The sequence below is a fragment of the Neolamprologus multifasciatus genome, chromosome 7, assembly GCF_963576455.1.
Source record: "Neolamprologus multifasciatus chromosome 7, fNeoMul1.2, whole genome shotgun sequence".
Classification (NCBI taxonomy): domain Eukaryota; kingdom Metazoa; phylum Chordata; class Actinopteri; order Cichliformes; family Cichlidae; genus Neolamprologus; species Neolamprologus multifasciatus.
This window is the reverse complement of record NC_140445.1, coordinates 56869231-57145439: the sequence shown is the minus strand read 5'-3', so window position 1 is coordinate 57145439 and position 276209 is coordinate 56869231. Positions and strand designations below refer to the sequence as shown.

General features: G+C 41.0%; 21 protein-coding genes across 67 annotated transcripts in view; 13 read left to right on the top strand and 8 right to left on the bottom strand.

Moving 5' to 3' along the window:
• Window positions 1-4216: 4216 nt before the first annotated feature.
• LOC146515607 (zinc finger homeobox protein 3-like) lies at window positions 4217-22100 on the bottom strand. The gene is made up of 11 exons (XM_085166133.1): window positions 21535-22100; window positions 17057-18764; window positions 16430-16968; window positions 16047-16260; window positions 15287-15394; window positions 15031-15167; window positions 14747-14857; window positions 13023-13185; window positions 8165-12909; window positions 7411-8076; window positions 4217-7311 (listed from the first exon to the last, which is right to left on the bottom strand). Exons 2-11 carry the CDS (start codon window positions 18726-18728, stop codon window positions 7195-7197), a joined length of 8472 nt encoding a protein of 2823 aa, XP_085022259.1. The 5' UTR covers window positions 18729-18764; window positions 21535-22100; the 3' UTR covers window positions 4217-7194.
• On the top strand, window positions 20928-29113 carry gtf3c6 (general transcription factor IIIC, polypeptide 6, alpha). 4 transcript variants are annotated; one of them, XM_085166140.1, is made up of 9 exons: window positions 23571-25553; window positions 26976-27125; window positions 27229-27375; window positions 27451-27484; window positions 27765-27845; window positions 27941-28004; window positions 28269-28313; window positions 28416-28523; window positions 28699-29113. In XM_085166140.1, the coding sequence occupies exons 1-9, from the start codon at window positions 25396-25398 to the stop codon at window positions 28824-28826; spliced, it is 915 nt and encodes a 304-aa protein (XP_085022266.1). In that variant the 5' UTR covers window positions 23571-25395; the 3' UTR covers window positions 28827-29113. The 4 variants fall into 4 exon arrangements, with proteins under 4 accessions (XP_085022268.1, XP_085022266.1, XP_085022265.1 ...); XM_085166139.1 differs by having other exon boundaries at window positions 24632-25553; window positions 28696-29113; XM_085166141.1 differs by lacking the exon at window positions 23571-25553 and having other exon boundaries at window positions 26483-27125; window positions 28696-29113.
• Window positions 29114-30574: 1461 nt separating this feature from the next.
• calub (calumenin b) lies at window positions 30575-34952 on the top strand. The gene is made up of 7 exons (XM_085166138.1): window positions 30575-30689; window positions 31842-32084; window positions 32302-32495; window positions 32606-32772; window positions 32877-32937; window positions 33106-33305; window positions 33694-34952. Exons 2-7 carry the CDS (start codon window positions 31864-31866, stop codon window positions 33796-33798), a joined length of 948 nt encoding a protein of 315 aa, XP_085022264.1. The 5' UTR covers window positions 30575-30689; window positions 31842-31863; the 3' UTR covers window positions 33799-34952.
• On the bottom strand, window positions 34600-45418 carry LOC146515604 (uncharacterized). Its single transcript, XM_085166137.1, has 16 exons — window positions 45172-45418; window positions 44346-44452; window positions 44025-44239; window positions 42293-42349; window positions 42106-42198; window positions 41910-41996; window positions 41710-41820; window positions 41318-41485; window positions 40862-40952; window positions 40676-40782; window positions 40372-40572; window positions 40150-40281; window positions 39671-39749; window positions 39384-39574; window positions 39264-39284; window positions 34600-38662 (listed from the first exon to the last, which is right to left on the bottom strand). The coding sequence occupies exons 2-16, from the start codon at window positions 44419-44421 to the stop codon at window positions 37670-37672; spliced, it is 2622 nt and encodes an 873-aa protein (XP_085022263.1). The 5' UTR covers window positions 44422-44452; window positions 45172-45418; the 3' UTR covers window positions 34600-37669.
• A 2520-nt stretch (window positions 45419-47938) lies between these two features.
• LOC146515603 (uncharacterized) lies at window positions 47939-51872 on the top strand. The gene is made up of 2 exons (XM_085164896.1): window positions 47939-49086; window positions 49184-51872. Exons 1-2 carry the CDS (start codon window positions 48757-48759, stop codon window positions 50300-50302), a joined length of 1449 nt encoding a protein of 482 aa, XP_085021022.1. The 5' UTR covers window positions 47939-48756; the 3' UTR covers window positions 50303-51872.
• A 301-nt stretch (window positions 51873-52173) lies between these two features.
• Window positions 52174-68368, top strand: LOC146515602 (kielin/chordin-like protein). Of its 4 annotated transcripts, none has more exons than XM_085165206.1 (15): window positions 57253-57321; window positions 57778-57852; window positions 57950-57994; window positions 58117-58191; window positions 58669-65179; window positions 65284-65370; window positions 65498-65573; window positions 66084-66166; window positions 66252-66345; window positions 66429-66508; window positions 66628-66713; window positions 66813-66903; window positions 67058-67157; window positions 67238-67323; window positions 67520-68368. In XM_085165206.1, exons 5-15 carry the CDS (start codon window positions 65111-65113, stop codon window positions 67622-67624), a joined length of 957 nt encoding a protein of 318 aa, XP_085021332.1. In that variant the 5' UTR covers window positions 57253-57321; window positions 57778-57852; window positions 57950-57994; window positions 58117-58191; window positions 58669-65110; the 3' UTR covers window positions 67625-68368. The 4 variants fall into 4 exon arrangements, with proteins under 4 accessions (XP_085021335.1, XP_085021334.1, XP_085021332.1 ...); XM_085165207.1 differs by having other exon boundaries at window positions 67238-67327; window positions 67520-67641; XM_085165208.1 differs by lacking the exons at window positions 65284-65370; window positions 65498-65573; window positions 66084-66166; ... (5 more) ...; window positions 67238-67323; window positions 67520-68368 and adding exons at window positions 52175-52929; window positions 56981-57159; window positions 57429-57503; window positions 57605-57670 and having other exon boundaries at window positions 57256-57321; window positions 58669-65101.
• A 19000-nt stretch (window positions 68369-87368) lies between these two features.
• kcp (kielin cysteine rich BMP regulator) lies at window positions 87369-116684 on the top strand. 5 transcript variants are annotated; one of them, XM_085165149.1, is made up of 51 exons: window positions 87369-87627; window positions 88380-88471; window positions 89172-89686; window positions 90012-90081; window positions 90654-90925; window positions 91033-91096; window positions 94765-94838; window positions 94963-95052; window positions 95177-95266; window positions 95377-95466; window positions 96297-96386; window positions 96517-96603; window positions 96729-96804; window positions 97404-97486; window positions 97572-97665; window positions 97749-97828; window positions 97908-97993; window positions 98102-98192; window positions 98310-98403; window positions 98490-98575; window positions 98740-98833; window positions 98916-99065; window positions 99424-99530; window positions 99614-99707; window positions 99799-99972; window positions 100064-100146; window positions 100231-100324; window positions 102003-102185; window positions 102294-102464; window positions 102564-102737; window positions 102829-102911; window positions 102983-103073; window positions 103148-103230; window positions 103326-103499; window positions 106858-107113; window positions 109889-109971; window positions 110071-110164; window positions 110234-110407; window positions 110543-110625; window positions 111555-111675; window positions 111764-111846; window positions 111973-112072; window positions 112172-112260; window positions 112881-112983; window positions 113104-113246; window positions 113511-113683; window positions 114386-114497; window positions 114584-114685; window positions 114783-114947; window positions 115048-115348; window positions 116121-116683. In XM_085165149.1, the coding sequence occupies exons 2-51, from the start codon at window positions 88381-88383 to the stop codon at window positions 116357-116359; spliced, it is 6399 nt and encodes a 2132-aa protein (XP_085021275.1). In that variant the 5' UTR covers window positions 87369-87627; window position 88380; the 3' UTR covers window positions 116360-116683. The 5 variants fall into 5 exon arrangements, with proteins under 5 accessions (XP_085021275.1, XP_085021280.1, XP_085021279.1 ...); XM_085165150.1 differs by lacking the exon at window positions 87369-87627 and having other exon boundaries at window positions 87714-88471; window positions 90672-90925; window positions 116121-116682; XM_085165154.1 differs by lacking the exons at window positions 87369-87627; window positions 95377-95466 and having other exon boundaries at window positions 87712-88471; window positions 96300-96386; window positions 116121-116684.
• Window positions 116685-118050: 1366 nt separating this feature from the next.
• LOC146515600 (uncharacterized) lies at window positions 118051-124907 on the top strand. Its single transcript, XM_085165199.1, has 15 exons — window positions 118051-118357; window positions 118452-118586; window positions 118672-119460; window positions 119571-120299; window positions 120414-120533; window positions 120622-120718; window positions 120849-120972; window positions 121079-121341; window positions 121435-121753; window positions 121840-122237; window positions 122319-122603; window positions 122677-122853; window positions 122943-123047; window positions 123125-123216; window positions 123302-124907. Exons 4-15 carry the CDS (start codon window positions 120184-120186, stop codon window positions 123375-123377), a joined length of 2172 nt encoding a protein of 723 aa, XP_085021325.1. The 5' UTR covers window positions 118051-118357; window positions 118452-118586; window positions 118672-119460; window positions 119571-120183; the 3' UTR covers window positions 123378-124907.
• A 169-nt stretch (window positions 124908-125076) lies between these two features.
• dnaja2b (DnaJ heat shock protein family (Hsp40) member A2b) lies at window positions 125077-132165 on the bottom strand. Its single transcript, XM_085165205.1, has 9 exons — window positions 132005-132165; window positions 131041-131100; window positions 130471-130697; window positions 130307-130387; window positions 130061-130194; window positions 129752-129948; window positions 129463-129607; window positions 127192-127319; window positions 125077-127104 (listed from the first exon to the last, which is right to left on the bottom strand). Exons 1-9 carry the CDS (start codon window positions 132080-132082, stop codon window positions 126916-126918), a joined length of 1239 nt encoding a protein of 412 aa, XP_085021331.1. The 5' UTR covers window positions 132083-132165; the 3' UTR covers window positions 125077-126915.
• Window positions 132166-133610: 1445 nt separating this feature from the next.
• Window positions 133611-150116, top strand: ppp6r2b (protein phosphatase 6, regulatory subunit 2b). Of its 5 annotated transcripts, XM_085165189.1 has the most exons (27): window positions 133611-133969; window positions 135096-135167; window positions 135325-135395; window positions 135501-135656; window positions 135785-135883; window positions 136231-136417; window positions 137656-137793; window positions 137895-137960; window positions 138104-138216; window positions 138304-138417; window positions 138632-138752; window positions 139174-139335; window positions 139417-139650; window positions 139768-139832; window positions 139919-140034; window positions 140156-140241; window positions 140347-140424; window positions 140519-140616; window positions 140707-140764; window positions 140883-141004; window positions 141118-141287; window positions 141405-141561; window positions 143484-143566; window positions 143821-144031; window positions 144214-144237; window positions 144942-145067; window positions 146494-150116. In XM_085165189.1, the coding sequence occupies exons 4-27, from the start codon at window positions 135529-135531 to the stop codon at window positions 146525-146527; spliced, it is 2790 nt and encodes a 929-aa protein (XP_085021315.1). In that variant the 5' UTR covers window positions 133611-133969; window positions 135096-135167; window positions 135325-135395; window positions 135501-135528; the 3' UTR covers window positions 146528-150116. The 5 variants fall into 5 exon arrangements, with proteins under 5 accessions (XP_085021315.1, XP_085021313.1, XP_085021314.1 ...); XM_085165187.1 differs by lacking the exon at window positions 135096-135167; XM_085165188.1 differs by lacking the exon at window positions 135096-135167 and having other exon boundaries at window positions 133611-134259.
• A 125-nt stretch (window positions 150117-150241) lies between these two features.
• On the top strand, window positions 150242-161012 carry LOC146515597 (MOB kinase activator 2). Its single transcript, XM_085165211.1, has 5 exons — window positions 150242-151223; window positions 152859-152998; window positions 153148-153244; window positions 153710-153834; window positions 153929-161012. The coding sequence occupies exons 1-5, from the start codon at window positions 151141-151143 to the stop codon at window positions 154165-154167; spliced, it is 684 nt and encodes a 227-aa protein (XP_085021337.1). The 5' UTR covers window positions 150242-151140; the 3' UTR covers window positions 154168-161012.
• Window positions 161013-161806: 794 nt separating this feature from the next.
• adm2b (adrenomedullin 2b) lies at window positions 161807-172549 on the top strand. Of its 2 annotated transcripts, none has more exons than XM_085165214.1 (3): window positions 161807-163563; window positions 163695-163815; window positions 170802-172549. In XM_085165214.1, the coding sequence occupies exons 1-3, from the start codon at window positions 163506-163508 to the stop codon at window positions 171205-171207; spliced, it is 585 nt and encodes a 194-aa protein (XP_085021340.1). In that variant the 5' UTR covers window positions 161807-163505; the 3' UTR covers window positions 171208-172549. The 2 variants fall into 2 exon arrangements, with proteins under 2 accessions (XP_085021340.1, XP_085021339.1); XM_085165213.1 differs by having other exon boundaries at window positions 162247-163490.
• Window positions 172550-173965: 1416 nt separating this feature from the next.
• Window positions 173966-179239, top strand: miox (myo-inositol oxygenase). The gene is made up of 10 exons (XM_085165210.1): window positions 173966-174114; window positions 174211-174291; window positions 175480-175560; window positions 177146-177308; window positions 177400-177467; window positions 177683-177792; window positions 178065-178132; window positions 178246-178295; window positions 178673-178785; window positions 178863-179239. The coding sequence occupies exons 1-10, from the start codon at window positions 174097-174099 to the stop codon at window positions 178969-178971; spliced, it is 861 nt and encodes a 286-aa protein (XP_085021336.1). The 5' UTR covers window positions 173966-174096; the 3' UTR covers window positions 178972-179239.
• Window positions 179240-185183, bottom strand: lmf2a (lipase maturation factor 2a). The gene is made up of 14 exons (XM_085165198.1): window positions 184968-185183; window positions 183991-184244; window positions 183884-183912; window positions 183517-183710; window positions 183195-183373; window positions 182942-183086; window positions 182648-182776; window positions 182452-182557; window positions 182262-182358; window positions 182004-182186; window positions 181731-181899; window positions 181306-181417; window positions 180998-181106; window positions 179240-180527 (listed from the first exon to the last, which is right to left on the bottom strand). The coding sequence occupies exons 1-14, from the start codon at window positions 185059-185061 to the stop codon at window positions 180138-180140; spliced, it is 2190 nt and encodes a 729-aa protein (XP_085021324.1). The 5' UTR covers window positions 185062-185183; the 3' UTR covers window positions 179240-180137.
• A 621-nt stretch (window positions 185184-185804) lies between these two features.
• Window positions 185805-211392, bottom strand: c2cd5 (C2 calcium dependent domain containing 5). 27 transcript variants are annotated; one of them, XM_085165155.1, is made up of 33 exons: window positions 211040-211392; window positions 210509-210617; window positions 210275-210361; window positions 209972-210143; window positions 209785-209880; window positions 209333-209488; window positions 208987-209224; window positions 205492-205649; window positions 202096-202320; window positions 201605-201693; window positions 201258-201293; window positions 198726-198834; window positions 196831-196884; window positions 195042-195156; window positions 194791-194889; window positions 194572-194683; window positions 194405-194484; window positions 193817-194003; window positions 193570-193731; window positions 192182-192226; window positions 191578-191718; window positions 191443-191506; window positions 191248-191309; window positions 191037-191135; window positions 190812-190901; window positions 190624-190702; window positions 190119-190211; window positions 189959-190027; window positions 189654-189686; window positions 189240-189371; window positions 187892-188085; window positions 187660-187806; window positions 185805-187570 (listed from the first exon to the last, which is right to left on the bottom strand). In XM_085165155.1, the coding sequence occupies exons 2-33, from the start codon at window positions 210596-210598 to the stop codon at window positions 187445-187447; spliced, it is 3639 nt and encodes a 1212-aa protein (XP_085021281.1). In that variant the 5' UTR covers window positions 210599-210617; window positions 211040-211392; the 3' UTR covers window positions 185805-187444. The 27 variants fall into 27 exon arrangements, with proteins under 27 accessions (XP_085021281.1, XP_085021283.1, XP_085021284.1 ...); XM_085165157.1 differs by having other exon boundaries at window positions 189270-189371; XM_085165158.1 differs by having other exon boundaries at window positions 189240-189341.
• A 3557-nt stretch (window positions 211393-214949) lies between these two features.
• tnni1c (troponin I, skeletal, slow c) lies at window positions 214950-218272 on the top strand (the record flags this gene model as incomplete). Its single annotated transcript, XM_085164572.1, has 6 exons — window positions 214950-214994; window positions 215407-215448; window positions 215555-215686; window positions 215784-215873; window positions 215986-216168; window positions 216269-218272. Coding segments are annotated over 6 exons (594 nt in total), but the record flags the coding sequence as incomplete, so codon positions are not given.
• A 520-nt stretch (window positions 218273-218792) lies between these two features.
• b4galnt3b (beta-1,4-N-acetyl-galactosaminyl transferase 3b) lies at window positions 218793-240039 on the bottom strand. The gene is made up of 20 exons (XM_085165185.1): window positions 239517-240039; window positions 233760-233815; window positions 233597-233680; window positions 231639-231734; window positions 229621-229711; window positions 229411-229511; window positions 229252-229319; window positions 227075-227153; window positions 226868-226934; window positions 226579-226713; window positions 226320-226429; window positions 225489-225589; window positions 224308-224375; window positions 223071-224214; window positions 222264-222523; window positions 221472-221625; window positions 221303-221375; window positions 221046-221199; window positions 220817-220943; window positions 218793-220485 (listed from the first exon to the last, which is right to left on the bottom strand). The coding sequence occupies exons 1-20, from the start codon at window positions 239650-239652 to the stop codon at window positions 220374-220376; spliced, it is 3216 nt and encodes a 1071-aa protein (XP_085021311.1). The 5' UTR covers window positions 239653-240039; the 3' UTR covers window positions 218793-220373.
• Window positions 240040-241256: 1217 nt separating this feature from the next.
• fkbp4 (FKBP prolyl isomerase 4) lies at window positions 241257-249879 on the bottom strand. Its single transcript, XM_085165204.1, has 11 exons — window positions 249464-249879; window positions 248806-248950; window positions 248467-248609; window positions 247596-247716; window positions 244893-245049; window positions 244359-244449; window positions 244181-244264; window positions 243902-244087; window positions 243633-243776; window positions 243122-243217; window positions 241257-243015 (listed from the first exon to the last, which is right to left on the bottom strand). The coding sequence occupies exons 1-11, from the start codon at window positions 249560-249562 to the stop codon at window positions 242914-242916; spliced, it is 1368 nt and encodes a 455-aa protein (XP_085021330.1). The 5' UTR covers window positions 249563-249879; the 3' UTR covers window positions 241257-242913.
• ddx11 (DEAD/H (Asp-Glu-Ala-Asp/His) box helicase 11) lies at window positions 244963-264731 on the top strand. Of its 6 annotated transcripts, none has more exons than XM_085165197.1 (28): window positions 244963-245071; window positions 250601-250743; window positions 250833-251048; window positions 251139-251225; window positions 252916-253052; window positions 253629-253686; window positions 253823-253930; window positions 255019-255106; window positions 255217-255419; window positions 255523-255597; window positions 255794-255871; window positions 255960-256006; window positions 256090-256169; window positions 256281-256322; window positions 258832-258899; window positions 258987-259025; window positions 259124-259259; window positions 260900-261034; window positions 261124-261236; window positions 261322-261394; window positions 262117-262220; window positions 262316-262465; window positions 262580-262648; window positions 262750-262850; window positions 263425-263509; window positions 263618-263693; window positions 263775-263929; window positions 264015-264731. In XM_085165197.1, the coding sequence occupies exons 2-28, from the start codon at window positions 250615-250617 to the stop codon at window positions 264045-264047; spliced, it is 2685 nt and encodes an 894-aa protein (XP_085021323.1). In that variant the 5' UTR covers window positions 244963-245071; window positions 250601-250614; the 3' UTR covers window positions 264048-264731. The 6 variants fall into 6 exon arrangements, with proteins under 6 accessions (XP_085021323.1, XP_085021318.1, XP_085021322.1 ...); XM_085165192.1 differs by lacking the exon at window positions 244963-245071 and adding an exon at window positions 248180-248305; XM_085165196.1 differs by lacking the exon at window positions 244963-245071 and adding an exon at window positions 249918-250003.
• A 5-nt stretch (window positions 264732-264736) lies between these two features.
• Window positions 264737-270459, bottom strand: washc1 (WASH complex subunit 1). Its single transcript, XM_085165203.1, has 11 exons — window positions 270199-270459; window positions 269556-269696; window positions 268477-268588; window positions 268233-268379; window positions 266809-266945; window positions 266569-266704; window positions 266212-266407; window positions 265893-266057; window positions 265533-265691; window positions 264969-265040; window positions 264737-264882 (listed from the first exon to the last, which is right to left on the bottom strand). Exons 1-11 carry the CDS (start codon window positions 270204-270206, stop codon window positions 264737-264739), a joined length of 1419 nt encoding a protein of 472 aa, XP_085021329.1. The 5' UTR covers window positions 270207-270459.
• Window positions 270460-275874: 5415 nt separating this feature from the next.
• Window positions 275875-276209, top strand: part of iqsec3b (IQ motif and Sec7 domain ArfGEF 3b) — a 32202-nt gene continuing 31867 nt past the window's right edge. The window contains 1 exon segment of the mRNA XM_085165184.1: window positions 275875-276209. This exon segment is cut by the window's right edge and continues 489 nt beyond it. Within this exon segment, the coding sequence (XP_085021310.1) occupies window positions 276175-276209 (35 nt within the window). The 5' untranslated portion in view covers window positions 275875-276174.

Here is a 276209-nt window from a genome sequence, read left to right as displayed (position 1 = left end):
GAAACCTCCGTACGGTGAGCAAAACATTTCGGATGCCTTGAACGTTTTTGGCGGTGGCATCCCCTCAAGGGAAAGACTGGAAACAGAGATGGCACCATGCCAAACACAAACTGCGAGGCGTTCGCGGGCACGATCAATAGGTACACTAAAATGTACTAAATGCCACGGCAAAAAAAGTAGCAAAAGAACTACAAGTAGAACTACAAATGTAGCTGTGGTGGGAGTTTGGGAGAAAAACTATTTCCGTGATGCCAACTCTTCTCAGTGCCAGCTGCTGCACTGAAAGGATGCTGCTGCCCATTACAAATATCTAAGAGGAGGGATCATACCATTCCAGTATGGGCAGAAAGACTATTTGGAAAGAGAGGAATAATGAGCAAAATGAATAACGGATGCAGAAGGAGGAAAATGGGGGATTTTGTGCTTAACGAAGAACAGTGGGAGTGGGTGGACAAGGATGATGAAGAGCCTCTTTCCTGCACTTGCACACCTGGGATCTTCTTAAAGGGATATCCCCTCAGACTGCTGTGTGTGTTTAAAGGGAGGGATGTGTTGGCATCATCTCCAGGGTGTCAAGCTGTGTTTCTCTATTGCCAGTCAGGGAGGGTTCTGCAGTCATCAGAGGCGGGCAACTGTCTGGGCATCTCATCTGCAGCTAATTAACAGCCACACACTAATTCTAACAGCCGATCATAATTAGCGATTTAATCACTCGTCAACGCTCTTCTCCCCCCCTAAATTGTGCCTCCTATTTGGACACGTGCGGATAAGCTAAGGAACGCCGGATTCCTCCCTCACTACCTCCCCCTCCCTCGTCCTTCCTTCCTTCATCCTTGGCTCCAGACTCCAGTGGGATCTTAATTAAGCCTGGGCTTCATTATGCAAATGGAGTACAATAAACGACAGCAGAGGTGGAGTTGGATACAGACTAAAACGGAACGGTGGGAGGGGAGCACTGAAAGTGGAAAATGAAGAGATGTGGAAGGTTACTAAAATCGTCTATGTAATGTTACTACAGTAATTGTAAAGTTGTTGTAACTTGTATGTCTGCAGTGGGCTCACTACCACATGAGACGTGAGAACCAGTGAAACCAGCTCTCTGATTCGCCATCTCTGCTGGCATTGGGAAAACTTCTCTGAAATAACAGCGGATATGCAAAATGTCACTTCTCACAAAGGAAATTTCAAGGAATGGTGAAGGAAGGGAATATTGACAATGAACCCTGTTAATATCACCAGTTGGCTGTTGTCGTGGATACAAAGGAAGATGGTAGAGATAGGGAGAGAGAAAATAGGGAGACAGAAACACTGAGAGTGGCAGCAGCATGGCAGCTAATGTCATCTCAGTTTAATCATCGCATGGGATCATGGGGTTCATGAAAATTCATTTGCATATCATTAAATGGAGAGAGGTTATTTGGTGCGGCTAGCCAAAATGGGATTGGATGAAGGAAGGGGGGGAAAAAAAGGAAAATGTAGGGGCTCGTTATTAAACTGCAATGTTTTATAGTCCGCCAGCCGATTCATTTAATTTGGGCTTAATTAAAATGTGTCAGACTCAATAAATCATTCCAACAGGGATACTATCAGTGTTTCAGTCTGAAAAAAAGACTAATCACTGGATATGCGGTCGGACATTTTCCAATAACATTTTGAGTGCTTTAGTCTAATGTGAGCTTGACCAATCGACTTCCATTTCTGATTTATCTGAGTGGTGTGCATCGAAACAGCCTGTAACTTCTGTGTACAGTGTGAGCACAGGGCTATTTTTGACAGGTGGTGATGCCACCCTGTGTTAGTCAATAAGGGGGCAGCCTGCACTGTCTTTTTGACCTCTGCGATGTGTATGTATGTGCTAGCCTGTGTGCATTTCTCATTTGCATAAGTGATGTAATTAGACCACCCTTTCTCATGCAGATCAGTTTGACAACATGGCAATCACTTTAACAGACATGCAGCCGCACACTCAGAAATACAGACACAGGACAACACACGCTTGCTGCCATGACCACCCCCATATCATGGGGAGTCTGTTGTCTGTGAGCAAAAAGTGTAAAGATTAACATAATCCAGCTAATAAGTGTGAGTAATATTCACAGAGTGACGCGTGGCATAGACACTGTCCTGCTGATGCGTATTTGTATCTCATTATAGATGTAAAGTACTGTGGTCGCCAGTGAGGCGGGAGGGGGAGTGGTGGCGGTGGGCGGGGGGCCTTCATGAAGTGTGGGCCTGAATAAAGAGACACAGAAGAACAACAATAAACTGCACTACTTGGGGGGGAAAAGTTACTCTATCCTTCCTTTGAAAAAGTTATTGATGTAATATAAAGACAAATTACACGGGGTACCTCATAACCAGGATGCTAGAGATTGCTAAAGGAAGTTTTTCCAATGTCTCCACAAAATTGGAAAGACAAACCTACTGATTTTGTATCTGTTTGTTTACAGTACTGAGAGGCACACTGAGTCGGGTTTTTGCTGCAGAATATAGGAATTATAAATAGAGTGTATTTGCGCTTGCAGGCTAGCTCTGCCACATGATTGATTAGGATGGTGTGACGACCATTAAAAAGTCATTTAAAAGATGGATAGGGACCACATTTCCAAATAAAAACCACTTTATACCTGATGAAGTGCTGAACAAACTCTCCTTCAAAGACATTTACTGATTACTCTCTGGGTATGAGTGAGTGTAATGTGGGAAGCTCCCATGAACTCAGTGTAGCCTCTGCATCAGCTGTAGAGGACTCCAAAGCGCTCGTCTCGACACAGTCAGGAAAAGGGTGGTAAAGGCTGTAGTTAAAAATTGTAGTTAAAAAACAAAACACAACCTCTGACATCTTTTTAATATTTTGGATTTAAAGCAATATATTAATTTGGACTGAGGCGTAATCTGTGTGCACAGGCGTGCGCACACATGCACACACTGACTGAAATCTGATAGCGCAGCGTCGCTTCAGCTCAAGCCTTATCCTAAGAAACAGAGGTGCGTCTGAATGTGCGAATATATTTCAGCTCTGTCTCTTTAACTCGGGGCTCCACCACAGCAGCATGCTTTGGGATTCATGCATAAACATGAGCTGGCCTTTCAGCTCTCTCCTCACATAACCAATCTAAATCTAAATGAGCCCCCACTACAGATACACCAGCAGGCAATGACATTACTCCCCAGCCCCAGCCCAACCCCCTACTCTACCCTACTACCCCCAGTGACACATATACACCAGCAGGCAATAATTTCACGCTATCCCTCAAAGCCCCCCCACCTCCACCTACTCTCCACACGCATACACTCACTCGAACCCCCTTTTTTGCCGCAACCCCACCAGCTGCACAGTACTCATTTGATTAAGAGGGGGAGGACAGGGAGAAGGAGAAATGGTGGGGGATCACTTTATCAGGATGACTTTCTAAGATGGCTATCATGAGCTACGAAGCTATCTCAAGCCCTTTTCTGTGGTTACCTTCCTATTGTTCTCGCCATGTATCTGCTTGTCTCCTCCCCGCAAACCCAATCAGAACAACCCCGAGTTTCACGGGTACATCTTCCGTTGCCGCATTTCTGTGTAACAGTGAAATGAAGGGCTTGCCGCGAGAGAACAAGAAGCAGATACAGGTTTGTGCTCGACTTGTGCGCGTGTCTGATCGAACACTACATTCCCATGTTCATTGAAGTTTTTTTTCCCCCTCTCCAGCAAGTTGTCTCATCAACCACTGGGAAGTTTTACATAAGAAATGAGCAAATAATAAAATCTTCTCTACCAACCTAAGCTGTGGTCTTTGAAATGTTGCATATGAAAATTTGTGTGTCCTAAATGTGCTGTAGTGTGCAATTTTCCTCCCCTCTCTCCCAGAGTCGTAAAACACATTATCATCAGCAGCAGCAGCAGCAGGAGCAGCAATGTAATTCATCCGAGGTCGTTAATATTCATCATATCATTTAGTCACAAAGGAAACTCATCTGGCTGAATGTCACAGATGTAATTAATGAAGTGACCCCAGAGGTCATGGCTCCATTCACCAAACGCCTTCCACACTTGGCCGTGTTACGCACACACGGTTGCACATCAAAAGCCTCCCAAGCCAGACACACACCGCCGCCGAACATACAACCTGGAATATGAAACACGCATGTAACAAGCAGACACCCTCGCATACCACAACATTCACAAAATGGCTTCTCTCGGCTACACCAAAGGGATGAGACCAGAGCGTGCACCAAAGCAGACTTTATTTAGCTCAGTGGAGTACGGGGAGGGAAAGGAAGAGAAACACACACCAGCACAACTGGGGTAGGGGGAGTATAGAGACACACTAAACCACTGGAGCAGGACATAAGGACAGGTGCACATCACAGGTATCTTTTTGGTCATCACTATGGCAACAACATATCCAGAAAAAAAAAATGAAAAGAACTGTTTTACCTACAGTAAGGATAACAGAGTCTCTTCACCATAGAGTACTCCAATATGTACATCTTACAGTCACTAAGATCAAGAGAATACGAGAGAAATTAAATCTGAAATAATCAGTATATTTTTTAAAAAAAAACTGCCTTTGTGGTATTTGGAATGCACATTTCTGTACAGAAGAAAGCTCATTGGTATTGTCGTAAACATTGGTTAGTTAAGAACGAAACATGACAGAGTTAGTCAGTCCACATCCTTTGGAAAGTCGGCTGTGATGTCAGTCTGAGTTTAGCAAAGCTGTTTAAGCTGGACAAACGAACAAGAGACATTGCAACACAGAAAGACATCAACCAGTAGAGGGTTTGGGGCTGAACTCCTTCAAAGAACTGCAGTATCTCCTTAAGCATTGAGAAGTAAATGTCCCCGGAGGGTTTCTCTCAGACTGGAAGCTTTAACATAAAAAATAGAAATAAAAAAAAAAAATTCTGATATTACGAAAGCCATTTCTGTTTTCTGAGAAAGGGTAATTATTATGATACTGTAAAAAAAAAACTTGATGGAATTGAGCCCCACATATCCATTTGTTTCTGAACAGAATAAAAGAGGAGCAGTTTATCAACAGCATCACAGGTATCATTACAGTTTGTAGTCATTAAAGCCTAGTGGTAAAGCGATCAGAGCATGCATCTTTCTACAGTATCGTTAGAAACTACAGTACATTAGCAGCAAACTGGACATCCTTAAGGGCTGAAGTTCAACACTATGGTATAAAAGAAAAATAAACTGCAACATTTCTCAAGAGAAGTAAAACTCTTCAACCGCTATATTACAGACTGCCATGGCTCTAGTTTGGGGTTTTGGTTACAGTCTCCAGTGTGCTTATGAGAGGCAGAAAACAGTAGCTTAGATACAGGGACTCCTTCCTTCTTTAAAAACAGCAATACATCGTCAAGTAAACAGTAGCGCTTATTTTTTTGTAGGTCATATGGTTAAAGTATTATCACGTCTTTGGATTTTTGTCTTAAAGCATTAATTATTGTTTAGCTATTATTGTTATATTATCATTATTACAGATAGAATAAGGACTGGTTGCAAATGAACAGAGGAAGAAAGGTAGTGAGAAAAAGCGGAAAGTGGGTAGGTGGGGAGGGAGAAAAGGAGGGAAAATAAATTAAGTGTACAAAAATAACATCAATAACATCCGAAGTTTTTTCTCAGCTTTGCGCAGTAGCTCTCTTTCTGTAAGTGGAAAAGAGAGCCATGTCTCAAACATCCAATGAAGTCTCGAGTCAACCATACAAAAGCTAAATACTGTACATTTACCCCTCACGCTATTAAACACTTTAGTTTCAATAAGGTTCTTTTTTTTTTTTTGTAACAATCTATTACTCAGAGGTGAAAAGCTCAGATCTTTGAAATACAGAGATGTTTTTTTTTCTTTCTTTTTTTTAAAGATATCCTTTAATACTTAGTCCATGGTTAAACCGTGTCTCTTCTGTTTTAAAAACAGAAAAGTCCAGTATTAAGATCACATTTGAAGCAGAGCCATGTTGAGCTGTTGACCTGAGCATAGAAAGCTTTACATTAATCACATAACATTGGTAAGCCATTGGTATATTCAAATAGAACGGAAAGGCAGTAAGTCACCTCGCCTGAACATATCAAAGCTGTCATAATCTTTTCATAATCATGACACTATTATATCGAAGCAAGACAGTTTATCTCAATCCATAAGATTTATATTAAGAAACTATGACTAAACACACACAACGTAAATTCGAGTTTGGTTAAAGTTTTCATATACAGTTTAATGGTTGAGTGCTATAAAAAAATAGTTTGTCCCTTTTGGGACAAACTGGCCTTTACTTTCTGTGCTATTTGGGCTGTTATCCACTAAAGGAACATAGAAGGAGTACATGTACAACAGAAGACTCATCATTGGCTTTTGGAGGGTGAAGCTGCATTCTAGCACCGGGTCAGTCTATTGGTACTCGGCTTACCTATGCCAGCTGCAGATCTCACCCCTTCACCGTACAGACGTCAGCTCTGCAGTTTGTTATTGAAAACAAACGTGTTCAAACGAAATCCACAGACATGTAAAATTTTGGTTATGAGCTTTGGAATCTGAGTCAGTCTTTACAAAAGCTCTATGCTAATATCCCTGTGTATTTCAAGGATACAGTTCAGTTTTTTTTCCTCTTCTTTTTCTTCTTCCACTTCTAACCGTTTTTTCTTCAAGTTTATTTTTTGGAGCTCTCTATTTACACTAAAATCTCTTTGACATTTTTTTTGTTCCAGCCTCGTACAGACTGGCACTACATGCTACACAGCTAGTCATCTAGCACTGGTCTGGTGGAGGGCCCACTGTGAGTCTGTCGTGCAGACTGAGAGGTAGACTGCAGGTCTAGCTGGGCAGTGAGGTCACATACTTTGAGAATGCTCTTTGGCCTCTGTGGCATCTGGTTGGTTTTTATCAAGGTGGAGTTTGGTTGTAGTAAGGTGTCTGACTGAATAAGGAGAGAAGCTCTTTTTAGAAAGAACAGACTTGGGCAAGAGTTGAAGGAAAAAATGAAGACTGGAAAGCTGTGGTTGACAGGACGTGGTTTGTGCTCTCTCCTACTTTTAGCTGAGAGAGTTTGTCTTTGGGCCACTGCAACTCGGCTTCTTTGGGGCGTTCGTGTTAGAGGGATGGCAGCAACTGGACATAGTGTTTGTTTGGAGTAAGATGGCAACTGCAGGAGGGGTTTTGGTGCGAACGTAGTTGAAGGAAACAGTCCGCCTCTCTAAGCTCTGTCTCTCTCCCCTGTTCCCGCCGAGAGCTCAGCATTCTCCCTCTCAGCAGAGTCAGAGCTCAGGCTCCTGGCCCTCTTCTCCTTAGCTCTGGCATTTTGGAACCAAACCTACAACGAATATTTAAACAAAACAAATGTCAACAATCATCAAATATCATTTTAAAGATTTTTCCTCTTTTTTTATTTTAAATACTTAAAAACAATTACCTGCACCACACGGTGAGGCAGACCCAGTTCTTGGCTCAGTGTCTCACACTCTTGTCGGTTGGGTGTGCGATGGCTTCTGTAAAAGTCTTTCAGCTGGAGTAACTGGAAGTGGCTCATCTGTGTCCTTTGGCGCTGCTGTTGTTGATGGTGGTGCTGCTGCAAAGTTTGTGTCTCACCCCAGTCTGAGCTTGGACCCACAGATCCTTCAGGACTAAGAGACCCTTGGTCAGCCATACTGGAACCCTCCTCACACGGGTATTCCTCATCATCTTCCTCATAGTCATCATCCTCCTCGGGGTTGTTTAGATGAGTGGTTGAAGGCAAAGTAGTTAGGGGTAACTTCATACTTGACTCTCGGTTGCTGATGACATGGCCGTGGTTTGGGATTGGGCTGGAGGATATCGATGGACCTGGTCTGTCCATGACAGACATAGCCATCCCAGACTGCCCACTGGATCCATTGTTCATTGTTAAGTTGAAGCCTGCTCTTTCAGCCTCTGCCCAGTGGCGTGACCTCATGTGTGCATCTAGAGCACTTTTCACCTTGAAGAGAGCCCTGCAGAATGGGCATCGCAAGTGATTCAAACCCAAGCTGAAACTGGATCCTGGCCCCATTGACCGGAACTGCCCTTTTCTCTCTCTCGCTCTGGTATTCTGAAACCAAACCTGTGAAAGGAAGGAAGACATGTGCTTTAAAATTCAGCTGAACCAACACCACAAAATTATCATCTCTGTCTTCTCATCTATTCAGTACCTGAACCACTCGTCTCGTGAGACCAACATCGCGTGCAATGCTTTCGAGGACTCCTCTGGTGGGGTTAGAATCCAAGCTGTAGCGCTGATACAACACTTCAAGTTGTTCTGGAGTGATGGTGGTTCTCTGACGTTTATCTCTTCTGTGCTCCTCCTCGACCTCTCTGCTGCCCCTTTGGCCCTCAAAACCGGTCTCTGATATATGCGCTGTACCCTGCTTTATGGTTGTCAGGGGATTTGTAAGTGTGTTACTAGAGTGATCAGAGAGTGTGTTCTTCATTTGTATGCTGTTTAAGTGCGAAATCATGGGAAGTGTGGGATTTGAGTGTATCTGGGAAAGCATTTGGCTCGCCATTAAGGTATGGTTGGGGTGAAGCATCATATAAGGCATGGTTCGGTCTGTGAAGCTGGAGTGGAGGAGTTGCACCTGGGATTGAGCTGCTAGGAGGTGTCTGGTCTGATGTTCCTGCCACAGCTGGAATGATGGCAAGGATGCTGGACAAAGATTGCACTGGAATTGAGCCTGGGTTTGGAGCTGTGTTTGCTGATGGGTTTCAGTGGATGGGCAAGCTGCAGTATCAGTGTGACTTGTTTCAGACTCTAGAGCAGAAGGGAGGCTGGGTGATGTCTCAGGCGCCTTTTCAACAGCTTGATCTGAAGGAGGGTTGTGTGTATTCACCTGGTCTGGATGAGATGTAGTGTGTACTGTTTTCTGTGAAGAGGAAGTAGCAAGAGTCTGGGATCTTTCTAGAGTACCTTCTGTTGGCAATTTGGTCTCGGCTTGTAGAGAAAACCCTGTTTTCATGGCTGGAATAGTTTCTTTAAGCTGGATTTCTGCATCTGAAATTCTTTTTTCAGTATTATCAGTTGCTGTATTTATGTTAGTTCGAGGTGAACTTATTTTATCTTCTTGCTTCTTTTGAGCAGGTGTCGGTTCACCTTTGGCTACAGGATGCTCACTTTCTGTGCAGTGAGTAGAAGAATCAAGGGCAGGTGAGTCAGGTTGGGTGTAATACTCATACGTCAGATCCATGGAGTTTTCATTCTGAGAGTCACCTTGTCCTTCATCCTCACAGCTATTATCCTGATTATTATCATCATTCTGATAGCAGCCATTTCGCTGCTTGTGTATGTTGTCAAGCTGGCTCTTCACCTCTAATCCATCATCAGTGCCTCGGTCTTGAGTTTTGCGGGCTCTCTGCCTGGCATTTTGGAACCACACAACGATGACCCTGTTAGGGAGAGATAACAGAGCAGACAACCTGTCATATTCTTCCTCTCTGGGGTAGGGAGTGGCCTCAAACACCCCCTGCAAGGTTTCCAGCTGCTGCTCCGTAAAGCGGGTTCGTGAAGAGCGTCGGCCCCTATGGTGTTCTCCTCTAAGCAGGTCTGTTGTTTGAGGCTGTGGGGAAGCGTTGTGTGGGAACCCAGGGGACAGTGAACATGGGGAAAGCGCCAGAGACTGGTTTTGTGCTATATCCTCTCTGGAGTCCTCCAGGGCTGTGGTTGGGGGGTTATTAAAATTATAAGGAGAATCCTTGTCTCGCTGGCGCTCTTTAAATAAGGTGTTGCGGAACCAGTGTTTGATGACTTTGTGAGGCAGACCGGACGAAGCAGACATCTTGTTGATCTCTTCATCATTAGGGAGACTGTTAATATTGAAGTGTTTCTTTAGAACAGCTAGTTGTTCTTCAGAGATGCGTGTTCGGGTTCTCTTCCCCTGCTGCTGTTCAGGTATTGTTGGGCTGACTTGACTTTGCTGTCCTGCTTGGATAGGGCTGGGTTGGGATGGTTGGCCAAGCAATGCAGGATTGAGCTGTGGAGGCTGACCTAACAAAGCTGGGCTCAGCTGTGACTGCTGAGCTAACAAAGCTGGGCTAAGCTGTGGTTGTTGCCCCAGCAGTGCAGGGTTAAGCTGAGACTGGTAGAGTTTTGCCAGCTCAGGGTTTACACTCGAGTCTAACCAAGGCTGGGGCTGAAGAGCCACAGACTGCATCACAACAGGAGGGAGGAGCGGTAGCTCCATGGGAAAAGGAATTGGTGGTAGAGGAAGCTTTGGTAGGGGTAGTGGTGGTATAGAAAGTTGAGGCAAGGAAAGAGGGAGCATAGGTATTTTGGGTAAGGGAAGAGGTAAAGGCGGAGTGTTCTGGGAAATAGGGGCAGCAGGTGTGCTTGAGATCTGGATGGGTGTCTCGCGCTGTGAAAAATCTAGAGGTTGACCAGGAGAAGCAGGAGAAGCTGAAGGGGCAGTTACTGTTAGGTCTGAAGCTGTAGAATCTGCTTTATTCATGGGTTCTGAACCTGGTGAAGATTCAAGGGTTTTAACTTCAGCCTTCATTGGTTCTGGTGCTTGTTCTGATTCTGAGCATGCAACTGAAGCAGGAGCTGGAGCTGGAGGTGGAACTTGGGCACAAACAGCTGAATCCTCTTCAGATTTAGGTTGTGTAAGTGGGTACATCTGGTCATACTGAAGCCTGTATTCTCTGGAAAACCTCTCCAGGACAGCAGTGGGGAACAGCATTCTGTGAATATACTCCTGGTGGCTTTTTAAAATCAATGCATCTGAAAAGAACTTGCCACAGTCTCTACACTTCTTCCCTCTTTCACAGCATTTCTTCTCTTTGTTAGTCGATTCTTTGCCTCGGTTCTCACTTTTCTCTTCTATCAACCTTTCTATGTTTCCATTGCCTTCCACTCCTTTATCACAGCCCTCAATCTTTCCAGCCTGTAGTTTACAAAATAGATCTCTTGCCTCTTCTGAGCATACTTCAATCTTGTTTATATCAGAAAACTCTTGCTTATCTGGTATTTTTTGAGTGGCTGTCTGCTGCTGGTGCTTGTGTCTACTCTGTATATACTGCAGTGCTAACTCATAGCCATAACTCTGCAGAAGGGCCCTGAGAGGCTCCCCATTCACAGCAGCATAGGGCACTCTGGGAGGAGGACACTGCAATCCAAGAAGATGAAATGAGGAGGAAACGGCTTCCTCCTCCCGACTCTCATTTTTAACAACAGGAGCATGCATTTCTCGTTTTTCTTTCTCAAAACTAGAATTGCTGTTTTCTTTTTCTGTCTGGTTAGTAGGGGGGTCACTGAAGACTGCATCAACCTTTGCTTCACACTGTGAAAGATCCTTTGGTTGGGTATTAACTGAACTTGAACTTTGTTTCTGGGTTTGTTTCTCATCTGTTTGAGTCTCCCTTTTAGCCTCTGTCTTAACCTGCTCTTTCAGGATAGAGCTGGCAGATATCAAGTGGCTACATTCTGGGCTACCAACAATGAACTCTGGGTTGAGCTTCATTTCTCCAGACATGTAAAAGGGCAGAAGAAGTTGCTGCTGAAGAGAAAGCAAATTGTCTGGGGTCAGGGAGAAGTGTTGTTTAAGGAGATTCTCTGGCCCTAAGGGAAGGTGCTGCATAACTTGAGACTGGAGCAAAGCTGTGTGCTGCTGTAACTGAGCTTGGACCTGTGCCTGGGCTATCTGCTGCTGTTGTATTAGCATTAGCTGGTTTCTTGAAGCTAGAAGATCTGACACTCGCTTTTTAGCCTGCGGGCTTTCTGTTGGGTTGGACAGGATCGGCTGTGCGTCAGCTACTAAGCCAGAACCAGCTAATGAAGAATTTGACGAGCTCATGCCATCTGGCCTCTTGGTGAAAGGCAAACTCTTCAGTGCTTCTTCTCTAGTGGTAGCGGCCTGAGTAGCTGTAGTGGGGACAGACTGTGGAACAGCTACAGTAGATGCAGGCGTCTGTGATGTGGGATTCTGAGCGGCACGAGCTCTAGTCTGATGAAGGACTGATCGAAGGTGTATATCCAGTGTGGAACTCTGGCTATAGCCCACTCCACACAATCGGCAGCGGTATGGTCTAGGATCTGGGCCGCGGGGAGCCTCTGGAGCAGCAACACTAGTGCCAGTTTCCTGCAGGGCTCGTCTGGCCCGGTGGAGATGGGACACGGAGTTATAATGGACCAGAAGGATTGTTTTCTGAGTAAAAGATTCAGAACATGTGGTGCACTTATAGGGCCTGGATGGATCCAGATAACGGTCCATTGTGGGGTTAGAGCTCTTTTTTACAAGAGAGCTGGAACCAAGTTCTGATAAGATCTCCTCATGTGGCCCTTTCTCTGGCTCAGTTAAATCCTCCTCACCTCCATCCACTTCAGAAACCATGCCTTTCTCCTTATTTTTAACATCTTTTTGTTCATCTTTTCCCTCCATGCTTATTACTCCTTCATCTATGTCTTCATCCTCTCCCTCTCCTGCTTCTTGACCAACTTGGGGTGATAAACTAAAATCTTGTTGAGCTGAATTCTTGTTATTCTCCGTGTATTGCACAGTATGAGGTGGCCATAGCGTATTCTGTCCCTGTGTGCTGTCCAGCTGTGAGTGCGTGTTCTGCATGTGTCTCTGCAAGGCCTCCTGACTGCGGCATTGTCTAGAACAGAGGGGGCACTCTGTCGCCGCCCTCATGGCATGGTACTGCCAATGCAGCTGGAGCTTCTCCTGAGTGGGGAACGCCAAGCTGCACCTGCTGCAACGGAACCGGTAACCATGACGATCAGAAAGGGGAGGGGGGTCACCGGGTGGTGAGGTGGGAGGCGAGGAGGGGGGGATCTGAGTCGGGGATTGGGGAGCCAATCTGCCATTGGAAGGGTGAGTGATGTTGTCTTCTAGGGGTGGGGTGAGAAGAGCTGTGACATCTTTGGGTGCGGCTACGTCTCCCTCAGTGCTCTCCACTGAAATGCCTATAAAATGTACAGATATAATGGCTGTGAGCAGGGCAAATAAAAGTAGCATGGTGTGCTATTGTTGCGTCTTTAATTAGTAAACTGGTATCAGTTTGGCACTTTACACCAACCTTTGTTTTTCTGAGAATTGGTTGAAGCGCAGGAATCTGCAGCATGGGAGCTATTTGCATTGCTATTCTTGGTGGTTTTATTTTTCTGAATATCATCTGTGAGAGAATCTGCCTGTAGTTCTGTCTCCAGCTGAGGCTGCGGTTGTTCCATGGGTGTTGCGACCTGGAAGAAAGAAAATGTAACGGGCTGTCAGTTTTGGTTTTGGTTTTTTCTTTTTTTTTTCCTTTGTTAAATTTATTCTCGCTAAGGTTTGTTTCACCAATTCGGAATAAAAGAAAGCTGGGGTATTCCCAATGTTTTCCTAATCCTACATTATGAATAAAACATGCTTAATTGTAGAGGATAATAGCAAGCAAATCTCAAGATGTATAAACACAGAGTGCCTGCACTCCCCTTACTGATATCATAAAACATTAAAGTGTATCGTTACATCTTGCACCTGCCTGCACAGCAGTCTAAGCAGCAAGGCACATCAATTTCTTAATAAGTATACATGGTTGAGATATGTGGGTCTGCCCTTCAGTTCATGCGACGCCCTCCAACATGCCCCAAGGGTTTAATAAAACTTTACTGAGCTGAATAATGAATTTATTTAAAATCATTCTTCATATAGAAAACCTCCGTCCCCACAGCTTCAAGCAATAAGAGCAAATACTATATCTACCCGAACAGCTAGCCACCCAAAGGAAAGGACAGACAGCTAAAGATGAGATTTACATGACAAGAGTTTTCTCTGCATAACAGCTTCATAAGAGCAAAAGGGAAGAACAACTGCACACACACACACACACGCACGCGCGCACACACACACACACACACACACACACACACACACACACTGCAGAGAAAACTGAAGGTCAGGCTTAATCTAGAGAGCGTAATTGGAAAGCAAGGTACATAATGGCCATCATCACCTCAGTCTGAATTAATGAACCTCAATTACTATCAGAGAGAGTGAGGGAGGGGTAGGAGGGGAAGGAAGGAGGGAGGACTAGGGGGAGACTAAGGGGTGTAGGATATGAAAAAGAGCGAGCAGGGAGAGGGAGGGAGGAAGTATGGGGCAATGAACAAAAAAAAACTGCTTTGGAGAAAGACAGTGAGTGAGGGAGGGGTAACGCATAAGAAATTGAGAGAGAGCTTGGGAGAGACAGAAAGGGAGGGGCAACGCCAGAAATTGCAGAATAGGAATGATAGGAGTAGCTGGAGGGGGGAGGGAGGGAGGGCAGCAGAGGGGAAAAAGGGTGAAAAGCAGTCAGTGAAGTGGAGGGAAGAGAGCAAGAGACAAAGGCCACTTAGCATACAGGCCAAGGAGATGGCGGATGGTGATGTGGATAGATGACCGATCATTGTTAGTTGGAGAGACACAGTAAAAAGCATGGGGGCCCCTTTTTAGCTTGACTGCACTTCTGGTAATAGAGGGCTACTTAAACATGCATTATAGAAAGACTGGCTTTTCCCTCACTCACTCAGTCAAACCCTCTCTCTTCCACTCTAAGAGACGCGCATACACATACACACAGAATGCACGGCTGCATCAAAGATGATAGCGGGGAGCTACTTAAACATGCATTAAAAAAAAAGCGTTGCCTTTCTCTCTGGTGCCTTCTTAATGGAATTGTCTCCCTACATTTCACTCTGCCCCATCCCCCATCGCTTGCCCTCACATTTTCTTTTGCTTCCCGACAAACGCAAATACAGCAAATACACAGTTGCATGCACTTACTGTGCTGATGAGCTTGTCTACACAGTCCTGCGCCACACTGTGCACATGTGTGAGGTGCTGTCGAAGTTGGGTGTATGGGAGTTTAACCTGGCACAAAGGGCACTGGACAGTCTGAAAGAGAGGAAAGAGAAGGGAGAAAAATATAGAAGGGAGAGAAGTGTGAATCTGAAGGTGGCACAGATCACGCAAGGAAATGCGCGGGCTTCTAATTTGTTATGTCCAGCGGTACATTCTGTATTCACTTATTCATATTTGAATAATTTAAAAGTGTGTCAACTGCTCACCTGCTGGTTCTCATTTTGCTGGTGTGTTCTAGGGCGTTTGGTTAAGATGGTGTTTTCCATTTCCGCGCATCCAGATGACGGACGCTTGACTGAGGGCACTGACTCCTTCTTTTCTCCTTCCTCCACTCTATTTTTTTCTAAAAGTAAAAATGAATATGAAGATATACCCAGATTTATAATTACAACAAAATACATTGTCAAACTAGCATCATGTTTAACAATTAGTATGCTGTAGAACTGATATGAGCAGCAATACCCGTCTCTGCAGAAATCTTCTTTGCCCCCAAGTTACATGTGTCTTTGGTTGTGTCCAAAGGACCAGAGCAGGACTCGCTGGAAGTTTCCATGTCTTCACTGAGCTCTCCTGGGAGACAACAAGACAAGTAATTATGTCCTACAAACACAGTGCTTCATACTTTATGTTCCTGCAAACTATCAAGCTAATTGTAGTTTATATTATTCGCTAGGTAACATCATTCAAAAAGAGCAATTTCAGTGGGGCACACTTCATTCTTTTTGCTTGCCTCCATACACTATTGATCAAGTATTGATTCTACATTAGATTCTCCTCAGAGGTGGAGTAAGGGTAATATGGACTTACAACACATCGGTTCATCTCAATAAGTCTTAATCTACACAGAGGCAAATCATCGGATAGATTAAATTTACAAATAAAGTGTTGGACTAGTCATTTTAGATGCACACTCCAGACAGCATATTATTGTTTTATCTTGCATGTGGCTGCAGAGTAGGCGCTAGCCTCTGCCTCCCACAGTTCTCGTCCTGGGGATTTGCATTGGTCCATTGATTAGCAGGTGCTAGTTAGCTGTTGTCAGGGGTGATTGGGGATATAACAAGGATGTGTATCGACTAATCACTTTGCTTGATCAATATCTCAGCAAAAGCCATTACTCATTTTCTCGCTCTTTTCATCTTAATCCCGAGTCCGCTCTCCGGTGTCAGCAACCACATGAAACATGAATTAGAATACACCCACACACAGTTCATATTCTCACCCGTGACACCATCAGGGCTCTTCCTAATGGTAAAAATGGCTGCCAGCTCCTCTCCACCCATTGGCTGCAGCTGTAGTAGCCCTTCCCGCTGTTGATGGGTAAGGGTTTGACTGTGTTTCAGTACTTGGAGTTTAGAAGAGGAGGAGTGGTTGCATAGAAGACAATGGAACAGCCACGAACCTCCATCGACCTCACCATCATACTGCTGCAGGAACTAATAACATAGTGAAAAGGAGACAAAGCAAAACAATATTATGAGCTCGCAAAGGTTCCTCAATCTTTTTTAATAACATTACACTTCATACTTAAAGTGTAGCTTGCCATTCCTAAGACACAAGGGTTTTTGTTTTGGAGTATGACAAGGTGTGGTTTTGTGTACTTACTCTGTAAACCCGGACGCTCGCCTCGTGGTGTGAACTGAGGGAATGCCCTCTGAGCTTCTCCAAGCTGCTGGTCACGTAGTCACACAGGTTGCACCTCAGCTGGATGGTGTTGCCCTTAGCAATGAGGGCAGCCCCCTCCTGACCCCTGTCTCCCCCCTCCTGGAGGTGAGCAGCAAGCTGGTAGCGGGTGCGGTGTCTGTCGGTCTGACAGTGTAAGGAGAAGTTAGCCCTCAGCGGGGTGGTGTAACCACACAGCCTGCAGTGGCAACCACCGGCAACTAGGGAGCACCACTCAGACTGGGGCAAGGAACGGGGAGCATTCAGGTGCTGCTCCACAGACTCTAAGCTGTCGGACGAAAAGCAGGAGCAGACAAGGCATTGGAAGACACCCTGGGAAAGGGGTCCAGTGGGGGACAGAGATGGAGCTGGAGGGGGAGACGGGGAAGGGGAGGGAGATGGAGTCAATGTAGACCCAAGGGTAACTGGCTGTTCTGCGACTTGTTGACTGGTCAGCCGCATGTTCAGTGAAAGCTCGGCACCTGCGGCAGAGAGAAAGCACAAATTACAATTTACACATTTTGAAACTTCAATGCTGGATAACAGTGACAGTTGTGACGCATCACTCACCTGTGTTTTGCAGGTGTTTAAGCTGTGGGGCAAGGCTCCTGCAGTGAGACAGATAGTAACCTCTCTGGAGCCGTAGCATGTTATGTGTGTGTTTCTCGCTGGTGGTGTGTATGCGCAGGTTGCGGGCAATGCTGGTCTCATAGTCGCACACGTCGCATCGCCACCGCTTACCATGAGAGTGGGAGTGTGCAGGTGGAGTGAGCTTGGCAGGCTGGGCAGTAGGTGCGGGGATAGAGAGTGTCAGCTTGCTGTATGGCTGCTCATCCACTTCGTGACCATTGGAGGAGCTGCTGCTGTTAGTAATATGAGAAGTGTGCATGTGGCCGTTCAAGTTTCCCCCACTTTGAACATTATTAAGGTGTTTGTCTGACTGCATGTGTATGCTGAGGTTGCCTTTCGATGAGGTAGCATAGTCACACACCTCACAGCGGTAGGGTTTGTAGCCGCAGGCGTAGGTTTCACCCCGGGCTAAACGCGGATGGGGTTTCCCCGACCTGCAGTATACACACACACCTCGTGTTGAACCACCACACACACACTTTCCCTCAGATGTGCCACACACACACTGGCCTCCCGTCTCTGGATGTTTTTCCTTCATGTGGACTTGCAGCGTATGCTGAGACTTGTAGTGCCAGTTACATTTGGGGCATTTCAGGGTTTTGCAGGAATTACGTGAGTGCATTATAGTCATGTGACCAGTCAGTGAAGTAGGAGAGAGGTCTTGGTTGTGGTTTTTAAGGACAGCTTCTTTCTGTTCTCTTTCTTTGTCTCTCTCATCATCCACCTCGGTGTCTAGCTGGCTGTCATTTGGTTCTGGAGCTTTGGCACCATCTCCATTGGAAATGGAAGAATGAGGAACCCCTGCCAGACCATCATCCTCAGCAGGTGTACTGGCAGGCTCTGTACCTGCCAGTGGAAAAGCCAGAGAAGACTGCTGGGATCTAAAGCTCTGAGGAAACCCAGAAATCCAGCCCTGATTTCCCTTAATGTCTTTTACCTCTGTCTCGCTCAGCACGGCAGAAGAGGAGGACGGACAACTGAAGTGCTTTGGAGAAATGGGAAAAAAGGGGGAGGGCTTTGGAGAGGGGGAAGGAGTGGGAGAGGGCTTTGGAGAGGCGGCTATTTTGCTGTCGAGTGTGCCACTGGCCTTTGCAGTGCTGGAAGAAGAGCTGTGCTGGCTCTGTTGAGGTAATAAAGAACATTTGGATTTGGTTTGGCTTTGGTTTGAGATGGCCTCCTCCTCTTCCTTCTCCTCCTTTCTGCCTCTTCTGTTGAGGGCTGCTGGGAGGCCCCCTGTAACTGATGCCTCTCCTATACCTACAAGCACCTCCCCTTCTTCCTTGTTTTGCCCTGACAAATATCCCTCCCCGAAGTCTTCCTTCATCCCCTGCCTTTGACGCACTCCATTTTCCCGTGAATGTCGCCCTCCTTCTTTCTGCTCTCCTCCCTGGGTCTCTTCTCTAGCCTGGGACCGCTCTGTGCCCTCCTCCTCCTGCTGAGGCAGGGTCAGGGGCTCTTTGGTAGGGGCCATGGCTGAGGTATGAGAGGATGACCCCTGCTCAGGAATGACTGCCAGGGTCAGGAGAGGAAGAGATAAAGCCTGGGGACTGAGGTCAGCATCTCTCTCCTCTCCTCCCCCTCCATCCCCTCCTCCTCCCTCACCGCTGTCCATACCAGAGGCTACAGCTGCCACACATCATTACCCCACCTGTGTGTTTCAGTTACAGATGAAGAGAAGAAGAGAGCGGGACAGACAGAGACAGAAGAGTGAAATAAAAAAAAAGAGAGGAGAAAATGAACAACATATGTCATGTAAATATTATCGGGGCGATCGTGGCTCAAGAGTTGGGAGTTCGGCTTGTAATCGGAAGGTTGCCGGTTCGAGCCCCGACTTGGACAGTCTCGGTCGTTGTGTCCTTGGGCAAGACACTTCACCCGTTGCCTACTGGTGGTGGTCAGAGGGCCCGGTGGCGCCAGTGTCCGGCAGCCTCGCCTCTGTCAGTGCGCCCCAGGGTGGCTGTGGCTACAATGTAGCTTGCCATCACCAGTGTGTGAATGGGTGGATGACTGGATATGTAAAGCGCTTTGGGGTCCTTAGGGACTAGTAAAAGCGCTATATAAATACAGGCCATTTACCATTTACCATATTATTGCATAACAGTGGACGCATTGATTAGGGTCCCTGGATAGCATCTGTTCGATAGAGCCTTCACAGTGCGCAATCCAGAGGCTGGTTACCCAGGGGTTAGCGTTAGCCCTTAATGGGAAAATCAATAGCACAAGCGCTAAACTAGGTAGAGGAATGCGGGTAAAGGCTACGCAGGAGGTCTATAATATTCCTCAGGGGATAGGATTAAATAAAGAACTGAATGCTTCTGAGCTAAAGGGCTTTGTCTAAATTGCCACACTTAGATAAAAGCAGATAAAAGAACACATTTAAAAGCCTGTGTATCAGTCTCTGTATCTTCTGCTGCACACACTAGGACACAAATAATATGAGGATACGGGATCATCGTCTAGCACACAAGCGAATTTTACACTGAGAACACACTTTGCACATCAAGTACAAAAACAAGAAGTGAACACAGCTAAATATGTACTTGAATCTTTTTCTTTTTTTCCGTATTAATTCTAATTTGTGAAGAAAAAAAAATTCTAATCTGTGGTCACTTTCGAAGCAGTTTTTACTTGTGGTGTTGCATTGCCGTGGATTTTATTTTGACTTATTCACAGTCTGGGTCTGTTATATTGCTTCCACCCCCTGTAAGCTCTGTTGCTACAGAAATACCCAGGCACATAAATACTAGAGGGTAATAAATAATAAATCCCTGCTTTTATTAAATTGAAGCTTTATTATTCATTTGTAATCTACAGCAGAGGCATGTCTGAAAAATGAATACTTCAAACAGTTTATTACAGCTTATTAAATCTACATATTTAAGACTTTACTTTTGTAATTATTACTTTGAAATAAAGCTAGTACTGGCCTATAACGTTCTATCATACTTTAAGATAAATTAATAAAATAAAAAAGAGCAATAAAATTTCACAATGAATCTAATTCACTTTATATAAAAACGTATCACTATAGATACTTCCTTAAAAATGGATGGGTTCTCTCCCCTCGTCAGTTTCTGAATGACAGATGAATGCCATCTAAGACAGATACATCTCTGTTAGCCTGTGTGTGTCCCACAATCTCATTACTGACCTTTTTTAATCAAGGAGAGACCTTAATCTACCCTTTCACCTTCTCCTTCAACCAACCAACCCCCTCTTCCTCCTCCTTAAACACCCCTTTTCTCTCTCTCATTCCTGTAGCCACCCCCTCCCCCTCTCTGCAGCTTTAAGATATATGGCTCATATCGGCACCCTGATAGTGCTTTAATGTACTGTGTTTATGTCACAGGCCACAGACCCTTGCCCACTGCTGCTGTCCACTGTCCTGCCAGAGAATGCTGAGGGACCAAGCAGGCCTGCCAGCAGCTGAGAACAGTCTCTAATCTGATAAAGATTTTCATTTACACTGCAATCAATAACCTGGGTCTATCGGCAATGTAACTATTTATACAAGCATTCCTGGCTCTTCATCGATCAAGTGCGGGAAGCCATCATTTAACAGTGTGTGTGTCTGTCTGTCTGTGCACATGTGTGTGCATCTCTGTCTGTTAATATGCCTGTACCTCTTTTTGTGCTGCTAATTGTGGTGATGTCAATTAAGCACACATGTAACACCTGAAATCCAACATGCACAGGCCTATTGCTGTAGTTGTTTTTTAATATTGAGATACCAGTGGCGCATTTGTTATTATCTGTTAGATACAACAGAAGTTCCAACATAAAAATCATGTGCAAATATACAACAAAAAGTGTATTCCCGGATTCCCTAGACTGGTGTGTGGGTGTGGGTGGATGCACGAGTGTGTGCTTGTGTGTGTTACAAGGGAGAAGAGAGAGCAGGGGTGTGAGAAGGAGAGAGAAACAGGCAGAGAGAAGAGTTGTGAAGCAATACTTTAGGAAAATGCCTTTTGTCTGCCCGTGTGGGACCTGGATAAACACAGTTGGATATGGACAAATACTGATTTTTATACGTGAAGACTCGGTGGACCATAAGCCAACGACCTCCTCGCAGTCTTAAGGTAAAAGCACTGGTATTTTAGCATTAATCTGGGACCACAGTAGCCGGGCTGTTGGGAGAATACAGGGGCAGTGGCTTGAATAGTTCACTCCCCGTCTCTGTGTTGTCAAGCCACTGACCAACCATCAGCTCCCACACTACTTCAGCCTTTGTTTACAGTGTATCCTAGCCCGATTCATCAAAAACGGAGAGTGATCAGTAACCAGTAACAGGTGACCTAACGCACAAAAGCTCGATTTGTGAGAATTAGAGGCTACACTGACCAAACATCCCCTCCTCCCCACCGCCGAGTCGCGTCCCTCCAGCTCCCTTTAACATCGTAAACAAATGACACACTTACATTTCTGCAGCGACTCTGGTACAAAGCTCCGCACGCTGAATGTGTAGTAGTCCAGAAAACAATCGCGCAGAGAGTCCACTCATTCCTTATGAATGATCATCTGCGTTTTTACGGAGCCAGGAGGAGAAAAAAATGGGGAGAGGGAGAGAGAGCAGCGGGGTCCAAGTTGTTACCAAACAACAGTGTAATTAAAGCTACATATAGGCTGTAGTAAACAGAAGATGGGGGGACGGAGGGGTTTGTGCGAGCTCCAGAGGTAGAATGAGTTCTGATCACTGTGGGAGGAAAAACACTTGGCTCTTTATTCCTGCTAATTAGTTTCCTTCAAAAAATGGCTGAGATTACGCCCAGTGCGCATGTGCGTAATTGCGCAGACACCGCTAATTAGCCCGTTTGGATCAATAGGATTCCGCGAGAGAGAAGCGAGAGGGAGGAAGGACGGAGGGAGGGGGGAGAGGCTGCCGGGGACGCAAGGAGAAGACGAGAAGAGGAAAATATTTTTTAAAAGTATGAGATTACAGCCGAAACATTACATTTTATTCTATACTAGTGTATCGCTGCTGGAAATTCCAATAGGCGTATCCATTTAGATGGATTCTAAGAAACAAATCCACCTATTTAAAATATCTAGAAAGGAAACAGTTTTGCAGAATTTTTTTTAATATGTAATTCTACCAAAACACACATCGGAATGCTGTAAAGTATAAAAACGGCGAACTAAAATCCACATCAACAAAAAACATTAAATCCAGACGTTTTTTACGAATGTGCAAAAATGGAAAACCTGCCGCAAAACGCGACGCTGTCACTGTGCTTCACTGTGAAGACTGGTACAAACACACCAAAAGGCCCTCGAGGATTGTTTTAGAGATATCTTGTTGACATTTTGTGCCTGATAAAGCACAGGTTAGACGCCCAAACGTATGCATAATGTCATGCACCTAAATTACACTATTTTACTAAATCTGTTTGCGATCATTTGGCTCGTAAAAGTTAAAAACTGTGAAAAACTGAAGGCTTTGAAGAGATCTAAAATGTATACTTAGGTCAAAAAAGAAAAAAAAACTATTATATGGTTGGATATAGGCTGAGAAATAAGGTATTTCATTCTTTTCTTTTTTTGGATTGATCAGGTTAGTCGAAGCAGTGGACTCGAGTTTGGCACACTGGCTTGATGTTACTGGGAAATAAAATTCTCTGGAAAAAGTCAAAAATATATATATTTAGGCTAAAGCTAAATTATTGCATCCATTGCTGTCACAGAATCACAGAAGACCTTTAGCCAAGCAGGGTTTTGTTTCCTCTCCGGCCGTCCATCCTCGCCACCGAAATCTATTGTTATGATAATACTATTGTGAATTTCACGCTGGATGTGCAATCTGTCGATCGTCCATATTTTAAAAGGTGAACACCGCATTTAAATTTAAGATCCATAGCATCTATTTTCTTCCCTTTTATTTCTTTTCTGAGCTTTGTTTGTCAGAGCTGATCTCGACCTTATTTTACAATTGTACATATTTTTTCCCACAAACGTTAGTCTTCCTGCAAAAAAGTCCATATATAAAACAGTCTGTAGATTCTCATATTTGATTGAATTTCCACAGAAGCTTAAATTAATATAGGTTTCTGTCAGCTCACTGTTGCGTGAAGCAACCGCACTATTAGGTTATATCGGAATAGGAAAGTCATGAATATTAATTTTTTTACAATTATTTTTTCTACCTGTGTTAGATTTAAGTGCACTGACATTTTATTTTTGATTCTCTTGGTTGTCCTCGATTGGTCACTTAAGACGTTGCTTTAAAAAAAATGGCATTCGTTTGGTACATCTGGTAATTGTTTATGAAAATCTCGAAAACCTGAAAAAAGACGTGTGGCAGAGGCCACTATGAAAGACTAAAGTAATATATATATATATATATATATATATATATATATATATATATATATATATATATATATATATATATATATAAAATAGAAAAAAAACAGAGACTGATCTGCTGTGTGTGGATGGGACGGTGGTGTGCATCGTGGCCTCACAGCGTGAAGGTCCTGGGTTTGAATCCACCGACCTGCTGGGGCCTTTTTATGTGTGGTTTGCATGTTCCCCTCGTGTCTCCGTGGTTAATAACATGCGTGTTAGGTTAACTAGTGATTCTAAATTGATCGCAGGTGTGAATTGTTGTCTCTTTATCTGTTGGCCCTGAATAGACTGGCGACTTGTCCAACGTGAAGTCCGCCTCTCACCCTATCACAGCTGGAATGAGCTCCAGCAAAATCGGATAAGCGGAAGAACATGGATGGAAGATCAGTTGTTTTAGTGCCAGCATGGATTTTCTGCAATTTGTTCGTGACAGTATACCATTTTATCATTTCATAACGTTAGGCCAGACATTGTCTGCTCTGTGTGTGTGTGTGTGTGTGTGTGTGTGTGTGTGTGAGAGAGAGAGAGAGAGAGAGAGAGAGAGAGAGAGAGAGAGAGAGAGACGAATATGTGTAAAAGGTTTAAATAACAGCAAATATAAAATGTTAATTGGAGCTTTTGCAATGTGGCTATATGCTGTTTGGAAATGTTTCTGTTTGCTCATACACGTTCATGTTTTTACTGATTTTAGTTTGTCAGATGTTTGTTTCTTATAAATGTAACAGAGTAACCTGTAAGAACAAAACATACAAGGGAAATATGTTTCCCTGACATTTTCAGATACATAGCCCATTTGAATTTAGTCAAATTACCCAAACCTTAGACTTGTGTAATGACTCCAAGGCCTTCAAATGACCTTTGTTATTACTGGTATTGCTTATCAATATAGATTTTCATTTGCATTGAATTTGCAAGTGTTTTTCATTAAAACAGAAAGGCGGGCGAACACATTTTCTGTCTCGGTGTGAGGAGAACATGTCTGTATGCTTTTGGGCACAATCCACCTCAACAGCGATCCTCATCTAAAAGGTTTTTTAAATAGAAAAAAATAGAATAGAATATTTTTCCTCATCGGTTTGAACGTACGTCGATTCAGCACAGACGAAAGCAGCGCCGCTCTCTGTGACAGCCACTGAGTTCATTTCCATAGATATAAGTGTAGAGTTGTAATATTTTACCAGTATTAAAGCTGGTGTGATTGTACATTCAAAATTCACACTCATCCCATCTTTTGCCTAAACACTCAAGTATGCACAAGCTGTAATGTTAAATGTGCCAAGCTTTCCATGCCCTCAGGTGTATGCCAGGGGTTTGTTGTTTTCACTGTAATATATAGTTAGCCTTTCCACCAATTTACCCTGTCAGTACTAATGGGGCAATTAACCATTGTGATACCCCCCAGGCAGAAGGAACAGCAAAAGCTCCACAACTCCAAACTTGTCTTTATGACATTTATATGACAAAATATGGGGGGAAGCTGGGGACCCATCTGACACCTTGGAGGGTCCTTAATGTCACTCCCTCACTTACCTCCGCCCCTTTCTGCCCCAGGGTATGGCACTGAGAAGGAAGTGTAATGCATCATGTATGGACAGGCTCGGGCCTCTTCCAAGAGAGAGGAAACTTTGTACTACATCCAAAGGCTCAGTGGGACAACACTGATTTAGTCCTTCACGCACTCTGTCCCGTACTGTGGGATTATAAATGTAAACTGCCTCATATGCAGACACACTTCTAGTCAACACACTCTGGCTTGACCTCACCTTTCACTCCTGCCTTTTTTGGTGTCTCTTTGTCTGCGCTCACATTCCCCCTGTCCTTCTTACATCCCCAAGGAGGCAATAACCTCCCTAGCAAGAGCTTCCCCTTGAGCCGTTGTCATAGTAACTAGTAGGCTGGTCGACATGACAACCCCTACCATGGTCCAGAGATAGATGATAGGCCAGAAACGGGGAGGGAGAAGGCACATGGGAGATTTGCACCCCCCACCCCGCTTTAATTTGCTTTGCCTGATTTTGATTCAAAATGTTGTTGTTTTTTTCTCTCTAAGGGTGAGGTTCAGCCAGCTTCAGTCTCCTTTCCAGTTGCACAGGTATTTATAGACGGAAAACACTCTTGGTGCGTGAACAACTTCACTAAAAAGAGACTTGATCAGATTCATGAAACTTGGATGGATATTGTTGAGAAAAATTGTATTTCTCAGCAACTTACAAAAAACATTTTTCTGCTACAAAATGTTACAGTAATAAAATAGGCCTCACAATAAATTGTTAGTTTTGTATTACTACAACAGACCTGAACAAACTTAATCATTTTCTTCCAGAGTAAATCAGTATAGATGATAAATGCAAACAAAAATTAAAAATAAGGATTTTGCAGGGGTGAAGTTTCTGTGCGATTAAATATAGTAGGATATCTAATCCCCAGACTTCCTAAGATTCCCTAAATCTACTATTAATTCCCCAACACCAGCCGATGTGCCGACTTAAAACAAGTTAACAATTACTACACTTCTCTTAGTCGATGTTAACCTGGCTTTTAGTGGAAGAGGATTTGTGAAAAACAAAATTCAAAAATGTATTTACCTAAATAATGACCTAATATTGCTAATGTGTAAGGAGCTATTAGTCACTTATAGTTAATTGAGTAGATTTGCACAAATTTATTTCACATTTTTCTATTTTCTGCAGCTGTTTTGATAGTATATAGGCACAAGGAGTTAAAATGGAGGACTCTGTGAGAAAAAAATAAGTTCTCTTTAGACACCCTAAGTGGAATGATGAAACCCAACCAGCATCGATAATGCTGACCCTCAGCTGACCCTGATCTCTGACCCCAGAGCAGAGGGTAGCCAGGAAAAAGAGATTTTCCCATAGAGATCAATGAGTATCATTTTTTCCCCTTTTTGGCTATTAAATATTGTTATATATTTCAGACACGTCCAATGTATTGTAGTTGTCAAATACATATAATATTCATTATGATTATGTTACAACAAAATTAAATCCAGGTGAGGATTTTAAGGACAAAAATATACAAAAGAAGTCAGAGTCAACTGAATGGCAGATGTGTTAAAAAAACAACAACATTTCAGCTTTCAGGCTTCGTGGTTCCACTGGTGAGCATTTGTCCTTTTCCAACTGAGCACAGTCCGCAAATTAATATGGCCATTAGGTGCAGTTTCTGAGCATTTTTATATTTCTTACTTTAATCATATAAATGATTTTGGACAGCACACTTTCAGCTCGATGTTTGCCTCTGAAGCGTTTGTATTAGTATGCCTCCATTCACTTCTGCACACTAACCTAAAAACACTGAGATGCTCATGTTTTTCCTGAGGGGTTGCAGCATTTGTTGATGTCACAAACCTACAGTGTTTCATTTAGTTCTTAATATCGCTCCACTTTTATTCTTAATTTAACTGTGTTTGTTTGTGTGACTGTTTCTTTTATGCTTTTGAATATGTGTGAGATCTGAGCTTCTTTTCATTTTTTTACGCCCCTGTCTTTGACAGATGGATTTCCCCTTGGGGATCAATAAAATGTATCATCTTATTCCATCTCATCTCACCTGATCTCATCTCATCACCATGTCGACCATGGCCTCAAAACAGGAGGGCATTAATAACACTAATGGCAGATGGAGGTCATGAGTATGCCTACAGGTAGCCAATATTTAGATTCAGAGTTCTCAGCTGTCGACAGAAGACACAGACAAACAGACAGATTTAAGTCCTGATCATTAAATTTCCAGTTCTCATTAAATAGCTCCGCTCTAAAATGTACCTGCAAAACTGAGCAACACCGCCCCTCGATGGACGGACTTGTAACTGAGCGCTACCCGGCAAAACACACTGGAAAGGCTCTTCTCGGCCACCGTACATTCGCGGAAATTGTCAAAACATTACTAAGCCAGTGAGTAGCGGTTTAGCTCGATATATTTTGTTAATTACATATAAATTATAACCTACAATATTTTTTTCACTACAGGAATTTGAGCATGGACGACGAATGGGAAGAGGAGGTATGAAATGCCACCAATTTACTAGTAGTTCCCATTCGATGTAGCCCCCCTGAAGCTACCGCATTAGCTCAACTGCACGAGGATACAGAGCAGTTTGATAGCGTAACATTTCCCAAGTGCTGGTTTAAGGGACAATCATCACACCAGATAATTTGACTTTTGTGTGTTTTTGTATTTGATAATTAACACGAACACGTAAAGAAAAATAACTCTCTGGTGAGTCTGTCTTTCTAATGCACTTTTATGTTTTCTAAAGCATCAATAATTTTGCTCTGTTTAGGAGCAGATTGTTGTTGTGGAGCTCTCTGGTATAATCAACAATGACTTTCTGACCAAGAGTGGGGGCACATGCAAGATACTGGTGAGTTTGAAGCATATTCTGTTGTACCGAGAAAAGAGAAGCCTAATTGCTTCCAGTGTAGCTTCATAAATCTACTTTTCTCTTTTGTGTGTAAGGACATTGACAGCGACAGACCCATGATGCAAGTTGGACCGTATGTGTTTGCAGGAGAATATGAAGGTGAGAAATCTTGCAAAATGAAAAAGATTCAAACTGCTTGTACCTGCTGTGTTTGCATCCTGTGAGGATACTTATTCATGTTGATGTCCTTTCTTAGTTCCAAAGAGACATTTCTAACCTGATATCTGATTAACTATTACAGATTGTTTGGTCTGGAAATATAAGCCATTAATAGATGAGCATGTGGGTGCCACTGGCTGATTGTCTGTGAAGTTTTTTGTTGTGTTTTTTTTTTTTATCTTTGTTATCTTTGCCTCTTTAAAGATGCTTTGGGAACTTGTGTGCTGTTTGAGGAGACACCAGGAAAAGGTACCAATTTACTACAACTTTTTCAGTGGTTTTACTTAAGTACTTAAGTTGGGGTTTTTTTGTTTTTGTTTTTTTTTAAAATTTGTTTGTTTTTGTCTGCAGGAAAACTAGTTGGTGGTCTAGATCTGAAGTACTTATGCCACACAGCGAAGAAACTGAAAATGCAACGAATCTTTCTCACAGAGAAGAAAGAGGGTGAAGCAAGCGCAGGTCAGCCTGATTGCCCAAATTCAGTGCAGTGAAACATAGATGATCACGTCTAACATTGTTGATACAACTCTGTATACTTTTAGGAGTTAATCAGCACAACCTGCAGTTTTATCTGCAGTTTGATAAAGAATCAATGCTAAAAACCCAAATATGGCTGTCTGTGTTTTCCCAGCAGGAAGCTGTGATGGTGGGAAACAGATGGACACAACCTGTGAATCCAGTCAAGGAGAAAATGTTAACCTGCGCGACAAGACAGAAAAAGATGGGGACAATGCAGATTTGGATAACTCAGCAGTTGGCTGAGATATATAGACTTTGCTGTGTCATAAGCTCCCATTGTTACATAAAACACTTTAATTTTTATGGCTCTGAGAGACTCTGTAAGAAAAACAAACTCATGCCAGTTAGATTACACTTGAGAGCTAACCAGGAGACATGTTTGAATTACTGTTATTTTTACACAATGTGTATGTTGCCTCTTTTATACTGAGCCTCTATGTCGGCAAATGTCATGCATAAGTTGTTAAATGTTTTATGCAAAACATGAATGTAGTTAAATCACACCCGAATAAAAAAACAGAATTTGTAAATGGCCTGCATGGTAAATGGCCTGCATTTGTATAGCGCTTTTCTAGTCCTTAAGGACCCCAAAGCGCTTTACACTACATTCAGTCATTCACCCATTCACACACGCATTCACACACTGGCGATGGCAAGCTACATTGTAGCCACAGCCACCCTGGGGCGCACTGACAGAGGCGAGGCTGCCGGACACAGGCGCCACCGGGCCCTCTGACCACCACCAGTAGGCAAATATGGGGTTAGTATCTTGCCCAAGGATATGCAGCCAGGAGGCAGCCTGGGATCGAACCACCGACCTTCTGATTAGTGGCTGACCTGCTACAGCCACCCCGAGTCATAGGTTGTCATGTATATTAATTCTCAACACATCTTTATAGGATGGACACATATATATATAGATACTGGGTCAGACCCACTCAGCTCAGGAATTTACAATAATGAAAATTCCTGAGCAAAGGAAGACAAAACAGGCAGTATAAATGGCTATTTCTCTAATGAGCTACATAAACATATAAAGAATTCAGAGGGGTATATGACTTAAAATATAATGGCTTTCATATTTCTGATCAAATCTACTATTTGGATGGCACTAAGGGTTGGAAGAGCACTGTTGCTTCACAGCAAGAAGGTCCTATGTTTGAATCTTTCTGTCTGTGTGGGTTCTAACCAGGTACTCCGGTTTTCTCCCACCATCCAAAGTGTAGGTTAGGTGATCCTAATTGGCTGTAGGTTTGAATGCAAGTTTGAATGGTTGTCTGTTGGCTTTGTGATGCACTCGTGAACTCTCCACGGAGTCTCTGGCCTCCATTATAAACTGGGATATGCTCAAGCATCCCACAACCCTGTTTCCAAAAAGTGGAGAAAAAATGGATAGTTGGATACTCTGATGACAATATATAGTGGTAAAAATTAGTGGTTTCATTTTTTGATTAAATAGTTGCTCTCACTGGGTTGAGTTTTTGTTTTTTTGTTGTTGTTTTTTTTGTAATTGCAGGCCTTATTGCATTTTGTTCTTTTTCATTTCTTTTTGGCTACAATTTGCAAGTTTATAATTGTGGATTGTATAATTGTAAAAAATTGTTTATTTTTTTAAACAAATAAAAAAGCCAAAAAAAAAAACCCGACTTCTGTTTACTTGTGCTTGTTTATGTGACTGCTTCTTTTATGTGTCTGAATATGTAATAGCCAAGCTTCTCTTCATTTTTGTAGCCTCTGTCTTTGACAGATGAATTTCCCCTTGGGAATCAATAAAATGTAACAACATTAATACTATACAAAATATATAATTAATGTATTTATTTATTTAAATAATAAGCAACATGTTTAGGCAATAAGTGATGGTTTTGTAGCTTTTTTGACAGTGGCATTTATGAATGAAGTATGTTTTGTCGCCTTTGAGGACGTGGCGGTTCTTGGCCAATCCAATCAACGATGTTCTCTTGAAGTGGACCAATGAACAAGCGACATCGCATTCGGCTTCTCGTAACCTGATTGGTTGATTTTTGTTCTAGCACAGGAAGTGCATGGGTGTGTTTCCGAGGGGTGGACGTAAGGCTACAGCGACGAACTTTGTAGAAGAAACCGGTGAGTACTCAAAATAAATTAGGTAAAATCTCTAAAAGAATATGGCAAAGTGTATTTCTCCAATAGTGACTTAAAGTGGTCCGTTATGATGGTGCTGACTTATCCGCATTGAGCGCTTTAAATTGCAAGACTAATAGGGGGAAAAACTAGCGGTATCCTGGGTTAGCCAGTCTGCTATTAATGCCTCACCTTGGTATGGATGGTAACGGTCTTAGAAATAACGGTCACAAACTGTTGCTTCTAACTTTAATACAAAAAAGGCAAGATTTAAGTTGTCGAGATAAAAAAAAAAAATTATATCGCTTGCCACGCTAAAGCCAGTATAATGGTGAGCTTTTTTGATCACAGGATGATAAAATGACCAAAAATTAGAATATATGGGATAGCAACCCGGCAACTCTGTAAAACCGTTATTAGGTGTGTTTTTGCAAGTTTTTGGTAAACTTGTCTTTTAGATATGTGAACAGGTAGCTTAACCTCATAAGTGTGCTTAAAAGCTCAAATCTGTGGATGTTTGGAGCAAAAGATCATGCAGCATGTTTTGAAGAGAAATCTGTACTCAATTGCCAGTTTATTAAGTATAGCAAGCTTTACGCCGTACAGTAAAAGACAATAACCATGTAATTAATCGTTGTTCAGGAGCATAATGTTTTAGTTTGTAGCGTTACTGGTGGTTTACTCACAGGAGTCGGTTTAACATGATGTGGACATCATATTCATACCTCCATTAAAATGCAGTTAGATTAGGGGGGAAGGGGGAAAAGCAATTTTAAATCACATTTTGTATGAGAATTTTTTTTTTCATATGCTCCATTAACATGTTTTGGTTTAATACTTTGTTGTGTGGAGTGACTGTGTAATATGCTGGGAACTGTCGAGTAGATTATGGTAATAACAATGTGTGGAACACCAGCTTCCAGAAAGCAGCAGTAGAACAAATAAAGGATTGCATAAGCTGTGAAAGATTAGCAGTACTTGTGGTATTTGGCTGTCCTTTGAGTCATATACTGGCAACCAGCAATGAATGAATGAAATCAAAAGACAGGATTAGTAATGACTGCATGCTTTCATGCCATGATAAAGAAATGGGTTTAGGAGGATGACAATGGCTTTTTGGTGACTTTTTTTCTCCCCTCCAAACTCCTGATCTAGACGGTGCTTGTACGTGCACAGGATGGAGCTGCGGCCACTCATCATGTGTTTTGCTCTCTGCGTGGTTTACGCCACCAGCAAACCCACAGACAAGAAGGAACGTGTGCACCACGATGAACCTCTCAGCAACCGAGAGCACGATGATACGGAGAACTTTGACTATGACCATGAAGCCTTTCTGGGACAGGAAGAGGCTAAGACTTTTGACCAGCTCACACCAGAAGAGAGCAAGGAGAGGCTCGGGTAACAACACTGTCTTCTGCTTTTTTTTAAAGTCATTGGGGGATGTTTGTAATTACCTGAATACTTTGAGGAATTATGCAGATACAAATGAATCCCAAAATTGGTTGAAAAAGTAATTCTTGTGGTACATTTTGTTTTGATCATGCTTATCTGAGATGACAAAACTTTAGGGGTGAAAAAATGAACCTTTTCTAATTTTTCTGCTCTTTCTTTCCAGCATGTTGGTTGAGCGTATAGATGAGGATAAAGATGGTTACGTGACTGTTGAGGAAATGAAGAAGTGGATCAAGCACGCACAGAAGAGGTGGATCTATGATGATGTGGATCGACAGTGGAAGAGTCATGACCTCAACGGGGATAACGTGGTGTCCTGGGAGGAATACAAGAATGCCACTTATGGATACATTCTGGGTACACAGGCAGACAACTTTCGTTTCATACGTTAGCTTTATTTTTATAGACAAATGTACTTTGCCACTCTTGGACTCACACTGAAAAATGCTGTGTCTTCTGACTCGCAGATGATCCCGACCCTGAAGATGGCTTCAGTTACAGGCAGATGATGGCTCGTGATGAGAGGAGATTCAAAATGGCTGACCAGGACAATGACATGAAAGCTAACAAGGAGGAGTTTACAGCCTTCCTTCACCCTGAGGAGTATGACCACATGAAAGACATCGTAGTGCTGGTGAGAGACACACTCACAAAGGTGCTACATACTGAAACCAACTGGATATCTTCCTTATCCTTTCTCACTATGTACTTTTTTTTTCTTCTTCTTTTTTTTTTAAGGAAACTATGGAAGACATTGACAAGAATGGAGATGGCTTAATTGACCTGGATGAGTACATAGGTGAGTTCTGACAGCCTACCAGCATCATTATTAGTTTGTACCACACGATTTTTGGTGATTGGAGGAGGCAAACCAACACATATTAAGTTTTATTATATTTTATAGGCCACGTTGCATTTCTAGCACTTGCTTCATCACTCAATGTGTTCCTGTCTGTTTGTGGTCTAGGAGACATGTACAACCAGGAGGGAGACACCTCAGAACCTGAGTGGGTGAAGACTGAGAGGGAGCAGTTTACTGAATTCAGAGACAAAAATAAGGACGGGAAGATGGACAAGGAGGAGACCAGAGACTGGATCCTGCCCAGTGACTATGACCACGCTGAGGCTGAGGCCAAGCATCTGGTCTATGAGTCTGATGCAGACAAAGTGAGTACTGTAAAATGTCAAAATTACTTCTTTCTTTCATTTTGTTCCTTGTGACTTTACTTTTATCTGCACCGTGAGTTTAGGTATAGAAAGTGAAAGTGGACTCATGCCCACACTGGTTAGAAAATTTTTAAGTTTTTGAATATGTAGCAAAATTGACTTGACCTAGTAAATTGTTAACTGTGATCCCAAACACTAGTCGAGACCAGACCAGTCAGCGAGATCATGATCAGCTCATACCAGTGTTCAGAAAATACTGGTGTATCTGTAATCAAAACTCAATTGGAGGCCTTTAAAATAGCTTGAAAGGCAGACCATTGTGTTAGTTCAAACATATAGGACAAACTGAATGCCTATAGCAGATGGTTTCTTGTGTTTCTTTTGTCAGGATGGTCGTCTCACCAAAGCCGAAATTGTGGATAAGTATGACCTGTTTGTGGGCAGCCAGGCGACCGACTTCGGGGAGGCGCTGACTCGACACGATGAGTTCTAAAATCCGCCTGCCTCCAAAGACTGTGTGCTCTTCTTGTGTGCCACCTTTTAGCCGTGGAGTGTTTTTTAAACAAGATGAGCTCGCCTAATTGAACGCCACAGACAATAATTTATTTGATTTCTTGAATGTGTCCCATTGCGCACACACACACACTAACATTCTAAGCAACTTGCACACCATCGGCCAGTGTGAGCTCATGTTAAGCAATGCCTCAGATTGGGATATATAATGCCGGCCTTTGCTCTGCTTCCATACACTACGTTTTTTTTTTTTTGCCCATGTCAGGTAAAAGACAAATATTCTCAATCAGATATTATTTTCTTTGAGAAGACAGTTTCTTTGCATCGCCTTGATTTGTTGCAAAATGCTTCATGGAACAGAGTTTTATTTTGTAGCCTACAGAGTAGCTTGTCACAGCATGTCATTCTGTAGTGCTTTAGACTGAAACATAAAGCAGAATTTGTACCATTGCGCTGTAATTGGGCTCAAACTAAACTTTACTTGTACTTTGTTTTTCATTTATTCATATTATGGTGATGCTGGAGTAACAGCTGTTTGTAACAAGGAGGTATATGTTGAATTCCAGTGGCAATGGAGACCATTTGGTCGAGTGCAATACAGTATCATCAGTTGGACCAGGCTTTGTTTGCTAAGCTGGGCCTAAACCTTCCACGTTAACAAAATCTGCACATCCCAACCGAGGTGCTTCGTGTTAGCTGAAGGAATACAGATGAATTTAGGGACTGATGGATGCTTCGTCCTCAATGCTGCCTCCTTTCTTCTATCTCATCACCTCATTAGTGTGAGTGCGTGTGCGTGCATGTGAATCCGTGTGTACATATTTACTTGTATTCTTGATGACTTGTTTTTTTTTTTGCTTTTATTGTTACATTTTTGTTTGATTCAGCTGAACTAATTTGTGTGCCAACCAAAATCTTTGTCCTGTTTTGTAAGCAATTTAGTTTAGAAAAAAATGACGTTTCAACATTTCTTTCCCAGATATGTTTGTCATGTTTGTACTATCACTACTAGCATTTATAACCACTGTTAATAATTTTTATGGTATTATATATGACTTTTTTTTACAAGCTCACTGCAGCAACAGCCTTTCACTAGTGACTTTACTGTAAATAAGTTGTTCAGCAAAGTGAGCACTCTAACAATCAGGTCCAGTTTTTGTGATTGAGAACAAAGTCTCAATAAAAATTTAAATTAAAAAAAGGAGTGTTTTGGTTTCTTTATTCTTTTGTGTTGGTTAAGCTGTCAGAAGCTTTCTGCTGTATAACAGCTATTCTCTGGAAAGCTAAACATACTAATTGCTCAGTTAATGTCTTCTACAAACTTCACATTCCTAATAAATAATCTTATAAAAATTTCATCATATTAAGTGGAAGCTGAAAAATATCAGCACTTGTATTAACAGTGAAGGAAAAACACAGTTCAGAATGTTCACCTGCTTGTTGTCTTCCTTCCACCTTCTTTTTCAGACATTCATTTTCCCTTCTGAGCTCACTATAATACCAATGTTGGTGTTTTTATATACAAAAGTGTCAGAACTGAGCTGAATGCACACAGTATTTAATGAATGCAGCGAAGTCACAAACTATTCAGAATAGGGCGTGATGAATATTAACAATTTTTTCTTTTGAGGTCTTTGTGATCTTTAGATTCACATTCACTTACCTGATGCTATTCATTAGGAGCCTTAACCTTGAAGTTTTTACAGAAAAATGTTTTTTTTTTTATCCTGCATTGATGTATAAAAATGTGAGAAGAACAGGATTTATCTGCAGAATATTCAAGACTGAGTGCTGGCCTGCTACACTGACAAACTTATTAAAGGAAGAATCAGTAGTATGCACAACCTTTCACCTTTTGTATCTTTAGATTTCTAGTGTCTATAACCATCTGTCAGTGGCCCATAACGACAAAAACTGAAACCATATCTTTAGACACGCTATGCTGAAAGTTAAACTATGGCCAATTCTGACCTGCCTTTATTTCTGAAGTAGCCCAATAGCCCGAGGCTGCCACCAGCGTTTTTCACTGTAGAGTTTGCATCAACCAGTTTATGAGTGTTTGCCTGATGCTGTGCTTGCAGTTCTTTCTAACGAGTTTTGTCCTGTCAAATCAGAAAAAGCAAGTAAGTCCTTAAAATACTGTTTGGAAAATTCAAAGCTTGCTTCCTGTGCTCGAGTAGCTTCTGTAATTAAATTAAAAGAGCATTTAGTATAGCTAACCGTAGGAAGAGTCCCTGTGGTTGTAGAATTTCTTTTCTTCCCCCCCACATCACAGTTTATGAAGCCGTTTTCCTACCAGGAAATAGTTTCTCCTGTTCTGTGGCTTGATAAAGATCTATAGAAGTTCCTTGGCTTTTTTCCCACTGACATGCAGTGTATGTTGACATAGATCTGAAAAGGTCCATCAGAATGGAGCCTTTAAGAGTAGATGAACAGATTGGGTACTGATGGCACTCGGTGTTTGAAATACTGAGAGATTAAAACTTCAGATGTGTCCATGCCTGTTGTAACATGTGCTCCCCTGTTCTCTTTGATTTCAAACTGATGTTCCGTGATGAATGTACACATATTTTATACTAATTTTATGCTGTAAGTACATTCATAAGTGTAAATCTCTTCTCATCAAAATTCATAACGCTGTGGAACCTTAGATGCACAGGTAAGTGGCTTTTCAAATGTGGCTGTGCTTTGCACTGTGACTTTAAATGTAGATTTTGTACTCGTGTCATGTGATGGCAGCTGCTGGGGTTTTAACAGCTGCAAAAAGACGTCACTGACTGGAATGTGACCAGAAAATCAGACATTTCTGTGATTATCCCTTTGAACATTCTGATTACTGATAAACGATCATCATCAAGTATGTGTTGTGCTCTTTGCCACAACATGTACATAAACTGGAGCTGCATTTATCCCTGTGGATTTAAATGTTAGCCTTACATAGTCCTCTGATATTACAGCAAGTATTTTGCTTGTGACACCACCGACCCCCCATATTCAGTCTGGATGGAATTTTAGCAGCTTTTCACTGAGATTTGTGTATATTTATGTTTTTGAAATATATTTCACATATTTCATCATATTCAGGGTAAACTCGTATATTTGGTTCTGTTGTTAGTGTGAAATGTTTGGACAACAAAATCTCAATTTATGCTAACATTTGTTTTAAAACAGTGTGTTCTTTATTTGTATTGCATTTTCATAGTATCCTTATTATCTTATTTAGACTATGACTACTGTATGTGTTATGAATGGATCAGCATGGTGTATTTCATGCTACATGTTACACGTTACATGTTGTTTTACATATAGACTAATAAGCCACAACTTTCAAACCATGTGTCAAAATATCATGGAGGTTCCTCTTGTGTTACTAAAACATTATTCAGAAAAATTGACTCCAGGTCTTCGGTACGTCACGGATGTTCAGTAAGATTAGTATGTGAAGAGTCCAAGTCATTAACTTAGCCTCTTTGTCATGTTTGTGGGAGCCTCTGTGAGCATCATTCTGCTTAAGGAGGCCACTGCTGCCGGGGAGTGCCATCTCACTGCATAGGTTTCCTTAATCTGCAGCTATGCAACTATTTGGGTGAGTGGCACCATCAAAGCAACAGGATTCAGGATTTCCAAGGAGAACATTGCACTTTGGTTTTAATGTTGTAGCTTATTAGTGCAAACACATGCAGGCCTTTTTTGACGTGGCCCTTCAAGTGCGCTGTGTATACACACAGTCTTCATTTATGCCTTCAGAACAGCAGAGCCAGCCTTTAGTGCTTCTTTGTTTCTCCATGATTTCTCCATCTTCGTCTTACCTGCTCCATCTTCTGTCGCCCGCCTGCGAAATCATAGTGACATCACTTACTAAATGTGATAAAAATGGGATTACAACGAGCCATCACTCTCAGCAGCTCTTCTTCGTCTGACTCTAACTCATCCTCACTGTTCTTGTCTGCATCTTCATCTCCCAGAAAACCATCATCATCCTCCCCCACCCTGCGGTCATCTTGGGTGTTTCCCGAGTTTGTCAATGCCCTTCTTTCCTCAGGATGACTGCTACTGTCTGCTGTCCCGTCGAGACGCTCTGATTCTATTTCATCCAGTGACGTAGAGGGTTGGTACACCTCTGTGCTCAGAGCTACCGCCGTTCGCTCTGGTGTTTCTGGTGGCGTCTCAGTGGGAGAGGTATCTATATGTACCAATGTGGCTTTTAAAGGGACATCCTCTGGGGTGGGTGGGGGTGTGCTTGTCTGCCTGGGGATGGACAATAAAGGCGAATATGAGGGCGTCTTCACGCGAGATTTACGAAAGGGTTTGTCAATTTCTGCTGAAGCGATTCGGGTACGACTGAATGGAATACTGGATTGAGAGGAGGGGCTAGTTGTTGCGTCAACAAGATCATCATTGGAGCCTGTTTGCATATCCGGGCATGCTACAGGTGGAGTTGTATCAGCATCATCGGTTTCAGGGCTTGGGCTGATGTTAGATTGTTCCTCAATAGACTCCGAGTTTGATTCTGGTGGGATACCAGGGGTTTTGTTGGGTGGAGCAGCACCCTGAGTTTTATCTCTTGGGCTCACATTTGCAGGGGCTGTAAAAGTGGGCGAAATGCAAGATATGTTGGTTGGTGTAGAAACATTATTGTCAAAGGTTACAGTTTCAGTGGGGATGGAGCTGGTGTCAGGTACAGCTGTATCTGTGGGTGGGGTCGGTTCTTGACAGTGGGTACATCCATGTTGGATGTAGATTCCTGGGTTTTCAGTAAAGCTGAAGGAAGAATTGTAAGTTCCATATTCTTCACTGCTGTAGGGTACTTCCTCTGTTTGTGGCATAGTATTATGATGACTCATCTGAGGAGTGATTACATTCATCAGATCAACACACAGAGGAATGAAGCTACTTTTTGCACAGAGACACAAAGACGGTGCAAGCAAATCATCCTGAGCAAGATTATTTGAATATGCAGATTGCCCTCGAGTCTCACAGACTTATAAAGTCCTCTGAATATTCAAATACTGTATAAACTTTAACATTAGAAATAGTAGATTCGACAAACAGGGTCCATGTGACATTTCTTGACCACGCCTTTTGTGCGTGTTATTCTTTAATAGGAAGTTTGAGTTAAATCTGCAGATGAAGGCCATGAGATGGGGTTGGAAATTTTGGAACTAGTGAGGAAGTTGTATCTTGTATTTACATGAATTTTATTATTTATTCAGTTTGGTAAAACCTGATCATTTACTTTTAGCAGAATTAGAAGAGTTCAGATGTAAAACTGCAATTAAATCCCTTAGTTGGTTTTGGATAGAAGATAAATATGCTATAAAAGTAACATTAAAAGGACAAGCAGTTTTTACTAAAGGAAAAAAAATATGGTGAGGATACAGATAACTCTAAAACAAACAAACAAACAAACAAACAAACAAACAAACAAACAAACAGGCCACTCACCAGCTGGAACCACCGTAAGCTCTGTGGGAGTAAATGCCAGAATATTTTGGATCACATTCAGACAAATAAAACAATGTTAATTTTAATTTTAGTAAACATTTTAGTCATAAATTATCTTACGACATTGGGATGTTTGCCTTGTGCTACACAGCCTCTCTCCAATGGGCCTCTCTTTCCCTTCTGTTTCTTCTTCAGCCACATCAGTATAGACAGGACACATCCAAGTGCAGTCATAAACACCATGCTCAGAAACAACGCTTTGCCCACTGTGCAGCCGATCACGTGATCACCTCGCAGTGGACCATAGGGGACTGAGGCAAACAAAGTAAAACATGAAGAGCCTGTTTTAGTCTGCAGGATTATTAGCAATCAGCAGTGTATACACGTGTGCAGATGGGTCACCTTACTTGGTTGCCCTTCAGGTAACACCTCCACAACTACGGTAGCAAACGTGGCATCACCTGATTCCTGATCTACAGCCATAACCTGCAAAGTATTTTAATGACATCATTATCTTATTTACATGCATCTTTTATGAGACTTTCGTGGAAGACAGAGGGCAAGTGGAGCACAGAAAACATGATTCACATAGACCTAATATAAACTCGCCTATGTTATTAGTAACTACAGGGAGACACTGGTTGTAATATTTTAGCCAATCAATTTTACATTGTTACATATTGGTTATATTTCCCCCCACCAGTTCTTACTGTGTTTCTACAATTTTAGTATACAAAGACAATGTTATTGAATATATATGAACTATTTTATACTACTTTATTTAAATTCTCTGTAATGTATGATTCAATTCAATTCAATGTTTAAAAAGTGCTAAATGTAAGTAACACAACATAAGGTTTGTAGCCTGTACAGTTTCGAGGCTCACCTCCAGAACATATTCCTGTTCTGGTTTGAGTTCACTGGTCTTGGCTATCAGGAGACCCTCCTGTGTGACTTGATAGATGTCTGTGTGATTGGATGTGGGATTGAAGGTGAAGTAGATCATTGGATTGAAACCCTGTGAGTTTGTAGAGAAAAAAGGTGACGCATTACAGACTGCACTGACCATCGGCAGCATGGTTGTATCTGTGCATGTCACAGTGCATACTTGGTTAAAATCTTGGTCGTGTACATGTAGCACTAGTGCTTTGCTACCGTAAGTATCGACCAGAGAGGCTGGACTTTTTCCTGCAACTACAAAGCCACGATATTCAGGCTTGTCAAACTCTGGAGAAAACTGGTTCGCTGCCAGAACTCGGACGAACACTGTAGCAACAGAATACTTCCTGGGGTCGTTATCCTGATATGCCTGGGTGAATGACATAGAGACAAAAAGCCACAGTAATAAGATTGGTATTGAAGAAGACGTCATACATGTTAAACCTGCCACTTACAGTGTGTTTGAGCCTTACCATGACCTGAAGACACAGCAGTGGAGTTATGAGCCTGTCTCTCACCCCTCGAGTGAGCCTCGTCTCACCTGTCAGCCTGTCCATCGTGAAATGTTCATCATCATCTCCTGCAACCCAGAAAAACCCAGTTACAGATACAAACACAGAACATTTTTAAATACTGATTTGTGCTGCTGGTTATCTTACCTGACAGGATGGTGTAACTCAGTGAAGAGTTGAGTCCTCTGTCTCCATCCACTGCATGAATAGGACCAGGAGAAAAGTCCAACAAAATGTCCTGCAATATTATACATATTTGTTCAAATCAGCTCTAATAAAGTAGTAACCCAGCCACTGGATCTGAGTCTTGTTTGAACTGTGACAGGGAATTATAAAAATGCCAGATAACATAAAATTATTTTTGATAGAATCTAAATAAAAAAATAAAGGAAATTCAGCTTTTTTTTAAATTTAATATCCTTTGTTTTGTTTTTTAAGAAAATAAAGCTCAGAGCATTATCTTGGGTGTTTTGATCTGCTAAAACTAACATTTTGGACTTTGTCAGCTTTACGTTTACCAAGCTCTGAGCGACTGATAGCCACACACTGTGTAGCTCTGATGACATGTGTGTGCCATCTGTGAGGGAGGGTTTAGCACCTGACCTCTTCCCCCTCAGTGACGTTGACCGTGTACACAGGGCTGGTGCAGATTTGATTAGTCTCCTGGAAAAGCCACGTGCAGGGCAGGAACTGTGGGTATTGGTCATCTCCATCTTGGACAGTGATGGTGGTACTGGTGCTGATATTGTAGTGCTCAGCAGTGTTCATTTCCTGAAATAAAGACAAGTCAAATATATTACACTGGTCATGAAGCATGAAATACAGTGAAGCTTTTCTTACAGTCTTACAATCAGGAGAACCAGTGAATCAAATCTTGATTGTATTTTTTATTTTATTTTTTGGGATAAAAAACAATCTAGCAACACATGTATATATTTGCACAATTACTCACGTGATTAGAATTAAAGAAATATAAATTAAATAAATGTACATACTGAGGCATAGATGGTGACAGTAAGCACAGTTTTGGTCTCATAGTCTAGAGGCTTGGCCAGCACCACCTCTCCACTGTTTGGTAGATCAATTTTGAAATATTCAGCATCAGGCTGTGGAATACACACAAATACATAAACAATGATAAATTGTTTGTTTATGCTTCCAATTTTTATTTAAAAGGTAGAAAAATACAACTTACGGATGCCTGGTCAATTGAGTAAATGATGTTGTCATTATCGGCATCTGTGGCCTGGACAGTAAATACCACAGTATTCACTGCAGTCAGCTTGAAAACACAGACAGGCAGAGAAGCACTTGAGGCAGCAGGAGTGGAATTTTTATTGTAATATACACATGCAGAGATTTGCGTGCGTGTATTTTTGAAAGCACTATACCTCACTGATAATAAGAGTCTGGACTGTGTTTTCTGCAAACACAGGTGAATTATCATTCTCATTAAGAATCTTCACCAGGACGCTGTAAACACTCTAAAATAACAGCAAAAAGACACACATATATTCAGCTTTGAATCTGGAATGATACAAAGAGGAATTATGAGTAATATGATGGAAGACAGTGTACCAGAAGGATGCCGTCCTCATGACATGTCAATTCAGCTATTAGGATAGGTCCCAGTGCCTAAAAGATGTAAAACAAGAGGCGACAGGCAGCGCTTTTCATTCAGTGATATGATAACATTGTTAAACATAGCTGTCAAAACAACACATTTCAAATGGAGTCCCTTTCCAAATCAGAAACTTTGTAACCAGAGTCCATCAAAGACACTTATAGAGAAGCTAAGCAGGGTTGGGCCTGGTTAGTACTTCTGTTGATGTTCAGGGTTATTTTTCAAATCTTAATTTAGGCCATTTCTCTTTATTCAGTAAACAGGACATAAGAGTCATGTGAGCACTCAATACCTGTCTAATAACATCAAACATTAATTTGTATAAAGGGATTTTAAATCAATTTAAAAGAATAGACTTGTTGTAATCATAGTTTTTAAGCTGATTTGTGTTGAGTTTTTGAGTTGATTATTAAATATGTAAAGAGTCTTTCCATTCTATAATGATTTGTATAATATATAACTTAGATTTGGTCTGCATTTGGATAACTTAATGCTATAAAGTATAAAATTATAACATTTCTTTCACTGCAGCAATTGCATATTTAAAATAAACACATAGATATGTGGAGATTTGTGCATTGACCACTTTGTTAGGTGCTGCCTGTAAATACAAACTAATGAGCCAATCACATCAGAATGGGGAAGAAAAGTGATTTAATTGATTTTGAACACAGCATGGTTGTCTGTGCCAGATGGGCTGGTCTGGCATCAACAATAAAAAAGAAGAAAACAAAATCCCTTATTAATGCCAGAGGTCACAGGAGAATGGGCAGACCATGCTGGATTTTGAAGCAGATGGTTACAGCAGCAGAAGACTACACCTATATCTGTCAGCGGAGACTACAGTTTGCACAGTTTTAACAAATTGGACAACAGAAAATTGGAAAAAACGTTGCCTGATCTGATGATTATCAATTTCTGCTGTGACATTCAGAATTTGATATAAAACAACATGAAACCATGGATCCAGTAATCTATGCTAGTGATGGTGATGTGATGGTGGGGGGGGTATTTTCTTGGCACAATATGGTCTCCTCCGTATCAACAGATCATTGTTTAAATATCACAGTCTACCTGAGTATTGTTGCTGACCATGTCCATCCCTTTGTGACGACAGCATACCCATTTTTGTTGGCTGATTCCACCGGGATAATGCACCATGTCACAAAGCTAAAATCATCTCGAACTAGTTTTTTGAATATGAAAGTGCATTCACTGCACTCAAACGGCCTCCACAGCTAACAGATCTCTATCCAACAGAGAACCTTTGGGATTTAGTGTAACAGGAGATTCATATCATAGATAGATTCATATCATAGATGTACAACAATCAACAAATCTGCAGCAACTGTGTGATGCTATCATGTCATTTGTTCACAGATCAACCCATTTCCTTCTGTTTATTAAGTTCAGGATTGTTGGGGTTATATGTATTATAAATATTATAGCTTCTTCCTTCTGAAGTCTGTGAGAGAGAGATAATCTAGCTGACCCATTAACAGTTGCCATGATGTAAGAGGATGACAGTAAGAGAAGTTGGGTTTGGGCCAAGAAGGAGATAGTGAGGTTCAACATGTGTTTGTTCCAAATACAGTTTCCTTAGTGTGGCTCAAGGCCACTACAAAAAGTAAATTACACATCTAAATATTTCTGCTTTGTAGACAGCTCCGTTATCAGTGCCATTACCTCTCTGTCAAGCACCCGGTCAGCTGACGTGTTGAGCCGGATGTTGCTTCCATCCAAGAAAAACCAATGTGCATCCTTTCCAATTAGGCTCCACTGCACTCCCTCCATTGTGGTGTCAGCCATTAACTCAGCAACAATCTCTCCCCAAACTGTGTTTTCTTTGATTGCTGCAGATACATTCTGGCCGTCCAAACATCCACCCCAGCCTGACATTCCTGTGCCAAACACAAACACACACTTGAACACATAGACAGGGGGTTAAAGCTTCATTAAGTGTGACCTATAACTTAAGCTTTTGGCTTGACTGTGAGGTGGTTGCACCTGTGACTGTGCGAAGATACAAGAGAACCAGCAGCAAGAAGACTGGAGCCCTGGCAGATGGTCCAGTGAGGGCCATTCCTGGGTTAGGACTCAGGAGCCAGTTCTGCCTGAGTCAAGGCAGCGAAAGAGCAAAAAACAATTAACTAAACATAGTTATTGTTATTAGTGTGTCACATTCAGTGATTCTCTTTAGGTTAAGAGTGTGACATGATACCCAAACACAAATACACTCTACTCTGCCTTATAAATCCAGTTTAATAAACTTAAATTGGGTTTCAGTTGGGGTTTCTTCCATCAGAAAGATCAGACTAGTAATAGTAATAGTAGTAGTAATAGTTAGCTACATGTTTCTCTAACATGCTTTCCTTACTTTTATTCCCAGTTCATCTGCAGACATGTAATCTTAACTCTACTCTGTCAGTGCTGGTAATACTCACATGCCTCCTGTATCGGGGATTTCTAAAGAATTTTTTACTATTCATCAGTGTTCTCATTACATTGTCTTATATCAGAAATACTAACAACTCCCTTTTTTTAAAATCAGACTTAAGGAATCACTGGAATTTTTTTGGGATTTTTTTTTTAGCAGCATCTCTACCTTGACCTTGTTTACTATACCACCAAATAGCTTAACTGTGGGTCTGCGATGCTCTTGAGTAACTGTTTGGATCTGTGAGCACATCCCACTGAAATAACAATTTTACCGCTTATATGAAGTAAAATAAACACACAGAAGCCTGCCTTTACACACGCATCTGAACAGTTTGTTTTATAGATCAAGATTGATCTACCATCCACACTGTTTGCTAAACTTCGGCGGACTGACCTGTTGTTGTCAAATCCGCTGAAGCTAGTTGGTCAGTCTGCATATCCTCCTGACTTCTGATGGACGTGGCATGTCTGAGTCTCAAAACCCCAAAAATCCACCAAACATGGTTAAGAAAGACGCTTTCAAAAATAAAAATAAGTGACAGCAACAGGTAAAACACACACATACACACACATTGACACCGCCCTCCCCACATACATTAAAAAGCAGACAGCAGCTTATGTGTGTCCAGGGATAAATGCCAGCTCAGAGGCTAAAGGCTGAGGGCGTGGCTTACCTGGCCAAAGAGGAAAACACCAAAGAGATTAGAGATGACAGGAACCTGACAATGAGGTCAGAGACTGGGGTCACAAGTGAATTCAAGAGATTTGTATGATACTCTGAGACTGAGACTCTTTACCTTTATAGACATTGTGTCTGGCAAACTCAGCTGTCAGTTTGTTCCTGTATTACAGAGCATAACAAGAACATAATTTTGTTTAGTACATTAGGTCTAGGATGGTCATACATAGATTTAAATTTCAGGCTATGAGATAGTTTAGAAATTTTTAAAAGATTCTAAACATTTTCTTTGGCAATACAGCTCGTCCCTGCTGGATTTGTTCAATTAGCAATTAATGTGTGACAACTAATAGACCCTGACAAGGGATTAGCAGTTCATCTTCTGGAGATTAACCTACATGTCTTTACACACTTATGTCAGCACACCCATGCAAAAACAAACAAACAGAAAAACAGAACCTCCCAAAACAATAAAATTAAGGAGTGTGTACACATACCTTTTGGGATCATTTGATGTAAAATGTTTTTAGTGACAGCAGGGCTGGACTGGGACAGAAAATCAGCTCGGCATTTTGACTAGTGACCGGCCCACCATGGTATTATAGGAAAAGCCATAAAGCCTTTATAATAAAATTAAACCTACACCATCCTCCCTATTCTGGTATTCTAAACAGTACTTAGAAAAAATATATAACAACATAATTTATAATTACATATACTTAACTAATAGGGTTGCCAACTCCCAGCAAAAAAAACAAAAGAAAAAAAATAGGGAACCACTCCCCTACCCTCTGCCTCAAGATGCTTAATTGACAAAACCGATTTTAATTTAATGCATGTATAAAACAAATGCACAGAAATCTAGTATTTTTCTCCAGTACTTATTCAACATCTTTCTTCAACAGAATTGCAGACTGCACAGGTGGTACCTTCCCAAAGGAAAGAATACTATAACTTACAAGGATATATACTAGACTTAATATTTACTGAATACAATAATGGATTTCTATACATTTTACATCAGATGAAAACTTTGGCTGCAAGATTCAGATAATTATTTATTAAAATCTAGACATTTTAAATAAGAATAAGGAAGAAAAGTATTTCTTTGTGGCCCCCTTTCCCTGTTAATGCCCTACCTGCCCCCCTGGCAAAACATTGCTACGTAAAAAAAGGATCCTGGTGTTATTTGTCTCTCAGAAACAGTTCATAACTTCCCTTCAACTCATTCATGTCACCTAAAAGGTAAACCTGTTTCTCCATCACCTGTTCAGCTCTGATGATTCAATAAGGACATCTTCTGGTTTCATCTTCATGTTTCCCTCTCATCACATATCCAAACGGATATCATGACCAGCAGCTTTACAGCTGTGGCTCCAGCAAACATCAGCTGATACTAGAAAGTAATATTAAATAAATTCTAACAACAGCTGATCAAGCTTAAACGTGCTGCTGTTGTTTAGCGTGACCTCCGCCGGTTTCCTCTTCCTGGCGCAGAGAGAAAAACCGATCAGCTGATCATTGATCAGTTTCATGATTGAATTAGCAACTTTCTAGCTGAAGTAGTAAGGGACAAATTGCGTTCCTTTTCACCTCAGCTTTAAAGTTCGACCCCCTCGGCTGTAATTGGTCCAGTCCAGAGTCGATCATGACCAACTGGCCAATCCACCACTATTCATGTATACCGTTAAAAAAAAAGAAAAGAAATAAAACCCCATCGGCCCATAAAAACGAAATGTGCCCGATGGCCAGTCAAGCCCTGAGTGACAGCCTCAGAGGGGGAAAAAATGGCTCAAGACTGTTTAATCTGTATCTTATGTGCACTATACATCACTATATCACAATAATTTTTCATATCATATTAATGTTCCTAGAAGCTTTCAATCGTATTAGTGTGTTTTAATAACTTAGAATATTCATTTAATATCAACAAAAGACTTAAACCGGATCAAAAAAGGTTATATTGTGTTTATCTCATCAGCCATGACTGAATATGGCCACTGGATGTCAGCAGAGATGTGGTTAAAATAGGAGGCAAGTCAAAGAGTTGACTTTCAAAGCTAAAGTACCCAAACATTTGCTTCTTTTCAGAATGAGTGTATTTTTCTTGTAATAGACTTAAATACTTGCTGTGATTAAGGGGAGGATAAACCATTTATAATTGTGCAATTGTGTTGCTTTAGATTCTCTCAATAGTAAAATTGTAAGTAAGTAAGTTTATTTTATTGTGTTTTTGACTCAAAACAGCTTTATAGAGGTAAATAAGTAAAAAGACAACTTCTGAAGATTAAACCTCATATCTTTAGACACTTGTCTCAGCACACCCATGCAAAAAAACAAAAAACAAAAAATACCCAGAACCCCCCAAACAATAAAATTAAGGAGTGTGTACACACACCTTTTGGGATGATTTGATGTGAAATGTGTTTGGTGACAGACTCAGAGACTGTTTAATCTGTATCCTATGTGCACTATATATCACTATGTAATAATAAGTGAAAGGCAAAGTGGACAAGTAGCAGATCAGAGTTTCAGAGCAGGAACACCTGACTAAAAAATTGCCAACTGAAACTCATAAAGAAACTCGCATAAAGACATGATTTTAAGAGCTGTGGTGTGGATTTGTCCTTGATCCAACACAGCTGATTTAACACTAGAATTACTGAGCCTTTTTTCCCCTGGTGCAAGTCCCTACTACTAGATTTATTAGCCCTGCGCAAATTTGCGTAAATCCCCTGAACCTACTGGTAAGACCTCCTAGAATTACTGACTTTTTTATTTTCTGGTGGAAGTCCTGAGGTGTTAATCACCCCTGCTGAAGTTTTCACAGGTCATCAGCTCGATTCTCCTCCTGTTTTTGTTGTGCAAACCACCCATTATCTTTGAGGCCTGGAAAATTTGCATTTGTTCACTCAGAGTAGCTCAGATCCAAGGCAAGAGAAAAATCTGTGTTTACAACCCTACAGTGGAGCTGAAGGCCTCTCAGCAGGGTGCTAGGAGGTGTTAGGTTCAGGGAATTTACGCAAATTTGCACAGGGTTAGTAAATGTAGTAGTAGGGACTTACAGCAGGAAAAAAAGGCTCAGTAATTCTAGTGCTAGCACCCCGCTGAGATTTTCACAGGCCTTCAGCTCCATTGTTCTCCTGCTTTTGTTGTGCAAAACACCCTCCCCCAACCAGGAGAGATTTGTGTATGTGTAGGAGTGGCATTGCTTGACTACAGCACAGTGCTGTGCATAAAAGCAGACCGACCAGGAGGGAGAATCATTTCTTCTTCGCATTTCTGAGAACGCTCATCAGGATGGCCTCCGTATCACTGCCACGCAGGAAGAACCTGTCTGCGCAACAGGCTTGGGCCTTGCTTCAGGAAATGGACGAAGCAGATTCTGATGGGGGAGAGGTTTCATTTGTCCAGCAGGCCACTGATACCTCCTCAGAAGAATCTGAAAAGGAGACGGAACAAGAACCCAACATGCCTCCTCGGAAGAGGCCCCGTGGTACTGGGAAGCCCAGCCAGAGCCACATGGCAAAAGAAGGCACTGTGTGGGTAGAGGAGGACAATGGAATGCCCAGTGCAGGAGCAAATCGTTCGTGCTTCACTGCTCAAGCTGGACCCACAGAGTCTGCTAAGGTTTGTCACTGCCATATTACATATGATATTTATATAAACCCATTTAGAGTGAGGTTCATGTAAATTTACCATTCTCTATTTGTTTATCTTCCGACAGCGTAAAATTACAAGTGTGCTCCAAAGCTTCCTTTGCCTGTTAGATGTGGGAATGCTGCACACCATCAGAGAGTGTACGGTACATCAAGCCCGCAGAACAGAGCCGCACTGGAATTTGTCAGTTCATGAACTGATGGCATTCATTTCAATTCTGTTTGTAAGAGCAATCATGTGTCCCGTTGGTGCCATTGTGGATTGCTGGTCAGAAAGATTTCTGGTGCCAGTAATCAAAGAGACAATGCCCCAAGATAGATTCATTTCAATTATGCAACACCTTCGATTTGATGACAAAGACACGCGGGCAGAACGGGTGAAAACAGACAAATTTGCGGCGATCTCCGACATCTGGACACGCTTCAACGAGAACTGTGCTAAGAGTTTCACTCCAGGAGAACACATGACCATAGATGAACAACTGTTCCCTACCAAGGTTTGTTGTCCATTCACACAGTATATCGCAACCAAGCCAGACAAATTTGGGATCAAGTTCTGGATGGCCACGGACTTGGACACCAAATATGTCTGCAGTGCATCTCCTTACTTGGGAAAGGACCCCAGTCGTCAGAAGGGAGAGAGGCTGGCAGAGAACGTGGTCATGAAACTGATGGAGCCGTTTTTGGATGATGGGAGAAACGTCACAACGGACAATTTCTTTACTTCACTGTCACTGTCGCACAGACTGCTGCAGCGCAAAACAACGTTACTGGGCACGGTGAATAAAGTCCGGCGTGAACTTCCTCAACTTGCACGGATGTATTCCATAAGAGCAGCAACACGCAGGTGGCCAGTAGCAGTTTTCTACAATATGCTGGACCTGGCGGCTGGGAATGCCTACATTTTGTACAAGGCATGTACAGGGTGGACAGGCAAAAGAAGATTGTTTCTGAGTCTTCTAGCTCAGGAACTTCGTTGCCGATTCATGCAGCACAAGGAAATATTAGCACGGGCTGCTGAAGCTGCTGCAGCTGCTGTGCCAGGGACTGGAAAGACAACGCAGTGCCAGGTGCAAGAGAGCTGCAACAGGAATCGCAGCAGGTTTACCTGTGCAACATGTCAGAAATTCACCTGTGCCAAATGCAGGGATGATGAACACTGGGTCTGCAAACGCTGTAAAGTTTGAAACACTTTGAAATAAAACAGACTTGTGTACCCATATATTGTGAATGTGTGTCCTTTGTATCGATATGGCAGGAATTTCTGAAGGTTGTAACACAGAGGTTTGGCCTGGCTTGGATCTGAGCAACTCTGAGTGAGCAAATGCAAATGTGCCAGGCCTCAAGGATAATGGGTGGTTTGCACAACAAAAGCTGGAGGCGAAACGAGCTGACGACCTGTGAAAATCTCAGCAGGGGTGATTAACACCTCGGGACTTGCACCAGAAAATAAAAAAGCCAGTAATTCGTTACGCAAGTTTGCGCAGGTTTAGTAAATCTAGTGTTAAATGGCTAAATTACCTGCTCAACATGTCTTGTTGAGAGGTTGTCCAGAGGCCTGGTAATGAACTAATCATTTAGGTCTGTTGACCCAGGGTGATATCTAAAACCTGCAGGACAGGAAATATATGTGTTCATACTCTTTTTTTCTATTGCTATTATCAATTATTTTTGAGTAGACTAAAGGCAGTGTATGGCCCAGGGGGACAGTTTCCATCCAGCAAATGACCCCAGTCAGACTGGCACATGTGAGGTGCCAGTCTCTATATAAGAGACAAATTCTGGATATTAGTATTAGTGTTTGTAATATTAAAATAAGTTTATCTAATGTTAGGCTGATATGCCTCTGACAAAATATAAGATATGCTCTTTTGTTCTCTAGTTAATGGCATAATCATATACATGTAGGTAGTGCCTCAGTACTGTGGAGCAAACATATTACACCAAGTAATAGATGAACAATTAAATGACAGAAAAGTTCCTGTGTTTTCCAATCTCTGTAACCGAAGTTTCAGTTGATTACAATTTGTCCACAGTAAAATAAATAAAAAGTAAAAATCAATCAATCAATAAAATAGGACATCTAAAATATTTTTTGCTCTATAATGGCACGATAGTCGGGACAAAGAGCTACCAAACCTTTTTCTATAATTTTACACATTTTATTTTGCCCAGAGAGTCATTTTGACATTTATTTCATTAAATAGAACAGCCTTTCTTTAACATGTAGTAAAACACACACATCCAGCTGAAATTGCACTTTTTTTTCTTATATTGAGATATTACAGGGACTATATGTGGAGCTAAACTTATTTACATTGACAGAAAGGGTTTTTTTCTGGCCTGGACAACTTAAGATTAAAGTGCACTGTATGTGCACAGCCTTATATGCCCCCTAGAGCTCTTACATCAGGTGATCTTTTGCTCTTGGCCACACCAAGGTCCAGGCTGGTTCTTAGAGGTGATCGTACATTTGCGGTCGTGGTGCCTAAATTGTGGAATGATTTGCCTCTTCACATTAGACAGGCTCCTACCTTCAACCTTTTTAAATCCTATCTTAAAACACATTTCTACTCACTGGCTTTTAATACTGCATGAGAGTCATGTACTTAAATATTTGTCATTAGCTATTTGTCATTGATGTTAATTGATATTGCTATTTTATTGTGTGTTATTTTATTGTGTAATTTGTATGTTTGTACAGCACTTTGGTCAACACCACTGTTGTAATTAAAAGTGCTATATAAATAAAATAAATGTGGCTCCAAGTGTAAAATGAGTTTGACCTCCCTGATTGTAGTGTTAAACTGTACGGCTGTGACAGAAATGGCCACTGGATGTCAGCAGAGAATGAGAATGATTAAATATCCTTATTTGCTTTAATTAAGGTATTAATAAATCAGTGATTTAATAATATAATCATTTTTTGCTGTATATTCACGTAATAGTAAAGTTGTAAATTTTATTTCTATTGTCACAAATGCTTTATAGAGGTAAATTATTTTTTTATTTTTTTATTTTTTTAAAAAACAACCCACTACAAGAGAAAGTGGACAAGTAGCAGGCCAGAGACTTCATGTGAAGATCAAATCTTAGAGACTGAATGAAATTTATCCCCACGTTTTACACTTAAGCGTATAAAGTGGATAAAACAGATCCCAATTGCTCTTTGTTTTGGGCACTAATGCGCAGGAGAAATAATTAAATTGTCTGTCTTGTCAAGATTTCACTGCAAAAACGTATTTGCCATCCAACAACTGGCTGTATTAAGGCATTCGTTTAAAATGGATAAGTTAATGAGTTTGTGAGGTTTAAAAGAGAAGTAAAGTTGAATGTGATGGACATACAAGTCATGAGAAATTATTTTAAAAGTACTGATAAGATAGGAACTTTGATAAGATCCTATCTTATCAAAGTTCTAGAGCACCTAATGTAGAACTTTGTAGAACGCCACATGACAGATCAGCAACACCTAGACCACCGAAACCAAAAGCATTTTCTGGAGTTGCCCCACCCCTGACTTTGTAAACATTCATCAGTTCCCTGATAAAGGGAACCGCCTTTAGTCAACCCTCACAATCAACAAGTTACAAGCTATTCAGACGAACTGGGCATTATTATCTTTAAAACAATCGAAGTTCCTTGAAGGTATTTTTGGTATTGGATCTGAGGTGTTTGGATTTTGATCACAGCTTTTTTCCCCCCTCTTGCTTCACGACAATGGAGCACAAACTAAGAGTATTTGTGCTGCTGAAGATACATTTGCTTTGTGTACTCTTTATCTATGGACAGTCTAGTGTAAATTGCGAAAAAGGTAAGCTAAGACAAAAGGCGTTTGGGTCACAGAAGTCACTAATTGTGGCTGTAGCTCAGGTGGCAGAGCAGGTCAGCCACTAATCAGAAGGTCGGTTCGATCCCAGGCTGCCTCCTGGCTACATGCCAAATATCCTTGGGCAAGATACTAACCCCATGTTTACCTACTGGTGGTGGTCAGAGGGCCTGGTGGCACCAGTGTCCGGCAGCCTCGCCTCTGTCTGTCACTGTCACCAGTGTGTGAATGACTGAATGTAGTGTGAAGTGCTTTGGGGTCCTTAGGGACTAGAAAAGCGCTATACAAATGCAGGCCATAATTATTTGGTTTTACTGTTATTATTGTGACGCAAAAGAGAGAGGTCATTAATTAATGTTTCATACAGAATTATACCCTCAACTTAAAATCAACAATGTTTAATGTTTAAGGCTGATTTTTTATTTTAAGGCTTATCCTATTCCATTGTTTGTCTTATTTTTTGCTGCTCTAACATTGCACTGTCCAATTTCTGCAATAACACAACAAATTTCCCAAGTGTGGGACTAATAAAGATTTATCTTATCTTATCTTATCCTATCTGGCTGTTTTCTTTTCACGCATCGCTGTCTCCTGTTTGAAGGAAGGTTGGCTCTCGTATCTTAAATTTCTCCACATGTGAGAAATTCTCTGATACTTTTAATTTATATCTATCCCCTTATAACTAATCTTTTTAATAATACCTGTCGTTCCATTTTAGATAGCTTTTAACAATGCTATAAGAGATGCGATGGCTGCCTATTTTTTCACACCTGGTTGCAAAGATCAGAGGTAATCCAAAGGTGTTGTTTGACACCATTAGTGGTATTATTACTCCTCCTGCACCTGCAGCCCCCATTTCTTCATAGGGGAAGTAAAAATTTTCTCTCTTTCTTGCTAGAAAAAAATCAGTAATGTAAGAAAAAAAAATCCCATCAGTATCTTCATTGTCAGTTCCTACTCCAGCTCAGCCTGTTATTTTAGAAACTTTTTCACACGTTTATCTTACCTCAATGAAAGCATCCTCCTGTTGACTTGACATTTTACCTGCATCTTTATTCGAAAACGTCTTTCACTCTGCTCGCCTAATCAACAGTTCACTGGTGTCTGGTAAAGTTATTATTTTAAAAATGTGATATCCACCCCCTTTAAAAAAAAACCCAAGTTAGACCCTTCTCTTCTTAGCAGTTACAGACCAATCTCAAAATTGGTCTGGCAAGGCCTTGCCTTATCTAAAATCTTAGATATGGCAAGGCCTTATCTAAGATTTTAGAAAAGGCCTTGCCGTATTAGTCCATTTAGTCGACCTTTGTTTTTGTTGTTATTTATTTTATTTTATTTTAGAGGGAAAAAAAGAGAAAACAAGAAAAAAAGAGCAACATAATAAACACAACACCATCACATTAATCTAGCTAAGTGTAAATAACAGTAAATACTAAATATTGAAAGTTGTGCAGCACGCAGGACCGACAGCACCCAATGTGCTTTGAGGTAGCAGCCAAGAAAGGTGTAGTGTGTGTCTCTGAAGAGTGAACACCGTTGTGCACAACTGTGTGGATGAGCACGGTTGTATACAAAAGGTTTCTCCATGTAACGATCTGCTAGAGGGTGTGGACAGGGCTATGGCTCCCTGGGGACAGGCCATGAAGCAGGCATGGAGGAGATCCAGGCCCCAGACATTCACAGGCCCCAGATTGCGAGAGCCCAAAGAGGACCACGAGAGGGGCATCCATGCCACCCTCCTGGGAAGAGCTGAGGAGAGCCCCAAATGAAGGGACACCCAGCAGCCATGGAGCAGAAGCCAGAGTGGGCTACAGTGGTGTGCCAGTGGGCTCCGCCGGCAGCCAGCTGTGCCAGAGTGAACCGAGCCGCAGGCCCAGAGGCCTGAGGGCCCCCCACACCCCGGAAGAAGCCCAACCAAGCCACGGGCGCCAGACCCTGCAAAGCAGCCACCAAGAGTGAGCCAGTACATACCTGAGCGCCCAGCACCAGACACCAAGAACCACCAACGTACCGACGCCTGAGGGCATCAGCCACTGGTAGGGAGTGTGGTGAGGGGAGATAGGCCTCCATACTTTGGAGGGCCTGAGATGTTCCCAGGTGGAACATGGTGGTCCCTCCACAGGTGGAGTCCAAGACCCGACCTGACATATAGACACAGACAAACAGGCACACAGAGACACAAACGTGTATTCCCACCCTCATACACAAATACTCAGCAATCACCCAACATAAAAACAGACACAAATGGACACTGTACACACAATCATACTCCCCAAACATACTCTATACCCCAGGTCTAGGTACCCTCGCCCCCACAGGGGGAAACCGCATCTAGACCCAAGAGATGTTACCCTGTCTCCCTGGCAAGCAGACCGCAGCAGCAGGGAGGCCCCGCATCCCAGCCCCTCCGCCCGATGCCTAATAGAGAACAGGGGTGTGTGAAGACCCCATACCTCCCTCCTCCCGCTCATCCCACATAGCAGACAGGTCTGGTCCGGATCTGGTGTCAAGCTGGCACTGCTGGCTGACTTCTGGCATGGTAAGTGGGATGTCATCCAGATATGGGCCAGGCCTGGCGTAGATGGCACTGTTTATGTGATGGCATGCCATATCTGGCCCGATTATGGTTTGGTGTATGAGGCCCAGGCTCATAGAAAACAGGTCTTCCACAGATCTGGCATCAAGCTGACACTTCTGACTGACTGGTGTCGTTTCAGGATGTATGTCAACCAGATGTGGGCCACGTCTGGCAATGATGGCAACTATTTATCTTCCTATTTTTTTATTTTAGTTAGAAGACCCAAAAGCCACATTGCAATACCATACTGCTACGGTAGCCAACATTTCAAATGCAGGTTTGACAGGTTTGTGAGTGTACACTTTATCCAAAAACTAGTGAGGGTTTACTCATGTTTACCACTGGGTGGTTCTAGCTCAGGTGGTAGAGCCGGTCACCTACTGATCGGAAGGTTAGTGTTTCGATTCCTGAGTCCACCAGTCTGCATGTAAAGAGAGTGAATGTAGTTACGAAGCACTCAGGTTTGAGAAAATCTGTAAATGTGGCATGTTGTATAGAGCACTTTAAGTAATCCGGAAGAATAGAAAAGCGCTATATAAGAATCAGTACATTAATTGTCTGAACAGAGTTTCATCATGCTACTTTTGCACTGTTATGTTCCGGCACATGTTGTTATTACATGGCTTGATTAAGGTTCACATTAGGCTGACATCTGGGTCCAGAGCTGAAACTGTTCTAGGCCAGCACAGGGCCAGCAGTGTGTCTGCAACTGACCCGTGGCTGCACACAACTTACACATGGCCCACATACTGCATAGAATGACAGCCCTTTGGTGGCCCAGATCAGGTTGGCCAGAGGTAATCCACACATGGGCCAGCACACAACCACCAGTGTGTCTGCAACTGGCCTTGTGCTGGCCCATGTGTAAGCCACCTCTGGCAAACCAGATCTGGGCCACCAAAGGGCCGTCATTCTTTGCAGTATGTGGGCCATGTGTAAGCACATTGTGTGGGCCAGATCTGGGGCATACCCATTTTGCTATGTGGGATGTGTAGTGTTGCTGTCCGTTGTTCTAAAGTGCATTTAAAACACGGTAGTCAGGTGGTCCCCACCTGACTACCGTGTTTTAATTGGATATTGGATATGACCACCTGGTCATATCCAATATTGACTTTTAAGCTCGTTAGAGTTGTACAAACTCTGTTTTTGTGTTTATATATTGTATATATTTTTATGAATGTTTGCACAATGTACAGCACCGCTCCTATAGGCATAATGTGTATGTGGCCGACTTCATTTTTACCCAAACTATGTATTTTTTCTTAACCTCATTATTTCTCCTCATTATTGCCTCTGATCATTTATTGTATTTTGAATACTCTTGCACTATTTCTATCAGTGGACTCCTCATGAACAGAAAAACATATCTGATTATTCACTGATAAACCAGATTTTTACTAACTCCCCAACTATAAGATCCTGTCATTCCCACCCAGTTTACCAGGATTTATATTTTAGGAACCAAAGATTCTCTGACTGACACCAGCCATCATCCTCATGACCATCAGAGTGATCAGATGCAGAGAGCTGTGGTACTGGAGCATCGAAGAACTCCTCGAGATGTAAATGATAGACTACAGAAGCTAGAGATAAGGGTGGGGGAGATGGCTCGGGTGCTGGATGAGGTCAGAGCTCAGGTAAAGTGATGCACTTAAAGCATGAGTTTCACAAAACAATGACACAGTGAACCATGACATGACATCCTGGGATTTTTTTTCTTTTTTTCATAACAGACTGACAACATGTTGAGGCTGGAGAATAGGATGGACAAGCTGGCACATACACTGAACGTGGCCATTGTAAGAGCCAAAAATGACATAATGAAACATGACATGACATACTGGGATTTTAAACTTTGATTTATTTACTTTTATTGTTACTTTTTTGGCCCAATGACAAACTACAGCAAAATGATAGCCTGCAGCATCTGGAGAATATATCACGGGAACTGGATCGCATGCAGAAAATGTTCATAGATCAGGTAAAGATTGCACTCAGTCCAATGAGTTTTCACCAAAAAATGACACACTGAAACATGACATAACATACTAGGATTTAAAAAAAAATTTTTTTTTATAACAGACTGACAACCTGTCGAGGCTGGAGAATAGGATGGACGAGCTAGCACGTACTCTGAACGTGGCCATTGTACGAGCCAAAAAGGACATGATGAAACATGACATGACATACTGGGATTTTAAACTTTGATTTATTTACTTTAATTTTCACTTTTTTGCCCCAATGACAACCTACAGAAAAATGATGGCCTGCAACATCTGGAGCATATATCAAGAGAGCTGGATCATATGCAGAAAACCGTCAAAGCTCAGGTAAAGATTGCACTTAGTCTATGAGTTTTCACAAACAAATAACACAATGAAACATGAAATTACATGCTTGGATTTTTTTTTCTTTTTTTTATAACAGACTGAAAAACTGTCAATGCTGGAGAATAGGATAGACGTAACCACTGTGCGAGCCAAAATTGGCATAATTAAACATGACATGGCATAATTAAACATGACATACTGGGATTTTAAACTTTTATTCATTTACTGTTATTTTTACTTTTTTGCCACAATGACAAACTATAGAGAAATGACAGCCTGCAAAATCTGGAGGATATATCAAGAAAGCTGGATCATAGGCTACACTTGGTCAGTATTGAGGTAAATATTCCATTTCATATTTCTTGATGCATGTTCAATCATCCAGGTATGGAAATTCCAAGGTTGATCCCCCGAAAGAACAACTCTTCTTACAATGCTGTGATTGCAGCCATTCCCCAACTCTCTGTGAATGGTAATCATGGACATTGATAAGTGGTTTTGATTATGACAGTTTACATATAAATGATCAAGAAACTGACATCTAGAGCCCATTGGTAGTCAGTGGTGCTAGTTTCAGTCATTGTGCAAAGGTACTGTTTATAAGGTTGGAGAAACATGGAGTCAGCTGAGATTGAAGAAGTCACTTGGATGATTGATGAAGCGTTTCTGCCACTGAAACTGCTACGTCCAGATAAACAGAATCAACCTTTTAGGATTTCACTTCATAATATTCCACAATGAGTTTTCATGAAAAATGGCATGAAACATTGCAGGACATATCTGGACATATATTTTTGTTTGTTTGTTTTATAACAGAATGACAAACTAAAGAGAGAGATGTACTTCCTGAAATCATGTTTGAAGGAGCAATGCAAAGAAGGTGACTCATGTTCTTTCTGTGAGAGCTATTATCTGTCATATATCACTATCGGTGTTTCTATTCATTTCATTCAACAGTCAAATGCTTGGGCACACCTTCTCATTTAATGGTTTGTCTTTGTTTTCATGATTATTTACATTGTAGTTTCTCACAATGTAAATAATGTAAATAAGGCATCAAAACTATGAATGAACATATATGGAATTATTTAGCAAACAAAAAAGTGTGAAATAACTCAAAACAAGTTATACATTTTAGATTCTTAAAAATAGCCACAATTTGCTTTGATTATTGCTTTGCACACTTTTGGCATTCTCCTGATGAGCTTCATGAAGTAGTCACCTGAAATGGTTTTCCAACAGTATTGAAGGAGTTCCCAGAGATGCTGAGTGCTTGTTGGTCCTTTTGACTTTGCTCTGTCATCCATCTCATCCCAAACCATCTCGACTGGTTTTAAGTTAGGCGACAGTGGACTCCAGGTCATCTGGCAGAGCACTCCATCACTCTCCTTCTTGGTAAAATAGCCCTCAGACAGCCTGGAGGTATGTTTGAGGTCATTGTCCTGTTGAAAGATAAAAATGGTACAACTAAACGTAAACTGGATGGGATGGCATGTTGCTGCAGGTTGCTGTGGTAGCCATGCTGATTTCATTGTGCCTTCAGTTTTGAATAATTCCCCAGCAGTGTCGCCAGCAAAGCACCCACACATCATCACACCTCATCCTTGATGCTTCACCGTAGGAACCGTGCATGTAGAGACCATCCATTCACCTTTTCTGTGTCTCGCAAAGACACGGCACACGGCAGAGGGAACCAAAGATCTCAAATTTGGTGTAATCTAACCGAAGCACAGATTTCCACTGGTCTAATGCCCATTCCTTGCATTTCTTGGTACAAACAAATCTCTTCGCTTGTTTCTTTTTCTTACTAGTGGTTTCTTAGCAGTTATTCGACCATAAAGGTGTGAAGTCATCTCCATTTTCTGAGGCATCTGAGGTCCTTCAAAATCTGTCGTACAATGCTCAGGATTTTCTATGAGTTTGTTGTGGCCAGTGCTATCCTCTATGCTGTTCCATGCTGGGGCAGCAGGTTGAGGGTCGCAGGTGCCAACAGACTAAATAAACTGATCCGCAAGACCAGTAATGTTGTGAGGATGGAGCTGGATTCCCTTAAGGTGGTGTCTGAGAGGCAGATGTTGTCTAAGACAAAACAATGCTGGATAATACCACCCACTTCATGATGTGCTGGCTAGTCACAGGAGCTCATTCAGTGAAAGACTGAGATTGCCAAAAAGCACCACTGAACAAAACGGGAAATGAATCCTGCCCGTGGCCATCTCTCTATACAAGTCCTCCATCTAATGCACAGTAAACACTGCAATAGTTACACCCTTTTTGCACATGCTCTTTTCTACTCTGTAATATTCTATTTATTTATATTGACCTCTGTTAGTTCTTGATATTTATAATTGAGTGATGTCTATATATTAATGCTTTTACTTAAATTTGTAAAATCTGTAACATATTGTATTGTTTAAATTGTTTAGCCGGTTATTGTTACTGTCTTGGAGCAGTTGTAACCCACATAATTTCCTTAGGGATTTATAAAGTATTCTGATTTTGATTCACGCAGTCTCCTCTGAACAGTTGGTGTAGAGATGTGTCTGCTACTGGAACTCTGTGTGGCATTCATCTGGGGTCTAATCTGAGGTGCTGTTAACTTGTGATTTCTGAGGCTGCTGACTCAGTGAATTTATCCTCAGCAGCAGAGGTAACTCTTGGTTTTCCTTTCCTGGGGCGGTCCTCATGTAAGCCAGTTTTGTCATAGCGCTTGACGGTTTTTGCGGCTGCAGTTGGGGACAGATTCAAAGTTTTAGCTATTTTCCCAACTGACTGACCTTTAGTTCTAAAGTGAAAGACGGAGATTACCAAAAAGAGATTACCTAAAGTAGTTTATTAAACTAATGATGGACTGTCATTTCTCTTAACTGACTGGTTCTTGCCATAATATGAATTCTAACAGTTGTCAAATAGACATGTCAGCTTTGTACCAACCTGACTTCTGCACAACACAACTGATGGTCCCAACCCCATTAAGAAGGCAAGAACTTCCATAAATGAACCCTGACAAGGCACACCTGTGAAGTAAAAACCATTTCAGGTGACTACATCATGAAGCTCATTGAGAGAAGGCCAAGGGTTTGCAGCGCTGTCAACAAAGCAAAGGGTGGCTACTCTGAGGAATCTAAAATTGAAAACTTTTTTTTCTTAGCTGCATATGGTAAATGGAAAATGTTAATGGCCAGTATTTGTATAGCGCTTTACGAGTCCCTCAGGACCCCAAAGCGCTTTACACATCCAGTCATCCACCCATTCACACACTGGTGATGGCAAGCTACATTGTAGCCACAGCCGCCCTGGGGCGCACTGACAGAGGTGAGGCATATGTATATACATCTTGCTTCATATATTTGATGTCTTCAGTATGTATCTACAATGTAGAATGTAGTCAAAATAAAGAAAAAACATTAAATGACAAGGTGTGTCCAAACTTTTGACTGGTAGTGTATAAAGCTTATGCGTAAGTTCATTAAGGAAGATCTATGGTCTCACATCTGTCCACTCCCAGGTGCTGCTGGCTAAATCTAAGCTTTATCACTCCTGCTTTCCCACACTGGCATCACTGGTCTAGTCCAATCACCTTCTCCTGGTCTGCTCCAAGCCAATCAGCATTCATGCTGCATACTTTAAAGCTCACTGCAGATCTGCCTTCTTCACCAAAGCTTTAAATGTGCGCACACAGCATTCGCTTATAATTGTTTTTTAAATTATCAGTCCAGTATAATGAGTCTTATGTTTAAAAGAAAAAAAAAATTAACTCCTCAACCTTTTCTATTAGTCTTTCAAGCCTCCGTGACTGGCAATTATCATCTCACTGATTGTTCACTCAGGTTTTTCACTCATCTTAACCCGTCTCATAAACGTTCCCCTCTCATCTGAGAAATCAATTCGTGCACCTTGTGTGAAGTTTCTGGGCACTTTAGGCATTCTATCTAATCAAATTCTGCTCAAATGTCCAGGCTCCCAATCCAATATACATTAATGCGCACAGTTAAGGATTCCACTTCTTGTGTCTTGATTTTGACCCAGGTGTCGTCTACATATCTGTACCAGTGGCTGGGTACTCTTCCTTTGAAAGAGCCAAGAGCCTTCCTTTCCACTTCCTCCATGTAAAGGTTGGCTACAATAGGTGACACGGGGGAGCCCATGGCACAGCCATGTTTTTGTCTGTAAAAGCCTACGTTGTATTTGAAATATGTAGTGGTGAGGCAGAGGTCTAACAGTGTGCAGATCTGATCGGGTGTGAAGTTGGTCCTGTCCTCCAAGGAGCTGTCTTCTCAACATCGAAGTTTACCGGAAGCCCACACACACGGACCAGTACCTCCTGTTTGACTCCCATCACCCTCTGGAACACAAACTTGGAGTAATTAGGACCCTACACCACCGGGCAGAACATGTTCCCTCTAAGCCTGAAGGAAAAAAGAAGGAACACACACATGTAAAGGAAGCACTCAAAACGTGCAGCTATCCTAAATGGGCGTTCTTAAAGTCAGCAAAGAGGCACAGAAAAGAAGATCAGACACCAGCGAGGGAGGATAAGAAGGACAGACGCAACAACATTGTCATCCCCTATGTAGCCGGTGTATCAGAAAAACTCAGGAGGGTTTTCTCCAAGCATGACATCCCGGTGCATTTCAGACCCAGCAACACACTCAGACAAAAACTGGTTCACCCGAAAGACAAAACACCAAAACACAGACTTAACAATGTGGTGTATGCTGTACAGTACAGCGAGGAATGCCCAGACCTCTACATTGGAGAGACCAAACAGCCACTTCACAAGCGCATGGCACAACACAGAAGAGCCACCTCCACAGGACAAGACTCAGCTGTCCATCTGCATCTTAAGGATAAAGGACACTCTTTCGAGGATGTCAATGTTCACATTTTGGACAGAGAGGACAGATGGTTTGAAAGAGGAGTGAAAGAAGCCATCTATGTCCACTGTGAGCGACCATCTTTGAACAGAGTGCGGTGGTTTACGACACCAACTCTCTGCCATCTATAATCCAGTTTTGAGATCCCTTCCCAGACGCCTTAACGCCCACTCACATCCTGGGCCATCTGACCTCAGGAATTCGCATGATAAGGTGGGGCCAGGTTTCACAATGAACTCACCCGAAACTCTGGCTGATTGGGACCCACACCCAGTTCCACACCTTGGCTCAGGCGATTAGAGGATCATCAGGGGGTCCTTTTGTCCCTCTGTGGGGGGACACTCCCACCAGGTTTATATCTGGGACTCCCCACCATTTGACCTTAGAACTGAAGAAGCTTCTCGGATGAGAGGTGAAACGTCTTCAAGTAACTTAAAGAAGTCCAGACGCTTTTCTTTGCAAGCTCCTTTGACTACTAGTAGTAGTATATTATTATAAACATTTAGCACCATCTTCAGGTTTTGGGAGTACTAGTTAGCAGCAGTAGCCCTCCTGAGTTTCTGTCGTTTCCTGTCCTCCACAGAAATGATTCAAGCATGCTTCTTATAAGACCAAATTGGCAATACGAGCATCACTACATTTCATGCCATTCTAGCAGGTCATCAGTTGTGGTTACGATTCCGTTTTTACGGGACGGTTGGCAACTCTACTAACTAACCTTATAAATAAAATATAGTTCACTATCAGTATAGACAGTCATGCTAGCTAGCACGCAGTACGAGTTATTGTAACTGACTGTAAAAAGTCAGCACAACGAAAATAAACTACACCTAAACTTGGTTTATATCTGACTCAGATAGTCTAAAGGTCATAACTTCTTACCTGAAGTTTAGTTCACCTGACACTCGGACCGGCCCCGCCTCGGGTCTCTCCTCTTGCCTTGTAAATCTCTGACAGGTGAGTATATCATATATCTGTAGAGTGTAATGTTGTTAGAACTCCCTTACACAGACTCTTTGTATGCCTTGCTCCTTTTGTGCTGACTGTGCACTCTGTGGGTGGTGTTTGCCCATGGGAACAGAAAAGGTTCCCATCAAATATAAAAATTGAACCATTTTGATTATATGGGTTTATTAAACTTTTTAAAGAAGGCTGATATTTAAAAAATAATTTTAAATATTTGGGGGGTAGATTTTTTAATGTCAATTTGATCCACAAAATAACAGACGATTCACAAATGTTACTTACAAAGTCTTTGAACACAATTTACTGCAAATTACACAAACTAACAGTGGTAAAAAGGATATATGATCTCTTGGGTAGTTGTGATAGTTGCTACAAGGAGTGCGTATCAAAACATCAAAACAAGTTTGTAATCTGCACTTTTGTTGCATTGTGGGACTGGGTGGTATTTTAGCATAAAAATAATATTTTATAAGTTTTGTTAATTTTATCATCCATTCCTGGGCAATTTTATTGCTTTTTTTTTTTTTTAGAATTGTTTGTTTTATTCTTGCTTTCTGACCAGGGAATAAATTGTTTCTGATTAGACCTGCAGCGTCTCTGTGCCCTGGGTTTCTGATGACCCCCCCCCCTCCCCCCCGTATTTAAAAGAGCCTCCCTAGTATAGCATTCTGCCGCACCAGCTTTAGTGTTTACACATTCACGGCACATTAATAACTCATGATCTCATGGCAAATAATGTTTTGTGTTCTTCCTCATATCGCACAAGTCAACTGTTTTAGATTCTTAGTTCCAGGTGTCTTTCCACTTGTTGCCCATCCTCTCGTCATCCTGCATATTTAATCCCTCAGTTTATCCCTGTTCCTGGTCACCTCGTCATCTCCCCAGGATCATATGTTGGAAGTTTGTAATAATAGACTGCACCTGAGTCCCCACCCTAGAACCCTTTTCACAGTACTTAGTGATTTCCATTAGAAGACTTATTTCTCATATCAAAAACATATTGATTCTCATTCCGCCTCCTCTCATTTATCTGATTTGCCACACTGTTTTCAGAAAGAAACACCTGCATGAAACCTGGGCTCACACTGGATTTTTGAGTTACTAACCAAACACAAACAACAAAAAGCACAGTTCAAACTGGAATGTAGAACCTATATGATTGAGCAAACAGGGCGCACACATGAGGAGATGACGAGGTGAACAGGAACAGGGATAAACTGAGGGTTTAAATATGCAGGATGACGAGAGGATGGGCAACAAGTGGAAAGACACCTGGAACTAAGAATCTAAAAGCAAACACCAGTAGTTCTGGACGTTGGTGATGGAACTGATCTAGTGGATCGGGCTCAGCATTGCATCCAGCAAATGATATATGCAAACAGACTTACTGAAGTTTTCACAGATGATGTGGACTAATGATTTTGTTTCCTCTCCATGGGATTGTCCTGGTCACGTGTCCCCCTGATTCTAAAGATACATGTGATGTGAGTATTTTATGTTCAGCCACAATAAACAGCAGAGACAAATGGGTAATGAATTTAAATAAGTCTTCTTGTCCTGTCATTTTTGTATCTCTTGGTTTGAATAGAAGGACAATAGAGAGTGCCCTTCCCGGCCATACCCTACTCAGAACTGTGCAGAGAATGTGCCCGGCTGCCCAACACATACATGTGATGTGAGTCTTTGATGTTCAGGCACAATAAACAACCATCAATAATATTTAATGAGCTTAAAGGAAGTCTTCTGGTCCTGTTTTTCTGTTCACTATTTCTCTAATTATTTTTTTCTCTGAATTTAAATAGACGGGCAAGAGGGAGTGCCCTCCTCAAGACTGCAAAGAAGAGAATTTACCTGGACACTGCACTGAGCAAACCAGAAGTAAGGACAAAAAAACTGTACTAATCCATACATCTCTGTGGTAACTCTGTCTGGACTATTTATTGTATCGCTTGTTTTTCAGCTGCTTGCTTTAGGGATGACCACAGATCATCTCCCTCTATCTCACACTACCCGTTCCATACTTTTCTATTACACCAACCCTGTGTATGTTATATACATTATATATTCTGATCATTTTTAGAGTTATCCTGACATAACTTTGCCTTCTCCTTTTTACTTTAATTCACAAAACTTGACAGGATTCAACAAATATATATATATATATAAAAGGACCTTCTTGTTGGTTTGGGGTTGTTAGAAACTAACTCTGCACTGAGCATCTTCATTGCAGAAAGGTTTAGGGTGGATAAAAACACATTTTGATGTACAAATAAAATTTATTTGCTTTCTTCGCTGTAAGATTTTGCACAAATCTTTTAATTAATTAATTAATTAATCTTTATACCTAGAAGCACAGGGATAGTACAATAATGTGATGTGTGTTTACAGGTTGCACCCATTCTGGTGTAAATTATTACAATGGAGACTCTTGGAGATCGGTGGAGAGTCCTTGTGATATCTGCCAGTGTTTGGTGGGTCTGACAGCAACTACATGCTCAGGTTTTCATCTGGTCACTCACCTTCATCTCTAATAATGCTGTTCACTCTTCATCACAGGACGGTTATGTTCGCTGTGAGAGGGAGCAGTGTTACACTCCCTGTAGAAACCCTACTGCTCCTCCTCCAAATACCTGCTGTCCAGTCTGTGAAGGTGGGCTTAATTGCTTTGTGTAAGAAGATTTGTATATGTGTTAGACTGTAGAGACACAATGTGTCTATTTGTGTGTCTTGTAGGCTGCGATGTGAATGGACATGAAGTCCCTAATGGAGCTGTGATCCCTGTTGGAGACCCTTGTCAAGAGTGTAGATGCAAGGTGTGCCTATAAGTTAACATTAGATTTGACTTTGATATGTGTAAGTGAATTAAGGATTCTTTTGTTTGTTTAAATGTAAATGAATTGAGGATCTTTTTTTTTTGTTCTTTCTCTCAAAGAATGGAAATATGGTGTGTTCATACGTTTACTGTCCTGCTCCATCTTGTCACAATCCAGTGTATCATGCTGGAGAGTGTTGTCCACGGTAAAATCTGCCTTCTGCGATCATCCATATCATATTTTAAGCCTATAGAGTTCTTGTCCTTTTAAAATGTATTTAATCAATGTTTACATAAACCTGTAGATGCGAACAGTGTGAATATGAGTCCAAAGTGTATGGAAATGGAGAAAGGTTTACCTCAAAGAGAGACCCCTGCCTCCAATGCTACTGCTCTGTGAGTTTAGTCTGATAGTTATGGTTACATGATGTTCATGTGACTGAAAAATGGATCTAAATTTATTTGTCTTTCAAATTAGCTGTGATATGTGTGACAACTAAGTGGAGAATTTGACATATACATTCAATATTTTTCTGTCTCTGTCTCTTAGGCAGGTGAAGTGTTTTGTATAAACATGGCTGCATCATGTCCTACATCACACTGTACTCATCCAGCTAGGCACAGAGGAGAGTGTTGTGCCACATGCAATGGTCAGTGTCAAAAATATGCATCTCACATATTTCAACTTTTACAGAAACAACCAATCAGCTATTTGTGTTTGTTCTTCCAGAATGTCAGTATGAACAGAGGGTGTATGCTAAAGGGGAAATGCTCAGGCTACCTGGGAGTGGACCCTGCCTGCACTGCAGGTGTAAGGCAGGTGTATATAAAATGTTTTGTATCTAGTGCAAAAAAATCAGGCAAAGTGTGCATTTTATGGCTTTTCCCACATCAGGAGACACATTTCTGCTTTCTTTGTGCTTTTTTCTTTTCTGGATTATAGCACAGTTTGACTTCACACTTTTCATGCCTGTTAATATCGTTGACAGTTCTTTTGGTGCTTCTGTTTTAGGGTGGGAATATAACTTGCCATGAGAAGAAGTGCCCTCCTGTCCACTGCTCCAACCCGATTACACATTCACATCTTTGTTGTCCAAGCTGCTCCAGACATTTCTGACTCACGCACATGTAACGGGTGTATTAAAAAATTATTTATATTTCACCAAAGATCCATCCTGCAGTGTTATCTTGCTTTGTCAGTATTGGTTATGTATATGTGTTTATTTATATATGTTTATTTTCTGTATTTATATTTTGGGAGCTTTTATTTTGTTTGTGTGACCTTTGACTTCCCGCGAAGTCACTTCCTGTAGCTGCGCGCTATTTTCCTCAGTTGCCTAGAGGCCCCGCTGAGGAGAGGTGAGCGTACGCTAGTGTTCTCATTTACAGAGCGAATAAACATAGTTAAAGTAACTAAAAGTAATTCAAACACTGCTCGTTCCCTTTGTGCATTTTGTCTCACAGTTCTGTTTGATGTTTTAGTGTAAATTAGTTTTTCCTGTCGAGTACAGCACTTTATTGTAACATGCTAGTTAGCTAATCTCAGATGAGAGCATAGGAGCATGCACGTGGCTTCACATGTGGTCCGCTATCCTTCTCTCTCCCTTGAAGGTGTTCATGCAGAAGTCCAGTAAAGTGAAGTCGCTGTACTGTTTTGTTTTTATTTTAAACAGGTATGTGAGCTCCCTCTTTTATTTTTGTGTCATGTGAACTGGTTATATCTTTTGTTTGTGATTCATGTTCACTGTTTCAACTTGCTGTTAGATGCATGTAACTAAAAAAATATGTAAAATTGCCACTGGTAAATGAAGTCTCCCTAAAGTATAATTTTGTTGATGAGGTAATTGTCACTATATGTTCACGATGCAGTGCATTTTCGTTTGTTATATATGATTATAAATACATTTTAGTAGTATTGTTTGTTAATTGGATTTATTGTGATGTTGCACCTCAGTTGCCTAGAGGCCCCGCTGAGGAGAGGTGTTCATGCAGAAGTCCAGTAAAGTGAAGTCGCTGTACTGTTTTGTTTTTATTTTAAACAGTTGCCTAGAGGCCCCGCTGAGGAGAGTTCTGGGAGAATAAATCCATCCAGCTGGCAAAGTGAGAGCTGACTCCTCTGGTCATTCGCACAACACAACGCAGAGAACTAACAGCAATAAGAGTTTAAAGCCAGACCGGCTACAGTGGTGCCGTGACCCGGATCCACACCACTTCAGACTTGCTCATCGTGGTTCGTGGAGACGCGATCAACATCAGTTTGGTCACCAGAGGTTGCTGTAATGGACAATGTAATGTAAGCTTTGAACACAAATTCCAAGCGTTCTAGGAAACACTTGCACCCTTTTTTTGGACTGTTGTTTACAAGGTAAATTTAATTCTGCTGTTTGCATTGTACATATGTTAGAGCAATGGATGATGAAAAAATTTCAAGTGACGGGTTCAGCTTTGCCATGGGAAGAGGGAGGGTAATTGAGGGGTTGCCTAGTACACCAGTTCGTAGTGCAGGCTCCCCAGCTTTCTGTTCCACTCGCATACTTGGTTGCACATCTTCCAGTAGTGGTAAAGGTAAATCATTCTCAGACCCGTCAGCCACAGCAGACCCAGCATTAAATGACCTGATAACACACATAGCTCAACAGGTGGGGCAGACCATTAGGGATCAGTTGAAAAAGGAATGTGGGGAAAGGGATGACGGGGCCGCACAAGCTCAGAGCAGTGTAAGCCAGCCACCCAGTGAGCCCACTTACCTTAACCTGACTGGGGCAAAGCTAGTCCTGCAGTCAGATGTGAGAGAGCCTCCAGTCTTCAGAGGAGATGGGTCGGATAAACATACAGTCTGTGAGTGGGAGGAGCTGATGAGAATGTATGTCAAGAAGCGAGCAACACCCCTTCAGGAACAGTACCAAGAAATAATGTTCAAGTTGATGGGCAAAGCTAAGGACATTGTAAGAATAACTCTGAGAAGCACCCCATCGTTAAAACCTTGTGAGAATCCAAATGTTATATATGACATACTGAGGCAACATTTCAGTGACATGACATATTCGTGTATGCCTATGGCCGATTTCTACAGCACAGTTCCAGTGCCAGGAGAAACTCCTGTAGAATATTGGGTCAGACTGAATAAGGCAGTTGATGCAGCAGAAGAAAGCCTGAAGAGGCTCGGACGGCACATGGAGGATCCCTGCCAGGAGGCAGCCATGATGTTTGTGAAGTACTGCCCTGATCCCACCCTTGCTGCTGTTTTCAAGTTCAAGGCACCAGATAAGTGGACAGCCAGTGAGATTCAGGAGCATGTGAATCGGTACCAGCTTGAGATGAAAGAGCGTATGCTCCCCAGGTCTAAGTGTCTCACACCAGTTAAAGCTAACATCCAGACCCCTGCAGCTGATGGTCTAGCGACATCAATGCACCCGGGAGAAACACAGGTGCAGGCGGGATCAAATGAGACAGTAAAGGCCCCTTGTAACGACAGTTGCCTGAAATTACTAATCAGCCTTTTTGACCATGCTTTGTCGCAGAATAACCAGGTTGCAGACAAGCAGCTTCCTCCAGGTCAGGCCCGACCCAGATGTTGTAGAGTATGCCAGTCCCCTGAACATTCTACCCTTGCGCATTGTAGGCGGAAACACCTATGCCTTGCATGCTTTGAGCCAAACCATGTTAAGAGAAACTGCCCTCGTCGCTCACCTATTCAAAGGCACCCTGCCTCCCAACCTCATGACACCCAGCCTTTAAACTAGCTGGCCCGCATTTGGTGAGGGAATGTGTGGGCACAGATGTTGAAACCCTCGGCAGTGATGATGTTGAAAAGCATTACATTAAAGCATGTGCAGCCGCACCAGATGGTGTTAAAGTGGTAGTACAAAACACACAGAGAGTTGGCCCGTTTGACAAACTGTTTTACACTCCTGTCAGCATTAATGACAGACACCACATGCAGGGTATGCTTGACTCTGGTTCCATGGCGTGCACACTCAGTGAGCAAGCAGAACAGAGTATGCTGAGTGAGAATATACTGCCAGAACCCACTCCCCTGCCTCAAGAAATAGTGCTAGTAGGCTGTGGTGGCACACTTACCAAGCCCAAATGCATGTATGAAGTTGAAATGAAACTGTATGGAGAGACCTGTATTGTTCCCATCCTTGTAGTGCCAGGTCAGCGTGATGATATAATCATTGGCACAAATGTCATCCGGTTTCTCATGCATCAGTTGAAAATAACCAATGACTATTGGCGCCTCGTGTCAGGTGGCGGTTGTCCTCCAGAGTGTGAGCAGTTTCTTGACCTCATGGCTAATTCATCCCGATGGAGAGGTGAAGAACTCCCAGACAAGATCGGCACAGTCAAGCTTCAGCAGTCAGTCACCTTGTTAGCAAGACAAGAGCATCTAGTCTGGGGCAAGCTGCCGAGTAATGTTTCTATGTCACCAGGGAGCACAGTGATTGTTGAAGCCACTTCATCAAAGTCCATGCCACGTAACATCATGGTTGGCCGCATCATAACGCCATTGTGGGGTGATAGGTGGGTTCCCATGAAGGTCACTAACCTGTTGGATAAACCAGTCACCCTGAAAAGAAACAGTAAGTTAGCTGACGTGTCCCCTTGTGTTGCTGTTGAGGACTTTGAAGTTTTCCAGGGCACCTGTCGACCCCAGAAATCTGTGCAGGAGGAAGAGAAGGATGATGGCCACCTCACTGATCTTAAACAGAGACTAAAACAGGTTGGGCTCAGTGAAATTGATATTGACCTGTGCCATGTTGGTCAAGGGGGGAAGGAGAAATTGGTTAAAATGCTTGAGAAGTACAATGACATTTTCTCCAAGCATACACATGACTGTGGCAAGGCCGAAGGCTTTGTACACCGCATCAGGCTCACTGATGAGAGGCCATTCCGCCTTCCTTACCGCCGAGTCCCTCCAGCACATTACCAAAAGCTGCGACAAGTTTTGTCTGAAATGGAAGAACAGGAAATCATCAGAAGGTCCGTGAGCGAGTATGCCTCTCCACTGGTGTTAGTGTGGAAAAAGGATGGTAGTTTAAGAATCTGCACTGACTTCAGATGGCTGAATGCAAGGACCCTCAAAGATGCACACCCACTGCCACACCAGTCTGACTGCCTTGCTGCATTGGGTGGAAATACCTACTTCAGCACCATGGATCTGACCTCGGGATTTTATAACATCCCTATGGCAGAGGAAGACAAGAAATACACAGCATTTACAACCCCAATGGGATTGTTCGAGTACAACAGAATGCCCCAAGGACTCTGTAACAGCCCCGCCTCATTCATGCGAATGATGCTCAGTATTTTTGGGGATCTGAACTTCAGTAGTCTGCTGTGCTATCTCGACGATCTGCTTGTATTTGCTCGGACAGAAGAGGAGGCCTTGGAGCGGCTAGAGACTGTGTTTCAGCGCTTGCGCATCCATAACCTCAAACTAAGTCCTAAGAAATGCCACTTAATGAGGTCATCAGTCAAGTTTTTAGGCCACATTATAGATGGCAATGGAGTGGCTGTGGACCCAGCAAAGGTTGAGGTCATAGCAAAGATGACAAAGGCTGAATTGATGGAGGATGATGGCTGCACCCCGTCAGTTAAGAGGATTAAGTCATTCCTGGGGATGATATTCTACTATCAGCATTTCATCCCTAGCTGCTCCTCTATGGCCAAGCCTTTGTTTGCCCTCACTGCTGGACAAAAGAGGAGAGGGAAAGTTAAAACAGGCACCAATGCTGGTGTATACAGAAAGCTGAAGCCCTCTGACTGGACAGATGAATGTGACGCAGCTCTGTCTAATCTGAAAGAGAAGCTGTTGAATTGTGTAGTCCTTACACATCCAGACTTTTCTTTGCCTTTGATATTGTCCATTGATGCTTCATTAGATGGCCTCGGTGCTGTATTGTCACAAATACCAGCTGGACAGCAGAAAGCTCGTCCAATTGCTTTTGCAAGTAAGACCCTGAGCAATTCACAGAAAAAGTACCCGGCCCACAGGCTAGAGTTTTTGGCATTGAAATGGAGTGTGTGTGAGAAGTTCAGTCACTGGCTAAGAGGTCATCCCTTTACAGTGTGGACAGATAACAACCCTCTCACCTACATCATGACAAAACCAAAGCTTGATGCTTGTGAGCAGCGTTGGGTGTCCAAGCTTGCTCCTTACACATTTGATCTGAAGCACATACCTGGTACCAAGAACGTCGTAGCTGATGCTCTCAGCAGAGACCCCTTTGCAACAACAGTCAGCCATAGGCTGATCACAGAGCAGTACAGTCACCTCCTTGCTGAATCTGAGAGTGTCAGTTCTGAGGGAATACAAAATGCATTCCGTTTGAAGGTTCAAGGTCAACGCGTGGACACACCACCTTTCCGCACCACAGGACTGCAGCCGCCCTCGTCTCAGCCTGGGTGTGATGCTATGGATGTTAAGGCAATCCTGGATTTTCACAGTGAGTGGGATCTGGCTGCTGAAACAAGGGCTGTGGAACTGTTCCAGTCAGTTCAGGACCTAGTGTTGCCAGGACAGGAGTCATTTCCTGTGTCCACACTAGAGGAACTCCAGCATAGCCAGGAACTTGATCCCAGTATTTCAAAGATCTTACCATTTGTCACAAGGAGAAGGCGACCTTCCAGGCGTGAAAGGGCAGGATTTGATGCGAAAGCCATGGTGTTATTTAAACAGTGGGAAAGGCTTAGGATCCAAAATGGAGTTCTCTATCGGATCACAAAGGACCCCCTGGGTAAACAAAGGAGACATCAGTTTGTTTTGCCTGACAGTCTCAGAGCAAAGGCATTGAATGGTGTCCATGATATTGCAGGACATCAGGGGCAAGCGAAGACTTTATATCTGGCAAGACAACGGTTCTTTTGGCCGAAGATGGAGTCTGATATAAAAGAGTATGTCAAATGTTGTCAAAGATGCATCCTGGCCAAAACACCAGAACCCTCTGCTCGAGCCCCACTTGAGAGCATCAGAACCTCCGCCCCTATGGAGCTGGTGTGTTTGGATTTTTGGAGTGCAGAGGATAGTAAGCAACGCTCAGTAGATGTTCTTGTCCTTACGGATCATTTCACTAAGCTAGCCCATGCCTTCCCTTGCACAAACCAGACTGCAAAGCAGGTGGCTAAGAAACTATGGGACCATGTTTTCTGTGTGTATGGGTTTCCTGAGCGGATTCACTCCGATCAGGGGGCAAATTTTGAAAGTGAGCTCTTGGCAGAACTGCTCAAGTTCTCGGGGGTCTCCAAATCCCATACTACGGCATACCATCCCATGGGAAATGGAGGGACTGAGAGGTTTAATAGGACACTTGGCAACATGCTTAGGTCCTTGCCCCTCAGAGAAAAGAACAAGTGGCCTCAACAAATACAGAGTCTGACATTTGCATATAATGCAACTGTACATGAGACCACGGGTTTTGCCCCATTTCAGCTCATGTTTGGCCGCATCCCGAGGCTCCCCGTTGATGTGATGTTTAAACAGGTGCTCTGTGATCCTGTAGTTGTGGATCAAAAAAGTTATGTGAAAACACTCATGTCACATCTTCATGAGGCAGCTAAGATTGCCCAGACTCATGCCATCAAGGAACAAGACAAACAGGCAAAAGGATATAACAGAAAAGTAAAGGGCACTCATCTGAACATAGGAGACAGAGTACTCATTGCAAATAAGGGTGAAAGAGGAAAGAAGAAACTTGCTGACAAGTGGGATGCAACAGTGTACACAGTCAGAGACAGAAATCTGCAGACTCACACATACAAGTTGGAAGATGACAGAGGCAACATAAAGGTGGTACATCGCAACCTGGTTTTAAATATCAGCTTCCTGCCAGTAGTGACCGCTGAACTGTGTGACACTGGATCAGAGGGAGGGTCATGTGCGTCAGACCAGTTAGATTCCTTGGATGAGGAGACTGCAGAGGAGAGGACCAGTGCTTGGATCAACTCAGATGATGATGAGAGTCAGGAGACCCTGAGTGAGGGACTCTCAGGATTGGGCAAGACAAGTCAACAAGCTCCAGAGGTGGTTGCAGGGGATTCAACCCAGTGTTCCCTGATGGGAGAGGACTGCCCAGACAGAGACACAGACTTGGACAGTTTGGTAGCAGAACCTGACTTAGACTCCCCGTCTGTGTTAGATACATTTTCAGAAACTGCACTCACTCACTCGCATCCATCATACACAGATCGTGATGCACACACCAAGCCCCTACCAGTAGCCTCAGTGCATGTCGCCGACGCGCAGATGCCTCCAACAGATGTGTGTCATGATGTGGGTCCACAAGGACAGCCACGGGCAGGCCCGGACAATGTTGTCATGACGCGAGCCGGCCGAGTCAGTAAAAGAGTTAATCGACTCATTGAGTCCATGGTTCAGAAGCCTTTTGGCTTTAAGCGTTTGGCAAATTCAGTTAGCAGAAGGTCTCAGTCTCTTCTTACGCTGTTTTAAGTAAACCCAGGTGTTTAGAGATCTTTCTGTATTTTGATTCTAGGGGACAGTATCATTATGGCACAATTAAATACATAGTGTGTTTTTAAGGTATTGATGTGTGTGGATGGCCGGGAATGTGTGTGGTGTAAATGGCATCACACTGATCTAAGAAAGGCTGAGGCCTGATCACCCTCATGCTCTTTCTGAACCTATCTGGTAGGTGGCTTATACAGCTGAGACTAGAGCTTATAGCTCGGAGGTTTAAACCCTTGCCCAGGAGCCATAAATTCTGTAGATTTGTCCCTGTGTTCCAATTAGATTGTTCACCTGACTGTTCTGGATTTTGGTGAAATCTAGGAGGGGTGGATGTAACGGGTGTATTAAAAAATTATTTATATTTCACCAAAGATCCATCCTGCAGTGTTATCTTGCTTTGTCAGTATTGGTTATGTATATGTGTTTATTTATATATGTTTATTTTCTGTATTTATATTTTGGGAGCTTTTATTTTGTTTGTGTGACCTTTGACTTCCCGCGAAGTCACTTCCTGTAGCTGCGCGCTATTTTCCTCAGTTGCCTAGAGGCCCCGCTGAGGAGAGGTGAGCGTACGCTAGTGTTCTCATTTACAGAGCGAATAAACATAGTTAAAGTAACTAAAAGTAATTCAAACACTGCTCGTTCCCTTTGTGCATTTTGTCTCACAGTTCTGTTTGATGTTTTAGTGTAAATTAGTTTTTCCTGTCGAGTACAGCACTTTATTGTAACATGCTAGTTAGCTAATCTCAGATGAGAGCATAGGAGCATGCACGTGGCTTCACATGTGGTCCGCTATCCTTCTCTCTCCCTTGAAGGTGTTCATGCAGAAGTCCAGTAAAGTGAAGTCGCTGTACTGTTTTGTTTTTATTTTAAACAGGTATGTGAGCTCCCTCTTTTATTTTTGTGTCATGTGAACTGGTTATATCTTTTGTTTGTGATTCATGTTCACTGTTTCAACTTGCTGTTAGATGCATGTAACTAAAAAAATATGTAAAATTGCCACTGGTAAATGAAGTCTCCCTAAAGTATAATTTTGTTGATGAGGTAATTGTCACTATATGTTCACGATGCAGTGCATTTTCGTTTGTTATATATGATTATAAATACATTTTAGTAGTATTGTTTGTTAATTGGATTTATTGTGATGTTGCACCTCAGTTGCCTAGAGGCCCCGCTGAGGAGAGGTGTTCATGCAGAAGTCCAGTAAAGTGAAGTCGCTGTACTGTTTTGTTTTTATTTTAAACAGTTGCCTAGAGGCCCCGCTGAGGAGAGTTCTGGGAGAATAAATCCATCCAGCTGGCAAAGTGAGAGCTGACTCCTCTGGTCATTCGCACAACACAACGCAGAGAACTAACAGCAATAAGAGTTTAAAGCCAGACCGGCTACACACACATTTACAGTGCATGTGCTGTTTACAAGTGAGTGCCCTATATGAAAACCTTCTCTTGCTATTGTAGCATGTATATTGGATGAGGTGGAATATGAAGACATCCCCAAAGACCCCTCTCATTCCGTTACCCACACCTTTCCAAAAATGTCCAGAATTTTGGTTTACTCTTTTAAATTGTTCAAATATGTTTTGTTTTCTTTTTAATGCATCACATCTGTTTCCTGTGTGGTGACGACAAAGGTTGGTGCAAATTGAGCAGCGTGAATTTGGGCTGTACACAGAATTGTAATTTTTGGATCCCCTGTTTTAGCCAACCTACAGAGACCCCGGACTTGGAGGTTTTGGATTTTTTTTTTCCAGGATTCACATGTTTATTTTTAATCATATCTTTTTTTTCTTGTTTTTCCCAGGGATGTTTTAGGGAGACCGAGGTTGGTGCCAGTATTTATTTTTATTTTTTTTGTAAATAATAGCCTAACAGCTCTGGATCAGCATGAGGCTATGTGGCAAATCCTGACAAGAAACCACAGGGGGATGCCCAGCAGAGAGACTAAAAGATTCCCCCATGTTTTGAGGGTAAATGGGAATCATAGCGCTGCAACTGGCTTATTTCACGTTGAACAGCCTGTTTTTGTTTTGTCTCACAACTGTGTATCTTTTTTTATGGGTAAATCTTGTTTTATGCATTTCAGCCTTTTCTCACATCTTTTAGTAAACCTCATTAAACAGAATATCACATATATAGCAGTAATAGACATTTTATTTAAGTCACATAAATTTCTCGTGTATTTGAGAAATGTCACACTTATCACACATCACTAAGACATCAGTGTCGATCAGTAAGATTTGAGTATTGATATAAGATGAGTACTCTACGTGTGTGCTGAGATATTACTGTAAATTTTTATATGTAGTTTTTCTGATTCCGAGTATGACAGAAGACAGATACCGTGTGGCAAAAGATGGGCTGGCTTTGAATGGAGTGAAGTACGCAAGTCTGTGGGATCTCACAGGACACTGATCGGAGAAAGTGTTTTAGAAGAGATTGTACACAAGGAGAGAACTGGAACATGACAAATTTTCTGAATATCTGCCACAGTACATCAAAGTGTAAAATTCTGCAATTTTATGATCCTGAGTGTTTGAGTCTGCATGCTTACTACAAAAACGGCCAGGCTTTGCTGCTTGTCTATGCTATTGTTTTGCTATTACAAACAAAAAGTAAATCAGGCCTTCAAGCCCAGTTTTTGGTATTACCTATTCTGTGTTTTGGGGTTAAAAAGTAATCAGTTTTATTAGAGATACAGGGTACCTGCCAGCTAACGAAGAAGTCAAAACAGTAAGATAATTCCACCATCTGCTTCATTTTTTGTAACTATAACTTAGCAGCAAAAAATTTTTCTGGCACAACTTCACCTGCTTCCAAGGTGCATGGAGAGGATAAAAGAATTCACAAAGCAGGAACTCCAGCAACACTTGAGGGAAGATGAACAACTTTAATAATTTTTTCATCAGGGTCATGATGACCCTGATGAAGGCCACAAGCCGAAACGCGTTGGTCTATTATTATAACTATAACTTAGCCACAGTCCAAGTAGAGTTGACATTGACTATACATAGAAAGACTTTTTCAGTTCACTAAAGGTAATCAGAGAGATTTTTGAAGAAAGAAAAAGATTGACTGTGTTACTTCCTACTACTCAAAAACCACCAGATTCCAGTCAGGTTGCCAGAACCTTGGACCAGAAGTAGTACGATAACGTAAGTATCCATAAAACATATTTCATCATCTCATCCAAGTCATTTATACTGACAGAGAGTAAAGAGTTCAGACTGGCTCGTGATGTCATCAGTAAAAAAGAGAAAAACAGTGTGTTACTTACGTAGTCAGCTACTTCCGTGCAACTGATATAAGATGCAGTAAGCTGATCGGCCGTCTGCTTGTTGAAAAATAGTAACGGACCGCATTTTGTTGTTAGTAACTGTAACGGCGTTGTAACAATAGGAATAGTAATTAGTTAGATTACTTGTTACTGAAAAAAATAACGCCGTTATTCCCATCACTGTATATCAGTCATGTGTTGTGTTTGTTGTGTTGGCTCAGTCCAGGGTCACAGGAAACACTTTCCACACTCCAACTGTAACCACTCAGTGCACCAACATTGCTGCATGTTGGGATGGAAATCGAGAACTGGTTTCCAGCAGTCCGTTGTTGATTCTTGCACTCTCGCTACAATCACCCGATTCATGGGTCAGAGCATTACTTTTATTTTTATAGGAGAAATGATGAGAATGCAGTGGTAAAGTGGAGACAGCTCCAGGACAAAAACAGCTGCATCATACTGTTAACACAACTTTGGCTCTTAGCAAGCACCTGCACAGACAGCATGCTAACAACTCAAAGCACTTGCCTCATTCACACAAGAACTTTTTCTAAGTAAAGAATACATTTAAAAATATCCCACTCACTGATTGTTTTCCCCATCCTTATGTTCATCAGAATACATATTATATTATCATTACAAATATCAATATTGTGTAAGTGATTAAGGATCAGCTTACTGTCACAATCTGGTAGTAGGAACTCAAGCGCGGAGCGGTTAGACATCTCCAAAAACAGTTTATTTACAGCACCAGTGCACGATATATACAGTGAAGGGAAATCCAAACTCCAGGGAATCACGGGGAAGCTCGCGTGAGCTCCGTCCAGGCAGAGAGGGAGAGAGAAAACAACACATGTAGCCTTGTGGGGCCGGCCGGGAAGGAACGGAGACCATGACACTTACATTCCCAGATCCATTTTTCAAAGTGTGTCAGAAAATTCTCTACTCTGTCTCATCTCAGTGTGCATGCTAAATAGACAGGAGTTCAGTGATGGGCAGGCATGGACGCTGGGTTCCTCTCCATATTTGAACACTACTGAAGTGATGGTATATTTTCACATGTTGGTGAGGTGCAACTCCCTAGTCTTAAGTTCCTTTTTTTTTTTAGGTGTTGTTTGTGTCACCCTTTTTAATTGAGTAGTCAAAAATCAGTCAGATCCACAGTAATCTGTCATCCAAGGCCAAGTAAAAACAAATATTTGAGAATCTACTCTTGTTGGGTTCAGTTAGGAGACTGGCAGTGGTAACTCAACTTAAAGAAGGAAAAACCCTCCACTCAGAATGAGACACTGACAACAACTTAAAGGGGAAAAAAGTGGATTCTACATTTAAATGGTCCAAAACATAGACATGAACAAAACATTTAAATAAGTTCAAACATGTAATCTTCAACAATGTACAATATATCACTTAAAGTGTCCATAAATGTATTAGGTAGCTGTCCTTTCAGTTCAGTGCACTTAGTATCCAGTGTTCTTAGTAAATTATTTGGATTGTCTTTGGTCACGGGTTTGCTTTTTGATGCATCAGTTTTTGTGTTAAGTGGAATCAGATCTGACCCAAAAAGGAAAAAAGTAGCAACATAAAGTGTCCTGAGATCTCAGTAAAAAAAAAAGTTAATCCTTAAAAGAAAATTGCAAATCGTTGTATTCTACCACCCTCCAAAGAAACAGGTGGCCTTCAGATTGAGAACGTCCTTTCTAGGCACCTCCAGTGGCATCCAGTCCTTAGATGGCACCGCTCGGTCCTTGCAGCTGATTTCTACCACATAAAAAAAAAACAGCCAGGATATTCTTCAAAGAAAACATTAATTCCGTAGCGCAACACGTTACAGGACTGAATCTCCACACAGCTTTGCGATTCTAAATCCGTGCAGGCGGATGCAGTGAAAGAAAGTCACCACGCACAGCGGTATGGTGCATTCACGGTACATGGGAAAACTCCACACTTAGCAAAACAGTAACACTTAAAATTAGAATAAAAATAGTATACAATTGGCAATAAAATAACCATGGGTTACATTTGTCTGCACTGTCTCCCAGTAGTGAAAACCATATGTTTAATATATGTATTCATACTCTTTTGTTGTCATCGACTGGCATTATTTTTTGAGAAGACTGTGTATTTGAGAGCAGAGTATGTGGACCAGGGGACAGTTTCCATTCAGTCAATGACTCCTGTCAAATCTGCACATGTGAGGTATGAAACGGCTAAAAATAATCTCTTTATTATAAGTTACTGGTTATACTGAATATATGTATAAAACAGTTGTCACAGTGTTTGCTTTATTACACTGATATTTTTTTGAGACATTCAGTGAGATTTTGGGTGTGCCATAATTGTACCGACACAAATGACAAGATATTATCTCATGTGCATGTGTGTCATAAACATTATTAAAATGTGTTTGTGTGACACCCTTAGAATAAACTTGTACTATCTCACTTGCCGGATATCTTTATTTTGTGGAGCACTTTGTTTCTCTTCTGGACTTTTATGTTTTCGTTTTTTTTTTTATATTTATCATTTAGATTTTTGTTGATGTATTTGCTGATTTTGATTTTCTCAGTACAGCCTCCACATTGCCTATTTTGAATCTTGTTCACTGTGAGTTACTGTCTCACAGCTTACTGGTCTTCTGGGTTTTCTGTTTAACTTGGTTAATTATCAAATATTTGGTGTGTTGTCTGGGGTTTACTTCCCATTCCTGATTACTGTAATTATGTTCAGCTGTTTTTCATTCCTTTCTCTGTTCTGACTTCCGCAATTAGCTTTTAAGTATAAGTCTTCTCCTCTGTTTTCTGCAGAGTCCTGGCCAGTGTGTTTCCCCTTTTTGTTCTCCTGAGTCCATTCATTAATCAACTTTAGGTTTTTTTCTTTTTGTTTTTTTAATAAAAATGACTTCAAACCTTAAGTGGCATGCCTTTTGTTCTGTCTCCCACCCACATCCGGGATTTGTGTCCAAGCAATCGGGAAAAAATGTCAGCAAAGGTTCCAGTGATCAGTGCAGTGTTAAATAAATTTACAGTCAGTTTGATTAATGAAAGTTAGTTAAGCTTCAGCTCCTCATAACAAAATCAGTAGAAACAATAAAAACAGAAAAACACAGAATTGATTTAAAAACAATGCAAAGCTTTCCCTTTTGAATTAGGTTTGACTGCATGTGTCAGGTTTGCCAAATGGCAGCTAATAGGAGCTAATCGTAGGAGTTCCTGCTATTAGAGCCAGTGAGTTTAGGACAGTGTTGAAGACTGAAGCTCAGCCACCCTGTTAAATAGAGCCCAGTGCAGGTGAGTGTGATTATCAGCAGGTGTGAGTGGTTCCAGCGGAAACTTCTCCAAGGACCCGACACTGCACAAAGACGAGAACACACCCATACATACTATTACAGTTCTCAGCTGCTTTGGTGATTTTCTCAGATCAGAATGAAAATTCTCAAAACCATTAGTGCAACATCCACAACATTTAGTCATTTGTGCACATCATAGTAGCAATTTCTCCTTCCTCTGAACAAACTGCAAATGCTCTTGGACATGTATCAGTTGCTTTCATACAATTCTCTTCCGTTTTATAACGCAATCATTTGCTTATGTCATGTCAGTCAAAATGAACTATACTTTTGGAAGCTGAATAGTCGTTCCCAATAAAACTAATTGTCTTCATTTCATTGCTTGAGTCATTACATACAAATTTAGTTGAATTAGTTACCAAATTCTGTCAAGCAAATTTTATACCTTTTGTTATTATTTTTCCCTGGAAATATCTCCTAAATTGAACAATTGTTGTTACCTCTCTCTCTCTCTCTCTCTCTCTCTCTCTCTCTCTCTCTCTCTCTCTGTGCAGCCATCTCAGACAATGGCATGCTCACCCATATTCCCTTTCTTGGTCCATACAATGCACAACATCTCCTGACTTCATTAGACACTTACAGGGACATAGTCCCTGAGAATGAGAGGGGTGGAGGCCATCTCAACAAGTATGTTATAGTGGGATAATTTCCATTTTCACCACTCACATCTGGTCAGACAGTGGTTTGTGGCACATGACAGAATGCTGGTTGAATATGTCCCTCCCTACTACCAATTTCTTAATCCCATAGAGGAGTTTTTCTCTGTCTGGAGGTGGAAGGTTTATGACCGGCATTCACATGCACAAATGGCCGTGCTAGCAGCCATGGATGCAGCATGTGACGAGATCACAGCAGAGTCATGCAGAGGGTGGATTCGCCACTATAGGAAATACTTTCCTCGCTGCATTGCAAGGGACGATATCCGTTGTGATGTAGATGAAAATATGTGGCCAGACAGACAGGAACATCTGGATGTGCCAGATTGATTTACGTATGTTCAGTTACAATATGTACTGTTATATTGTTCACATTTGTGCACAGCTCTACCAAAAGGGTGTTTCTTATGTTTATTCTAAATCTGTGACTGTAGAGTATTTTTCTTCTGCACAAAGTTGTAGAATTACAAACAGCCTACACAGTAAAAATGTGAAACACACATATTCAGTGTCTTGTCCTCACTTACTTCCCTAACAACAGGAATGTCTAACTTTACTGTAGATTTTACTGTAAATGGCTGTGCAAAAAGTGTATAGTGCTGTCTTGAGCATTTTCAGGTAGTGTCACCGAGTTCTGACCTTCTTTTTTCATTGGAAAACACTGTCCATTTGACTATCTTGTTCATAAAGATGGTGTCACGACTTCTCATTTTGATGACAGTGGCAGTTTCATTGACACGAATACTTGCTTTTGAGGAATGGATTATCGAATTTGAGCAAGTGACCTGCTTTTGCAGGTTATCCACTAGGTTTTGCAGTTTGCACCAATTCTTTTGAGAAATACACTGACTGTTGTGCAAATGTTAATAGTGATGTGAGAAAAGCACCAAAGCGACTGAGAAAAACTGTAAAACTGATTTAAAACAAATTGCTAGTGATGGCCAAACGAAGCTTTCTGAAGCGTTTAAGCTTGTGTTAAAAAACGGTTCATTACTATAAGCTTTTCAATAGTCATCTCTGGTGACATCTGGTGGCCAAAAATATGAAGAGCAGCTTGAATGTACAACTTAGGATGAACTGCTTCATTATGATTGCACACTTTACAGAGCTGAATTGATATTCTGTTTGATATTATGTAATAATATATAATAATAAGTGACATTGGGCTGATATCAGTCAGAACTCAGAACATGTATTTTGGGGTGAAAAAACTAAAGTTATGTCCATTTACCCAATTTCCTTTGGGGTCAACCTTGAGGATCAATAAAGTTTTATTGAATTGAATTGAATTAATAATAGATCATTTTGATGAGTAAGCCTTCCTTGTTTAAACATGTGCCATGGTGTGTGCTCCTTTTGCTTGTGCCTTTTTGATGTTTTTTACTAATAAAAAGAATACACTATATAACAATCTTATAGGTAATATGCTTGTGCTGTGAGGTCCCTGCCTCTATGTGTTTATGTAATTAACCAGCGGACTGGTAGGTTTACATATAATATACTACTATAATTATAATTATATGTCTAGTGTATTTCTTATTTAAATTTTAGACCTGCGAGCAGAACTGCTGATGAACTGTTTTTTATTTTTAGAATAGGCAGAGCATCCTCCCTTCCTGGCTCCATGCCTCTAATTATGTCACACACTGGTTCACTCTCTTGCACAAAATCACCACCAAAACAGCACAAATCCTGCCAATGATTCATTTCCTTATAAACCCTGAATCAGGTATTGAAGCAGTGATGTGCCAAATGAAGCTTGGAAGCTTGGGACGTCATTGATCACTTGACTCTGTTCAGACGAACCAAGCTTCAGCACAATGTTTCTGAAGCACTGTGCTGATTTTTATTTTTTTATTTTTTGGGGGGAGGGGGGGGGGCACATGCACCAGAGCTTCAGTTTCAAACAGACCATCGTTACCATTGCAATAGCCACCGGAGCACAAGGACATCAAATTAAAGTAAATGGCTCAAAAATAAAGAAACGGCTCAAGACCCAGTACTATTACTTTTTTATTCAATTATATGATAAAATAGGTATTGCATACTTTGAAATGAGTCCTTTTCTAAGAGAGAAACTTTGTGAACAGACTCTATCAAATACATTGGTACAGAAAACAAAAAATAAGAATTCTTGACCTTCCTCAGCTTGCACTGTAAATGAAACAAAAAGAAGAAGAAGAGGAGGAAGAAGGAGTGTGCAAAAATACTTAAATCTATGGCATAAATGTGAATTTATACTGTCCATTTGTTCAGTGTAGGGTTAGGGTTAGTGTTTTGTGGGGGTTGGAGCTTCCACTATGTGACTGCAACAACAACCCTATTTTCACATACAAAACTTATATTTTAACTGCTGTAACTGGAGATGGCCACTGGATGTCAGCAGAGAAGCAACTTTAAAAAAAAAAAGGAAGATAAACGACAGAAAAACAGCAGCCATTAAAAAATAATGACACTAACATCATTTTTGTCATGGTCTCGTCCTCCATGTGTGGACCAGCCATCTGGGGGAGCGGTGGAGAACATTGTGCTGTCTGAAACATGATTCAGTGTGATCGGTTTGGTGGTGACTCATGATGCTCTGGGGAGGCATACCCATGGATGGACACACAGACTTTTACAGGCTAGGCAACGTCACCCTGACTGCAATTAGGTATAGTGTTGAAATCCATAGACCCTGACAGGCTTTACCCTGATAAATAAAGCATATATAAAATTCATTTTGCTAAAACCTGGTTGAAGCTTCTATACTGTGGCAGGAGTATTGTTTTGGTCTCAAAATGGCTTGATATAATTCATGAAAGATATTTCTGAGCTATGTTTGACAGATTATGCACCAACAAATAATATGCAACAGTTTAAATACCAGAAATCACTTTTGAAGGAAGATGAAGGAATTGATATAATTGTTTGGGCCCACACTCTCCTGACCTAAATCTACAGAGCACCTCAGGGACAATATGTTTCAATTCATCTGCACCAGGATGCACTTCAGTCTGTCCAGATCTGGGAGGAGATACCCAAGGAGACCGTCTGTTGTTTTATTAGGATCATGCTTCTATGCATACAAGCATGTGGAAGCCATACAAACTACTGAGCACCACTTTGAGTTGCTGCAATAGAGCTTCAGCAAAATGTACTGGCCTGCTGAATCATTTTTTCTCTTTGATCTTCAGGGTGTATTCAGCTGTCTGTAGATTGATCATTTTCAATTCCATCAACCAAGGTGGCATCATTTTGTTCCTAAAAATTACCCAGTCAATATCAGCATGATATCAGTATGAGCAGTGTATATACAATAAAGAAATGATATTCCCCAAGTATCTTTATGATACTGCATTATCGTACATGCTATAATCAATCCAGCCCTCTTTGGTTCAATTACTATAGATTGTGGTGTTATATGTTGTGATTTCTGTTGGCTGGTGGTCAGATCTGTTTTGAAAAAGGCATTTTTAATGCCAGTGACAGGCTGTACCCTGATAAATAAAGCATTTTGCCAAAACCTGGTTGAAGCTTCTATACTGTTGCAGGAGTATTGTTTCTGGTTCAAATTGGCTTGATAATACATCAAAGATATTTCTGAGTTACGTTTGACAGATTATGGATTGACAAAAAATGTTTAAATACCAGACATCACTTTTGGCACATCAGGAGTATTTAAACTGCTGTAAATGACTTGCTGACCTATAATCTCTCAAACAAATCTTTCATGAATAACAAACCACTTTGAGCCAAAAATGACATTTCTATCACAAGGCAGACGCGGCAATCATTTTTTGACAAAATAATTTTTACATGTTCTTTAAAAAGACTTATTTACATAAAGGATTGTGTCTTTTTTTGAAGACAGAGCTGGCCAGAAGGATAATTTCAAACAAATATAATACTTATAAAATTATTATATTATGGATATTTTCATAATAGGAAATGAAGGACTAAACAAAAAAGGAAGGAAGGTTTTAAGGACTGATTTACTGGAATAGTATACTTAACCTGGAGTTCATGTTCTGGTCCCAGAAGAGGTTTCTGCATAAATTGTTGTGATTTTGTTCAAAATTCCTTCATTACTCTGTTAACTTGCCCCAGCTGTGTCTCGGCAGTCCTCCTGTAGTTTAACCTTGACAATGTGAACATCTGCCTTTTTTCCAGAAAGGGTAACAGTCTTACTTGAATTAACAGTCACTAAAAACTGGGAATGTTTTGGTGTTTTTGGCTTTTTGGTTTTTTTTGCCCCCATGTGGGTTCAGTTAAGAATACACCTTAACTGTTATATTCTCTTGGGCTGTGGGCTATGCGTTGGTAGATTTTTGGGCAGTTTTTTTTTAATTATTATTATTTGCAGATTAACTGTGAAACTAGACCACATTTCCAAAAGGAAAGAACCACTGTATACAGTGATGGTGAGTGCGGCTTTTTGCTTTTCAATGATTGTTACAGAACAAAATGCCACTCTGGCGTTACATTGAAACAGCAGTTCCTTGAAAGAGTTTCTGCATCTACAATCAACCCTCTAGGAGTTAAGTGAGGAATTCCTCTGGGATGGGGTGGATGGAGGACTTATAGCTTTGATTAAAACCATCTAACTAGCACGATGGGTGGGTCTTTGTTCAGATCTACAGTAATTGTGTAGTTAATGGATGGAAAGCAATTTGGCCTGATAAGAGAATCTCCCATCAACTCCATCCATTAAGAATCACATGGGTGTTCTGTCATCTCTTCATTGAGATAAAAACAGCATGTCTTATTTGTCCTGTAAGTTTCACAGCTAAGAATTATGACATTTGTATGAGAAAGAATCTAAAACAAGAGTGATGAACATGTCAGCAACATGAGGGAAATAGATTCCTGGGACAGAGGGTGGATGAGCACAGTGGGATGCAAACTGGGGTTATTTCCAAAACAGTAAGACATTAACACTCACATTTACTCTTTCTCTCCCTCTCTCTCTCTCTCTCTCTCACACACACACACACACACACACACACACACACACACACACACACACACACACAAACATTTTGGGATGCTTCAGCATGGCTCCCTTCCAGTCTCCATACCAGGTTTTAGCTGATTACCAGAAACAGGGGTTTCCACTGGGTGGAGATGTTTTTTCGAGGAAAAAACAAGGAAAACAAGACAAGAAAAGGCAGTCACGGATGTCTTTTTGGTACTAGAAACTAGATGAACTCTGCACACCTGAACATTTCTCTTACGTGAATATCTGCGGCCTCGAGCCCTTTCATGTAAAACATGTGATATCTTGACAAAAGTTGTGAATGAACAGAATTTCACTACTGCCTTTTAATCACTACCCAAGGGGGAATGTAAGACTGTGTCAGCAGAGGAGAGACTCAGCAGTGTTGTAAGATCGGGTGGGTTTCCGTCCAGTTAAGCGGTTTTAAAGATTAATCGTGCGGGTTAAAATTACGATACAACAACAATTCGGGTGTTTTGGCTGTTATTTCTTACATGTAAATGTTATGGGTTAATACGAAACAAGTACCATGAGTACAAACACACACACGCGCTCACACACGCACGGCGGTGCAGTGGGACCTACCTACAGTTAAGGTGCTTACGGTGAATAAAGCGCACGGACTCCTATACGTAGTGTATGTATGCACTGAGTGCAGATGATGTACACGGGTTGCTGTTTGGGTTGCTTTCAAGTGATAGGCGGGAACTGTGGTCCAGAACTCTGGCAATAATCTCTCTCTCTCTCTCTCTCTCTCTCTCTCTCTCTCTCTCTCTCTCTCTTTCTCACGCACGCACACACACATTTGTGTGTCTCTGTATGTGTGAGTATGTGTGTCTGCAGTGCCTGTGTTCATTCCTTTTCGACGCTAAGCAGCACAGTGGAGCGTAAACTCGGCTATAGAATCTATATATTTTGAAGAGTTTTGAATAACTTTTGGGCTGAAAACCATCTGCAATATCTAGCAACACTAGATCCAGATGTTTCACGTTTCCCCTGAGAGCTTTTTGGAGAGGTCTGCTTGACGAGGAGCAGTGACACACTGAACGTTAAACTCAACGACCCATGGCTAAAAGGACGATAAATGCTGTTATATTTGTGTAAAGTATTTTGATTTTGAGCTTTTTTCTTCTTCTTTTGGCTGAGGAGAATGGAGAGGAAACTTAGAGCGGTTGTGCTGCTGGAGATACATTTGCTCTTCGTGTTCTTCTTGCACGGACAGTCTGCAGATAACGAGAATGGTAAGTTAACACACAGGGTCACAGGGGTCATCGATTGTTTATTTTACTGTTTTGATCGAACTTTCTTAAATTATAACTTTAAGTGTGAATTAATCTGCTCACAGTCAGTGGAGCTATGAATGGTATGTAGGGAGTTGTTTTTTGTTTTAGTAAACCCTGGTATTTAAATACTTAAGCTTGATAGTAATGTCTTTAAAAAAATCACAATACAAAAGCTGACATGTAATTAATGATTTTAATGTTCATTCTTGCCCAGTCCCACATGTGTTTATATTGAGTGTTCATTTTCAAAGAAACTATAATTTTAGTTTTTAAAAAGTTCAAAATCTGACATTTGGAAAGAACAATTTGCCTCTAGCAGTGATTGCTTTTCACCTTGTATGCATATGCATGTCCATCTACTTCACAATACTTCAACATAATATAAATACATCTATGAACAACAAAATAAGCTTTTATTGTCATGTTCCATTTCTATCTGGTCCTGAAGCACCAGATATCAGATTTAAAGAGAGTCATCAGTTGAAATTGCAGACAGATGAGATAAGGGTGATCTTGGTTTAAGGTCACTGAGGTCACTGACCAGTAGATCTCTCACACAAAGCTTCACAATCATCATAACCCAGAAATCACAGTACTCTACTCCAGAACTCATGTCATATGGATGTGAATGTGACAGTGTCTCTTATTTCTTTTATAGTAATTGATCTTGTGGAAGCACTAAACCTACCTCACCGAAAAAGTGCGAGCAGCGGCATGATCTACAAACTACGTAACAGAGCACCCCACCTGACACTTCCCACTGAATATTCTCACTTCCTGTACTCCAACCTTCAGGGTAGCATGGGTGTTCATGTGGTGGGGCGCCAGGCGCCTCGATCCACTGCCACCATCTTTTCTCTTTCGTCTGGATCTTCGCCTATTCTCCAGATCATCTCCTCCACTGTCAATAACACCCTGCGTGTGGACTACCAGGTTGAAGGAAGAGCGCACGACTTTGCCAGCATTAACCTTCTGGACACAAACCCTTTTGCAAGTGAAAAGTGGGGTCATCTGGCTGTGAGCCTGGAGCCTGACAGACTGGTATTTTTTGTGGACTGTCAAGAAGCTGCAGTTTTTCCGATAGAAAATGAGAACAGGATCAACCTAGAACTGCCTCAAGATGTTCTCATCACTCTTGGCAGCACATTAGGGAAGAGAAGCAGTAAATTTAGTGTGAGTTTCCTTTGCTTACTGCATATCTGCTTCCACACAGAGAACATAGAGAGACATCATCTGAACTTCTTTATTTACAGTACTCTGTTAGTATTTTACACAACACTGGGTATTGTCCTATAAACCTTGTAATCGAAGGAGACTGTCTTTTGCTGAAAATACTACCAGGAAATAAAGTCAGCTTAGATTTACCGCGTGCATAATTACAAATAAAACATCAGATAGTATATCCAAGTATATGCAGTATATCCATAATGGATGCCATTATTCTACGTAACAGATACATCATATATTTTATGTACTGACTGTATTTTGTCAAATGCAGGGATATTTGAAGGCAGCAGAAATTTCACTGAAAGCATATCCAAGGCGCCCATGGAGCTGCAATCTTACAGGTAAGAGCAGATTCCATCTCTCCGTCCGTCACAGTTTTTGTAGGAAGGCGGGGGTACATCCTGGGATGGTCACCTGTCGATTGCAGACATAATGTATAGAAACAGACAGCCATTCACAATCACGCCGATCACCAATTACCCAGTAGCCCTAAGAAATATGTGAATATATGAAACCAGAGTATGTGAAACTCTCACAGGCAGCGGTGGAGTGAGGCCTACCAAGGTGTTTAGCAGATGATTTGATGTTCCTGGTGACGGGGTCTATGTACTGACTAACTTCCTATTATTGCGAACAACTCAGCCACGGGGTTGATGATGTGTCAAAGTCACCAACTCTCCGCAGAGTTTCAAACCTCTTCTGAGCGCAAACACTGTGGACCCGGAGCTTCATAGCAGATGCTTGCATGGCTGAGCACCGCCTGTAAGCTTAATGTGTAGGTGGCCCAGTACTTTTGACCATATAATGTATGATGGCATACGTGGGGGCTGCCCTTTGGTCAGAACTTATGTGTCAAAAATGTAGTATAATTCACTTCTGAGGAATTCCACCATTTGACTGATTCTTATTTTAGATCATCTATTTCCTCCAGATGCACATGACCCAGATTCCCGGACTGACTCCAGCAAACCTCACAATGATTTACCCAGTAAACTTCAAACAAACCACAGATCACAGGACCAAACCAGCTATCATCCTCAGGAGATCCAGAGTGATCAGATGCAGGGAGCTGAGCCTCCTCGAGGTGATAATTCTGCTTCTCAGGAACAGAAAGATGAGAGACTGAGGAAGCTGGAGAGACAGATGACAAAGCTGACTCGTGAGTTGGACATCGTAAGAGAGCAGGTAAAGATCACACTTAGTGTATGAGTTTTCACGAAAGATGATGTAATGAAACATGATTGCAGGGTACACTGAGATTTTTTTTCTTTTGTGTGCTTGTTTTATAACAGAACGACAACCTACAAAATCGTGTAAAATTCCTGGAGTTATGTCTGAAGGACCATTGCAGAGAAGGTGACTAAGCTTCTGTCTGTTTGTGAGATCTGTCACGGGTGTTTTATGTTATTGTTTTGTTTTTTCAAATTTTAAATTTGTTGTATTCATGAAGATACAGAGAAAATGTAAATATGTCTTTGTGTCTCCTGTCAGCAACAATATTACACATAATTAGTAGCTCTTTACTGATGGCTATCATAGCTTTTGTTTTTCCTGGGGGACACGAACAGAACAGGCAGGTATTTTTGACCCACACTGAAGTCAACTAGACTAGCTTCATAAAATGTTTATGAAGAACACTGCTGTCCAACATCTGTGTGGTGAAAATGTATTCAGGGCCTTTCAACAATGCTACAAGCTAATGCTCAGAGATTCCCTAAGAGAATTCCTCCTTCCTCCTCTGTGTATGTCTGTTATTCTGTCTGTAAATATAAAATCTCATAAGGTTTTGAATGATCGCTGATTAAACTTTGTAAAAGTCCAGCGTGGGGTGATGTTAACAATCCTTTAAAATTTGGCTTAGATCCACCGAGGTCTTGAAGGTGAACTTTATTGGTGAAAAACTGACAAAAAGCCTAATAAATTAGAAACTATAATTCGTAAGTGTGGTGTGTATTGATAATGTAGAGAAAGTATCATATAAAGATTTAAAATATGTCATATTTGACCTCTGACCTTTCCTTCAAGATCAATAGATTGATCCAAAGGTCAAAGTGATGATAATGCTACATAGAACTATTTAAAACTATTTTTCCTTACTGTCATTATTTGTGTTGACAACATATAAGTATAAAATAGGGCATGTGGGGAATTTAAATATCGCGATCGTGGCTCAAGAGTTGGGAGTTTGCCTTGTAATTGGAAGGTTGCCGGTTCGAGCCCCGGCTTGGACAGTCTCGGTCGTTGTGTCCTTGGGTAAGACACTTCACCCGTTGCCTACTGGTGGTGGTCAGAGGGCCCAGTGGCGCCAGTGTCTGGCAGCCTCGCCTCTGTCAGTGCGCCCCAGGGTGGCTGTGGCTACAATGTAGCTTGCCATCCCCAGTGTGTGAATGGATGGATGTCTGGTTGTGTAAAGCGCTTTGGGGTCCTTAGGCACTAGTAAAAGCGTTATACAAATACAGACCATTTACATTACTTTTTACCTCTGATCTTTCTTCAAGGTTAAATAAGGTCAAGATTTCATAAAATGGCTTTTACCTTTTAAACTATGTTTGGCAACATTTGGGAAATGATCATTTGCATCCAAATATGTCTTACTTGACTATTTCCTTATGTTGAATTACATGGCAGAGCTTCAGAACAGCTTGAGGTTGGTCACAATTGCTAATGAAGGCAAGCTTAGAAGCCACCTTCGGTCAGGTTTTGTATTACTATAGCTTTCTTTTAGTTTCTAATAGTGTATGAAGTATTCTCTTTCATTGTCATCGGCTTTTGATTTGTTATTTACAGAATGCAAAACTTTAGTCTCATATATGGTAGTCAGTGGATTTTATCACCCTTTCCTGTTCAAGGTTATGTATCTTATTGTGTTTTATATTTTCTGTCTATATCTACATAGTAAACCAAAATTTTGGATTTGCGTCAAACTACTTCTTAGTTCAATTTTTAGACAAAATCTTTAGGTGTAGCCAGATGGCAGAAAGCCTCAGAATCTCATCTCTGCTATTTGCAGATGATGTGGTTCTGTTGGCTTCATCGGGTGATGTCCTCCAGCATGCTGGAGCAGTTCACAGTCAAATGTAAAGCGGCAGGAATGAAAATCAGCACCGGAGGCCATGGTTTTCAGCCAGCAAAAAGTAGAATGCCCATCCCGAGCCGGGGACAAGTTGCTGCCCCTACTCTGTGAAGTCTTCCTTTTCTCCCCTGGGAACAGCACTAATTTCCTCTCATTTGGTCCCTATTGGAAATAGTGCATGTTGGGAGGATGCTGTATCAGCAAACAAAGGCAAGGTTTCCATTACATGTGTAAACATTTAAAATCAAGGCATCTCTTATGTGAGCAGAAGAAAATGACAAGTTCAGCAAATTATAAAAAAACAGGATATGTGTTTTCACCTCTGTACTTCTCAATTCCATATAATGCGTCACTTGTAGTGACAACATAGAAATGATCTCTGCAGTACCACTTAGATTCATTAGATTCATTCTCATTCTCTACTTCTTTTTTTTTTTTTTTTTTTTTGGGGGGGGGGGGGTGATTATGTGTATAGGCTTGTGTGGCACCAAGCACTGTCTTATGAACATGGGCACAAACGATCCACATCATCGCCCAAAGGGTATGAGAAAACCAGGACAATACTGGGAAAAAAGGATTTCAAATGGTTTTGTTCCATCATCAGAAAAAAACTATCCAAACAACAATATTTATCATGTCAATCTTTTAACTGAATAATTTGTCAGTAATGTGTTGTTACACTGAAACTAAGCAGTTCCTGCACGTTCTGCTTGGTGCATTTGAAGAAACTGTGTAAAAATACATGTACATATGAAACAAAGACATGGGGCTTTTGCCGATGTTGGACTAGCCTTATTAAGGATTCCTTTAATTAAGTATTCTCTTGATTTTCCCCCACATTTAGCCCACTGTCCCCTTTCTTACACCCCACTGACCTACCTTTGGCACTTGCTTCATTGCTAGTACATACGTAGAGCAGACAGCTGCAAGGGCACCATGATTACACACACTTGTGGACTCACACTTTTAGCAAATGCATTCTTGGCTTGCTAAAGGAAATGCCTTTAGGCACAGTAGGCAGCTTTACTAACCTCTTGTTTGCGCTGTGATTATTGCCTTCTCTTGCACACAAACACATTGTTTGAGTCATTACAGTGATTAAAGGCTGAAATACCCAAGGTCAGCAAATTATATTCAACGAGGAATGTAAATGCTTATAATAAATGTGACTTTTCTCTTCAGTGATTGCTGTACTATAAGCATAATCTTTTAAATGGACAAAGACATAATAGAGGAAGTTATTAAGACCGTGATTTCATCTGTTTGGTAGGGAATCCCTCGGAAAACTAACATTCTGTTTCGCCCACAGTAAATATCCTGCAGTGTTAATAGACTTGTCTGACTTAACGTCGGAAAGCATGAAGACAATTCTGGTTATGGTTACAGTCCATAAAATGCGTATGCGTGTGTAAAGGCAAGCACGTATATATTACATGAGAACCATGCTGTTTGTTATTACTGGAAAAAGAGCAAAGCCAGATGTTCATCAGTGACTCAGTGGGAAAAGGTAAAGAAAACCTGTAGAGACAGACAGAGATGGCAGAGGGTGGCACCAGAAAAATGCCCTCATTTAGACTTTTTTACTTACAGTATACACTCCAGCATAAACACAACCAAAGAGCAGAGTCAAGCAACTGCAAGGTTTATTTACAACAAGATTTCAACTTGTAAACTTCAATAGGAAATGAAAGCTTTACTGCTTGTAAAAACACAGTATTTAGTTATGTTAAAAACACAGCACTAATGAGGCAGGCAGTGAGTTGCAGGTGCAGGAAGCAAGCCATGGGCAGAATCAGAGGTGATCGATCCAACAAAGAGTAAAGAGAAAAGGTTTGACAGAGAGACACAGAGAAAGAAAGCAGAATAAAACTCCAAGGCTGCATCAAATCCTAACTTACATTTAAAGAAGCAGAAAAAATTTTGTGATCTAAAGACTTTGTTTAATTTCCAGGGGTCCAGTCAGATTGTCCTTTTCACAATGGGTCCCACTGTAATGAAGATCGCTGTCAGACAAGAGCGTGTAATGTACGTGTTTGATATTCAGTCACAACAAAATAACAATAAAAAAAATGAATGAGCCTAAAGAAATCAGCTAGTCCTGTTTCCTGTTCATTGCTTATGTTGTGTTTATTTCTCTTCATTTAAATAGGAGGATAACAGGCAGTGCCCTCAACAGCCATGCGCTCCTCAAAACTGCCCACAGGAAAATGTACCTGACTGTCAGAGAAGAACATGTAATGTGAGTATTTAATAATTAACCACAACAGATGATTTTCAGACACATTTGATGAGCTCAAACAACCTTTCTCGCACTGTTTTCTGTTGATTCTTTCTCTCATTTTTGTTTCTCTTCATTTAAATAGGAGGATAACAGGCAGTGCCCTCCACAGCCGTGCCCTCCTCAACGCTGCCCACAGGAAAATGTACCTGACTGTCAGACACGAACGTGTGATGTGAGTATTTCATATTTTTCCATAAGAAATGGAAAAATGTTTAATAAGTTTGAAGAAGTCTTCTGCTCCTATTTTCCATTCCTTTTTTCTTATTTTTTTCATTTTAATAGGAGGATAACAGGCAGTGTCCTCAACAGCGATGCCCTAATCAAGACTGCAGAGAGGAGAATGTACCTGACTGTCAGACAAGAACGTGTAATGTGAGTATTTAATAATTAACCACATGACAGTCAAAAATATTTAATGAATTTAAAGAACTTTTCTGGCACTGCTTTCAGTTCATTATTTGAAAGAGCGATATAAAAGACCCCTGTGAGTATATGATCAAGGGAACAGTTCATCCTGCGTAGGGTAGGGTCACCAGGGCCCCGCCCTGAAGCCTGGTCCGGGGAGGGTGCCTGAGGGTGAGCGTCTGGTGGCCACTTGTGTGGTCTCAGAATCTAATCCCTGATTTTCGCAGATGATGTTGTTCTGTTACCTTCATCGGGCGATGGCCTCCAGCTCGCACCGGAACGGTTCGCAGCATGTGTTAAGTCAAGTGTGAAGCAATGAAAATGAGAATCAGCACCTCCAAATCTGAGGCCATGGTCCTCAGCTGGAAAAGGGTGAAGTGCCCACTCTGGTCAGGGACAAGTTCCTGCCGTGAAGTGCCCACTCTGGTCAGGGACGAGTTCCTGCCCCAAGTGGAGGAGTTTCTTGAAGTCTTGTTCACGAGTGATGAGAGAAGGGAGCGGGAGATCTACAGACGGGTTGGTGTTGTGGCTACAGTGATGGGGATGTTGTACCGGTCCTTTCTTGGTGAAGAGAGGGCTGAGTGTAAATGTGACGCTCTCCATCTACCGGTTGATCGAGATTCCTACCCTAATCTATGGTCACGAGCTGTGGGTAGTGACTGAAGGAACAGATTACGGACACAAGCGGCAGAAATGAGCTTCCTTTGAAGGGTGGCTGGCCTCTCCCTTAGAGATAATGCGGAAAAAGATGGATGGATGGATCTTTCTCTCATTTTACTTTCTTTTCATTTAAATAGGAGGATAACAGGCAGTGCCCTCAACAGCCATGCCCTCCTCAAAACTGCCCACAGGAAAATGTACCTGACTGTCAGACACGAACATGTGATGTGAGTATTTCATTCTTTTCCATAATAAACAACAATCAAAAATATTTAATAAGCTTGAAGAAGTCTGCTGGTCCCATTTTTCATTCCTTTTTTTAAAAAATTTTTTGTTTCTCTTCCTTTTTAATAATAGGATAACAGGCAGTGCCCTCAACAGCCATGCCCTAATCAAGACTGCACACAGGAAAATGTACCTGGCTGTCAGACACAAACGTGCAATGTAAGTATTTGATGTTTACTTCATAATAAATGACAATCAAAAATATTAAAAAAGCTTGAAGAAGTCTTTTGGCCCTTTTTTCCATTCCTTTTTTTCTAATTTTGTGTTTCTCTTCATTTGAATAGGAGGATAACAGGGAGTGCCCCCCTCAAGACTGCCCACAGGGGAATGTACCTGGAGGCTGTGCCCAGCAAATCACAGGTAAGTACAGAGAAGATAAAGCATACTAAACAATACATTTGAGAGGAACTAAACTTGCCTATTTGGCAAGGTACACATTAATTCGTTTTATGCACACTGGTAACTCTGTCTGGCATTCATTGTATCATTTCTTTTTCTTTCTTTTGGCTGGTCCCCTTAGGAGTCACCACAGCAGAGCATCTCCCTCCATCTCACCCTATCCCTTGCATCCTCTTCTGTCATACCGACCCTCTGCATGTACCCCTTCACCACATCCATGCTTTTTACTGTATCACCCATGGTGCATAACTTGTAAGCCTACACTGGCATATATTCTGATCATTTTATAGCTATATTTTTACTTTAACAAATAGCATGTGCTGTCCTAATCACATATACTCAAATTTCCAGTTGTCAATGTCACAAAAATTGACAGGACTCAACAAATATGAAAACAAATGGACCTTCTTGTTGGTTTTGGGTTGTTAGGAACTAGCTATCCACTGAGAATCTTTCTTGCAGAACGGTTTAGGGTGCATAAAACCCGTTTAGATGTACAGATTAATATCTTCATACCTAGAAGCACAGGGATAGCACAATAATGTGATGTGTGTTTACAGGTTGCACCCATTCTGGTGTAAATTATAACAATGGAGACTCTTGGAGGTCGGTGGAGAGTCCTTGTGATATCTGCCAGTGTTTGGTGGGTCTGACAGCAACTACATGCTCAGGTTTTCATCTGGTCACTCACCTTCATCTCTAATAATGCTGTTCACTCTTCATCACAGGACGGTTATGTTCGCTGTGAGAGGGAGCAGTGTTACACTCCCTGTAGAAACCCTACTGCTCCTCCTCCAAATACCTGCTGTCCAGTCTGTGAAGGTGGGCTTAATTGCCTTGTGTAATAAGGTTTGTATATGTGTTAGACTGTAGGGGCACAATGTGTCTATTTGTGTGTCTTGTAGGCTGTGATGTGAATGGACATGAAGTCCCTAATGGAGCTGTGATCCCTGTTGGAGACCCCTGTGAAGAGTGTAGATGTGAGGTGTGTCTATAAGTTACAATTACATTTGATTTAAATGTAAATGAATTGAGGATCATTTTTTTTGTTCTTTCTCTCAAAGAATGGAAATATGGTGTGTTCACGTGTTCGCTGTTCTGCTCCGTCTTGTCACAATCCAGTGTATCGTGCTGGGGAGTGTTGTCCACGGTAACAAGCCTGCCTACCACCATCATCCATATCATATTTAAGCCTGTACAGTTTCACCTTTTTTGTTGTTTTTAAATATATTTAATCAATGTTTACGTGAACCTGTAGATGCGAGCAGTGTGAATATGAGTCTGAAGTGTATGTGAATGGAGAGAGGTTCACCTCAAAGAGAGACCCCTGCCTCCAATGCTACTGCTCTGTGAGTTTAGACTGACAAAGTCTGAATAAAAATGTATCAAAACTTACAGAGTAGCCATGATATTTGTGACAACTAAGGTTAAAAGAATAAGTTATACATATTCAATTTCTTTGCTAGGCAGGTCAAGTGTCATGTGTAGCTGCATTATGTCCTACACCACAGTGCACTCATCCAGCTAGGCACAGAGGAGAGTGTTGTGCCACATGCAATGGTCAGTGTCAAAATATACATCTAGTTCCCGCTACAGTTCAACTTTCACAGAAACAACCTATCAGCTATTTGTGTTTGTTCCTCCAGAGTGTGAGTATGAACAGAGGGTGTATGCTGATGGGGAAATCTTCAGCCCTTCTGGGGGTGGACCCTGCCTGCAGTGCAGGTGTAAGGCAAGTTTATGCAATATACACCCAAAGAAAGTGTGTGTCTAGTGCAAAAACTCAAGAAGAGGCATGATTCTTCATTTGTTTCATGCATTTTTCTTTTCTAGATCATAGCACTTTTTATGCCCATTAATATATTTGACATTTCTTTTGTTGCTTCTCTGTTTTAGAGTGGAAATGTAATTTGCAACGAAGAAAAGTGCCCTCCTGTCCGCTGCTCCAATCCGATTAGACACCCACATCTTTGTTGTCCAGTCTGCAAAAGTAACTTCTGACTCATACACATGTAGAGTGCAGGTTCATACGAGTGAGTGTCCTATATGAAAACCTTCTTTTCTCATTGCAGCATGTGAACTGGATGGAGTGGAATATGATGAGGGGTCCAACTGGCAGCCTGAGGGTCCTTGTTCCAGCTGCACCTGTGTGAATGGAGAGGCCTTATGCACACGCACACAGTGTGCTGCCAACAACTGTCTGCATCCCACCAGGATTACTGGTAAGACTGTGACCCTAACTCTTATAAATACTATATTTATTTCACATTAATTGAAATATTTCTTTTTTGTTTTGTTTTAATTTTGATGATAGGCCGTGTGGCTGGTGAAAATCAGGCATCTATATATCAAACTATGATCAGTCAAGCCAGCCTACTCGGCAAAGGCTTACTCTCCTTGAGGAGTGTGGACATTTTCAAGTCAGCAGGCTTCCCCATGAGTGTGGTTGTGTCTGCTGAACTTTGTGAAATTAATGTGTAAAATATTACGTTTATGTTTCTTAATTAAATTGTGGAAAAAATGAATTCCACATTTTTTGAGATACTTTAACAAACTGAATACTCTGTCTCGTTTTTTTAGGCTCCTGTTGTTCAGTCTGTGACAGCTGCACTTATAACCAACGTGTCTATAGCAATGGTCAGAGTTTCGCGACCCCTGACCAACCTTGCCACACCTGCACTTGTCTGGTAAGAATCCATTCATAAACACATTCCCTATCACTTTTTATCTTTGCACCTGCTAACATCTTCTCCTTTCATCTTATGCTCAGCATGGCACTGTTCAGTGTGAGAGACAATCTTGTCCTCAGCTTAACTGCAGGGACTCCTACACCCCACCTGGAGACTGTTGCCCCAGATGTCGAGGTACCTAAAACTCAGACTGTGATTCTTATCATAGGTAAACGTGATCTATTCAGAATGAGGTGACTGTAATGTGTGTGTTTGTTCTTGTCAGACTGCTCCTATGAAAACCGTGTGTTTTTGAATGGAGATGTTTTTCCCAACCCCGTGAGTGTGTGTGAGGAGTGCACGTGTGTGAGTGGAAGGATTGACTGCCATCAAGCACAATGTTCTGAGCCTCGCTGTAATGCACCGATGCCTGGGCAGTGCTGCCAGAACAACTGCAATGGTGAGAAAGTTTACATTTCCTGTAAGGAAAATAAACAACTCTGAGAAATTAGGATCTCATAATTACAACATTGCTTGTTTTACTGCTGCAGGCTGCAGCTATGCAGGGAAAGAATATTCCAATGGACAACAATTTCCCCATCCTACTGACTCATGCAGGACATGCAGCTGCACTGTAAGAATAATGAGTACAACACCTAATTCAATAACATGTTGCCTTCTTAAAGCAGGTTTTCATTTCTGTTTGTGCTTGTCATAGAATGGAAATGTCCAGTGTCTGATGAAGAGATGTCCACCACTGACCTGCTCTAACCCTCATGTGATACAAGGAGAGTGCTGTCCCCAGTGTCCTGGTAAGGATATGCAAGAACAGAGTCCTTCTGGAGCGCTTGTTTGAAAAGTTATTTTAAAGCATTAGCTAAATTAATTTCCAGTGCAACAGTAAAATTGCACGAGAGATTCACCAGCCAAATATGCCACAAAATAGAGTTTTAAAAAGCCTTTTTTTTCACTGTTATACAAGCCATTTTTGCTCTTGCAGAATTCTCTTTATCTTTTTTGATGACTTAAAATATCTAGAAAAAGTAGTACAAAGCACAGTTACCCCCCTCTAATAAAAAAAATTCACGAATCTACTTTGAACCAAGAAAAAAAGCACTCTTCGTCACTCCACAATTCAAAAGTTTACACTAGTAATGTACACTACATCTAGTAATAGTTTTTTTGAGCGAAGACAAAGGTAGAGGAGTGGGGGAAGGCATATACAGAAGCAGCAAAAGAGGGGGAAAGGTATGATTTTGGAGATGAGAGTTGGGACTCTAAAGGTAGGGATTCTGATTGGTAAAGGAAGAAAGGTGGCTGATGTGATGGAGAAAAAGGATGCTAGATAGGAAGGTTGTGTGCACAAAAGGCAAGGAGCATCGGAGGTGGATTTAAACTGTTCTACCATGGTGACAATAAGGAGCCAAATGGAGGAAGGATCATCTCAAAGGAAGAGAGACTGAACAGACTTACGTGGACACGTAGATATTGACAACCGAGGCAGTGAGGTGCTGGATAGGTATGCGATAAGCAGAGAAATGTGGAAGGAAAGATGGCAGTTGGCTTTGCAAAAAGGATGAACATTTTTGTGAAAGCATACTTCAAGAAGGGAGAAGAACAGGGTAGGATAGGGTAAGATAGGAAAGAGTGGAGGCAGGTGCACACAGGTGGACTACATCTTGTGCAGAAGGTGCGATCTGAAAGAGGTTGGAGACTGCAAGTGGAGAATGTAGCTAAGCAGCTTCATTAGGTAGTCTGTAGGATGAATTTGGAAATCAAGAACAGAAAACAAGTGAAGGCAGAGGCAAGGATTAAATAATGGGAGTTGAAGAAGAGTGCAGAGTTCAGGAAGGAGTTGAGGCAAGCTCTGGGTCGTAGGAAAGAATTAGCAGATGACCGGGAAATTAAAACTTAGGTGGTGAGGGAAACTGCCAAGAGTGGAGATGCTATGATTTTTGTTGGGAGTAACCAGGATGGACAGGATTAGAACTATTAGGAACAGCTTAGGTTGAGGTTAGAGGCAATGCTAGGGAGGCAAACTTGAAATGGGCTGGACATGTGCAGAGGAAAGAGAGTGGATATACGGGGTAAATGGTTTTGAATATGGAGTTGCCAGGCACGAGGAAAAGAGGAAGACCACAGAGGAGTGTCATGGATGTAGTGAAGGAGGACATGGAGAAAGTTTGTGTGACTGAAGAGGATGCTAGAGATTGGGTGAAATGGAGGCAGACAATCTGCTGTGACGATGGAGGAGGAAGAGGAATAATAGCTGTTTCTGAGTCTAGGACTACACTGCAAATAGGAACTGGTCAAATACTGTGTTTGTATGCTTTACATACATATATAATGAGAGAATAGTATAATATAATTTAAATATAAATACAAAAATTATTTGGTGATGGCAAAATATAAGTTATACCAACGACTATGAAGCTGACTCCTGAAAGTTTTTATGGTAAATAATTTCACAGTTGTTTTTTTCTTCTTCAGCTCCTCAGTCAGACTGTGTGTATGAACAAAGCTCCTACAGTCACTTGGAGCATTTCAGTGACCCCAATAACGACTGTCGATCATGTGCCTGCACCAACGGGACAGTTCGCTGTAAGCGAAAACGCTGCCCGTTCGCTCACTGTTCTCACCCCATCCAACAAGACTGCTGTCGGAGCTGCGAAGGTACAAGTTGTCATGTCCTTAATTAAAGATCAGAACACTACTGATATTTGATGCAGTTGTTCATTGCGTCTTTATTATCAATTATCTTTCTCTCTCTCTTTTTCTCAGGCTGCTTATATGAAGATCAACAGCGAGTTAATGGGGAGATGTGGGATAACCCATCAGAGCCATGTGTTGAGTGTGCTTGTCGTGACGGCTCTGTCCAGTGTCAGAGGAAACGCTGTCCTCCCTCCAACTGTAAACACCCAGTCCAGAGAGATTGCTGCATGTCCTGTGATGGTGAGAACCTGAGCCAATGCACCAATCACTGGCCTCAGTTAAAGTCATTTAAAAATGATCTTTTTTTGCGTGTATCAAACTGCAAATTTCTTCTTGCAGGCTGCATGTATAATGGTAGAGAATATCTTGACGGCACTGAGTTTCATGATGGCAGCGACCCCTGTGTTGTCTGTCGTTGTTACGGAGGCGATGTCACGTGCTCCAGGATACCCTGTGATGAAAAGTGCAGTCACCCTTACAAATCACCAAGACAATGCTGTGGAGAATGTGACCGTATGAACGCTTAATAAACTAACTGTGCCCACACTGATATATTTCTCCAATTTTTACAATTTGACCAACTAAACACATCTTTATTTGGCAGGCTGCTCCTATAATGGCGCAGTCCTCATCAATGGACAGTCCATTCCTGACCCAGGAAACCCTTGCTATGAATGTATTTGCCAGGTAGTATCAGCACACCCACACAGACATTCCTCTTAGCTTTAGACACCATGTCATGCTTATTTCTCTTACAGAGAGGCTCGGTGCAATGTAGGAGGAAGCAGTGTCCTGAAGCCCTTTGTCCTAATCCAGTCGCTGATGCTTGTGGTTGCCCAGTCTGTGAAGGTATCAGCGATCAACACATCACAGCTCATGTTAAGTAGAATAAGTAGGTAACTGACGCTTTATTGTGTATGCAGGTTGTCGTTTTGAAGGTCTGACTTATGCTGATGGACAGATTCTCCCTGAACAACAAAAAGCGTGCGAGGACTGCAGATGTTCAGTGAGCGAGAGCAACGCATTATTTAAACCGCTTATTAAGTTCACCATCATGGCATCATGTTTTATTTTTGTTTGGGTTTTGGTTGTTTTTTTTAGAGAGGTGAGGTAGTGTGTGAGCAAAGAAAATGCCCTGCTGTGTCATGCCCACATCCAACTCTCAACAGCTGCGCATGTGAAGTGTGTGATGGATGTAACTTCTATGGACGCGACTGTTTGAGTGGGGAGCAATTTGCACACCCTACAGATAGCTGTCAGCGCTGCTCCTGTCAGGTACTGCCATGCATCATTTTCAGCTCTACCAACTGTGACATTCAGTATACACAGAAAAATCAGAAATCAGAAACTTTAGAGATTACAGGTTTATATTAAGAACCAGACCAGCAAATATCTGTCATTTCAGATCATGTATGCTCTGAAGGTTTATAGCTTGCTTTTTCACAGAAGATGGCAGATGTTATTTGATATGCACCAGTTGCAAATGATTCCCTAGTACCAACTGAGCATTGTTCAAATGCCACAACCAACCCGAGTATTGTTTCTGACCATGTCTATCACATGTCTAACCACAGTGCACCATACTGCTGCATTGAGCAGGATAACGCACAAAGCTCAGATCATCTTAAACTGATTTGTTGAGCATGACAATAAGTTCACTGTAGTCACCAGAGTCACCAGAGCCCAATCCAACAGAGCACCTTTAAATACTGAAATATTATTCCTGTAAAGAAACATTTGAGGACTTAAAAGAAGCAAGCTACAAATGTTTTGTAGCCACGTGTAAACCATTTAAACAGTATATGTTACTTGAGGAAGATACATTTAGCTAACAATTTGTTTAATAGCACAACCCTAACCCCATCAGCACATTACAATTTGGTGAATTTTTCTTTTATTTTGAAAAACTGCCTGGAAATCTTTTCACCCCCTGTTGTTTGAATAATTTGTTAGTTTGTTTAAAAATATTATTACAGTTTCCCTCATGAGGCTTTGATGGATATTTTATTATAAAAAAAACACCCAGCACGCCCCTGCGGGCGGTTTATCCTTCAAGCTCGGGTGCTCTACCAGAGGCCTGGGAGCTTGAGGGTCCTGCGCAGTATCTTAGCTGTTCCCAGGACTGCGCTCTTCTGGACAGAGATCTCCGATGTTAGTCCCGGGATCTGCTGGAGCCACTCGCCTAGCTTGGGAGTCACCGCACCTAGTGCTCCGATTACCACGGGGACCACCGTTACCTTCACCCTCCACATCCTCTCGAGCTCTTCTCTGAGCCCTTGGTATTTCTCCAGCTTCTCGTGTTCCTTCTTCCTGATATTGCTGTCATTCGGAACCGCTACATCGATCACTACGGCCGTCTTCTTCTGTTTGTCTACCACCACTATGTCCGGTTGGTTAGCCACCACCATTTTGTCCGTCTGTATCTGGAAGTCCCACAGGATCTTAGCTCGGTCATTCTCCACCACCCTTGGGGGCATTTCCCATTTTGACCTCGGGACTTCCAGGTTACACTCGGCACAGATGTTCCTGTACACTATGCCGGCCACTTGGTTATGGCATTCCATGTCTGCCTTGCCTGCTAGCATCTTGCACCCTGCTGTTATGTGCTGGATTGTCTCTGGGGCATCTTTACACAGCCTGCACCTGGGGTCTTGCCTGGTGTGATAGACCCCAGCCTCTATGGATCTTGTACTCAGAGCTTGTTCTTGTGCTGCCATGATTAGTGCCTCTGTGCTATCTTTCAGTCCAGCTTTGTCCAGACACTGGTAGGATTTCTGGATATCAGCCACCTCCTCTATCTGCCGGTGGTACATACCGTGCAGAGGCCTGTCCTTCCATGATGGTTCCTCATCTCCCTCCTCTTTCTTGAGTTTCTGCTGCTTGAGGTATTCACTGAGCACACTGTCAGTTGGGGCCATCTTCGTGATGTATTCTTGGATGTTCGTTGTCTCATCCTGGACTGTGGTGCTGACACTCACCAGTCCCCGGCCCCCTTCCTTCCGCTTAGCGTACAGCCTCAGGGTGCTGGACTTGGGGTGAAACCCTCCATGCATGGTAAGGAGCTTTCTTGTCTTTATGTCAGTGGCTTCTATCTCCTCCTTTGGCCAGCCTATTACCCCAGCAGGGTACCTGATCACGGGCAGGGCGTACGTGTTGATGGCCCGGATCTTGTTCTTACCGTTCAACTGACTCCTCAGGACTTGCCTGACCCTCTGCAGGTACTTGGTGGTTGCAGCTTTCCTAGCGGCCTCTTCATGGTTCCCATTCGCCTGCGGGATCCCCAGGTACTTGTAACTGTCCTCTACGTCTGCAATGTTGCCTTCTGGTAGTTCAATCCCCTGAGTTCTGACTACCTTCCCTCTCTTTGTTACCATCCGACTACACTTCTCCAGCCCGAACGACATTCCAATGTCATTGCTGTATAGCCTGGTAGTGTGGATCAGTGAATCGATGTCTCGTTCACTCTTGGCATACAGCTTGATATCATCCATGTACAGGAGGTGGCTGACAACTGCTCCGTTCCGTAGTCGGTATCCGTAGCCAGTCTTGTTAATGATCTCACTGAGGGGGTTCAGGCCTATGCAGAACAGCAGTGGGGACAGAGCATCTCCTTGGTAGATCCCGCACTTGATGGTGACTTGTGCTATGGGCTTGGAGTTGGCCTCTAGTGTTGTACACCACATCCCCATTGAGTTCCTGATGAAGGCTCTTAGGGTCCCATTGATCTTGTACAATTCTAGGCATTCCAGTATCCAGCTGTGGGGCATTGAGTCATAGGCCTTCTTGTAATCAATCCAGGCAGTGCACAGGTTGGTCAGTCTGGTCTTGCAGTCTCGGCTGACTGTTCTGTCTACCAGTAGCTGGTGTTTTGCGCCTCTGGTATTCTTGCCAATTCCTTTCTGTGTCCCGCTCATGTATTGACATGTGCCTGTTCATCTTAGCCGATATGATGCCTGACAGGAGCTTCCATGTAGTACTGAGGCAGGTTATTGGTCGGTAGTTGGAGGGGACTGGTCCCTTCTTGGGGTCCTTGGGGATCAGGACCGTCCGACCTTCGGTTAGCCATTCCGGGTGTCCCTCGTTAACTAGCAGCTGGTTCATTTTCATCAAGAAGGGTTTTATACATATACATATATATATATATATATATATATATATATATATATATATATATATATATATATATATATATATATATATACATATATATATATATACATGTATATACATATATATATACATGTATATACATATATATATTATTATTATTATTATTATTATTATATCTAAAAAGACTTTGGTTTAACTGCTTTCAAAAGGTTATGTGTTTTTATTGTAAAACCTCTGCTGACTTTACTAAGTCTTGTCTCCAACATATGTATCTATCCACAATTCAAAAAGACTAAATCTAACACTGAAACTAATAAAAACATAACTAAAACTAAATATTTTCAAACAATAAAAACTAAACCGAAACAAAAAAACTGAATTAAAAGTAAAAACAAAAAGTCAAAATGAAATAAAATTAAAAACTCATTTAAAACTGTAATAACTCTGCATATTAGAAGTGACTTTTTACCAGGTATTAATTTGCACTTGCTTTTTTGTGTGTGTTTGTATGTGTGTTGTGTAGAATGGTGGTGTGGTATGTGAGCAGGAATCTTGTCCAAGCATTACCTGTAGCAATCCAGTGACGCGTCCTGGGGAATGCTGCCCCGTCTGTGACTGCTGTCTCTATGAGGATGCTGTTTATTCTAACGGCGAAAGCTTCAGGCCCCCATCAAACCAATGCCAGAGCTGCACCTGTGTCGCGGGCACAGTTGAATGTGTGTCCGACGGCTGCCAAGCACCCTGCGCTCAACACGTTTCCATATCAGAGCCGTGCTCAGGTACATCCTGAAATTATAAACACACAGCCAACAATTCATTATAAAGAAAGCTAGGATCCCGTATGTATTCACTTTTTAAATATAACAAGGGCTTCACAGAAAATTAACCTGCATTAGTATGTAATCTTTACTGTTTTCACACTGTTAAACAGAAATGTCACAGAAGTACAAAGAGTATAAATCCCATTTTGAATCCAAGCACCTGATCACAAAAATTACACATCTCAACAACTTGGAACATGTTATTTTCACCTTTTATGGACTAATTTGGAAATCTGCTTCCTTTGGACAAAGACTATTAAGACACTCACTAACTTGAGACGCTGAATCTCTGACCTATATCATTTTGTTCCTGGTTACAACTCCTGTAACAAGAAGTCAGTTGTCTACCCAGACCCCTTGACCGTATCACCACTTTATTTTGTCATAATAAGTCTTTGTTTAGTCCTTGATCTTGTCACCCAGTTGTTGTCTTCCAGACCCTCCACCTTATATGTTTTGTCACTGTTTAACACTTGCATGTAAACCATACCCAGCCCACACTCTTGTTCACCAGTGTAAATGTTGTGTTTTGTCAGTGGGTCAGGGTTGGATTACCTTCCCAGACCCACTCTCTGAATTGGTACCAGAATACTCAATAAACATACCACCACAGCAAACTTTCAACAGATTGGTCCCGTGATCCATTTGGTAATACGTTTAGTTGGAGACTGTTACTAAGTGGTCAGTGATCCTTTTGAAAACACAGTTATTGTTCCTGTGTGCTGTCTAAGGTCTGTGGAACTGCATGGCCTTAGGATTTGACTAAATTGTTTAAGGTTTTGACATTTTAGTTACCAGAGGACTGAAGAACAGAAAAAAATTTTTTAAATGCATCTGAGAGTTTTAAAAATATGAAAAGAAAAAAGAAACTAAGAAAAATGAAATGATATATGGGTTCATAGTGGGAGTAGGAGTACATCAGGTTGTGCTTTGAGCCAATTCTCGTTTGCAATGCTGATGGACAGCCTGACAGATGAAGACAGACTGGAGTCTCTGTGGACTTTATATTTCTAGACAATATTGTGATCTATAGTGAGAGTGGTTTAGAGTCAGTGGCACTATTAAATAAACGAAAAAAAAGACAAGAGGTTCAAGGTGGCAGAGTTAAGATGCTTAGATTCTAATTAGGAGTGACCAGAATTGACAGGATATGAAATGAATATATTAGAGGCTCAGCTGAGGTTGAGCATTTTGAAAAGGTTAGAGAGGCAAGGCTGAGATGATTTGGATATGTGCAGAGGAGGGATGGTGTGTATGTTTGGCAAAGGATGTTTAGGATGGAGCTGCCAGGCTGCCAGGAAAAGAGGAAGGCCACAGAGAAGATTCATGTAGTGAACGAGGACATGCCGAGAGTTGGCGTGCCAGAAAAAGATGCTGGGGATAGGGTGAAATAGAGGCTGATAAACCGCTGTGGTGACCCATAATGACAGCAGGTGAAAGAAGAAGAAGAAGTTAGAGATAATTGGGAAAACATCATAACAATTTGTGTTTTTCTTTGTTGTGACGTCATTGCACGTTTTCTTTTGTTTGTCAGAACGTGTCTATTTCTTTTGTGAAATGTCTTTTGATGTTTTCTTTCCTCCCTTCAAAGTTCTACAAGAAAAACCAAAGAATATATTAATGTGATTCTGCTGGGATGAAAGGAGCCTTTAGGAGAAGTTAGTGGGGCCAAAGCCCCAGCGTTAAGAACGCTGAGAATGAGTGTGAGGTTGAAAGCGAAAAAAATTCATTAAAAAAATGTGGGGCCAAAACATCAATCAGTGAGATTAACAGGAGGTCTCTTCAGCACATGGGCTCTACTTACTCATCACTATTGGTACCACAATATAAGGCAATGCAGACAGTGAAAAATGTGGTGCAAGACTCAAAGCCTACATGTGGCTGAAGAACAAGCTGAAAATATAGATACCTAACAGAGGAATTTCTAGGTGTACTGTATGACCTTCTACTGGTCAATGAAGAAAGAGGTCATGACCATCATCCAGCACATATCACCACCTTGCACCATTCCCTGGCAGCTGCAGTGTGTGTGTGTTTTCGTCCCAACGATGGCTTTGCCTGCAGTATAATTTCACAAACCCGGACGATTTCAATTACAGCCAACATCAGGTGAAGGCTCAGCTGATACCCTTCTGTGCATTCTATTGGCCATATCTTATATGGGATGTGCTACTTAAGCTGCTTCAGCCTGCAACAGCCACTGTTACCCCACAAGCTCCTTTACACACCCACATTTTCCATTTTGTGCTTTTAATGCTATTTCTGACTTAATTCAATGCTTATTGTCACAGAAAACCTGCTCTGTTCTGTCAGGACTCCTGATCGTACTCTCCCTGCCTTTACCCTTTTCATGTGGAATGATGGGGAGGCTCAAAAACCTTGTGTCCAATTTGAAATTACTGTAGTTGAGAGAGAAGTAATATAAGTAATTCTGACAGAACTGATAATATATCCTACACTACAACTTTAAACAGTTTTTTCTTCCACACTCAATCTTCTACCTTTTTGTCAGTTTTTAACATTTATGTTTAAAGCATAGCCCACTCACAGTCGCTTGTTCATCAGTCTTAATGCCATATTTTGTCGGCTTACCTTCCCAGGCCTGCACTCTGGGTTGGTAATCCCACCCTGTACTGTAATATACACAACATTAGAACAAGCTCTGGGAGGAAATGACTCTGACTGACTTCTCCAACATTTTCTTTCTCTGCTACTCTTGGTCATGTGACTCAGTATGTATGCTGAATGGACAGGAGTTCAGTGATGGGCAGACGTGGACCCTGAGTTCAAACCACTGCTCCACCTGCATCTGTAAGGTCTGACTTTATAAATCTTGTTTGCAGATACAGATTTTATTCTTCTCTATATTTCCCACCTTTCTTGTATTGAAGTGCTGATCTGTGATATTTTCACAGGCAGGTGAGGTGCATTGTGCAGTTCCTGAGTGTCCTAAGCTTACTTGTGTGCATCAGGTGACTGATCCAGGAGCCTGCTGTCCTCATTGTAGAGGTAAATAAACTAATGGAAGCTCTGATCACAGGAGGAATAGTTTGTCAGTGACTCACTTTTCCTTCTCAGGTTGTGTTTATGCGGGAGAGGAGCATACAGAGGGCAGCAGGTGGTTTGCAGACTCAACTCCATGTATGACATGCATGTGCGTGGATGGGGTGACCACCTGCTCTGAAGTACACTGTCTGTCTCCATGTGTTAACTTTATCAGTGTGCCTGGGGAGTGCTGCCCAATGTGTGCTGGTAAGCATATTCGCCTTACATTTTCTTAGGTTCTGTTTCTCTGAAGTCTCTCCCAGTAGTGAAAGCCATACATTTAATATAAAATATATGTGTTCATATTCTTTTATTGTCACAATCTCATTATGTTTTGAGCAGACTGTGTATTTGAGGGCAAAGTATATGGACCAGGGGACAGCTTCCATCCAGCCAATGACCCCTGTCAGATCTGCACATGTGAGGTATGAAACAAATAAAAATCATCTCTGTATTGGATCATGAAATTTTGGTTTAGGTTATTTTTTTATTATAACTTATTGGCTATACTAAATCTGTGTTTAAAACAGGGAATTCACAGTCTTACAGTTTCATTACTCAGATTGATAGTGAGATTCTAGATATGTCATTACTGTACTGACACAAATGATAAGATATTATCTCATGTGTGTTATAAAAATGGTATGAAAATATCATGTGACAACCTTAGAATAAACGTTTTTACAGTTCTCAGATCTGATCCTTGTGTTGTGGAATGCTTTTTCAATACTGTTTCCCAGTTTTCCTGTCTTTGTGTGTCTCTGTGCTTAGTTATCTTCTAGGTTTCCTGTTTCACTTTGTCAGTTAGCATCTCTTTGGTGTGTTGTCTTGGGTTTGCTTCCTGTTTGCTAATTACCTTGATTATGTTTAGCTGTTTCTCATTCCCTTCCTGTCCCCACTTAGCCAGTTATCTTTATGTATAAATCCTATCTTCTCTTCACTCTCTGTTGTGCCGTCTGTTATACTTCCAGTTGTGTTTCCCTGTTTTTTCTGCTAAGTGCCTTTAGTTTTTGTTACTTTGCTTTATGGAATTTGTTCAGCCTGCCTCCCACACCCTATTTGTGTCACACAATGTGTGATCAGTGCAGGGTTTAGTATTTAAAGTCAAAGTGATGAATGATGTTTTCAAAGTCAGTTAAGCTTCAGTTCTACTTACTCTAGCAAAATAGCTTGAAGCAGTAAAATCAGGAAGACAGAAATAACGTACAAATAATGCAAGGATTTCTCTTTGGAAGATATTTGATTTCAGTGAGATTTCATCATTAAATAAATATAGATAGATGGATAAATGGAGTGATAGAAGCTGTAATAGTAAAATCTGAAGCAGTTTCTTGACATTTTGTGTGTTTCTCAGGTGATGCCGGATGGAGAACAGCACCTGAAGTGTTACCGAAAGCAGTGTCCCAGTCTGGTTGACTGTCCTAAGAGCAACATCTTGTTCTCTGGACCGGACTCTTGCTGTCCTGTCTGTGCACGTTAGTAGCAAACAAATGAATAAATAAATTATATGTGTATTATCTCTGCAGTATTGCTGAGCTCTCTAACATCTGTGTCTATGTTTAGAGCCTCTCAGTAACTGTACCACTGCACTGATTGGTAATGAGGTGTTGGCAACAGATGACCCGTGTTTTACCTGCCAGTGTAAGGTAAAACAACAACACTTTGGTGTGATACCTCACAGATATGGAATCAAATATTTACAGTTAGGATATTTCAGCAACTACAGAGTTTCATTATGGGGTGATGCTGTCTTTGGGTGATCTCCCGTACAGGACCTGACATGGACTTGCTTACACAAAGTCTGCCCACTACTCACCTGTCCTCTAAATGAGCAGTTCACCCCTCCAGACTCATGCTGCCCAATGTGCAAAGGTATCATGTATAATGTGATAGAACAGCAGCAGTCTTAGCATTTAGATTCTTGGTATTAATACATCTCTGTATACGTTGGCTCTCCTGTGTTCCTCACAGATTGTGTAATTGAGGATCAGAACAGGCGTGTTGTGAACGGCACCAGCTGGAAAGACAGCAAAGATGACTGTGTCACATGCACCTGTTTTGTAAGTCAACAGAAATCTGGACACCCATCATAAAGAACTTAAAGTAATGACATAGCATTGAAATGTGGCATATATATATATACATACATACATGTTAAAAAATAATGTGGTACAGAAATACAGGTGGAAGGGTTTAGTTTTTGAGGAATGACTTAAAAGACACAAAAAGAAGGGTCCAGCGCTCTCCAGCTGCAAATACTGAGGGGTTGATTTTGATTGTTAAGCTAAGGAAAACACTTAAATTTCACCTAACTGAAGACATAATATTAATATGATTCTCCATTCACACATACATACATCTGATCCAACTTACCCCCTATCCAATTCAGGGTCTTGGGAGTGTTGGAGCCTATCCCAGTTGACATAGGGCGAGAGGCAGGGTATTCTGGAAAGATCTCCAATCACAGGGGTTAAAATCAACACTTAACCTAAACCCATTCATGTCTTTGGACTGTGGGAGAAAACTAGAGAATGCAGAGAACATGCTAACTTCACACAGAAAGGCCACCAGCACGTTGCCACTAATGTTATATTTAAAAAAAATAGCATTTCTAAAATAGACCTTTTTTTATTTACTGAGATTATTTTCTTCAGAAGTCTGTTTGTGGTTGCATCCTCAGTTGGGCTACATTGAGTGCAGCATTGAAGAGTGTTTACCTGCCATTTGTCTGGAAGGACAAAAGCAAGTGAAACTTCCTGGGAGATGCTGCTATGAATGTCAAGGTATCACAAAATAAAAACAGCTGCTGGCTTTTCACCTCTGGGTATTCTACACTGGAATGATGTGACAGATGGATGAGGTGTATTCTTTACAAAGATTAAACTTATGCATATGTGTTGTAGACTCGGAGGTGTCGTGTTTGTACCAGGGGACAGTGTTTCACTCCAATGAACACTGGGAGGTGGATGAATGCACCAGCTGTACATGTTTGTCTGGAGACGTACACTGTCGCAGTGAACGCTGCCCTCCCCTCACCTGTGCAAATGTGAGTGTTATTGAAAAACACACACACAAAAAATTTTTTAATGGCGTTTCGTGATTATCTGAAATGTTCCCATGATGCTCACCCATCAATTTGCAGGGAATCAGTAATTATCTGACGTTTCTCATCTGTGTTCACACGCTGGCTATTTTCACAGAGCACATTTTGTCACTGCAGACTTTTTCTTTTTTTTTTAAATCATTTTAGGTTCATCATATTCTCACACAGCCAGTGTTAACACAGTCTGTTTGTGTGTTTTACTGCCAGGATGAGATGCCTGCAGTTATCCCAGGTTTGTGTTGTCCTCATTGCCTTCCTCGTCCAGCTACTTGCAGTGCCTTTGGCGATCCTCATTACCGGACTTTCGATGGCCGCATGCTGCACTTCCAGGGAACGTGCACATATGTCCTGACACAGGATTGTGAGAGTGGGGATTTCAGGTGAAATTCATCCCAAACAACAGCTATAATAATTAATTGTATAAAAAGTAGTGCTGTCAATAGATTAAAAAAAATTAACAAATTAATCTCACAATTATCTGTAATTAATCACGATTAATCGCAATTACTTGATCCTGATAACTTGATTTTTTTCAACTTTATATTTAAGCTTCTAACTGACATTTATGCATGTATGTATATGTATATGTATATATATGTATATGTATATGTATATGTATATATATATATATATATATATATATATATATACATATATATATAGATATATATATATATACATATATATATATACATATATAGACAGAATCATTTCCAGTATTTTGAGTCATTGTGTGCTCCAGATGTGTTCATCGAGTTAAAATTTATAAACGCGTTAAGCATGATGGTGGATTATTTTGCGTTAATGCGTTAATTTTGACAGCACTAATAAAAAGAGATTCTTTTTCTGTTCAAACAAACCAGAACAGTACTGGTTCTGTGTTGGGGTTAATGATGTGGAGTACCTCCCTAAGAGGTGCAGTTACCATCATTGCCTCACAGAAAAAATAGTCTTGGACATCCTAGCTGGCTGGAACTGGAGGTGTTTCAGAAAATAGATGCATTGTTATTGTATTTAAAGCACAAAATTGTGCTAAAAGGTAACAAGTAACAAAACAAGAAAGCACATTTTTGTTTTTACAGTGTTCATGCTACAAATGATGATCGTGGACGTAAAGGAGTGTCCTGGACTAAAGAGGTTACTGTGTTTTTGGGTGATGTCACAGTGCAGCTACTGCAGGACTGGATTGTGAAGGTTTGTATGTAAATAGACCATAAAAGGTTTTACCCAGTGAATTTTATGCTTAGTGCATTCACTCATCCATCTCCTCTTTTATCCAGGTGAATGATGAGGCTGTAACTTTGCCATTTCTCAGGGAACCATACATCTATATTGAACGGCAAACCAACACAATTTTACTCAACACTAACATTGGTCTGAAGGTGCAGTACTCTTTGTTTTTCTGTCTCTTTACCTTCTCACAAATTTCCAAAACTCCCAGTTTTGTAACAAACTGGTACATCCACTCGCCCACCTTAGGTGCTGTGGAGTCCTCGTTCACATGTAGAAGTAAGTGTGCCAGGCTCCTATAAGGGCCACACCTGTGGTCTTTGTGGAAACTTCAACAACTACTACCAGGATGACCTCCGGATGCCAAATGGACGAAACACCCTATCTGAGTCTGAATTTGGAAACAGCTGGAGGGTAAAATAAATACACAGCAGTAATACAGAGACTCTATAAAATACATAGCTTATCACTAATTTTGACCGCATGCAAATGAAATAACTTTTTGTCATTTAAGGTCACAAATGGTACCCATTTCCGCTCCTCCTGTCGTCCTGGCGAGAATGTTGACCCTTGTAAGGATGCAGGCTACCAGGCCAAGAAGGGGGCCAACACTCGCTGTAAAATCCTGAAGTTTGCCATCTTTAAGCCCTGTCATCCCGTGGTGCCTCCTGAACAGTGGTACGGAGCTTGTGTTTACGACCTCTGTGCTTGCGGTGCCAATACTGATGACTGTCTTTGTGACACGCTGGAGGCCTACGCGAGCCAGTGCAGAGCAGCAGGAGTCATTGTGCAGTGGAGGAGCGCGTCTCTGTGTGGTGAGTAAATCACCAGAAAGTGGCAAATATACTCTAGGATGTATATTATCATTTCACATCGAGCGTGCATGCCGGCAACCAGCTGTCAGCTTCATAACCAACTTTAAACTGTCACGGGCCCAGCTTTTTAAATTTTGGGTCTTGTCTAGTTTTCAGTTGGTTTCAGTTTATATTTTATATCCTGAGTTTCTGTGTATTCCTGTCTTCTTAATGTTCCCATGTGTGTCCTAACCTCATCCCTGTGTTTTGTCCTTGGTGTTTCCTTCTTTGTGTTTGTTTCCTTTTCTGTCTTTGTTTCAGGTCTGTGTTTTTGTTCTCATGTTCTGCTACTTCCTGTTTTATTTTGATAGTCTCTCATCTCATTTGCTCTAATCTCCTCTTGGCTATTTTGCTTGTGTTCTTTGTCACGTCCTCCCTTTTGCTGTGCGCTCTCTTGTCCGTGTGTTCTCCTAGAGTCCTATTTTTCGGTTTGGTTTGGGTAATTTCTGTAATTTGCCAGCAAGCAAAGCTGAGTTTTTGAGTTTATTTCTCTTCCTGTGTCCTGCCTCTGGGTCCACAGTCTGCCTGCCACACGGCGTTCCATGACATAAACTGCTTAATGTTATAAGGAAGTAATTCAATATGATTCATTCTGAATTAAAAATAAACAGCCATTGGCCTCACTGCTGTCAGCCACCCGGAAATTTCTGCTGAGGATCAGTAAAGGTCAAAATAAGACATATGCTTGAAGCTGTAGTGCTCACAGTGTTTTCTTTGCTCCTGTCTTCCACAGCTGTGGGCTGCCCAGTAGAGAGGGGCTTTGTGTTTGATGAGTGCGGCCCCCCTTGTCCTGTAACCTGCTTTAATGTCGATGTACCTCTGGGAGTGATAGAAAGCCACTGTTTCAAGCCCTGTGTTCCAGGATGTCAGTGTCCTGCTGGTCTGGTCCTACACAACAACTACTGCATACCACGAGAAAAGTGTCCAAAGATCATTCATGGCAGCTCCTCAAACGCCACAGTTACTGAATAAGTGGACACTCACTTATAATTTCACACACATGCACTGTCACTGCATCAGCCCCATGTTACTGTATACAATGGAAAGATTTCCAGATGAACCTCCATGACCTCTGGACTCCACATACTGTGTTTGTTGGTTTTTATAAATATTGTAACACTGAATATTTATACTACTTAAAGATTTGTCATTTAATTCCATACCTAGTTTGTTTCACACATTTACTTTAACAGTATTAGCAATTATTTAAAGTTGTTTATCATGCAGGTTACATTTTTAGCACTGTGCAATGTCTGACTGTGCATACAGGAAGCCACATAATCTCAGGTAATCTTTTCTTTCTCCATTTTATAAATAAAAGTTTCACTAATATTTCTGTTGTTTCTTTTTCTGTGTTCAGAGACAAACTTGATGTTGATATTTAATCACCCATTTGGCAACACTGTCCTTTCTGCACACATTGTATTTATTTGAGTAGAGTGTATTTTAGCGAGTACACATCAGGTCAGCTACACATGTGAAAATGTGTGAAATAGCCTTACAATTCAACATATATGGTAAGCAGTTTTCAATAATAAATCAGCTTATTTCAGAGTGATTCTCAATGATCAACTGCTTATAGACCTAACCACCTCATTATTATTACCTTTATTTAACCAAGAAATCCCACTGAGGTCTCTCTTTTATTAGGGAGAGCTGGCCAGGCATGTTTACATTCATTTCTTTCTCTAAATTGTCCATGGTCCAGGGCGCTTTGTAAGAAAACACTGTTTTCCCTAGATATGTCATAACTTTAAGCAAATCAAAAAAAGAAACTGGCTCATATCCCTTTGTTTTCCTCTTAACAGTGATGTTTTTCTACAATAAGACAAAGAAACACAGCCACTTTACAACACTATAGTCTGTATATAAAAGTTGTATGTAGCCACCATGACATCGTCTATTATTTTCTGGACTCTGGACAATTTGAAGTTTCAACAGGTGAAATGGTTAAGTGCTAAGCTATCAGATAACTAGTAAGCTTGTTAAACAAGATCTATAAGGTATATGGGTTCATCACATGGAAGCAGATTCCTTTTAATTTAATTTAATTTACTAGAATTCTACACAACAAAACTGAAGCATAAACTTCTGCAAGCAGAGGTGAGACCCAGGCAACGCATACCTGTCAATCAAAGCACCCACACCCCTAGATTTAAGGCTTAATAAAACCCAAAATGGTTAGTTTTTTTTTTTTTTAAGTTGATCCACCATACAGCTTTTGAAGAGAACAGAAGCCTAAATCACATACTAGGATTTTGTATGCCTTAAAAATAAAGTAAATAAATCATTTGACACCACAGACTTTAAAATAAATACAACACAACACAAAAAAGGCACGGAGCCACTGACTTTCACTACGTGTTAAATGTTACCAAGCACTACACTCAGGTGTAAAGCATCACATGGTCATGTATCACCTTTCACTCTCTGACAGATACACTGTCACTTTTTGTTGCTGGTAAGCTGACCCAGCTGTTTCCCAGAGGACTGCCGTAACCATAGTAATATGCTGCATAATTTATCAACCTGAAAACATGGAGCAGGTAGGATGCTTTGCTGTGGCTGTGTGAGAAATGCATTTGTTTTCCTTTTGTATGTACAAGGTTGAATTGAATGAACTGAAAATAAATGTAATTACAACCATGTGCTTTGCTTCAGGATTACATTGCTGGTCTTTACCAGTCTCTAGGTATGTCTGTTGGCGCAGAGTTTACCCCTGAGGATGTGAGTCTCCTTTACAGCAAAGTGTTTCATTTTCCTTCCAACATCACTGAAGCACATACAGCTATGAGGAAGGTACCAGCTCACACATAATTAGACACAAACACAAACAAATAGTAACAGAATATTACGATGGGGCTGTTTGTGCTTCAGATCGCAGGAGGAGACAGTAGCTGGACCTGTATTGGTGAAAATGTTTTGGATGTTTTCTTAGAAATGGAAAGGGAAAGGGAAAAGAAGGAAATGGTACAATTTTTCTTCTTTAATATGATAATATCGTATCTTAACTCCATAATCAAAATATTATTACTACTGCTCTTATAAATACTCTTTTCTTCAGCTGTACTGGGACCTCCTGCTACTAAATACTGGAAAACCCAATGCTTTTCATCACACGATGGATTCCCTGCTCCAGAATACAGACTTTAATACTTTCGAAAAGGCATACACCTCAGATTTAGGATCCCTACAGCAGGTTGGTACAGGTATGTACTTGCAGAACTGTACACTTTCTCCTGCATTAATGCAGTTCATTATTTGCCCTCTTTTGCTTTCCGCAGACCGGAAGATGGGGAGGGGGGAAAGAGTTCTCTGGGAAAAAGACGTGCGTGAAAAGGCTCAAAAAAGCAGCCAGGCAGTACTGGGCTAGGTGAGCATCTTTTATTGAGGGTGAGAAGTTACTCAGTTTATAGCAAAATGTGTTATTTTAATATTAAATTTGTACATGTATTGATTTTTATTGTGTGTGTATATGAACCACATAGTACACGGTTGTTAGACTTACAGCCACATCACCCAGATTACTGTGTTGCATGTGTGAAAAACCAAAGATTAAAGAACCTAAAAGGAGCAACAAATCTGTGCATTATTCAATAATATTAAATTGTGGGTTGCATGTAGCACAACAAATCGCTGAAGCAAGTAGAAAACAACTCGGTGACTGCAGCTTAACTGGGTGTACTGATGTGAGCAACAATTGTATTGCCAGTTAACACAGCTTTTTACTAAGGAGGATGTTTTATCTTTCAGAGGTTATTTAATATTACTTAACCTGAGTATTAAGGAGCAACTGAGCATTTCAGAAATGCAGTTTTCTAATATTACAAACCACCCCTTTATAGTGAAGTGCTTACTTGCAATAGCTATGTTGTTAATGTGTCTGCTTCTACTAAGATTGGCATCACAGGGTGTGTGGAGCATACTGCCCTCTACATGGCAGAGCCAAAGTCAAAGGATTACAGGCCAGACGTGGGGCCATGTCTCCTTGTCAGACGTCCTCCTCTTGGTGGATGTCAAGTATGATGTGGTCACTCAATTGCTGTATACAGAAATGCTTCAGGAGCACCACAGTAAGGAAATGTTCCTCTACACTGTCACCTAAGTACACCTTAATCACAATTAAGGAGTCTGCTTTGGATGCTTCATGTTTCTGTTTCATTACTTCTTTGTTGATCCACAGCTAAGAGCGTCTGGGAGATGATGCCGCCATGGCAACAGCATCAGGAAGTAGAACAGTTGGAGGATCGTGCAGATGAAGCTTTGGCATCTGTTGATATGCTCAGCTTAGCTGAGCTGCCAGGAGCTTTCAGGATGTACAAGTAACACACATAGATCGTGTTTTTGCTACTTTGCTTGAGTGTTTGAACTTGGCTACACTGCCACTGGTCGGGGATATAAGAAGTCAGTGTGTTCTAAACTAAAAAGGATGTGCATAAACAACTTTGTTAAATAGCACATGTAACGGCAAAGAAAATGGTTTAACAAAACAGATGGGTTAATTTGTAGATCCATCACGACACTGCTTATTTAACTAAAGGGTTGAAAAGGGATAGATCCCATCTCAGGTGGCATAGGCCAACAGGCAGGATATACTTTGGACAAGTTCAGCACAGGGAGAACAAAAAGCGACAAACGATTCACACTCACATCCATACGTACTGGCACTTTAGGGTCTACTATTAAGATGGCATTCATATCTTTGTATTATGTCTGTATTTTGGATGGAAAACATTTAGTTTGATTCATGTTAAGCCAAAGCACCATGGTAAAGCTTATTTCCCTTCAGGGCCTGTATGAGTGCATCTTTTAGAAGCCGTCCTGAGCAGTCCTGGTCTGCCGTTTCTCTTCTGAATGAGTTGCACAAAGTTTGTCAACAGGAACATGATGCACTTACAGTCCTGCATGAGAGGTAAATTATTTCAAGTAGTTTCACACATTTGACTTAAGAGAGGTTTTTTGGGGGAAATACCACCATGAAACCCTGAGAGGGAAAGGGTTGATTCATCAATCTTTTATCTTCCAGGCTCCATGGGAAGAGCCTGAAACTGTTGTGTCTGTACGTCAGGTTGGCAACTATTAGAGCTCAGAGAGAGAAACTTTCCTATACAGCTCTTCTGGCTGCTCGCCAGTCCTGGGAGACATGGTGAGCCAAAAAATACTCAGAGTATACAACAGTTTGAATTCACAATCATCAAGTTTTCATATCCTTTGTGTACTGTCTGTCCATTCAGGCCACATGTTAACGGTCCACGTAGAGCAGAGCAGGCCTCCTTGTGGCTACATGGAAAAGCACAAGAGAAAGAGTATGACTTTGAGAAAATAGAGCAGGTATTACAAATCAGACTGTGGACAGCAAACTCCTGTTATAATATTGCTCTCAGATTATATACATGATCTTTTTTAGTGGGTTAACATTGCTTTTATAAGTAATAGAGCTACATTTTTGGTTCACTTATAGCAGTCGGTGCTGCAGTTGCTGGTGCTGACTCAAGAGCAGGAGAGGAAGCAACTTATCACATTAATACATGGAATCTCCATAAAGGATGTGCAGGCACCAGCATTCACAGTGCCTCCAAAATATGGTAATAAATAGTTTTATTTTTGCCAGCAGAATTTATTTAGAATTTACTTCTTTTTGATTTCCATCATTTCTCCACTTCATTATCTTCTTTCCTGTTTCCTCGACAGACAATCATCATCAAGTTCCTTTGAGGAATGGCTGTATTAAAAGGCTGCATCAAATTCATGCTTGGTTGCAGGCACACAGTGGTACTCAGAGCCCTTTACAGCAAACTAATCCTGAACCACAACCGATGGCCCAGCTCAAAGTGCAGGCCTACAGAGAATGGTCCCAACTTCTCCTAGAAGACTGTGCCCTGCTTCTTCTAACCCATCTAACAGAACTTCAGGAGGTCCAAGCTTCTGCTTTACTGCAAGCGATGATGGATGGGGTGAGTCGAGGCAATCACAACATACAAGTCAAAGCAAGAAAACCTACAAAAGGCTGTAATGTTAATAGTGGTGCATCTTGTCTCTTTGTTTAGAATGCACAGCTTCTCCAGGCTTTGCGGGATAAATATAAATCTGAATTTCAAGCTCAGTGCTTTAGCAACCTGCTCCACCTCCTGATCTCAGATGCTCCCCTTAGTTCAGGCTCTATGTTAAATCCTTATCCAAACTTTACTGAAACCAGCAGCAGCAAGCAAATCATAGTTCAGTCCTCTTACACTGGACAGGCAGAAGTCCAAAACATGAGTGGTGGATCAGCTGAAGCTGAGACGGTTGATTTAAGCAAAAGCAGCAACTGTGTAGTGAATGAAGTCCAAAATGCGGATGGGACTTACAAACAGGATTTCTGTTCAGGTATTAAAAACATTTAATAACTAATTATCCTAATAAAATAACATATTCCTAAAACTGTGGGAATAATATGCTTTGAATTCCAACAGGTTGTGGAGCAGTCATGGAGGACCTGCCCTACTTGGAGATCCTGTGTGTGTCAGATGCTCGTGAGGGTCTTGCTGCAGACGGAGGAGCCAAAGAGGAAGCAGAGGGCAGTGAATTAAAGAGCTCCCAGAGCTGTGAGAAACAGGGCTCTTTAATCACCCTCGCCTGGAGCAAACCACCAGAGGATGACATAGACAGCGCAGCAGAGCCTGCAGATGGGTGTACAGGACAGATTCAGGATGGTGCAAGAAGTCTGAAGACGCAAGCATGGCCTACACAATGTGATGTGTCAGATCAAGCGAGAGATGGAGAAGAGCTGAAACCTACTGGGTTGAAGTCTGGTACTCCAGATCACTGTGACACACAGTCTGCAAACCAGCAGTGCAGCACAGTAGAAGAGGTACTTCATAAGAGTGTAGTAGAACGTAATTCACTGTGACTATCACTGAACTCATGTGTTCACTTTCTGAATTCTTATTAGCTGGCCTTCAGTAACAGACAAACAGCCGATCAACCAAATGAAGGAGAAGCTGTATTTGAATGTGGCTTACAAACACATGCTTTGGTGGCAGAGAGCAAGGAAGCCGCACAGCCACACCCTATGGCTGATTCCTCTGAAGCTAACCCACATGCAGACAACTTCTGCTATGGGACATGCAAGGATGTCAGGGATGTGACTGAGGTGGAAACAGAGTCCAAGCAGTGGGACATGACAGACCCTGAACTTGATCGCTATAAGGAGCAGAAATACTGTCCAGAAGAAACAGTAAGAGTGGTCTTGATATATTCTGGTTAGATCGGTTCTCATTTAAAAGAGCTATTTTCCCACCATGTTCCAGGTAGACTGTAGCCTGTCAGAGTGTAAGGCAAAGAAGGAAGCTTCTCTGATGGAGAGAGAACGAGTGAGCGAACCGGTGTCTGCAATGGAGAGAGAGAGGACAATGCGCAACCTAGTGGACATGCAAAGAAAAGTTGAACAAAGGCAACAGAGAGACAGAGAGAGGCAACTGCTCAGGGTGAGACAAAGGTGCAGAGAGGGACACTGCATGCTCATGACTCAGAAATGAAAGCAGAATTGATGTTACATTGTTAGCATGTCTTTCAGGTTCAGGAGCGCCTGTCAATCATCCAGAACAGAAAGGCAGAGGAAGACCTGCTTGGCCTGAAACACACAGACAGGATAAAGCACCTTACTCAAGATCTACCACTGGTAACTACATATTGAGGAACTGTATACAAACAAACGAATTAGCATGCTATCTTATCATCATATTGTCTACTTTGTAGGAAGATAAGAACAAGCAGAAGACTGTTGTGAAAGAGCGTCTGGAGCAACTCAGAAGAGAGCGCTCTTATGTCATGCAGTCTAAAAGAGATAGGTAAATGACACCCTCTTGAATCTGCCAGTCAACACCAAATTAATATTGACCGCATTTATTTCAACACTATTTTTTAATCATTTAGAAATACCACAGGGTTTAAAGAACTCCTGGGTCCAGTTGCCCTCCAGAACAGAGACACGGAGGATGCAGAAGACTGAATCACAACAGTCACAAAAATACCAACAAATGTACACAGCAAATTCAAAAGTGTTAAATGTTTTGGTGTTAGTAGTCTTAGAGTTAATTTTACTCTAAGTAGAGTCACATTCTTTTAATGTAACTCTGAGGTGTAAAATGATAGTAGTTAAAATCGAGTGTTAAAAATGAGTGTTTCTATTTCAAATCTGGAGGTGTTACAATGGAAACATTAACTCTTGACCTCTTAACTCTGAACTCCTACAGGGGCTATGACACCAATAGAGTAAATTCACAGACTCCGCCCCCAGCACGGCTCCAATCGAAGCTGAAGTGAAGCCGTTTCAGAACATTTTGCTCTACATATTTGAGTTGTTTGCCATGCTTGGTAAGTCATGTTTTCAAAGATTGTTTCAATTATTGTTATTAGCTTTTACTTCTGTGGCTCTTTGGAGTTGAGACAAAGCTGTGTGAAAGGCATTAGCCATGTTGCTCGCTGATAGCATCATATTCTGTTTTAGCTAGCTGAAAGGTATTGTTTGCAGGCAAATACCACAGCCTTGAAAAAAAGCTTGCATGTGAATTTTCAGTCAAATTTCTTGGTCAAATACACTTAAAACAATGTCTAGAATGTGAAATGTTGATATAATGGTGCTACTTGAAGCCTGAAAACGATCTCCCATAAAAAACGAGCAAACAGCAGTAGCAGACGTCCCGACTGAGTTCTACGTCAGCATTTAGATTCCTCCAGAGTTTTGTGCACACGGTTTAGGTAAAAATGAAAAAGGTTGAGGTTTTACATTTAGTTCAGTATTACCTGTTGTCTGTGTCCTTGTCTTTTGGGAAAATACTTTACACAAGTAATCGCTCAAAAAGGATTCCTTTTTTTTTTTACTGTGCTGCAATTGATTTGTGCCATTAATTAGTGTCAACTAATTTTTATTCAATCTCCACATAGGATATGCTTGTGAAGATGGAATATGGGGGAGAGCAGAAGTGCGTTGAAGTTCCACAAAGTGATGACTGAAGGACATGCATATTGTATTTTGTATTTATTGAAATAAGTGATGAGAATGCTGTTATTTGCATTTACCAGCTCACCTATGTCAGACCTTTTGATAAACGAAATTCTAATGAAAGTGAGAACATGTACACTGTTACATCTTTCAGAAAATGTTTTGAAATTGTGGTGCACAGTTCAGAATAAATGTTTTTCAAAAACCAGTGCGTCTTTTTAGTAAATGTTTATTTCCAAAAGAAATTTCTAGAAGTTCAGAACAGTAAAATTCCCGCTTTTTAGAATTAATTAGAAGATAACTCTTACGTAGTTAAACTAAAATACTCTTTGAGAGTTAATATATAAACTCTTAACACCAAGTGTTAAATTATCAACTCCAGAGAGATTTGGTGTTTAACACTAAATCAGAGTTAACATACCAACTCTCCAAAAAGAGTTAAATTAACACTCTCTGGTGTGGACCCATATAGACACTTTAAAAGTGTTGAAATCAAATCTGACAGTGTTAATTTGGACATGCTGGATTTGCTGTGTACGCTTTTCTTATTTTGAATATATTGAGGCACCAATTGTCTAATGTGTTTAGGTTTAATGGTGCAGATTTTCTATCAGCAGTATTTCCTTTTGTTCGGGGTTGTAACAAAACTTATACAGAATGCTCAGAAACCAGTACAGGTTGTACATATGAAAACAGAACAGCTCAATGAACTTGCAGTCATTTATTGTACAGTTTAATTATAATCTCGACAACCATAAGCATCAACAATAATGTAATTTACCAATGACCCTTGTGTACAGACTATCCCGTGGGCTAAATTAAATACACAATGAGTCACAGAGGTGCGTGATAACAGTCTACAGTGGCTCCGTTAACTTCTCTTCATCTGAACATAACATTTATTACCATTATGTAAGAAAAAAAGTTGTGGCTAAAGAAAGACACTGCTGTTGACTCTGAATGCACCTGTGGAGTAGGACTGTATTTATTTACAGGTATATGGGGGTGGGACTCTTATAACATGTTGAGGGACAAAGGTTTGGCTAACAAGAATAGGGAGATATGTATAACATAGAGGGTTTGGTGCAGGCTCAGTGGTTTTCCTGCAAGCCAGGAGAACTTCTCAGTCCTGGTGAGAATAAAACTGTCCATGTGGGGAAGATTCTCAGCAAATAAACATTTTTTCTCCTTCCCTAACTTTATATAATATCCACTCACACTGCAGTCCAATATAAAGCAGGAATACCTACGACCCTAATAAGCCGGAACATTCCACAGCAGCTCCCACACACTGAGCCACTGCATTACACACATACAAGTAGTATACAAGTTTGACCTCCACTCAAATGAACACAAAACTTCAAGTTCAGAGGTCTCAAACACACTAACCCACCTCTTCAGACATGCAATTGTTTCCATTAATCAACTGAACTTGTCGGCTTCATGTCTGAACGTTGATCGTCTCTCTTCAATAATGGCAAGACTGTGAATGTGCATGTGTCTTGAATCAGTAACGACTATAATTTGAAGAGTTGTATATGATGCGGTTTTCCTGATCCAGAAGAGAAATGTTTGTCCCTGGCTGGATGTGTTAGGGGAAGGGTACAGCTCTCCAAGGAGCACCATGCAGTACAAATACAGAACCTGCCCCTTTTTACACTATTGGAGAGAACTAAACATTCAAAAATTTACTTGTCTTCAATTAAAGAACATTAACAAAAGTGCTATACATCTGCACAGAATAATTTTCTCACTTTAAAGATTAATGAATGTTATCTCTGAATGTCTGAAAAGGGGCTTATCATTCACACCTACATAGACAAAAACAGCTTACATATGAGAAAAAAACTAAACAAAAAACAAATGTGCCTGGCAGGCAGGTAACTTTAGTCAGGCCTTTAATATGTGTGTGTGGCAGCTAGGAACTGAACAGAACCAGCAAATCCCATTTTCAAAATATGACACGTATAATCAGGTTAGCGCTGATGGGAGCAGGGCACTTTAATAGTGGTGACACACTGAAATTGAAACACCTGTGGTGCCAGATGTTTATGCAATGTCTGGACCCTAGTTTTACATGGGCAAGCTCTTTAGCAAACAGCAGCATGCACTTGTGTGTAAAAGATTTTAAACTATATCTTTTACAAGACAGTCAACAAAAATTGAATTTTATACATTACCTTTCATTTTAGGAAAGACGAGTCTAAACATTTAGGATGAAAACAAAGGGATCTAAATCATGTTAATTCAATAAACCTCTGAAAATGGGGCCACCTTCCTGCTGCTGGCTTTGAAGAGCACTACTGTTCATAAACATAAAATGATCATAACACATCCAGGGCACCATGGAGCTGAACGAAGGGGGAGAATTTTGTGTGAGACTAAAATATATATATATATATATATATATATATATATATATAAAATCTCTTTTTCATGTGAGTCTTGAGAGGAGGAAAATGTATGAGTCGCAAATCTTGAATGGTGTTAGCAATGGGACTTTTGTGTTTTTATGCTTCTATGTGTGTGCAAGTCTGTAGTCTTTCTATTGGTGTGCGCACTGCACTCCTGGGCCATGATGACCCCCTTCCTCATCAGAACTATCATTGTAGGCCTCTCTCCTGGCTCCGCTTCCTGAACCTTGACTTCTGTCAAAATCTGTTAGGTCAACTTCCTCTGCATCTGCTGCAATAACGGGAGTCTCCGCACGGGCAGGCAGCAAGCACTCGAGTTCCTGAAAGAAGACAAACATCCATCACGACATCGTATTCACTCTAACATTTTGCGAGTTGTGATTTTTGTTTTCTCTATTGCAACTCACATTCAGCTTTTCAGGGTTAATCCAGTTGTTTTCAGGGAACTGGACCTCAAACTTAATGTAAAGATCTCCCTTCTCAAATGGATTTCTGTACTGAGGCATCCCCTCTCCTTTCACCACTCGAATGCAGCCTGCCACAAACACACAAAGGAGAAACGGCACACAGATTCAACAACAATTGTACATTACAGTGCGAGGTCTATGAGTTCTCCAACAGAGTCTAAATATAAGATGGATCTAGCCACAGTGATATCATCCACTGACATCATCTCTCGCACTGAGCATTATCACAGTTGCTATGTTAGTGAGGGATTGATCCGACAGTGAAAACAGGGGACACAGTATACTGTAGGGACTTGTCAACCACAAGGTAGGCTTGCCCTAAACCAAACTATGCTTTATGGTCCTTTCAAATCTGATAGGTAGGGGTGCAACGATACACAAAATTCACGGTTCGGTTCGGTTCGATACTTTGGTGTCACGGTTCGATATTTTTTCGATATAAAAAAAAGTTCATGTTTTTTTAATTTGTCATTTATTAAAATTATAAATATATATTTTAACTCAAACGTACAGTTTTTAAATTTAATGTTGCTGAAACAACAAAGGGATAAAATAATAAATCTATCTGATCGAGCAATCACTCATCTTTGGAAAAGAGAGTTTATTACAGAGAAATGGCTCTTTCCAAAATAAAAGCTATACTATACGCTTCTTCTGGGCTATATTCTGCAGCATATTAAACATATCAGGTCCCCATAAGGAGAATCATGTGCTAATGGCTGTCTAAATGACTCGGGTAAAGTTTGTAGCATGCGTGCTTGTTGTTTTTGTCTGCTTCCACTTGTCTTTGCACTAGGATGATGTTGGCGTAAATGTGCAGTCATATTCATTGTGTTCCCACTAGTGCTGTCAGCGTTAATCTGAAATGACATTAACGCCACAACACGGCAAATCTCCGTTAACGAGCTACCGTGGATTGCCCCGTGCATGGGGCTGGACGGCGTCAACACGTTAACGAGCTAACTGCACTAACGCAGTAGTTCCAACCCATGTAATTGAGCGTTGCTGGCACATCCAACATACTGTTTTACTTTTGTCCATGACACGCTTACCTTCAGGGTCATACGTCACATGAAGACCAAAATAGTTCCAAAGGCCAGATCTGAATGAGGGTGGGGGAGGTTCAATTTGCCATGTTGTAACGAGCTTAGCTTCTGTCTTGCTAGCTTGCGCTGCGCTCAGTGGATCTGCGCTCGACAGTGCAGCCTAGGCGGAGTAGTCGAATGCAGATCCCCTGAGCTGTCAACACAGACAGCATCGTCAGAAGAAAAGTTGATAAAATAAATTAAAAATTTTGTATTATTCAATACATATGCGTACCGAACCGAAAGCACTGTATCGAACGGTTCAATATCAATACGAGTATCGTTGCACCCCTACTGATAGGGTCTAATATTTTCACATTTAAAATTTTTTTAAAAATAATGAATGGATAAAAGAAAGATTTGAAACTAGAGAGACCAAAAGAAACCCCAAAACAAAACAACTTTATCACAAATTTCATAGCTCAACTTCACTAATTGGTTGATTACCTAATATAAACAGGCTTCTTTTTGGGAACAAGTGACGTCGCCCCCTGCTGCTCATTAGACAAAATTAGTTATACTATACATCAGCATTTCGACTTTTCTGACATGGAAGCTACATCCATCTTTTATACACAGCCTGTGGTTTCCATATTTATTCTGAACCTGGAATTTATCATCTGTGTAATATAAACTATGGTGCAAGTTGTCAAAATTGTCATGCAAACGATATTTTAAGACTTAGATTATACATGTGTCTGTGCTTATCATACATGCTAATGCCAGAGTTTTAACTCAAATGCACTTTTATAGTTACATGTTTATTTAGAAAACTAGTGTTAGATTTTACATTGTTAAGTTTGAAATGTCCCAAAAAAGTATAAGTATTCTCAACAACTTGAAACAATGACAGCTTTTTCACAAGACAGTTAATTATATACCACAACCTTGAGAAATTACCAGAAAATTCTACAACACCAAGGTGACTTGTTAAAACAATCTAATTTTGTTTTCAATTTGGTTCACATTAGATGTTTATATTCTCTCTTCTATGCTGTCCTAAAAATAAATGCTGGCACCAACACTTGCAGTAAAACATAAGTGTTCATCCAATAAATTTCCTTCTGTCCAACCAAAAAAGAAAGAATGTCATAACAGAAAAATAAAGTAAAGGGAAAATGTTTACCTGGCTCAATGACCTTTCCAGGTGGGTATTTAACAAGCAACTGACGTCCGTCGAGGTGTGTGACTGTGAACTGGAAGCCGCACAGAGCCTCAACCAGGCCGATACGATGAACCATGTGAAGATCGCTGCCATCACGGCGGAAATCCTATTTGAGATATAAAACCCATATTTGTTGCTTAGGTTGATTACATCAAATCGCTTGGATAAATGTAGACGTTATTCATTATCCAAGTTATTCTATTATTAAAAACAGTTTTGTAATCAATAGGAGCTGTCTGTTTTGGGGTACCTCATGTTCTTTCTCTTGCAGCACCAGAACTATATCCCCTGGTTCCATGCCTGGTGCTTGGTCAGCTTCTCCAGTGAATGTGATCTTCTGTCCATGTCTCATGCCTTTGTCCACGTGAACTTCAAGAACCTTAGTCTCCTTACAGACTTTATGACCCTCACACTTTCTGCAGCGGTCCTTTTCATTTATCACTTCACCTGGACAACAACCACACACACAGAATAGAGGACCTCAGAGAGCTGTTTTGCTGCGGTTTGTACATTAACTTTGTTTTTAATGTCAGTTTGCAGGTGTGTGGGGATACATTACCCTCCCCATTGCAATCTGTGCAGACTGACTGCATCTGCTGAACCATTCCTGGGGCCAGCTGTCTAATCATGATTCTCATGCCCCGTCCTCTGCATGCTACACACTTCTGCACAGCTCCTGCCTTACCACCCTGACTAAAAGCCAACAGTAAAGTATCAGCATTATTGTCCATTTAGAGCAACTGCAAATCATTTAGACAGCCTTAAAACTACAAATCAATATAATTTTAACAAAAAGGAAACTCACCCATTACAGGCACTACACAGCACATTCTTACTGAGCTGCAGTTTTGTGGTTTTACCATTGTACAAGTCTTCAAGAGAAACCCTGTAACAACACGATTTGTAAGTACACATACTGCATTACATATGCACCATCCACTGAAGCATCCATCAAACAACAACACTTACTTCAGCGGGTGTACCATATCATCTCCTCTCCTCCTGCCTCCATTGCGTCCTCTTCCTTGTCCCCCCATGAACCCAAACAGTCCTCCACCAAAAATGTGAGAGAAGATATCCTCCATGCCAGGTCCTCCTCCTCCTCCCTCCCGTAAGCCTTGCTCTCCATAGCGGTCATAAAGCTCCTTTTTTTCTGGGTTTGTCAATACCTCATATGCAAAACTTATCTCTTTAAACTGGAAAACGAACAAAGCACAATCAGACAGGTTGAACTGGTGCATGAAGAAAATAAATTCAGTGCACCTCAACAACAGTTCCCTTTTACAAAGCACAAAGAACTTAAAAGAGGCTTTAAGATTTGTGTCATAGAGAAATAAATATATTTTTAAAAAGCATTCTTCTCTAGTGGAAAGCCTGTGTCACATTTTGTACTCTGATCTGTGCCTAGGAGTAATCCTCAAAGCACTGGGCTATGTGATCATTATAAATGGAGGTGACATCATTTCTGCATGCCCAATTGTTGATCAACTGAGCATCCTTTGGTGCTGTTGCTAACACTACTGTTTTGGTGCATCATACCTTGTCTCCAGCTTCAGGGTTCTTGTCAGGGTGATACTCTTTGGCCAATTTGCGGTAGGCCTGTAATAAACCAAAAAAAAAAAAAATCAGCGTGAAGAAAGCTGGGTCACAGACCTAAGCTCATGTGCCTGTAGCAAGACGCTTCAATTAGCTTGCTGTCTAAAACATCAGGACATAGTCAAGATCATGGTTGCATGTAACATGTCAGAAACTCAACAACACTGCTTCCAAATATTAACAGCTTTTGACTTGCCAGCGTTATTTTGAATCCCGATAGACGGAAATACAAGGTCTTTATTTCGAGACAAGAATAAGATGAATACACAAGCTGTATAAGTTGTGTTATGTCGGGTTTTGCAGAGGACGCAGCAGTTGTCAAATATGAGCCATTAGCATCTGCTTGATGTTTGAATGGATTTTAAAGGGAATAACGCCTGGACGTTGGCTAATGTAGCTGCACGAATGGTGGCATAAACGTTAGCTTGTTGTTGTTATCATTACACTTGTGACCATCACACATGTTGTTTATAGCGTTGCTTAACATCAATACTGATAAGCATGATCAAGTATTACACTGGGGTTGGCAGTATATGAAGCTAAGTGTCTATTTAGCGAGTGTTGTTTCGAGTTGGTGGGGACTATTTGCTGGAATTTAGCATTAGTAGCCGGCAAGCTATCACACTCGTGTTTACCAGTGTTATCTCTGTTTTTAAAGAGACTAACTTAATCCTTATCACGTATTTAGAAGCAATTATAAGTAATCATTCAATGCCAATGTGTCGCTTAAATTATGTTTAAAAGTCCGGTGATGTATCCCGCTGTTATCCAGCTCATTTTACTGGCTAAGCTAGCTAAACATCCATTAGCTTGTTTCTAGGCCACATTTGCTCTGGTGACCTCTCTTCCTCTTTTTTCAATTTTGTTTGAACTCCAAGACATTCATTTCACTGTAACATTTACGTACCTTTTTAAGTTCATTTTCAGACGCAGACGGCGAAACTCCGAGGATGTCGTACAATTTAGTATCCACAACGCCCGACATGACGCTAACCGGCAACTACAGAGAGACCTTCTCCGGAGGAGGTTCAGCTGTGCGACGATGCGCGGATCTACCCGCTGGGACTGTCCGGACTTTTGCCAGAAACAGCACAGTCAAATACCCCCTGACAAAAAGATGCTGAAACATGGCACATACTTATTATTCCAAAACAAATACATTTTCGTTTAATTTGTATGATATACATGTAATTAATGACCAATTTTGTGTGTGTTTACCAAAAAGTGACCACCCGAAACTTTATTGTATTTAGTGCTAGAAAATACATTAGGGACTGTGTTAAAGCATGTTTAAAGCATGTTTGTTTAAAGCATGAAAGTCACACTTTGCATATTGGTAATCTGGTTAAAAATATGTCCCAGAAGATACATTTTCCGCACTTATTATATGTTATGATTATTTTCTTTTAGAACTTTGAGTGTACCATAATACCACCATGCTCAACAGCTCTAAGCCCTGCAGTCTTTATTTAAGCTGAGCCTATGCTTAATAGCTGTTAGGCTGACACAACATAAATGTAATTTTAACAAGATCACTGATCAAATATCAGTCAGTGTGAAGATTTTCCATCCTTTCATGCATTTTCTTCTGCTTTTACTAGACTTAAATCTTAATAACTACAAGTGGCTCTAAGCCTGATAACGTTTTCTTCTTCTTCTTCTTTTAAAAAAGAAGCCAGTAAACAAGCAACGGAAGCCCAGACTATATATACAAGAAACCACAAGCAAAAAGAACTTATGGAGCATACTGCACAAAGGAACCAAAAACATGAGCTTTGGCACAGGAATGACTACCTGCACAACACAAGAAGGAAACCATAACACATGCTGACCAAGTAGTCTTGCATTTGACACAATGCAGACTATTCCTCTCCTTTCTGCTGTATATTTATCTCATTCTATATGCATACATAAACCAGTCCATGCAATGGTATGATAAATATAAAAGAAACTGAGTTACTAGACAGATTGGTGTGCAGCATATTTCCTCAACCGTGGCTTTTAAATTGCCTTAACAGCAGAATAAAGAAAGCTTGTCTGAGAGTAACTCGTGTATTCATAATAAACTAAAGCAAAACTAAACATTTTTCAGAGCAATAAAACCTAAACTGAAACAAGCATACTGAAACAAGTGACTCCACCCTGTGATACAGCTCCACGGTGCAGCTTAAGACAAAATATAATTAATGAATATTCAGACCCCTAACCCTATACAGTAGGAATTCATGTGCAGGTAGAACAGGGACATGTTCAGGTGTGAGTTTTTGTAAAAAAAAAAAAAAAATCAAGCCGGAAACATAAAGACAGTCCCTGCACTTGTCGCTTACTTTACGTGCACAACTAAATCATTTTCCTGCAATATTAAATAAATGCTCATGTATGCATTATTGCATTCTTCACCCCAGTTTTAAACTTAAAGTGTTTATTTTCATAAAGAAAAAAAAATGTTTGAGAGCATGGATGTGAATGTTAAATGTTGCTGCAGTGCTTGATGACAGCAGATAAATATGGACTTACTGGATGTTTACACAGTTGATGGACAGCCGAACTTTTTGATTACGTTTAGGTTTTAGGTAGTCGCCATTTTGATTTCCAAACCTGACTATTTTTATGTTATTTTTTCCCATTTGGTCCTTGGACTCCTGAATAATAATTTACACCGTGTCAACACAGCCCTCCCAGCAGCAGCAGAGCTAGCCGCCGAGTAACACGGCTGTGTAAATGACATTGCAGCCGGTGGAAAGGGTAGTATCGTTAAGCTAACAGCGCAGCCCTGAATAGGCTGCAATGGGCCTCTGAGTGACCTGACAACCAAAGTCGCCGAGTTGCAGTTCAGCTTCCAGATGTCCACAGATTAAACAATGGCTCAAAGGTAACGGTGGTATGTCTTTTTGGGAGGTAAACATGTGTAGCCCAACGTAAAGCCTGTGCAAGCGATCAGAAGACGGTGACTTCAAGCTAGGTCTGAATCAGGAGCACGTCGTCCGACCACCTAGCTCATCAGCGGCGATAAATACTGACCTATATTAGCTTTAATCTGAATGTGGTTTGTCTCCAGTAAGACATAATTTTTTTGGAGGGGGGGCGGTGGGGGGGTTGTTAGCAACTCGACTGTGGCACTGCTTGCTTTGCTAGCGGGCTGCTTTACGATCTGCAGTCAAGGTAAGTGAAAGTGGTTAAGGGAGACACAGTGATAAAGGAGATAAGTTAACGTGGAGTTAAATGCAAGGATTCGCTATCTAACACGGCTCCACGCTGACATGACTGTTACCCTGTTATAACTAAAGTCCGCTAACAGATCAAAGTAACCGTTTACAGCTGCTCTTAGGACGTCTTGACAGGCCTGTCACGGTTATGCTGTTGTATTAAATTTTAAAATCCACAGATGGCAATGACGAATCTGTAAACCCAGATTCCCGAGACACCTGTTTATCCCCTGCGTGTTTGTTCAAGGGATGTGTACGCAAGGGTGGCGGACTCCGACACCGTTCAATGTTATGCAACTACTTTTAATGGTCTCTAGATATGTGTAAGTTATTTCCAGCCATATTTTGTGCTGTAAAACGATACGCTACCCTCTTGTTTTCTCGCGTTGACGAGAGTTTGTTTGTAAACATGTGTTTGCATCTAAGAGATAATGGACTCATGATGGATGCTTCGTACAAAGTGTGGTCTGATTTGGTTTAGTTTGCGGGGTGGGGGTGGCTTTAGGTGAATATTTAAAGCCTTAACAAAGCAGGCAACATTTCCTGCCTCTTACAATATTCAGCTGTCATCACCACCACACCTAGACTCAAGTTTGCTAGCTCCCAGAAACCTCCCATACCCATGCATTTATGTCACCAAAGGGTCAGTGTGTGCATCTTTCTTATCTCCAATCATTCTTTGCTGATGCAAGTGCATGTGTGAGTCCCTTCCCTAAGCAAAGTGGTTAATGTTAATACACGAATGAGCAGCAGTAACTCAATTACAGATGCATTGCTTCCTGTTCTTTCCAGAGAGGAGTCCAAGCCTCTTAGCCTGAGTTCAGCCCTTCATCTAGCTCTGAAGAAGGCAGAGGCGATATTACCGTAAATGATTCTCCAACATTTGTTGTTCATTTTGTTGCTTCCCTTTTTTGGGTTGAAGGCAACTCTGCTGGGTTGGTGCGTCTGGTGTTTAGAATGAGTAAAGTGGGTGTGTTTCCACCTTCGCTATACTCAAATGAATATTGTCTCTGATGTACAGGTTGCACAGTGTCTGTGAGGCAAATGGCTCTTTAGCAAGATCCAACTGAGTATACTTCTCCTTGTCCAAATGTAAGCATTCATAAATAAATTCAACTAAATCAAAAATTAACTTTTGCATGCATTCTACACCATCCTGTTGCTTATCTCTGCACCACATCCTCTTTTGCTCAACAGCAGAGTGTATGCTACGGTGACGTCAGTCATGTTTTGGAAGTTTGATTTACACACATCTTCTCATCTGGAGGCTTTACTGGACAAGGAGGATGTCACTCTCGCTGAGCTCATGGATGAGGAGGATGTGCTGCAGGAGTGCAAGGCCCAAAACAGGAGGTCTGTTTAATGTCTACTTTGGTGTAGCTGCAAATTATTACCACATTTCGCATAATCAATCACCTTTGCTGTAATGCTTACTAAATTAATAAGTTGTGCTTCTTATGTCACCCGTTGTGGTTTTGCAGGCTTCTTGTGTTCTTGTGCCAAGACCAGAGCATGCAGGAGCTGGTTCGACTGATTACTACAGAGCCTCCTACTGGTGTAGAGGAGACAAAGCGCTTCAAGTAGGTGCTGTTGTGTAGAATATTCTAATGTAGTTTATTATATTCAGGGTAAAAATATATTCCTGGTGCTGCACTGCATTACATCCGTTACCAGCCACTTTGTAGATGAGCCTGAATTTTAAGAGGATTCAGATTTTCTTAAACAATGTTTTTAATCCGACTAAAAGAACAGAAATGATTCCCTTAAATTAGCAAAACTATTTAATTGCCCGGTTGCCAGCAAACCAATGAAAGTCCTGTCCAGATAATTTTATCTTGTTTTGTTTTTTCTTTGAAGTGGAAAATATAGCAATAATTTTGTTCCTTCATCACTTTACTGCAATATATGTCCATGCCATTTACAACAGGTATCCAAATATAGCATGTGAGCTGCTGACAAGTGACGTGGGAGTGATCAATGATAAGCTGGGTAATGAGGAACCACTGCTGGAAAGCGTGTATGCCTTCCTGGAGCAGCCATCCCCACTTAACCCCCTCCTGGCGTCCTTCTTTAGCAAAACTATTGGGAACCTCATCACACGGAAGACTGAGCAGGTAACACACACGTACACCGCTACATCAAAAGGGCATGCTTAGTAAAGATGACAGTTACATTTTTGTGATGTTGTTTTCATTTAATAAGTCTGAGGCAAGTTAATGGAAAATACTCACAAAAATGTACTTTCACCCAAAATTGTTTTAAAATTCTGTTTCTTTTGAGGTGCCAACATGCATGGTTTGTTTTACCCTTTTAGTGTCCGAGTTGATGATTTTAGTGTAAGATTGCTTGTTTATGAAGTAACACATAATCAAAACTGTCCCGTATCAGAAGGGAATTATTTTAGTGAACCATCATTGTCCAAAACAACTTAACTCAAAAATGAATGGCTGGACTGCAGCTTATATAGTCTTCCATTTAAGGCTAACATTCCTGCTTGTATTAAGACAACTAAAACATAAAGAAAGCTTATTACCTCTACATTTCATTTGCTCTGAACTCTGTATATATTTGTGTTTGTGAATAGAAGCTCATTTGATTCTGTTGAGGGGTTTCAGATTTTTTAGAGTAGCTTTTTAAGACTTTAAGTAAGGCAACTATCTCACCTATCTCATGGCCATAAGGGACAGTCACTGGGGCAGGGGGCTAACCCAGCTGTCACCGGGTGAAACAGGGTACAACCTGAACAGCTGTTCATGATGAATTGAATCATAATTGAACTGAATCTGAATCAGAATACTTGAAATTATGTGGTTATAGTTGCTCCAACGCATTAAGAACAGTAACAAATTTAATTAAACATTACAATATGTTATAAAAAATAATAATAAGGCTGTAATATATATAAATAGCTCAAATATAAATATTCCAGTATATAACACAAATTAAATAGATATGGTTTAAACTGAGGTACCTCTCTTTCCAAATTGTAAAACGTTGTTATTTTCTCGTCTCATCCCAGCCTTGAAGTTAAACAAATATTGCACAGGGAAGATGGCGTAATAGAAACATTTGTTATGTAATCATTTGCATTTGTGTGTGTGTGTGTGTGTGTGTGTATAATGGTTTATCTGTCTTTGTACTACGGTCTGTCACCCACAGTGTTAGATTTTATTGCATTTCAAGTTGTATTGCTCAAATAGCAGTATATCGTTTGGGAAATAGTGTCACATTTATCCAGCGCGAGTCAGTCTTGAGAAATAATACCACTTGTTTGACAACAAGCTCCTTATCCCATTCTCTTAGTTTCCTGTTTTGTATAATCATTATTTTCTCTTCTTTCTGTACTGTTTAGGTGATTAGTTTCCTGCAGAAGAAGGATGGATTTCTTTCCTTGGTCCTGAAGCATATTGACACGTCAGCCATGATGGATGTGCTCCTACGCCTTATCAGCTGTGTGGAGCCACCGCCTCTACGACTGGAGACACTTACTGTACGAGACAAATAGACCCACATTCAGAATTTCACATAAATCTGATTTTTTTTTAAATTATTATTTTTTGTCTAGTTGTAAAGCAATATTTTTCTCAACAGTGGCTGAATGAACAAAAACTGGCCCAGAGACTCATAGAGCTCATTCACCCTGAGAGGGATGAAGAGGTAGTGGAGAATTTCATAGTTTTGAAATTTAACAAATATTTTTGTCTTTAAAAGTGTGCAATTGCTATCATTCACAACGAAACCATTCATAAGACTGAGTGTCCAGATGTGATTGTTGTTTGTTTGATTTTTCCCCAACACAGAGGCAGTCAAATGCATCGCAGACTTTGTGTGATATCATTCGTCTGAGCAGAGACCAGGCCAGTCAGCTCCAAGAGATTTCACAGCCTGACCCACTGCTGACTGTGCTTGAATCGTAAGTTGGAAAGACTCACATGCACGCAAGTTTATGCTCTCTAAACAGGATGCAGCGATACTACCGTACTCTGTTTTGTTTATACAGGCAGGAGTGCGTGGAGCAGTTATTGCAGAATATGTTCTCAGGAGAGAGAACTGAGAGCTGTATCGTCAACGGGATTCAGGTTCTTCTGACCTTACTGGAGATCAGGAGGCCTGTGTAAGTGAGAAACCTTGAACAATTTCTAACAGTGTGAAGCTATTCCAGTTAAGTTTCTCTTTACAAAGCTCTCTGACAAGCCTTCTCATTTAAAATTTGGGCATTTTATTCTCTTTTTAAACATTTGTTAAAGTTTATTTTATATCCCTATTTATTAAGCCTTCCCAACATCTATTTTGAGTTTTCTGTTTTTGTTCCTCTGTCTTTATGGCAGGGTGGATGGTGTAATGGATGCTCAGGGATTTGAGAGAAGCTACACTGTTAACAGCAGTATTTTGTTGGCCATCCAGCCACACTTGATACACTTCCACCAGCTACTTCTGGAGCCGCCCAAGGTACATAAACAAGTTTATCTATGATGAATGATAATGTAGCCGCTTGTAGGTATTTAAGATTGTTGTGTGAGAGTTTCCCTAGGCGAGAACGGGCTTTTAGGAAATCAGGTATCGATAAATTCAGTCTGTCCACATACATTCCATTTTGTATGGAAAATCAGGAATCCCCTGTGTATTTCATCAAGGTGTTAGTGCTCAGTTTCAAAAATGATGAAATTGCGCAGTATAAAAGTGCAAGCTCTTTTAGCTCAAGTCATGCTGCATGACGCAGGCTTTCTTTTGCTTGCTCCACCAGCCTCTTTCTTTATCAGGTATGTTTGAGTCTCTGCTGTTTACATGCCGTTGTTGTAGAGACCTGTATAACAAAACAAAAACCTCTAGATCGTGTTTCCCCAAATTCTTCTGCCTTTTATCCGTGTAGCGAGAGCCTATGTTGACGACTTTGGGTGTGCTGGAGGAACCGCTGGGGAACACGCGTCTGCACGTAGCCAGACTAGTGGCTTCTCTGCTTTATACCAGCTCTGCTAGCCACGCAGTCGTAGCACAGGAACTCTGCAGACTCAATACACTGAACCTCCTTCTGGTGAGAAAATCTGCTTCACTTTTAACAATTTATTTATGTTGAGAAAACATTACGTGTTAAATACCCCTTTGAAAAATACAGGACCTGTTCTTCAAGTACACCTGGAACAACTTTCTGCATCTCCAAGTGGAGCTTTGTGTTGCTGCTATCGTCCGGCCCTGTGCCCACGAAATGAGACTTCAGCCTGGCTTGGTTACCCAGGAAAAAGTCAAGCCTCATTCAGATGCATCACCAGAACAGGAGTTGAACGAGACCCCGACTTCTGAACTATCAGACAGATCTGAAAACTCTGCTCATAACCTAATGGTGACTCATGTGAGTGTCTCTGCTTGTATTTGTGAAGTAGAAGGGTTGATCTACAAGAATGGGCAATGTGGCATTTCTTTGGGAATAAATAAATAGCTGATTGACTCAATGTTTTTGTTTCCCAAGTTGTTTCAGCACTGCCACCTTGTCCAAAGGATTCTAGAGGCTTGGGAAGAAAATGATAAAGTTCAGTAAGTAACTTTGAGATCTTTACGTTAATTTGTGGCAATTGGCGGTAATCTCTGGGTTTCTCCAAGTGTCATATCTCTTTGTTCAGGTCAGATCGTGGTATGCGACGAGGCTACATGGGGCATCTGACCAGGATCGCCAACACAGTGGTGCACAATCTGGAGAAAGGCCCGGTTCACACCCAGATCAGTAGCCTCATCGCAGGTGTGTATGTGTTTGTGGACACATGGACTCATTTCTGTGTGGAAGAAAGCAGTAACTACCACGATTCACACCAAACTGGGTTATGGCTTTCATAATGCTGCTGTTGTGTGTTTGCATGTAGAGCTGCCAGAGGACTACAGAGGGCGCTGGGAAACCTTTGTAGATCAAACGCTGTCTGAGACCAACAGAAAGAACACCATAGACCTGGTAAATCCTAATTCGTGCACATCTGTAGAATTAAGAACCTGTTTTTCATTACACACACATTCAGAGTTTTAAGCACTGCACAAGTGTTGATCTTTCCATGTTAAGGTTGGCACTGGGAACCCTCGTCCTTCCTCAGAGGATGATATGGAGAGCCCCTTCCCCAAAGAACTGACAATACAGCAGGTATGCACACACACATAAGCACATATTTAAAATATTTCTTGCTTCTCTTATGGGCTTTTGTGCTGTAATTATATTTGTTTTGATCTGTTTTTAGGCCTTTTCAGACTACCAGATCCAGCAGATGACAGCTAACTTTGTGGATCAGTTTGGCTTCAATGATGAGGAGTTCACTGATCATGATGACAGCATTGGGTAAATTAGCTGACATTTTTCTCAAGTGATGGTTTATTCTTATTTCACTCGTGTGTGTGCTGAGGGTGTGAATCCTGGTTCTTTTTGCAGGGCAACTTTTGATCGGATTGCAGAGATTAATATCAATATTGATGCTGGCCATGACAGTGTAAGTTGATTTTAAAGGGGTTTTAAAATCAACAAAGGGGTTTTAAAATTTTGTTTTTAGGCACCGAAGCTCAGAAAACAAACCTGACAGCTAATTATTTTGTTTGTTTTTTGTGCAGGCTAACACAGCTGTATTTGAGGCTTGTTCCAAAGAGAGGATTCAGCCCTTTGATGATGAGGAGGAGGACATCTGGGAGGAGAAGGAGATTAACTATGCAACACAAGCCAAGTCCCGGAACAGGTAACCACATGGCTTTAAATAAAGATGCTCTCAACATCTTTATTATTATCATTATTTTGCTTCAAAATGATGGTTAAAGTTTTGTATTCCGTGCAAATTTCATATGTTTCAAGGTTTGGTGGGTCACAGTCCTCCCAAAGCCAAGCAACCAGTAAGACCTGTGACATGACAGAAACTTGTGAGAGCTCCAGCAGAGCAGCAGACTCAGACTCTGACGAAGGAGAAGACCCTAAATATGATCTGGACCCTTTTGCAAGTCCGGACCAGACCGAGGCAGCAACGAGTGAGATATGATATATCGTGTAATCATGTATAATTGTTTTGCCGTAGTTGTATTTTAGGTCTAAAGCAGGTTTTAAGTGTCACATGTCATGTATGTATACTCTTGTTTTTTTTTCAGGCACTGGATGGGTAGCAGACTTTGGAGAAGTGAATTCAAAGGCTCCTGCAGCAGGAGCGGGCTTCTCAGCCTGGGACACTCCAGTGTCTCAGCCAGCTGCAACAGAGGCTGAGGAGAAGGGATGGGCCAAGTTCACAGACTTTCAGCCTTTTTGCTGGTGAGTTTGGGTGCATTATATCTAAGGAGAGTTCAGTGTCTAAAAAGCATCTAATTATAATTATAAGACTATATATCTCGTGATCATTAATATTTTATTTAAAGGAAATTCTCATTTGGCATAATTTTTTTTTCTATGATAGAAAGACGTACTTTTCAGTGGAAACTCGAAGTAAAACTAAAAAAAATACCATGTGTTTTTCTTTTTAAAAAATATTACAAAATGAAACAGTTTTTCCTTCCTGCCCAGTGACACGTTTTTTGCAGTGGTAGTGCAAAGGAGAACATTTGTGTTCAAAACTAACGACAAACCATTTTAGTCACATGACCAGTACTGTTAGGATATGTTCACCAACACTGAACACTGTGCATAATTTTTCTATTTGAAACTATTTAGATCGGCTCTTAAAAAAAAGAAAAAAAAAAAAAGATATGGACTTTTCCATATCAAGTTTTTTTTTCCATACAGTGCACATTCTGTTGTAGGCTATTCCAATCACTATAAACAGCAAGTCCAAGGCAGAACTTTGCTTTACAGATGTTATATCTTCTTGAGACTTTATTACTTTTCTCTGGATTTTTGATCTGGATTGGTGGATTCTTTAAGAGGTGAAGTAGACAAGGTATTCATTATCAAAGGTGATAGCTAATAAGCCTTTCAACATTGATGCATCTGTCATTAGTGGCAGGGTCCCTGTTTACAGCATTGTGGGGCAGTACAGATTAATAACATGAAAACTTTTGTTAGATTAACATTAGGGCTGTGCAATATGACCAAAATCTCATATCCCAATATAAAACATCTATCGTCCGATAACGATATAAATCACAAAAAATTTAATATTTTCTGTAAATTCTGTGAATCTCGGGTAGGTGAAGTGTTTCCAGCTGGGCTTCGTGTACCTGGAGTCGAGTGTTTTAACCGATGCATGAAACTATACATTTTTAGACATAGGTTGTAACGGCCGCCGTTTTCTTTGTGAGTATTTATTACAGGTGTGCTGCGGGGAAAGCCTGTTCTAACATTTGACTCTAAGGTTTATTTGTTAGCACCTGACGACTCTTTTTTTTGCTTCTCATCCATCAATACTCTGCATACTTTTTCACATGATTCAGTTTATTTTGAAAATTCTCAACAGGATCTTGAGCTTTATTGTGAAAGGTTTATGTGGAAAATAAACAAGCAGACATGCGATGGCGTTACCATCGTTGTTGCTAACGACAACCCATAAAAACAGGCGCTTGTCCGTCCGTAGTGTGGTTATATTAAATATAAGAGAAAGAGAGAACTTTAAGAAATTAATATAGCCACTACAGTGACCATCAAAACCATGAGACACCACAAAACAAATGATAGCGTAAAATTAAACGATAGACGTTTTTACATCGTCATCCAATATATATCGTTATATCGAACAGCCCTAATTAACATATTAACTTGTGTTAGTTTAAATCATTGAAAGCTTGAGCTGTTGTGGGGAACACAAATATGGCAGTGTTGTGGGGAACACTGCCATATCGCATATGGCAGCCTTGCTTCTGTCAGTCTGCCCCAGGGCAGCTGTGGCTACAACCGTAGCTTGCTTCCACCAGTGTGTGAATGTGAGAGTGAATGAATAGTGGCATTGTAAAGCGCTTTGGGTGCCTTGAAAAGCGCTATATAAATCCAATCCATTATTATTATTATCATTAAATCGTTTATGCGATTTGGCTTCTACTCTACATTCGCATGCAGTGCCATACTGTGTTCTTTGCTAGCTGTTGTGAACAAACTGAGTGCCTTTTCCTAGTCATTGATTTTGCATCTGATTTTACAAGTATCACAGGTAAACAAATACAACCTCCACATACAAAGGGTGTGTGTAGTTTGTTAGATGCTGTGCATTTTCTCTCTGTTTTATTATTTGTGTGACTTATGTCCAGCAGCTCTGAAACGGGCCCGAGATGCAGCTCACCTGTGGACTCAGAGCTCAGTGGATCAGACATCCCCAAACCAAACCAAAACCGTAAGTAGCCTCAGAATGACTGACTGTGAATATTTTGTAACACTTCACTCAAACATAAAAAAACTACAGAAATGGTAAAAAGTCTCCACTGTATTTCTATTCAACTCCATATATCATGGTCCACAGGAAGGATATCTAAATGACAAGGCCTCTAACATCTCTATCAGTCAGTTGGTTAACTTTATGGCAGGTAAGCTTTTCAGATAACCATGCATCAATTTTACAAACTGTTTCTTTCCTGTTAATATCAACAGCGTGTGTGTGGAGTGTTTGCGTGGCAAGGAAAGCACCACTAGTGGCATCAGACAGCTCCTCCTCCAGCAGCTCCGACAGCGATGAGGAAGAAAAAAAGACAGAATCCACATCCAGTGAGACGGTCACCACAGAGACCATCACCACAGGTGCTGGCAAGGAGACCATCCGGCTCACCGTTGACGCCAAAAATGAGAGGGCAGTCTTCAGCAGGTGCACATTCTCTCACACAAATAGGGAGCTCCTGTTCTGTCTGGTCCAGTGTGCCAGGCTTTGATAAAGCCCTCCTTTCCCTTTTCTCTCCTGTACAATTTTGCTTCCCCTTCTCTGCTTTTTTTCTGATTATCCTCCTCCCCCTGTTTGTTCCCTCCTTTCTCATCTCCCCTTGACTCCAGAGTATTCAGACCTGCAGTCAGACGGTATGTTGTGCTTGAGGTCCTGTGCTCTGAAGTGTGGAATGCTTCCTGGAGTTGTGTTGAGGATTTAAGATGTGTTTTGCTTGTTGCATTTAACAGGATGAGGAGTAATGATTCCTTATGGCATAATTCAGGCCAAGCCTAATTCATAAAAAAGAAAATCCACTAACTCCAACCTGGTGACTTGTAGAGTCTCTGTATTCTCTGTGATTCTCAAATATAACAGAAATTCACTGTGCATTTATAAAATAAAAGATGGTTGACTATTTGTTACCTTACTTGTTTTATACAGTATAATGATGAGAGAAGAGTAGCATATTAGTGCTGATTGTAATGATGTGATATTTTGGTTTTATTTTTAATCATAACATTAGGGCTCGATATGATTTTTCATTCAGAGAACCCTCACCACTAACAGTCTGTTGGATAGCATGCTATGAATAAAGGTTGCCACCTATCCTATTGATCAACATCCTAACAAACCAGTACATTAGCAAATTACTAACAGTGCACCAACGAGCATGCTGGAGTTAAATCAGTCCCGATCTGAACACAGTGGACAGCGGGGACAGAGGCCACAGATCAGAGCAGATGGAGACAATTTAGCAAGCAGCAGAAAGGAGCATCTACAGTACTCAGTTCAGCTGTCACTTGTTTTTTCTTAGCTAAAGCTGTAATTCTTGTTTTGTTTTGTTTTGTTTTTTCAGCGACGTGCCAGTGGAAGGGCTCGCTAACGATAAAGAAAGTGGCAAAGGTGAAAAAGGAAAGCAACATGGGAACAGTTCCAGCCCAGTTACTGCTGATTCGGCTAACCAGGCAGCTGCTGTTACACAGTAAGTTTGCATTTGTGTGTTTTGTATAGAGATGAATAAAGGAGGGATGAGATCACCAAACATTGCATCAGTGATTCATCCCTGTCAAAGCACCTCTTTATGGGAGAGCTCTTTGACGAGTCACCGCACAACCTACGCACATTTCTGACCTCAAGAACAGAGGTGTAACCTATCATATCTAATTGGCTGCATTTCTTTTTGATTTTTCTTAGAAGCTTTAAGGAGTATTAAATCATGAATTTTTTATCTACATCCAGGGCAGCCAAAAATAAACCATTTTACATCACTTACAGGACTGTTGTGGTGATTTACAATTCCAGAAATGGGAGATTTTTGGCCTCTTTGTTGAATAATTTAGTTTCTGTCATACAACAACATACAGCAGCATTGCATAGGCTGTAGATGGATACCCTGTAGTTGTTGTAGTTAAGCAGTTTTTCTTTCTTTAGTAAAAGTTACTTAACCCCAAATTACAGTTAGAACAAATGAAAGTTTATGAAGTATGTAAATGGTACAAATTTTTCTTTTTAAAGATCTATTTTTTAGAGACACATGTCACATGTGACACAAGTGCAATATAGATTACATGCTGAAGGAATATGTTGTACACATGCAACCTGCTGAGCACTGAATAAATCCCAGTTGCAAAGTTATTACATGTATTCACCATGTGATGAAGAAAATATATAAATGAATTTAAAATTTGTATAATATATAAGCATAAGTTAAATTATACTTGGTTCTAATCTTTTGTAATGACCCCTTTGCACAGCTGGAAAATCAATTAATAGAATACAGGTTAGTTATTCAACAAATAAAATTAATTTCACTTTGATCTGGCAAAAAAACTACAGGGAGGCAATAAGAGGATGTGTGGAACAATGTCAGAACTGTTTGTAAGGTTATATTTTTAAAGGTTTCTAATGTTCAGCTGCCATGTTAGAAACAAACAGCAGCACATATTGTAGAGTCCAAGGAATGGTGCATTTGTGATGGTCATGAATTCACAAGATTAAGATTTTTCTGTAGCTTTACGGTTGAATTTTCTTTGCAGCCACAGTGCATATTATAGTCCATTTTCCTACTCTCTTGTCCATTTTAAAAAAAAAAAAAATTTAAAAATTGATTTCCTTGTAGATCATCTCTCCTTCCTTTAGGTGAAAATATGGGCTAGTGAACAAATAGACTGTACATAAAATGTGTACATGATATGTACACATGATGGGTGTGTACATATCATGATGTACACACCCATCATGATATTACCTGTTGGTTTTGGATTTAAAGCCTTGGTGTTGTGCTAAGGTAATGATAACAAGCTGGATTTCCAAACTTGAATGTGCCAGTGTCGTTTGACATGCACAGCAACAGTAGCCACAAGGAAACCAACTCGTCTGAATTCTCTCTTTCTTTTTTTAACTGACAGAGAGATGCAGTCCCCCGCTAATGGACCGGCCTAACGAAGTGGTGCAGGAACCCACTTCATACCTGATCATTCAACACACAGCCACGCCACCTTTGCTTCCTGTTAGCAGCCCATCAATACCCTCGTTTGTGTCTAAAAGACATGTAAGTGAATGGAAGATCCTTAGTGCAGAGCTCGAGCAGTATTTATAATGGATACCAGAAATCAACAAATGGGTACTAGTGATGTCTCTAATGCGCCTTCACGACATCATTATAAATGAACCGCTTCAAAAAGAATTGTGTGTTTTATAAAAACATTTCATTGTGCCAGGCACACCAAAGCCAAACTGTGTTACATACGAACTTTTTCAAGATGAATTTCTTTCCCATTAAACTTGGAAATGTAAACACCTTTATCTGTCGGGATCTGCTGATGTGCCAGCTGCACTTTTAATGTTAAGAAAACACCCTATTCTGAAATTTGACATTTTATTAAATTAAGCACCGGGATTTCAGATTATTTGGGTCTGTCTGCTCTCCAGGTATAAATATGTTCCAGTGGATTTTTTTCTGTTTTCTAGGAGAGCATTTGACTGTTTACACTTTAGTAACAAAAAGCATTCAAATAATCAGCCAAGATTACAGACGCCAAGATGCTTGCAAAGCTAGCTAGCTGCCATTTTGTGTTCAACATTTCAGTCTTCGTGCCGGGCAGACAGGTCATTATAGCAAATATGCGACTTATCTGATCATTTCAAGTAAGTTTTTATCTCCTTGGATCACATGACGCGCAAGTGCTCTCTATTTGTTAGTTTGGAGCATTGGATTTGGGGGCCTCGCGTGTGTCACTTCCTCCTCCTGAAAGATTCAAGTAGTTTAGGGGTACGTGTGTGCGCGTGTGTGTGTGTACTGTTGTGTCCATGTGTATAGACGTGTGTGCCGGCGTGTGTGTTTGAGCTCTGTCTGAGGTACAGAGTACGTTTCTCAGGTCAAAGGAGAGGTATGCAGATAGAAAGAAAGCACACCTGTGTAACACACACGCAGACACACAGTGCCATACACACACAAGTGTAAACAACCATATCTAGATGCAAAAAAACAAAACAAAAAAGGAAAAAAATGGCAGCCCACATATAAGTTCATACCACCCTCAGAGCTGTTTAAATGTAATATTGTGAAATTTGAACCTGTATTAGGTTGTGGCTCTTCTTGGTAATCTGTAAACGTAATATAAATGTAAACAGTATATATATATAAACATCATATCTATTTTTGGAATAAATCCAGTGTACGGAAAGGCGGTTGTTTTGCAGGTTGCGATGTGTGTATCGTATGTGTGTCGTACTGTCGAAATGAGGCAATAATGATGTCTGTGTTTCGGTTAATAGGCCAGCATCAGTTCATGTTTCTTTGCTACATGCTTCCTACATAGCAGTTTAGGAGTGTGCATGCTGTGAATACGAGTTGGTTGTCTACGGTACGTCTTCCATTTTGTTTACTTTGAGGATGATTCTTGTTGGGTCTTTTTTTTTTTCTTTATTTCCACCATGTATCAAATTTAAACCCATTTTGCATCATTTAAATAGTCAAATTCGGGGGAAAATAATGATAAACAATAAAATAGTCCATGTACTGCTTTTTGATCATATCGTTTGTGTACACATATGTTTCCACTGTAACAACGGTGATTAATTTAAACTGGATCTGAACAATTGTGTTAGTTAGAGCAATAATAAATCAACAGAAGCACATTAGGCACAGGTTTATATAATCGGTAAATTAATGTTGCCTAATTTAGCTGCTCCATTTCCTGCTTCAACTTCATTTTGGATTTTCAAAAGACTGGTCAGACCAAAATGCTTAAATTTACTTGGCAGATTAGAGGTGCCCAGTGGAGTTTACTTACAAAGGAAATATTGTGACCTCAAGTGTCATTCACCAAAACCCATTGTTCTCTAAGAAACGTCTGGAGTGCATTTCCTTTTGCAATGCAGATTCATTGGTAGATATTTCAAATCCAGCATTGTTTACGTTCTTGCTTACTTGGTAGCAGTCTTGTTCTTCCTGTCGATCAGTGTAGTGTCTGCAGCCACTTGCAGGAATGTGTAACATTACTCACATTCTTGCACAAGTGGAGCAATGGCTAGACGCAGAAAAAGGTGCGATAGAACTGCTAGAGGCCGAGAATTCCCGGGGGTGAAACTTGAGTCGGTAATGAAAGTCAACATTAGTTGCAGCAACACCATCAGTGCTCACTGAGGTGGCACGCCATTAAGTTAGCTGTCTGATCTTTCCTGCTTCATCAAATCTATACTTGTTATAAACAGTTAACCGGTTTAATCCAGTCTGGTCATAATCAGATTACATTAAACAACACAATACGTAAGAAAACGTGACCCAAGTTGTGACGTACTGAATTATCCTTTAAAATCTGTGTGTGCCAGACAGTCATCCTTTACGTCATCTTTCTCCTCGTCTCTCTCTTTCTCAGGGTAGGAGTCGAATTAAATTGCATTTAATACCTATGGAACGATTCTCTGAGATTGTTGTATTTATTTTAAAAGCACTTTTTCAAGAAGCACTTTTTGGTTTTTGATTTTTTTAATTTGGTGGCGCTAAGCGCCCCTACGTAATTCCCTCCCTCAGAGCGATGGGAATGTTTGACTTGACGAGTGAATCACGTAGACACTTTAGAATATCTTTTTGTTGTTGTTTTTTCTTCAATGCTTTCTGCCAAAGTGTGTCTTCCCACCAGTGTACAACTGGGTTTCATATCTGTGAAGTAGCCTCTTTTCTTGCAGTGGTCTTAGAGGTGTAGATTTATCTGAAGCAGCCTTTGTTTGATCCATTGCTCATGTGTTTTTTTTTCTTTGTGAATCATGTGATGGAGTTATTAGCTGGAGAAGAGAATGCCACAAGTCAAAGAAAGACTTTGAAGATTCGTCTTAGATCACAGCTCTTTCTTCCTCCTCTGCTTTTATCTGTTCACCGCTTTGAGCCGTTTGAAGTGAAACTGCACAGAGCTAGCACCGCTTCGTTGTCAGGGTTAAAAGAGGAAAAATAGGGCTGCGTTTGTCAGGGTTGTTCACATGGTCAGAATATGGCATCCCACCAGTCACTAAGCCTAAGCAGTGCTTCTGGCCTATACCATTTGTATGTATGTGTATTTAATGCGTGTTTGTGTGCCCCCTTCAGTTTGAGAGTGTTTTAGCTACGGGTATGTTGTCACATTATGCATAATGGTATGTTGCATTCATCTCTAAGTGCCATTAAGTTTGCACATTAGCCTCGTTCACCTCTTTTTGGGCATTCGCTGTATTGCACAGTGTGTGCCCCGAACTTTATTGAGAAACAATGGGTGTGAAGTTGTTACTTACCAATTACTTATTATTTACACTGAGACCATTTCAAAGTTTTTCTCACATTATAGCGTATTATTATATTAGGGCATGTGTGTGCAGATGTGTGGGGGAGTGGTGGGAAAAACAGCCGTGTGGTTAAATGCCTTTTTTTGTAAAGCGGACTGATGCTGGTGTCTTTGTTTTTGGGTTCTTTTTTTCATTTAGAGTAATGTGTCTGTTACCTGTTGTCAATTTAGCTTGTACATTCAGATATGAACCTAATAAATATGTCAAAGATAAATACGCCTCTGTTTGTGTGACGCTTACTGTAAAACCAGTGTAAAACACACACGCACCACACAGTACACAGAGAGAGAGTCAATAGGACATGGTCTTTGGAATATGTTTACCTTAAGGGCAGTTGAACAGGTGGATTATGTTGCGTCCCCGTCTCCCACACCTACAATCAGTGCTACACCCTCACAGTGTTTCCCCTGCTGCAAACATAAACCTGCCTGTCAGTTAGATGTCAGTGTGCTGCAGGCATCAAGTAAAGTTGGTTCACATAACAGCTGAGAAGGACCTGAAGAGCCTTCATTTGTGCTCATTCGCTTCACTTACATTTTAGTTTTTCAGCCTGTGGTCCTCTCTATATGTAGTTACCATTTTACCCGTGGGTGTATGGCTTCATTCCTGAGCTTAGATGTTTGTCATACTAATCCTGGAGCACAGATACTGTTAAGTCTTAAGAGGTAAGACTCTTTTCTACCATTCTCCCTGCCTTTTTCCCTCCTTACTTACTTTTGCACCAGAGAAAAAAACAAACAAACACCTTTTTAGGTTTTGATCCACACCTGCCTGCTCTCTCTGCGCAGAGTGCATGAAGGAGAGTGTGTTTGCAGTGGTGGAAAGGGAAAGAAGGCGGAGTTGTGTTTTTGTACTTTTAATGGGTTGTGGAGAAACCTGCCTGTCTGCTTGGAGCTGGGAGAGGAGGAGCCTGTGGGGTGTGGGACTTCAGACAAAGGAGACATAAACACACTGACACTGGATCACTGGAGCAAAAAAAGAGTAGGAGACGACTAAGGGAGACAATCCCTAACTCTTGGACTACTTTTTCGCTATATTTTGGAGAAAAAAACTTTATGTAAAGAAGATTTTTGAGAGGGGGTGTGATACCTTGGATCGGTTTGTAAGCTGAGACATGTTTGTGTTGGAGCAGTGGTGGCCATATGTTGCCCAGACTGTGTAGAAGTGTGTGTATGTGTGTGTTTGGGATGGAAAAGTGGGGCTGGCACGATCAACATTTCTGCTCTTAGCTTCACGCCATGGGGGGGTGCCATAGTTACCCCTCGGCTAAAGAAGCAGACGGGAAGACCCTTCAGCCTTCTGACATCAGCAGTGACAAATTGTAAGTTATATCTCTTTTTCTTCTTGTTTTTTTTTTTTTATTGCATTTCTTTGTTTGTCCTGTCAATCTTTTACTACTTCTGTATTTTTAATAGAACAAACACTCATGTTAAAAAGAGGACAATACTTATATCTGTTAACGGTGTGTAAGAAATGTGACTAGAAAGCTGGCTGCACATGGTTTACTCAGGAATGTTCTCCAGATAAGACTGTGTGCATATGTGTGCGTGTGTGTGTGTGTTACATATTTGCCTGATGCCATCAGTGACGGTGGATTCCTCTAACAGCGGGAACACATTATGAGCAGCAGTTAAAACTAATATGAGAAAAGGCACTGGGAAAATGTGTTTTATCTCAGTTACTAGGCAAATGTTTTGCCCCAGGTTGAATCTTTTACAGCCAGCTCGTTGTAGCGAAGAGAAACCCGCTCATGGACAAAGTAAAAGTGGACAGATGGCCGAGTGCAGGAGAGCAGGGTCACAGAGGAGAGTGTTTACACAAAAAACACAACATGACAACTAGCTTTGGGTTCTTTGTTTTTGTGTGCTGACAACCTGTAGCCAAGAGAGGAGGTGACTGAGTTAATGTCAGTGAGCCGTAACAGAGCAGGATGTGAGCAGCTGAAGTTCCTGTGGATATTAGGAAAGTTTGTCATGGCTTGGCAAAGCTTTGCTCTACTGTACCTTTGCACAGCTAATGTTTACATTGATTTCTGACACTCTTCCTCCCTTTCTGACTGCTCTGACCGTTCACGTTTGACAAAAGACCTCCTGTTTAAACCTTTACACAAATGATCCCTGGCAGCCACTCTCTCTCACACACACACTAACACATTTACACAGGGGGGAGTGAAACCCCATGGAGAGTACTGTGTTTTCCTTATCACAGCAGGCAAGGTCATATTAAGTAAACCCTCAGCTGTTGCGTGTGTGCGGGTGTGCGGGTGTGTGTGTGTGTGTGTGTGTAAGAAAGCTGAGCGTGACAGCTGCCTGATCCACTACACTTTTAATATTGCAAAGTCTTGACTAAAAGTCTGAGTTAGCCTGCTCTGATCAGGAGCAACTATCCTGCATCCCTGCTTTGAATAAAGTCAAATTCTGCTGCCAGGTTTGACTCTCCATCACACTGTAAACATCATGCATTCCCAGTATTCTCTATCTATATTGTCACACCTTCCTGATTAATAAGCCCTGTCTGTAGCTTATCAGTAGGTGCAGTATATAAACCGATGTAGGAAAAAGAGATGTTTTCCCAAAAAGGGTTGGCCTCAGCACTCGGCTCTACATTATCCTGCACAATCTTGCTCAGTTATTTGCTTTCCAGCATTGACTGCTGCAGCAGTCTGCTTCATTAACAGTAATTACGCTGGCTCTGAATTGACTGCTGTCATTACATTAACTGCTGCTGTATTGGATGTTTAGGTCTGCAGTCACAGCAGTGCTCGTATGTTTCAATGTGTGTGTGTCAGCCAACACAGAGCAAGATAGATGAAAGAACTTAAAACATCTTATCTACTGAGTGCAGCAGCAGTCATTAATCCACTGACCCGTTGGTCGTTAGACACAGCGATATTTTTCGGTCTCCCACTCTTTCTCTTTCTGTGTCGGCTTCATTAACTCTGAACTGTCTTCTCAAGGGGGATTAATAACAATAACCAGGAAGCGCGTCCATATCTGCAGCAGCAGTATGTGTGTCAGCGGATCACACATGCAGACATGTATGCCCTCATAGCTCTGCCGCCTGGCGTCGACAAGGCAGAGTGGCTTGCCAGCAACAGTAAGTAGTAACAGATTTGTGTTTGGACTCATTTCTCTGTAGCTCTTTAACTCCCAACACTTTTTTTCTTTCTGCAAAAACAAAGAAGAAGAGAGAACAGCAACGTGCACAAGATATAATGCTGCTGTGCTTATTTATTTTCTTTCCAGCTGTGGCATTTTTCAAGCACATAAACCTGTTCTCCAGTGCGCTATCAGAGTTCTGCACTCCCAGCACATGCCCAACTGCCTGTGGACCAGGCAACGCGTAAGTTACTCAGTATTATACTGCAAATTGTGGCACCGTATGCAGATACAAAAGCTGTTCTTGATGTATATTATAATATTATATTCATATTAAATATGGGTAACCTTGTACGCTATATCTGTTGCAGTCATTGGGGTAAACTGCAAGCAATCAGCATGTGCTGAAGTAAAATGTCCAAGCTCCGATTAGTCTTGTAAAAATAGAAAAAATTATGTTTATGTGAATTGTTTTAAAAGTTAGTTTTTCACTTTTTCCCAACAACTGCCAGCAAACTGCCTTTTTGCTAACAGCATTAGGAGAGCTTGCATGAGGTTGACCTAAATGTACTATAATCAGTCTTTAAGCTGAGCTCTGAGTAGGTTCTCAGTCTTTATCAGCCCAGGAGTGCCATTACAATATTTACCCTTTAAAAAACATTCTGTTGTTTCCATGTTGTGTAAACTCTTAGTACGCTTTCGTCCTCAGGGTTTATGTTTGGACTGATGACCATGGCAGGAAGCTTAAGTGCTCTGCTCCGCTTTACTTTGACTACGCCATGTCATACATTCAGGACCTACTGACTGATGAAGACGTGTTCCCTACAAAAGCAGGTAGAGTGCATTTACATCGTGTGTTACCTAATTGCACGGCACGTTCCAGTTTCAGTTTTAGTTTTAAACTGTTATCTCTTCCTCGTTTCTCCAGGTGCAAAATTTCCGACAGGCTTCGTGTTTATGGTCCAGAAGGTGTTTCTGTTGTTGTTCAGGACAATGGCTCACATTTATTGGTCTCACTACACACAGGCCCAGCAGGTGGGTCTGCACCCGCACCTCAACACGCTTTTCATGCACCTGACGCTCTTCTGCCGGCACCATGAGCTGCTGGATCCAGAAGACACTGAGCCACTGCAGGACCTCATCACAGCTTTGGGACGACAAGGGTGAACTTAAAGGGCAGCCGCAGATATTGTACAATCACATCATTGCACGCTTATTTATTTCTTAAAGCTGATTGTCTCTCACCACTCTGGGCCAAATTTAAACGTATTCCCCAGTATAGATTTTTAAAGAAAGCTCTATAAGGAGAGCAATGCAGAGAAACAATGCTCCTGTTGTTCTGTAGAATTGGACTGAAGTGTATGACTATTGCATGCTTTGTTTTGTTGTTGTTGTTTTTTTGCTTTTTTAACATAATGGTGCACTATTTTACTTTGATAAGGTCAAGATCTTCAAGGTCACTTAACCAAACAAACCCAGTTTGTGCCATTTTTGTATTTTGTGCACCGTGCAAAAATGCTGCATCTGCATCTTCATGTACTTTAGAGTACTTTGTAATAAATATTTGTGAGCCATTATCTGTACAGTGGAACTGAAAAGCATGCATACTTTATTTTGGAGAAATTAGTGAATACAAAAAAGTGGGAAGAATTGGTTAAAGACAGGGAGGGACTTTGTGTTTGATCCTGAAGTGCGTGCTGGTGCTGTTTTATTTAGCATATTTTCCGGTCTTTGGTTTATAATCAGCGCCACCTGCTGCTAGTAAAGGAATCCAGCACGTATCACATTTTCCCTGCACCATCTGTAAATGTTTGTTTACATACTGGATTTATGATTAAACTGACTTATGAGGGTTAAATGGTGGTTTTTCAATTTTAATGTAAGGGTGTTGACAAAACATCTGGCTGCACTGGTTCTCTCATTTCAGATGTGAACGCCCTTTGAGGCCCACAAAGCTAAGGGATCACATACTGTAAACACTGAATTGTATGAATATTTTTGTCTCTTTTCAGAGTTGTCTTTTTTCTTTTTAGTGCTGCAAAACAAATAGAAAATGTGCCTCTTCAAGATACAAACTCTACTGTACATTCTTCTTGGTTAACAGCGTTGTTTCTGGGAAGTGTCAGGCCACTCGAGCCACACTGCATTAAATGAGCCTAACGGGCCCTGTGCCATATGCAGTCTTGATCAAAAGTTTAAGTTTAAAAATAGCAAAAAATCATATTTTGCATATTTGTATCTTAACAAGGTTGCAGATAGTTTCAACATGCAACAAGAAGAAATAGGAGTGAGACAAAACATTTTTTTAAGCATGCAATTTATTGAAAACAAAGCTTAAACTGAATCTAGCTGTTTGATTTCTGTTTTGGGGGAGTTTACAGGTTTTTTTAAGGTGTGGTCTTAAACTTTTGATAAGCCGTAAAAGTTCTAAACATTAACTCAGTAAGGAGTAGCTCCACTGTTATTGTTGATCACTTCAAAAAATTGTTGCGGCATGCTTGATGCAAGCGTTTCCATGAGGTGAGTGGGTACATTTCTCCAAGTGATGAAGAGAACCGCCAGAAGGGCATCTACTGTCTGGAACTGTTGCCCATTTTTGTAAACTTCCCTAGCCATCCATCCCCAAAGGTTCACAGGGAACATGCAGGATGGTCCAAAAAAGTGATGTTATTGTCCTGGAAGAAGTCCCTTGTCCTGCGGGCAGTGTGTACTGTAGCGCTGTCCTGTCGAAAAACCTAGTTGTTACCACACAGGCCATGGCCCTGTCATGAGGGATGCTTTCTGCAACATCTGGACAAACCCAGCACCCGTTTGATGCCCCTGCACCACCTGAAGCTCCTGCTATTACTAATTATACGTAAGGATAATTAGTAATTTAAAAATGATGTGCTTACCCCTGATGGCATATATGTCAGCTATGCTTCCATTAAACAATAAGCTCTCACCTCACTGCCCCCCCCCCTCTTCTATTTATTAATACTTTATTTACTTTTTTCTATTTTTATCCGATTGTATATTTGTACATTTTATATATTTTTTCTCTAAATACTGTTCATATGTATATAGTGCTGCAGAAACTCTGCACCCCCCACCACGTTTGCACCGAGTAGGAGATGCTCTGTATGTCTGTATAGTGACAATAAAGGCATTCTATTCTATTCTATTCTGTAGCTTCCAGGTCATATGAAAATCTGTGTTTTCATCTCTTTTTCTCGCACCTCATGCCCCAGATACAGACATAATCAGGATATATTATTGCTTGGCTATTTTTATTTAAAAGATTTTTTCTTTGCCCAGTATAAGCATGTAGTCCTATATTTCTCCACAAGGAGGCAGCAAAAACCCCTACATTTTACCAGCAGACTTAAAAATACAAAGAAATTTGAAAAATGATTAACCTAAAAGAAATGTATTAATTCATTTCATAACTTCATTACTGAACAACACTGTTGCAAAACATGATTGATCTCTCATTTCAACTGCAAATTCTGTTCAAATTAAAATGAAAACATGCCTCTTTCATTATACAGGGTGGGCCATTTATATGGATACACCGTAATAACATGGGAATGGTTGGTAATATTAAAGTCCTATTTGTGGAACATTAGTATATGTGAGGGGGCAAACTCCTCAAGATGGGTGTTGACTATGGTGGCCATTTAGAAGTCGGCCATCTTGGATACAACCTTTGTTTTTTCAATAGGAAGAGGGTCATGTGACACATCAAACTTATTGGTAATGTCACAAGAAAAACAATGGTGTGCTTGGTTTCAACGTAACTTTATTCTTTCATGAGTTATTTACAAGTTTCTCTTTGTTCACAGCCATTGACATGTTGAAGAGGTTAACACGTGAGGAGTGGATCGAAATTGTGTTGATATCTGGTGAACGCAGTAACCGGGTCATTGCAGCAGATTTCAGTGCAAGACACCCTACAAGACCACCCATCTTCCATGCTACAGTTAGCAAACTGCTTGCTAAGTTTTGTGAAATTGGTTCAGTGTTGGATTTGCCAAAATGTGGATGCAAGAAAACTGTCACTAATGAAGAAACATCAGTGGCTGTTCTAGCTTCATTCAGCAAGAGCCCACAGCGTAGCACTCGCCGCATGTCACTGGAGAGTGGCATTAGTCGAACATCCCTTCGGTGGATATTAGCTACTCACAAATGGCACCCTTACAAACTCCAGCTACTGCAGCATCTCAACGAGGATGACCCAGATCGGCGCACAGAATTTGCAGAATGGGCAAAACAAAAATTGGAACAGGACCCGCAGTTCATGCAGAAGATTTTATTCACTTTTATGTGAATGGTGAAGTTAACAAACAAAACCACCGCTATTGGTCTGACACTAACCCACATTGGATGGATCCCTCCAAGACTGTTGGACCAACAAAAGTGATGGTTGGGGTGGTATATGGGATACAACGATAGTGGGTCCATTCTTCATCAATGGAAACCTCAAGGCCACTAGATATTTGAAATTGCTACATGATGATGTGTTTCCCTCTTTATGCACTGAAGCTGGCACGTTCCCTGAGTTTTTCCAGCAAGATGGTGCACCACCACATTAAGGGTGCCAGGTCCGAGCACTCCTAGATGAACAGTTTCCTGGAAAGTGGATTGGTCGTCGTGGGCCAGTTGAATGGCCCCCAAGGTCTCCCGATCTGACCCCGTTAGACTTTTATCTTTGGGGTCATCTGAAGGCAATTGTCTATGGTGTGAAGATACGAGATGTGCAGCACCTGAAACTACAGATACTGGATGCCTGTGCTGGCATTTCTCCTGCGGTGTTGCTATCAGTGTGTGAAGAGTGGGAGAAGAGGGTTGGATTGACAATCCAACACAATGGGCAGCACATTGAACACGTTTTATAAGTGGTCAGAAACGTATAAATAACTCATGAAAGAATAAAGTTACGTTGAAACCAAGCACACCATTGTTTTTCTTGTGACATTACCAATACGTTTGATGTGTCACATGACCCTCTTCCTATTGAAAAAACAAAAGTTGTATCCAAGATGGCCGACTTCTAAATGGCCACCATGGTCAACACCCATCTTGAGGAGTTTACCCCCTCACATATACTAATGTTCCACAAACAGGACTTTAATATCACCAGCCATTCCCATGTTATTACGGTGTATCCATATAAATGGCCCACCCTGTAGTTTCTGCACGCTTCTGCTTCACTCTTTGTACCTAACACGGTTCGTTCTGTATGTGCAACATAACTGGAACAAACTAAACCAACATATTACTACTGCACATCTTGTGGTCACACCCACCCTTAAAAATAAACGTTTATTCAGCACATAAACAAGCCTTATATGGAGTGCTGCAGATGCATTAAAATACTTACGACTGACTTACTTGGGACGTAAACTGAGGAGGAGAGACAGGCCCTTTGGCCTACATACTTCAGACACCCTTAGTACTCGTGTTTCAGACCAAATAAAGGTTGTTTTTTTTTATCTTTATCTTGTTTGATTGTAGTGATATGTATATGACATTTAGACACATAAAAACCTGCCAATGTAGACACAAAAGCCTTTGTGGAAGTTCCTTCCATGATTTTTACTGTGATGAACCTACTGTGTGCCATAGTTTTGTGGTAATCATTCCACAGTGAAAAGAGAGCTCAACAGAAAATGGAAGTTCTGTATTGCAAGTGTGTATGCGATGTGATTTCTGATTGTTTTGAGTTGGATTACAGCTCATAACTGTAGCCAGATGGCTGATTTCCACTCAGATTTCAACCTGAGGTGTTCAGCAGACACAAAAGACTGAAACTGAAACCCTTCACAGAGGAGCCAGGATAAGTCTGGATACATGCACACACTTCCTCACACACGCATACACACAAAGGTTTGTTCTTTGGGTAGATAGGAGATGTGTTAATGCACATGTTGGACTGAGGTAAGGCTCACCGTATTGGAAACTGAGCTTACAAGGTAATACTGCAAACTGCTGAGTCACAGACAAGCACAGCCATGGCGCTTTAATTAAGACCTGAAGCCACCTCCACATACAGAGCATTCTTTTAATCAGGTTCAGACTGAGCTGCTCATCTGTGTCCTCCTTCACAGTAAAGAAGAGCTGTTCTTTTACAAGAAAACTGAAGGGAACAGTATCTGACAGCCTCTGGCCAACACAGAGACTGATTCTCTCTAGTTTTCCTTACTTTTTTGAACTTTCATAATCAGGGGATAACATAACAGTAGCCAATCTGTCTTAGCTGAACTTGTTACATGATGTTAATTTGAACATAAAAAACGTTGGGTTTGCATGGGTTTAACTGGCTCGTGCATCATGTCACAGCTGTTCAGGTTAACTCCATGCGAGAGTTCTGACCCCCATGTGGGAAACATGTGGGTACAATTTGCACAATGTCATCTCTTTACAGGTCAAAAATATCAGCAGCCATAAAGCCAGGCACTGGGGTGCAATATGAGTTCATATACTGCTGTTGTACTCAGGTTTCTTCAACAAAACACATCTTTAATGGAGGTGGTGGAGGTGTTATTTTTCAGGCAATGTTTTTTTTTTCCTTAGATTGGACCGTTTTCGGCTGTAAAGACAAATGTCAGTTTTTGTTGATAACTTTATAAATGTCACAATAACCTGCTCTATAGTGCAGGGAGAGTGATTTAAATTGGCATGTTGGGATAAAAACATCACTAACCACTTTATTAGGTATGTCTTGCTAGTATCTGTTTAGACCCCCTTTTGCTTTTAGACCTACCTTTGATCTTCGTGGCACAAGATTCAAGAAGGTGCTGGAAACATTCCTCTGAGATTTTGGTCCATATTAACACGACAGCATCACACAGTTGCTGCAGACTTGTTGGCTCCACGTCCATGATGAGACTCTCCTATTCGACCACAGGCCAAAGGTGCTCTATTAGATTGCAATCTGGTGACTTTGAAGGTCATCTGAGTACAGTCAACTTATTGTCATGTTCAAGAAACCTGTTTGAGATGATGTGAGATTTGTGGCATGGCACGCTATCCTGATGGAAACAGCCAGAAGATGGGTTCCCTCTGGACACGAAGGGATAAACATAGTCAGCAGCAATACACAGGCAGGCTGTGGGGTTTAAATCCTCCTCAGTTGGTGCTAAGAGACCATTACCATTATGCCATATTCTAATACTACAATCAAAATATTGCAGCAGAAATCAGGCTGCATTTGAAGTATAGTCTCAGATTTCTGTTCTTATTTGACAGAAGTAAGTTGCATCCAGTAGTCTTCTGCTGCTGCAGGCAGTCGGCTTCAAGGTTCAACATGGCATATTTTTCTGCAAACTTTGGTAGAAATGAGTGGTTGTTTGAATTACAGCTCAAGCCGGTCTGGCCATTCTCCTCTGACCTCTCCCAGCAGTGAGGCATCTTCACCCAGAGAACTGGGCTCACTGGACATTTTTTCCTTTTTTTAACCATGCTCTGTAAATCAGCATTTTCTGGAATACTCAAAACAACAATGCCACTATCTAAGTCACTTAAAATCAACTTTCTTCCGCATTCTGATTCTCGTTTTGAACTTCAACAGGTCATCTTGACCACATCTACTTGCCTGTGTATCTAATAAAATGTCCTCCAAGAGCTTACAGTAACAAAGTTTATATTGTATGTATACCAGAGGTGAGCAGTTAATTTTCCCAAGGGGTCACATCTGCCAGTTTGTTCCTTGCAATCTCAAACACTTTAGTTTTCCCATCCATAAAGATGAGTAACTTGGCTGTGTCACAGACATCACGTCCAGTGCAAAGTGTCCACTTTGTCAGCGTAAGTTGCAGATTTTCCACAGTGTCCTTGATCAGTCTTGTTATGCTTTGCCTGGATAGAAACACATTCTCAAATGCTTCTTTTTTTCTCATGGGCATAATAACAGTTCACCAAATAAACTTCCCATCGGAGAATAGTTTACCTTTGTTACTGCTATTTATGCAATTTTATGGGAAAAGACAAAGCTGGTCTTGACTGCTTCTTCCTTGGATGTGTAATGCTTGTTCTTCTGGCTTCACATATTAGTTTGCGCTCTGCATCATGTATTTTTATGTAAGTGCTTAGTCTCATAATGGCAATTCAAACTGTAATCCTTCAACATAGCAATCTTCTCACCACAAACTAGCACACTGCTTTACCTCTAACACCATCTCTTGTTCAATGATGGCACTATTTATGTTCCTATTTTCCTATTTTAGTTAGAAGACCCAAATGCCATGTTGCAATACTCTACTGCTATGGTAGCCAATGTTTCAAATGCAGGTTTGACAGGTTTGTGAGTGTACACTTTATCCAAAACCTAGTGAGGGCTTACTCATCTCTGCCAGTGGGAGGCTGTAGCTCAGGTGGTAGAGCAGGTCACAAACTGATAGGAAGGTTAGTGGTTTGATCCCTGGCTCCTCCAATCTGCATGTCAAGATTGTGAATGGTTATGAATGTAGTTAGGAAGCCCTCAGTTAAGCAAAAGTATGTGATTGGGTGAATGTGGCATGTTGTATCAAGCACTTTGAGTAATCTGGGAGAGTAGAAAAGCGCTATATAAGAATCAGTCCATTCACTGTCTGAACAGAGTTTCGGCATGTTCTGGCACATGTTGTTATTGCATGGCTTGTTTAAGGTATACATTAGGCTGACATCTGGGGCCAGAGCTGAAACTGTTCTGGGCCAGCAGTGTGTCTACAACTGGCCCGTGGCAGCACACCACCTACAGTTGGCCCACATACCGCAAAGAATGACTGCCCTTTGGTGGCCCAGATCAGGTTTGCCAGAGGTAATCCACGCACAGGACCACCAGTGTGTATGCAACTGGCCTTGTGCTGGCCCATGTGTGGGCCAGGTCTGGGCCACCAAAGGGCCGTCATTCTTTGCGGTATGTCAGCCATGTGTAAGCACATTGTGTGGGCCTGATCCGGGCCATACCAATTTTGCTATGTGGGTATGTGTGTCAACTGAACACACACACACACACACACACACACACACACACACGTCAAATAGCAGTCACCTTCAAAATAAAAGCAACAAAGTTGCATTGTGATTTCCCCCAACCCACAAAAACCCCAGAAATCTCAGTTTTCAGTGACCTAAAATGGTGCTAATATGTGGGCGAGAGGCAAAAAGGCTATGTTTTCCAAAATACCTGTGTAGGTGCTGACCTGAAGCTATAACATTAGCTTTTTGGCTTCTGCCATGTTGGTTTTTGAAGCAGATATTACATTATATGAACAAAAGAACGGAGTGCTAATTTATTAGCTAATGCTAGCTAGATTCATAGCAAGCTATATTCATAAACTGTATGAGTGCAATGCAGATAATCAGTGGTAACAAACAGAAAACACAAGCACAAAAAAGTTACTCACCAAAGCCGAAGTACGAACCACACAGCAAGCCATAACAGTAGCCAGTCTATTAAAGATAACACAAAAAGGATCCAGTTTAACAACTTGAAGTAGTGGATGAGACCTAGCAGAAACTGTAGCTGACAGCTATCAGCCAATGCAGACATGTACCTAGTTCAATTATCCAGTTAAGAAAGTCATTAAAAAAAAAAAACATCACCCTACTCATAGTTGTTATTAAGGGGGAAATTGTCCATAGACATTCATATTAATGTGTGTTAAGCTTTAAATATGCTTTTTAATGATGGTAAGTCGAAAATTCTAACATGGGACTCTAACATGGGATAGCTGGTGAGACAGCTTTGACAGGTTTCGACAGCGAAACCTGGTTTCGACAAAGGATGTTGAAGATGGAGCTGCCAGGCCGGAGGATAAGAGCAAGACTTCAGAGAAGGTTAATGGATGTATTGAAGGAGGACATGGAGCAGGTTGGTATGACGGAGGAGGATACCAGCGATGAGGTGAGATGGAGGCAGATGATCCACTAATGCCAGCAGGTAGAAGAAGAAATAGAAGATTTATGCAAAGTAGAAAGCATTAGACTAATAAAATGCAATACCTTTTCAAAGTAAAAGTAATTTTTTTTATAATGACTTTATTTCAGGTTTTATAGGAAGTTATTCAGGCATGCACTGAGTAGGCTACTGTATGAAAACCCGTGGTTGTCATATAAGTGAAGTCCTGTTACTAAAAATAACATTTTCTTTGTATTCCAGGGGGTTTAATACGACTTCACTGTGTTAATAATAATCGGTTCAGCAGTTATTTCTAAGTGGGTCAGCCTAGGCTCGTTGGCCACAAGGACACTGCTTAATGGGAAATGAAATCCAAAAATATAAGTTACCTTACATAAAGCGCAAAACAAATATGGCAGATGCACTTCATACCCAGGATTAGTGAGAGGACTGAAGCTCTTGAGGTTTAATTAGGTTGCGAGGTTCATTGGAGGTGAGGTTGGTGAGCAGGACACGCAATAAAACTTCCTCCTCCCTCCTCCTCCTCCTTCGGACTTTATAAACCAGAACACTCCATTCGCTCCTGCTTTGCGCCCCAGTGAGCATCACGTTGGATTACACAGCGGAGGTCAGTGTGCCGAAGATGCAGGAAACAGAGATGATGCTGACCGTGTCGTTCATGAATACGCGACATTTTACATGTTAGAGATAATTTTGTAAAAACAAAACAACAACAAAAAGACAGACCATATTCTTGGATTTTTTTTCTAATCGATTCTTTTTAACATTTCCGGTAATATCAATAATATTTTGGTTTACTGCTCCCGGACAGTGTGCCTCCGCTACCCTGTCATGTGCACCCTCCGTCCGGCGTGGCTGTGCGTGCTGCTCGGGCTCTTGCCTTTGGAGATCCAGTCCCAAGCACTGACTCCGCAGAGAACTCACAGACCCAGGTACCCGAACCCCGAAACTTTTATGGGGATTTAAATATTTGTTTTTAAGTAAATTGTTAAATTCAGAGTATCTTCTTAACTAATAACCTTAAAGGAAAACAACTTTCATTTTGCTGCTTTACTTTGATGCACATTTAGTATTTTTCCTCTTTTTCCCCCCATACAAGATACAGTATAAAGTAATGTTAAAAGGTTTTGTGAGTAATTGTGAATAAATTTGCACCACATAACACCCTTTAAACTCTCTCTTTAGAAATAAAAAGCCTTTGTAAAAAGGTAACAAAACAACCACTACACATTTAATCGTTAAATCATTTAAATCTCAAAAACACAACATTATTTAGGGTTTCAGCCTCTATAAAAAGGCGGTTTTCAGCTTTCGTTTCTTTTATATGATTGTAAATGGAGTGTTATCTTTAGTAATTGTATTGGGACACTGCGAGAACTTGTAGCATTTGAAGAAAAAAAAAGAAATAAAAACATAAAAGAGAAGAAAAGGGGTCTAGTGACAGAGTAAGGTAATTCCTCTCAGTAGCAGCAGGAGGTGAGACAGAGGTGAAGGTGATTTAGTGGGATTTGGGACAAGGATACATGCGCATACCGAGGGGCCAAGCAGCAAGCAAGCAGTCTGAATAAGACACCAGCAGCTTGTAGGTTCCTTAAGAACATCTTATGATGTGGCTGCTTCAAAGCCAGCAGCACGCCGTTTAAAATTACCGTCACATGCAAACCCACAGGTCGTTACTTTGTTTTCTGCTACCTTGGTAGATCTAATCAGAGAAAACTTCTTACGCTGTTTTGTGTGTGTGAGAAAGAAAGCGTAAGAGAGGGAGAGGGGTTATGCTCCCTGAGTCTAAGTTATACAAGAGGGATTTCTCCCCTTATTTGCAGCTTTTATAAAGCTTTAATCCCACATTACTGTGAATACACCTTATCTATTGTTCGAGAGCTAAATTAGTGCAATAACAGTGTGAGATAAAAAGGCATCAAGGCAATGCATTTCATACAATTATTATTATTTTTTCAGAACTATTCCTGCTTGTTTATTTGATTGTTTTCCCTCAACAATACCAATAAGAATTAGCAATTTGATTAAGTTGTGTAGCATTATATACTAAACATCTCTGGCTAATGGGTGCGGGGGTTGTGGGGAACCCCATCTCAAACGTCTCAGTGTGATTCAGTGCTGTTGGATGTAACGTAATATTGCTGCTGGCACTCAGCAAAGTGAGCCTAAAGAAATAAAAGAGGAGAGAAAGAAAAATGAAAGCATCCTGCTGTAATTTTAAAAAGACAGAGAGCCAAAAGGAGGGAGGGGGTCGTGCTGTTAGTGAAGCTGTGGGCAACCCATAGGGACAAAAAGTCTTCTCTGCACAAAGTAGAGGAATTACAGCAGGAAGGTGTGTGTGTGTGTGTGTCTGTGTACACGTATGTGTCTGCATGTGTGTTCAGTCTCTCTGTGAACAGCCCCATGCTGAGCTCTAACTGGGGAAGAATGTCGGAGACGCTCCTTTTGGTCTCTCAGATTCAGGTTCACATCCTGAATCACACATGAGAGGTGAGGGAATGGGGGTTGCAATAGAAAGAAAAACACAAAAGGGGGTTCAGCTTATTACATACTGCTATCATGGAGTGTTAATTGCTGCCAGATATTTTAGGCAACAATCATTTCTGTTTTCCTTCCTGTGAGTTATGACCAAATTTCATTATAAAGCATCTCAGCTGCTCAAAAAATAACTTTTATTTTTACAACTTTACAGTAAGTTTCATTGACAATAAGCAATCCCTCTCTGTTCTCCAGCTAGTACCGCGTATAAACAGACCAGGTGGGCAAAGAAAACTGTGACTGGGAAATGGATATCACTATCATCAGATCTTGTCAACTCATAATAAAGTCGTACTTTTAATGTAACTGGCTGTAACAAAGCCAGGGTGAGATGCTGTCTAAAGCTATCCTTTCTCACATGTAGCACACAGCAGGCGATGTGAGGTGTGTTCTCACTTCTGAAGGAAGAAGGTGAGGTTGGTGCCTAAGAAGGCTGGACACTTAGGTCCTCTCACTCTCTGTTACATATACAGTGGGGCAAAAAAGTATTTAGTCAGCCACCGATTGTGCAAGTTCCCCCACTTAAAATGATGACAGAGGTCAGTAATTTGCACCAGAGGTACACTTCAACTGTGAGAGACAGAATGTGAAAAAAAAAAATCCATGAATTCACATGGTAGGATTTGTAAAGAATTTATTCGTAAATCAGGGTGGAAAATAAGTATTTGGTCAATAACAAAAATACAACTCAATACTTTGTAACATAACCTTTGTTGGCAATAACAGAGGTCAAACGTTTACTATAGGTCTTTACCAGGTCTGCACACACAGTAGCTGGTATTTTGGCCCATTCCTCCATGCAGATCTTCTCAAGAGCAGTGATGTTTTGGGGCTGTCGCCGAGCAACACGGACTTTCAACTCCCGCCACAGATTTTCTATGGGGTTGAGGTCTGGAGACTGGCTAGGCCACTCCAGGACTTTCAAATGCTTCTTACGGAGCCACTCCTTTGTTGCCCGGGCGGTGTGTTTTGGATCATTGTCATGTTGGAAGACCCAGCCTCGTTTCATCTTCAAAGTTCTCACTGATGGAAGGAGGTTTTGGCTCAAAATCTCACGATACTTGGCCCCATTCATTCTGTCCTTAACACGGATCAGTCGTCCTGTCCCCTTGGCAGAAAAACAGCCCCATAGCATGATGTTTCCACCCCCATGCTTCACAGTAGGTATGGTGTTCTTGGGATGCAACTCAGTATTCTTCTTCCTCCAAACACGACGAGTTGAGTTTATACCAAAAAGTTCTACTTTGGTTTCATCTGACCACATGACATTCTCCCAATCCTCTACTGTATCATCCATGTGCTCTCTGGCAAACTTCAGACGGGCCTGGACATGCACTGGCTTCAGCAGCGGAACACGTCTGGCACTGCGGGATTTGATTCCCTGCCGTTGTAGTGTGTTACTGATGGTGACCTTTGTTACTTTGGTCCCAGCTCTCTGCAGGTCATTCACCAGGTCCCCCCGTGTGGTTCTGGGATCTTTGCTCACCGTTCTCATGATCATTTTGACCCCACGGGATGAGATCTTGCGTGGAGCCCCAGATCGAGGGAGATTATCAGTGGTCTTGTATGTCTTCCATTTTCTGATGATTGCTCCCACAGTTGATTTTTTCACACCAAGCTGCTTGCCTATTGTAGATTCACTCTTCCCAGTCTGGTGCAGGTCTACAATTCTTTTCCTGGTGTCCTTCGAAAGCTCTTTGGTCTTGGCCATGGCGGAGTTTGGAGTCTGACTGGTTGAGGCTGTGGACAGGTGTCTTTTATACAGATGATGAGGTCAAACAGGTGCCATTCATACAGGTAACGAGTGGGGGACAGAAAAGCTTCTTACAGAAGACGTTACAGGTCTGTGAGAGCCAGGGATTTTCCTTGTTTGAGGTGACCAAATACTTATTTTCCACCCTGATTTATGAATAAATTCTTTACAAATCCTACCATGTGAATTCATGGATTTTTTTTTCACATTCTGTCTCTCACAGTTGAAGTGTACCTCTGGTGCAAATTACTGACCTCTGTCATCATTTTAAGTGGGGGAACTTGCACAATCGGTGGCTGACTAAATACTTTTTTGCCCCACTGTATCTAACTACGTCTGACAATTTTGTGCTCGCATGCACCTCTGGTGGGCAGTTTCTCATCTACAAGAACTCAGGATGCAGTGAATTCATGTTCACAGCTATAAATGTACAGCCAGTGGAGACTAAGGATGCACTTCAAAGAATGCAAGATGGTTTTTCACTGCACTCTGACCCATCCACTGCTAAACAGAAAAGAAAGAGTGGCATTTATGCAAATGTCTGAATGAGGCAAGGGGATGTGCTATGAAGACGATGAAACATGGAAAGCTGATTTGTCCAGATGGCATACCTGTGGAGGTCTGGAGTCTAGGAGAGAAGACAGGGGAGTTTGTTTATTTTTGCCAGATTGTTTAACATAATCTTGAAAAATGAGAAGATGGAGAAGTTGTGTACTGAATTTCAAGAACAAGGGTGATGTTCAGAGCTGTAATAAAAACAGAGCAATGAGCCACTCACAAAGATATGAGAAAGAGCTGTTGAAGCTTGACCGAAGCTAGTAATGATTAATGAGCAGCAGTACGGAGGCCAGAGGGGCCGATGGCGCGATATGGCAGCCTCGCCTCTGTCAGTCTGCCCCAGGGCAGCTGTGGCTACAACCGTAGCATGCCTCCACCAGTGTGTGAATGCGAGAGTGAATGAATAGTGGCATTGTAAAGCGCTTTGGGTGCCTTGAAAAGCGCTATATAAATCCAATCCATTATTATTATTATTATCATTATTACAGCTGAAAAGGAACAATACGAAGGTCAGGAGGAGTTGCACTGTGTCCTTGTAGATCTATAGAAAGCATGCGGAAGGGTGCCAACAGAGGAACTGTGGTACTGCATGAGGAATTTAGGAGTGACAGAGAAGTGTGTGAGAGTGTTGCAGGACATGCATGAGGACAACGAGACAGAGGTAAGGTGTGCAGTGGGAGTTCAAGGTGGGGTTGAGACCTGTCTATTTTGCAAAGGTGATGGAGAGGCTGACAGATGAGGTCAGGCAGGAGTCTCCGTGGACTAGGATGTTCACACATGGCATTGTGATCCATAGTGAGAGTAGGGAGCTGGTGGAAAAGAGTCTAGAGTGATGTAGGTATGCTCTGGAGAGAAGAGGGAGGAAAGCCAGAGGAAGCAAGACAGAACATTTGTGTGAATGTAAAGGAGACAGGTGGAAAGGTGAAGAAGAACACCCATCCCCCAATCTTGTAGTACAATGGAAAAGCAAAACCTTTTCACCACAATGAAAAATTACTGGAAGTAAAATAAAAAATAAGCTTATGTGTTTATTGTATTGGTTCTTTGCTCTATATTAGCTTACCTGTATTAGATGTGTTAGAAACTAGCAAGTAGCTCAGTGGCCCAGATTTCTTGCTACTGGGAGGCAGTTTGCTGCCAAGTGCCTTTCCCTTCAGTGGCAGTTGATTTTAAACCTCACCACAGGGGGCCATTTAACCATGTATGTGTGTGAGTAAATGCACAAATGTGTGTTGTTTTGTGCAGAAAGAAAAAGAGACAGGCAACTACAGATGTCAGCACACGCATGTAAAGATGAATAAAGCCAAGAGTTTGCTTACACTGTGTACCGCATGCATGCAAAAGTCTGTACCTCAGTTTGACAGTCACGTGTCACAGTCACGTGTTTTGACTAATTCTCCACCATGCAACATTATGCCAGTGTGTGTGTGTCTAAGTGTGCACGCTTCATTCACCATCCATTAAAACCAGTTCAGTTCACCTAGCTTAAAGTCAATGGTATAACACACAATGAATGTGTGTTCTCGTGTGTGTTGGCAGTGAGAGCTAAAGGTGTCCAGCCAGAAGAGTGATCAGAATACCAGTCAGGATTAGTTACAGGATAAAATGGTAATCTGGCCCACTTTTCACAACAAACAAACAAACATTATCTTACTTCATCCATCCCTCTGCCTTTATTCTTTGTTCCTTACATACTGAATATACAATATAATTTTTTGCAGTACAGAATTATAAGTCATGCGTAAGGCAGTGTTGTGTTTGACAAAACTATTAAAGTATTAAAGAGAATTAGGATGATGAGGGTTTGCGGTCATTTGACTTAACCACTTGCTCCTGTCAGCAGTATAAAAGGGCTGGAATAAACAGGCAATTGCTTTATTGCAAACTTAGAATCTACTGCCTTTACCTATGTAGTGCAGTATTATGTCATCGCTGGTTGCTTACATGACAAAACATACCCCCTCTTTGCACTTGAACTCTTGAGCATCTGGGAGAAAGTGGGAATTATTTTTTTCTTTTTTAAATAGAAAAGGTATTGTGATGATGTGAGGGGAAAAAAAGTGTGCAGACAGCAGGAGATTGAGAAATAAAGTACTTAAAACCCACTCAAGGGGAGTGGAGGAGGTGTAGGAGCCCCTCACCACCAATCTACATTGTGCTTTGTCACTTCCCGGAACTGTTGTGAGATTTGCCGACTTGCATACTGTTATTGATTAACCATGTCTTTTTTTTTTTTGACTGAGCGGATGTCAGTGTCTTGGTTCTCGACTCTGTTGGTTTAAACCACTTTGGTCCGGTTGGGAGCTGGAAACAGAGCAGCCTTTAGATGTCGCTAGCAGAAATTTTAGACCGACTGGTTGCATTCTTTTTTTAATTATTGACTAAAATGAACTTATCACCCTTTTAACTGTGTTTTGAAGATTAATGGGGGAAAGCAGTGCACGTAGACGGTTAGATAGCTACAGGCAGAAATACTCCCTGTGCACCACTCTGTCTTTCTTTATCATCTCTTCTCAAAAATGAGACCTCAGACTGAGCACAGCAGACATTCCTGCAGTGCAACCGTGAATCCTGTAAGGCGTTTATCCAGTTTCACTCTGAAACTCAAGCAGGCGACATGCATGACTGCCAATCATCACATATGAACAGGAAGTGGCTCAGGTATTGCTAATGTTGCGCGTTTACACAGTCACCCTTTCATATCCACACAAGTGTTCAATTTCAAATTGCTGCGTTAGGCTGGGATGAGGTTAATTGAAGTTATACTAAAGGATTCACTAAGTCTTCAGGAAATGAATCTGCACTAACATAATGTACCCTAAAGTCATGGGGGCTCCATAGTAGAGTCAGAGATCCTTAGTTTGATCCTTAGTGGCGACATATATCCCTTTGGGGTTGCATCAATAAGAGAATCTGCCAAGTCAAACATGCAACAAACCCACTGTGACGACCCTTTGTGAATAAGGCAGCAGCTGAAAGTAGTATTATTACCCTAAAGTCACGTTTAAATGACGTATGTGAATGTGATTCCCTGGAAATATTTTCTGTCTTTCTGTCTGTTTTTCTCAGGCTGAGTTTTCCCGGTGCCTCTAAATTCCCAAAGTCCTTTCACCCCAGCATCATGCCGACTGTGTCTGATCTCTCTGTCGCTGCTCACAACCAAATTACAGAGGAAGACGGACAGATCATCTGGAGGGCTTTGCTCCCACACAAAGATCCCCCGCCAAAGCCCTTTGACCTGTTGGTCGACCAAAGACACAACGTGCTACCGGAGGCGCCAGTCTGGCAGCGCGGGTCACGGGGTCGTCGCCATGCTGGTAGAGGCAGGGGCCACCCCCACCTGATGAGGGTGGGGTGCGTCCTAGGCACCTGTCAGGTTCAGAACCTCAGCCACCGTCTGTACCAGCTGATTGGACAGAGTGGGAGGGAAGACTCCTCCCCAATTAACCCCCGCAGTCCTCACAGCTACGGATAAGGCCACACCCACTCACCCATACTCAAGACAACTTCATCAACACCTGCTGGCAAATTACCCAGGTCCACTGTTACACTAACTATATGTTCAGGCTCAAAAATATTGCTACTGATGTCATTCCTTAACAGAGCAGTTGTGGGTTTTTTTACAGCTTGGGTCTTATTTTTATAGTTTTAACTAAAACTCTCATCAGTAATACGAACACAGAGTAAACTGTTGAACGCTTTGAATGAGGCAACATCATGAAAAAGACAACAGCAAAGACTAAGAGGCCATTTGGAAAGGTCAGAGTCCCTTTACTGGAAACAGCAGACTGCTTTTTTTTTATGTCAGGGTGCTTTGGTCACTCAGGAGTCTTTCCCAAGACAACTTCCTGCTTCAACTCATTATCACCAATTTGAGATTGAATCTATCAATTATTCTGATGAGTACATTGCTATTGTAAGCTACAGATATGATTGTCAAATCTGTAAAAATAACACTTTTTAAAGATTATTACCTGTAGTGTGGGCTACAGCATTATACCGAGCTAAAACTAGAGTCCTATATGTTTTGGCATTTACAGCACGACTATCTTCATAACCAGACAAGCCTCTCTCAACCAATCCCTACCTGACTAATGTCTGCTGATGAATGGTTATCCTCCTCCTCTTAACTTACCTGAGCTCAGTGTTAATCCACAATGTGTCTTGAAAGCACATTTATCCCTCTCTGCTTCAGTGCAGACACAACCCAAGAATAACCCCCAATCAAACCCAATTAACCCTTCACCCAAAAACCCACAGTGCATATGATCAGCCAAAATAACCACTAACCCTAATCCGTAATCTGTCTGTACACTTAACAGACACCGTAGCAGGTCTCGACTCTATTAAACCAGAGGGAGGACAGCCGCACTCCATATTCTCTGCATCAGTTTGAGCCTTAATTGATCATTTATAAGGCCTTACAGTGTTTTGCCTTTCACCAGCGCAGATTAAGCATGCCAGTGAATTTAGACCATCATTTTTTAAGCTTTATAGTTTTTTTTTTTCTTTTCTCTCTGTGTGCACGTCAGCTCATCATAACTCCCGTTTTGGTAGTTCGCACAGGCTATTATTAGGAATGCATGAAAGCACTTTATTATCCTTTACATTCAATATGACTTGAATTTTAAAGGTGTGTTATTTAACTTTAAATTAATGGGTCAGTTTTGCTGTAAATATCACACTTGACTAAATCTTTGTTTTCATATACACTCCATTCAAAGACACAAGTGTCCTTTTGTAAACCATTGTGCTGTTTTCTTCTAACACTGATGTTAAATAAAACCTTTATAGTTATTTCACCTGTCAACAGCAAATCGAGGCGTCAGTGTGAAATTTTTTGTGAACATTTCATGCTGTATTATATTTTACAAATGAAGTAAAGTTACAAACCAGCATCATTTAACCCTTTTCATATCCATGTTGCCTGCTTTATTCTTTCACTGTGAAACACTTTTTTGTCCATTCCTAAAAGGTAAGTGTGACTTACATTCACGTTTCATTTCCTGTACATGCACAGAACAAAGCAGGTAGAGTTCAAATGTTCAGAAAGAACACACATTGTAAGTCACGTTCATAAACAAAGAGCAGAGGCAGGGGCTAATGAGGCTACCAGACTTGACCCAGCTCCCTCTACAGCCACAAATAGCTTTAGATATAAAACATATTTTACACAAGTATAATAAACCCCACGGTTTGCAACATTTACATCAGATGTGCAAATTCTGTAAGTTCCCCCAGTTTAAAAAAAATAAGAATAAAAATGTGATGCCATGCTTGATTGCATACAGGCTGTTGTTTCTCAACAGTTTTGGGAGGCATTTAATGTGGCCAATTAGATTTAAGAGTGGGCCAAGCCTCTACCACCCCCAGATACACCCCTTAAACGCAAATCAGAACTAGAAATATTTAAGCTTTTCTGAGAAGTTATCTTGTTTGTGTCCAAAAAATTATGCCCCAAAATTTTTTTTTATGCCGTACAGTATTATTAACACATAAAACAAACCGTAAAGATCTGTTGTACTCTGTGTCCTCTCCGAGGGAAGGTAAAGGTTGCAAATCAAAATTCAAATCCAAATATCTCATCACAGCAAAGCGGAATAATATGAAGGTTTTCCTGTCGTTTGTTCAGTCTTTACATGTTCACATTGTGACCTGGTAAAGAGGCAGGCATTTGGTTTATGTGACAGACAGCAATCAATAAAAAAAATAGAAGAACTGGGTCACGAAGTGACGCTTGTTTGGACATCTTTGTCAACTTTACCTCTGTTAATCTGCGTTTGAACCAGCTGATACTTGAAAGACAGGACCGTTGATACTGAAAAATCCCAAGTCAGAGCCTGCCTTCATGAGGACCAGTAGCCATAGATTACAAGAAAGCAGAATTGTTTTGCTATTTAAATAGTTTGTGATAGAGTTCGCAGACATGTAAATATGACAAATCTACTGCATGTAATGCATACATAGTATTAAAAACAGATCTACATATGTGTAAAAACTTTTTTTCCCCGATAATTATAAAAAAATAAAAACAACTTAACTGTGAAAAGAAGTATTGAGTCATTCTACATAAGCCCAAACATGCAATCTGCTGATCACTGAAAAGCTCTTCCTGGAACGGACAGACACTCTGACATACAAAAACACACAAACAAGGCCAACGTGCAACACAGGGTACCCCATTACATAAAATTTGGTTAAAGTGTGACAGGACATTGCTGTAAACCTAGCCCCCAATGCACGTCAAAAAGGTTATAGTTTGAACCAGGAGGATATATATGGGCAGGCAGACAGTGACCACCAGAGCATCGATGCATCACAACCCATCACAACCCAACAGTAACTGTGATTTCACCTATCAGCCATGAGGATCATCAACATTGTAAGTGTAATTTTTGCCCATTCACACCATTCATTTGAAAGCAGAGTTGCTGCATAGCTTTGTAAAATCTGAAAATGTTTTTTTTACTGCTCAAAGGGTCCGGACCCGTCTCTGGCATATCGGCCAAATTTGGAGACAAGTAAGGCGAAAGACAAGGAAGACTACAGAAACTTTGAGGTAATTAAACAAACCAGCTTAATTCCACATTAATTTATGAGTTGAAGGAAAAAACTGAGGTTATAATTACAGGCAGACATAACTGGCTTTAAGTTTAAAAAAAAAAAAGCTGAGCTTCAGAGTGAGCCAAAACTTAAGCAAAATATCAAAATGTGCCTAATACTAACCCAAGGCTGACCACAAGGGGAGTTCAGGTCATTCACTGAGTTTAAGCTTCCACAGTGGGGTCAACTCACTGAAAGATAGTTGAGTTTTTACCAGCAGAGGCTGACACAGTTCTGCATATGTGCTCAGATTTTTAACTAATCAAACATTACAGTCTAATGCAGATTTTCCGAGAAGCTCATTGATTTGATGGTCTGATCTAACTAAACAACTATGTAACCCAGTGTTAAAAATGGGATTAAACGTATAAATATTCATACTCTCACAATGGGAATAAATATTGATAAAAACAAAGTTAATTATAATAAATACTGATAAAAAGCATGTAAACATAAGTTTAATTAATATGCACATATGTATATGTAATATATAAATGGTGTGGGGGCAGGACTTAGTCCTTTAGAGTGTGTTTGTTAGATCCACTGAGCGACCAATCATTGGCCGGTGTTGTGCCAAAAAGTGATTGTCTGCCAAAAACTGATTTCCGGCATTTGCCAAAAACTGATTGCTTGTATTTAAACTTCTATAAATAACTTGTTGATCTACAATATGTGAAACATATGTCAAATATATCCCTCGTGAATTATATCAAGTCATCTTAACCAACAAACAACATTCCTGTAACAAGGTAGAAGCCGCAATCACTTTTTGGCAGTGACTTTTATGTATCCTTTATTTATGCAGTTAAAAAAATTATTGTTTACTTTAAAAATGTCTGTTTTAAGAGTAATCTGCCCAAGAAGACAGCTGAAATTGCAACAAATGCAAAAATAGTTCTGTAAACATATTTTAAGTGGACAAAAGGAAGCTGATTGATTATAATTAAGTACAATAACACAGCTACAAAGATAATTGAGAAACAGGTAATTTTTTTAAATTTTGTATATAACCCCTTTGCAATATCTGTTCACTGAAGTCTATTTAGCAACATACGTAACGATATTACACATAAAAAAACACACGGAAACATTGGAAATCAGTTTTTGCTTTTGAGAATCTGTTGGTGTTGGTCTGTGTTTTCAGAGCGGAAACCTAATTGACCGTGTCTTCAACACGTACAGCCTGATGCACACCTATCAAACAGTGGAGTTTGTAAACCAAAAGGTGAGAAAATTAGAAGGAAAAAAAACAGCGAGTAAAATTTTGATCACAACCTGGTACAAAGAGAACATTTTAAAAAAGAGACCTTGCTATTAAAAATAAGGTCTGTCACTATGTGAAATGATCAGTTACAGATTCATGAATGGCAGCTTTTAGTCAATCACGCTGAACTTGTGCGACCTCTGGATTTGCCACTGGATGAGCAAACTTGACTCAGACTGAGCAAACAAAAAAAGAGGTCAGAATCACAGACCAGTCTCTGGCCTTAACATTGTTTACTTAACCTAATTCTCCTCACAAAGTTATACATTGAATATATTGTCATATATTTGACAACATGATGTGCTTTTGCTTTATTGTAAATGGCAGAATATTAGTGTTAACTGCTGAATAGCATCGTGTCTGTGAAGGTTCTCAGTCATCCAGGTCATCGTAGTCAAAGGAGCTTGCAAAGAAAAGCGTCTGGACTTCTTTAAGTTGCTTGAAGACGTTTCACCTCTCATCCGAGAAGTTTCTTCAGTTCTAAGGTCAAATGGTGGGGAGTCCCAGATTTAAACCTAGTGGGAGTATCCCCCCACAGAGGGACAAAAGGACCCCCTGATGATCCTCTAATCGCCTGAGCCAAGGTGTGAAACTGGGTGTGGGTCCCAATCAGCCAGAGTTTCAGGTGAGCTCTTTGTGAAACCTGGCCCCACCTTATCATGCGAATTCCTGAGGTCAGATGGCCCAGGATGTGAGTGGGCGTTAAGGCGTCTGGGGAGGGATCTCAAAACTGGATTATAGATGGCAGACAGTTGGTGTCGTAAACCACCGCACTCTGTTCAAAGATGGTCGCTCACAGTGGACATAGATGGCTTCTTTCACTCCTCTTTCAAACCATCTGTCCTCTCTGTCCAAAATGTGAACATTGGCATCCTCGAAAGAGTGTCCTTTATCCTTAAGATGCAGATGGACAGCTGAGTCTTGTCCTGTGGAGGTGGCTCTTCTGTGTTGTGCCATGCGCTTGTAAAGTGGCTGTTTGGTCTCTCCAATGTAGAGGTCTGGGCATTCCTCGCTGTACTGTACAGCATACACCACATTGTTAAGTCTGTGTTTTGGAGTTTTGTCTTTCGGGTGAACCAGTTTTTGTCTGACTGTGTTGCTGGGTCTGAAATGCACTGGGATATCATGCTTGGAGAAAACTCCTGAGTTTTTCTGATACACCGGCTACATAGGGGATGACAATGTTGTTGCGTCTGTCTTTCTTATCCTCCCTTGCTGGTGTCTGATCTTCTTTTCTGTGCCTCTTTGGGACCCACACCCAGTTTCACACCTTGGCTCAGGCGATTAGAGGATCATCAGGGGGTCCTTTTGTCCCTCTGTGGGGGGATACTCCCACTAGGTTTAAATCTGGGACTCCCCACCATTTGACCTTAGAACTGAAGAAGCTTCTCGGATGAGAGGTGAAACGTCTTCAAGCAACTTAAAGAAGTCCAGACGCTTTTCTTTGCAAGCTCCTTTGACCGCTGAATAGCATCACTTCTATCTGTTCACCAAAGCATTTTTCACACACCTCTTGGAGTTATTTAACTGTCTAATATTTATGCAGCACACTGAATGGAACGGTTGTAACCACACCCGGATGGGGATGATGGATGCCATCATGTCTCTAGACCAGCTTGTGGATGAGTCTGATCCCGATGTGGACTTCCCCAACTCCTTCCACGCTTTCCAGACTGCTGAAGGCATCTGCCAAGAACACCCAGACAAAGGTAAAGTGCAGAGAGAGAATCAGAAATGCACCGAGACTGTGGAAAAGCTCATGCTATAGAGTAAATATCTTGTACTTACTGTACCTCTCAGAATGGTTCCAGCTGGTTGGTCTGATCCATGATGTTGGAAAGATCATGGCTCTCTGGGATGAACCGCAGGTGAGGGATAGGTCCAAGATAGGTAGAGCTGGCACAGCAGATTCATCGTTCCCAAAGTTTTCAGAGCTGCTTTTCCTCAAACGGAAGTTTTAACACAGTTGTGTTAATTTAGTTTATTACTCATTATTGTTATTATTACTATATAAATCCCATTTGTTTAATGTTTAATTTTAATAGGTTTCTAAGGTAACTGTCTGTGTCTCTGTGTCCTGCAGTGGGCTGTAGTGGGCGACACTTTCCCCGTTGGCTGCAAATTTCAAAACTCCATTGTGTTCAGAAACAACACCTTCCTGAAAAATCCAGATGACAATAATCCCAAATACAAGTTGGTATTCTGACGTTGACTCTGCAAATTTCACAAAATAATTGCACATATTTTACAGACGAGAACATAGAAAAAAAAAAGTTAACGAAGTGTGCTTGAAAGCAAACTGCTCAGTGGACATAAAAATTGGTGTTAATCAGCTGACCAAAAATATTTTTTTATTTGTGCTTTTGAAAATATGCTCCTTGTAAATTTATGACTGCTGACAGTAAATTGTAATCTAATTATTAAAAGTTCAGGGAGTTGATCCTGTTATGTTTTTCCCCCTTTAGCACTGAGTTTGGGATCTACGAACCAAACTGTGGCCTTGACAATGTCCTCATGTCCTGGGGCCACGATGGTAAGAAGCATCATCAGCCACGCATGACTTAAATTATTATTAAAAGTTCTACTACTATAGAAGAGCATTTATCTATTACACTGTGATCTACACCCTTGCATTCTTGTCTTCAGAGTATCTTTACAGAGTTATGAAGTTCAACAAGTGCCTCATCCCAGAGGAGGTGAGTTAATTATTACTTTAAATTGTTTTTATCGGGGGCAATTAGCTTTATAGTTGGCACAAAAGTGATAGGCAACAGGAAAGTCTTGGCTCTGAATGAACAGCTTAAACACTAATTCCTCTTTTCCATCTACCCTGGTTCCCATTGAGAACCAGGGTAGATTTCAGCAGGTTTAAGAACCAAACATTTAATCGGATTAATTTGTGGGGAAAGACTGATTGCAACTCCAACACAACCAGAGTAAAGGTAAAAGATTAGGCATCAGAAGAAAAGGGTTAGAATAGAAGAATTAGTGGATAAATCCCGATTATAGTGGAAAAAATAAATTTGTTTTTTCCATGCATACAGTGACACCTCTAATTTGTGTCTCCCTCCAGGGCTTATACATGATTCGCTTCCATTCCTTCTACCCCTGGCACTCCCATGGAGATTACATGCATCTGTGCAACGATAAAGACTTGAAGATGCTGCCCTGGGTCAAAGAGTTCAAGTGAGTATCTTAAACACACATGTAAAATGTGTTCAGTCAAGTTTTGTACCCAGGACTTAACTCTGATTCATCTACAGCAAATTTGACCTGTACACAAAAACCACTGATCTGCCTGACGTCAACAACCTGAAGGTGTACTACCAGTCTCTGATCGACAAGTACTGTCCTGGAGTACTGCAGTGGTAAAACGGACCAAAAGGAACGTTTAAAAAAGAAAAATCAACGACAACACTGTTAGAGGAATGATTTTACATACCTATATTGTGACACTGTGACTAAATGTATAGCTTTATGATAACACTATAGCTGAACTTTCTTTCTGTATATAGTTTAGTTTTTACTGGATAAATCAATCTTATTTTGTGCATACTAATCATTATAATAATGCCTATTTTATACAATAAAGCATATACAAATCAAAATTTCGCTTTTATAATAATAATAATAATAATAATACATTTTATTTGAGGGCGCCTTTCAGAAACCCAAGGTCACCTTACAAAAAACACAATTAATAAAAGGAACAATAGTCATAAAATATGTTAAAATTACAAAACAGAGCGTGACAACAGATAAAATCAGCATTAAAGCGAATAAGCCAGTCTAAACAGGTGTGTTTTGAGCTGTGTCTTAAATATGGAAAGGGTGTCAATATTTCTTAGTGCAGGAGGAAGAGAGTTCCAGAGCCGAGGAGCAGAGCGACTGAAAGCTCTGCTCCCCATAGTGATAAGGTGTGAGGACGGAACGGTAAGATGAGTAGCAGATGATGATCTGAGAGGGCGGGAAACAGTGGTGATTTTATTGTACTGTTACATATATATAAAAAAATTTCAAAACACTACAGTGTTCCATGTGTTTAATTTGAAATCTTAAACAAAAACAAAACCCAAAACACACATATGTTTGTAGAAAAGGGGAAAAGTGCTTGTGTGATTTAGTTCTGTACATACAGCAAGACGCAAACAACACAGGCAGGAGACAAACTGTGCCGAACAGTAGCGTCAACGCTACACAAACCAGAGCCCACATCATTGTTTCGTTTCATTCTACATGATTTGTTTGGGTTTTTTTTAACTGGTCTTCTCCAGGTGTTCAGCTGTATATGTCAGAACTGACAAGGAAGGCATTAAAATGTTTAAAAAACTTCTGCAAAGTGATGAAGCAGAAATACAGAGAGGTACAGTGTGGTGCAGTGAAGTGTTGGTGAAACAAAGCAGGCATGTTGTTAACGAGTGGCTGATCGGGAAACACAAAAATACAGAAAACATCTTCTTTGGTCATCTTGGTAACATTTTATAAAGGCAGACATGATAACAGTCTACGATGGATTACCAGCACCTTTTTCAAGGCCCTCATCTTTTTTCTATCCTTTCTTCGTCCTCATCTTCTTCATCAACTTCGTTCTCCTCTTCTCCCTCCTCTTCCACCTCATCTTCACTGTCTGCTTCTTTATCATCCTCCTCCTCATCTGCCTGCTGTTCATCAGACTTCTCATGATGGTCTGAAGAAGAGCCGTCGGCTGCATTTTCAGTACGATCGGTCGCTGTGGCCTTGTGAGCGTTTAAAGGCTTCTCTGCATCTTTGTTTTTATGTCGCAATCCCTGAAGTAGACAGAAGGTGGCACTGCAGGCAATCAGGGTCCAGATGAGTGTGTGCGCAGGGAGACCTCTGACCTGAGAGCGCACCCACCTCACCGCTTGGGCAACAGTGGTGTTGGACAAACGGCGCGGAGGAGACTTGTCCTATAAACAGAAATCAGTGTGGATCAATGGTGGTGCTAACACTGGATCTTTTGAGCTGGAAAACTAAGGCTTGTGTTTTTATTACATCACATCACCAATCATGTTAGTTTTATTTTCACACTGAAATTATGAAACTGACTGCTTCCTATACTGACATGCGTCATGGACATGTAGTCTTCTATCATCATTTTAATTCATGCAGGAAAATAGAACTGCATGCCGCATCTCATTTTCACCCTCCCCCACACTTCTGACCACTTGTAATATTCTCTACAATTCATCTGAAAAGGATGATACACTGGTGTACAGTGGGTCCTCTTTTCTCTTCTGAATGGTCTGCCTTGTTTGTTCCAGGGAGGGCTTCAAACACATAAAAATCTGGTTCTGTGGAACAACTATCCAGAAGTCTAAATCTAATCAGGAGCGAACATGAAGCTCCTCGAATACAGGAAAGCATTTTCAAGAGTTACCTTAAGTCCATATTGGTTGAGCATGCCTTCTAGGAAACTGTTTCCCAGATGCACTATGGGATAGAACTCCTCATCATAGACCCTCCTCCACCAGCGCTCTGGGAAAGAGCTGCAAACAAAGAGTCAGTGAGGTCTAGTTTTAGGATAAAATAAGTAAACCTGCATCAAAGTCTGCATGTCTAAAGTCACTTTTTTTAAACACCAGAAAATTAAATAAAGGAATAAATCAAGCTGTGAAATGTTTCCAGTGAAGTTTCTTCAATGCAGGCAAACACAATGAAGCACGAGGAGAACCAGAGAGCACTGACCCGTCAGCCTTTGATTCGGTAAACCAGTATCTGTAGCGGTGAGCTCGCAGGTAGGCAGGCGGCTGCTGGTGAAATGGATACTGGGATACATCCGACTGGATCAGCTCAATAACTGCAGAACACAAGGCGAACTTTAAGAGAACTGTTTGTTCCTGACCAAGGTAATTGAGCACTGTAGAATAGTCTAACTCGAGACTAAGGTAGAACACAAAACTTGTAACATGGATCTCTGGTGGATTTTTATTTGCCTCCTGCTACTTTTTCCTTTGATTGCACCACCTTTGAAAATACCATAAAATGTGGCTTTCAAAGAAAACCGTATAAACAAACAGCATGGGATTTTCTTCCCCCTCATTTGATTAACTGAACTTCCCATTAAGCAGCTGCACAAGGAAAATGCAGCTCTCCGCTCTACGTGTTCATACCGTCTCTTTTTCCTTGCAGGAGTCTGTACATCAGGCTGGTGAACCATGGAGATTGCGTATTGGGCCCAAGAGCAGCAAACCACATTTGCCAGTCCAGCCTGGGCTGATGGGGTGTCAGCACAGGAGGAGATGCACTCAGATTCCCTGGCTTATACATGAACTCAATCTCCTATAAAGAAAAAAAGATTTAAATAAAAATAAGTTAATGTTATGAAATATGCAGTTTTCCTAATTTACAAATTAGAGAATTTTACATCTTGTTTAAGTTCTCACCGTCCATGTGACCCCATCACTGCTTCCCTCAATGACAACCTCGGGTCGCCCGCCAACTCCGGTCATCCTTCTGAACAAACCGTACGAGTTGACTACCTGATAGCGATCAACCATCTCATAGGCTTGGCGCACTCCTGGCCACAACCTGGAGTTGGAATCGTACTCTATGAAGGTAAACGGCACCTGAAAGAGAATCAGGCGATTTACAGCTGATCGCTTATGAGCTTTATCAGTTCCCATGTTTCCAACAGAACTCACCAGACTGACAGCGAACATTGAAGCTGCAGCCCCCGCGAACACCGTCCACTGGACCGTTCCCCAAAACCTCTTAAAGAAACCAGACACACACGCACACCTAGAAATAAAAGTTAGACGTTAAGTTGCACAACATCTAAAAGGCAACTGCTCAACAAGCAACACATCACAACCATTTATAGGTCAATCTTACCTGAAGAGAGAGGTAACCATCTCCCAGGTGAGTGAGAGGACACCGATCCAGATACAGGGAATAGTGACGGTCTTCAGAAACAGGTTAAACTGGTGGTATGTAAATGCTGCCAAGGACATTTTAAGAAACATGAAAAAAAAGAGAAGCAAAATTGGTTACAGGCACATAAAAAGAAGAAAAAAAAAAAAACACTCACCTGTCCGCGAGGAGATGCCTTTCTTAGCTGTATCCAGCTGCAGGTCAAAGCAGATGATTGTTCCAACAATCAGCAGAGCCCAGACCACCAGCTCCAGCAGGTAACACAGCCACGACCACAGCTTTGAGTCTAAATACAGTGGAGAGAGAGAGCGAGCAAAGTTTGTCCTCAATATTTCTTTTAGTCTGAAGGAAGTTGAGATAAAACAAAATGTGCATTCTTCGTGACAAACAGCTACGCCTTAGCCTACGAAACATCGCCTGGGCTGCAGCTGTGCAATGTTCAGTTTCATACCATCATTCCCGTTATCAGTCTTGTATGCCTTGCGCAGCCAGAAGTAGACATGGCGATCATCCAGGAGTGACAGACAGAGGGTCACAGTCAGCAGGTTGAAGAAGTTGTAGTTGCCAGACAAAATGATGAAGACTTGAAGCAGCACCTACACGAGGAGAGAAAACAGACTGATTTCATTTTAGAGCCAACATTGAGGTTGATAATACTGCAGGTGAAACAAAAGCAAAACATGAAAAAATTCATTTCTTTTCACCTGCAAGTAAAAAGCTCCAAGTCGGAGCCTCCGCAGTGGACTGAAGAACAGGAACGGAACGGCGATCTCGATAACGAAGGCTCCCACCACGCTCAGCTTCTGCCAGCACACCGGCAACTGGTGGGCAAACCAGGCCAGAGGGGTTGGGATACACTGAGTCTCGTAGTGATACGTGAGGGCTGCTCAACACACAGCAAAAAGAGGGAGAGAGTAATCAGATGGAGGAAAATGACAGAATGAAATGGGGGAAAAAAAACATGACACCACTGCCTCACTGTGTAAAGACAGCATAAATGGCATCCATACAGTCACTCATCTGTACCTGTAAGGCCCCACCAGGTGGGACAACGTGAGGTGAGCTTCACCACCCCGGATGCAAACATGAGTCTGAAGAGCAGCCAGCGAGTAAGCCAGAAGGTGACACGATCGTGCTCTCTGACCCCTCGTGTCCCTCTGATTAAAGTCAGGGGAGCAACAAGGATACAGAGGAACCCCGTCTCTAGGAGCAGGTTGTCCCTGAAAAGCAAGCAATCAAAGCAAGAGGAGAGACTAGTAAGAAATTGCATCTACAACAGTGCTGCACAGCAGCAGAGACCTTGCAGCACACTGATAAAATGATCTCCTTTAAGCAGCTGCTGTTTTAGAAGCTGTGTGGTATTCAGGAAAAAAATGAACTGCATTGCACTCACCACTGGAAGTAGAGGAAAACCTGGCCTACCTGTAACAGACAAAAGTTTAGTGAGAAATACTGGGACAGGAAAAAACAGAAGAGTGCATTACCACCGTGCAAAATCACCTCATACATAGACAGGTACAAGACCCAGAGGCAGAAGAACACCACACTGTCTCGAAAAGCCTCCACCAGCGTGGCAGCAAGGCTCAGTGCCGCACCAATAAGACACAGCAGCTCCATGGCAGTGTGAGTGTCCAGGCCAAGCCGAGGTCCCAGCCACAACAGCGTGGGAGAGGAGAGCAGCTGCTCCACCAGAGGCTTCCCGCTGTATCGCAACTGCCAGCGGGCAGGGAGCAGCCCCTCATTTCCATACAGACCTGCACACAAACACGGAAAGCAACCGTACTGATTATGCTGGTGGTGAGCAGTGGATTCATTATGTTACTCTTTTTAAAAAAATTTTACTTCTCAGTGCTGGAGATTATAATCTGAATCATTATAATCTGGTGACCTGCTGGGTGGAATCGAAAAATAACAACACTGGTCATACATATGTGATGCAGTTCCATAAGTAAAATGAATGAAAATATTTTATTATAACCACCAGTTATTAGTTTAAAAACTTTAACAATGTTGCAAATGTATGTAATATGGCGAAAAAATTAACGAGAATAAACAGTAGTAACATTTGCAGTGGAAAGTCATGTTGCCATTGCGACTAAATTAAAAAATAGCCCAAATACATTTCCTTTCAAATATGGGCGGAGGAAACTTTTTTTTTTTTTTTTTTTAACTTAACTGGGCTGCAGAGATACCCCTTACGCCACCATTAAAAACATAGTTCGGTTGTGCTGTGGCTCAAAATGCCACCGTATGTCTTTTTTTTTTTTTACAACAGGTTGCTTGTAAATTTGGCCCAGTTGCAGGCTGACCGTGCCCGGGATGAAGAAACTTCCAGGCGGTTCTTCACCACGTCTAACGGCGTGGAAAGCAGAGGAACACACACACAGGAAGCGCCAAGTTCCCAGCTAACAGGCTAACACATACCATTAAGGGAAGTCAGCTAGCCGCTTCTTGGGCTGCAGAGTTGAGAGGCTCACCTGGTATCTGCACGTAGAGGGAAACAAAAGCAGTCAAGTAGATGACCGCCATGCACCAGAGGAACATGCGCCGTGGCAGAACAACTTCCCCCATGTTTGACCGACTCCCGTTCTGCTTTTTCACCCTTTCACCTATCGCTGCTACTCCTGTGGAAGCTGGGAGCGGGATTTCACGTAGCTGGGGGACACGTAGAAACGAGCTGTTTATGCTAAATTCACCCGAATGATCGCTAGGTGCCGCTGCAGGTCGCTTGAACGGTGTGGTGCGTTAATGGTACACGGGAATTTAGATATATAACCCGACTTAAGGATTAGCTTGTTTCTGATAATCAGATCATAATTAATAAAATACATTTTACAAGAACAAATCAATGTCGTATACATTTATTTTTTATATTTTCATATAGCTGATATTTTTCATCACTTATTTCGAGGGATACCTCACGTTTATTCTATGAAGCTGAATGTAAGATAAATAAAACGATACAAACAGAAGAATAAACTTTGAAAATGGGTCACAACTTCAGAAGGTTGTTTCTACGGCTACAATAAATAAACACATTATTTATTGAAATTCTAGTGAAATTTTAGAGATGTCCAACTCAAAAGACAATAAAGGTAAACTCCACTCTAAATCTCTTTGATTCGCAAATGGCAACACTTAAAAAAAAAAAAAATCATGGTTTGGGGAGGGGGGTTGTTTGTTTTTGTTTTTTTCTTATTGGCAGAAATAATCTTAAAAAAACACACACACACACACACAACTACAGATCCTGTTATATTTTTATAGCTCATCAAATTAAACACATAACAATAAAAACAAGAAACCAATAGCTGTCACTTTGACTCAGGTTTATTGTGCAAGACCTATCAGGCAAGCATACAGGGTCATGGCAATAAAAAGTGGGTCTGCATGCTGCTAGTCAAAGAGCCAAAGCTTCCAAGTATTTACATTCAAGTTTTAGACACAAACATATGAAACTAATCACAAACAGCTGATCACACACAAAACAGTACCACTAATCTTCTGACACAGTGACACAAAACATCATGAAACTCATTGCACAGCTGAATTAAGTAGTAGGACTCTTTAACTTACAAAAATACTAGAAATCTGATTTTTTTTCTTATTTTTTGAGAACATTTACACAGTCTGTTTTCAGGTGGCACAGACACTTGTAGCTGCCCCCCCCCCCCCCCCCAATAGACAGAAGATCAGCAGCAAGACTCTAAACATAAACAGTGATTAAGCTTGGCAAAGGTATGTGAAATTTGACACACACAGATAAATGCATCAAGAGGACGTCAGTTGCTTTGATACCCAGAGATCAAGGTTTAAATACTTCAAAACAACCTCATTTTTTATATTCTAGATCCCTGCTACGACATCCCAAAGACCCGCTTTATATCAACTCACCAGTTTTGTTCGTATTCATCTGACATCACACCTGTCACCATTTCCCTGCTCACTCCAGTTGCATGTGAATAAAAAGCATACCTGCTATGTCACTTGAATTTAGGATAAAGCAATATAATCTAATAGTTTTAAATAGCTTTATATTGAATATATGGTAATGGCTATTCTAAAGGGAGTTATTGCTCTACAAAAATATGTGCATATAACACCTGTAATTTTGGCTTGTGTTATCTATATGCATGTAACATGAGTTTCCTCCCAGAAATACAGCTGTGACACCATCGTTCCACACTTGCAGAACAATTTTGGACTTCCTCTGAGAAACACTTTAAAACTAATTAGCAAGATTCTCAAAAATTCAACACGAGCCCAGTTTAGACATAAAACATTAAAATTGGACAACAGTGAACGGATCACAGGTCCGCCTGGATTCTTTGGAATTAGCATCAAAATTTTCCACTTCAGGCTATTTTTTTTCTATAGTTTAAGAAAGAGCACCACTCAGTTGAAATTTAAACACTTGCCTTGCCTGATGCATAATCTCTTCACTCGGTGCTCAACACATGGGATGAAAATAACTGAGTAAGAATTTGACTGTGTTTTAAAATCATTAGCTTGTATCCCTTTGACTTCAGTCATTGAGCGACATCTGTGATCCGTGGATGGACAAATCAGTCATAGCTGCCTTACTCATACCCGACTGGATGACCAATATACCGTGGCTGTGAGTGACCCCAGCATGGACGGCTTTAATATGAAGGTTAGGTGTAAGGAGTCGGTGACTGGTTTTAAATTAAATGTTTATAAATACTTTGAAATTCCATAATATGTCCTGCAAAATATGTTCTCTTTAAACAAAAAGAAACATCCCACACTCCCATATTAATATAGATTGCTTTGCATGCTTGAGCAATGGTTCTTTATTCGCTGTGTCCAAGCCTTTGGATCTTTTATAGAGTTTTAAGGCAAACATAAGTCAGTCAGATTTGGACGGCTAGACTTAAAGTGTGTTGACTTAGTGTGTGTTTCTTGGAGCCAGAATTGGGGATCGGTGTCATTGTCATGTAGCCCCATCAGTTTCACCGCCACCAGTCTGTCCAGTATTTCCCGTAGATGCAGAGGACTCCTGGTCTGTTTCGCTGATGCAGATAACCGCATCACCGCTTACATTTATGAGACACTGAGCCTAAGAGAAAAACAAGTATGCAAAATTTAATCAATTGAACAACCACTACTGAGATAAACCGCCTGTTAGTAATGTGCAGTTTATATCACCTGATTTTTATTTGGATTTTCCATGAACACACATTCTTTCATGCTGTAAGACACAACTGCATTGCCGCCGAGGGCCGCTACGTGGGCTCGAACCATCGCGAACACCTCTGCGATGAATGAGTGAAGGAAGCCGCTGACACCGCCTTCCTGCACAGAACAAAAACACACTTTACGTTTAAAACTGCGCAAAATGACCGCGGGACTTTGGATATTTTACTGACGTCGCTCGTACCTCCCGTAATGATGTCGTCTCTCTGATAAAAAACATGTTGATAATGCCAAGGTATTTAATGATGCGTGTCCCGGGAAGGAAGGAGAGCGGCGTCATCTTCACCACCGTTACCGAGCTGCCTCCAAACGAGCAACTGGAGCGCAGCGAGCGGGAACGTCCCTCTTGAAGCGGACTGCAGCGCTCCAAAGATGAGACTGCAGGTTCAGAGAGAGTGCAGGCAGAAGCAAGTGGGAGACGTGAAGAGAAAAATAAGAAGAGAGGAGAGGGGATATAAAGAAAAAGAAGAGATAAAACAGGAATGGAGATACCAGAAAAAACTCAAAACTAGTGGAAAGATTAAAAGCAGACATGAGCCTTGAAGCAGAAAGAAATGTCATAGTGGAATGAGCATGCAGAAACTCAGCTGTTAGTGTTTGCACAGCAAGAGTAAAATGTGCACTTACATGTGCTTAGGCATGTGTGTGTGTTTGTTAGATTTACATGCAGCATTGAGAATGCAATAGACAATCACTTGGCGCGTGTGCGCTGCCATGCATATCATGCAGTCGATGCAAACAGACAATTACACATGTCTGCAGACAGACAGACAGACCTGGGCACAGCTGTTTACAAGTGTGAATAGAGTGCTTACAGCAAAGTACATGAGAGATTTTATTCTATATGTTGGCATTTGTGAGGAAGGCTTCAGACATGGAGACAGACAGAAACAGCTGTGAGGCTGAGGTTGGGCACATGTACACAAGCCAGAGTGTGAAAGATGCTCCGATATCTTATTGCAAATTCACCTGATGTGGCTTACATCCATCAAACCAGGAACCTTCAGAGCCACATATTAGACTGTAGTTTACTTAACATGCACAGATCGGAAAAGTCACACTAGCTCTTGCAGAAAAGCTTTGACCCCCGCCCCACCGTGATTATCAGTGTGTTCCCAAACAAATCAGACATGAAATCCTTTAGCATTCATACAGTGTCTCCTCAAATAACCTCCTATCTTCCAAGCTTAAGAAGAATCAGTGATGCAAAAGCAGGGGAGGGGAATAAAAGGAACCCTCTGGAGGTTCTCATGAAATTGCTGCAACCAACTGCAACTCAAGCTATTTGAGAAAAATGCTGCACACAAAATGCAAAAACCTTTCTAATGTGACACACTGTTTTTGGCAAGCTGCAAATTGTGGATCCCTCTGAGGGGCGGGGCGTCAACTTTCACACTCTAGCCAAAAAAAAAAAAAAACAAAGCTGGTGCTTGATTTACAATGCTCCGCCCCCCAGCGGCATGCATGGAGGGGTGTGTGCGCGTATGTGTGACCGCTTGTGAACCGTGTTCTGTATTTGTGGGTATGATCACCAGAGTGTGCTAGAGACTGTGTCCTCCTACTTGTCTTAACTGATCCTCGTCTTATGGTGTGAGCTTTCAGCCTAAGCAGCTCTAGCCAGGTGCTGCATCTGTCTGCAAAGGAACCGTAATCAACGGAGGCAGCTGGAGAGAACACACACGCACGCACGCACGCACACACACGCGCACACACACACACGTGCATTCACAAACGCAACAACAACAACAACAACAAGAAAAGAAAACGAAAAGACAAAACAGAACACAAAACAAACGAACAGAAAAGAACAAAACTGGATGAGGGTTGGGAGCTGTGCAGGATAACTCTGTCCGAGACTAAAGGATGAAAAGTCAAAACAGGGCAGTGTAGTAGTTTCGGTAGCGGGAGAAGGGGCGGGGGAAATAAAGGACAAGAAGGTAGCTTACCTCTGGGTGACATGTTGGTACTTTCTCCGACACCTGTCACACACACACACACACACACCATCACAGTCTAACTTTGTCCTTGTCGGAAGGCGAGAAAAGTTCAGCAACAACCGATTACTGCCACAAGGTCGAACACAGCAGGCGCTGCCTAGCTTTAACCATCACCCCCACCCCATTATCCCATGGCTGTGTTAGCCTAATGCAAATGGAGTCACCAACACAAAGTCTCTTCTAGACAGCGTCACAGACTGTTATCTAAGTTCACGGCAAAACAAACTCTCACTTGTCTACTACAGTTCATTTACCTGCTGATCGGACTATAAGCAGCTGGTTTTGGCAGAGCTTTGCAGCTGGGGTGAATAAAGAGACTGTATCTGATGTGTTAGTGGACGAGATGGGTGATACCTGTTTAGTGAAGCAGGGTAACGGATGAGGTAAGGGAGGTAAAAATACAGTTAAAGATACCTGAGATTTTGGATGCTGTCTGAATGTTGGAAGAGGACGAGTCTGCACACAATTCCAGGGGAAACTGCAGCTGCTCTTCAACTTCAAGGCTCCCTAAAAAGATACACACACAGCACTAGCAGGGATGTTTCTTAAAAGCAATATACTGTTTAGAGCAGGGGTGTCAAACATAAGACCCCAGGGGCCAGAATCAGCCAAAGTGGGTTGTATGTGGCCTATCGTGTAAAATGAGTTTGACATCCTGGCTTAGATCCTAAAAGAATATTTGTTTTCCTACTTCCCTAATAATCATGCAATAATTCTCAGCTTTGCTCAATATTGATATCAACTTACCTAAGCTGAGTTATTGCATTATTTGGAGTCAAGTAGTGGCTCACTTCATAAATACAGCTTGAATTTTTTTTTTTCCTTCACTGATGAGTACTGAGTGTATTAAACTGGACGTGAAAGCTTTCCTTCATCTGAGCAGAGCTTTAACTGAAGTAAAATGCACAGAGAGACTGACCTTTGTTGACGGGCTTCTCAGCTGTCCTCTCCTGAGTCTGTTCCTTGTCATAGGTCATGGCAACGGCTGTCACTGTGACCTGCGCAGGGAGATGAGCAGAGGAACAGCAGTAGATAAAACTTTTTTCTCTCAATTACATTCACTGCTCTGGCAGCTTGACAAATGAGTGATGGCCTGAATTGTCTCACCTGTATGAGCTCTTCTTCTGGCACTGCTACGGTGAAGTTGAGATGACAAAGACAGCAGGGGATCATAGAGCGCAGCTTGAAGTAAAAACTCTGAAACAAACATGATGAATTGTAGACTTGTAAAACCCAAATCTAAACACAGACAACCACAGCAAGTTCAACTAAGAAACCCCCCCCCCCAAAAAACAGTGCCAGTGTGAAACCTGCTCCATGATGGTTTCTTACCTTCAGCAGGTTCTCACAGAGGTCAGTAAAGATCTTGTTTAAGCCTTGGTTAGTAAGATTGGCATTGCTCAACCTCAAAACCCTCACTGATGTAAACATCTGTCAAAATAAAGGATGACACAGATTTAAATTAATACTTAATTGTATTTATTTCTAAAATAATTATTCTGCAATAATGGCTAGTATTGCTACAACTACGTTCAGTACGTACCTGTACTCCTGAAGTCCAGTTAGAAATCCCAGGCATATTTTCAGTGTTGCAGCTGTAGAAACCTGAAGACATTGAAGCAGATGCAATGAAGCACAGAAACAATGGCACCTGCTAGAGCTTGGACTGAATTATTAACTTGTGTGCAGTGCATAACGATCCATTGTAACTGAACCAGAGTGAGTGTGCAGCATGTACCTGTGGGGGGAGGTGCATCGATCAGGAGGGAGTGGATATCCTCCACGGCATCGGTGTCATCAATCTATAGGAGCGATCAAACATTGTCACCATTTACAACTGGCGTGTATTGATTTGATTTGTACAGATACACACCTCCAGGACGAAGGCATCCTTTTTGCCGTGGGACAGATCCAGTTCTGATAGCTCGTCTGAGCTTTCCGAGTGGGAGCGAAAAAGTCTGGATCGATGCCTTGGCTCAGGGATTGGAGAGCCCACCCCTTCCTCTGCAAGCTCCTGCAAGCAAAACAGAGGCAGCATCCGAGCAGACGGGACGTCAGAGAGATAACCAGAACACCGCAGAAGATCACATCTGTATCTAACATCTGTACTGTAACTAGTAGAATGACTGTGTTAGTAACAATCCACATGCTCTCACTCACCCAGTCAACTTTACTGACACACACTCATGGTTGGTATTAATTTGGGAAAACGCACACTCGCACACACACACAAATATATATGCAGGGGAGAGTGTGATTGGTCAGGGGAGATGGACATAATCAAAGTACGTTAACAACTTATAAAATGACTTTGCAGTGAGTCATCTGAAGAGGTGACTCTGGTGTGGGTTATGTATTATCCCCACACACAAAAAAGTCCCCAGTTAAGAGCTGCAATTAATAGTGTGAGATTAATAGTGTGAAACACTTGTCATGCTTTGCTGCGTCTCACAGCTAAAGGTTGGCATGCTCAGTACCATGTTTATGCCGCAGAACACCTCAGGGTCCAGGGCAAATAATTTCTTTAATGATCAGAGAGAGACAAGAGGGGTAAGTTTATCACGGTTCACAAAGAACAGAATATACAGCCCAGGCATATATGGACAGTTAGAAGTTGTTCAGCTTCAGCACAGAGGATTTAAATAGGATGACATGTACTACATTAAAGTGTCAAGTCTTAGATTTCACTTGTGCATCAGTATGGAAAGGACTGCTTCTGATGCACGGCAGTCAAAGTTTAGGGACTCTTTCTTTAATCTGACCTTCAGCAAGTTGAACAGGTCTCAAACAGATTTGGCTCAAGTGATTAACACAGCGATTGAAGGACAGCTCACTTCTTCACCCTGGAAGGCTCTTTGGTTGCTTCGGCTATGTGCCTGACGACCATTTTTAATGCATCTAGAGAGGGGGCTTTAAGTCAAAAGATTTATCTATCTATCTATATATATATATCTATATATATATATATATATATATATACACATATGACTTGGCCCCTTTGTTCTTCTGGTAAATCCTTTAATCATGAATTAATCTGGTCACAAATTCTCCCTTTAAAAGGTGAGAACAAGTTATGTACTTGTGAAGCATTTCTGGCTTGCTTTTCAGCAAGTTTTTTTTTCCCTTCACCATGCCAACGATTTTCTGATTTTCTAGAAAACAAACACCAATATGGAGCTTTTTCTCTTTCATGTTCAATTCCTCTCTTCTCATTTAATGACACATAACTTCTACTTGTAACTGAAGGTTAAGTCTTGATAGTCAGCTCTGAGCCATGACACACAGCCACCCAAGAAACAATTTCCAGTTGTCCGGGTACTGTGAATCTTTGTAAATCTTGACCCTTTAATGTTGTATCCAATCAACAAAGCTTGGAGAACAAAATAAAAAGGTAACTGTCCACATAACTATAGTCTGGACTGTATAGTATGTCTCATAAAATGTTTTTTAACACTGTAAAAAAACAGCAAAATAATGGAAAACACTAGTATTGTCCATACAATGTAAAAGCGTGATGACAATGCACTAGTCTTTAATATTCTTGGTCATAGACCGTAGATATTTTTTCTTTCAAAGTAGAAAAAAATGTGAAAACTGTTCCCACTTGTTGCAGTATAAAATGACCACAAACAGTGATGTTATAGCGTATTCATCAGGGTAAGTTTTTACCATGTCTGAACATCATAAATTTAAACTTTTTTAGTTCTGTTGTGCTAAAACGCATCATACACGACACCTCAGCTACTGCAGTTGGAAACAAACCTACATTACTACAAACCTGCCCTGAAAGGTGAGACTTTTCAGGCTTTATCACAAAGATCAGCTTCCATAAGTTCACTGTATCAGCAAGTGTTGACTGTCTCACCGGAGGATTTATTTGATAGAGCTCTTTGTTCGCAGCTATGGTGTCATTAATCCTTTTCTGAATGGATGATATATGCTCGCTGCTCAAGTCTCCTGGAGTCTTCCCTGCTATCTGGATACCCCCTGGAGCAGGCAGAGCTGTCAGGTACACACCTGTAGCAGACTGAACACACACACGTTTACTTCGATTAAGATCCACCACACATAAAAGTGACATCATCACTTGTTAGCATGAAAGGTTAACCTACAGCCAGACCCAGGAGCATGTTCTCGCCAACACTGATCTGTATGTGCAGGCCAAACAGCGCGTTCATGCTCCGCAGTTTCAGCTTATTCATCAGCTGAGTGTGTAGCTCATATTCCATGAAAGGCAGCAGGTTAGAGATGGCCGTTGCATTCGCTTCTCCCTGGGCTTTCTTCTTTAGACGACACAGCCTGACAGACAAGAGGCACTGGCATTGAAGGTGCATTGATCCACTCATAGAAAACCTGCTTGACTGAACCCAATTGAGGTCTAAAATTGACCTTGATTGGTCAAAATTGCTCACTTTGATCACTTCCTTTGATGTCAAAATGCATCTTCTGAGGTGTATTGTTTAGCCCACATGCTACCACTGAAGAATATTGGGTATTATAAATTATGTTATCTGAAATATCTACTGTAAAAGTTATAATTTATAGCTAGATTATAGAGTGAAATGCTTGTAATATACTTTACTTTTATAGATTTGAGTTGTGTGTGTGTGTATTTTTCCCTAAGTAATATTTTTTAAAAGCCTTTTAACTCCTTTTCTGCTAATATCAAGAAGGGTTTGTGGGTTTGTGAGGTGTTATACCTGGCCTGGATAAGGCAGCCCTTTCCTGCAACAGCTGCTTCTGATGGCAGGTCAATTGTTGTGAAGAGCACATCAGGAACCTTACAAAAAAAGGCAGTAGTAATTGATATTTTTAAAGAGCAGAAACCTTTTATTTAACCTAAAAAGAAATTAACTGTATTTGATACCTTTTGTCGTCTACAGTGGTAACAATAGGTGAGCTGTGCAGGAAAGGGCATGTTGAGCTCATCGTACGGGATGTGACAGAAGCCACAGTTTGGTGGTGATGGCTCCTCAAACCTGGAGAACAACAAAAACCAAAAAGGTGCGTTGTCATAAACATGTGATGACTGACATTCAGACTGTCCGAGACTTTGAGCTGAACAATAAGAAAAAAAGAAACCAACCTGTGGTCGGTGCAGCCGATGTCCAGGCAGCCTTCACGCATGTACCGAGGATTCAAGATGGCTGCTGTGCCAGATGCGGACAGAATACACACCTCCTCGCTGTTTTGAGCCAATGGGAGAAATGAAAAGAGAAAAACAAGAAGGCGCAATGAGAGCAGGACACAAAGAGAGAAATCACAAGGATCCAAGTGTTTTGTACCAAACTCGGGATTAAAGTGCATCACTTATCTCTGTGTTTACGCAGTACATACCAGATGCTTGTGCTCTCACTGTACCCTACAACCGCATGGCAACCGAGAGCTCTGGCATGAGATTTGATCTCCTGGCGAATCTCCTCCCACCAGGCATCGCGAGTCTCGGGCTCATCTGCGAAACACACAATTCTAAATCAAACAGCCTTCACAAGGCATTTCTAACTGAATTATTTATCAAAACACCTCACTGAACACTAAAATATAGGTTAAAAATGCAGTACCCTCACAAATCCAAACAACACTAACAGGAAATCTATGCATAATCCTGTGCCTAATCTGACTGCTTTGACTTACCAGAAAATCAACAAACAGCCAACATTACAGTTTGTATTTTCTGATGTTTTATGGGTTAAACAGTGTATCAAAGCAGGCCAAAACCAACTGTGATTTTGTAAAACAAACTGACACTGAAAATGGTTTGTGAGAATTTCAGAAAGATGATGATGATGATGAAGGCAGAGTCAATGGTCAGACAAGGTTAGTTCATTAGTGGACATCATATAAATGTTCATGTCTCCCTTCTCTTTGTCTCCTTTCAGCCAGCTGCACTAACAGAAAGGACACAGCCACCAGCCATTATGTGGCTGTGCTAGTATAGATAGAAAATCTGGTATAAGAGAAGACACTATGTCTGATTTTAAACGTGCTTTCCTATCCTGGTGACAAAGCTAGTAATTTTAAAGCGATCGAGCCTTCATCATACTTATGCTAAACCATGGGTGTGTTTCAATATTCTCATGAGGCTTTGCTCCAAACATCTTTTTCTTTAAAGCCAAATCATTGCAAATTGGGAGCTTAATCTGACTCATATGGTTGTTTTAGGCTGTTGAACAAAGAGGACAGGACCAAAAAAAAGCTACATTAGAGTATTGAGCTTCACCCCATGATTCCCTGGGAGAGCTACATGCTGACAGAGCCTCCCAAATACAGAGAGAAACTCAAATGGTAGGTGAGACAGGGGAGAGGAATGAATGAGGGGATGAGAAGAATGGGCTGTGAAACTGAAGAGATGAAGAACAATGACTGATGGTCAGGCATTAGGCCCATGAGGTGGGTTTCTTTAAACCAGAAGCAGTTATGTCAAACAGGCACAGGCTCACCAACGTGCACACTCATGACCATGTGCACAGTCATGGGCGGAGAAGGGCCATATTCATTCACTAGAGTCCATCAAATCTACTCCATTATTTAAGTCAGCTCACCTCTTTCCCTCCATCCCCACCGTAAAGTCCCAGATCCAGTTAATTTTCCTCAACTGCGCCCCCCAACGACTTCTTTCCATGCATCCATTCATCACTTTTCTCTCTCTTTCACGTTCTTTCTCTCAGTATGAATACGGCCCAGTGAGTTAAGGATGCACATGCCTCAGTGGCTCTTTGTGACAGAGTAAACCTCCTAAACCTCCTCTGGTCTAGACAGGTTTGACCACAATGTCCATTCGGGAAGCGTTAGAAACAGCGCTGGGACAACGTTAGTGAAGAGCAGGAGCTCTTCTGTGCAGCAGGATGAGCTGGGTGTGGGGTAGCCAGGCCAGGCTGGATGGGGTGGGGTGGGGACACAGGGCATGCTCAACTCAACTCAGCACACACACACGCAAACACACAAATTAGAGAGAGGAAGATGGCAGCTCACTGAAGTCAGAAGTTTTCAGCAATATGAGGCTATGCTGAATTCTACTTAAGCTTTCTATGGGGGCGTTATATTTTAACACTAAGCAGACATGGGTTTAATTTCATTGAGCTGCCATCATTCCTGTGGGTGAGAGCATTAAAAGGGGGAAAAATACCTGCAGTGACACTATTCCAGTCTAGCAGTTTGTATGAGCGCGTGTTACCCAAGGCTGGGCCAGAACACACCGTTAGTACAGAAAAGAGAGAAAAAGAAAAGAAGAGACAGTCTAACAAACCGACACAGCACAACAGAAGCACTCCACAATCACTATGCAAAGACAGACACCACTTCACAGTCACTAATGCGACGACAAACTAAGTTAAGTCCTATTGAAACAATCTGACAGAGAAGAAAAAGACTGATGAGGAAGAGAGGAGAACTGAGATGAGTAAAAGCGTCAGGCTATATTTACTTATTTTGTTTTTAACATAACGAGAAGAGAAGCTCTACAACACAAAAAGGAGCATGCAGCAACTGTAAGTACATGTAGGCGCACTGTGGAGTTTTCACGCAAACAAAAACGAATGCGTCTCATCATAATGCACCGGGCATGTTCTTACTGTAAATGCCCCGACTTTAAATCATCAGTCAACAGGTTCAAACGGTGCCAGTCTGGAGCAGGCCGACCAACCTGAGTGAGTGATAGAAGTCATCTGGGTTGCCAACATTTAGCTGCAGTGATTCAACAACGTCGGCCTTGGATGCATTTATAAAACATTACATGAAGTGATTTTACATGCATTAGCTAATGTATTTTGCTAATAACAAGCAGATCAAGCCCGAGTTAAGCAGAGCATAACTGTTAAGTTATTGTTGTTATTGTCGAAGTAAAACAAGCTACAAAAGTAATGCACCTATTGCAAATATCGCTCCCCGGTGCTATTTTTGAAGAAAAACTCCACAGGATACCTTTGATGTTTTTCTGTAGTAGAAAGGCAACAGTGAACAGGGCTCTTTTCAGACTGCTTTCCAAGTTAATCCTGGAGTTTCGATCAGGGTCATTGAGTCTAATTTAGACAAGACTGCTGGTTTAATCACAGCACCTTTTTTTTTTTTTTTTTACAGTCTTATTTTAGTTCCCCTGTCCACTTCTGACAAGAGCCCTGCTTATCCTAACCCAGCCCACATTCATCAACACTCCCCTTTGATTAGATTCTCAGACATCCTTCATTCGTATTGGTAGGCTATTAGTAAACTGAGCTAAAAGGTAAAACTACTAAGTCTATAAACTGGACTCGGGTATTCCAACACTGTTAACAGGCAGGTGATCACCTGACGAGCAAATGTCTGTAAATCTCATTTGAAGGTGTATTTATTATGCCCCTCTTAACACAAGAACAGATTCAACACAGTGAGTTCAATAAAGACAGAAAAAAGCTGGCAGAGCTTAAGCAAGACACCACAGCACCTCGATATGTTGCCACCTACAGCCAACCACACACACAACAGAAGTAGCAGGCAAAACACTGGAGCCATGCGCCACTACTGCAATTCAGCCCCAGGGGGCAGCACTGCACGACAACAACACAGGAACCACAGCACAGGCACACACACACACACAGAGCCACCACGTGACCAGCAGAGACTATTAATTACATAAAGCCAGTGAGTCAAACGACAAGGTGAAAGTTGCCCCTATCCATAAAAATGTTTGACACATGTGATGATAGCCCATCCTAAAGTTTAGAACAAACTACTGCAGACGCAGCCTATCCGCGTGACCAGGAACAGTTTTCACCTGCTACCTACAGGACTTGCAGATAAACTTAAGTCTGACTGTCAACTTATTGGGGTTTTTTTTCCTTTGCAAACAAATTGGGAGTAGGACCATACTCTGGAAAAATTTGGCAACACAAGAGGATAATGGGTAGCATTGACTAACAGCCATTTGCAAGGAGATCAAACACACACAACACTGTAGGGTCAATGGAAAAAGCTCACTCGTATCTTTTCGCGGCGCGATGGACGAGCTACGTTAGGAGCTTGTGTGCTTTTGTGTGTTGAACTCACCGGGGTTGTGTATCCGATCCAGTAATTTGACAGATCGAGCGCTGACCACTCCACCAACATGAAGCAGAAAACCAGGCGGGAACGACGTCAAGGTGAAGAAGGGGAACTCCTACACATTTAATTTAAAAAAAAGCACACACACTGGTCACTGACAGAAAGGGCCTTTCCAGTATTTTTGTGTCTCATGTTTGCTTATACATTGGTGAATATTAAGTTCTCAACTCAAAACTGAGTTCAAATATTTACTTTTTGCTGACAAGGCTAATGACAAGGCTAATTTGTTCTGCGTTAGGTAGGTGGTTAAAACACCACTATAAGATACAACATCTACAGTAGTGGGCAAAAGTCTTGAGTTAGCCTATATTTCTTTATATTTTACCAAGAAAATGGGAATTCTACAAACATAAATGAAATACAGTACATAAGGCAAAAACTGTTTTTACAATTCTAACTAGCCTGAAAGGTCACTATTCGGAAGAACCCCTTTTAATCTTCAAAAGTTCTCCAGGCTTCTTAAAGAACATTCACATGTTAATGTTTCACTTCATGTGTTTTTTTTATCCATGTATGCTTTTAACTCTTTTGTGTTTGGAATCACTGTTGTGCTGAAAAATGAAGCCACAGCGAGGTCCTGTGTCAGGTCTTTGCTGGATTTTATTTCCTATTTTTAATATATGAATTTCAATTACTGCTCATCTGGTGCAGACGGGTTTTTAGGCCTACTACTTCTTTTCTCTTCCACTTTATCTCAATTTTTTGTAAGTAAACTCTGCACAACATGCTGAGAAATCCCGAGTTCTCAGCTAATAGCTCTTTGAGAATCACCTTGTTGGTGCAAAAATACATCTGTCTAATCATGTTACATTTGCAATTTTTCATAGAGTCAACTAAATAAAAGGGAACAAAGTGTGCTAGTAAAAAAGTCCCTAAAGATACAACTTAAAAATGTTTCTTTGCCAAGTTGACTGTAATCTGCAGAAATAGGTAGGTTAAATTCCTTTTTATGCTTGCATGATTAAGACATCAGTTTTTAGTGGCTTGACAAAAACAATAAGAAAAACTGTCACAGTACAACTCCATTAGTCCTGTACAAGGACTGGACTGAAAATGAATGAAAAAACAGCCAACATGTAAATCAAAAAACCTAGAAAGACTTTCAGAACACTGGAGAACTACTGCTCAAAACCACCTACTTCCTGCTTGGAGGTAATTTAGCTTAAACAAAAAACAGAAAAAAAACAAAAAAAACAAGGGCTAGCGCAAGACCTTTGCACACTACAGTACTATACTAATAAGATCTTTATATTGCATAACAAAAAAATTAATTAGTAAATACTTTGAATAGAGATCATCCTATATTTTTAAAGGCTTCAACCCCAGAAACCTCACAGTATCAATTCTATGCAAAAACTGAGAAATTGGGAAATCCTAAAGCAGAACCAGATATCAAACTTAACATTTTTTCCTCTTCCAACACAAACTGAAGCAGGTGATTATCAATCAAAACTGTTTTTAAAGTCTAAAACATGATGCATGTAGACTTAAGTTACAGCAGGTATAGGATAAGTGGAAACATGCACCAAGGACAGAGTGTGATGAGCCCCCCATGCAGGTTTTGTCCACTGAGATTCCCCACTACAGCCTACCCGTGTAGGAATAAAACTCAAAAGCATTTCAAATACAGCTGGAAATGATTGAGAAAAACATCTATGAAAGCCTAGGTATTTAGTGTCACTGATGTAGTGATTGAATCCTTTTGAGTCTACCGTATACACATGCTTTCATTAGGTCTGGAGCTGAAAGTGAAGGACAAAGACAGACAAAGTAGTTTGCGGCTGTGAATCATTACTCTGATTTACATGCTTGTCTCTGCCCACTAAGAACACAGCTGGTCTTCTGTCTCTATCCAAGTAATGTGATGCAAATCCATGCATTCACTCACACGAGGAGCAGGAAACAAAGCCTGCTGGTATTCATTCTTAGTTGAAGAGACACTCTTACAGAAAAGCAGAGGGACGTAGTGATTCCCAGCCATGCAGGACCAGTATGTGATGGATGGATTCAGTGATCAGAAATCAGGTGGGAATGCCACAAATTTCAATCGTATCCACTACTCCACAAAAGGAAGATGTCTTCCAATTTGTCTGACAACTCCTCCCACTCTGAGCCAGGTCACAAGAATGAGCTGATGAGATGAGTATGCTCATTCCTGTTTTTGATACGGAAAACCAAAAGTCAAACTCAGGAAATTTTTCTGGAAGGAGGGAGGCACTTGAGATGAATATCCAGACGAAACACGAACAGTCTCAAACACACCCCTTCGAACAAGAAGGGAGCACAACTCCTAACCTCAGGCACTCTGCCTTACATGTTTGTCAATCTTTTAGGGTTTGGAGGGTGCAGAGCAATAAAAAAAAAGAAAGAAGAAGAGCTAGGTTAGGAGTTGACTCAGGCTAGGTGGTGGCCATCCGCTTGGTTAGGGTTTCAAGGGAAAGGTGGAGAGTGAGAAGGTGTCACACTGATGGGACATACCCTGGCGTTTAACAATAACCCAGAGGAAGACGCTCCCTGAATAGCATAAGTGGTCGAGACACAAAAAATGGAACATTACTTGGTCTTACACAGACCGATCCCCATTAAACACCTCTCCAATGTCAGTTATGAATTTGTCACAAAGAATGCACCTGTGTTAAAACTCACCATTTGCACAGAGATCTGAGGCTGATATGCAACGCCAACACAAATGTCAAACCCTCAACTCTCCAAAATGGCTCGCCAGCTGTGACATTGCATTTCAGTCTCAGGTGTCTGCACCAGTAGTGAGCTAGTAATTAATTGTTTGTAAGCGTGGACGATGAGTGACACTATTGTCACCGTACCCGCTGCTCAAGAGCTGTCTGTGTCTGTTGTCTGAGGAGGGTCCTCAGAGGTCCCGCCTCCTTCCCGGCGCTGCCTCCACTGCCCATTCCTGATCACAGAGGAGAGCCTGGCTTCAGTTTTGTCATTTTAAACACAAAAGTCAGCCGAACACAAAGACAAACAAACTGTCAGGTGATTATTACATTGCAGCATTCATGTTAAAACAAAGTTGAACTTGGACAAAAAAAAAAACCCTAATGATCTTCAGCCTCATGAACCTCAGACTAACTTATTCTGATCATTTAGTGCACTAGAAAATACATCAAACCACATGCTGGGAGGACTCTCACAGTAGTGTTGTGGACTGTGAGCAGTTAGTGTTTCTGACAAAACCAGTCAAGACAATTTGGGTGTGAACAGTCCTGCTGTTGACCCATTAAATGAGTGAGATGCCAACACTTCACTGTTATAAGGTTCTGGCACTCGGTGACACACAGCAGGCCTACTATACCGGAGGCTGCCAGCAGCAGGTCCTCAGTGAAGGACACGCTCTTTCTCAGCAAGGCAGAGTCTGACTGGATGGAGGAGAGTGGGGCTGAGGTGGTTGCCCTGGGGTTAGAGCCACGACCACAGCCCACTGAGCCAGAACCAGGAAGGGACAGAGTGTCTGTGGAAAGGATGGGGGAGCTGGGGCAGAGGAAGATCCCAGGTCTGCATCTCACTGAATGGGGCTCCTCTATCCAACAGCAGAGAAACAGATGGAGGGTGCATAAAGAAAAGAGATATATTGAGAATGGATAGGCAGAGAGCAATGAAGAGAGTAGGTAGAAGCACAACAACTGAGAAGATGGAGAAGAGTAGGATGAGGAGGAAAATGGACACAAGCATAGAGAAATGAACTATGCAAAGTAGGTAGCTAGTATTAAGTAAGCTGGGCATTGCACTGATACTGACCTTGGTGAGCGGATCAGCTGTCAATACATTACATGGCTGGTCCACATTTTAATTAAATTAGCATGCTAACTACAGACTGATGACTTTCAGTGTTGCAGAACCCAAAATATACTTTCAATTCAAATAATTTAATGACAGTTATCAAATGTGCACTGCATGTACTGGTTGTAAGGAGAGATAAAAAAAGAAAAATGCTGAAGAATGATGGGAAGCAAAAGCCATTTTCACACATGAACTCCAGACAATCAATGCTCCTGATCATGAGTCATTTCTCTTGCTCTCCATAATTTTATCTTCCCATCATTATGGTACAAGTTGATCTTGGTTTCAATCTGTCCAAAGATATTTCTAGAACTGTGAAGGCTCTTCTAGATGTTTCCTGGCGGTCTGATCTGGCCTTCCTGTCACGACCTGCGAAAACCTCAGTTTAGGCATCTCGTTGATTGTTCCAACTTTACCAAAAGTGCTCTTCACTCGGTTAGATGTGAAGCTGTTTTTCCTAAACATGGAAATAATTCTGTTATAGTGGACTTTACTTGTCTTCTGTGGTTTTTCAAGCCTTTCGATGTTGCTGAACTGGCTAGTTCATTTCTTCTTTTTAAGAATACACCAGAATGTTGATCCTTAAAGCTGATGCTCTTTGTTTTCTTTTGGTCTTTCAGCCAAATGATGAGCACTTTAACTTGTATTTATACATCTCTTGATCTCATATTGAGGTCAGCTACTAAATGCAAGCTCTAAACTTGGAATCAGCCCTAGATTTTTTTTTATCTGCTTTTAAATCATCTTTTAAATTATCTGCTTTTTATTATCATGGAATAATAAAAGAACATTCCTCTGAAATTGGATGTAATGGACTATGTAAACAATTGTCTGTAATTCCTAACAAGTTAATGCAATAACTTTGTCAAATACCTTGAATTAAAGCTTAAAAGTCTACAACTCAGTCAAATCTTATTGAAAGTGTTAAATCCTAAAGACTTAGCTATACAGTGCACCCAAAAAGTATTCACAGCTGTAACAGTTTGCCATGTTACAGCCTTATTCCAAAAATTGATTAAATTCATTTTTCTCTGCAAAACTTTGAGTATGATGCCACAAGCTTGGCACACCTATTTTTGGGAAGTTTCTATCATTCTTCTTTGCAGAACCTCTCAAGCTCCATCAGAATGGACGGGGAGCTTTGGTGCATAGCCAGTTTCCGATCTCTCCAGAGATTCAATCAGGTTTAAGTCTGGGATCTAGCTCCCTGTTGATCCCAAAGCCACTCCCTTGTTATCTTGACTGCGTGATTAGGGTCACTGTCCTATTGTTAGATGAACTTTCACCCCAGTCTGAGGTCCAGAGCGCTCTGGAGCAGCTTATCATCAAGAATGTTTCTGTACATTGCAGCTTTCATCTTTCTCTTGACCATGACTCATCTCCTGCTCCTGAAAAATATCCCATCATACAGCTTGATAATGCTGCCTCCATGCTTCACTGTCGAGCGATACCCGATTTGCTGGTTACCTCTTGGCTCTCACGTGCCTTCCGTCTGTTCACTGCCATACAGGCCTGATTGGTGGACTGCTGCAGAAATGGTTGTCCTTCCAGAAGGGCCTCCTCTCTCCACAGAGCAACACTGGAGCTCTGTCAGAGTCACCATCAGGTTCATGGTCACGTCCCTGACTAAGATCGTTCCATCCCAATCACTTAGACTGGCCAGGCGGCCGGCTCTAGGAAGGGTCCTGGTGGCTCCCAACTTCATCCATTAATGAATGATGGAGGCCAGTGTGCTCACCAGAAACTTCAATGCTGTAGTAATTTTTCTATACCAATCACCTCTGTCTCAATACAGTCCTGTTTTGGAGGTCAACAGACAATTCCTTGGACTTCATGGCTTGCTTTGTGCTCTGACAAGCACTGTCAACTATGGAACCTCACACGGGACCAGGTGTGTGCCTTTCCAAATCACATGCAATCAACTGAAACATCTGACAGATGATCAGTGGAAATGTTATCTACATGTTATATTTTTGTTTTTTATTTTTAATAAATTTCCAAGAATTTCAAGCAAACTTTCTTTACTTTGTGATCATGGGGTAGAACTTTGAGGTGAAAAATGAACTGAAACCATTTTAGAAAAAGGCTGTAACATTACAAAATGTGGAATAAGTTAAGGGCAGGGAATACTTTCCGTATTCACTGTACTTTGTTTGGTTTAAGTGACTGAAACAATCTAAATGCACTGGACATTTGTCTTTGAACGTGCAGCCTACCTTGGGGCAAGTCCTGCAATCTACATGTGAAAATGGCTTAAGAGGAAAAGAAAGGAGGCACAGAAGAGGAAACATGAGCAAGAAAGATAATGAAGTGGAAAGAAAGGAGGAATGTGGATTAGGGGAAAATGTAGGTCCAATCCTGAGGGCTCGGGAGGGCAGCTGTGGTGAAAAGTTCCTCAGTTTTTGTGGCATTTATTAGTGGCCTGCGTTAAAATGTGCTTAAGTTGTCCTTAGGGCAGAGTTCTACCAAAATTATCTCTTCCTCAATGATTAACCATAATGACTACTAATGGAGAAGTGACCTTCAATCAACAACAGCCCCCATGAGACACAGTGCTTCTAAAGCTACAACAACAAGGGGACGGAACAAATACAGAGATCTGGTGTGCCTTCAGGCTATGAAGCACATGTTTCTTATAACAAATATTAAAAATGTTTTTTTTGTTTTGTTTTGTTTTTCAAAGTGTGAAACAAGAAGACACACCAGGCCACTGAGGACAAGTGGGAGACGAGGCAAGGCTTAATAAATATTTATAATAAAACTTACAACAGAAAATAATGTTAAAATATTCTTAAAAAATGAACTGAAAAAACGGAATTTGAAAAACAAAACCACACAGCAGCACCAATATGAAGTGTAGGAGAAGGGAGGGATGAGAATGGGAAAGAGGGACGGGGCCAAGTATTCTTACCCGTCTTGGGCGTCAAACTGAGGTCTGTGTCTGATGATGAGGACTGGCGGCTGCATGGCTTGGAGGGAGAGAAGGGGGGAGGAGAGGAGGAGGTGGGAAGGGCTCTGAAAGGGGTTGGCGGGCCGGAGGACGAGGGCAGATCCTCAACAAATACCGGCCTGCCAGGAGAACATGACACACACACACACGTCAGTCACCACTGCACCCCTCTGAGCGTTTGTATGTGTGCGCATATGTGGGTGAGAGTGAACCGAGGTTGTTAAGTGGGAGGGTGACTTTTTAATGTGACACTTGTTTGCTTTGGGTGAGGTGTGTTGTCAGGTGCTACGCATGGCTGGAAAACAAAAAAACAAAAGCAAGCGTGAAAAGCAAAAGGTAAGGACGAAGAACAGCACACGCGCACACACATAAATGAAACTAAAGAAAGCAATATGGCAAAACAGACAAAAAAAGATCAGATTAACAGAGGATGACGAGCTGAAGCATGTGTCCCAGTAGAGTGAAGCAAAGGTCAGGTGACTGTAGGGTGATTACAGGCCCTTCCTCAGAAATGCTGATGCAACTGCAAACCCGACTGCCCACCCCGCAGTAATTAGAAAATGAGAAGTGGAGGGATTCCAGACTAAAATCATTTTTAAGGACATAAGGGTCTGTCTACCTTCTTTGCCTTGATGCCTCTATCTTATAGCTTTATTGCTACACTACATTTCTGATTTCCTGCCTTTCTCCTGCACCTATTTCCTTTCCTGCCTCTGCGTACCAGTGAAGATGAGTGTGGGAACAGAGACTGAGAAGTTCTGGGACAGTCTCTGGGAGCTGCAGACCGAATGCACTGGGCTGTTGTGGGTGGAGCGGCATCCGTGGGCAAGGGGAGACCTGGGCCAATCAGCAGAAAGAATGAGAGTGAGAGAGAGAGAGAGAAAGACAAAGAAAAAGAGAGAGAGGAAGACGAAGGGCCGATATGGACACGAGCGGTGAGAAACGTCCAAATCCAAATGTTGGCAGAAAGGAAGAAAGAGGTGCACACAAGAACCAACACAACACAACATTGCAGTAGAGTGAAAAAGGGAGACAAAAAAGGAAAAGAACAGCAAAAAGAGGTTGTTGGTTTTTTGTTTTTTTTTAAACTCCCACTTTTTGCACTGTTATTCAATTTATAGTCATGTGAAAGAAGCACGAAAACAACACGCAGCTCTCAGTTTGAAATCTCAGTCTCGCACATATACAGAGCAGGGATGTAAACACGAGGGGAAAAAAAGGTAACGAAAGTCCTACAGCATAAGTATCCAAAAATAAGCTAGCCTGGAAAGAATTTCTTTTTATATGGCTCCCTGGGAAACCTTAAAATTCTCCATTATGGCTGAAGAATTAAAAAAGGAAGTAAAAGAAAATAATCTGCAATCATTTTAATACATGGAGTAACTGTGGATATCAATTTTAAGCAAACTGATTAAGAAAGGTCCTTTATTTTATAGTAGTGTAAAATATCCAACCGCTACATCTTGAACTGTTGGTCCAAAAAAAAGCAATCTGATGACCTTGTTTTCCACTTTGGCATCATTTTGTTCATGTCTTTTTTTGTTTGTTTGTTTTTACTGAAAAGTAAGTAAAGGAGGCCTAAACAAAGATAGATAGACAATTAAATAAAAAAGTGACTGTATTTTTTGTAGTAACTGAAAGTGCATTTATTGAAGGGAAGGAATTGAGATTGTAAATGACTGGCAACTGCCAGCGCTACCTCAACCTCCTAGTGGACACACCATCTAGGCCACTACAGTGACCTAGATGGTCACTGTAGTGGCTATATTAATTTCTTAAAGTTCTCTCTTTCTCTTACATTTAATATAACCACACTACAGACAGACAAGCGTTTGTTTTTATGCGTTGTGGTTAGCAACAACGACGGTAAAACCACCGCGTGTCCGCTTGTTCCACATAAACCTTTCACAATAAAGCTCAAGATCCTGTTGAGACTTTTCAAAATAAACTGAATCACGTGAAAGATGCAGAGTGTTTACGGATGAGAAGCAAAAAAGAGCCGTCAGGTGCTAAAAAAATAAACCTTTGACTCAAACGTTAGAACAGGCTTTCCCCCGCAGCACGCCGTGTAATAAATACTCACAAAGAAAACGGCGGCCGTTACAACTTATGTCTAAAAATGTATAGTTTCATGCATCAGTTAAAACACTTGACTCCAGGTATGACGGCCAGCTGGAAACACTTCACGCAAGACGAACTGCCCGAGATTCACAGAATTTACAGAAAATGTTACATTTTTGTGATTTATATCGTTATCGGACGATAGATGTCTTAATATCGGGATATGAGATTTTGGTCATATCGCACAGACCTAGACACACCTATGGGGAAATTAAAAATCTGTTATTATAACCTTATCAAGTTATTGAATTCACATGACTTGACCTCTGACCTTGAGGTCGAACCCAAAATTACTAAATGGATTTAATTTAGTGGAATTTCTCTTTATGCTCACTACTGCTGAACAGTGTCAGTAAATTAAACCACATTAAATACCCATAAGAGATTAAACGACAAGAATCCTGAATCATGGCAGCTTTAGCTCATTGAATAACCAGTTTAAAAACAATCAAGAATGTGTGTAATCACAGATAGATTCTGATAACATAGAAGAAATAGGGTTTTTTACAACACTTTCTTAATTGCAAGAAAAACCAAAATGCAGGTAAGTCTTAAAGGAAAGATGAAGAAAGACAATCATAACAGAAAGAAGAAAATGAACGCCGGTACAATAATTACGCTCGCTCTCTCTCCTTCGATTCATCACTTTGTCCTATTTTTAGTGGACATTCATGACTGTTCTCCTCACCGAAAAAAAAAAAAGTTTACCAATTAAATGCACACATTTCATCTCACCACCAGCAGATGTTTACATCCCCGTTACACAAAATCTCACACGCCGACACACAGATGTACAGTTTGAAGAGAATAAGAGGCACACAAGCACACCAAGTCATTAAGGTTACAGGAACTGGATGTAAACCACAAAACAAATCACTTATGATGGGAAAAGCAGAAAAAAGTGAGTAACCACATAGTTAGAGGCACAGCAGAACATGTGTACTAGATACTCACTAAAAAGATGCAGCACTAGAACATGCAGAGGCAGAGCAGAAAGCCATGCAAGAGGAGTCTAAAAGAGCAGACACAGACAAGGGAGGAGGAGGGGGTTGAGGATGGCTGTGTGTGTACTGTACATGTGTGTGTCTCAGGTTATGTCGTGTGCTGTTAGTTTTATGATGCACTACACGTGATACAATGGACACACCAAGTGCAAAGGGGAATCAAGAGATACTGAGACACACACAGGAGTGTGCACATAAACGTTTATACAGTACACACTTTAATCCACACACTCTCCCTCTCGTGCACACACAATTGTCTTTCCCAAAACTCACAGTCTTGCACATAAAAGAGGTAGTAGTGTGCATGCTCGTGTTGTTGGTTCATACTCACTCCTTTCCATCTTTAGAGGGGGAATTGCAGGCATTGGAAGCAGGAGCTGTGTTTGGGTGCATGTGTGTGTTGGTGTTAGGGGCACTTCCAGAGCTGAGTTTGTCCAGCGTGCAGGCGGTACCTATGGCCCGGACCACCAGGCCCGACTCTCCTTCCAGGTCGAAACACTGCAAGTAGCCCACTACTGCATTCCCACCCATCTCCAGCACTTTAAGCCCTATTTTTCTCTGTAGTTCTCCTGGACGGGGGGGGGGGGGGGGGGGGGGGGGGGGGGGGGAACACACGGCCATGTTAACAAAACAGGGAAAATTGGGGCACTCATTCCTCCACACCTGAATTTCCTTACCAGACATGAGAGAGATGAGCCTCTGTCGCGCTTCATTGGAGGCCCTGGGAGTTCTGATACGGTCAATCCACTGGTACTCTGGATCTTCATTTACCACGAGTTCCTCAACAAAGCCATGCACCAAAGTTGCCCTGTAGCACTGTGGAATACATGTGGCTGCCATACAGAAACAGAGGGGAAGTAACTTAGATTTCACGAGAAAGGTTTGTTATAGCTGATATTCCATCTTTATTGCACATTTTAAGTGGTATTTCCTTGTTTACAGATGTGCTGATGGCACTGACACAGCTTACAATTTTGCTGATCAAGGAATAACCCCTCTTTTTGTTGGCAAGATCATTATGACACAAAAAACTTGATTACAATGCCATCTAATTAACTGCTCTCCCTCACATAAATCTGAAAATTGTGTCTTATGACGCATTTAGAATCAAAAATCCACCCAAACTTACTGCAGAAAAACTTGACCCCGCATGAAGACTGTCTGAAACGGTTCAAATCGTTGAAGAGCTCCACTTTAACAATGACGTTTATTTCCCCTCGAATTCCTGATGACAAACAATAGAAATATAGATAAGGCCATGAAGAAAACAAAATAAAATTAGTGATCATTGTGGATGGATTAGCTGATTCTTATACCATGGATGGTATCATAGATGGGAAACCAGCCAGAGATGACAGAAGCAGCCTCACTGTAAAGCAGTGGATCAATGTCAATGTAAACTTTCCCTATGGCATCATTAGCACTGTAAGTGTCGTGGTCCAATACTGTGATCTGCAATGGCTCATCCTGCAAGTCCTCATCATCAACCTACAGACAGCAAGGCGTGAAGAGGAACAAGAGGCAAAAGCGAGGAGGAGAGTTTAGAAATCTACAGAATCTGATTGCAATTTAATGTAGTAATAACATTGGTCCCTCGTGTTCAAAGAGAGGCATTTTACCTCAAATTTGAACCACTCCGAGTTCCATTGTGGATTGAGGGATTTGGGACAGACATCCGTTTTGAAGGTTGTGTTTCCAAACTTGACCTGGAATGTAATCAGACACCTTTTTTAAATGCCTAATTGCTTTTCTTGGCTCATTTTAGAGGGGAAGTGACTATCAGCATTAGGACAAACAGTTCATGTACAGCTACACTGCTATAAACAAATTAAGTACATAAATTCTTCTCTTACCTCTACGAAAGCATCAGTAAGGTCACTGGCTCTGTCCATCACAGGCAAGTGGCGCCCTGCCACAATTTTGGCCTTCAGTTTCCCAGGCATGATTCAATTTTACGCTGATCTGTCAACGTATATAATTAAATCTGTCAACACTGCCCTTAGCAACAGGAAACATCGAGGCGTCGGTAAACATGTTTTGGTGATAACGTGCAGAGCCCCTTCCTCTGTTTACAAGCTCACTAGCTAATTAGCTAAAAGCTAAACTAGAATTTGTATTTCTTGTTTTTCAAAAAGGATGATCCACTCGGTTTGAGGTTATCTACTGGAACAAAACAAAACAAAAAACAAACTATCCGTGTGCTAGATTAAGTTAGCAACACGAGGCTAACACGAAAAGCCACTTAGGTTAACTGCATTGCAGTCAGAATCTCTTTAGCTCTAGTTACCTGATCGGCCATGTTTTTACAGTCACACGGCAAAGCCTCCACCTATGCAGCTACAAAATAAGCATGTTGTCTTCAGTGCAGACTGTAGCATCCTTACCAGTGCTAGAAGATTAACATACAGCTGGCCAAGCAGCAGCAGTCTCGTTTTACTCGGACATTATTGTTGACAGTCCACCGTTCGTCTGACCTCCGTGTCTCTCCCATAACACGAGACGTGAGTTCCCATTACACCACGCAAGAAAGTGTCGCTCAACTTAGAACTCATCCAGCCGCAGATATGCGGCTTTACAGATACTGGCGATGCTCTACAAATGGCATTACTGTTCACTTACTATTTATTACACACGTCCCGCGTAAATACAACGGCTAGCTTGACAGCATGAAGCCCATGATGAATGAATTCTCACTTGGGGTTGTTGTGTGCTGCGTTTGTGTGTACCTCGTAAAGATGTACTTTAACATGCGCACGTTACGTCGACGCGCCCCTGCTTCAAATAAAAATAATAATATAAGAAATAATATAATATCTACTTCCACTAGGATGATTAAAATGTGCTTATATGCAGTCAAAGTATTAAGTTTAGCTTTTCAGTAGTTCAATTTCGCTTAATTTTCTCTATTTCAATAGCAGCTCCCCCGTTAAGTGTATCCCTTAAAGGCATCTTAGAGATTTGGTTTGAACATGCGCAACTTTGACAACTTCGTTTACCCTCCGTGTGACCGCAGCACGAGGAAGCAAACACTCCCAGTATTATTAAAATAAATGCCAAAATGTTTTGCGTGCATGGGTACTTTAAAAGAGGTTACGTGATAGATTTTTTTTTTTTTTTTAACAATCCTGCTGTTGTATTTTTTATTTTATTTTTTTGCGCATGTTGAATACTTTATCCGGAAAAATATATATATCTTTGCAGAAATGACAACAGGAAAACCGATAATAGGAGGAGGCTTTCCTAATAAAGGAAAACCCAACAAAAGACCTAAACTAGAAGTAGAGTAGCCTACTGCCTGAACCGTAGTCCTCCAAACATCTCAACAAGACACTGTTGCACTGTTGCAGGTGCTTTGAGTACTTAGAAATATTGACTGAAAATAAACCCTCCGCATGTTCTCCATTTGCTCAAGCTTGAATGTTATATGTTTTAAAACTACAGCCCCCGTGAATTTCAGGGAAGGAGTTGTGCCCGTTTTTTGTTTTGTTTTTTTCTAAATTAAAATTATACATTGTTTGTTTCATTTTTAAAAATATTTACCATTACATCTCAACCTGAGAGCCTTTTATATATGTATATGTAATATGTTATGTGTAAAAACTGTAAAAATGTTCTGCAAAACAAAGCAAGAAAGGACATCAGGAAAACATTACACAGTGTTCTTTTGTAGTACACGTAACTCTTGTGCCAGGTGGATTAGTCTATATCAAACACAGCTTGTCACAGCTTGTCACCTTTGTCTGCTGAGTCAAATGGTATTTTTAGTATGTATGATATGTATGAAGACAAACACCTGTCACCTAAAAAGAGATTTAGTTACACATGTATGACTACCTATATTTGTGGACCAAGGTTTAAAATGAAATCTCCCTTACACTAATAGATTTTAATCACAATACATGAAACAATCTGAAAAGGACAACAAAGTAACTTAACAAAGTAGGGAAAACTAAACCAAGGGCACCAGAAGGCAGGAGCTATGGTTCACTAGGTTCATGGGTCCTTCTAACATTCATGGCTCAAAGAAGAAAAGTCCTGCAGGGTTTGATGGTGCCCTTATTATGTCTCCAACACAACAAAGTGGGTACTTGTGTTTTTTAGTGGAACCTCTCAACATTTATTATAAGTCATGTATAATGGAAAGCACAGTTTCACAGTTATAGTTTTAAATCATAATTAATTTATATAGTCTGGACATACTGCTTATGGAATTATGTCTAACCAACTGCAACACAAATATGCAGTTTGGGTTGCGATTTGTTTATATTCTATTCCTGCAGAGCTGGCACAGTTGGCGTTGAGCACACACAACTTTGTTGTAAAGGGCTATTCTATTCTATTCTATTCTATTCTATTCTATTCTATTCTATTCTATGTGAATTACTGTCTTGCCTTTTATCTCTATCTGTCTAGATTACAGATACCATATCTAGTAAGGATTAAGTACATATATATAAATATAGTAAGGAATTTAATATGTTGTGGTCACATCTCTTTCATATTTTGACTTTTGGGTTGAATAGTGGCCAGAAATCTTTTGTAGAACTTTATGAACTTTGACACCTTTTTGTTGATAAAATCTCATCAACTTCTCATTTTATCTTACATTCAAAATATATTTTCCCCATAAATTCTGACTTTATATAAGTAACCTGATTACATATAACATTTCACTGTAATTTTGTTACATGAGCACAATGTAAAACAATCAATTTAATTGAATCAGGTTCAATTACATTTATTTGAATAAATAAACCTTTGATTTTACATATTTCAATTGCATCACATTTACTTATTGAATCATGATGTGTTGATGTCCAAAACGTTTGGTGACAGTGATCTTGACAGTTGATCACTTAATAAAAAACAAAACAAACTTTAACCACTTAACATAAAACCTTATTATTGAGCAATACAAAAAAGCAAAACAAAACAAAAAATAGTTATGTACTGGGAACTCTGTTCTCTGCACCAATGGGCCACTAACAGGTTAATCCGACCATGTGTTAATGTCTGAGTGGGTTTAACACATTGTGTGGATAGCTGAAATAGTTGGAGAAGGGGCACCAAGTTTTTAGTGTGCACAAGAATAAAGGACATTTAAACTATGCATACATCTTACCCTGAAGAATACAGTTTCATAGTTGTGCAGAATTCACACAATGAAGAATATTGTATTTTTCATTCAGATCAGATTCTGGTTCTTATTCCAGAGACCTAATAGTATGCTTTAGTAGGTGGAAATCCTTTTGGTTTATTGGTAGGCCAGGAACCTTTTGCCTTTAATAAATAACATTATAATACCGACGACGCACTGTAAACCTGTCTGGAGATGCCATCACTGTACCACAAATATGAAGATAAAAGCAGCCAACGACCACAGAAAGTCACGCATTTCACGGTGAAAACGTTCCTCATTCAGTCTTCCTCCCTTTGCCAAAAATATAAAAGAGAAACAAAACAGAGAGCTCGCTGCTTGTTACAAGATATATAACAGCATTATAAACATCAGTCTGGCTCATATCCAAAAGCGAAAGGTTTTCATTTTTGCAGTGACAGTATAATTTCTCACTGAGGGCCCAGGAGGCGTCACGAGATCAGCTGTTAGACAAAACAACGATATCTCACTGTGTCGTTTTTTCTGAGGACCACGAATTTCTTTTATTTATTTCTTTTATTATTTTATTTTTATGTAGAGTCTTATCTTAACAGTTTTTTTGTTTTGTTTTTAGCTAGGTGGCCAAAAATAAAGTGCTGAATTTGTATCTTGGTGAGAAACCTCTAAGTTCTAAAACAAAAAGAAGAAAAGGGGAGAATTATTCGTCACAATAGACGATCTTCGATCTACGGGTCTGACTTATAAAATGCAGGCGCTGCTGTTTCCCGCTTGTAAAGTGACTCGTTCCTGACGTGAGAAGTGAAAACTTCAATTAGGCGACATAGTTTTTTTTCTTTCTTTCTTTCTTTCTTTCTTTCTTTCTTTCTTTCTTTCTTTCTTTCTTTCTGTCCATTTTCAAATTTAATAGCATCCAAATTGTGTAAAGGAAAAACAATGTCTGGCGAGTAAGTTGTCACTTTTTTATTCTTATTTAAATGGCCTATGAAGTCGGATACTCTTTCATATGAGAATAATAATCTCATGCCTTTTTTTGGTTTGTGCATCTTTGATTTTGCTGAACAACAAATTGGGCACGCACAGCGGTGTAAGTTGCAGCCTGCATGACCATATGCTTTCTTAGCTAACAATTATACAGATTTGTGTTTAACATAGTTTGAATTTCTTGTGCATCCCTTTCTCCTCAGTATACATCATCCACTGCCCCCAAGGGAGAGGCGAAGGTATTTATATTTTTATATTATCATATGATTATTAAATTAAGTCTTATATTTCTAACCTGTCAAGAATGTGTTTTTATATTTGCAGACTGTATACTTTCATGCAGCAGAAAAAAGAAATAATTTCAGTGTCATTGTGATATATTTATGTCAGTTTTATTTGATATGATCTGACATTTAGTTTCTCATTATAGAAAAAAAAAGGTAATCGTTTAAATGGTTGATGAGCTTATAACTGATGTCAGAATACCAGATACGCTCTTGTGTTTGTTAAAGGTACCTATTTTAGACTCATATTGATAACTGCAGATAGAAAATTTTCCATCCTGCTGCTGTTTTAAAGGAGTTAGGCACTTAATTGAGCAATGTGGCATGTCAAGTCATCAATAATATGCAATATTTGTATTGTTTCCAGCCTAAATGCAAGATTTCTGCGTCACGCAAGCTATCACTAAAGGTAAATAATTTATAATGATGGCCAAAATGCACGAGCCATAATAACTTCTGAATATATAATAAATAGAATGTCATTATGAGAAAAGTTCTCATTTGACTTTTTCGAGATCCTTCTGCTGACTCGTGCAACGGAAGACTTGGAGGCAGAGAAAACTGCAAATGAGGAACAGAAGGTTCGATACCTGAGGGAGAAGCTTCCACCGCTGCAGCTCAGTGGGTTAAACATTGATGATCTGCAGGTGTGAGCTTATGATACTCTGAGTAAGCATATGGGCTTGACAGTGTTTTTAAAGCTAATCAACTGTCATGAATTGAAACTTATTTTTTTCTGTGTAGAAAGTCTGTAAGGAGATTCATGAAAAGATTCATGTGGTGGACGAGGATCGCTATGACTGTGAAGCAAAGGTTCACAAGAACTACAGAGATGTATGAGCTCAGCAAACATCATAACACACCTAGTTAAACGAAAATATATTGACACACTTTTTTTCCCCCTTTAACAATAAGCCACCAATAAAGCTTTTCCCTCTATCGCTAGATCAACGAGTTGAAGCTAAAGGTACAGGACCTTGGAGGAAAGTTTAAGAAACCAGCTCTCAGGAAGGTGAGAGTGTCAGCAGATGAGATGTTGAAAGCTCTGTTTGGATCGAAAACTAAGGGCTCCATGGATCTGAGGGCCAATCTCAAGTCTGTAAAGAAAGAAGACATCAAACAAGAGAAGGTTTGCTCTAGCAACACACATAATTGGTATCTAATTATATTCAAATAAGCAGCCGAATAAAACTGCAGAATCTGATGGTCTGAATGCGTCTTTACTTTAGGAGCTGACGATGGAGGTGGGTGACTGGCGTAAAAATGTGGAGGCCATGTCTGGTATGCAGGGCAGGAAGAAGATGTTTGATGCTGCTGGTGGGGCCCAGTGAACAAATTCCTTCATGTGCTGACGCTGCAGGATGGATGGAGGAAGATTTAATGAAAGAACTTTAATTGAAAGTGAAAAAAAATTAACCAAAATTTAACATAACATTTATAAAATAAAACTAAAATGAGTCAAAAATAAAATGGGATAGTCAAAAACTGAAAATTACAAACCTAAAAATAAATGAATTCATAAATTACTAGTGGAGACTAATACACGATGAAGTTCAGAGCTTGACCATTACAATAAGATATACTCCATGGACAACTGGATTGGTTGGACTTAGATTTTAGGCATATTATCATATGGTGATAATACTGTATTTCATTTGTGAGTGCAGCAGATTTACATTGCTTGGCATTGTCCTTGTACACGGTAATGGAGCTCTATTTCTTCTGTCTCCACTAAGGAATGCCATAAACTTGCAGTGCCACCTGAGATATTTAGAGCAAGGATATACTTAGCCTTTCTTCTTCTATGGAATGAATTCCTCTCCGGTTAAAAACAGCAAATATTGTCACACATAATGATACTTGTCCTTGAACTAGTGTCAAACACTGTCAGCAAGACAGGGGGATGAATAATCAAGGGTGTTGTGGATGGAGTCAGCAGCCTTTAAGGACTCTAAGGGTGATGGAAAGAATTTGTGTATGACTGACAATGCTATTTTTACTGTGTGAAGTTAATTCATTTAGTATAACAGTGGCCTATATGCACCACAATAGTACAGCTTCTGTCTATATGAGCTATGAAATAATCTGCCATAACCCAGAAATATTAGTCTATCCTCAAGAATAAGAAAATCACAGAAACTGGCCTGCTAGTCTCGATTTTTACTTTTACAAGAATCAGGATGTATAGATGTATGTATAGACATGTACCTAATGCCCAAATCAGAGGTTTTGGCCCAAAGTTTCTGCAGATTTGTCAGCTGTATATCTATAATGCGAATACCCCAAAGGTGCTCTGTTGGACTGAAATTTGGTGACAGTAGCAACGACAGTACCCTATTTATTTCCTATCCTATTTGTAGTCTTTTATTTTAGGTCACGAGCAGTTGTCTAAGCGTTTCACTGCATATCGTACTGTGTATGACTGTGTATGTGACAAATAAAATTTGAATTTGATTTGAGTACAGTGAACTCATTGTCATGTACAAAAAGCTAGTTTGAGATTATTTGAGATTTGTAACATGATATTCTATTCTGATTGAAATAAGCAGAAGATTGGTACAGTGTGGTCATAAAAGATGGACATTATTAGCAACAATACTCAGGTAGGCTGTGGCATTTAAACAATGCTTAGATGAAAAGGGGCCCAAAGTGTGCTAAGAAAAGAACTCCCATAACATCACACCACCTACAGCAGCCTGAACTGTTGATACAAGGCAGGATTTAATTCACATGCATGAATTAAATTACGACTTATCAGACCAGGTAATGTTTTTATAGTCTTCTGTTGTCTAATTTTGATCCGCCTGTGTCAACCGTAGCCACAGTTTCCTGTTTCGAGCTGACAGGAAGTGACACCCGTTGCAGTCTTCTGCTGTTTTAAGGTTTGACATGTTGTGCCTTTGAGGGAAAAAAAGCAGGACATGTTTTCTGCATACCTTGATTGTGATGAGTGGTTATTTGAGCTACATTTGCCTACCTGTCAGATCGACACACCCTGACTATTCTCATGTCAGTCCTGACATCAAGAAGGGATTTCCACCTAGAGAACTACTGTTCACTGGATAGTTTATATTTTTCATACCATTGTCTGTAAACCCTAGAGATAGAGATTGAAATTTTGTGTAGATGAACACGTCCCATCCTTCACCAGGTTTTAACTTCAGCTGGTTAACTATGCCCAAATTCATTAGATTGGCTGATAAGATTGCCGACTGGCAGGAACACAAATGTCTTTCAAGTTCATCTGAATGAGTTTAAGAATAATTACTACTTACCAATTAGGTTATTATGAAAATGTGCAGAGATGTACCAAAGAGGAATACAGTGATGATGCACCTATAAAGCTTGTTTCTCTCCAAAGGTAATTTAATCAATAACTAGAATACCTCTCCCTTTTTTTAAATTAAAAGTTGTCTCAGTTCATTACTTGCATCCTGGGGCAGTTGTGGCTGAAGAGGCAGAGCAGTTTATCGTCTAGTTGGAAAGTTGATGGTTTGATCCCAAATTTCTACAGCCTACATGTTGAAGTATCCTTTGGCAAGACACTAAACTCAGAGATTATTCTGATGCACCTATATGAGTGTGTGTGGGAATGTTAGGAAAACACTTAGGCAGATAAAAGTGCTATATGAATAAGTGTGACTGGGTGAATCAAGCTTCCAGTAAAACGTTCTTTGAGTGCTCAACTGAGGTACAAGTCCACAGTATACCCCAGTATATATCAGCTATGTAAAACAACACGGTAATCAAATGAACACATTTAAGAGAACTTTATTTGCCAGATTTGTCAAGGCAGTGTAACATGGAATAACCTGTCCCTGAGAGAAAACGCTTCAGAACATTAATGGAGAACCTATTCCCAGCATAAAGACAGTGCTGAGGTATTTTAAAAGTGAACCAAAAGCACTTTAAGTCATGTGAAGGAGTGTAAAGGAGGAAAGGGGGAAGTATCCATTATTCCAGCAAACTCACAAAACAAATTTAGAAAGAGGCAATGCTCGTAAAAGGAAAAACCAAAAACCAAACACAACACACTACTCTTAGCAGTGTTATAAATTATAAATGTAACTTTCAACTCGTCTTCTGTCTTCATTGCCCTAATTGACAAGGTTACGCTAAAAGACAACTCATTTGCTGAGGAATGTTAATGAGAAAATGTTGCCATTACTCCAACATTAAATAACAACATAACAATGCAACAAATTTTCACTCATTAATCACATTTTGCGGAATTTCTCTGCTGTCAGAAATGACAACTTAAGGCAGGGAGCCAAAAAAAAGAAGAAACAAAACAACCCCAACACAGAAAGCAGAAGCATGATCCATTGATGAAAAAAGTAGAGCAAAGGGACCATCAAACACAGGACTTAATGTTATGATTAAAGGTTATTTTTGTTATTTTTGGTAAGTGGCAGTGTAAGGAGAACTGGCAAAAATGGAAAATGTACTTCCACAGTGGATATGATATGGTCATTAATTGCCTGTGCATTGACAAAAACAAATCTGTCTAAATTAAAGCCATTATTTTTTTATTCCTTAAAAACAACTTAATGCTACAATTAAACATCACCTTATTATTTTCAGTTTAAGGCTTTTTCGGATTTGCCTGTAAAACAGTTCTCATTACTCCGAGTCACAGCAGAGTAAGGACACTTAAACATAATGAGAACAAACAGGAAAGAGCACTGAGGTAAGTTCAACATTTCTAGCATTAAATATAAAAGGGGAAAAAAAGAACACCACAAATATTTATTCAATAAATAAAATGCTTTCTCTAATTTACAACAAGACAAGTAAGGCTGTGTTTTTATCATATAAACAATCTACAGTAAAAAAAAAAATTTGGGACACAAAGAAAATAAAATCCCCCCCCCCTCCCACTAGTTAAGACCTATGTGCAAGAGTGATGTTTATAATAAGGGACACTTGTGAGCTTACATATATGGAATCCAGCTTTGTCTTCAGATTAGGAAATGTTCTTCCTGCCAGCAGATCATGATCTTGGTCAGCAACATTGTGCACGGCAGTATCCTCATACATTGAATTTTATAGTCACTGGCACTCAGTAGCCAGTACCCTCTTTGGAGTCCACAACATATTCAATGAAATAAACTCTGAGCATATCAGTAGTATCTCCTAAGCAATGACCTTCAGCGCTGCCACCTGCTTCCCAAAGCCTGAGTGAGCAAATACAGCACCGGCTCATGTGCTACTCTCTCTAACCGTCAGCAGGTATTACCGTTACATAGCAGGAATCACCCTCCGGCTTTAAAGTGCTCGCGTTGCCTTGGTTGTAACTGTGGTGATGTCATTGTGCAAATGCAGGTGACAAGGTCACCTGGGACTTGTTGACATTCGCCGGTTCCACATGCCACGTTTGGAGTGATAGTGGTGGAAAAAGTTCCTCAAGTAGATCCTCTCCACTTCCAGACCTGCCTCAAGGATTCTAGATGAGAAAACAAGAGGATAGAGTGTTTACTCAACCTGGATCACAAACAGGAAAGAAACGATTTTTCGCCAATTAAGAGCTCCAACATGCTTTGTTGGCATTTCTTAGACACAAATCATGATTGGCTGAAAAAAACCTTGCACTAATAAATCAAAAATTTTTTGAGAGTATGTCCATCTGTTCTTTGCCTTTACCCGAAACCTTTTAACCAGTCTGCTTCTTACTTGGAAGGTGTATTGCTACCAAGTATTGCTAACTAATATGAAATCAATGGAAAAACTCTAAACATATCTATCCATTTAGAAAAGTTAGAAAGTGTGAGACAAACCTGTCGAGAAGCTCCCAGTCTTCTCCTCCCCAGCGATCAGTAAATTCCTTGGTGTTCATACCTCCCACTGTGTCAAGATCTGACTTATAGATACCCAGCAAGCCAAAGCCATTGATCTCCCAGTAACCTACAACGCAGACAATCACATAGCCAAAGACATAAATACCTGTCATTTTAATGGCTAAAAAAATAAAAAACAAAAGGAAGTGAATCTGGTCCCATTTCCCACCTCTGGCCTCTAAAGGTGTATTACCACAGCCCAGCCTCATGACAATGGGAGCAAAGGCCATGTATCCCTCTACACAGTGCATCCTGATGGTATCAATGATCGAAGGAGGGAAGTGGATGTGGAGGTCGCAAAGAAACACGATGCTGTGGTCATCCTAAGGAACAGCGAGATGGGAAACATTAAATTCATGAAATTTACTATTGACATCTATCGGTACACTTTTATGCTTCCTTGCCAAGCGATACCGCAGTACTCACAGTTATCAGGTCGATACCTGCTTGCAGACCAGCAGAGCGCTCAAAGTTCCCATCCATCTTCACATACTGGTACCTGATCATTTCCACAAGCATACATACAGCTCAGTTAGACCATGAATAGTTTGCAATAGGCTTGCATTGCCTGTAAAATTAACTCACAAACACAAACCTGGGCAGTGAGGACTTCTCAAGAGCCTTCCTCACATCCATGTCAGTGCTTTTGTAGTCTGTGATTATGAGGTTGAAGTTACTATCTCCAGTTATTTTGAACAGTTCCTCCATGTCATTGATCAGCTGCTGCACCCATCTAGCCTGGTTTTTTACTGAAAAAGACATACAGGCCAATTATATGACAGATAAGTGACTTATCTCTATCTTTTATTTGGCAGACGTGTTTTGACCTTTGCATTTTTTTTTAAAGCTATTAAATCTCAAAGGGAACACAGGTCATTCCCACAGACAGTATAATAACAGGCTTGCCATGCCAATGCAGTGCTCGACAGTTAAACTGCATTAATAAAGGGAAGCTCTGTTATGTGCTTTACATACCAGTATTAGTGCATTACTGCCAACTTTACATTAATATTATATTATGCTGAATTCATAATGTGATTCAATTTCTGTCTTCAGGTGATAAGAGTTTTACATTTTACTGTTAAGGACCTTGTCTCAGAGAGATTATCCTTTATTTCTGCATATTTTAGAGACATGGAGCCATTATTTAATCCCACTGAAGGGTTTTCTTTTTCCTCTAAAAAGGTCCACTTACATCTCACCATGTTTTTAATATGACACTGTCGGGCTGTAAGAACTTCTATCTTTGAAAAATGAAATATTAACAAACAAGAAACAAGAAAATGAACATGCAAATCAGTTGATTTTGAGCAGGTCGTGTGGGAACCTTTTTCAAATTTGGCTGATTTTATGTGCAATCACCAAGTAAGTGTCAGGTGTACAGTACCTGGCACTATGAAGTGGACCATGGCAACAGGATTCCAGCGGAAGCCCACCGGGTTGCAGAGCAAAGTCTTTGGTTTTGACTGTTGGAAGTCTGAGTCCCAGCCGTTGGACCAGCTATCGGTAACCAGAGCATAGATGTAGTGTGATACACGCAGCAGCTGGCCATTCACATCTTTCAGTTCCAGTTCAAGAAGGTAGCGGCTGCCCTGGAAGTCATCCACACGCTTCACCATGTTAACCACACGTACCAACTTAAACCGCCTGCAAGAGCAACCACAAAAATAAAAGTGCAATGTGCTATAAAGGAAGTACAAAGGTTTTTGAATATTTTATCACCTAATTGAAAATGGCATGAGCTTACAATAAGAGTCTTATATCATACGTTGACTTGTTACAATTAATCCGAAAAACTTAATTTACTAAACCAAGTATAAAATAACTACTAAAAAAGTAGCAAAAGTTCTCATCCTGCTACATAGTGGCTCTTGTCAGTGTAATATTTTTGCATACTACAATCAACAGCCACGTTATTACATAGCCCTGTCCAACTGCTGGTTAATGCATACATCTAAGCAGCTAATCATATGAAGGCAAGTTCAAGCTTTAAAAATATAGTAGCAAATGAAGCAATTTAAAAAAAATAAAAACACTTTACCTGAGGAGGTATGCATATATTAATCACTGATTTTTAAGATCAGAAAAGTTAAAATCACCTAAAATACTTCTTTTAACAAATTCTAGAGGATATAGCAAAATCCAATCAGATTAACATTTTCCACACACACACATCACTAGATGCACAACTTACCCATGATGCTTTTTATTCAGTTGGTCCATGAACGTCTTGACTATTGGCAAAGCATCATTGGAGTGAAGCAACAAGTTTCCAGAAATGTTGCACTGCAGGTCGATCCAATCTGAACGCTGGGCCTGAAGATCCAGGTGGTTGACATGGAAGGTCTGGTTCCAGTTGACTTGAGTGTCAAAAACCGGTGCAGGTGTAAGATCTTCATCATCAGTACCTTCAAAGTCTTCTTGTTTTTCCCAGAAGTAGTGTTTCTCACCCTCTGTGGTGTCTTTCCTTTTCTCAGCCCTGTTGGAGAGCTCATCTTCCTCCCCTTCTTTCCCATCCAACCACCTTTTGTCAATATTCCCTTTAGCAATCTTCTTACCTCTAACAATGCTGTTTTCTAAATCTTGTTGTTGTGGCATATTCAGCTCCATATCCTTATCATTGGGGCTTGTTTTGCCATCCAAGTCCCTTTGATTTGATCTTTTTAATGGGTGGTTGAAATCTCTTTTGGGAGGGGTTAAACGCTTGCTGTTTGGCAGCTGAAGTTCCTTCTGTTTGGTTACAAACCTCCGCTGCTTGGCCACTGGTGGTTTTTCAGGTTGTGAGTTGTTGAATCGCTGGATTTCGGTATTATTCGTTTTACCAAATTTCTGGATTTGTTCCTGTTTAGAGCCAAGTTGCTCTGATTGGACAACTGGTTGCTGATTTGCTTTAATGTCTTTTTTATTATCCAGTATTGGTAGATTATTCTGTCCTGGTCTCTGAGCTGCTTTTACCTTTTTTCTTTTTACTCGTTTTCTGCTTTTCTGCTGTTCTGCTTTTACAACTTGCCCCTCCTCTTTTTGTAACTTTGTCTGATTCAGTTGCAGGTTATGTTTTAAGCCTTGCTTTAGCACTGACTGGGACTGAGACAAATTTTCTTTATGTTGCCTCTTCCCCAACCCGCCTCTGTGCAGTCCTGAAGAGTTGCCCAATGTGTTGTTTGATTTTGGGACAACCAAGGAGAAGAGTTTGCGCCTACGTTTTTGTACATAATCATCATAATCATCTCCATAGTCTTGATGATTTGCTTTATCCTCATGAGCAGGCTTGGTTTCCATTTCTTTTTTATGAAAGTCATTGTCCTCCTGGTTAAAATTCCTCATCTGGAAATTAAAATCTGATATACACCAGATATAAAAAAGGAGAGTTAAATGGACTGAAACCGCAAGCAGCTTATATTTACTTATGGGGAAAAACAAGGGCGAAATACCTTGGTCTGCATTTACTTTTTCCTCTGTAGCTGGACGGTCAAATCTCATGTATCTAGAGAAGCCGAACCTAGATATTCAATTTAAAAAAAGAAAAAAGGACGGAAGTTATAGCAGCCTTACTTGGTGATACTCTAAAACTATTATAGTTCAACTTGTCACACTTTTCCAGCATTATTGTTATTAGTCCTTTATTTATCCAGGTAGAAAATCCCATTGAGATGAAAAATCTCATTTCCAAGAGAGACATCATGACAACAAAAGTCAAAATACATGTACCACATAAGTATATAACATTTTAAACAAATACAATATCCTGTACAAACCTGTGAAAAATATAGATATAGATCAAATTAAGAGCGACATTAAAATCAATCACACTGAGTAAAAGAATTATTCTCTCGTTCCTTTAAGATGGACTTAAACTCCTCCAAGGTAACCAATTCTGATAATTTCAGTTCCTTCTGCAGATTATTCCAGGAAACAGGGGCAGCGTATTTAAAAGCCTTTTTCCCCAATTCTGTTCTGATTTCTGGGACAATCAATTGTATGTATTATATTGTGAGAACGAAGGCTGTATTGGTTGTGATTTTTACACATAAATAAGAGGGAACCAGCCCAAGGAGAGATTTATAGATAAAGACCAACTAATGGGAAAGTCTGCAAATATACAAAGATGGACATTTAGCAGCAGCATACAAAGAATAATGATGTACACGATTTCCATAGCCAGTAATAAAACGTAAAGCACAATGGTAGACAGTATCCAACCTCTTTAGGTAGTGGACAGGTGCATTAATAAAAAGCAGGTCACCGTAATCCAATAAAGGTAAAAGTTGCATGAATCAAGTGTTTTCTCACTTGGAGGGAGAAACAGGATTGATTTCTAAAAAAGTAACTTAATTTTAGTTTTAACTTAGACACAAGCCTTTGAATGTGAGTTTTAAATGACAAATTCTGATCTATAATGATCCCTAGATACTTGTAAGATGTGACCATTTCAATTTCAGTTCCTTGAATTGTTTTAATCTTAGGAGACGTAGCTAACAATTCTTTGCCATTTGAGAATAACGTGAACTTGGATTTCTCTGGATTTAACACCAACTTAAGTTGGTGTTAAATCAACTTAAGTTGGTGTTAAAGTTGAGTGGGACAGTAAACATATTTGTAACAATTAGCTCACCTCTTTAGGTAGTAAGAGCTCTCAGAGTAGAAACAGCTGGTCTGCGTCTCCATGTGTGTTAGTCGAGTGTAGTCATTGGGGTAGATGTAGGACAAGTGGACCTGAGGATATGAAATGAAATGAAATGGTGTAAAATATATGACATCTTATTGAAAAAAGTTGAATATTTTGAGGTATGTAATTATTGTCCTTTGTATTGAAAGTTGGATAAAAAGAAATCTATTTGGTAAATATGAAGGTACAATTAGAGGCTTAACTCAGCAGACTGGAAACAAAGAGAAGGTAAAGCTACCAGTGGCTTTCTTTAAAGATTAAAAAACATCTACTTTAGAGCTCTTCCAAATCTCACTAACGCATTTCAGCTGAAGCGTGAAAGAGAGATTAAAGACTATTTCTTGGCCAGTAAATGACGTCCTGGAGGCAACCATTAGAGATTCCAGGAAGTCACTGCAAATAACTCGACTTCAGCAACAGTAGTAAAATCAATACGAGAAAAATCTCAAGCTATTTTACTGGGTTTTTTTCTTCCTAATGGATGCAATTAGCACTAATTTCTTTTATATGGTCCTCGGAAGACATTAAGAATGTGGGTGCAATTTAAAGGTCTCAAATAGATAGCATAACTCAGTATACCAGGGATACCATTAGAAGACTGACATAAAAGCCATAAAAGATTGAAAAAGCGTCCCAGCGTTTCTTGCTGGCATGCCTTTCTTTATCTCTTGAACAAACAAAAGATGTAACCTTCTGAGAATAATGGTATACGGCGATTAAATATCAGAAAAGTAGTGTAAGTGACGTAGACAAATTATCAGTACAACAAATACGTACAAACTGCAGTCCTTGATAACGAAGCAAAGGGAAGTCTTTGATTGTGTAAGAGGGGTTATATGAGCAGTCAGGCAGAACACCTTGTAGGTACTTGCTGTTTAACATGCGCACTGCAAAAAAGCGAAACAGATAAGAGGCGAGATTACTTTGTGCATTCAGTAAGAGGAAATAACTTGCACAGTACTTGCATCCGGGATGGTAGGAAACAGACAGCTGATGTGTCTGCTTTGTGTTGAAACAATCGAGCGACGTAGCTGACCTTTGTAAAATGAATCTCGACGGTCTTCAATTAACATATCTGCATCAGCACTGCGCTGCTGTGTGGGGGTTTGCCGGTGGCTCGCAGCTGTCTGTGGTATGTGGGCAACATCATTCATTGACAGTGCTGACTCATCTGGAGACACAGAGCGTCAGAAGAAGATGCAAGCTTTTTACTTACTGTGCTTTTTAGCATCTTTGCAGAATAAAAGGCAAATGTTTCATTGCGATCTAGACTCATGAACATTCATTCTGAGGGATATATTTTGAGGCATGATGTGTGTACTCACTAGTATAGAGGGAGATGTACTTGGAGTCAATAACCTTAAACAGACTACTATAGTCCAATTGCAGCCACTGTGTGAAAACAAAACAAACTTTAAAAACTGCACATCTTTTCCACTTTATTACTCACATAATACAAGAGCGCATACTTGGCGCGGGAGTTTGGAAAGAAGGAATGAGATAAGAAAACAGAGAGGGATCCAGCTACTTACTGCCACCTCCACGTGGTCAGTCCCTTCGTCGTTTTGCTTGTGAATAACTTCAAAAAAGTATTTCCTCTGAGCAGACAGCCTGTCAGACAGTAAAGGTACTCAGTATCATGTTATAGTCATAAAAAAGACAATATAAACTACTTACCCAAAGATAATCTCAAAGCCTTATTTGCTGAATGTACATAATAAATTATTTATGACTTCAATATATACAGTCATGGTAATGTTTTTACATATCAGGACATAATAAAACCATACTGTCCTTAATAGGTCTTAAAATTAGGTAAGTACAACCTCAGATGAAAAACAGAGGTTACACATGTTCAATAATTATTTAATGGAAATCAAAGGAAAAATGTGGAAGTTTACATTTACAGGAGGTATTTTCGCAAATTCAGCTATGAGAAGCTCACTTCTACACTTCCATCTTCCTGTACCCTTGGATGAACCTTTCTTAAATAAATAATGACACATGTCATGTGCTGTTTTTTTAATCTCAGGTTGTATTTACCTCTTCAGAACAGATAAGGTCTAGATAATTTTTTTTATTATCCTGATACATAAACCCTTATATATATATATATATATATATATATATATATATATATATATATATATATATATATATATAAAACTATGAGTAGACATTAACATTATTTAAATATTTGCATTATTGCGGATTTAGGCCGGTTCTGTATATCTTGGCACGAGCATACACGCCACTCCTATGGCAACTCACTAAACTGCTTTAATAAAGCAACTAATTTAATACGCACAGGGTGTAAAAGGGTGTGCTTTCCAGCATGCCATTAATTATAATTCAACTGTTAAGAAGAGTCATTTGTGCTTTTGAAACAGGTTTGATGCCTCAAACCTAATTTCTTATCCTCAAGTACAACAAGTTGTTTTTTTTAAAATTGAAAGAAATGTTTGTGACTTGAAAGAGCTGAAATTTCACCTTTCTGCCTCATTTAATATACACAGAAAAATCAGTACACAAACAAATCCCTAACTGCTACTTCCCCACTGCAACATGCAAAATATTTATTAAAAACTGACTCTGACAAATTGGTCAATACATTCATGTCAGACAGGTTAATCTACTCTAACGCTCTATATGCAGGTTCTTATCATCAGGTTGACTTCAACTTGTTCTGAGTGCAGAGCCCAGGGTCCTTACACATACGTGGAAATAGGAACATATGACCCCAGACCTGAAATCACTAAAGAATTACCTTCTTTTAATTTTAAAATTTGCATAGCTTTGAACTTGCTTAGTATAGAAGAATTGTTGAGACATATTTCAGCGCGTCAGGGTCCTATGACTGTTCACAATCGTTTTCTTTTTTGTGTGTGTCCAGAGAATACCACGATTCTGACCTTGTAGCCTCCAACATTGTCTCTCCTCAGCCCATCAGGCTGGATGCTTTAGTGCTTTATACTGTGTGGATTTCATCCGGAATTTAAAGCTCACAAGTAACTGTGTGTTTTAAAAAGCTCCATACACAGAAAGTTATTATTATGAGGGAACTGCTTTGTTAATATAAGGAGAAAGAATCAGGACACCCAGGAAAACAGTAAGGGTACCAGATGGGGGGAAAGAAAGTAATGTAAGTCTTTGACTGCTAACGATGCTTTACCGGTGTTAGATAAGCGTTGTTCTTGTTCTCCAGTTAGGTCAGTTCCACAAGTTCAAAGCATTTGTTTGTTATTTGTTAAATGAGAAACCCTGGCAGTTGGTGGTAATGCTTTTGAGACTCTTATCAGTTTGAACTGTTTGTGTAAGATGTCAAACCAACCAATGTAAGTACGTTCTCAACTTGTTCTCACCTTGTACAAAGTGCAGCTGCCAGATTTGTTTTTTTTAACCATACTGCATCTGTTATTTTTCTACGTAAAATAATAAAAACATGTAAGGTATACTATTATTACTCCTACTAATAGTAATAGTGTATTATTATAATTATTATAGTCAGTAACAGTAGTAATAATACAAGTATTTGTAATTAAGTTTTCTGAGACAGTCAGGCTTTTATGATTCTAAATTTGTTTGTAAATATTTATGGATAGCAGTTTGTGTGTGAAATGTTAGTATGCATAGGTTATGTATAGATTTGTCTATATGCACTGCGTGTGAAGGGGCTCATTGTTGGTCTCGGTCATTGGTTTCAACTCACCAAACTGGACTGGAGGTCTGACTGGAATACTTCTCAAACTCACCCGGGGCTGTCCATTCTTTTCCCGTCTAGGAAATGAAAATTAAACACTGAAGGAAATGTTACAAAGACTAGTATGAGAAATTTACCCCGGAACACTCGAGATGACAAAATGCATACCATTCCAACCCACGCAATTAACTTCAAATTAAGGGGAGAGTCATCTGTGCTCAGCCAGAATTCAGAGTTGTCGTCAGAGCTCACAGCAAACACAAAATCTCCTGAGACAAAAGAAGAGGAAATGAGATAAAGGAATGAAGAGACAGACTGAGTCTGTATAGCATAACATACGCGTATTACATGCTGAAAATACACAAAGTGAAAAAGTACCATCAGTATGTGGATGAAGATAGCCAAATATTCTGAGCCCATAGTTGGTCCACTGAGGAGAGACGGCCAGCTTCTCCACTGTGGTTCTGGACTAAAGGAGTAATGAAAGACAAAGAAAATCAGCCATGATTTGATGTCAAAGTGATGGTGCATTCCCGAATAAGTCAGAATTTCTGAGTTCCCAGTCGACTTTGAATCTGGAACGCTCCCTTACCTCGGTTTTAACACTCAGACCAGTCAGAGTCGGAACAGCCTAACCAACCCCAAGTTAACAATCCAAGTAGTAAAATCCAGTAGGAAAACTGTAAAACTTCATTTGTACTGCCACTGTTGTGTATCTGTGACTTATTAAATCACTTCCGAGGTATCTGGACCATGGCATGAACTCAGGAACGTGACAATCTGGCATGTATGAAGACGTATAATGTACCACTGAGTAAAACCAACTGTGCGTGTGTGAGAGTGTGTGCACGAGTGTCTTCTTTCACATCCAACCACAAATACTTACATGCAAGAGGAGGCTATACCTATGGGTTATCTGAGTTTGGTGGCATTCTCTGGTGACGATTTTCTGCCTATGCTTCTACTACTTTTATACTTTTACACATAAAACTTGAAAGAAATTAAAAAAACAACTTTTTTTAATGATGTTTTACTAGGAATATAACATCACACATACTGGGCAGTTTTCTGCAAAACCAGTATAATATGACAATGAGAAAGGACTCAGTACTAACATAATTATATATAGCAGGAATAATGTTTACTATGTTCACCTGTTACATTTGGCATGTTAGCATCCTAGTACAGTTTTTGCAATTTACCATTTTTAGCCTGGCTGGAATGCTATTTGGTTTTTGGTCACACAATGGCCACAGTGGCTAAAAATGTAAATCATCAGTTAAGCAAGATTAATAAATAACCATATTCTAACTAGGGATGCACCGATACCGATACTGGTATCGGGTATCGGTATCGGTGCCGATACTGTAAAATGTGTGTGTACTCATACTCGTAAAAGTTAACCGATACCATGAACCGATACTAAGTTATTTCATTAGTCAGAGGGTGGATTGTCATTTCTGTTGTAGTTTTTTAGATTGGTCACTAGGGGCACATCCCGCGCTAAACAGGCACAGGGTTAGGCGAGTGAGACTGGCGGCTCCAGATAAAAAAGAGAAACTGGAGGCTGCTGTAGCTAGGCTAAACAAAATGTCAGCAGTGTGGACCGGAACAGCCAACTTTAACTCAGGTTTTGGAAAAGCGATGAAAAATGTCAAGAGAAAATCCACTGGCAGTTAAAATAACAGAGGCTCTGACTCATTTTATTTCTCTGGATGACCAGCCAATGCCGGTCGTGGAAAGCATAGGATTGAACCGTCTTCTCAGCATACTCGAGCCGCGATATGAAATTGGACACTCTGCAATAATTTAAAAGTTTATTTTATTCTCAAACCTAATTTGTATTTATTTTATTCCAAACAGAAGTGTTTATTTATTATTCTGAAAGCTCGAGACAGTGCCCAATAGTTCAGTGATATTTTGTTAAATTACAATGTGGATACTCCGCAATAATTTAACAGAAGTGCTTATTTTTCACTTGAAATTTTTTTGTGGTCATTTTTATTACGATTTTATTTTTTATCGGCAGAGAATAAAATAAAACCTGTCTTCCAATTCATTGCATTTGTGTGTGTGTGTGTGTGTGTGTGTGTGTGTGGTAGAAGTATCGGTTTTTGTACTCAGTATCGGCAAGTACTCAGATCCAAGTATCGGTATCGTATCGGTTTGAAAAAATTGGTATCGTTGCATCCCTAATTCTAACCATTGATAAAACGAGTTTTATTAACAAATGGTTTTTTTTCCGCCAACATGTTTAATGATTCCTTGTAAACTGTGCTTGTGCTCTTGTGAATGTTTCCTCTTCTGAGGTCTGTCTAATCTAGTTTAAGATTGTCTGACTCAGTGAAGGTTTATATTTGACTGTGACGAGTGAGAAGTTGGGCATTTTGACTCACATGAGGGTAAAACGGGTAATGCAGGTTTTTGCGAAGATCAGCCGTTGAACTGCCACACCAGTCCTCAAACACATGCAGATTGGCCTGTCCCTTATACTGCAACACAGGAGAGTGACAGTGACTTTAACACAGAACTTGTATGTTTACTGTATTTAAAGGCACAGAAGTTGGAGCAACAGCCTAAATCACTTTTCTCATTTGCAGTTCAAATGCTCAGTGAAAGTCAATAAGAAACACTGGAACACGAACACGTAAATGAAGAAGCAGCTGAGTTTCAGTAGATGCACAGATGTCCTGTAAACATATACCTCTGTGATATCTGCCAAAGAGGCCATGTTATCTGATCTGTGTGTGCTGCGTGTGTGTTTGAGTGTGTGTGTGAGTGAGTGTGTGTTGGTTCCGCCAAAGGGACATAACAGTGCAGATCGGAGCCAAATGTAGCCAAGCAGCTCATCAGATTTCAGTAGTGGTCAGGCTAGTTAGTTAAATATTAGCATGACTGGAGCTCACAAGTTTACACAAAATGCCGTAAAATGATGACTGAGAGTGTAGCTTGTAATCATTTAAGGAGATTCTTATTCAAAAACAAAAGGCGGTGAGTTTAAGGAGCTCTTTTTGTTGTAAAGCTCAATTTGCTTCTGCTAAAACTCTATTTTTCAATAACTAGCCTGCTACCTGTGGCGCTTCATCAAAGCATTTTTGAGCTTTGTTAATTCTCCGAGACATTAGCCTAGTTTTACATCGTTTTTCACAGCAAAATTATTTATAACTCAATAATAACATTTTGTAAAAAACTTATCAACCTCTTCCTTGACATAAAACATGAAACTATAGACAAATCTACTACAGGGGCATACAGTGTGTACAAAATCATGTAAAACTGAGGAATACTGACTGTAAAACTAATAAAGACATTGATATCAAAAGGGTTTTTTTTCTCAAAGCAGATATGTGACACTTGTTTGTTGTTGGGTACATGTGACTTTCCTTTCACTTGACCGTACATTAAAACCCCCAAAAGTGAGCCAGTTTATCAAGAAAGATTTCAGCAAATTAACAGGAAAGTAAGTCATAGTTAGATGGAATAAAATTACAGGTATTTCATCAAAACTAACAAAAATGTTTTATGGATAAATATATTTTATATGCAGTGGTTAGTATTTGCATTCCATCTACAAAACTGAAAATTAAGGTTCTTTTTTTTGTTTTTCTCTTTGCATGATTTCTGCAACTTTTGTTCTTGGTCTTTATCAGTGCACCTGATCAGGACCCAAAGAAGATGTATACTAATATTGTGCTGTAAATTGTGTGTAAATCATTGGCTTCTTAAAAGGGTGCAGCTATGTAGCAATCTATGCATGTCTGCAGACTTTTCTGTTAGTTGGTTTTTACATTTCAATATCTGCTTAGGCTGGTTTCCTCTCATCCTCCTATGTTCCTCGCCTGTGCTGTCTCAACCCTTGTGATATTTTCCAAACGTTTGTCCCCAGAGTGACAATAGAAGTGAGAAAAACACTTTAAAATATGTGGCCAACCCCCTGATTACCAGTGAGACATTAAGTTGATAATAAAGAAGAAAAATGTACCCTTGGTCAGTGTGATTGCTCTTAAATTTGTTAGAAACCGCACCTTTTTTGTTCCTGATTTGTTATTGTGGATGATTTGTAAACTGTGTATCTATAATAGAATCTCTGATGCCCTGTTTGCTAGGTCTGTCTGTTTAATCATGCAATACTGCTGTTGAAATAGGCAACACTGCCTCAAAACATAAACAGGAACCGGTTACACCTGACATGAAATATTCGAAACATTAACACAAAGCAGGGAAGCTTCTGAAATGGAGTCACACTGTAAACGGAGAGACTGAGGGAGGGGAGGCCACTGGGCAGGCCCAGGCAGCTTATTCAGAGTTCAAAGGAAGTGAGATTGAATATTTAGGTATGGGCAAGCGCACACACCTCTGGTTTCCAAGGTTGTGGAGCATAACTGGAGACCCAAGCACTGCTGTCCCCAACAGTGTTTGGCTGATGGTCCTTTCTTGCCTGTAAAAACAAATATTAAACTTGGTTTAGCTTTGGTTTCCTTTCTGAAAAAACAAACACTCTTGTGTGCCATCCTTACCATATTTTCAAACACAGCTCTCCTCCAGTTGACGTGGTCAGCGTCAGTAATTGAACCTGAGGATATAGGTGAAGACAATAGTCAACATGGTCACATCATCTCTGTGAAAGTGGTTATTTTAAAGTGACTTGAGGCTCCCCCAGTAGGTGCACATCCAATCAAAATGCATTCTAAACAAAAACAATCCCAAACTGCTTCTTACAACTTGTGACATAAAAGAAACTCTATCTGGGTTGCATGTGAGGAGTGGTAGGCACGCTACACGTCCATGCATAAATAATAAACTCTGCCCATGCATTGCACGCAACAATCAGGCCCGGTGTCTAAGCAGAGTCTCACTGCTCATAGCCCCTGAACATAGCTCCTCTCAGTGACAGGCTTCAAAGAGCTGCTATGGCACAGGGCTCCCGCGTTGGCAAACATCTCTGGCGCTGTGGCAGAGCAGATGCTCAAATATTATTCCTGCTGACTTCTTCCATCATCCTTCAAATTACAGGGCAGGGTGTATTTTAAAACAGGACCTACGTATTTGTCTGTCTTTCTTTTCTTTTCTTTTTTTACGACCGTGTGGTGTCAGCGGTGAACTGGAGTTACTGCAGTGTTGGTCTGTCATTATCGCCAGGGTGGAGATCTCCAAACACACACCCTTGTGACATACGTTCCAATTTTAGCAGCACAAGTAATTCTAGAGCCGTGGATAAGGAAAGCAACAGTGGAGTACTTTTCATCTCTATTTGCACTCCTCTCCTCTTCTTACTAAACCTTCCCTGTCATGTTTTTTTCCACTTTCCGTGGAATGTATTGCGAAATTTACCGTCAGGGTGGACACTTCAGGTGATAAGAAGAATGCAGCAGGGTTTCACTAGCTTTCTGCTTCCATATATGGCAGGAAAACAAAGGTTTTTTTTTTAAAACTCATGTCACATTGTTGCTGTTTTAGTGGGTTTTTTTTTCTGTCCACTTTGGACACAACATACCAGTTTAGCAGTCCTACTCTTCTTATTCTGTCAAAAAATGTTGCTAACAGACATTTAAAGTGAAAACAAACTGGACAAATGGTGTTGGATTTGCATGTTGAATAAAAGGGAGAGGCTGTGTGATAACATGTAAAACAGAATATAATCAAATATATCATTTACTCATTTAAAAAAAAGAATCTTAATTTGCATGTTTTAGCATGCAAATTAAGTGTCCACAGTATTCTTTGGATTATGTGCTTTAAGTTTTAGTGTTAAAAAGGTTTACAACAGGATTTGTTTTTTTTAAACTGTTTGTGAGATGCATCGATTTTTATACAGCAAGTTTTAAAAGCAATGTATCAAATAGATACATAATATTGCTTGAGGTTCTGTGTTGTTTCAGCTTGAACTCATACACCGAGAGTTAAACATTGCCTTTTTAACTAAAGTGGAACTGGCTCTCAAAATGGGAGGTAAGAGGTGACCGGCAGATTCTTTGTAAGATGAAGGGGGGGGGGGGGGGGGGGGGGGGGGTTGGAATGACTGTGCAGTAAATTTCCAGGATGTAGGCGTACATTTTTCTTTGCAAAGAGGGAAAAAAAACTTCACTACCAAAACCTCAGACAACTCACCACAAGAGACAAACCGCTGGTAAGCCTCAAAAAGCATGAAAGCTTACTTGCAGTTTTTTTTTTAAAGTGCAAACAAACAGAGGTGTAACGATGTGTTCTATGTTAACTATGCAGAAAACTGGAATCAACCAAACGTGGTAGCTGAGCAGTTATGGTTTACTGAAAGTAGTACCTTTGCACACGAGATGATTTGCCTCCTGATAGATGCCCCAAATGCACAATATATAAAAACCAAAATCCTATAAGCAAACAAAGAGTTTCTGTAAAGTGTTGCAATGTCCCCAAGTTGCCAAAATATATCTCCTGATCCCAATTAAGCTCAGCATACTGTCCACTTTCTGTAAACCATAGTCAAAGACAGTTCAAGAAGTGAAGGTGGCGGCAACAAAAGCCTGGGACAGCGTCTCCGAGGTGGAGAAGGTGTGTGTCGATGAGTATGGATCAAAGACTTCAGGAAGTCATATCTTGAGATGGATGTTTCTTGACCTCTGGGTCACATCTTTTAATTCAGGGTTTTTAGTTCCATTATTACATGTGTATAAAACCAAACATCCAGCTATGCTTTCTGCCTTTTGCAAACATTTGTGATACAGTAGGCCTTTCTAGTGCTCAGTGAATTTAAGCTTGGTCTTGTAATAAGATGCCTCCACTGCACCAACTCAGCTTATGACATGTTTTACCTCTCAGATCTTCCACCATCAGCTGTGAGTGGTATTGCTGCAAAGTGGAAGTGTTTAAGAACCACAGAAACTCAATCATGAAGTAGCAGACTACATAAACTTACAGAATGGGATCACCGAGGTGTATAGCGCCACCGACGCTTTGCTGACTCATTAACTGCTGAGTATCAAAGCTCCTCTGGCATTAACATCAGCAAATAAAATCTGTGCCACGAGCTTTGTACGTAGAAAGTGTTTGCATGGCTGAACAGCTACTGTAGGTGTAATGTGTAGGTGCCCCAGTACTTTTGTCTATATTGTGTATTTACCTCAAATAAGAAAGCTTGAAACCTTTGAACAATGTGCACAATTTTCACAGAGGAAATCCAACAGAATTTCTTTGATCCACTTGTGCCTGACATCTTGGATGTTATGACAAAGATTTTTTTTTTCCGGTAACATTCCTAAAAACGTGCCTCAGAAAGGTTTTTATGAGGACCTTTGTGGCGTAGTTTTACAGAATAATAAAGCCAAACGGTAGCTACCAAAGTGGCTGTGAGGTCATGTCTTTGTACTCCCGCAAAGTGGCTTCCATATAAAGTTGGACAGATCAATCTAAATATCGATACTAACCCTGGTATTGGTATTGGATCAATACTAGCATGACAGGATCGATACTATGTGTCTCTCTAAGTTCATTATGCAGCCCACTGAATTGTGTTAATAATTTTTTGGGAAACGAAAAATATACCTCTCACATGCATTATGAAACAGGAACCTTTTTGTGTTGACTGTCATGTCTATTTTATTTGTAGCCTCTTGCAAAAAGTAAAGTGCCATTCAAATCTCAAAAAAGTACCAATATTTACTTTAGAGGCACATTCACATTCCAGGTCTCAAAAAACAAACAAACCCCAAAAACCAACCCAGTTTCAAAATACATGAAAATGTGAAATGTGTGTGCTGTTGTGTTAAATTATTGTGGACAGTAAAAATCACAGTGATTTAGGGGTCATTAAAATGTGTTCAGAATTCGTCAATTGACGATGATTCATCTTATAAATCATGACACACTGCTCTCCCTTACACAAGCCGTCTTTAGAAGTTAAAAATATCAGTGTCGGTATTGGTATCGGCAGTACTGTGGTTACTTGGTATTGGATTGATACCACAATTTGCATTATCCCACAGCACTTCTTCCCCAGTCCAAGCATACAATGCATAAATCAAACAATTTTGCAGTATTTCACCATAAGGGCTCCTGCTGTGTGGAAAAATGCCATTTTTAAAAAAAAAAATTTTTTCGCTTATGGATATATCCCACAAAGCTGGACTAGAAGCCTTAACTGAGGCCTATGCTCTTCAAGCTATTTAATTAAATAAGTCACTCGACCTTGCATGTGGCCATTGTGTATTAAAGGATCTTTGTCTGCGTCACAATTTGTTTTCTGTGTGTGTGTAGATGTCAACCAAATTAATTGGATAATAAATTGCACATTATGAGTTTAACTACTAGTTCTCGACTTTTACCAAAGGGTTATTAAAAATCTAGGCCAAGTGTCCATTGCATGGAATTATCACACAATGGCCATCTTTATTCTGCTGGGCCAGTTATTAACTGCTTTACTGCAGCAAACATTATCTACGTTGTTAGTTGTAGTGCTCATATGATCTCAGAAAAAAAAAAGTCTGTCCCATAAAAACTGCACATCTCAAGTTCTGTTTGTCTAGTTTAAAGGTGATTAACCTGAGTGAGTGAGTCACCTGCTGCACTAATAAAAGATCTGCATGTGAAGTTTCCCGACGACTTACGCACTTCCTTTAATTCACCTTGATGCACGTTTCTCCACCAAGGTGATCTTTGCAAAAACTGCAAAAGCAAATTTCACGAATGCAGTGGTGATGGGTGAGGGGGGAGAATACATTAATTACAGGTGTAGATTGGGCATGCATACTTAAAAAGGTGGGAAATAAAACGGAACTTGGGTGATTATATTTTCCCAAAAGGTAGAAAAAAAACAGAGTTGTGGGTGAGTCGAAAAACTGCATTTAGGGTAAAAAGAAGATGCACTTGTGAGAAGTCGTTCTTAATGAAAGTGTGTGTGAACAGATAATTACCCATTAAAGATATAAAGTGCTGCTCTGACCCACAAAGTGTACTCTAGGATAGCAAATTTTAAACCTCAGTGAATTCCACATGAAGAAGACATTTCCGCATAGCTCCAAAAGTGCAATTCAAGCTGCTGGGGAGCCATGCAAATCACTCAACAAGCACACTTTAAAACAGCAGCCACATGGCATCAAGAATAGGCACAACATCCCCATAGTGGACCTCATTTTGACCCTCAATAGAAGGTTCTAAAAACTCTTAATAAATATCATTTTTAATTGTTGTTGGTTCTTTCTCTTGTAATTATGTAACAGACTGACTTGAATTATGTGTTTGGGGCTTTTTTTTTATGTGAGCCATGACTCATTTTTTTCACTCAGTCATGTAAATGTATGTTATAACAATCAAGTTACAACATTTTTAAAAACACCTGTCTTGCAACTGAAGTCATGTGCTTAACTGCACCTGCCAATTATTTATCCATGTTAGGATTTTAATACAGCTCTGTTTGAAGAGCTTTGTGGAGTCCTTTTCTCAATAGAAGCCCCACTGTGGCCGGGGGGCTTCAACCCAGGAATGTGTGTACATATAGGCGAGCCCTCTAATGTAGATCTAGGCATGTGTTTACATGCTGATGCTGTGCTCAGACTGAGTGTGTCATATGTTTCTGTTTCTCTCAACAACCCCACTGTTGTTTCCTTTCATCTGTTTTGCGCTGTGTGTGTGTATGTGTGCTGCGACTGACGGTAAGGCAACATGTGAGGGTAGAGAGCAGGAAATCTGGTTACCCAGTGTGAGACTAGATTTCCTTCTGAGTGTAAACCTACTATGTGACCTCCTGACCTCCCCAACCCCCTCCTTACTGTCTTTCTTTCCCTAAATCAACCTGCTGTTTCACCTGCTGAAGGCTCAAGTTTCCTGAGGAAATGCATCCAACATTATGAAAGCTAAAGCAGATGTTAGATGTGAAAACTTGTGTAAAATGCACATGCATTCAAATCTTTCATGCAAATAAACAAATCTTTAGCGACTTCGTTTTCTGACTTCCAACTTCACATAATAAAAAATTTCACCAAACAACTTCATACATTGTTTTTGGTGATGACTCATTTTTACAGTGGCCTTCGCAGTATTTCATGTCTGTGTTTCCCTATTTTTGTAAATGATGTGGACTGTTCAACACCACAGTGCCATGGAAATGTGTGATACGCGACAAATAGCTTATATCATGCACGCTATATTTCCCCCCCCAGCATGCGCATGTTCACTTGCTATCGCTACTGCATAATTATCATAAATAGAAACTCAGTCTGAATGGTGCATTACATCTGCAAAGGTTTGAGTGACACTCTGTGAGTAGCAGTGCGCGTACTGGAAATCGTAAACCATAAACTTACTCATATCACTGCTCCATTCTTTTGCAGCAACCATCTCGTGGTACACGGCCACCAATCCCGCCAGCAGGATCGCGCCGAGCAGGAGATATTTGCCATTTCGCCGCAGTTTCTTCAAGGGGAAAAACGACGTGATCATTTTGACTCCCGGGGGAAACTTGCTCCCGAGTTCCTCACCCGCTTTGTCATGAGGAGGGAACGGAACGCGCCCTGAGCACGTCCGCCGGTGCTCCCGGTGGATGCGCACTATCACCGACACCCTGGATATCCCCGGCGCTCGGGTCCCCTGGTGCCTCTCATCCGGAGAAAATTCCCACTTTGCCCTGGGCCAGCCGGTGACCTACACTGGGCACTCTCGATCATCTAAAACTTTTAATAGGTCTCCTATTGCTCCTTGAGCGCCCGGCTTGAGACCTGACCTCTGTTCCTGCTAGTACCACATGAAGCGCACGCACCTCGGTACAAAGAACTCAGCAAGGAATGAAATCTTAACCTCCCCTCCCCTCACCATCCTCCACACAATTTAAAGAAGCCAGATGGAAGGAGCTAGTAAGCGGCCAGAATAGGACCAGCTTTGCCGTCAACGTAAAAGCACGATCGTGATCATGTGAAAGAAAAATTAATACTTGATCGGCGAATACTCGCACAAATGTGGCAAAATTACTTCAGCGCAAAGTTTCATCAACGTGAAATATAATGATATATTTTATTTCCTAGAGCGAAACGTTTTCTTTTCTTTCCAAGCTCCTTAGGTCACAACTTTTCCACGCTTGTGATTTATTTTGAAATCTGAAACAGGAAACACTCTCTAGTATTCTAGCTAGCTCGACGTTACACACCGCCGAGATTAAAGGGAGGAGTAAACACGTTCAACGACACACACACACACCCTTTACCCTGGGATTTACCTGCAACAGGTATAGCAACAAATACTTCCTGGATTTTGTTGCCTTTCGAGATTTTTCCTACGTTTTACATGTGACATGTATTCGTATGTTACAATTACACATTTGTCTTCAAATCTAAAAAGCAAAACATAAAAAATTGTTGCCAGGCTTTGAGGGTGGGTTTGACTTTTCTGAATAACAAACACGCCTAAGAAACAACATTACCAATGCTTTAACAGCCACCATGACTAATCCAACGTGCTATTTAGTGGATGTATGGGATCATTAAGGGATAACGGTTAAGACTATAAACAAATAAAAAGTAAAAGGGTTTTTTTCCCTATTGAATTGTTTGGTTTTTTTTACATTTATTTATATCCAGTGTTGCCTCCATCTGTTCATAATCGTAGACATGATCAAAAATGCCAGTGGCTATATGGATTATATAACCGATAACTGATACTGTATGTCTTTTATCATGAGCAGCAAATAACAGAACAAAGGGCTCATGGCATAGGGAACACAAAAGAAAGCAGACCCTCCCAGGTAAGTGCGATCCCCACACCTGTCTGCCTTTAAAATGCTGAGTCACTGAAAGGAGATCTTCTCAGAAGAAATGTCAGTAAAAAGTCAAACACTGTAAAGAAAAAAAAAATTAAATACTTTTGACTTCTGTGGAGAATAAGCAGTACTGGGTCATAACGACCCCAGAGGGAGAGAAAGCACATCTGTAAGCTGAGTGAGAGAGCTTGAGGATCAGATAAACACCTCTTCCTCCTCAAGACAAGGCCTCCCGACTGTCACAGGTGCAAGCTCGGTAGTTTTAATTTTCAAAATACACACAACACAGTGCTGGTATTTTTGCACAGAGATTTTAATATTCCTCCCATAAAGATGGAGAGTAAACAGCTTAGTTAACCTTATGTTTCATTAAAGCACAATATGAAACAATAATAATAATAAAAAAAATGCATTTACCGTCCCACCCCATCACATCTTTTTGCAGTAGCTTACTTTATGTGACAGACAGTGCAAACACCAAATTCAGTTAACTTGCAATGCAAATATTACAAATCAAACTTATTACAGGTTAAATGGCTATCATCAACTCGTACAACCTTTAAACATTTAAAATCAGGTCAATTTAATTTTGCTTAACGTATAAACAAATTCCTCATCATAGAGCACAAGTCCAGCTGAGGAGTCGTCCTCCTCGTGTGACACTGTCAGCAGATTCTTTATTTTGCACACTTTGTGTCGATGGATACATCACAGGTTCTCAAGTTCGTCACGTGACCAACGAAAAGTGGGAGGAAATGCATGTACAAGTCAAAAATATCACACGCAGCTGAGTTGTGTCCATTTGTTTATTAAATCCTTCTGTCAGGACAGAACAAGCAGTGACTTTTCCCCCAACAAAGATGAGCTGTACATACAACCCACAGCCATGTTTTTAAAAAAACCGGGCCTCTCATTTGGTTTTTCACCCCTTTCCTGCAGGCACTGCTGACTAAAATGAATAAAGGTTCATTTAATCCTCTCGTGTACAGTCTAAACCTGAATCTGACAAGCCAAATATGTACACTTTCATACAAGTACTTTTTTACAGTAAATTAAGACTTAACTGCTTAATACTCGAGGGCGTCCAGGAGAAGCTAATTCAGGTACTTTCTACTGTAGCTGCTTTAAAAATGCACATATTCCAGTTAAGTAAACTGTTGTATTTGTAGTTTTGAGAACAATACAGAAATCACAAGCACAACACTAGGAAATAAAAAGTACAAAAAATCATTTCCAAAGCAGATTGTGAACAGTCCTGTACCCTAGGGGTTAAAAGTGAACTCCATTTTAAACTGAGAGAAAAGCTCCAAGTCTGACAGCTATTTCACACCAACATCTCATTACTCCACCTATCCACAATGCTGCTACATACATACTTTGGGACATAGGCACTAACACTGAAAACACAGTGGATCTATGCACACAGCCATCACAACTCTAGGAATTGATCAGTAGGCCCGTGAGGAGGCTTGGATGGACAGCAAAAAACATAGGGTGGGTCAGACAGAAGGTAGTGCAAGGTGGGGGATGGTCTAGCCCTTGACGGGTGAAGGTTCTGAAATTCAGCACTTAACACTTTGGATGCAATTCCCCCCCACACTTCCCAAATTCTTTTGAAACCACATGCACAGTTCAGAGTTGAGGGGGAGGGGTTGGGGGGGGGGGGGCGGTAGGACTGTAGCATACAATTCATTTAAATCCACGTCCCAGGGTGCCTGACGACACCTCACCCCACAGTCGGCTAGCTGCCACAGCAAAAAGCCCATCAAGAAGAAAGCCAGCGAGGACGTGCCCAAGGTCAGTGCTGTCAATGACATACTCATTCTCACACACAAACAATCACACCTTAAACACAAATGGCCAGAGTTACAAAAGTCTGAAGTACAGATGAACCGCAGGAGAGAATAGGAAAGGGAAAAAAAAAAAAAAAGAAGAAGAAGCTGCGTCTTCATCTACGCTTTTGCTTCACCCCCAGCTTCCTTTTCTCCGTTTTCAACCTCCATCGCATCTTCTCCATTCTCCACGCTCTCACTCTTCCCCTTCTCTGCTTCTTTCTGTTCAGGAGACACAAACCAGTTCAGCACACCTTCACTTTTTGCCAAACCTAAAATCGTGCTTATCACACCCTCTTGTGGCTGTTTTAGTAAACAGATCCATCACCTTTGAATCCCTCTCTGCAAATTTCTGAAACATGTTGGCATAGATGCGTTTGTCCTTCTCGTGCTGCTCCTTTATACGTTTCTGACAAAGTAGCACCTGGAAGAACATAAAGCAGACGTCACCCTGCTGTATTTCCAGATATGTTATGGGTACAACAACAACCGAAAGTCTGGATATGCAGAACCGTTGTTTTATGACCAGTGACCTAAAAGAACAGCGTTTTCAATCCCAGAAGCACAGTCATATTTGTTCACCCATCCTGATCTGTTACTAAATGAATCCAGTATAAACTTTCGTTTACGACATGAAAATAAATTAAACTCAATTAAACATTCACCTGTCTCATTTTAGATGGTAGTACAATAAAATTAGACACATTAACCAAACTGAATTGTAACTGCCATAACAGAGAGAGACAGAATTCTTTTTAAATTAAATATTAGCTTAGATTGATTAAATTTCAACGTTGAAAGCTGCCTGAATTACACTTAAAAGGCACACTGTGTTATACCTGGTTCTTGGCAGCCTTGTTGGCAGGATACAGCTGAACCACTTTTTGGAAATCATCTCTCGCCTTCTCAAACTCGTTCATTCCAAACAGTGCCTCTCCCTTTCGGAATAACGCCTTTTCATTGGATGCATCCAACTCCATCGACTATAACATAATTAAATATAATTACATAAATATAATTAAATGTTTTCAGTATTTAAGCAAAAACCAAGACAAACCAATGATCACACACACGTGCTGCTTTAAGACAAAGAACAGGTACCAGATACCTTGTCACAGTGTTCCAGGGCTTTGTTTGGCTCCTGTAGTTTAAGGAAGCACATGGCCAAATTCAGGTGTGCAGCGAGCTGCAGTGCTTTCGCCTTCTTACCGTCCTCGTCTGACAAACCAGATTCATGTTCCAGCCATGACACAATCCTTTTGTACTGCACTGATGCATGCTTATATTTTCCCTCCTGAAGCATATAAACCATTGCGTCACAAAACATCTTGAAATCCAAGACAGGATCACTTCTTACATTTAAAACAAAAAACAAAACAAAGCAAACCTTAAAATACTGTGTTCCCTTCTCTTTGACAATGGTGCTCTGCTCCAGCTTTTCTGATGTGTTCATTTCCCATGATTCCTTAGCCTAAAATAGAAAGAACACACTTTCCTTTTTAGATGAAAATATTGTAAATGAGCATCTAAAGTGCTGCTGTGTTTGCCACACACTCCCACCTTACCTTCTCAAAGGCTGTTAGTTTAATCTTGTACTGCAATGTCGCTCCACCAGGAACGTTAAACTTTGCGTTTCCTGCATTCCCGAAACCATATCTATCAAATCAGACAAACATATCATTATCATTAGTCATGAGTAAAGGGCACAAAAATCACTGCTGGTGTGCAACTTAAAAACCATTTCAGTTCAAGGTATTGGATACTGCAAAAAAACAGATAATTCTGCAGCCATCTTCCTGTTTAATCACATTGCTTAACCGTTATAGTTGATTATATTAGTAATTACTCATGCTGCCACTTAGCTTAAAACCAAAGACTGCACAACTATCCAGTTAAAAATTCATGTAGCTAATTCCTGCAGGAATTAATGTTTATTTACTATTACAGCAGCATCTTTAAACTGTGGAAATATTCTGTAAAGAGATGCTTGAGAGCTGCAGAAAAAGCAGTTCAATAGTCTAAAATTGGACTGACTTCATATGAACATAAAATGTCACCACTATGAAATTAGTGGTAAGAATTTGCACATGTGAACATACTTAGGTTTAATTGTGAAGACCGCCTCCTCTCCTTGTTCCATAGCCATGATAGCCTTCTCGACTCCAGCTGGCAAACCGAAACTTTCGCCATCTCCAATTTCAAACTTTAATTCCCTCTCGTCAAATACACTGTCATCGCAGGTCCCTATCACGGTTACTGAAGAAGACAAAATGTTCAGGTTAGTTCATATCCCACTCAGTCTTGATTTCTTGGCAGACTGCCACATTACAAAGTCAGCCATTTCTAAAGTGTCAGAAGTTCTTTTCCATCATTTGGTCTCATTTTTAGGAACTTTAAGAATTCTGTGTAATGGTACTTGTATGATTACAGACTCAGTTTCTTAAAGAAACCAAAACTGTCTTACAGCCATCTTTGAGCATTTACAGTCACACTGATGAGCTGGAGACCCGAGTAGACATTCCTGTTATACTTGTGTGCATATTTGGTGGGCTGAAATGTAAATTCTCCCCAAACTCCCAAAAAGTTGATTTTGTTCATCTAGACGTAGCGGTTTCAGTTGGAGAAACATTTTGTCACTCATCCATGTGACCTCTTCAGTCTCAGCTGATTGCAGGTTTAACCACGCTTATAAACAGTACCTTTGCAGAATGATTGAAACTAGCCCACTGAGTGAACAATGGGCTCCTTGATCATTAATATGCAAATTGTGATGACCATTGATCAATGGCCATAAGTACTAGGGGTGCAACGATACACAAAATTCACGGTTTGGTTTGGTTCGATTCTTTGGTGTCACGGTTCAATATTTTTTCGATACAAAAAAAATGTTCATGCCTTTTTAATTTGTCATTTATTAAAATTATAAATATATATTTTAACTCAAAAGTACAGTTTTTAAATTTAATGTTGCTGAAACAACAAAGTAATAAAAAAAATAAATCTATCTGATCGAGCAATCACTCATCTTTGGAAAAGAGAGTTTATTACAGAGAAATGGCTCTTTCCAAAATAAAAGCTATACTATACGCTTCTTCTGGGCTATATTCTCAGCAGCATATTAAACATATCAGGTCCCCATAAGGAGAATCATGTGCTAACGGCTGTCTAAATGACTCGGGTAAAGTTTGTAGCATGCTGCTTGTTGTTTTTGTCTGCTTCCACTTGTCTTTGCACTAGGATGATGTCGGAGTAAATGTACAGTCATATTCATCGTGTTCCCACTAGTGCTGTCAGCGTTAATCTCGTTGAAATGACGTTAACGCCACAACACGGCAAATCCCCGTTAACGAGCTACCGCGGATCGCCCCCTGCGTGGGGCTGGACGGCGTCAACATGTTAACGAGCTAACTGCGCTAATGCACTAGTTACCACCAATGTAATTGAGCATTGCGTGGCACATCTGACATACTGTGTTACTTTTGTCCATGACGCGCTTACCTTCAGGGTCATACGTCACATGAAAACCAAAATAGTTCCAAACGCCACATCTGAATGAGGGTGGGGGAGGTTCAATTTGCCATGTTGCAACGAGAGCTTAACTTCTGTCTCGCTAGCTTGCCCTGCACTCAGTGAATCTGCGTTCAACTACTCCGCCTAGGCTGCACTGTTGAGCGCAGATCCACTGAGTGCTCAACACAGACAGCATCGTCAGAAGAAAAGTTGATAAAATAAATGAAAAATTTTGTATTGTTCGATACATATGCGTACCGAACTGAAAGCACTGTATCAAACGGTTCAATATCGATACGAGTATCGTTGCACCCCTAATAAGTACCATTCATAGAGAGTTGTGGAATGGCTGCAACCACAGCATTGTAACACAGTTGGTCCAAAGGAGGGGGGGGGGGGACAAAACAAAAGTGAACGCCAATCAGGCTCGCAGACTTGGAGAGTATAATCGAGGTTTTAATCAAGCCCAATACATCACCTGGACCATTACTGCAATTGGATATCTGCGGGTTTACCTTTGAATAGCTCTATATTGTAGTGGTTTAGACCAGCGGTCCCCAACCTTTTTTGCGCCACGGACCGGTTTATGTCCCACAATATTTTCACGGACCGGCCTTTAAGGTGTCGCGGATAAATACAACAAAATAAAACTAGTACCGGTACCGAAAAAAAGAAGATTTATTCATATCACACGTGAAAAGACCCAGGAAAACCGAGTTAACGATAACGCTGAAAACGATAAAAACCCTGAAAACCATACATTTCACACCAGAGCCTCACCTCTCGCGGCCCGGTACCAAACGACCGGTACCGGTCCGAGGCCCGGGGGTTGGGGACCGCTGGTTTAGACACTGACTTGGCAAGTAAAATGCTGCTCGTTTAACTCCAGCTAGAGTCACAAATCCTTCCGTGGTTGCGCCTAGAAGTGTAAAACTCACAAATCAAACATGCAAAGCTACTTGCTCTAGCGACCCCTTGTGACAAGGGCGCAGCAGAAAGTAGTTTCTTCGTTATGTCTGCAAGTCCACTCTTGGTGACAAAACCAATCGGTTACTGAATTATTATTCAGTGGGTTTGTTAAAACATAATAAGGGACATATAAGACCATAACCAAAGGCAACGCTGTTTCTTTTAATGCCGTTTCATTTTCCCTGTGGGATCCCTTAGTTTGAAAAGATTATTATCCTCAATATGCTCTTACTTAAACACATTTAACCAGGGACTCTACTTTCCAAGGATGGAAATATAAAACATGAAATTAATTGTATCAAACACATTTCTGGATGCATTACCTTCAACAGCTGCTCCTTCATTAGGTTTAGCATATCCCTCTCCTTTAGTGATAATGCGTCGGATGATTCCTCCATCCTCTTCTTCAGTTATGTCTTCCCCTCTAAATTCAAACAGTTCCACCTATAAGCGTGTAGACATGTGACAAAAAATGTATATCTTTTCATTTAAAAAAACAACAAAAAAAACCCCAACAACTTTTCAATATAATTTCCAAAGTTCCCAATTTTTTCCTCAAAAGATTAGTTCTTTGGGGGGGGGGGCAGTCATTCAGGTTTGTATTTTTTTCCTTTTCTTTTACTGTAGTCTTTAAACAAAAGGTTACAACAGTTATTCTAAATGTATGAAAAGGCAACAATTGGTTTTATACAAAACAATAAAAACAGAAGGCTGTATAACAATTTTTAACACCACCAGAAGCAACAACTATAAGCACAGTGGAGATTCAAATTGTGAAACTGCTTATCATGATTTGCTTTTTTGCAAGTCTGGCCACAGAGATACCACTTAAAGAGATAAGCATTATCAGAAAAATTATTTAAGTTATTCTAAATGCTAAATTTAAGCATTTTATGATCCACAGCTGAAATCCACTGCAAAGACAACTGAGACAGACTGACTGAAATAAAGCTGGCTCTACTACACATTTCAACGACTTCAAAGCAGCGAGCCTGACCTCACTGCTTTGCAATGTGTAACCTGAACTGCAAAGGTAATTTATAAAAGTGGAAGCAAAAAGATTGTAAAGTATTTTGTACTCGCTGAATTGAAGCCACTTCTCAATTTCTATCCTATCATGGGAGCCCAGATATACAGTATCTCAAACTACACAGTTAAAAGTACTTAATGGACAGTGAAAACTGGCATCCTTACCTCAAAAACAAGAGTGGCACTGGGTGGTATCTTGGGTGGGCTGCCTGCAGAGCCATAGGCATACTCTGGCTTACAGATGAGCTGGCACAACTCCCCAATTTTCATTGTGGCTACACCGATGTCCCAAGCCTTTATTACTTGTCCTATGGGGGGGAAAAGTAGATTAAAACTCACACTTTAAGGCTTTTCTTGTCTCAAGCTGCCCCTCCCTTTTTTGGTTTTGTGGTTATGTGTTACCTTAAATGCATTCTGGTTCATTTCCTTTAGTAAAAGGTCATTTTTTAAAACGTAGAGAAAATCCTGCACTGATTGTGCAGCTATAACAAATATGAAACTAACCTTTGCCCAACTCAAAGGAAAACTTCTCTCCTCTGTCTCTACTGGAATCAAAATGAGTCCCGTCCAGAAGTGTGCCCACATAATGTACAAACACTTTGTCGCCGAACATAGGCAGTTCTGTGCCTGTACCTTCCCTTTTGATCACCTGGAGAAAAAGGTAAGACGAGAATTTATCAAAGAACATCAGAAAGCAATTTCTTGAACATGCTTGTGATCGCTGCCTTGCACGCGCACCACGCACTTCGCTTAGTGAACGACTAAATTGCAAACTTGTTTATTCTGAATGAAGGCCTATATATTTAAAGCCCTCAGTATGTGTTTCATTGTGGGATGAAATATTGAATGTGTCCATCAATAAAAGGACAGTTGTTTCTTCAAGGCTCCAGATCCTTCTAGAAATGCAGACCGTTTCATTGACAGCTAGTCTTGTTTCTGACATTCTGGTACTGAGTTAGTTCTCATAACTGTGACGCTACATACCATTATAAGGTGTTCCTAGCATTAAAGTTAGCTTTCGTTGTATTTTTTTTTTTAAATCAGTGTATGCGACAGCATAGCTATCGATAGCTAACGTTAACCTAGCCGAACAGTAAACAAGCTGTCAGCTAACCACTCAGCTAGCTAGGTGCTGAGTGCCAAATCAAGTACAATTTTTTACCTTTAAAACACCCCCATCTTTCTTTGGTGTGATGTCCTCTCCTTCCAGGGGGATTGTATGTTGTACTTCACTTGTTTGTTCCTCTGCAGTCATCGTCATGAAGCTGATCTGTCCCTTCTCTGCCTTGCACAACAATCCAAACTAACACTGGCTAATAGTGACGGTGGCTAAAGCCCCTACTACTCCTCAGATCAAGTGCTGCAAGCAACAACCTGATCAACGTTTACTAGCTGGCTTAACTTCCTCGAGAATACAGCACAACTTCCAACTAGCAACAGAGGTCCTTTGCTATAGTTCACCAGTCACGCTGCTATCAGCTTATAATGCGAGGTTTACGCAATGTTGCCTTCAGTCCACGTTATCCTGCAATCTGGCATCTCACAGACGCTTAAAGAAGGGCAGAGAACTTTCCAGACAGTCTAGGAGGTACGGGGGGGAGGGACCAGCGTAGGTTACGCTAAATATAGTTTAAAGGATCTACCTGGAAGGCGGCAGCAAATCCAACGAGCAATACTCATGCTTATTTTACGAATATTTTAGGTCAGTACTCAAATTGCTAATATCAAGGCTAGATCTGATATTCTTTGTCATCAAACAGTGTTACAGTAAATGACAAAATCGTGGATAAATACACACAACCCCGTCCGCACAAACGTTACTTTACATTAAAACATGCACTCCTTCTCGTAGCTCGTTTCCTATTGGCCAGACTCTGTGACCACTTCTGTTTTTTGGCGCGGTTGTTGAATAGCCGGGAATTGACAAGTAAAAACAGACATTATTTTACATGATATACACGGTAAGAAACGGCAGTACTATTTTCTCAGATTTTGATTGACGTTCGCTAAAAGATACGATTGTAAGGAGAAAGATTGCTAGCTAGCAGAACGCTTCACTTTAAAGATAGCTGAAAAGCTGTCGGTTTCAAATGTTGGCTGCTTGACGCAACGTATTGGTGAACAGGTAAGGTCTTTAGTTAATGAAGATTTAGTTATTGTAGTAAAATGAGCCCAGCCGAAAAAGGAATTTGTCGTCGATTGAAAAGGTGCTTTAATCGGTTGTTTGTAGAGGCAAGTCAAAGTTCCATATCAGAAATGAAATGTTGAAACTAACCTTTGCTTTTGTGTTTCCTTCCAGGAAGGTTTAGGAGCATGGAAAATAGTAGGGCACAGTTTCCATTTCCCTACCAGCCCTATAACATCCAGGAAGAGTTCATGCAAGCCCTGTACAGTGCACTTGACAAAGGCAAAGTTGGCATCTTTGAAAGTCCCACTGGAACGGTGTGTACTAATGCATGGGGAAAAGCATATCTGTGCAGAAGCTGTTGGACTTCATTAATAAGTGTTTTTGTCTATTTATGTCAATCTAGGGCAAGTCACTGAGTCTGATATGTGGAGCACTGAGCTGGCTCACAGATGATGAGGAGAGAAAGAAGCAGGAGGCAGCTGCTCTGTTGCAGGAAGGAGAAGCAGCTCTTTCCACTAATACTGCTCAGTCCTCTGCAGTCAGTTCCTCAGCAGAGCTGGACTGGATCACTGACTTTGTGCAAAAAAAAGCAGAACGTGATTTAGTGTCAAAGTTGAAGGTGAGGAAAACTTGGATGTGAAGTGTATGTGAAGTCTGAATTTTAACTTGCTCAACCGCGTTTGCTTGTTGTTGATTGGTTTGGTGTCAGGAGGAAGAATTGAAGAGGAAGAAGAGAGAAGAACGGTTAGAAATGATCCGAAACAATGTCCAGCTAAAGTATGCGGTTAAACGAAAGGTGAGCCATCATGCACATGAGCATTTAATGGAACTTAAGATAAGATAAGATAAGATAAGATAACTCTTTATTGTCATTGCACAGTCATACATAGTACAATAGTACAATGAAATTGGAAAACTGTCCTACGTCGGCACTACATATAACACAACACGACACGATATGACACATCACAACGCAACACAAACAACACAACACAGTATAATAACTTAGTAATAAAAAAAGAAGAATAAGTGTATTTTTATTGCACACTGTTATTATTGCACATTAATTATTATTGCACCTTGTTATAAATATAAATATTATTATTGTTATTGTTGTTTTAAACATTGTTACTTCCCCCCTAAAAAAGTCCAGGGAGGTAGCCAATCAGGTCAGCTATTTGCATTGATCAGGGCTATTGCCCTGTTGTAAAAGCTGTCCTTGAGTCTATTTGTCCGGGACCTCAGCAGCCTGAACCTCCTGCCGGACGGCAGCAGCTTAAACACCCGGTGTCCTGGGTGTGTACCGTCCCGTAGGATGCTGCGGGCCCTCTTGAGACAGCGAGTGCTGTACAGGTCCTTCAGGGAGGGAAGAGGATGTCCAATGATTTTTTGGGCCATATTAATGACCCTCTGGAGTGCCTTTCTGTGTGCTGTGGTGCAGCTGGAGAACCACACACCGATGCAATACGTCAGCACACTTTCAATGGAGCAGCGGTAGAAGACGGTCAGCAGCTCCTTCTTCAGGTCCATTTTTCTGAGGATTCTCAGAAAGTGGAGACGCTGTTGGGCCTTCTTTAAGACCGCAGAGGTGTTAGAGCTCCATTGGAGGTCTGTGTCTATGTGCACTCCCAGAAACTTGAAACTGGAGACCCTTTCCACGCACTCCCCGTTGATGCTGACAGGCTGCAGCTCGGACTTCCTCCTTCTGAAGTCAACTACCAGTTCTTTTGTCTTGGTGGTATTAAGGTCCAGGTTGTTATCTACACACCAATCTGACAGCCTCTGAACTTCAGCTCTGTACGCCGTCTCATCTCCCCCAGAGATGAGCCCCACCACGGTGGTATCATCTGCAAACTTGATGACTGTGTTGTCTGGGTGGGAACTAACACAGTCATGTGTGTACAGAGTGTACAGTAGGGGACTCAGTACACAGCCTTGTGGAGAGCCGGTGTTGAGGCTGAGGGCTGAGGAAAGATGAGGCCCCACTCTAACTCTCTGTACACGGTCTGAGAGGAAGTCTCTGATCCAGCGGCAGGTGGTAGAAGGAAGTCCGATTTCCAGCAGTTTAACTATTAGTTTGTCCGGGAGTATCGTGTTGAAAGCAGAGCTAAAGTCAACAAAGAGCAGCCTGGCGTAACGGCCCTGCACTTCCAGGTGAGAGATGGTGGTGTGGAGCGTTGTAGCAATGGCATCTTCAGTTGATCTGTTAGCTCTGTATGCAAACTGGAGCGGGTCGAGTGTGGGTGGCAGCCAGGACATGATGTGACGTCGGACCAGTTTCTCAAAGCACTTCATTATAACAGGTGTTAGAGCAACTGGTCGGTAGTCGTTGAGGCTGCTAATGTTAGTACGCTTTGGCAGTGGGACAATTGTGGCTGACTTTAGGCACGGCGGGATGCAGGACTTAATATCCAACTTTACTTGGATATTAAAATTATTTCAAGTCATTTAATACAAGTGAATGAAATGCTTTCGTCTGTTCATAGAGCTATGAAGAGGATGAGGCATTCAAGCTGCTTCAGCTCAGTAAAGAGGAGCAGGTCGAGGCAACGGGAGATCAAGAAGACGAGGAGCTGATCATTGCAGAATATGAGAGCGATGATGAGTCAAAGATTAAGAGCAGGTGAGGAAGACTGATTGTTATAGTTTCATATTTTCTAATTAGTTTGAATTCATCTTGAGTTTTTGGTTACAGTTCAGTTTAGTCTTTGTTAGTTTCCAGAGTGGATTTGCTTGTTCGTTGGCGCGACTGTTGCAAAGCAGCAGTCCTAGTACATGTTATTGTCATTGGCTATTTTTCTTCTTCTTTGCCTGCTAACTAGTCTCGCACCATGTGTCCTAGACAGAGTGTTCATATGCCAAAACGAGCAGCTCAGTTGTGCATTGCGTGCTTCTATTTAGATTTTAAAAATTTTGTTTCTGAAATATTAAACTTTTCTCTGATAATACAGTCCCATTGATTTTGAATGGAGCACCAGTCCTCTCTCAGTATGCTAAAGGTTGCTAGTTCAAATACAACATGGTACAATTTTCAATTTATTTATTTTTTGTGTATCATACATCAGTTATTGTTAGTTTGAGTTTATCTTTAGTTATATATTAATAAACTAAGTGAGGACTTGAATTAATGGGTAAAATTAATAAATAATCCAAATGAGAGTCTGAAATTGACAAAGGATTTCTTTGCTTGCATCCTCAGATTCTTTGGCGCTGAAAAAGATGAGGATGATGAACTGGTTGAAGAACATGTTACTAAGGTATGAAATTTCACATTGTAGCTGTAAGAGTTAAATGGGTTGGATGGATGGATATATTTATAACAAGAACATAATTATAATTATGAGCATCGGACATTCTCCTGATGTGGAACTGTGTTCATATGCATATCTGTAGATTTACTACTGCAGCCGCACTCATTCCCAGTTGGCCCAGTTTGTCCATGAGGTACAAAAGAGCCCCTTTAGCAAGGACATCAGTGTGGTCACACTGGGTTCACGGCAGGTATGTACCCAGCAGTGACTGGAAAAAAATAAAAATCTTTTTTACTGTAGAAAAAAAATGTTTACACAGTCATTGGTACACACACACAGAAACACACAAATGTCATAATTGGTTGAGTACATAAACATCTTATCTTATTAAAGTAACACAAACAATATATGAACATGAGCTGGTAAATTTTTGCATGGATCTCTTCATCCTGTTCACTTATTCATTCAATAGATGTAATTATACTTTTTTCTTGAAGTTGCTTTTGAGTGTTTCTCCATGGTGCCTCTTTTGTCAGCTCGAGTACTTGAGAGATTTCTGGCAATTTCCTTTAATTCCTCAAAGTGACTGACTGGTATAATTTGTCTCTATTTTTTTGTCAGTAAAAGTACAGATTGTTCATAAAGTCTTTCTGTTTGTTTACCTACTGGCAGTTTTTCCTTCATAGACAAATTTTTTACTGCTCCCACCCAAAGAGGTTTTAAGCATAGCTAAAGGAATCTCACCAACGTGCTTTGTTAACTAGGTTTTATTATACAGGTGTAATAACTATATTTTGTTTATCAAATGGTCAGAAATAACAAATAAGTTAACAAAGGTTTATTGCCTTTGACGTATGCAGACTCTTATGTGTGTAATCAGCCTGTTAGAGGCTTTTTCAAATGTAGGAAAAAACCTGATCTTGATTTTCAGAGGATAATAAAGCCGAGAAGACATTTGCAGAACAGGATATGATGGGGAACAGTTATGAAACAGTCTAATTCTGAAAGAGTCCTTTTAGATTCTGACAGAACTATCAAGTAGCACCTAACAACAGCCAGCGCTGGGAAGATTGGCCTGTTAAGTCCTCTACATGACAGAAAAAATGGAGAAACAAATGCAAGATAAATGGTGTTATGTTCTTTTCTATAGCACATTGAACAATCTAGTTTGTGTCTATGTAGAAGGAGGGTATTTCCTTTATGAAATACACAGTATTCAAAGACGCTGTACTTGAGACTTTACTTGGCATTGCACACAAACTATTACATTTATTCAATCAATAAAACTGTGACTCTTGACACTGACATCTGACAGTGTGCTGTTATAAAATTCTGCAGAATCTGTGCATCAATGAAGAAGTGCGGCGGCTGGGCAGCATCCAGCGCATAAATGACCGCTGCATGGAGATGCAGAAAAACAAGCACGGTGAGAGGCATTTTGTGGAAGAATTGCTCTTCTTACAGAAATTATTTTAACCTCAGGCTTTATTGATTTTTCTCGAGAAAGCCTCTTTCATCTCTCCTTCCATTTTGTAGAGAAGCATCATCACGAAGAGGGTGTAAAACGTAAGCGAGACCCAGCAAAGAGCGTGTGTCCCTATTATAAGGCTTCAGCACTGCAGCAGATGCGAGATGTAGTTCTGGGGGCTGTTCATGACATAGAGCAGCTTTTGAAGCTGGGCAGAGAAACACACTCATGTCCTTATTACTCTACACGTCTCGCGATTCCCCCTGCACAGGTACCTGAGTCGATTTGTCAATAAAAGCTACTTGGTTACTGTATTTCTTCCACAAGATCTGGTTTTCATTTAATGTCTTTGTGGTTTGTTTATGTTGGTGTAGCTGGTTGTGTTACCTTATCAAATGGTGCTTCATGAAGCTACAAGACGAGCAGCAGGTGTCCAGCTAAAGGGACAGGTACAATTATATGTCTGGTATTCTTCTTACTGTCTTAAAAATATAGAAAAACAAGTGTTTAAAATATCTTGGCAGTATTAAGAAATATATTTCTTCTCTTTTCAATTGTATTATCTGAAAATAATGGATACAAATATGACCAAATGACTGAGTGATAAAGGGATATAAAAAAAAGTTGTTGGGGTATCTTTTACAGGTGTTGATCATAGATGAAGCTCATAACCTTAGTGACACTCTCTCCTGTATACACAGTGCAGAGCTCAGTGGAGCACAGGTGAACACATTATTCTATAACATGCACAAAATACAGATTTCTAAGACTATTCTTCCTTGTGATGTTCTAATGTTTCAATTTTCTGCAGCTTTGTCGTGCTCACTCCCAGCTCAGCCAGTATGCTGACCGCTATAAGTGAGTCTTAGAAACTTCGCTTATTCGGAAATTGATCGCACCTCTCCTTCTTTGTATTGATATTTTTGTTTCTTAAATGCTAGGAGCAGATTGAAGGCAAAGAACCTGATGTACATTAAGCAGATCCTGTTTGTGATTGAGGGACTTGTTCGGGTGCTGGGAGGTGAGTGTCTGCAACAAGCTTAGCGAGGGTAATAGCTGGACAGTAAAATCTAATTTTGCAATGCACCTCATTTTGATATTTGTTCCTATTTGTTCCTATTTGTTCTTCCAGGTAAGGTGGGGCAGAGTCCACAGAGCCAGACTACACAACCAGGTCAGTCAATGATAAACACATAAAGTTATGGTCTAAAGTTTGCATGCACTCATCATGGTCATGAATATCAAGGTAATGTGAGGCTTTTAATGATTCCTTTGAGCTTTCCTTTTTCCAAGATGGAGTGATTGTATAGCATGCATCTTTAGTGTCTTTAAAAAAATGAATTAGTTGTGCAAGTTTGAATTTATTTTGGAATTTCTGTAAGGAACACAGGGCCAAAATTATATATGCATACTCAAATTGTGTGTGTGTGTATTATTTATTTATTTATATATATATATATATATATATATATATATATACAGTGGGGCAAAAAAGTATTTAGTCAGCCACCGATTGTGCAAGTTCCCCCACTTAAAATGATGACAGAGGTCAGTAATTTGCACCAGAGGTACACTTCAACTGTGAGAGACAGAATGTGAAAAAAAAATCCATGAATTCACATGGTAGGATTTGTAAAGAATTTATTCGTAAATCAGGGTGGAAAATAAGTATTTGGTCACCTCAAACAGGGAAAATCCCTGGCTCTCACAGACCTGTAACGTCTTCTGTAAGAAGCTTTTCTGTCCCCCACTCGTTACCTGTATGAATGGCACCTGTTTGACCTCATCATCTGTATAAAAGACACCTGTCCACAGCCTCAACCAGTCAGACTCCAAACTCCGCCATGGCCAAGACCAAGAGCTTTCGAAGGACACCAGGAAAAGAATTGTAGACCTGCACCAGACTGGGAAGAGTGAATCTACAATAGGCAAGCAGCTTGGTGTGAAAAAATCAACTGTGGGAGCAATCATCAGAAAATGGAAGACATACAAGACCACTGATAATCTCCCTCGATCTGGGGCTCCACGCAAGATCTCATCCCGTGGGGTCAAAATGATCATGAGAATGGTGAGCAAAGATCCCAGAACCACACGGGGGGACCTGGTGAATGACCTGCAGAGAGCTGGGACCAAAGTAACAAAGGTCACCATCAGTAACACACTACAACGGCAGGGAATCAAATCCCGCAGTGCCAGACGTGTTCCGCTGCTGAAGCCAGTGCATGTCCAGGCCCGTCTGAAGTTTGCCAGAGAGCACATGGATGATACAGCAGAGGATTGGGAGAATGTCATGTGGTCAGATGAAACCAAAGTAGAACCTTTTGGTATAAACTCAACTCGTCGTGTTTGGAGGAAAAAGAATACTGAGTTGCATCCCAAGAACACCATACCTACTGTGAAGCATGGGGGTGGAAACATCATGCTATGGGGCTGTTTTTCTGCCAAGGGGACAGGACGACTGATCCGTGTTAAGGACAGAATGAATGGGGCCAAGTATCGTGAGATTTTGAGCCAAAACCTCCTTCCATCAGTGAGAACTTTGAAGATGAAACGAGGCTGGGTCTTCCAACATGACAATGATCCAAAACACACCGCCCGGGCAACAAAGGAGTGGCTCCGTAAGAAGCATTTGAAAGTCCTGGAGTGGCCTAGCCAGTCTCCAGACCTCAACCCCATAGAAAATCTGTGGCAGGAGTTGAAAGTCCGTGTTGCTCGGCGACAGCCCCAAAACATCACTGCTCTTGAGAAGATCTGCATGGAGGAATGGGCCAAAATACCAGCTACTGTGTGTGCAAACCTGGTAAAGACCTATAGTAAACGTTTGACCTCTGTTATTGCCAACAAAGGTTATGTTACAAAGTATTGAGTTGTATTTTTGTTATTGACCAAATACTTATTTTCCACCCTGATTTACGAATAAATTCTTTACAAATCCTACCATGTGAATTCATGGATTTTTTTTTTCACATTCTGTCTCTCACAGTTGAAGTGTACCTCTGGTGCAAATTACTGACCTCTGTCATCATTTTAAGTGGGGGAACTTGCACAATCGGTGGCTGACTAAATATATATATATATATATTTACCCATATAGCCACCCCATATATATATATATATATATATATATATATATATATATATATATATGGGGTGGCTGTAGAGCAGGTCATCTACTGATCGGAAGGTTGGTGGTTCGATTCCTGGCTTCCCCTAGTCTGCATGCCAAATATCCTTGGGCAAGATACTAACCCCAAATTGCTCTCCGATGCATCCATCGGAGTATGAATGTGTGTGAATGTTATCTAGAAAGCACCTAGAGAAATGTGCTTGTGCGAATGGGTGTGAATGGGTGAATGCACAGTTGTGTAAAGCGCTTTGAGTGCTCAGAAGAGTAGAAAAGCGCTATATATATATATAAGAACCAGTCTATATATGTATATATATGTGTGTGTGTGTGTGTATATATGTGTGTATGTAAAAGCTCTTCAAACTTGTGCACCCAATTAAAGATGTATAATCATTCCATCCTCAAACGAGTGAATGAGTTCTAATAAATTATTAAAAGCCCTAAATTATCGTGACATTTGATTATGATGAGTGTAAACTTCTGACCACAAACTGTAAACACGCAGTCATACATATCAAGGCACAAATCTGTAACTATGTTTTTTTTGTTCTTCTAGGAACAGAGATGCTCACCATCAATAACTTTCTCTTCAAGGCTCAGATTGACAATATAAATTTGTTTAAGGTAGTTGGTAATTCTATTAGGAATCACAATCATTTTAATTGCACACCTCATTGAAACTACAAGCTCTCATTGTCATTCTTGCTGTAGTTACAAAGATACTTTGAGAAGAGCATGATCAGCAGGAAGGTAAGTGTGATTTATCTCATACATACAAAGACTGTAAACGTCTGAGAGTTCACTTATGTAAAATTACATTTTTAACACTCTGGTTTTTCTCTCTGCAGCTGGGGGGTTTTGTGGAGAAGTACGCAGGCTCAGGTGTGACTCTGCACACACACTGCAACAACAAGGAGAACCGGCGCACAGAAGGCTTAAACCGCTACCTTCAGACCCTACAGAGCAACCAGAACCCTGGAACAGGTCAGCTGTGTATTTTGTTACCCACAAAAATAATATTTAAATAATTTTCAGGACAAAATAATATTTCTGAGAATTGCATCATTATTGGAGGCATAGTGTATATACTGAAAGAACGCCTCACTGTACATAGTTTTTTAATGAGTCACAAAAGTACTTTTGAAGATCTAAGATGTTCTGAAAGTTTTTTACCCTTGACTTTTTGCATGATGTTGTGTCGGAACAGAACTGTGAAATAAAAAAAATCATGTAATGATATTCAATGTAGTAGATACACAATGGATGATATATTCAAGCATAGATACATAGTCTAATAACCAAGCCGTACCACTCTGATCCCCACAACGATATAAATCACAAAGACACAAATAGTCCCTGCTTCAGGGGTTATACTACCCATCACAATATAATATAAAGATTAGAGTTTTATAGAAATAATTATTCTGATTGTTTAACACTAATTTTTATCATCACATCTTCAGACTTTGAGGAGCTTGTTCAATTCCTTGATGCTGTTAAATGAAAGGCAGATTGTGTTAAAGCTCTTTTTAGGTATTCTATACTAAGTTTTACAAATTATTTCAACAGTTCAGTACGAGAATCAATTTCTAAAACAAACTGCTGGCGGAGAAAGGCAGAGCACACTCTGGATTTGTCTCCAGTCTGAAATGAACTGTATATCAATGAGTATATCACAATCAGAATTTTGTTGTGGTTTCTTAATTATAATGTTTATGGCTCATTTATAAAGTCCATCCATCCATCCATCCATCCATCTTCTTCCGCTTAACTGGGGGCGGGTTGCGGGGGCAGCAGCCCAAGCAGAGAGGCCCAGACCTCCCTCTCCCCAGCGACCTCCTCCAGCTTGTCCGGGGGAACACCAAGGCGTTCCCAGGCCAGCCGAGAGATATAATCTCTCCAGCGTGTCCTGGGTCTGCCCCGGGGCCTCCTCATTTATAAAGTCACCTGATTACTTTAAGGTGGTCAGACTCACTTGAGATGAAGAAGAGCTAAAGTAGATGATAGCAGAAAGTTTCACAGTATTCAGATGCACACTCAGCTTTTGCAGTGAATCAATTTCTAAAGCACAGAAATAATTACTGTTTTAATTCAGTGCATTAAAAAATTATAAGGATTTGTAAAACTGCACTTGGGTTGCACGGGTAGACATTTTTAAATGGAAAAAAATAAAATAAAAATTTTGTCTCTGATTCCAACATACAAACAAACTGGAATCCAGCCCAACATAAAACATCAGGTCGAACATTATTTCTCTGCTTTTAGTGAGTTTTACCAGCCAATATACCCGACTGGTGTTGTTTTGAACCTTATGACTCTGAGTATATGTTATAGGGGAGCAAAAACTGCCACAAAGAGGCCTTTGAGTAGCTTGGCAGGCATGTCTCTCTGTCTGTCAGTGCAATAATGTCATAACTGTGCGGGATGAAGTCATAATATGTGATGACACCTTATGGTTAGGTGTGTACAAATCAAAATAAAAGGAAAGTTCAAAGTCACAGACGTTGCAGTTGGTGTGATGTCATCTCAAAATTGTTATTGTTTTTTTTTTGTTTGTTTTTTTTTGGGGGGGGGGGGGTTTAGCGTTCTTAGAAATTTATTTTGTATTCTTGTTTTGTGTGCAGTTCCTTCAGCTGACCAGCAGGAGTCCGTAGAGGCGGAAAAAGTCCTGTCTGCATCTCCAATGATGCAGGTTGAGGGTTTCTTCATGGCTCTCACTAACAGCAACACTGACGGCAGAGTCGTGGTGCACAAACAAGGTGCCGTTTTAAACACACAGCACAAAATAAAGAACAGTTATGACATCAACGCATTACAGTGTAAAGTACACCCTTTGCTTATTTTACAGGGTCTTTGTCGGAGAGCAGCGTCAAGTTCCTTCTGTTGAATCCGGCAGTCCACTTTGCCCAGGTGCTGAGGGAGTGCAGAGCAGTCATCATTGCAGGAGGAACTATGCAGCCTGTGAGTTGTGTTAAATCCTCTAAAAATAAACTGAGCTGTTGCCGCGTATCTTTTATCTTTCCACTCTAAAGGATGTTATATGTAGGTTTCAGACTTCAAACAAGAGCTTCTGTTTTCTGCTGGGGTGGGAGAGGAGCGCATCACTGAGTTTTCCTGTGGTGAGTGGCCCATTTTATAACACAACAGTACTTTGTGGAGCTCCCCCTTTTGTGTTTTTATTATGCACTCTCGCTAAGTGACGAGATTATCAAGATTTCTGTTTGTGGGAAATTTTGATAAAGGGAATAATTAGACTGCTTGACAAAAATGATGACAGACATTTAGATGGAGTTCTAATTTTCCAGTGAGGTTACCCAGACTGATTAAGTTATAGGAATAAGTTCCTAAATTCAGGTGATGTCACACGAAGGTGGTTGTCAGCACAATACATTAACCCAGGTTTTCCCAATCTACCTACGAGCATGTTTACAAGAAGGTGGTGTCAGCTTATAGCCAATCACAGCAGAGAGACAAATTTTACAAAAGAACATAAAACTATACTATGGAAAATACAAAGAGGTTTCACATATAATAGAGTCTGAAAGGGACACAGCTGCTGCAGACAAATCAGTGGTGTCACTGTCTATAACAGGAAAAGTGGAATGTGAATCTGCTTACATATTAAGCACTTTGTTCAGCAACCTATAACAAGTTACGTTTTGTGCTCTGTGACTCATTTTGTGACATTTGAACATGATCTTAATTCACAACACATGCAAGCCTTAGTGGTAGTGGTTGTGCACAGGTTGACTGAAGTGTATTAGTGCACGAAAATAACATAAGAATATTAGTTTGCATTAATGCATTTAACATGATAAATTACAGAAATTTTGCCCGCTAGGTCACGTAATTCCTCCGGAGAACATCCTTCCCCTCGTGTTGTGCAGTGGCCCATCTGGTCAGGAGCTCGAGTTCACTTTCCAAAACAGAGACACGCCTCGAATGGTAACTGACACGTGCAGAATACTGAATGAAGTTTGCGTTGTTATTCATTGGTTACAGTTGTGTCATTTGACTGATGCACATTTGTTTGTTTGCAGATGGATGAGACCGGGCGCATTCTCTCCAACATTTGCAACGTGGTTCCCGGGGGTGTGGTGTGCTTCTTCCCTTCTTACGACTACTCAAAAAGGATCATTTCTCACTGGGAGGCCAGTGGTACACTTACTCGATTGGCTAATAAGAAGAAGGTACATTAGCTTTATATATTACTGGAAACTACTTAGTAAATACTCAAGTCACTAAAAAGAGTCAAAAGACATCTTGTCCTATAGTCTCCTAATTATCTAATCACACCTCCTCAGATCTTTCAGGAGCCAAAGAAGGCCAACCAGGTAGAGCAGGTGCTGAATGAGTTTTCCCGTTGTATCCAGGTAAAACTGCACTCTTGACACAACCGATCTCATGACTAAACTGATGATCATTAGGATTGTGTTTTACCACTGCCAAGCACTGATTGTCTTTTTTACTTTAGAGGTGTTCTGTGGACTGCAGTGGACTCACAGGAGCATTGTTGTTCTCTGTGGTTGGGGGAAAGATGAGTGAGGGAATCAATTTCTCCGATGATTTGGGCAGGTAATTGAAGGGCGCCGAACAAGCAGTTGTACACCGTTTTAAAGCAGGGAAAAACAGTCATTTTACATCATGGGCCACATTCAGCCCATTTTGATCTCAAGTGGGCTGGACCATTGAAACTGGCCTTTCAGTCAGTGAAAAGAACTACACTTTTAGCTGAGATGTCTTAATATAAGAAAAAGACACAGAATTCTTTCCATTACCCAGACTGTGCTGTAATTATAAAACATGAAGTTTCTGTTCATAGAATTTTTTTTTATTTTTTACTGTAATAAAAAGACATTTCTAGCTGATAGTGGGAAAAAAACAAGAACTTTTATGTCATTTAATTATTTATCTGTTACTTAATTACTTCAATGTAGTTTGAATGGCCATGGGGGGAGGTCTTTATCAGCAAGAGAAGCAGGAAAATGTATTAAAATACAGTTAAAAATATAAAATGTATGCCCTCCTTCACATTTTCTAAAACCGTGCAGTGAGCCAGATTGGAGTTTGGCCACTGGGTCTTAAATTTGAAACCCCTGGTTTAAAGTATATCACACTAATCGGTGTGGGTTTGTGCTTTTGATAACAGGTGTGTAGTGATGGTGGGAATGCCCTATCCAAACATCAAATCCCCAGAGCTGCAAGAAAAGATGTCATATCTGGACAAACACCTGGTGAGACTCTTTACCAGCAGCTTCTACTGTGACTTCATTGTAAATAGAAGATTAGAGGGAAGGCGACATGCATCTTAGTATCAAATCCCATCTTTTTTTCTATTTCAGCCTCACAGTCAGGGGAGGAGTCCAGGACAAGCTCTAATAGAAAACCTCTGCATGAAGGCTGTCAATCAGTCTATAGGTACAGATAACGAAGTCATTAATACATATCAATATCAAAATACAGTTTTATTAACTTGTGCGTGATATCCTCTGTTCAAAGGAAGAGCTATTCGTCATCGGGGCGACTATTCCTCCGTTGTGCTGTGTGACAGACGTTACTCCCGGCCTGCTACGCTCTCTAAACTTCCCACATGGATTAAAGATCGCACTACCACACACACGACGTTTGGCCCTGCTTTTGCTGCCTTACGAAAGGTGAGGAACATTATTGTTAAAAACGTCCTCTTCATGATTGACATTTTAAATTTTCATATTTTGTCTGCATGTTCTTCTTTCCTAGTTCTTCCTGGAAAAGAAGCAGAAACAAGCATAGTTCCTCTCCCAAAGGCTCTCCCAAACTAACATCTCTCTAATATTCACGGAGACTTGTGTTAGGATGATAAGAAAATGATGTGCAACTGCAAGAGGGGGAAAAAAAGAGACACAAAGTTCAATATCACACCACAGGCTTTTGAACATCTTGCACCCTTGTGAGTGCTGCTGGTTTAAAAAAAAAATCAGTCAGGCAGTTTTTCAGTTTTCATATTTATTTTATATTTCATTTTTTGTACACTCTCTACATCTCGTTTTATTTAATGGTTGGAGAATGATGAATTTGATGGCACAATGCAAGCAAAGGCTAACAGGGCAATTAACACTTCTAGTCAGGGTTATCGGTCTGAATCTCATAAAAGAAAATGACTTCTCATCTGTTTTTAAGTTTGGCTTGTTAAAAATTACTTACTGAACAGCTACCACACATATCAGGCACAGCGCTGGCATAGCAAATACATGTGACTGATTTACTCCTGAAGTTGTTCATAGAATTCAAACCAATGTGTTATGTAATGCAAAGCCTGCAGATCTGTTCCATCATCATCGTTTAACATGTTCTGCTTAAATTAAACATCAATAACTTGTTTGATCATTTGCATTTTTTTAATAGTATTTCTGTGTTAGAAGGAAATTAAATCATTTTAAATAACTGTATCAAAGGGCATCGAATGTGGTGTTCGTTGTCCATTACGCTTCCCAGTCGTCATCGTCTGTTGTCGCTGTATGTGGGGCAGGAAGTGGGGGGATGACATCTGACATCCTCGCAAATGCCCCAGAAGGACCAGCCGGAGCATCACCTGACTCTCCACCAGCTGGACCCTTACCAGATATTCCTGGACAGAGGATAGAAGACATTATGCAAATTCAGTCACTAATATCAGTATTTTCAATTTCATTTGCTATAAAACGGGCCTCTAACCTTTTCGTCGCATAGCAAGTTTGTTGAAGAGATCAGACATAAAGTCTCCACCACCGGCGGACGCTCCCACTGCTATTTTAGAAGGAAAAAAAAAAGTGAGTAAATGAATAATCATGCTACCAGTATTTTTTTTTAAATTTGCAATTGGAAGAGATTATGGTCTCACTAATTCCCCAGTGCTGCACTTCAAAGTGAAGCATATAATTACAAGACTTTTTTTTTTTCTTAATCTAGTTATTCAGTCAAGGCAGTTCTCTTGAAAAAAGAAAGAAATGCAAGGTCATGACCTGGCGAGAAAATGACAAAGGGCCAGAGATATGCTGTCTAATATTAGGTAAAACAGTTTTTAAATACAGTCGTTGGTTGGTATGAAACTGAAGTCACACAGTTAAGCATATGTGATAGTCAAAAACGATCTCATCTTAACATTCAGTGTGAAACACTATAAACTCCTGGTTGAATACTAATTAGGGGCTGGTCACGCTCCGCTTTGACTGCATGACTGCCGTGTGCTCATTAATAAAACATGGGCAGAACCACATCCGCGCTCAAACCATCTGACACCTTGTTCTTGCTCCTTTTGTTTCTTCTTCTCCAGCTTGCGTTCCTTAACATTGCGTAACTTGGCTTTGCCGATGCCCCCGGCGTTGCGGATAGACTCCAGCAGGCTGGCACGGCCATCTGACGGCTGGACCACCTCGCTGGGTGCACCCGACACAGGACCTGTATTTAGAGGAGCCAGTGAGTCAGTGTGGTCTGGGTTTACATCACTGAGGTCAATCTAATTTACGAGGACAAACATCATTTAGTCCGTGTGTGCGTGTGCATAACTGAGGGAACAGGCTTTAAGACACTGTCAGGTTCGCTCCAAGTCAGCAGTGTAGAGCCTGTACGAGACTACTGACGTGCATAAATGTGACAAACCTGAACTTGGCACTTGGGAAACTTCTGCGGAGCTGTCTGCAGGAGGGGGTGGTGGAGGTGGCGGAGGAGGAGCTGACGCCGGAGCTGCGGGAGGGAGGGAAGGCTCCGGAGGAGGGGGCGGGGGAGGTGGCGGAGGCGGTGTGCCATTGAGCTGGAGCTGAGTTCCTGAAACAAGCAGATGAAATATGACAAACAGCTGTATAACAGTGGAAGAAAATTTGATCTATTTATGTAGCATCTTTTCAGATATCACAAAAAGCTTCACAGTAAAAGTCAAATGGGCACAAAATGATTGAGATTCACAACGTAAGACGTCTACCTGGTGTACTGCTCTCCTCAGAGAAGCAGGGCAGCTCGGGGATGTTGTGTGTGGGTCCCGAGGGAGCAAATCCAGGTCCGAGGTCTGCGCTGTAAGACAGGTCGTCTGCAATACCTGGCAGGTCTGGCAGGTAGGACGGCACATCTATCTCAGGCACTTGACCCAGGTCTGGCACATAGAAATAACTCTCTGCTATCTGTTAAGAGAAAAAGAAAACCATGATTACGTTTTAACAGATCTCATCCATCCATCCATCCATCTTCATCCGCTTTATCTGAGGCCGGGTCGCGGGGGCAGTAGCCTAAGCAAAGATCTGATCTGATCCTTCACAGAAAAAAAGGAAAAGTCAGAAGGTACCTGTCTCTCCAGTTGCTCTCTCTTTGTAATGGACAGAGGAGCATCGAATGGTTTATCTTCTTTTTCCGTCTCTAGTGTTGTGTGCGTTTTTGTCACTGCTCCCGCCAAAGGATCAAGAAACACATATTTCTTATATCTTTAAAAAAATAAGACACACAAATTAAAACATACGAGAGAACATTGAAATCAGTCAGTGTTTACAATAAACATCTGTGTCTGTGCTGGCATGTGCAGACTCACAGATTTTCTGTGGTATTAAAGAGCAAAAGAGAGCTGACAGATGAGATGTTACGCGGCAGACTGCCCAATCCTTCTTCTGTCTCATCCTCAGTCTTCTTCTTATTTCTCACGCACACAGGGAAATACATTAACTTCTCCTGAAAGGAAGAAAGCAGGACTTGGAGTGAGAAGGAGATCAAGAAAATGTTAACGAAATCTTTAGCAACGCATATCGTAAATGTCATGCGCATAGATGCACACGCACACAAACTACAACACCAAGTTATATGTTAGGGGGCATTGCTTCTATTGAGGAGGGTACTGAATAATGCATTTCTGCATCAGAGACAAATGCCAGCTCTATTTTCTTTTTTGTTCTCTTCCCAAGCCGACAAATACACACAGATACACAAACACGCAAGCACAGGCAGGAAAAAAATATTATTTTTTATATTTTTTCCTGTTAAGTTTTCTATAACGGTGAAGGAAAAACAGTGGTGTTTGCTATAAATAATGCAGGAACTTGTGCTGAGCAGAGCACGTACACACACGAACCACTTGGGGGAAAAAAACACATCTCTTGTCACTGTGCGGTGACACAAATACAGCTGGGTTCTGATATCCCATTTACATACATCACATACAGTATGTGACAACTTCAACTGTGACTCATGTGTAGTTAAATCTACAGAAAAGAAGGGACATGCCTGTTGCGGCTTTCGATACATGATTGACAAGCTGCATTTTTCTACAAGTCTATGTTGTTTTCACCTCCTTTTTACCTCCCGAATAAGTACTAAATTGCAAGTAAAAGCAACAGAGTGCACATACAATTGGCTGCTGTGCACTGCTTTACAGTATTTTTTAAACAGACAACATAACCTTCTTGGCCTGAAAATGTTTACTTAGCAAAACAGGAAATACGCAGGCCGAGTGGAGAGATATGCATAAACATGTTTCACAAGGTTTACAGGGCATTCACATCCAGTCAAGCATTCACTTGAAATATCAAAGTTTTAAATTAGGTCAAAATAAAATGTGTGTAATTTAAGGTATTGCCCACATCACTATGGATATAACCAAGACAGTGGACACTGGATATGTACATATCATTCTGATCACTCTCTCCTGCAAATGCTCTAAAGCTTTAAAGTGGTTTGCCCAGCAGTCTGCATAAATATGACCAGTGTGCTCAGAGTCCCCATGCCCTCATTTGACTAGAACGTGAGGTGTGGATAAAAGCTATGTAAATAAAATTAACCGTGTCCATATTCCTGTTTTCTACCTGCTGTTTTAGCAGCATGAGCTGAACAAAGAAGCAGCAACACTAACTAGTCAGCAAATGCAATGTGGCTCTTAACAAGTCACAGTCATCATTTTGAAAATTGCTTCTCAAAACCTTTGCTCCCCCCCCCCCCCCCAGCATTTTAATGTGTTTATCTCACCTGCAAAGCCTTTTCATCAAAGGGTCGCAGTTTATTCTGTATTCTGTGTCGGGGCCGGGTTTGTGAAGAGGGGTCTGTAGCTCCAGCGAAGATAGACAAGTAGTCCTGAAGTTGATCTGGGGCTGGGTACTTGGCACTAGAGAAAACCTATATGCACATAAAAGAACATTTTTACTCCTTTTTTCTCCTATATTGTGCATCAGAACTTAAAAAGCTGCCGTCTAGGGTGAAGATTTAATGTTACCTTGGTGGCTTTCTTGCTGCCTTTAATCTTGTCGACACGGGCCTGAGCTAGTCTGATCCGGTCAGTGATGCTCTTGAGCTGGTGACGGTTTTTCTCGACACTTTCTGACACCCTGCAAGCAACAACAACTGAATATGGGCATATGCACATCTACACACAAAGGATAACCGTATGTCAAGGATACTGCACAATCCAGTATTATATATCCTGCAGAGTCCCGAAACCCCCCAAAAGGAACTGAAGACTCTTACAATTCATTGAGATTATGTATCAAATGCCACTCTCATGTTTTATCAGTGATCTACTTATAAAAAGCTCATGTTTCAAAAGTTTACATGGCCAAAACTGTTCTGTTCATAAATGTTATTGTTTCCATGCTGTCACAGGCAACACCTCCTCCGTTTTCAGGGTGCCAGACAGGACCATCTGTCCTCAAGCAGCTGCTGTTTGTTAACGGTGCAATCTATTAAATATGACAAAGCTTTTTGGCCCATCAGCAAACTTGCAACAGCTGCTGTTATATCTGCTACCAATCCATTTTGTGCATTATTAAAACCTGTTTTTTTGTGGTTAAACACTCTTTGCTACCTAGCCTGAGATGCAGAGATCACTACTGTTGAGTTTTTTAAAAACTCTGTAGCTTTAAAACTTTTTGCCATTTTGAAAATCTGATAAGCTAAAATTGATCAAAGTAACCTTTAAATAAATGACACTAAAAATGAAAGAATCCCTGAAACAGGCTCTGGAATAACATCTGGCTCACTCCTACCCTGAATAAAATGTAGTGGTATAAACTGAAGGAATAAAACAATATCAGTAATAATGAATTTATATAATACATTGTATTACTACAATGTAACCACAAACAACAATGTAATCTCCCTATTCATTTCATATTCATCCCCTATTTGCAACCATGAAAATGTAAACAAAGAAAAAGACTGCAGACCCAGTGATTCAGTTTACAACCAAGAGTCAAACACTGCAAAGACCAACCTGGAAACTGTAAACTGTGTGTGTGTGTGTGTGTGTGTGTGTGTGTGTGTGTGTGTGTGTGTGTGTGTGTGTGGTGGGCTTGCCTTCTGAAGATGTCTGTAGAAATGTTCTCCAAGTACATCAGTGCGTCTGCTATCTGATGAACAGCCTCCTCCCTCCTCAGGTCGGGCTGGATGAGAGGCACAGAGTACACCTGGCCCTCCAGGCAGTGCTTCTGTGTCATCCTGCAAAGCAAGAGAGCAAGTTGAATCAAGCTGTACAACTGTGTTGTAATGGCATATTCTGATAGTAAGGATTGCATTCCTGACAAACAATATTGTTAAAAATACCATGTTGAGTATCAAATTTATGAGGGCTTATGACATATGGCAATCTCTCTCGCTGTCTCTGACTGACTGACACACACACACACACACACACACACACACACACATTTACTTCACATCTGACTCTCACATGACGGCGCAGGAATATTATATCATTTTAAAAACCACAGCACTATGTGGACTCTTTTTATCGTCTTCAGCTGGTCAGCATTTTCTAAAAGTTAATAGCTCGAACGGTAAATAAATCTACACCCAAATTGCTGAAGATATTATATTTCAAACAGCTGATCTCCGTAATGAAATAACCCGACATCTGACACCTCTTAATCCTAAATGCAGAATATCCGTGAGCATAGCCATACCCGTTTAAAGACTTATTTTACTAGAAAGACAGTCTCACCTGACCATGAGTGTTGTTTACGACCACAAAAACAGTATAATGAAAAAAAAAAATGTGTCGACGATAGCCACTCGTTTAGCAAAACAACAGTTTCGCACTTCCGCATCCGTGTAGCACGTGACGACTCAGCAATTATTGTGTTGCTTTCAGGCACACTCGGAAATCTCTCGTTTAGTGCACCCTACGCTTGAACTACGTCAGTAAACCGAAGAATTGGCTAAGAGCAGAAGTAAATGCCAAGAGCACTTCTCAGAAAATGTGTAGGCTTTCCTGCAAAATTCTACAAAGAATTCTGGAGCACCAGTTTTTTATAGAACGTTGTTGGAAATCAAAGAAAAGCGCAGACTTCCATCAAATATGAATTCTGCAAACATTAATCTCCTGCTAAAACCAGGCAAAGACCCTGTATATCCCTCAAGCTATCGTCCAATATCCCTTATAAATGTAGACCTTAAAATAATCTGCAAAGCTCTCTCAAAGAGATTAGAGAAAATAACCCCCCTCTTAATTCATCCTGACCAAACTGGTTTCATAAAAGGTAGGCACTCATCAACAAATACACGTAGATTACTTAATTTGATAGACTACTCATACAGTAAAAACGTTGAAACTACAATATTTTCTTTAGATGCAGAAAAAGCATTTGACAGAGTTAACTGGAAATTTCTGTTTGCAACTTTACACAAATATGGTTTTGGAACCTCTTTCATTAACTGGTTAAAAATATTATACAATTTCCCAACAGCTCGTGTCAAAACAAATGACCAAACATCCTCCAGCTTCTCTCTCCTGAGGGGCACCAGGCAGGGATGCCCACTCTCCCCTTCACTGTTTGCAATTTTTATTGAACCACTAGCAGCAGCAATTAGACAGACTTCAGTAATTAAGGGAATAAAATGCAAGAACGTGGAACATAAAATCAGCCTTTATGCGGATGATGTGTTAGTTTTTCTCCAAAACTCACAAACCAATATCTCTGGGGTGATTGAATTGATAAACTCTTTTGCAAGAATATCAGATTACTCAATTAACTGGTCAAAATCTACAGTCCTCCCGATTAATTGCTCCTTCCATAATTCTTCTTCTACACCACTGCAATCGGGAAATATAAAATATTTACATATTAATGTTTCTCCCAAGCTTGTAGATCTGACTAAATTAAACCATAACCCACTTTTAAAGAAGGTAGAAGGCGATCTGGCTAGATGGAAATGTCTACCCATATCACTCATGGGAAGGGTTGCCGCTATAAAAATGATGGTCTTACCAAAAATAAATTATTTATTCTCAATGATTCCAACTAAACCGCCACAAGATTGGTTCAGATCTCTAGATTCATATATGTCCAAATTCCTTTGGAAAAATAAACCCCCCTTATAAGTGCACGTATAAGCTTAAAAACACTACAAAAGACCAAGGATAAAGGAGGATTAGAACTACCTAACTTTCAGCACTACTTCTTAGCCAACAGGCTTCAATTTATCTCAGTATGGCTAAAACGTGCCCTCTTAGATGAACCTTGGCTAGATGTAGAACAAACACTTCGCAATAATCTAGAGATTTCAGACCTACCATTTATCAGCTCAAACAGCCAACGACATGAATGCTTCAAAAGCATCAGCATCAGCTCTTCTCTGACAGCATAGTGGGAGTTTCTACATTTGACGGAGTCTTCATTATTCCATGCAAACGTACACCTATCTGGAACAACCCTGACATATTACAAAACAATAATATGATAAACCTTTCAGATTGGAGTGGTAAAGGAATCAAATATTTAGAACATATATTAGAAGGAACAGAATTTATTCAATTTAATAGACTACTTATACAATATAGGATCAACAAGAAAAGATTTTTAGAATATCAACAAATTAAATCCATAGTAAAAAAAGAAATTTAAACTGGGTCAAGTTGAACTACAAACACCACCAAGTGTGGTTCAATTTCTTACTCTTAAAACCCCCAAATTACTTCCCAAAATATACAGAATGTTTTCTAAAACAGATGAATCAATATCACTTCCTATTGCAAAATGGGAAGCAGATTTATCAGTTAACTTAGACCAAAACATCTGGTCTCAGATTTGCTTAAAAACCTTTCATCTAATTAGAAATCCCAGTCTTCAATTAATTCAATACAAAATACTACATAGAGTGCACTATACAGGTCATCGGATGTTCAAGATGGGCTTGAACATCCGATACCAACATCCGGCTACCAACAACTGCTCACACTGTCAAACCAATACACCGGACAATTATATCCACGCTCTTTGGTTCTGTCCACCAGTTCAGAAGTTTTGGCGCGAGATGTGTGAAGACTTATCGAAGTGTCTGAAATGTAACATTCCAACTTCCCCTTTAGTGTGTTTGTTGGGCAGCTTAGATAATGTCACTACAGAAAAGAATATAGCCCATGTGGTTTTCACTGCCCTATGCATAGCCAAGAAAACAGTCCTCATGAACTGGAAAAATAAAAATAATCTTAATTCTAACCAATATAGAAATAATCTATTAGATTACATTAGTCTTGATACAGCCTCTGCCACCACATCAGATCAATTGCTCTGGGCTCCTTTGATCAGCTCCATCACCTAGTCGGGGGGGGGGGGGGTGTCATAGTTTGGTCCCACCTTCGCTGTTGTTATTGATGTGGGGGCAGGGACAGGCTTAGGGCATCGGGGGATTCTCCAGGGGCATCTTCCTTGGAGGGCTCATCCCGGGGTAGCGGTTATGGCCTATTAAAGGCTCTGTTGGCTCTTAGGTGACGGTTTCCTCATGGCTGCATGCAGCAGGGCTGGGGGGGGGGGGGGGGGGTCTGTGCTGACGGACATGGGTTACTGACCTGGTAGCCTGGCTGCCCCTTGTTTGGTTCCGGGACGGGCATGGGGTTCTGGGGGCGCTCCGTCTTTGGGCTGGGGCCCTTGCTGGGCCTTGGGGGCTTGGGTCCTGGTTGGTGTGTTGCCGGGGTTGTGGGCGGGTGGGTGTATGGGGGCCCAGCCCTGGCGCAGGGTGCCGCCAGTGCATCAAGCCACCTGGGGGGCTCTTCAACTGGTGGGGGAGGCTGTTACATCTTTCAGGAGCTCTCCGCTCTTCAGGAACTCACTCTGCAGGAGGGGGAGATACAGGAGAGGTGGAGGAAGATCTCAGCCTGGGCGTCTATTGTCTATTGTACTCTGGAAGATGAGTGGATGACGGGGTGGGTGCAGTTTTCTCTGTGGTGGGGTCAGGTGGGCTGTCCCGGGCTTTGTGGGGCCGGGCAGCGCTGCCGAACTGGGCCCCGGTCCGGATGGGCCTGGGCCCCCTTTCCCTGGCGGGTTGCAGAGTATGGGGGTGCCTACTGGGGTCAGCGGGGGAGCTGGCCCCAGGGAGGGGTCATTTGCACCTCCCTTCCTTCCCTCCCCATCTCCAGCTGCCTCCCTCTTCCCGCTCCACCACAATCACCCACACATGCAGGGCCTTGGGGTAAAGGTGTGTCACCAGGGTGCAGGGGAGGCATCCCCCCTCTGTCCCCTTCTGGCTGCCTGTGCCTCAATTTTATCCCACAACTTAGACATTCATATTACTCACACTCTCATAACACAAACATATAGGATTTTGGGGGTAGGCATGCTACACGGAATCCAAAAGACCATCAGGGTGTACAACCTCACCCCTGGCGTTGGAATGTGGGGCCTCCCTGCTGCTGCCAAGTCGGGGCAGTCTGTTTCTCTCCACCCCAGGGAAAAGGGTCACACTACCTGGGTCTGGGTGCAGTTTCCCCCTCTAGGGGCAAGGGTACCTAGACCTGGGGTATATAGGTATGCTTGGGGAGTGTGATTGTGTGTACAGTGTCTCTTTATGTCTGTCTCCACGTTGGGTGAGTGTTGAGTAATTGCATATCAGAGTATGAGGATGGGAATGGATGTCTGTATCTGTGTGTGCCTTCATGTCTGTGTCTATATGTCAGGTCAGGTATCAGACGCCATCTCTCTGGGGACATCCCAGGTCCTCCAAGGTATGGAGGCCTATCTCCCCCACCACTTCCCCTGCTAGTGGCAGACGCCCTCAGACATCGGTGCGTTGGTGGTTCTTTGTGTCCGGGGATCAGCGCCCAGGTACACACCGGCTCACTCCTTGGTGGCTGCTTGTCGGGGCCTGGAGCCTGGGGCTCGCTCGGGCCACTTCAGGGGTGCCCTCAGCCTCTCGGCCTGGGGCTCGGTCACTCTGGCACAGCTGGCTCTTTCTGGGATAGTGGCGCGGCTGCCCCTCTGTTGGTCTTCCTTGGTCTCTTGTGTTCTGAGGGCCTCTGGATGTCTGGAGTTTTGATCTCCTCCATACCTGCTTCATGCCCTGGAGCAGGGGTGTCAAACTCAAATACACAGTGGGGCAAAATTCAAAACTGGAACAAAGTCGTGGGCTAACATTAATATTTATTGAAAAAAAATCTTCCTCCAGATATAAGAATGTATCTTTTCTTATGGACTCAAATAAGTTTTGCTGGAAAACTGAATATGGAACAAGCAAAGCTTAATACTAAACAATATATATATTAGCTGTATAATACCAGTAGGCCAGCTCTAATAGTAATTTGGTATGGCTTCGCGGGCCAAATGTAATAAGGCTGTGGGCCAAATTTGGCCATGCTCACAGGTGTACTCACAGGTGCTCACACACAAACTACATCCTTTTTGGCTCCTACCTCAAAGCACACCGTGCGCTGTCAATCTTACGTGCTGCACAATAATGTTTAATATTTAGTATTTACAGTTATATTCCCATAGATCATCGTGATGTTGTTTATTATGTTGCTCCTTTTTTTTCTTCTGCTTGTTTTCTCTTTTTTCTTTCTCAACAGGTGATCCAGGTGATTGATATGTGTATTTTTTGTCTGCTTAATTTGTTTGTTTTTGTTTTTTGCCCTTTATCCCCGTCCCTCTTCCCCACTGTTTTTCTTTCCCTCTTTCTTTCTCCCCTTTCTTTTTCCCAGTCAAGTCTGTCCCGTATTTAGCAAGTGAAAATAAAATAAAATAAACAATAAAAGGTGAATCAAATAGACCATTACGGCAATGCTGGGATGGTCCATTTGGTAAAGTAAATCCATTGGGCATCTTTCTTCGCCTTTAGACAACAATTCTGATGGCAAAGAGCCAAACGGGACAGGCCAAAAAAAAAAAAAAAAAAGCGTAGGCAACGCAAAAATAAATAAGCAAACAATAATATAAAAGTCTATAAGTTTTGTATTATTTGACTTTTGTGAATGAGTGTTTAGGTCAAGGCACCATGAGACGTTCAATTGTCTTTGCTTGTAATACACCCCCCCCTCCCCCCTTTTGTTGTTTATTTCTATATAGACAATTTCATACGAACTAATTTCACATTCTGGAGCATTTATAGTTTTTATGGGCCTTTAAAATACATACAAAGCTCAGGGGTAAGATGCATCGCAAGATGCACATGCTACACAAATACACCGCCTTGCGATAGTTTAACCAAATTCTTGGATTTAAAAGAAAAAAGGATTTTATGTGCAATAAATCAGCTTCACATACTAGTCCACAAACTAAAGATGCTCCGTAGAACTCCTTGTAGCTACCTATAGGGCGCGTGCTAGGACTGTGCTCGTGTCTGTGCTTGCAGTGACGCATCCATCCTCGAGCACCTCCCCTCCTCCCTGCTGTCACATCTGGAGCTGGCTGCTCTCATCAGCACCACTCAGCGCAGTGTATGTGTGTGTTTGAGAGAGAGCGAGAGCGAGTGAGAGAGAGTGAGGGAGGGAGTAAACGACTGGAGAAGTGGAGACTGACTTGGTCGGCGTAGCCTCATCCACAGCCGAACAGAATCAAGGAGAGGAGAGCGGAAGGACATCCCACGCCACCTTCTCATCCGCACTCACAAATAGGCTGTTTTGCATCTCCTCTGTCCTCCATCCGCGCGTCCAGGTTCTTCCCCCCCTCTCTCTCTTTCTCTTCCTTCCTCTTGCTGTGGGTAGCGTATGATGAGCTCCAGCCTGCTAGAAAACCCGGTGCA

Excerpts from the sequence above, each read along its gene's own strand:
- LOC146515607 (XM_085166133.1), bottom strand. The coding sequence starts at position 18,728 with ATGGACAGCGGTGAGGGAGGAGGAGGGGATGGAGGGGGAGGAGAGGAG. Across the intron at positions 15,168-15,286 it reads GAAGATTTCTGCAGAGACGG|AAAAAAATAGAGTGGAGGAA; the intron begins GTATTGCTGCTC and ends TTTTACTTTTAG. Across the intron at positions 13,186-14,746 it reads TAGACAAGCTCATCAGCACA|GTCGCAACACCCATGGAACA; the intron begins GTAAGTGCATGC and ends TCTTTCTTCCAG.
- gtf3c6 (XM_085166139.1), top strand. The coding sequence starts at position 25,396 with ATGATAGGCCAGAAACGGGGAGGGAGAAGGCACATGGGAGATTTGCAC. Across the intron at positions 27,376-27,450 it reads GTCAAAACATTACTAAGCCA|GAATTTGAGCATGGACGACG; the intron begins GTGAGTAGCGGT and ends TTTTCACTACAG. Across the intron at positions 27,485-27,764 it reads ACGACGAATGGGAAGAGGAG|GAGCAGATTGTTGTTGTGGA; the intron begins GTATGAAATGCC and ends TGCTCTGTTTAG.
- calub (XM_085166138.1), top strand. The coding sequence starts at position 31,864 with ATGGAGCTGCGGCCACTCATCATGTGTTTTGCTCTCTGCGTGGTTTAC. Across the intron at positions 32,496-32,605 it reads CACTTATGGATACATTCTGG|ATGATCCCGACCCTGAAGAT; the intron begins GTACACAGGCAG and ends TCTGACTCGCAG. Across the intron at positions 32,773-32,876 it reads TGAAAGACATCGTAGTGCTG|GAAACTATGGAAGACATTGA; the intron begins GTGAGAGACACA and ends TTTTTTTTTAAG.
- LOC146515604 (XM_085166137.1), bottom strand. The coding sequence starts at position 44,421 with ATGGCCCTCACTGGACCATCTGCCAGGGCTCCAGTCTTCTTGCTGCTG. Across the intron at positions 42,350-44,024 it reads ACCGGGTGCTTGACAGAGAG|GCACTGGGACCTATCCTAAT; the intron begins GTAATGGCACTG and ends TACATCTTTTAG. Across the intron at positions 41,997-42,105 it reads AGACTCTTATTATCAGTGAG|CTGACTGCAGTGAATACTGT; the intron begins GTATAGTGCTTT and ends TGTGTTTTCAAG.
- LOC146515603 (XM_085164896.1), top strand. The coding sequence starts at position 48,757 with ATGGCCTCCGTATCACTGCCACGCAGGAAGAACCTGTCTGCGCAACAG. Across the intron at positions 49,087-49,183 it reads GACCCACAGAGTCTGCTAAG|CGTAAAATTACAAGTGTGCT; the intron begins GTTTGTCACTGC and ends ATCTTCCGACAG.
- LOC146515602 (XM_085165206.1), top strand. The coding sequence starts at position 65,111 with ATGATTTTGTTTCCTCTCCATGGGATTGTCCTGGTCACGTGTCCCCCT. Across the intron at positions 65,180-65,283 it reads ATTCTAAAGATACATGTGAT|AAGGACAATAGAGAGTGCCC; the intron begins GTGAGTATTTTA and ends TGGTTTGAATAG. Across the intron at positions 66,346-66,428 it reads CTGCTGTCCAGTCTGTGAAG|GCTGCGATGTGAATGGACAT; the intron begins GTGGGCTTAATT and ends TGTGTCTTGTAG.
- kcp (XM_085165149.1), top strand. The coding sequence starts at position 88,381 with ATGGAGAGGAAACTTAGAGCGGTTGTGCTGCTGGAGATACATTTGCTC. Across the intron at positions 96,387-96,516 it reads GTCAGACACGAACATGTGAT|GATAACAGGCAGTGCCCTCA; the intron begins GTGAGTATTTCA and ends TTTTAATAATAG. Across the intron at positions 114,948-115,047 it reads AATTTGGAAACAGCTGGAGG|GTCACAAATGGTACCCATTT; the intron begins GTAAAATAAATA and ends TTGTCATTTAAG.
- LOC146515600 (XM_085165199.1), top strand. The coding sequence starts at position 120,184 with ATGAGTGCATCTTTTAGAAGCCGTCCTGAGCAGTCCTGGTCTGCCGTT. Across the intron at positions 120,973-121,078 it reads CACAGTGCCTCCAAAATATG|ACAATCATCATCAAGTTCCT; the intron begins GTAATAAATAGT and ends TTTCCTCGACAG. Across the intron at positions 122,238-122,318 it reads AGTGCAGCACAGTAGAAGAG|CTGGCCTTCAGTAACAGACA; the intron begins GTACTTCATAAG and ends AATTCTTATTAG.
- dnaja2b (XM_085165205.1), bottom strand. The coding sequence starts at position 132,082 with ATGTCGGGCGTTGTGGATACTAAATTGTACGACATCCTCGGAGTTTCG. Across the intron at positions 131,101-132,004 it reads CTGAAAATGAACTTAAAAAG|GCCTACCGCAAATTGGCCAA; the intron begins GTACGTAAATGT and ends GGTTTATTACAG. Across the intron at positions 130,698-131,040 it reads ACCCTGAAGCTGGAGACAAG|TTTAAAGAGATAAGTTTTGC; the intron begins GTATGATGCACC and ends TTCGTTTTCCAG.
- ppp6r2b (XM_085165187.1), top strand. The coding sequence starts at position 135,529 with ATGTTTTGGAAGTTTGATTTACACACATCTTCTCATCTGGAGGCTTTA. Across the intron at positions 137,961-138,103 it reads ACCCTGAGAGGGATGAAGAG|AGGCAGTCAAATGCATCGCA; the intron begins GTAGTGGAGAAT and ends TCCCCAACACAG. Across the intron at positions 138,217-138,303 it reads CTGCTGACTGTGCTTGAATC|GCAGGAGTGCGTGGAGCAGT; the intron begins GTAAGTTGGAAA and ends TTGTTTATACAG.
- LOC146515597 (XM_085165211.1), top strand. The coding sequence starts at position 151,141 with ATGGGGGGGTGCCATAGTTACCCCTCGGCTAAAGAAGCAGACGGGAAG. Across the intron at positions 151,224-152,858 it reads GACATCAGCAGTGACAAATT|GGGGATTAATAACAATAACC; the intron begins GTAAGTTATATC and ends TGTCTTCTCAAG. Across the intron at positions 153,245-153,709 it reads GCCTGTGGACCAGGCAACGC|GGTTTATGTTTGGACTGATG; the intron begins GTAAGTTACTCA and ends TTTCGTCCTCAG.
- adm2b (XM_085165214.1), top strand. The coding sequence starts at position 163,506 with ATGCAGGAAACAGAGATGATGCTGACCGTGTCGTTCATGAATACGCGA. Across the intron at positions 163,564-163,694 it reads GAATACGCGACATTTTACAT|TGTGCCTCCGCTACCCTGTC; the intron begins GTTAGAGATAAT and ends GCTCCCGGACAG. Across the intron at positions 163,816-170,801 it reads CAGAGAACTCACAGACCCAG|GCTGAGTTTTCCCGGTGCCT; the intron begins GTACCCGAACCC and ends TGTTTTTCTCAG.
- miox (XM_085165210.1), top strand. Across the intron at positions 177,309-177,399 it reads CCAAGAACACCCAGACAAAG|AATGGTTCCAGCTGGTTGGT; the intron begins GTAAAGTGCAGA and ends TGTACCTCTCAG. Across the intron at positions 178,786-178,862 it reads CCCTGGGTCAAAGAGTTCAA|CAAATTTGACCTGTACACAA; the intron begins GTGAGTATCTTA and ends ATTCATCTACAG.
- lmf2a (XM_085165198.1), bottom strand. The coding sequence starts at position 185,061 with ATGGGGGAAGTTGTTCTGCCACGGCGCATGTTCCTCTGGTGCATGGCG. Across the intron at positions 183,374-183,516 it reads CACCTGGTGGGGCCTTACAG|CCCTCACGTATCACTACGAG; the intron begins GTACAGATGAGT and ends TGTGTTGAGCAG. Across the intron at positions 183,087-183,194 it reads TTGGAGCTTTTTACTTGCAG|GTGCTGCTTCAAGTCTTCAT; the intron begins GTGAAAAGAAAT and ends CTCCTCGTGTAG.
- c2cd5 (XM_085165155.1), bottom strand. The coding sequence starts at position 210,598 with ATGCCTGGGAAACTGAAGGCCAAAATTGTGGCAGGGCGCCACTTGCCT. Across the intron at positions 202,321-205,491 it reads CAGTTTGACGCCCAAGACGG|AGGAGCCCCATTCAGTGAGA; the intron begins GTAAGAATACTT and ends GCTGTTGGATAG. Across the intron at positions 201,294-201,604 it reads AGACAGCTCTTGAGCAGCGG|GGAGCGTCTTCCTCTGGGTT; the intron begins GTACGGTGACAA and ends TATGCTATTCAG.
- b4galnt3b (XM_085165185.1), bottom strand. The coding sequence starts at position 239,652 with ATGATCACGTCGTTTTTCCCCTTGAAGAAACTGCGGCGAAATGGCAAA. Across the intron at positions 229,320-229,410 it reads TAATTGCGTGGGTTGGAATG|ACGGGAAAAGAATGGACAGC; the intron begins GTATGCATTTTG and ends TTCATTTCCTAG. Across the intron at positions 226,714-226,867 it reads GTACATCTCCCTCTATACTA|ATGAGTCAGCACTGTCAATG; the intron begins GTGAGTACACAC and ends CTGTGTCTCCAG.
- ddx11 (XM_085165192.1), top strand. The coding sequence starts at position 248,284 with ATGTGTAACCTGAACTGCAAAG. Across the intron at positions 251,049-251,138 it reads ATTTAGTGTCAAAGTTGAAG|GAGGAAGAATTGAAGAGGAA; the intron begins GTGAGGAAAACT and ends GTTTGGTGTCAG. Across the intron at positions 258,900-258,986 it reads ACAATATAAATTTGTTTAAG|TTACAAAGATACTTTGAGAA; the intron begins GTAGTTGGTAAT and ends TTCTTGCTGTAG.
- fkbp4 (XM_085165204.1), bottom strand. The coding sequence starts at position 249,562 with ATGACGATGACTGCAGAGGAACAAACAAGTGAAGTACAACATACAATC. Across the intron at positions 243,777-243,901 it reads CCCTGGAACACTGTGACAAG|TCGATGGAGTTGGATGCATC; the intron begins GTATCTGGTACC and ends ATTATGTTATAG. Across the intron at positions 243,218-243,632 it reads ACAAGGCTGCCAAGAACCAG|GTGCTACTTTGTCAGAAACG; the intron begins GTATAACACAGT and ends ATGTTCTTCCAG.
- washc1 (XM_085165203.1), bottom strand. Across the intron at positions 268,380-268,476 it reads GCAGCAAGAAAGCCACCAAG|GTTTTCTCTAGTGCCAAGTA; the intron begins GTAACATTAAAT and ends ATGTGCATATAG. Across the intron at positions 265,692-265,892 it reads TTCCCAAGTGCCAAGTTCAG|GTCCTGTGTCGGGTGCACCC; the intron begins GTTTGTCACATT and ends CTCTAAATACAG.